The following is a 240,322-nucleotide window of genomic DNA, read 5'->3' as shown; positions in this document are numbered from 1 at the left end:
AATTGTGCAGCCTGCTCCAACATCATTAAATCAGGCAAGATCACACATCCTAGGGCGGTAAAATTGTATCCAATCAGAGGTTTCTATACATGTGACTCCAACTTTGTCATTTATGCAGTTAAATGCCCGTGTGACCTTCTCTAAGTGGGAGAAACCACCCAACACGTGCAAGATCGCATTGCCAGCCACAAGTCAACAATACGCTGCAGCTACACCTGGCTACCCCTGCCCGATCACTTTGCTAAGGCAAGATACACGATGGCTCATCTGCAATTCTAGATCATTGAACAGATGCCCAGACCTAGACGTGGAAGTAACCATATAAAACTTTTGAAAGAAAAGGACATTTTTTGGATATACACACACTTCAAACGTTGACCCCAATGGGACTCAACAGGGAAATAGACTAGGTTAACTAATATGCCACACTTCTTCACGTTGACTTCATTTCAGCCATTTGATGAGTGTATCATTGCTCCATATATCCCATATTAAATCCCATACATCACTGCTGGTCTTCCCACCCTGCTCTCCACATCAAACATATTCGTAACCTTTCCATCTCCAACTAGCCCTTCGTATAAACCAGAGCCCAAACACACAACCTCTCAGACTATCCATCATGTCAACACTCTCTGTACAGAATTGGAGTTAGCTTTAACTATTTAATGCTTAGTCTCCCCCTTCCTTGTGGAAATTTATACCCCCTGGCACATAGACCCCCTTATTCTTCCTATGGATTATTGTCAGAGACAAACCTCCTTCACCCCTACCCCCATTTCATCCCTGATGCATTGCTTTGCTTATTTTTTAATAGGGTACCTGTCAGGACTTTTACTCCTTAACTTATACTTATACCGTAAGCTTATCTTAGTCCCTATGAGTGTTTTGCCAAGAAACCGGACGCCCCGTCCTTCTATTTACTATGAGACAACTTCCCTATACATCTGACAGCAGCAGGACCAAGCAGGTGCAAGGCTGACTGCATCATGGAAGCATCACCACTTCCATGACAAACTCTCCCGTGGACGTATACTCTTGGGACTACCCTGCACAATGTCACTTCCAGTAAAGCACATCTGCTCTGACTCACTTTGGCCGCGGTTAGTCATAGACACACCGCCAAGGCACCTCCACACAGCTACACGTCATTTCCTGAGACGTAACCCCTGTACTGCGTCTCACTCTGCTATTTAAAAATCCCCCATCACCCTCCTCCACTACGCCAGCAGCAGTCAGGCGCGGGAGCGCCGCAGTAACCAGGATACCAAGGTACATCGACAATGCCTCTGACTGCCTCACACCAACCCCCTAACTTACTCACTTCCTAGCCGTGACTTTATCTCCATAACACTCCGAATCCTACACTCAGCATTGATGACTATCCAGGTACTCTGACTTGCTCGGAAGGAACATACATATTTACATGTACATATTTTAATTATTTTTTTCATTTTTTTCTACATGTAACTAGTTCTACATACACTATCTGTTCTGCCCATTAATGTGCAGCAAGTTAAATTCACAATGTAGTACCAGTTGTCACCATTACTCTAGAGGTCATTAGGTACACATTTATCCTGTTCCTGTATTCAGGAGCATTTCACTTTAAGATTGTGTTTTGTCTAGAACCGCACCCGTGGTTTCCCGGCCAAGAATAGCCATTTTCCCCCGGACCTTGAGTCTTACACACGTGTTCCTGGCTCTCTCTTCCTGGAGATCGTTGCTCTCGATAAGTGAATTCGGGTGAGGCACAGATGTACCTTCATGTTTGTGTTAGAACAGTTATGCAGCCACTGTATAGCAGAGTGTGTAGTTAGGCATGTTGTGCTTTGTTCCATATTGCTGTTTTTCTGTATGCAGATAGATGCTTGCTTGTATAAAATAGTACAATGCTGACAGCCTGAACTTGCCCTAAGATAGCCATGATAACTGTGTGTCTGTCTTATGCTGTGTTCTGTGTTAGTTCTGTAATTTCTGTTATTCATGTTATTGCATCCTGTAACATGCTGCAATGTGCCAAGTACTGATGCACTGTTATTTCCTTTGTAGTTTTTACCTGATCATCCATTATATCACATATCTCACCATCTCAATAAATATAGACTTAAGAACCTATACAGTCTAGTTACTGAGCAAATGGATGAAAGTTTATCTGTATGCTAGAATATACACCGCATCATATGTGGAGGAAGGCAGAACACTATCATATCTCTTTTTTTCACTTTTATCAGCATGTACAGTACAAACTAAAAGTTTGGACACACCTTCTCATTTAAAGATTTTTCTGTATTTTGGTGACTATGAAAATTGTACATTCACACTAAAGGCATCAAAACTATGAATTAACACATGTGGAATTATATACTTAACAAAAAAGTGTGAAACAACTGAAATTATGCCTTATATTCTAGGTTCTTCAAAGTAGCCACCTTTTGCTTTGATGACTGCTTTGCACACTCTTGGCATTCTCTTGATGAGTTTCAAGAGGTAGTCAACAGGATTGGTCTTCCAACAATCTTGAAGGAGTTCCCAGAGATGCTTAGAACTTGTTGACCCTTTTGCCTTCACTCTGCGGTCCAGCTCACCCCAAATCATCTCGATTGGGGTCAGGTCTGGTGACTGTGGAGGCCAGGTCATCTGGCGTAGCACCCCATCACTCTCCATCTTGGTCAAATAGCCCTTACACAGCCTGGAGGTGTGTTTGGGGTCATTGTCCTGTTGAAAAATAAATGATGGTCCAACTAAACGCAAACCGGATGGAATAGCACGCCGTTGCAAGATGCTGTGGTAGCCATGCTGGTTCAGTATGCCTTCAATTTTGAATGAATCCCCAAATGTGTCACCAGCAAAGCACTCCCACACCATCACACCTCCTTCTCCATGCTTCACGGTGGGAACCATGCATGTAGAGTCCATCTGTTCACCTTTTCTGCATCGCACAAAGACACGGTGGTTGGAACCAAAGATCTCAAATTTGGACTCATCAGACCAAAGCACAGATTTCAAATGGTCTAATGTCCATTCCTTGTGTTCTTTAGCCCAAACAAGTCTCTTCTGCTTGTTGCCTGTCCTTAGCAGTGGTTTCCTAGCAGCTATTTTACCATGAAGGCCTGCTGCACAAATCCTCCTCTTAACAGTTGTTGTAGAGATGTGTCTGTTGCTAGAACTCTGTGTGGCATTGACCTGGTCTCTAATCTGAGCTGCTGTTAACCTGCGATTTCTGAGACTGGTGACTCGGATAAACTTATGCTCAGAAGCAGAGGTGACTCTTGGTCTTCCTTTCCAAGTGCAGTCCTCATGTGAGCCAGTTTCTTCGCAGCGCGTGATGCTTTTTGCCACTGCACTTGGGGACACTTTCAAGGTTTTCCCAATTTTTTGGACTGACTGACCTTCATTTCTTAAAGTAATGATTGCCACTTGTTTTTCTTTATTTAGCTGCTTTTTTCTTACCATAATACAAATTCTAACAGTCTATTCAGTAGGACTATCAGCTGTGTATCCACCAGACTTCTGCACAATACAACTGATGGTCCCAACACCATTTATAAGGCAAGAAATCCCACTTATTAAACCTGACAGGGCACATCGGTGAAGTGAAAACCATTCCTGGTGACTACTTCTTGAAGATAATCAAGAGAATGCCAAGAGTGTGCAAAGCAGTCATCGAAGCAAAAGGTGGCTACTTTGAAGAACCTAGAATATAAGACATAATTTCAGTTGTTTCACTCTTTTTTGTTAAGTATATAATTCTACATGTATTAATTCATAGTTTTGATGCCTTCAGTTTGAATGTACAATTATCATAGTCATGAAAATACAGAAAAATCTTTAAATGAGAAGGTGTGTCCAAACTTTTGGTCTGTACTGTATATATCACCTGGGACTTGTTTATTTTATTTTTTTCACATTAGCATATTGTGTATTAAGGTTCCATGATTATTATTCTCATGCATTGTTTTTTGTTTTGCAGCATAATTATTAACCCCTTCCCGACCCATGACGCCACGTAGGCGTCATGAAGGTCGGTGCCAATCCGACCCATGACGCCTATGTGGCGTCATGGAAAGATCGCGTCCCTGCAGATCGGGTGCAAGGGTTAACTCCCATTTCACCCGCTCTGCAGGGACAGGAGGAGTTGTACTTTAGCCCAGGGGGGCTTCACCCCCCCGTGGCTACGATCGCTCTGATTGGCTGTTGAAAGTGAAACTGCCAATCAGAGCGATTTGTAATATTTCACCTATTATAACTGGTGAAATATTACAATCCAGCCATGGCCGATGCTGCAATATCATCGGCCATGGCTGGAAACACTAATGTGCCCCCACCCCACCCCACCGATCGCCCCCCCAGCCCTCCGATCTGTCCGGTACACTGCTCCGGCTCCCCTCTGTCCTGTGCTCCGCTCCCCCCGTGCTCTTGTCCGCTCCCCCCGTGCTCCAATCACCCCCCCGTGCTCCAATCACCCCCCCTGCACTCCAATCCACCCCCCCAGTGCTCCGTTCCACCCCCCCGTGCTCCTTTCCACCCCCCGGTGCTCCGTTCCACCCCCCCATGCTCCGATCCCCCCCGCGTGCTCCCCCCATCCCATCATACTTACCGATCCTGCCGGGGTCCGTCCGTCTTCTCCATGGGCGCCGCCATCTTCCAAAATGGCGGGCGCATGCGCAGTGCGCCCACCGAATCTGCCGGCCGGCAGATTCGTTCCAAAGTGCATTTTGATCACTGAGATATAATCTATCACAGTGATCAAAATAAAATAAATAATAAATGACCCCCCCCCTTGTCACCCCCATAGGTAGAGACAATAATAAAATAAAGAATTTTTTTTTCCACTAATGTTAGAATAGGGCTAGGGTTAGGGCTAGGGCTAGGGTTAGGGTTAGGGCCAGGGTTAGGGCTAGGGTTAGGGCTAGGGTTAGGGTTAGGGCTAGGGTTAGGGTTTCGGTATGTGCACACGTATTCTGTTCCTCTGCGGATTTTTCCGCTGCGGATTTGATAAATCCGCAGTGCTAAACCGCTGCGGATTTATGGCGGATTTACCGCGTTTTTTCTGCGCATTTCACTGCGGTTTTACAACTGCGATTTTCTATTTGAGCAGTTGTAAAACCGCTGCGGAATCTGCACAAAGAAGTGACATGCTGCGGAATGTAAACCGCTGCGTTTCCGTGCAGTTTTTCCGCAGCATGTGTACAGAGATTTTTGTTTCCCATAGGTTTACATTGAACTGTAAACTCATGGGAAACTGCTGCGGATCCGCAGCGTTTTCCGCAACGTGTGCACATACCTTTAGAATTAGGCTATGTGCACACGGTGCGGATTTGGCTGCGGATCCGCAGCGGATTGGCCGCTGCGGATTCGCAGCAGTGTTCCATCAGGTTTACAGTACCATGTAAACCTATTTTCAAAAATGATGCTGAAAAATCTCACACGAATCCGCAACGTGGGCACATAGCCTAAGGGTTAGGGTTGGAATTAGGGTTGTGGTTAGGGTTGTGATTAGGGTTATGGCTACAGTTGGGATTAGGGTTAGGGGTGTGTTGTGGTTAGTGTTGGAGGCAGAATTGAGGGGTTACCACTGTTTAGGCACATCAGGGGTCTCCAAACGCAACATGGCGCCACCATTAATTCCAGCCAATCTCGTATTCGAAAAGTCAAATGGTGCTCCCTCAATTCCGAGCCCCGACGTGTGCCCAAACAGTGGTTTACCCCCACATATGGGGTACCAGCATACTCCGGATAAACTGCGCAACAATTACTGGGGTCCAATTTCTCCTGTTACCCTTGTGAAAATAAAAAAATGCTTGCTAAAACATCATTTTTCAGGAAAGAAAAATGATTTTTTATTTTCACGGCTCTGCGTTGTAAACGTCTGTGAAGCAGTTGGGGGTTCAAAGTGCTCACCACATATCTAGATAAGTTCCTTGGGGGTCTAGTTTCTAAAATGGGGTCACTTGTGGGGGGTTTCTACTGTTTAGGCACACCAGGGGCTCTGCAAACGCAACGTGACGCCCGCAGACCATTCCATCAAAGTCTGCATTTCAAAAGTCACTACTTCCTTTCTGAGCCCCGACGTGTGCCCAAACAGTGGTTTACCTCCACACATGGGGTATCAGTGTACTCAGGAGAAACTGGACAACAAATATTGGGGTCAAATTTCTCCTGTTACCCTTGGGAAAATTAAAAAATTCTGGGCTAAATAATTATTTTTGAGGAAAGAAAACGTATTTATTATTTTCACGGCTCTGCATTATAAACTTCTGTGAAGCACTTGGGGGTTCAAAGTGCTCACCACACATGTAGATAAGTTCCTTTCGGGGTCTAGTTTCCAAAATGGGGTCATTTCTGGGGGATCTCCAATGTTTAGGCACACAGGGGCTCTGCAAACGTGACATGGTGTCCGCTAATGATTGGAGCTAATTTTCCATTTAAAAAGCCAAATGGCGTGCCTTCCCTTCCGAGCCCTGCCGTGCGCCCAAACAGTGGTTTACCCCCACATATGGGGTATTAGCGTACTCAGGACAAACTGGACAACAACATTTGGGGTCCAATTTCTCCTATTACCCTTGGCAAAATAGGAAATTCCAGGCTAAAAAATCATTTTTGAGGAAAGAAAAATTATTTTTTATTTTCATGGCTCTGCGTTATAAACTTCTGTGAAGCACCTGGGGGTTTAAAGTGCTCAATATGCATCTAGATCAGTTCCTTGGGGGGTCTAGTTTCCAAAATGGGGTCACTTGTGTGGGAGCTCCAATGTTTAGGCACACGGGGCTCTCCAAATGCGACATGGTGTCCGCTAACAATTGGAGCTAATTTTCCATTCAAAAATTCAAATGGCACGCCTTCCCTTCTGAGCCCTGCCATGTGCCCAAACAGTGGTTTACCCCCACATATGAGGTATCGGCGTACTCAGGAGAAATTGCCCAACAAATTTTATGATCCATTTTATCTTATTGCCCATGTGAAAATGAAAAAATTGAGGCGAAAAATTTTTTTTGTGAAAAAAAAAGTACTTTTTTATTTTTACAGATCAATTTGTGAAGCACCTGCGGGTTTAAAGTGCTCACTAGGCATCTAGATAAGTTCCTTGGGGGGTCTAGTTTCCAAAATGGGGTCACTTGTGGGGGAGCGCCAATGTTTAGGCACACAGGGTGTTAGGGACTGGCGGAACACACCAAGTATAGATGATATGAAACTAGGTGCATTCGCAGTCCGAGGTCCACCGTGCAGGTATAAACTCTGCTGCTAGTAAGACGGACTATATGGCGGTACTATAAGTATACACGCACGGGTTAACTTCACCCTGCGTGAAGGAAGCGATCCTGTTGCATCACAGGACCGCGGTACCGCACATAGAGCGCAAGAAGTCAGCGAACACAACCCCAACTCAGGATTGAAGTCTGATTAGACCACTTGCTGGCACAACACCGCAACTGGGTGTGTAAGGAAACTATTAAATAGTGTATAGAGGCACGAGAGTGCATGCGGTGCCGCACTGACGGATGCCACTAACCACCCAGGCTTGGGTAAGGAAAGCGCAGAGGAAGCGCACGGCGCCGTACTGGCAGACACAGCAACTGGACGCTGTGATGTGTGTTGCGTGCAGATGGCTAGTCGGGCGCTAGATAGCTACCATCATCCGCGAGCAGTCAACAACACTAGGGAGGGATACTTAGGAGCTTTCATCCATCGACATACATCCATCTACACACACACATTATAACAAAACAATACTAGCGCATGGCCGTGCGGTCATGCGCAGTTTATATAGTTGCAGCACAGGAAGCAGCTACAGAAGTTTTGCCCTTTCAGGACCTGCCAAGAGGACCAATGGGATGTGCTGCAGTGCCTGAGCATGTGACCCTCGATCTCCAACGGGAGATCTTGCCCTGGGTATGCTCAGTGTGTGCAAATAAGGACTTAGTCCCAGAGAAGCCCGCTCGCCGCAGATCAGTGCAGGGTACAACAGGAGAGCCAGAAAAGGCAGCAGTAACCCCCTGCATAGAATCAGTCCCAGCAAGACGCTGGGAGCGACGCCTCCGCTGAGCAGAGCCCACTGCGGCCGAAGCAGAATGGGAGACCGCAGCAGACACGGATCGAGATTCCCCCTGTGCAGCAGAGGAAACTCGACTCCTAACATGGCCCCCCCCTCCTTGAGCCTCACTACGCTCAAAAGCTGCAATAAGCAGCGGAGCCCGAATGTGCTCCACAGGCTCCCAGGTTCTATCCTCTGGGCCGTGACCCTTCCAGTCCACCAGATAAAATTTCTTGCCACGTACCACCTTGCACCCCACAATAGCATTCACCTCAAACTCATCCGTGGATGAACCCGATGTCCCAGCAGATGACTCAGAAAACCGGGACAAATGAACGGGCTTTAAGAGGGAAACGTGAAAAGTATCGGTGATACCAAGGCGTGGAGGAATAGCCAAACGGTAGACCACAGGGTTAACCTGTTCCAGAACCTTAAACGGGCCAATGTAGCGAGGAGCAAACTTAGTGGACTCAACTCGCAGCCTGATGTTACGGGCGGAGAACCACACTAAGTCGCCAGGAGCAAAGACCGGAGCGGGGCGCCGGTGTGTATCAGCCGAAACCCTCATTCTCTCCTTGGAGGCTCGGATGGCATCCTGTGTGCGGTCCCATATGTCACGTGCCTCCACCGCCCAGTCTGCCACCCTAGAATCGGTGGATGGCATGGGCACAGGGACACGCGGATGCTGGCCGTAATTAAGGAGAAAGGGAGTTTGACCAGTGGAATCTGCTACGGCGTTGTTCAAAGCAAATTCCGCCCAAGGTAGCAAAGATGCCCAGTCATCCTGCCTAGCAGAGACGAAATGTCGCAAATATGTCACCAGAGTCTGGTTGGTTCTCTCCACCAACCCATTCGTCTCGGGATGGTATGCAGAGGAGAGGTTTAACTCTATGCTGAGTAAACGGCAGAGCTCTCTCCAAAACCGAGACGCGAACTGGGGACCCCGATCGCTGGCAATCTTATCAGGCATACCATGCAATCGGAAAACGTGCTTAATGAACAACACCGCCAAGGCCCGTGCTGAGGGTAACCGAGGAAGCGGCACCAAATGCACCATCTTAGAGAAATGGTCGGTGACAACCCAAATAATGGAGCAGCCACGCGACTTGGGTAAGCCCACCACAAAGTCCATCCCGACCATCTCCCAGGGCCTGTCTGCCACCGGTAGAGGGTAAAGCAACCCAGCAGGCCGTTGCCGAGGAGACCGATTCTGGGCGCAAGAAACGCACGCCTGAATATAGTCCCTGACATCTCGGGCCATATGCGGCCACCAGTATGTTCTCGCCAAAAGCTCAGATGTCCTCTTGGTCCCAAAATGCCCACCCACTCTGGAGGAGTGAGCCCAAGAGAGAACCTCCGGTCGCAAGTTAGCTGGTACGAAAGTCTTGCCTGGGGGCACAGACTCTAGCGAAACCAGAGCTACAGTTCTCAGGCTCTCAGAAGGGACAATAAGCCGAGGCTCCTCCTCCTCCTCCGATGACACTACGGAGCGGGAGAGAGCGTCAGCACGAACGTTCTTCTCCCCGGAGAGGAAATGGAGAGTAAAATGGAACCGGGAGAAGAACAGGGACCATCTAGCCTGGCGAGAATTCAGCCGCTGGGCCGTTTGTAGATATACCAAGTTCTTGTGGTCAGTGAAGACTTGGAAGGGAATGCGATCTCCCTCCAAGAGATGTCTCCACTCTGAAAAAGCCAACTTCATGGCTAGCAACTCCCTGTCCCCGATGGAATAATTCCTCTCCGCTGGTGTGAAGGTCTTGGAGAAGAAGAAGCAAGGATGCTTCCGACCATGAGCATCCTTTTGGAAAAGGACTGCTCCAGCACCAACGGATGAGGCATCCACCTCCAAGATAAATGGTTTATCAACATCGGGGTGATGTAGGATGGGAGCACTAGCGAAGTGTGACTTGATCGAGAGAAAGGCTTTGGAGACCTCCTCTGACCACAACTTGGGATTTGCTCCCTTCTTGGTGAGGGCAACCAAGGGAGCTACCAAAGTTGAGAAGTGTTGGATGAACTGGCGATAGTAATTAATGAACCCCATAAAGCGCTGCACCGCTTTAAGAGAATGGGGTTCCTGCCAGTCCATTACAGCCTGTAGCTTGGCAGGATCCATAGCCAAACCCTGGGCAGAGATGATATAACCAAGGAAAGGCAAGGACTCCTGCTCAAACACACACTTCTCCAACTTGGCGTAGAGGGAGTTTGCCCGTAAGAGGTCGAAGGCTTTGCGAACATCTCTCCGATGGGAGTCAATATCTGGAGAGAAGATGAGAATATCATCCAGATAGACTACGACCGAGGTGGTGAGCATATCCCGGAAGATGTCGTTCACAAAGTCTTGGAAAACGGCTGGGGCATTACAGAGCCCGGAGGGCATCACCAGATATTCATAGTGCCCATCCCTGGTGTTAAAAGCCGTCTTCCATTCATCCCCCTCACGGATGCGAATCAGGTTGTAAGCACCCCGCAGATCTAACTTAGTAAATATCCTCGCTCCCCGTAGCCTATCAAACAGCTCAGATATCAAGGGTAATGGGTACTTGTTCTTAACGGTGATGGCGTTAAGACCCCTGTAGTCTATACATGGACGTAAGTCTCCAGTCTTCTTCTGCACGAAGAAGAACCCAGCCCCTGCCGGTGACACTGACTTCCTAATGAATCCTCTTGCCAGATTCTCTTGGATGTACTGAGACATTGCCTCCGTCTCCGGGAGAGATAACGGATAGACTCGACCCAGGGGAGGCTCAGCACCAGGCAAGAGGTCAATAGGACAGTCATAGGGGCGGTGAGGCGGAAGGGTCTCCGCAGCTCTTTTGGAGAACACGTCTGCATAGGGCCAATAGTGCTTGGGAAGAGAGGAAAGATCTGCGGGTACCTGTGTAGTAGCAACCTGAACGCACTCCCTCTGACATCTACCCTCGCAGGATTTACTCCATCCCAAAATTCTCCCAGAGGACCACTCAATATGAGGAGAATGGTAGCGAAGCCATGGTATCCCCAACAGGACCCCATCAATTCCCTCAGGAATGACTAATAGGGAGATTATCTCCTGATGTGATGGAGACACAGAAAGCGTGAAAGGAATGGTTTGGTGGGTAATCTGTGAGGGTAGTGTTGACCCATTTACCACTCGAACGGTTACAGGCTTGGCGAGCATCACCAAGGGTATTGCGTGACGCTGGGCAAAAGAGGAAGACATAAAATTACCCTCTGCCCCAGAATCCACGCATAGCTCGACCATAAGAGTGAATGGGCCTATGGTAATTGTCCAACTTTGAGGCAAACGTCGCCGTGTCTAGTGTACCTCCTCCAACTGCCGTTCCCCCGACCGCTTTGGACCCTTGGAGGCAAGATGTCCTGACTGCTGGCAAACATGACGGACCCTATGTGCACGGGCGGACTGAGATTTGGATCCAGCTCGTGTCACCTCTAAGGCCTCATGTGACTCAGATGCCTGGATTGGAGATTCCAAAGGTTTGGCGAAGGTGGGAGCCAGCCGAAACCTCTGCCTACACTAGGCTCGCTCTAACCTCTGCTCGTTAAAACGGAGGTCAATACGAGTAGAGACAGTTATTAACTCCTCCAGTGTGGCAGGAATCTCCCTAGTGGCCAGAGCGTCCTTAACGTGATCAGCCAGGCCCCTCCAAAATATGGGGATAAGGGCTTTATCCGACCACTCCAGCTCAGAAGCTAAAGTACGGAAGCGGACGGAAAAATGGCTGACCAAGGACTCACCCTGAGTTAATGCCAGTAGTTGGAGCGCTGTGTCATGGGTGACTTGAGGTCCTAAAAAGACCTTTTTCAGAGTGCTCAGAAACAACGGAGCACTCTGCACCACATGATCACCACGCTCCCACAGCGGCGTAGCCCACTCCAACGCCCTGTCCGACAAGAGAGAGACAATAAATCCCACCTTAGCCCGCTCTGTAGGAAAACGTGCAGCCAGGAGCTCGAGGTGGATAGAGCACTGACTCACGAATCCCCTACAAGTTTTGCAATCTCCAGAAAATTTTTCTGGCAACGGGAGGCGAGATGTCGGAACAGGGGTGGCAGTGGACAAGGTTGCTGCAGCCACGCTAGCAGCCTGTACAGCAACTGCGGTAACATCCACAGCTGAGGTTGAGCTCTCGAGAGCTGTCAACCTACCCTCCAGCTGCTGGATATACCGCAAAGATTGCTGAATGTCCGCCATTTACTAGCCAGACCTTGGTGCTAGAGAGTGCATGCGATGCCGCACTGACGGACGCCACTAACCACCCAGGCTTGGGTAAGGAAAGCGCAGAGGAAGCGCACGGCGCCGTACTGGCAGACACAGCAACTGGACGCTGTGATGTGTGTTACGTGCAGATGGCTAGTCGGGCGCTAGATAGCTACCATCATCCGCGAGCAGTCAACAACACTATGGAGGGATACTTAGGAGCTTTCATCCATCGACATACATCCATCTACACACACACATTATAACAAGACAATACTAGCGCATGGCCGTGCGGTCATGCGCAGTTTATATAGTTGCAGCACAGGAAGCAGCTACAGAAGTTTTGCCCTTTCAGGACCTGCCAAGAGGACCAATGGGATGTGCTGCAGTGCCTGAGCATGTGACCCTCGATCTCCAACGGGAGATCTTGCCCTGGGCATGCTCAGTGTGTGCAAATAAGGACTTAGTCCTAGAGAAGCCCGCTCGCTGCAGATCAATGCAGGGTACAACAGGAGAGCCAGAAAAGGCAGCAGTTACCCCCTGCACAGAATCAGTCCCAGCAAGACGCTGGGAGTGACGCCTCCGCTGAGCAGAGCCCACTGCGGCCGAAGCAGAATGGGAGACCGCAGCAGACACGGATTGAGATTCCCCCTGTGCAGCAGAGGAAACTCGACTCCTAACACAGGGGCTCTCCAAACACGACATGGTGTCCGCTAACGGTGGAGATAATTTTTCATTCAAAAAGTCAAATGGCGCTCCTTCCCTTCCGAGCCTTACCATGTGCCCAAACAGTGGTTTACCCCCACATGTGAGGTATTGGTGTACTCAGGAGAAATTGCCCAACAAATTTTAGGATCCATTTTATCCTGTTGCCCATGTGAAAATGAAAAAATTGAGGCTAAAAAATTTTTTTTGTGGAAAAAAAGTACTTTTTCATTTTTACGGATCAATTTGTGAAGCACCTGGGGGTTCAAAGGGCTCACTATGCATCTAGATAAGTTCCTTGGGGCGTCTAGTTTCCAAAATGGGGTCACTTGTGGGGGAGCTCCAATTTTTAGGCACACGGGGGCTCTCCAAACGTGACATGGTGTCCGCTAAAGAGTGGAGCCAATTTTTCATTCAAAAAGTCAAATGGCGCTCCTTCCCTTCCAAGCCCTGCCGTGCACCCAAACAGTGGTTTACTCCCACATATGAGGTATCAGCGTACTCAGGTCAAATTGGACAACAACGTTCGTGGTTCAGTTTCTCCTTTTACCATTGGGAAAATAAAAAAATTGTTGCTAAAAGATAATTTTTGTGACTAAAAAGTTAAATGTTCATTTTTTCCTTCCATGTTGCTTCTGCTGCTGTGAAGCACCTGAAGGGTTAATAAACTTCTTGAATGTGGTTTTGAGTACCTTGAGGGGTTCAGTTTTTAGGATGGTGTCACTTTTGGGTATTTTCAGCCATATAGACCCCTCAAACTGACTTCAAATGTGAGGTGGTCCCTAAAAAAATGGTTTTGTAAATTTCGTTGTAAAAATGAGAAATCGCTGGTCAAATTTTAACCCTTATAACTTCCTAGCAAAAAAAAATTTTGTTTCCAAAATTGTGCTGATGTAAAGTATACATGTGGGAAATGTTATTTATTAACTATTTTGTGTCACATATCTTTTACGTTTAACAGAATAAAAATTCAAAATGTGAAAATTGCGAAATTTTCAAAATTTTCGCCAAATTTCCGTTTTTATCACAAATAAACGCAGAATTTATTGACCTAAATTTACCAGTAACATGAAGCCCAATATGTCATGAAAAAATAATCTCAGAACCGCTAGGATCCGTTGAAGCGTTCCTGAGTTATTACCTCATAAAGGGACACTGGTCAGAATTGCAAAAAACGGCAAGGTCTTTAAGGTCAAAATAGGCTGGGTCATGAAGGGGTTAATATCCAGGATGGGTTGAAACGTCTACTAATATTACGGAACATAATTGCTTTGCATTATAGTTTTTCCTCCCTTCTAACATGGACTTGATTCCAATAAATTTGTGCATCATCTAAACCCAAAAGAGTACAACATTTTACTCAGATGGCATTGACTCCCTGTGGGGTGTAGTATCTCATCCCCCTAATCATTTTCCAATCATTACTCACCCCTTCCCACAGCAGTTGTCGCCTGAGTTTTGTCATCATCAGAGATGTGCTGTTAGGCTATGTACACACGTTGCGGATTATGCTGCGGATCCACAGCAGACTGGCTGCTGCAGTTTCACAGCTGTTTTCAATGTAGTTTACAGTACCATGTAAACCTATGGAAAACCAAATCCGTTGTGCCCATGCTGCAGAAAGTACTGCGCAGAAACGCTGCGTTGTATTTTCTGCATCATTTCAATTCTTTGTGCCGATTCTGCAGCGGTTTACACCTGCTTCACAATAGGAATCCGCTGGTGTCAAACCGCAGGTGGAATCCAAACAAAACCCACAAGAATTCCGCAGTAAATCTGCGGTAAATCCACAGGTAAAATGCAGTGCGTTTTACCTGGGGATTTTGCAAAACCAGTGTGGAAAAATCCGCACTTGATTCCGCAATGTGTGCACATAGCCTAATAGTCTGCTGACCATGTGCACTAGGACTCCAACGTACTCATCCTCTAACTGAACAAGTGATTAAGCGTGCACTAAATCTCTTCCTTTTGTGGGGCAGGGCCAAGTGGATGGCCCACAGAAGCACAGCCGGCGGAGTCATCAAAATCAGAAGTGACAGCTGCTTGACTGATTTGCAACGCTGTGAGAAGGAAGACAAATGCCTCAGGTGCAAACTCTGCTGTTTCAGCAGGGGGCAAGGTGGAAGACAAAGTGAAGAAATGGGGAGCACTCTCAGCCATCCAATCTAAAACCACCTCCACTTGTTCTGGCCTCACCATTCATCCTGGGGTATTCAGGCCGACAAAATTATGCATAAACTCCTGTCGTCTACATGCATCAGAGGAATGTGTTTCATTTTTGTGTGCAGCAGGCACAGATCGACCACGTCCTCTCCCTGCAGCAACTACACCACCACCACCAGCAGCAACATGGCCATTTCCCCTATTTGATGTTCTCCTCATTCTTTGCACCCCAAAAAAGTGTAGAGTATGGCACCGTCTATATATAGAGAGATTACCCTGCAGGTAATCACACTGTCTGTCTGCAGAGTACCCCCAAAAAAGCTGTTTTGCAGAGTAAACTCTCAGAGACTGTTTTGTTGAGCACCCTCACAGAGGCTGTTTTGCAGAGTACCCCCACGGAGACCCTTTTGCAGAGCACCCCCACAGAGGCTGTTCTGCAGACTACCCCCACAGGAGGCTTTTTTATTGAGTACCCCCTCAGAGGAGGATTTGCTGATTCCCTCCACAGAGGTTGTTTTTCAGAGCACCCACTAAGAGACTGTTTTGCAGAGAAGCACCACAGAGACTGTTTTCAGAGTATCCCCACAGAACCTAACACTCATTCAAGCTGCGTCCTGTCCCTATGCTAGTCAGAGCATAATGGCAGCACTATCTGTGATCTGGCAATTATACAGGCCGGATCATGCCTGCCAATCACAGGCATGCCAATACTAGGCATGGCTGTGATGGCTGAGGAAGTGCCCACAGCACTGCTGCCTTTCAACAAACTTTATTCAGGATCTGAACTCCAAAAACTAAAACAGACTTCTGTGATAAGACTGTGCTCGGATTTCAGTGCCGAACACTAGGTGTCCAATTCAAGCCTCGAACTTTAAAGTTTAGATTCACTCATTTCTAATTCCTATAGCTCTGTTTGTAACTAATGTATATGCATAAAGTTGTTTTTATAACCATAAAAGTCCCTACTACAGATTTTACATTTGATCCAAAATGTTTAAGTGTACTTCTGTCACCCAGGACTAAAAAAAAATGTTTACTTTAAAATGTCATTTTAAATTTTGGATGATTAATAATTAATAGATCTTCCCGCAATGAATCTGCAATCTGGGAATTTAGGGGCAGAACACTATCAAATTGTTCCAAAAGGTTTAAAGGTTAAATCAGTAATTTATAAATAAGCATAACCTTCGGAGCTCAAGAATTTAATTGCTTCAATCTGAACAGAGAAAGGCATTTGCCTATAGGTAATATGATTTGGATCATTATTATTATTATTATTATTATTTTTATTACTATTACCTTTACTGACAAATACCAATTAAAGATATTATATGTTTTAGTTGTAGATGGCAACAATGGACCAAGATGAACTTTGTGAAGCCTTGAATGCTATATCCTTTAAACATAAAGGCATATACTTTGAAACCAATTTGACATCACCTGAAGTCATAGATAATGTCGAGCATATGGAAATTAGAGATGGTGACGTGTTTCTAGTCACTTACCCAAAATCAGGTAGGACATTGTTTGATATTTTTTCCCAATGATGGTGTAAGAAAATTTTCATTTTATTGCAATAATTTAACCCCTTTCTGCCATTAGACGTACTATTCCGTCCATGTGCGGTGGGCTTTACTTCCCAAGGACGGAATAGTACATCATAGGCGATCGGCCGCGCTCACGGGGGTAGCGCGGCCGATCGGGCCGGGTGTCAGCTGCTTATCGCAGCTGACATCCGGCACTATGTGCCAGGAGTGGTCACGGACCGCCCCCGGCACATTAACCCCCGGCACACCGCGATCAAACATGATCGTGATGTGCCGGCGGTGCAGGGAAGCATCGCGCAGGGAGGGGGCTCCCTGCGGGCTTCCCTGAGACCCCCGCAGCAACGCAATGTGATTGCGTTGCTGCGGGGGTCTCTTGCCTCCTCCCTGCAGCAAGTCCCGGATCCAAGATGGCCGCGGATCCGGGTCCTGCAGGGAGGGAGGTGGCTTACCAAGTGCCTGCTCAGAGCAGGCACTTGGTAACGCTGCAGCGCTGTTTGACAGATCGGTGATCTGTCAGAGTGCTGTGCAAACTGGCAGATCACCGATCTGTATTGTCCCCCCCTGGGACAAAGTAAAAAAGTAAAAAAATTTTTTTACAAGTGTGTAAAAAAAAAAAAATCCTAAATAATGAAAAATATATATATATATTATTCCCATAAATACATTTCTTTATCTAAATAAAAAAAACAAAACAATAAAAGTACACATATTTAGTATCGCCGCGTCCGTAACGACCTAACCTATAAAACTGGCCCACTAGTTAACCCCTTCAGTAAACACCGTAAGAAAAAAAAAAAACGAGGCAAAAAACAACGCTTTATTATCATACCGCCGAACAAAAAGTGGAATAACACACGATCAAAAAGACAGATCTAAATAACCATGGTACCGCTGAAAGCATCATCTTGTCCCGCAAAAAACGAGCTGCCATACAGCAACGTCAGAAAAAAAATAAAAAAGTTGTAGTCCTCAGAATAAAGCGATGCAAAAATAATTATTTTTTCTATAAAATAGTTTTTATCATATAAAAGCGCCAAAACATAAAAAAAATGATATAAATGAGGTGTCGCTGTAATCATACTGACCCGAAGAATAAAACTGCTTTATCCATTTTACCAAACGAGGAACGGTATAAACGCCTCCCCCAAAAGAAATTCATGAATAGCTGGTTTTTGCTAATTCTGCCTCACAAAAATCGGAATAAAAAGCGATCAAAAAATGTCACGTGCCCGAAAGTGTTACCAATAAAAACGTCAACTCGTCCCGCAAAAAACAAGACCTCACATGACTCTGTGGACTCAAATATGGAAAAATTATAGCTCTCAAAATGTGGTAACGCAAAAAATATTTTTTGCAATAAAAAGCGTCTTTCAGTGAGTGACGGCTGCCAATCATAAAAATCCGCTAAAAAACCCGCTATAAAAGTAAATCAAACCCCCCTTCATTACCCCCTTAGTTAGGGAAAAGTAAAAAAAATTAAAAAAATGTATTTATTTCCATTTTCCCATTCGGGTTAGGGCTAGGGCTAGGGTTAGGGCTAGGGTTAGGGTTAGGGTTAGGGCTAGGACTAGGGCTAGGGTTAGGGCTAGGGTTATGGTTAGGGCTCAAAATTTTCGCCATATTTCCGTTTTTTTCACAAATAAACGCAGGTAATATCAAAGAAATTTTACCACTATCATGAAGTACAATATGTCTCGAGAAAACAATGTCAGAATCACCGGGATCCGTTGAAGCGTTCCAGAGTTATAACCTCATAAAGGGACAGTGGTCAGAATTGTAAAAATTGGCCCAGTCCATAACGTGCAAACCACCCTTGGGGGTAAATGGGTTAATGATAATCTTTTACAAAATATAAATTCATAGTATAAAGCTGAAGATTAATATTTTAACATGTAAACTATACTAATTTATGAATACATGCTATTCTGCAGAAACACCACAGAAAAACAGGCAAAGGTACTTACCAGTCTAGGCTTTAAATCAAATGCACTGTCATGGTGCAGCGGGCCCAAGTAAAAATGGCGACTACACAGGTGCGGTAATACCAAATGAGACATCCAGCCTACAATTCCTTACATATTTTGATATGTTCTTGTGCACTTATTTTACTTTTACTTTTTGAGGTGCAGTTGGGCTCTGAAGGCTTTGTAAATTATGGCCTCTGTTCACACGGGGCGCATTACAGTTAGCGCTGGTCAGCCCGCCACATGGCGTTACTAACAGGCTATGATCCAGATGCTTTGCATTCTCTGTGTGAACACTGCTGCAGATTATTTGTTTGCACTGGTGTGCCAAGCGGCCAATCCCTGATTGTAGGCTGGCTGTCTCATTGGCATTACCACACCTGTGTAGTTGCCATCTTTACTTGGGCCTGCTGCACCATGACAGTGCATTTGATTCAAGGTCTAAACGGGTAATCACATTTGCCTGTTTTTCTGTGGTGTTTTTTTCTAGAATTGTGGAGTTTTTTCCTCCTTTTTTTCCTCCTGTTTTTGTTAATGCTATTCTGAAGGTAGCAAATTCTAAGCCCAATATTTAATGATGGCCATCCAAACAGAACAGATCAGATTGAAAGGACTCACTGAAAAAGGGATAAATCTGTAAAAAACCATAACAATGCTACTACTTAAAGTGCACTAAATTAATTCAAATTCTGAATATAACTCCAGGAAATCACTGAACTACACACAACACACACAAAGCCACCAATAAATATTCTCTAAGTACTGTGGCCCACAAGAAGTACCATAGTTATAACAATCTATCTCATGTCTCTACGTATTTCATCACCACCACTCTATGCGACTAATCAGGAGTCCCATATATACAGACCCAATATTAATTGGATTAGACACAGCAATTTATTAAAACTAAAGGACAGTTTACCCCTATAAGGAAAAGGGCCCTCAGTATAATGGCAATAGATATAGCAGCTCGTGGATTTATCCCATATAGACCATGGCCAGCATGTCTTTGTATATTACATTTTCATAAGTGACCCTTCTCAGTTTCACGTGGGACCCATTTAGAGAAAAAAAATGCATTTATAAAGATATTAACAATGAGAAGTGATTTGAAGCAAATCACAAGTAGTTCAATGCCTTCAATGGCCCTTAAGAAAATATGTATAACACTACTGAGGTCTCCTAGGACTGTACTGCACCCCTACCAACCTCCCATCAAAGCTTTTATCCTCTTAATATACTACAATCATCATATGATACAGCACTGTGTACTTACAATTGCTCATTTTGCCTTTCTACCCAGATAATTCTTCTGCTTTCCATTAGGTCAATGACATCACGTGATTAAGAACTGACTAGCTGAATCTCTCTAAAGGTACCGTCACACATAACGATATTGTTAACGATATCGTTGCTTTTTGTGACGTAGCAAGGATATCGTTAAGGAAATCGTTATGTGTGACAGCGACCAACGATCAGGCCCCTGCTGGGAGATCTTTGGTCGCTGAACAAAGTCCAGAACTTTATTTCGTCGCTGGATCTCCCGTGGACATCGCTGGATCGGCGTGTGTGACACCGATCCAGCGATGTCTTCACTGGTAACCAGGGTAAACATCGGGTAACTAAGCGCAGGGCCGCGCTTAGTAACCCGATGTTTACCCTGGTTACCAGCGTAAAAGTAAAAAAAAAAAACACTACATACTTACCTACCGCTGTCTGTCCCTGGCGCTGTGCTCTGCACTCCTCCTGCACTGGCTGTGAGCGTCGGTCAGCCGGAAAGCAGAGCGGTGACGTCACCGCTCTGCTTTCCGGCCGCTGTGCTCACAGCCAGTACAGGAGGAGTGCAGAGAAGCAGAGCGCCGGGGACAGACAGCGGTAGGTAAGTATGTAGTGTTTGTTTTTTTTTACTTTTACGCTGGTAACCAGGGTAAACATCGGGTTACTAAGCGCGGCCCTGCGCTTAGTTACCCGATGTTTACCCTGGTTACCCGGGGACTTCGGGATCGTTAGTCGCTGGAGAGCTGTCTGTGTGACAGCTCTCCAGCGACCACACAGCGACGCTGCAGCGATCCGGATCGTTGTCGGTATCGCTGCAGGGGCCTTAAGCTTTATGTAGAAGCAGGAGGTTAATTTTCTATGTACAAATAATTAGTCACTGCAAAGGTCTAAGGCGGGGGAAGAGCGGAGCAACTGGGTCAGGAGTTGAAGAGGGGAATGAGTCAGGTAGGGACACAAGGCTTCCTGTTTCTACATAGGTCAGCGAAAAGAGAAGAATTTACTGGGTAGAAAGGCAAAATTACCAATTTTAAGTACACAGTGCTTTATAAAATGGCTGCAATATATTAAGAGGATAAAAACTTTGATGGGAGGAGTGCTGCTTTAAATTAATACAAGGCTTACTATTGTGCATATCAAAGGTGTTACTTATTTTAAATATCCCACATAACTTTCATTATTAATTTATTACACATATCCTTTAGAGTAAATATTTTAAGATACATACTGAATGTAAATTGAATAGTAGCACCAGATATGGCATATCTCATATTCCTCCCCCTAGCCTTAAATCACAAAGCCTGCATTCATTCATGCTCATAGTGTATTAATTCATTTATTGCACAAATCTAATGGTATCAAAGCATAAATAGCAACTCTGGAGTATATTTAGCTTAATTATTTAAAGAAAAAATTGGCATTCCCAAATATCAAGCAAAAATTAAAGATTAAGGTTTTATTATTGATTCACTGTAGTCAAAAAATCATTGACGTTTCAGCCAATACCTAGGTCTTCATCAGGACTATTTGTCTTCAGTGTAAACAGACCGCAAGATCAAATTTTAGAACAAGTGGTGTCGCATACTGGTGCGCTTAGGAGAATGGCACTAACGTGCAGGAGAAGGTAGCGACAAGTAGTTCTGATGAAGGCCTAGGTATTGGCCGAAACGTCACCGATCTTAATCTTTAATTTTTGCATGATATTTGGGAGTGCCTAATATTTCTTTAAATATTTGGAGTGGTATTCTATTCGTGCACCCCACGTTTTTGGAGTGCCGTGCAATTCTTCTCTATATTTAATTTAATGCACAGGCCGCAAGGCTATGTTCACATGTTGCAGTTTATTTTCCCAAAGTTTTTTTATGCTTTTATGCACATTTTCAGCTGCGTTTTACACTACCAGCAAAGTCTATGAGATTTCAGAAATCTCATGCACACAGCTTATTTTTTTGTCCTAAGTATTTTTGCAATACCTTTTTTTTTTACAAAATGCAGCATGTCACTTGTTTCAGTGTTTTTCACCCTTGAAAGCAATGGGTAGTGCAAAAAAAATGCTGAAAAAATTCAGGTATCAGTGTTTTGGTGTCAAAACTTGATAAAGTAGAATCAGATTTTTTTTATGCACTAAACTTTATCAGCATACACAAGAGACAAATGTACCATGACCAAAACGCATTGAAAAAAAGCACCAAAAATGCAGCAAAAAACACAACAAAAACTCAGCAAAACCTGCTATTTTGAAGCTAGATTCTTACTGCCAAAAGAGCAGGTTTTGCTTACAGAAAAAAAAACACATCAAAATATAATGTGTGAACATAGCCTAAGTGTCAGGGTTTTCTTTATAGATATTCTATAATATAACAGGATAACCCACTAGCGTAAGGCCGGGGTTACACTTGCGTGTGCAATGTGAGAAACAAGCGCATCAATACCCGGCACTGCCACCAGTACTCGGGACCTGTGCATTCAGGTGTATAGAAATACATGCAGCTGCACACTTCGGTCCCGAGTGCCGGCGACAGTGGCTGGTATTGATGCGAGAGACTCAAGTTTCTCATATTGCACACGCAAGTGTGACCCCGGCCTAACTCAGCTACTGGTGGCATGCCTTCACAGCCGGTCTTGCCACATTCCAGCCTGCATTAATTCATCCGCCACATTGTCTCAGATGCTGTAACCTTATGCATGGCTGATCACAGCTCTCATCATTGTATAACACATCCTAGTGCACTTCTAACACACGACCTTGTCTTATAGCGTAGGCCAAGGATGGCCAAGGGACACAGAAGGTGCGTCCCAAGTGTACATTATTGTAGTGTATATTCATAGTTGAAAGCTAAGTAGAAATTTCTATATTTCACGTATTAAAATGTTAATTAATACATGCTATTCTGCAGGCACAATTTGGACACAGCAAATTCTAAGCCTAATATTTAATGAAGGCCATCGAAACAGAACAGAAGAGATTCAAACCATGGATAGAGTTCCATGGCTTGAGTTTAAATTTAACAACGTTGACTACAACAGCCGTCCATCTCCTCGTCTCTTCTCGACTCACCTGCCTTATTATCTAATGCCTAAAGATCTGAGGTTCAGGATGGGAAAGGTAAATCACATAAGTATTCTTTTGCAATATTTATCATATTGAATCTTTAATAGATTACTTTACAATATTTACATTTTGGGGCTAAAAAGACATTTAAAATTATCTCCCAATATTTTATTTTTACTTTAGTGACACTTGCCCACCGGCAAACAGACAGGACATGACAATAAAATGGGTATAAATGGAAAATATACATCAGACAGGAAACAAAATGCTAAGAGTAATTATTTTTCCTAGGGTAGTTTATTCTCTTGTACATAAGGAGAAAATACACAGAAGGGTTTTGGGATTTGGCTTTGCTGATCAGTATTTCTAATTTTGGCTACGGTCACACTAGCAGCATTTGGTCAGCATTTTACCTCAGTACTTGTAAGCCAAAACCAGGAGAGGGTGATAAATGCAGAAGCGGTGATGTTTTCTATTATACTTTTCCTCTGATTGTTCCTCCTGGTTTTGAGTAAAGGTACCTTCACAATAAACAACTTCACAACGATAACGATAGCGATCCGTGACGTTGCAGCGTCCTGGATAGCGATATCGTTGTGTTTGACACGCAGCAGTGATCAGGATCCTGCTGTGATGTCGTTGGTCGGAGCTAGAAGGCCAGAACTTTATTTCGTCGCTGGATCTCCCGCTGACATCGCTGGATCAGCGTGTGTGATGCCGATCCAGCGATGTGTTCACTGGTAACCAGGGTAAACATTGGGTTACTAAGCGCAGGGCCGCGCTTAGTAACCCGATGTTTACCCTGGTTACCATCGTAAAATTTAAAAAAAACAAACACTACATACTTACCTTCAGCTGTCTGTCCCCCGGCGTCCGCTTCTCTGCACTCCTCCTGCATCCTGTGTCAGCGCCAGTCAGCCGGAAAGCAGAGCGGTGACGTTACCGCTCTGCTTTCCGGCTGCTGTGCTCACAGTCAGTGCGGGAAGCAGAGCGCCGGGGACAGACACGGAAGGTAAGTATGTAGTGTTTGTTTTTTTTACTTTTACGATGGTAACCAGGGTAAACATCGGGTTACTAAGCGCGGCCCTGCGCTTAGTAACCCGATGTTTACCCTGGTTACCGGGGACTTCGGCATCGTTGGTCGCTGGAGAGCTGTCTGTGTGACAGCTCTCCAGCGACCAAACAGCGACGCTGCAGCGATCGACATCGTTGTCGGTATCGCTGCAGCGTCGCTTAGTGTGAAGGTACCCTTACAGACACTGATTTAAAATACTGACCAAATACTGATAGCGTGACCATTTGTGCAGAGTCTTAGGAAGAACAGACACGGTAACTATAAGATAACTTTGGTCGTTCTTTCAGCTGGCAGTACAAAGGGTCATTTTTCCATGTGTTGATGTGAGTGTTTGTATGTGTAGATATGCATGTGCATTTTTTGCATAAACTGTAAGGAGTAGTTATGCGTTTGTAAATGTATGTGTCCAGGAGCATATTGTGCATGTTCTGTGTGTATCATGGATGTAGCACCTGTGGTTATATTGCTGTTTATGTATCTTGTGTGAATATATGTGCACTAAGTGCACCCCTTAACATTCAGTATAATTAAGAGATGCTTTTTTCAAGCAGGTTGATACTGTAATGAGTAATGAGAATACCAAGTTTATTTTGTTAGTTTTTTCTGCTTTACTACTTTTGCTAAAAAAAATAAAAAAACACAAAAAAATATATTTTGGTCACCATTTTTTGATACCTATTAGTGATCAGCAAATCCATTTGGCACTATTTGTTACTCTCACGAATAGTTCGCTGTTCGGGCTATTTGTTACTCAACGAGCAATTTGTTATTCGCCTCGGTATATTTGAGTGACCACCCATCTTGTTTGGTACTTTGTTTGCAGCAATTGAACATGCTGGGTTGGCTTGCCAATGGCAGTAATGCCGGCACAATCTTTGATGTGGCATTACTGTGATTGGCTGGCCTTACAGCATCATAGGGGATATTTAATATAGAAAAGACAGCGTGAGCACAACTACGAAATAAAGGTAGGTCCTAGGGTTAGGTTCCCAAACCATATAGATGCAAGATGGTAAACCCAGCACTCAACTTAAGTTAAAAGGTAAGTACGTTGAAAAGTAGTGCAGTTTGGACGAGCCGTGGACTCCGCGTCAGGGAGCACGTTTGCTCAAGGTACTAATACCATTCACTCTCTCCTATAGCGATCTGAATTGCGCTTGAAGCCCCATACTTGCCTTATACAAACGGCACTACTTATCTACGGTCTACTTCTGCTATTGAACATTATGTAACTGATGAAGGTTACCACGGACCGAAACATTTTAATGTTCATACTACAATAAACCTTGCTGCAATAGATAGTTAAAGGGACACTGTCACCTGAATTTGGAGGGAACAATCTTCAGCCATGGAGGCGGGGTTTTTGGGTGTTTCATTCACCCTTTCCTTACCCGCTGGCTGCAATATTGGATTGAAGTTCATTCTCTGTCCTCCGTAGTACACGCCTGCACAGTGCAATCTTGCCTTGCGCAGGCGTGTACTATGGAAGACAGAGAATGAACTTCAATCCAATATTGCAGCCAGCATGCAGCCAGCGGGTAAGGAAAGGGTGAATCAAACACCCAAAAACCCCGCCTCCATGGCTGAAGATTGTTCCCTCCAAATTCAGGTGACAGTGTCCCTTTAAGTTGAGTGCTGGGTTTACTATCTTGCATCTATATAGGGGATATTTAACCCCTTCATGACCCAGCCTATTTTGACCTTAAAGACCTTGCCGTTTTTTGCAATTCTGACCAGTGTCCCTTTATGAGGTAGTAACTCAGGAACGCTTCAACGAATCCTAGCGGTTCTGAGACTGTTTTTTCGTGACATATTGGGCTTCATGTTAGTGGTAAATTTAGGTCAATAAATTCTGCGTTTATTTGTGATAAAAACGGAAATTTGGCGAAAATTTTGAAAATTTCGCAATTTTCACATTTTGAATTTTTATTCTGTTAAACCAGAGAGTTATGTGACACAATATAGTTAATAAATAACATTTCCCACATGTATACTTTACATCAGCACAATTTTGGAAACAAAATTTTTTTTTGCTAGGAAGTTATAAGGGTTAAAATTTGACCAGCGATTTCTCATTTTTACAATGAAATTTACAAAACCATTTTTTTTAGGGACCACCTCACATTTGAAGTCAGTTTGAGGGGTCTATATGGCTGAAAATACCCAAAAGTGACACCATTCTAAAAACTGAACCCCTCAAGGTACTCAAAACCACATTCAAGAAGTTTATTAACCCTTTAGGTGCTTCACAGCAGCAGAAGCAACATGGAAGGAAAAAATGAACATTTAACTTTTTAGTCACAAAAATTATCTTTTAGCAACAATTTTTTTATTTTCCCAATGGTAAAAGGAGAAACTGAACCACGAAAGTTGTTGTCCAATTTATCCTGAGTACGCTGATACCTCATATGTGGGGGTAAACCACTGTTTGGGCGCACGGCAGGGCTTGGAAGGGAAGGAGCGCCATTTGACTTTTTGAATGAATAATTGGCTCCAATCTTTAGCGGACACCATGTCACGTTTGGAGAGCCCCTGTGTGCATAAACATTGGCGCTCCCCCACAAGTGACCCCATTTTGGAAACTAGACCCCCCAAGCATCTTATCTAGATGCCTAGTGAGCACTTTAAACCCTCAGGTGCTTCACAAATTGATCTGTAAAAACGAAAAAGTACTTTTTTTTCACAAAAAAATTCTTTTCGCCTCAATTTTTTCATTTTCACATGGGTAATAGGATAAAATGGATCATAAAATTTGTTAGGCAATTTCTCCCGAGTACGCCGATACCTCATATGTGGGGGTAAACCACTGTTTGGGCACACGGCAGGGCTCGGAAGGGAAGGCGCGCCATTTGACTTTTTGAATATAAAATTAGCTCCAATTGTTAGCGGACACCATGTCGCGTTTGGAGAGCCCCTGTGTGCCTAAACATTGGAGGTCCCCCACAAGTGACCCCATTTTGGAAACTAGACCCCCCATGGAACTTATCTAGATGCGTATTGAGCACTTTAAACCCCCAGGTGCTTCACAGAAGTTTATAACGCAGAGCCATGAAAATAAAAAATAATTTTTCTTTCCTCAAAAATGATTGTTTAGCCTGGAATTTCCTATTTTGCCAAGGGTAATAGGAGAAATTGGACCCCAAATGTTGTTGTCCAGTTTGTCATGAGTACGCTGATACCCCATATGTGGGGGTAAACCACTGTTTGGGCGCACGGCAGGGCTCGGAAGGGAAGGCACGCCATTTGGCTTTTTAAATGGAAAATTAGCTCCAATCATTAGCGGACACCATGTCACGTTTGGAGAGCCCCGTGTGCCTAAACATTGGAGATCCCCCATAAATGACCCCATTTAGGAAACTAGACCCCCAAAGGAATTAATCTAGATGTGGGGTGAGGACTTTGAACCCCCAAGTGCTTCACAGAAGTTTATAACGCAGAGCCATGAAAATAAAATAAAAAAATTATTTTCTCAAAAATGATATTTTAGCCTGCAATTTTTTTTTTCCCAAGGGTAACAGGAGAAATTTGACCCCAAAAGTTGTTGTCCAGTTTCTGCTGAGTACGCTGATACCCCATATGTGGGGGTAAACCACTGTTTGGGCACATGCCGGGGCTCGGAAGTGAAGTAGTGACGTTTTGAAATGCAGACTTTGATGGAATGCTCTGTGGGCGTCACGTTGCGTTTGCAGAGCCCCTGATGTGGCTAAACAGTAGAAACCCCCCACAAGTGACCCCATTTTGGAAACTAGACCCCGAAAGGAACTTATCTAGATGTGTGGTGAGCACTTTGAACCCCCAAGTGCTTCATAGAAGTTTATAATGCAGAGCCGTGAAAATAATAAATACGTTTTCTTTCCTCAAAAATAATTATTTAGCCCAGAATTTTTTATTTTCCCAAGGGTTACAGGAGAAATTGGACCCCAAAAGTTGTTGTCCAGTTTCTCCTGAGTACGCTGATACCCCATGTGTGGGGGTAAACCACTGTTTGGGCACACGTCGGGGCTCAGAAGGGAAGTAGTGACTTTTGAAATGCAGACTTTGATGGAATGGTCTGCGGGCGTCACGTTGCGTTTGCAGAGCCCCTGGTGTGCCTAAACAGTAGAACCCCCCCCCACAAGTGACCCCATTTTAGAAACTAGACCCCCAAGGAACTTATCTAGATATGTGGTGAGCACTTTGAACCCCCAAGTGCTTCACAGACGTTTACAACGCAGAGCCGTGAAAATAAAAAATCATTTTTCTTTCCTCAAAAATGAAGTTTTAGCAAGCATTTCTTATTTTCACAAGGGTAACAGGAGAAATTGGACCCCAGTAATTGTTGCGCAGTTTATCCTGAGTATGCTGGTACCCCATATGTGGGGGTAAACCACTGTTTGGGCACACGTCGGGGCTCGGAATTGAGGGAGCACCATTTGACTTTTTGAATACGAGATTGGCTGGAATCAATGGTGGCGCCATGTTGCGTTTGGAGACCCCTGATGTGCCTAAACAGTGGTAACCCCTCAATTCTACCTCCAACACTAACCCCAACACACCCCTAACTCTAATCCCAACTGTAGCCATAACCCTAATCACAACCCTAACCGCAACACACCCCTAACCACAACCCTAACCCCAACACACCCCTAACCCTAACCACAACCCTAATTCCAACCCTAACCCTAAGGCTATGTGCCCACGTTGCGGATTCGTGTGAGATTTCTCAGCATCATTTTTGAAAAATCCGCGGGTAAAAGGCACAAAGAATTGACATGCTGTGGAAAATACAACGCAGCGTTTTTCGCGCTGTATTTTCCGCACCATGGGCACAGCGGATTTGGTTTTCCATAGGTTTACATGGTACTGTAAACCTGATGGAACACTGCTACGAATCCGCAGCGGCCAATCTGCTGCGGATCCGCAGCCAAATCCGCATCGTGTGCACCTAGCCTAATTCTAAAGGTATGTGCACACGCTGCGGAAAACGCAGCAGTTTCCCATGAGTTTACAGTTCAATGTAAACCTATGGGAAACAAAAATCGCTGTACACATGCTGCGGAAAAACTGCACGAAAACGCAGCGGTTTACATTCCGCAGCATGTCACTTCTTTGTGCGGATTCCGCAGCGGTTTTACAACTGCTCAAATAGAAAATCGCAGTTGTAAAACTGCAGTGAAATGCGCAGAAAAAAACGCGGTAAATCCGCCATAAATCCGCAGCGGTTTAGCACTGCGGATTTATCAAATCCGCAGCAGAAAAATCCGCAGAGGACCAGAATACATGTGCACATACCGAAACCCTAACCCTAACCCTAGCCCTAACCCTAACCCTAGCCCTAACCCTAACCCTAGCCCTAGCCCTAACCCTATTCTAACCTTAGTGGGAAAAAAAATTCTTTATTTTTTTATTGTCCCTACCTATGGGGGTGACAAAGGGGGGGGGGTCATTTATTATTTTTTTTATTTTGATCACTGTGATAGATTATATCTCAGTGATCAAAATGCACTTTGGAACGAATCTGCCGGCCGGCAGATTCGGCGGGCGCACTGCGCATGCGTCCGCCATTTTGGAACATGGCGGCGCCCAGGGAGAAGACGGACGGACCCCGGCAGGATCGGTAAGTATGATGGGGTGGGGGGTAGCACGGGGGGGGGGGATCGGAGCATGGGGGGTGGATCGGAGCGTGGGAGGGGTGGAACGGAGCACGGGGGTGGTGGAACGGAGCACGGGTGGGGGTGGAACGGAGCACGGGGGGTGGAACGGAGAACGGGGGGGTGGATCGGAGTGCAGGGGGGTGATTGGAGCACGGGGAGGGTGATTGGAGCATGGGGGGAGCGGACAAGAGCATGGGGGGAGCGGAGCACAGGACGGAGGGGAGCCGGAGCAGTGTACCGGACAGATCGGAAAGCTGGGGGTGGCGATCGGTGGGGTGGGGTGGGGGCACATTAGTGTTTCCAGCCATGGCCGATGATATTGCAGCATCGGCCATGGCTGGATTGTAATATTTCACCAGTTATAATAGGTGAAATATTACAAATCGCTCTGATTGGCAGTTTCACTTTCAACAGCCAATCAGAGCGATCGTAGCCACGGGGGGTGAAGCCACCCCCCCTGGGCTAAACTACCACTCCCCCTGTACCTGCAGAACTGGTGAAATGGGAGTTAACCTTTTCACCCGATCTGCAGGGACGCGATCTTTCCATGACGCCACATAGGCGTCACAGGTCGGATTGGCACCGACTTTCATGACGCCTACGTGGCGTCAAAGGTCGGGAAGGGGTTAATCGCTACTGGCTCCATCTTGCGCACATTGCAGCCGGAAACAGCTTAGGGAGAGTGATAGGAGCGTAGGGACAGTGATAGGATGCTACATTGAGCATTATATAAAAGCTCTTTTAAGAGCAGATGATTGTGAAGATTAGTTCTTTGTTAGGTGTTGATAGGGTACGGAGAGATTTAATAGGAGGGAGAGTAAAGGTACCTTCACACATAACGATTTCGTTAACAATATCTTTGCAACGTCACGCTTTTTGTGACGTAGCAATGATCCCGCTAACGATCTCGTTATATGTGACAGTGACCAACGATCAGGCCCCTGCTGGGAGATCGTTGGTCGCTGGGGAATGATCAGGACCTTTTTTTGGTCGCTGATCACCCGCTGTCATCGCTGGATCGGCATATGTAACGCCGATCCAGCGATGGGTTCACTTGTAACCAGGGTAAATATTGGGTTACTAAGCGCAGGGCCACGCTTAGTAACCCGATATTTACCCTGGTTACCATTGTAAAAGTTAATAAAAACCACTACATACTTACATTCCGATGTCTGTCACATCCCCCGCCGTCAGCTTCCCGCACTGACTGTCAGCGCGCCGGCTGTAAAGTAGAGCACAGCGGTGACGTCACCGCTGTGCTCTGCTTTACGGCCGGCGCTGACACAGTCAGTGTGGGAAGCTGACGGCGGGGGACGTGACAGTCATCGGAATGTGAGTATGTAGTGTTTTTTTTTTTTTTTAACTTTTACAATGGTAACCAGGGTAAATATCGGGTTACTAAGCGCGGCCCTGCACTTAGTAACCCGATGTTTACCCTGGTTACCTGGGGACTTCGGCATCGTTGCAGACAGTTTCAACGATGCCGAAGTCTTTCCTCTGATCATTGGTCGCTGAAGAGAGCTGTCTGTGTGACAGCTCCCCAGCGACCACACAACGACTTACCAATGATCACGGCCAGGTCGTATCGCTGGTCGTGATCGTTGGTAAGTCGTTTAGTGTAACGGTACCTTAAAAGGCAAGTGGAAAGCCCGGGGTACTCGGTACCCGGTCCGGTCGCTATTAAAGGGGTGGTCATGGTGGCAGCGACCCGGTCCATGGCCCTGGGCACCCAAGTAAAAGGGACGGTCTTAAAAGAGATTTGAATAAAGTTTGTAGAAATAGGAAACGTTTTTGACGCCACCTGTGGTACTCTGTCAGAAGTGACCGACGCTGCTTAAAGGGGTCCTCTGGGGGTGATAGTACTGCAGCAAAGATGGTATCGCTTCCCACAGGTAAAGCTGGGTCCCCAGGGCTCCCGGTGTGTTTGGGCAAGGATGGTGAGGTGCCGGATATAAACGGAGGACACAGGGCTGCAGTCTCTTTCCCTGGTTTACTGTTGGTAGACAGTCCCAGTCCAGGGTACCAGTAACAGGTGACGGTGGAGTCCAGGCAGCCTGGAAACTAATTGAACCCCTTTGTCAGGTCAGATTGGGAGCCTTATACTATGTGCTGAATAGTAGTCTCTTGCTTCCTGTGGCTTCCTGACAAGGTCCTCTTTCTCTCCTGTCCTGGGACAGTACCTGCACGGTAGGCAACTCGAGACGTTTCCTTGGAGTCTCTATCCATGGTGATTCCAGGCTCTAGATGTTGCTGTACCTCAGGTGTAATGTGGACAACTCACTTTCAGTTTCCTGCCCTCTGGTTCTGCCATGGGACATGTAGTTCCACACAGCCTCGGGCTCCTGGTGCCCAGGTTTCTCCACTCTAGCTTAGAGGGAGCTCACTCGCAGCTCTCCTCTAGCTCCTGACTTCTCCTGTGCTCCTTTTCTGTTCCTTGTCTGCACTAGACTACCTAACTCCTCCTCCAAACCAGAATGTATATTATCAAGGGAAGCCCTCCTGAAAACCAGGTTTAGAGCTCCCCATTCTGGTCTGGAGTCAGAAAGTGTTGCATGTAAGATTACCTATCACAGGGATCCCCCTCGTTTCCAGGCATGGCATCACCCTCCCCAAGAGGATGGCAATACCACTGTGGTACCTGAACTCATGGGGTGACACATTCCCCCCCCACACACACACTAAATCCAGTACCCCTGGACTGGGAAAAGAAAATCTAAACAGTAAAGGTTAGATTGAGCAAAACATTTTGAGCAAGGCATTTAAACAGAGTAAACAGGTACAAATTTTTTATTTACCTGAGTCCATGACTGGGAAAAATCTCCAAGTATGGTATGGATTTTCTTTTCCTCTTCTGTGGGTTGAGAAGTACCTGGGTCTTTTTCCTTGTCTCTCAGTTGGTCCGGGCACACAACTTTTTGGCAACAACCATAAACGGTACATTTGTAGAGAGGTTAACAAGGCCTATTATAAAAGGAATACCATTCCTACTGTAAAGCATGGAGGTGGATCGCTGATGTTTTGGGGATGTGTGAGCTACAAAGGCACAGGAAACTTAGTCAAAGTTGATTGAAAGATGAATGCAGCATGTTATCAGCAAATACTGGAGACAAATTTGCAATCATCAGCCCGGAAGCGGCGCATGCAACATACTTGGACGATCCAACATGACAATGATCCAAAACACAAGGCCAAGTCGACCTGTCATTCGCTACAGCAGAACAAAGTGAACATTATGGAGTTTCCATCTCAGTCTCCTTACCTCAATATCATTGAACCACTCTGGGGAGATCTCAAGTGCACAGTTCATGCTAGACAGCCCAGGTATTTACAGAACCTGGAGGCTTTTTGCCAAGAAGAGTGGGCAGCTTTACCATCTGAGAAAATAAAGAACCTCATCCAAAATGACCACAAAAGCGTTCAAGCTGTCATTGATGTTGGAGGGGGCAATGCAAGGTATTAACAAATAGGGTATGTAAACTGATCAACAGGATCATTTGGATGTTTTGGGTTGTCATTATGATTTAAAAAGAAAACACGCAGTAGTTTGACAATAAATGGCTTCACCCAACCACTAACCATGAGTGGAGAAAAAGGCAAATATTTCTCAGTCATATTCTCTGAAAAAAGGCCAAGAAAGCAAAAATGGTGTATGTGTGTATAATATATATATATATATATATATATATATATATATATATATATATATATATATATATATATATATATACATATATATACATATATATACATATATATATATATATATATATATATATATATATGTGTGTGTGTGTTCTGTCTATGCATGTGTCTGTATGTCTGTGCTCTGTTCATACATATATCTATATGTATTTGCTCTGTTTATACATACAGTGGGGAAAATAAGTATTTGCTATACTGTATTTTTTATCATAGGTACACTTCAACTGTGAGAGACGGAATCTAAAAATAAAAACCTGAAAATCACATTGTATGATTTGTACTTAATTAATTTGCATTTTATTGCATGAAATAAGTATTTGATGCAAAGGAAAAACAAAACCTAATATCTGGTACAGAACTCTTTGTTTTCAATTACAGATGACTGATGTTTCCTGTTGATCTCCAGATCTGTCTTCTCCAGATCTTTCAGGTTTTGGAGCTGTCGCTGGGCAAAGGAGTTTCAGCTTCCTCCAAAGATTTTCTATTGGTTTCAGGTCTGGAGACTGGCTAGGCCACTCCAGGACCTTGAAATGCTTCTTATGGAACCACTCCTTAGCTGCCCTAGCTGGGTGTTTCCAGTCATTGTCATGATGGAAGACCCAGCCATAACCCATCATCAATGCACTTTCAGAGGGAAGGAGCTTGTTGATCAAAATCTTGTGATATATGATCCCATCCACAGTCCCTTCAATGTGGTGCAGTTGTCCTGTCCCCTTTGCAGAAAAGCACCCTCAAAGTATGATGTTTCCCTCACCATGCTTTATGGTTGGGACAATGTTCTTGGGATTGTATTCATCATTTTTCTTCCTCCAAACAAAGGAAGTGGAGTTGATACTAAAAAGTTCTACTTAGGTCTTTTCTGACCACAAGACCTTCTCCCATGCCTCCTCTGGATTATCCAGATGGTCATTGGCTAACTTCAAGGGGGCCTGGACATATTCTGGCGTGAGTAGGGGTACCTTATGTGCCCTATAGGATTTTAATCCATGATGGCATTGTACTAACAGTAATGTTTGAGACTGTGGTCCCAGCTCTCTTCAGGTCATTGACCAAGTCCTCCCGTGTAGTTCTGGGCTGATTCCCGACTTTTCTCAGAATCATCTTTACCCAAAGAGGTGATATACTGCATGGAGCCTCAGACCAAGGATAATTGACAATCAGAGTCAAGACAGAAAAAAGTCAAAACCGCACCCTTTTTTTCCTTGTAAATAAAGGTCTCAGCGGACACAGGGGCGCACGTCCAGAACCAGGGAGCCCATCCCGGATAACGTATCAAGACTTCAAAGAACAAAGACAGCGCCACAATGGATGGTGAAAAATTAAAAACTTACATTTATTCTGCCTTCTGTAGCGATGTTTCGTTCAACAGACCTTTATCAAGCCCAAGTGCTTGATAAAGGTCTGTTGACCGAAACGTCGCTACAGAAGGCAAAATAAATGTAAGTTTTTATTTTTACACCATCCATTATGGCGCTGTCTTTTTTCTTTGAAGTCAAGAAAGATTGACAGTCATCTTATGCTTCTTCCACTTTTTTTATAATTGCCCCAACAGTTGTTGCCCACTCACGAAGCACCGTGTCTATTGTCCTGTAGCCCCTTCCAGCTTTGTTCAGGTCTACAATTTTGTCCCTGGTGTCCTTAAAAAGCTCTTTGATCTTGACCACCATGTAGAGTTTGGAGTGTGATTGATTGGGTATGTGGACAATTGTCCTATATAAGTAATGAATTCAAACAGGTGCAATTAATACAACTAGAGTGCAAAGTAGGAAAGCTTCCTACAAAAATTAACAGGTCTTTGAGAGCCAGAATTCTTGCTGGTTGGTAGGTGATCAAACACTTATTTCATGCAATAAAATACAATTAAATTATTTAAAAATCATATAATGTGATTTTCCGATTTTCATTTTTAGATTCTGTCTCTAACAGAGGCAGTGTACCTAAGATAAAAATTACAGACCTCTCCATTTTTGTGTAGGTAGGAAAACTTGCAAAATCGGCAGTGTATCAAATACTTATTTTCACCACTGAATATCTGTATGCATGTGCTGTTTTGTACATATATATCTGTATATATTTGCTCTTTGTATACATGCATGTATGAATTCCATGCATATATATGCATGCGTATGTGCTCTGTGTATACATGTGTGTATGTTTTTTGTGTATGTACATATGTATGTCTATCTGTGTGTAACTAGAGATGATCGAATATTTTTATATTTGGTCGGGATAACGATCTTTGAATTTGCAATGTTTACCAATTTAATCGGGAAGCAAAAACAAACGCATACACAACACAAATGCCAGTGTTTCCCACACTGTGTGACAGCTTGGGAAACACCGGCGCGGCGGTTCTCAACAGTGGAAAAGTTACTCCCAGTAGATTATTACTGCCATCAGAACCCTACCTGGTCACGCTGTCAAATGTCGGTGTGACTCCGTAAAGATACTGTGACCCTCGGTAGAAAGCTTACCGCAGGTCAGTAGGTGCCGGCTGATGAGAGACTACTCCTAGCATTATTCTGTGTCTGCTGTCCCAGATAACAAGGATAGCAGGAGCTGCTGATGGGATAAGTAGTCTCTCATCAGCTGGCACCTGTGCTCAAAGTAAAAAAAGTTACTGCCATCAGAGGGCTGCGGGGTCACACTGTCAGATGTCGGCATGACCCCGCTGAGATACTGTGACCCACAGCGGTGACCCGTGGTAAAAAGCCTACCGCAGGTCAGCAGGCATCGGCTAATGAGAGACTACTCCTCCCATCAGGCTATGTCTGCTGTCATAGATAACAGTGATAGCAGGAGCCGCTGATGGGAGAAGTAGTTTCTTGTCAGCCGAAGCCTGTGCTCAAAGTTAAAAAAGATAAAAAAGGAAAAAAACATGTAAAATAATTAAATATTCAAATAAAAATAACACATTACAGTATACTCACCTAACACCAAATCCCCAATGCCATTATCTCCTTTAAAAAATGTAAAATAAAAAAGCAACATATACTAACCTTAATGCCCAATAACCAATGCCCATGTCTTCTATAAAAAAAAATCAAAAAATAATAAACCACCATATACTTTCCTGTCTGCCATAGGCCATGTAATCCTGAGTGTCCCACTGCAATCTCACGTGTAGAATAGTTACATCTCACGCCAGAATAGGCCGCCAGAGACACACTGACAGGATCATCATCGCTCCCACAGTGTATATCGCTGAGCTGCTGTGAGAGAGGTCAGATAAGTTCATCAGCTGAACTCCTGTGAACTATCTCATGCAGCGATGGTGTCGTAAGTGAGCACTCAGGGGCTCATCAGCTGATGAATTCCAGTGAACTTTCTCACCATAACTCAGTGCTATACACTACAGGAGCGATTGCTCTCAAGAACATCTGGCTACACACTAACACAGGAAGTAGTCATATCATAGTCACATCTCAAAGTCAAGATTGTCATGGAACATTATGGATTATTATCTTCTCGGCGGACAGGTGAGGAATATTGTGGTTTATTATTTTATTTTTGTTAAAGGAGTCATTGGTGTTAGTGGATTAGATGTTCTGTAGGTATGATTTAATTTAGATTCAATAAAGGACTCTGTGCCATTCTTTCAATTAAAGGACTTTATTCTGGGTGTGTGTTTTTATATAATATGACTATGGGGTTAGTAATGGTGGCGTCTTATAGACACCTCTCCATTACTAACCACTCAGCTTGATGTCACCTAACAATGCAAAGGTGACATCAATCCACCTAACTGTTAGCCCACTAGCTACCACTACAGGGCACATCATATAAATTTTATTTTTTGTGGAGGCTGAGAGCTTTTAGTGGGGGGAGGAGGGGGCAATATACATTGCCACTTCCTAGGCTATTATTATCAGCCCACAGCTACCTACCTAGCCTTTTCTGATTATTCATTATAGGGGACCCTATGTTATTTTTTTGGAGGGTCCCCCGTTTTAATAACCAGTAAAGGCTAAGTATACAGCAACACATTTCCTAGTGTAAACTGCAGATATGCTGCTGATAATATGATACTGTATGTGGACAGCTTGATGTACTAGTGATTGCTCTTCCCCCAGCAATCTTCCTCAACCTGTGTAAGAGTATGTTTTCCCGGTCAGGAAACATTCAGTATTTGCTGTGGATTGGACGCTACATACATTCGCAGCGTTCAATCCGCAGCCTCCAGATGTTACAGCATAGAGGACGGGATTTTATGAAATCCCGTCTCCACTATGCGTGTAGGGATGGCCCTGCATAACCGGACATAAGGCACGTCTTTATAGACGGCAGCATGTCTTTTTATCTCGTGGAGACGCTCCATCTCCACATTATACATAACCCAGTCTATGAATACGATGCGGTGATTCCGCATGTGTTGAATGAACACATCCGGAATCGCCATGCATACAACAGGGGGCGGTGTGAGGTATCAAAAGCGCTGCCAATATGCCCTGTGGATACATACCCTAAAGAGTCCAATAAACAAGTGCAAATGACTTGACTATTGTAATATTGTCAATCGCTTTCTTGTCTCTGCTGGAACTCATGTAACCTAAATGGTTTTATGTGGTTGTGCAATATGTTAGCATTTGGGGCCCTACTTAAACTTTTGCCCAGGGCTTTGTCTAAAACTGACCCTAATTACTCTTCAAAGGCTGCCTCCTGAATGAAAGCACAGATCTTTTACAGAGAATGGCACCATTTGTTTTTATGTTCCTGTATCAGAACATTAAACCTTAACACCTAATGCTGGTGTGAACCTAAGTAACTCTTCAATGTATGCACATAAATGTCTTCTACGTATATGTCTAATATATGCTGTTTTAATTAGTTATTGACTGATAATTTAAAATTTGTAGAACTTTTTGAACATTTATTAACTTAATAATAAATAAGCCCGTTAACTCAAAAGTTCAGAATGTCTTTTTTTTTTTCAGATTATATATGTGAGTCGAAACCCAAAAGATGTCCTGGTGTCATACTACCACTTTTTACAAATGAAGTCACAAATAAAATGCACAATAAATTGGGAAACATTTATAGACCTCTTCATATCAGGGAAAGGTAATATAGAAGCAAGCAAGGAATAAGCAATGCAATGATAATATTTTTTTTTCAGTTTTTAAATAAATTAACCATTATATAAAGCGGGGAAAAAAGTATTTAGTCAGCCACCAATTGTGCAAGTTCTCCCACTTAAAAAGATGAGAGGTCTGTAATTGACATCATAGACCACAACTATGAGAGTCAAAATGAGAAAACAAATCAAGAAAATCACCTTGTCTGATTTGACAAGATTTATTTGGCAAATTATGGGGGAAAATAAGTATTTGGTCACCTAAAACATGCAAGATTTCTGGCTCTCACAGACTTGCAACTTCTTCTTTACGAGGGTCCTCTGTCCTCCACTCATTACCTGTAGTAATGGCACCTGTTTGAGCTTATCAGTAAAAAAGACTCCTGTATACAACCTCAGTCACACTCCAAACTCCACTATGGTGAAGAAAAAGAGCTGTCGAAGAACTACAGAAACAAAATGATAGCCCTGCACCAGGCTGGGAAGACTGAATCTGCAAATAGGCAAGCAGCTCGCTGTGATGAAATCAACTGTGAGAGCAATAATAAGAAAATGGAAGACATACAAGACCACTGATAATCTCACTCGATCTGAGGCTCCACACAAGATCTCACACCGTGGGGTCAAAATTATCACAAGAACAGTGAGCAAAAATCCCAGAACCACATGGGAGGGACCTAGTGAATGGCCTGCAAACAGCTGGGACCACCATAATAAAGGCTCCAATCAGTAACACACTACACCGCCAGGAACTCAGATCCTGCAGTGCCAGACATGTCCTCCTGCTTAAGCCAGTACATGTCCGGGCCCGTCTGAAGTTTGCTAGAGAACATTTGGATTATCCAGAAGAGTATGGGCAGAATGTCATATGGTCTGATGAAACCAAAGTAGAACTGTTTGGTAGAAGCAAAACTCGTTTTGGAGGAAACAGAATGCTGAGTTGCATCTAAAGAACACCATACCTACTGTGAAGCATGGGGGTGTCAACATCATGATTTGGGGCTGTTTCTCTGCAAAGGGACCAGGACAACTGATCCGTGTACATGAAAGAATGAATGGGGCCATGTATCGTGAGATTTTAAGTGCAAACCTCCTTCCATCAGCAAGGTCTGTGAAGATGAAACCTGGATGGGTCTTTCAGCATGATAATGATCCCAAGCACACTGCCAGGGTAATGAAGGAGTGGCTTCATAAGAGGCATATGAAGGTCCTGGAGTGACCTAGCCAGTCTCCAGATCTCATCCCCATAGAAAACCTTTGGAGGGAGTTGAAAGTCCATGTTGCCCAGCGACAGGCCCAAAACATCACTGCTCTAGAGGAGATCTGCATGGAGGAATGGGCCAACATACAACCAACAGTGTGTGCAGACCTTGTGAAGACTTACAGAAAACGTTTGAACTCTGTCATTGCCAACAAAGAATATATAACAAAATATTGAGATGAACTTTTGTTAATGACCAAATACTTATTTTCCACCATAATTTGCAAAATAAATCTGGCCAAATCTGACAAGGTGATTTTCTGGATTTGTTTTCTCATTTTGACTCTCATAGTTGTGGTCTATGATGTCAATTACAGGCCTCTCATCTTTATGAGTGGGAGAACTTGCACAATTGGTGGCTGACTAAATAGTTTTTTTCCCCACTGTTTGCAGAATGCAGTAAATTGTAGGTTTAATTTACTTCTGTGATTCAGCTTACACTGTGTAGTGTTACATTCAGCACTGTACCATTAGTCAACTCTTGTAGAAATGAAAAAAGTGAGTGGAGCCTCAAATCCAAATGAAAAATACCATAGGCATATACAACCCCTGGCATTGGAGGATGTTTATTCAGATGTTTAATTTTGTAGAAAAAAAGGAGATTACAGACATGACACAAAACTAAAGTAATTTCAAATGGCATCTTTCTGGCTTTAAAGTTAAGGTGCCACCAATTTTCTTGTAGTTTTTTTGTGTGAAATTAAGCTTAACCCCTTAGCGACCGCCGATACGCCCTTTAACGGCGGCCGCTAAGGGTAAAAGTGAATAGCGCCCCCCAGAGTCGGATTTTCTCCAGGGTCTCGGCTGCCGGGGGTAGCCGAGACCCCAGAGAACATGATTCGGGGGGGTTTTTACCCTCCCCGCATTTGCGATCGCCGGTAATTAACCGTTTACCGGCGATCGCAAAAAAAACCAAAACGCGATCTTTTTAATTTCTCTGTCCTCCGATGTGATCGCACATCGGAGGACAGAGAAAAGGGGTCCCAGGTGGCCCCCCAATACTTACCTAGCTCCCCCGGTGCTCCTCGTGTCTCCCGGTGGGCGCCGCCATCTTCAAAATGGCGGGCGCATGCGCAGTGTGCCCGCCGGCCGGCCCCGCGACAATCTTTGGGGTCTCGGCTGCCGGGGGTAGCCGAGACCCCAAAGAGCATGATCGGGGTCAGTTTTACCGACCCCTGTTTTGCGATCGCCGGTAATTAACTGTTTACCGGCGACCGCAAAAAAAAAAAAAAAAAAGTAAAGTGTAATTCTCTGTCCTCTGATGTGATCGCACATCAGGGGACAGAGAAATAGGGGGATTCGGGGACCCTACAATACTCACCTGTGTCCCTGGATCCTCTTGCTGCTCCTCCTGGCCGCCGGCAGAAGAAAATGGCGGGCGCATGCGCAGTGCGCCCGCCATCTGTCTCCATCTGCCGGCCGGCAGGAGAACAGCAGTTGGGGCTAAAAGTAGGGTTAGGGTTTAGGGGTAGGGTTAGGGGTAGGGTTAGTGTTAGGGGTAGGGTTAGGGGTAGGGTTAGGGGTAGGGCTAGGGTTAGGGTAGGGTTAGGGGTAGGGCTAGGGTTAGGGTAGGGTTAGGGGTAGGGGTAGGGGTAGGGTTAGGGCTAGGGTTAGGGTTAGGGCTAGGGTTAGGGCTAGGGTTAGGGCTAGGGTTAGGGCTAGGGTTAGGGCTAGGGTTAGGGTTAGGGCTAGGGTTGGGGCTAAATTTAGGGTTAGGATTGGGGCTAAATTTAGGGTTAGGGTTGGAGCTAAATTTAGGGTTAGGCTTCTTTCACACTTACGTCGGTACGGGGCCGTCGCAATGCGTCGGCCCGACATACCGACGCACGTTGTGAAAATTGTGCACAACGTGGGCAGCAGCTGTAGTTTTTCAACGCATCCGCTGCCCAATCTATGTCCTGGGGAGGAGGGGGCGGAGTTACGGCCACGCATGCGCGGTCAGAAATGGCGGATGCGACGTACAAAAAAACGTTTCATTGAACGTTTTTTTGTGCCGACGGTCCGCCAAAACACAACTGATCCAGTGCACGACGGACGCGACGTGTGGCCATCCATCACGATCCGTCGGCAATACAAGTCTATGGGCAAAAAACGCATCCTGCGGGCACATTTGCAGGATCCGTTTCTTGTCCAAAATGACGGATTGCGACAGAATGCCAAACGACGCAAGTGTGAAAGTAGCCTTAGGGCTAGGGTTAGGGTTGGGGCTAAAGTTAGGGCTAGGGTTGGGGCTAAAGTTAGGGTTAGAGTTGGGATTAGGGTTAGGGTTTGGATTAGGGTTGGTATTAGGGTTAGGGTTGGCATTAGGGTTACGCTTGGGATTAGGGTTAGGTTTGGGATTAGGGTTGAGATTAGGATTAGGGGTGTGTTGGATTTAGGGTTTTGATTAGGGTTATGGTTAGGGTTGACATTAGGGTTGTTTTGGGGTAAGGGTTGTGATTATGGTTAGGGTTAGTGATTAGGATTATGGATCAGGTTGGGATTAGGGTTAGGGGTGTGTTGGGGTTAGGATTGGAGCTAGAATTGGGGGGTTTCCACTGTTTAGGTACATCAGGGGGTCTCCAAACACGACAGCCAATTTTGCGCTCAAAAAGTCAAATGGTGCTCCCTCCCTTCTGAGCTCTGCCGTGCGCCCAAACAGTGGGTTACCCCCACATATGGGGCATCAGCGTACTCGGGATAAATTGGACAACTTCTGGGGTCCAATTTCTCTTGTTACCCTTGTGAAAATAAAAGCTTGGGGGCTACAAAATCTTTTTTGTGGAAAAATATATATATATATTTTTTTTATGACTCTGCATTATAAACTTCTGTGAAGCACTTGGGCATTCAAAGTTCTCACCACACATCTATATAAGTTCCTTGGGGGCTCTAGTTTCCAAAACGGGGTCACTTGTGGGGGGTTACTACTGTTTAGGTACATCAGGGGCTCTGCAAACGCAACATAACACCCACAGACCATTCTCTAAGTCTGCATTCCAAAAAGGCGCTCCTTCCCTTCCGAGCTCTGCCGTGCGCCCAAACAGTGGTTTACCCCCACATATGGCGCATCAGCGTGCTCGGGATAAATTGGACAACAACTATTGCAGTCCAATTTCTCCTGTTACCCTTGTGAAAATAAAAACTTGGGGGCTACAATATCTTTTTTGTGGAAAAAAAAAATATTTTTTATTTTCACGACTCTGCATTATAAACTTCTGTGAAGCACTTGGGCATTCAAGGTTCTCACCACACATCTAGATAAGTTCCATGGGGGGTCTAGTTTCCAAAATGGGGTCACTTGTGGGGGATTTCTACTGTTTAGGCACATCAGGGGCTCTCCAAACGCGACATGGCGTCCGATCTCAATTCCAGCCAATTCTACATTGAAAAAGTAAAACGGCACTCTTTCTCTTCCAAGCTCTGCGGTGCGGCCAAACAGTTGTTTACCCCCACATATTGGGTATCGACGTACTCAGGAGAAATTGCACAACAACTTTAGTGGTCTAATTTCTCCTGTTACCCTTGTGAAAATAAAAATTTGTGGGCAAAAAGATCATTTTTGTAGAAAAAATGCAATTTTTTTTTTTCACGGCTCTACGTTATAAACTTCTGTGAAGTACATGGGGGTTCAAAGTGCTCGCCACACATCTAGATAAGTTCCTTAAGGGGTCTAGTTTCCAAAATGGTGTCACTTGTGGGGGGTTTCCACTGTTTAGGCACATCAGGGGCTCTCCAAACGCAACATGGCGTCCAATCTCAATTCCAGCCAATTCTACATTGAAAAAGTATAAATAAAACACAAATGTGGATAGAAATGCAGTCACCAACATAGTTAGACAGACCCACTAAGGGTATCTCTGTATCTATAGTAAAGCGGGACAACAATAAGGACCATAGTGGACAACCACACAATTGTAACCAGAAACAACGAGATGAAAAAGAAGCAGCAAATAGTCCAAGGTAATGAAAATACATAGAAAACTTTATTACATGATACCAGATAAAAACATGACGAAGGGATAAAATAGTCCCTGCACTACACAAAGCATGTAAACAATGGACAGGTGATAGGTATCCACATAATTACGGTACATAGACTACCCTAGGAGCACAGCTCATATGTAATGAAAGCCATGCAGGAATGGCCTGTTGTTACTGAGTAAACAGTCAAAACCATATGGTACAAATAATTATGGCCACATCCTTGCATGGAAAAGTATATACATACCAGGTAGAAAATGAAGATCTTATATATAAGCAGACACCGCACTCCTGTCCCTCCCGACGCGCGTTTCGGCTTCTGCCTTTCCCCTTGAGAAAGGCAGAAGCCGAAACGCGCGTCGGGGGGGACAGGAGTGCGGTGTCTGCTTATATATAAGATCTTCATTTTCTACCTGGTATGTATATACTTTTCCATGCATGGATGTGGCCATAATTATTTGTACCATATGGTTTTGACTGTTTACTCAGTAACAACAGGCCATTCCTGCATGGCTTTCATTACATATGAGCTGTGCTCCTAGGGTAGTCTATGTGTACCGTAATTATGTGGATACCTATCACCTGTCCATTGTTTACATGCTTTGTGTAGTGCAGGGACTATTTTATCCCTTCGTCATGTTTTTATCTGGTATCATGTAATAAAGTTTTCTATGTATTTTCTTTACCTTGGACTATTTGCTGCTTCTTATTCTTTCGATGTTTCTGATTGAAAAAGTAAAACGGCACTCCTTCTCTTCCAAGCTCTGCGGTGCACCCTAACAGTGGTTTACCCCCACATATTGGGTATCAGCGTACTCAGGAGAAATTGCACAACAACTTTTGTGGTCTAATTTCTCCTGTTACCCTTGTGAAAATAAAAATTTGTGGGCAAAAAGATCATTTTTGTGTAAACAAAAGCGATTTTTTATTTTCACGGCTCTACGTTATAAACTTCTGTGAAGCACTTGGGGGTTCAGAGTGCTCACCACACATCTAGATAAGTTACTTAAGGGGTCTAGTTTCCAAAATGGTGTCACTTGAGGGGTTTCCACTGTTTAGGCACATCAGGGGCTCTCTAAACTTGACATGGCGTCCGATCTCAATTCCAGCCAATTCTGCATTGAAAAAGTCAAACGGCGCTCCTTCATTTCTAAGTTCTGCGGTGCGCCCAAAAAGTGGTTTACCCCCACATATGGGGTATTGGCGTATTCAGGAGAAATTGCATAACAAAATTTATGGTTACATTTCTGTTTTTACACTTGTGAAAATAAAAAAAATGGTTCTGAATTAAGATGTTTGCAAAAAAAAGTTAAATGTTTATTTTATCCTTCCACATTGTTTCAGTTCCTGTGAAGCACGTAAAGGGTTAATAAACTTCTTGAATGTGGTTTTGAGAACCTTGAGGGGTGTAGTTTTTAGAATGGTGTCACACTTCATTATTTTCTATCATATAGACCCCTCAAAATGACTTCAAATGTGATGTGGTCCCTAAAAAAAATGGTGTTGTAAAAATGAGAAATTGCTGGTCAACTTTTAACCCTTATAACTCCCTAACAAAAAAAAATTTTGTTTCCAAAATTGTGCTGATGTAAAGTAGCCATGTGGGAAATGTTATTTATTAACTATTTTTCGTGACATATCTCTCTGATTTAAGGGCATAAAAATACAAAGTTTGAAAATTGCAAAATTTTAAAAAATTTTCGCCATATTTCCGTTTTTTTCATAAATAATCGCAAGTAATATCGAAGAAATGTTACCACTAACATGAAGTACAATATGTCACGAAAAAACAATCTCAGAATCAGCGGGATCCGTTGAAGCGTTCCAGAGTTATAACCTCATAAAGTGACAGTGGTCAGAGTTGCAAAAATTGGCCTGGTCATTAAGTACCAAATTGGCTCTGTCACTAAGGGGTTAAAATAGTAATTACAATGTGTTAATGCAATGATTGCACTGTTTGTAAACATTTCTGTATGAAAAAATATATATATTTTTACCAATGTATATATTTACCACTGGGGGGAGCATTTTCCGTTTTAAACATCATGCAGCTATAGTGAGACTTACCAGCTTTACTGTTAGCTGGAAAAGTGGGGCAGTAACTGCTGACATCACCATTTCCCTCCCCTTTTGGATGGTCTAATATCCCTGGGGCAGAATGAAGTATAGCATCACAGGGCAGCGCCATTTTGTGTGTGACTGCCCTGTGATCTGCTATCATCATCAGTTACTGCATCGGATGCACAGCTCTTTTACAGAGCATCATACTACATGTCTCTCTCTCTTTCTCTCTCTCCCATCAGTCTCTCTCAGCCATACTAATGTATCTCTCCCCTCCCTCCACAATGCCTGGCCATTCACTGTAGACATGAAGCTCCTTCTTATCTTCTTTAGGGAGGAGTCACAGACAGCTACACTGTTCCTCCTTTATGTCTTTGCAGTCTCTGATACTCTGCCTGCAGTGCCCGGACTTTTCTCCCGCATTTTACTCCTGTCAATCTAGGATCTGTTCTGAAGCAGTAATGCTTCTGTTAGCAGATCCTAATGACAGGAGACAAATCGCAGTGGAGGGCTCCATGAATATGGCAGCAGAACACTCCCACTACTGTGAACTGTGCAGCCTGTTATGAACTGGTGATTCAGAACCACAATGGACCTAGTGGTTAAGAGCACACAAAGTGACCTGATAGTTACTATTAACATAGGACGAGCTCTGAGACGTGGGAACTCTGCTGACCGCAATCCCTAATCCTATCATACCACACTAGAGGTAGCCGTGGAGAGCTCCTGACCAGACCTAGGCGGAGGGAGCCCGACCACAGAATTCACAACAGTACCCCCCCCCCTTGAGGAGGGGTCACCGAACCCTCACCAGAGCCCCCAGGCCAACCAGGATGAGCCAAATGAAAGGCACGAACCAGATCGGCAGCATGAACATCAGAGGCAAAGACCCAGGAATTATCTTCCTGACCATAACCCTTCCACTTAACCAGGTACTGGAGTTTCCGTCTCGAAATACGAGAATCCAAAATCTTCTCCACTATATACTCCAACTCCCCCTCAACCAAAACCGGGGCAGGAGGATCAACGGATGGAACCACAGGTGCCACGTATCTCCGCAACAATGACCTATGGAATACATTATGGATGGAGAAAGAAGCTGGAAGGGTCAAACGAAAAGACACAGGATTAAGAACCTCAGAAATCCTATATGGACCAATGAAACGAGGCTTAAACTTAGGAGAGGAAACTTTCATAGGAATATAACGAGACGACAACCAAACCAAATCCCCAACACGAAGTCGGAGACTCACACAGCGCCTGCGGTTAGCGAAATGTTGAGCCCTCTCCTGGGACAATGTCAAATTGTCCACTACATGAGTCCAAATCTGCTGCAACCTATCCACCACAGTATCCACACCAGGACAGTCCGAAGACTCAACCTGCCCTGAAGAGAAACGAGGATGGAAACCAGAATTGCAGAAAAACGGCGAAACCAAAGTAGCCGAGCTGGCCGGATTATTAAGGGCGAACTCAGCCAAAGGCAAAAAGGACACCCAATCATCCTGATCAGCAGAAACAAAACATCTCAGATATGTTTCCAAGGTCTGATTGGTTCGTTCAGTTTGGCCATTAGTCTGAGGATGGAAAGCCGAGGAAAAAGACAAATCAATGCACAAAAGGCTCGCCAAAACCTCGAAACAAACTGGGAACCTCTGTCAGAAACGATGTTCTCCGGAATGCCATGTAAACGAACCACATGCTGGAAAAACAATGGCACCAAATCAGAGGAGGAGGGCAATTTAGACAAAGGTACCAAATGGACCATCTTAGAGAAGCGATCACAAACCACCCAAATGACCGACATCTTTTGAGAGATGGGGAGATCCGAAATAAAATCCATAGAGATATGTGTCCAGGGCCTCTTCGGGACCGGCAAGGGCAAAAGCAACCCACTGGCACGAGAACAGCAGGGCTTAGCCCGAGCACAAATCCCACAGGACTGCACAAACGAACGCACATCCCGTGACAAAGACAGCCACCAAAAGGATCTAGCCACCAAATCTCTGGTACCAAAGATTCCAGGATGACCAGCCAACACTGAACAATGAACCTCAGAGATAACTCTACTCGTCCATTTATCAGGGACAAACAGTTTCTCCGTTGGGCAACGGTCAGGTCTATTAGCCTGAAATTTTTGCAGCACCCACCGCAAATCAGGGGAGATGGCAGACAAAATCACCCCCTCCTTGAGAATACCCGCCGGCTCAGGCAAACCCGGAGAGTCAGGCACAAAACTCCTAGACAGGGCATCCGCCTTCACATTTTTAGAGCCCGGAAGGTACGAAACCACAAAGTCAAAACGGGAGAAAAACAGCGACCAACGAGCCTGTCTAGGATTCAACCGTTTGGCAGACTCGAGATAAGTCAAGTTATTGTGATCAGTCAAGACCATCACGCGATGCTTAGCTCCTTCAAGCCAATGACGCCACTCCTCGAATGCCCACTTCATGGCCAGCAACTCTCGATTGCCAACATCATAATTACGCTCAGCAGGCGAAAATTTCCTGGAAAAGAAGGCACATGGTTTCATCACCGAGCCATCAGAACTTCTTTGCGACAAAACAGCCCCTGCTCCAATCTCAGAAGCATTAACCTCGACCTGGAACGAGAGCGAAACATCTGGCTGGCACAACACAGGGGCAGAAGAAAAACGATGCTTCAACTCCTGAAAAGCTTCCACAGCAGCAGAAGACCAATTGACCACATCAGCACCCTTCTTGGTTAAATCAGTCAACGGTTTAGCAATACTAGAAAAATTATTGATGAAGCGACGATAAAAATTAGCAAAGCCCAGGAACTTTTGCAGACTCTTCAGAGATGTCGGCTGAGTCCAATCATAATTGGCCCGAACTTTAACAGGGTCCATCTCGATAGTAGAAGGGGAAAAAATGAAACCCAAAAATGAAACCTTCTGAACACCAAAGAGACACTTTGACCCCTTCACAAACAAAGAATTCGCACGTAGGACCTGGAACACCATTCTAACCTGCTTCACGTGAGACTCCCAATCATCCGAGAAGACCAAAATATCATCCAAGTATACAATCAGGAATTTATCCAGGTACTCTCGGAAGATGTCATGCATAAAGGACTGAAATACTGATGGAACATTAGAAAGCCCGAATGGCATAACCAGGTACTCAAAATGGCCCTCGGGCGTATTAAATGCTGTTTTCCATTCATCGCCCCTTTTAATACGCACAAGATTATACGCACCACGAAGATCTATCTTGGTGAACCAACTAGCCTCCTTAATCCGAGCAAACAAATCAGACAGCAGCGGCAAGGGGTACTGAAATTTGACTGTGATTTTATTTAGAAGGCGGTAATCAATACAAGGTCTCAGCGAACCATCCTTCTTGGCCACAAAAAAGAACCCTGCTCCCAATGGCGATGACGACGGGCGAATATGACCCTTCTCCAAGGATTCCTTTACGTAACTCCGCATAGCGGCGTGCTCAGGTACAGACAAATTAAACAGTCGACCATTAGGAAACTTACTACCAGGAATCAAATCGATAGCACAATTGCAATCCCTATGCGGAGGTAGGGCACTGGACTTGGGCTCATCAAATACATCCCGGTAATCTGACAAGAACTCTGGGACCTCAGAAGGGGTGGATGATGAAATAGACAGAAATGGAACATCACCATGTACCCCCTGAAAACCCCAGCTGGACACAGACATAGATTTCCAATTCAATACTGGGTTATGGACTTGTAGCCATGGCAACCCCAACACGACCACATCATGCAGATTCTGCAACACCAAAAAGCGAATATCCTCCTGATGCGCAGGAGCCATGCACATGGTCAGTTGGGTCCAATACTGAGGCTTATTCTTGGCCAAAGGCGTAGCATCAATTCCTCTCAATGGAATAGGATGCTGCAAGGGCTCCAAGAAAAACCCACAGCGCCTAGCAAACTCCAAGTCCATCAAATTCAGGGCAGCGCCTGAATCCACAAATGCCATGACAGAATAGGATGACAACGAGCAGATCAAAGTAACGGACAAAAGAAATTTCGACTGTACCGTACCAATGGTGGCAGACCTAGCGAAACGCTTAGTGCGCTTAGGACAATCGGAGATAGCATGAGTGGAATCACCACAGTAAAAACACAGCCCATTCCGACGTCTGTGTTCTTGCCGTTCAGCTCTGGTCAAAGTCCTATCACATTGCATAGGCTCAGGTTTATGCTCAGATAATACCGCCAAATGGTGCACAGCTCTACGCTCACGTAAGCGTTGATCGATCTGAATGGCCAAAGACATAGACTCATTCAGACCAGCAGGCATAGGAAATCCCACCATGACATCCTTAAGGGCTTCAGAGAGACCCTTTCTGAAAATTGCTGCCAGAGCACATTCATTCCATTGAATGAGCACAGACCACTTCCTAAACTTCTGACAATATATCTCTACCTCATCCTGACCCTGACACAGAGCCAGCAAGATTTTCTCTGCCTGATCCACTGAATTAGGTTCATCATAAAGCAACCCGAGCGCCAGAAAAAACGCATCAATATTACATAATGCAGGATCTCCTGGCGCAAGGGAAAATGCCCAGTCTTGAGCGTCGCCACGTAATAAAGAAATAATGATCTTGTTGAACTGGGTCACCAGAGGAGCGGGGTTTCAAAGCCAGAAATAGTTTACAATTATTTTTAAAATTCAGAAACTTAGCTCTATCTCCAGAAAATAACTCAGAAATAGGAATTTAAGGTTCTAACATAGGATTCTGAACCACTAAATCTTGAATGTTCTGTACACTTATAGCAAGATTATCCATCAAAGAGGACAGACCTTGAATGTCCATGTCTATACCTGTGTTCTGAACCACCCTGATGTAAAGGGGAAAAGAAAGACATAACACAGTGCAAAGAAAAAAAAATGGTCTCAGAACTTCTCTTTTCCCTCTATTGAGAAGCATTAGTACTTTGGGCCTCCAGTACTGTTATGAACTGGTGATTCAGAACCACAATGGACCTAGTGGTTAAGAGCACACAAAGTGACCTGATAGTTACTATTAACATAGGACGAGCTCTGAGACGTGGGAACTCTGCTGACCGCAATCCCTAATCCTATCATACCACACTAGAGGTAGCCGTGGAGAGCTCCTGACCAGACCTAGGCGCCTCGGGCACAGCCTGAGAAACTAGCTAGCCCTGAAGATAGAAAAATAAGCCTACCTTGCCTCAGAGAAATTCCCCAAAGGAAAAGGCAGCCCCCCACATATAATGACTGTGAGTAAAGATGAAAATACAAACACAGAGATGAAATAGATTTTAGCAAAGTGAGGCCCGACTTACTGAATAGACCGAGGATAGGAAAGATAGCTTTGCGGTCAGCACAAAAACCTACAAACAACCACGCAGAGGGCGCAAAAAGACCCTCCGCACCGACTACCGGTACGGAGGTGCTCCCTCTGCGTCTCAGAGCTTCCAGGAAGCAAGAAAACCAATAAAGCAAGCTGGACAGGAAAAATAGCAAACAAAAGTAACACAAGCAAAACTTAGCTTATGCAGGGCAGACAGGCCACAAGAACGATCCAGGAGAGAGCAAGACCAATACTGGAACATTGACTGGAGGCCAGGAACAAAGAACTAGGTGGAGTTAAATAGAGCAGCACCTAACGACTTAACCTCGTCACCTGAGGAAGGAAACTCAGAAGCCGCAGCCCCACTCACATCCACCAAAGGAAGCTCAAGGACAGAACCAGCCGAAATACCACTCATGACCACAGGAGGGAGCCCGACCACAGTATTCACAACAGCAGCCTACAGTGGCGTGCCCAGCTCACTGCTAATGCTGCTGCAATGTTAGAAATAGGGTCAGCATCGGTCTGTTATCTCCTATGACCATGGGGTGCCGTATTATGACACTGATAGTGTCCTGCTACTGCTGTGAAACCAAGATGTCAGCCCCCCGTACCTTCTTTAACCTCCTATAACACACAAGATATATTTCAAATGCAATCAAATCTTTGTTATAACAACATGTTATGTTACATTACATTGATTTATTAATGATCTACAAATGGTACCTTCCCTTTAAGAAACTTTAAAAGAAATCAAGAACACAAAATGTGGTAGTCAGTAATGGTTACTTTTTGTAACCAAGCAAAGGGTAAAAATTATGGAGTCACTCAATTATGAGGGAAAAAATTATGGAATCATGAAAAACAAACAAACGAAAAAACACTCCAAAACATCACTAGTATTTTGTTGCACGACCTCTGGCTTTTATTACAGCTTGCAGTCTCTGAGGCATGGACTTAATGAGTGTCAAACAGTACTCTTCATCTCCATCAATCTGGCTCCAACTTTCTCTGATTGCTGTTGCCAGATCAGCTTTGCAGGTTGGATTCTTGTCATGGATCATTTTCTTCAACTTCCTCCAAAGATTTTCAATTGGATTGAGATCCGGACTTTTTGCCGGCCATGACATTGACCTTATGTGTCTTTTTTCAAGGAATGTTTTCACAGTTTTTTGCTCTATGGCAGGATGCATTATCATCTTGAAAAATGATTTCACCATCCCCAAACATCCTTTCAATTGATGGAATAAGAAAAGTGTCCAAAATATCAACATAAACTTGTGCATTTATTGAAGATGTAATGACAACCATCTCCCCAGTGCCTTTACCTGACATGCAGTCCATATCATCAATGACTGTGGAAATTTGCATGTTCTCTTCAGGCAGTCATCTTCATAAATCTCACTGGAACGGCATCAAACAAAAGTTCCAGCATCATCACCTTGCCCAATGCAGATTCATAATTCATCACTGAATATGACTTTCTTCCAGTCATCCAGAGTCTACGATTGCTTTTCTTTAGCCCATTGTAACCTTGTTTTTTTTCTGTTTAGGTGTTAATGATGGCTTTCGATTAGCTTTTCTGTATGTAAATCCCATTTCCTTTCTTACAGTTCGGTCACAGACGTTGGCTCGTTTCCACCCATTCGTTCTTTATTGGTTTTGTTGTGCATTTTCTGTTTTGGAGACATATTGCTTTAAGTTTCTGGTCTTGACGCTTTGACGTCTTCCTTGGTCTACCAGTATGTTTGCCTTTAACAACCTTCCCATGTTGTTTGTATTTGGTCCAGATTTTAGACACAGCTGACTGTGAACAACCAACATCTTTTGCAACATTGCGTGATGATTTACCCTCTTTTAAGAGTTTGATAATCCTCTCCTTTGTTTCAATTGACATCACTCGTGTTGGAGCCATGATTCATGTCGGTCCACTTAGTGCAACAGCTCTGCAAGGTGTGATCACTCCTTTTTAGATGCAGACTAACGAGCAGATCTAATTTGATGCAGGTGTTAGTTTGGGGAATGAAAATTTACAGGATGATTCCATAATTTTATCACTCATAATTGAGTGACTCCATAATTTTTACCCTATGCTTGTTTACAAAAAGTAACCACTACTGACTACCACATTTTTTTCTTGATTTCTTTTCTATTTCTTAAAGCCAGAAAGTTGCCTTTTGAAATTACTTTAGTTTTGTGCCATGTCTGTGATCTGCTTTTTTTTTCCTACAAAATTAAACAACTGAATGAACATCCTCCAAGGTCAGTGATTACACAATTTTTGCCAGGGGTTGCATATGTTTATATGACAGCTGTCCATATAATTTTTCATGTTCATATTCCATAAGATTTTATGGTCATGTAAACTGAAGGGTTACATAGATGAGTAATTATCCAAAAGTATCTGCCGAATCACTGTTACTCTTACAAAGTATTATTACAAAAAACATAATTTTTTAGATATATAACATTGCAATGCGAATGAGTTGTAAAATATTGTGATAAAAAGTGCCACCTTGTGCTAATACGTCCGGCTGCCATCTTACTATATATAGATGGCCTCTGGAAGCCAGCTATTTAAGCCTTGACCACACCCCGGGGTGAAAATAAGGTGGACATCCTTCCACCTGCTCTATGGATGTCTACATAAAAGTCAACCCATTATACAAATTAGGTCAACCCCTCATCACAGTTAGTGTGCTGGAGGAAAAACTCTGGCTTTTATTTCACTGACATCATTAAGCATAATGAACCATATCTCCCCTCCAGCACTTTACCAGTGAGTTAGTCACAATACTCATATGTATACAGTAAAGGAAATAATTATTTGATCCCTTGCTGATTTTGTAAGTTTTCCCACTAACAAAGATATGAACGGTCTGTAAGTCTAAGGGTAGGTTAATTTTAACACAGAGATAGAATGTCAAATATTAAAATCCAGAAAATCACACTGAATAAATTAGATAAATTTATATGCATTTTGCAGTTAGAAATAAGTATTTGAACCCCTACCAACCATTAAGAGACCAGTTAGACACTCTTAATCAACTCGCTACCTGCATTAAAGACATAGCCACCTTAATAAAAGACTCCTGTCCACAAAATCAATTAATCAGTCAGACTGTAACCTTTACAACATGGGCAAGACCAAAGAGCTTTCTAAGGATATCAGGGACAAGATCATAGACCTGAACAAAGCTGGAATGGGCTACAAAACCATATGTAAGACGCTGGGTGAGAAGGAGACAATCGTTAGTGCAATTGTAAGAAAATGGAAGAAATACAAAATGACTGTCAATCAACATCGATCTGGAGCACAATGCAAAATCTCACCTCGAGGGGTATCCTTGATCATAAGAAAGGTGAGAGTTCAGCCTAAACTACCCGGGGGAAATTATTAATGAGGGAGGCAGCTGGGACCACAGTCACCAAAAAAACCATTGCTAACACATTACGCCGTATAGGTTTAAAATCCTGCAGTACCCGCAAGGTCCCCCAGCTCAAGAAGGCACATATGCAGGCCCGTCTGAAGTTTGCCAATGAACACCTGGATGATTCTGTGAGTGATTGGGAAAAGATGCTGTGGTCAGATGAGACAAAAATCGAGCTCTTTGGCATTAACTCAACTTGCATTTTTTTGAGGAAGAGAAATGCTGTCTATGACCCAAAGAACGCCATACCCACTGTCAAGCATGGAGGTGGAAACATTATGTTTTGGGGGTGCTTCTCTGCCAAGGGCACAGGACTATTTCACTGCATCAATGGTAGAATGGATGGAGCATTATACAGTAACCTCCTTCCCTCCTCCAGAACATTACAAATGGGTCATGGCTGGGTCTTCCAACAAGACATTGACTCAAAACATACAGCTAAGGCATAAGGAGTGGCTCAAAAAGAAGCACATTAAGGTCACGGAGTGGCCTAGCCAGTATTCAGACCTTAATCCCATAGAAAACTTATGGAGGGAGTTGAAGCTTCGAGTTGCTAAGCAACAGCCTAAATTTTTTTATTGATTTAGAGATGATATGCAAAGCGGAGTGGAACAAATTCCTCCTGACATGTGCGCAAACCTCATCCTCTTCTACAAAGAACATCTGACTGCTATGCTTGCCAACAAGGGTTGCCACCAAGTATTAAGTCTTGTTTGCCAGAAAGATTAAATACTTATTTCTCACTGCAAAATGCAACTACAGTTATATCATTTATACAATGTTATTTTCTGGATTTTATTTTTGATATTCTATCTCTCATTGTTAAAATTAACCTACCCTTAAAATTATAGACTGTTCATGTCTTTGTCAGTGGGCAAACTTACAAAATCAGCAAGGGATCAAATAATTATTTCCTTCACTATAATATATGTTAGGTCCAGAAATATTTGGACAATGACAGAATCTTTGTGATTTGGGCTCTGCATGCCACTCTTTTTTATTTAAAATTAAAACAGCTGCATTTGGAGTGTAAATTTATTAGGTTTATTAAAAGGGGTTGCACAAAAATATCCTGTGAAACGTTTATGAACTGCAAACATTTTTCTGCAAAGCCTCTTCATTTCAGGAGTTCTAAAGTAATTTATAGTGCAGCGGGGTTGGTGCAGTGTGGCAGACAGGCAGGGATCACAGAAAGTTCAACGTAAATAATATTTGCAGACTCACATACAGGCGTGACATCCTCCTGATCACAGCCTAGTTTCCATATACACAGTCTGTGTTCACAACTCATTGTTGTAGACAATGACATAGCCATGTCTCTTGGGTGTGTCAGCCACCTTGATGCCCCTGGCTCTGTGTTAGCTCTACACAGACATGGGTTGCACAGATCCTGCTGCTCTGCAGCTTGCAAACTCCAAACTGACACACCCAAAGCAAAACTGACAGATTTACATGGAATCGTGGCCATAGAGCCACTTCTAAAACCCCGAGTGGAGAGAGGGATTTGCCCCACTACCATACCTGCAAATCTCTCTAAAAATAAAAGCTCTTAATGGATTTTCCTAAAAATCTTACTGAGTCACTACTTGGACCGAATCTATGCTTTTTTATTTTGCCTTGTGAATTGTAGGCTTCCTGCTGTGAACACAGTGAACTCCAGGGGGTTTGCTAGAACTCCTGGGGAACACATATCGACCATCGGATATGATCCCCTTCACTGTCTCACAAATTGCACAAATTAACTTAAAGGGAACCTGTCACCCCGAAAATCGCGGGTGAGGTAATCCCACCGGCATCAGGGGCTTATCTGCAGCATTCTGTAATGCTGTAGATAAGCCCCCGATGATACCTGAAAAAGGAGAAAAAGACGTTAGATTATACTCACCCAGGGGCGGTCCCGCTGCTGGTCAGGTCGGATGGGCGTCTCCGGTCCGCTCCGGCGCCTCCTATCTTCTTTCCATGACGTCCTCTTCTGATCTTCAGCCACGGCTCCGGCGCAGGCGTACTTTGCTCTGCCCTGTTGAGGGCAGACAAAGTACTGCAGTGCGCAGGCGCCGGGCCTCTGACCTTTCCGGCGCCTGCGCACTGCAGTACTATCCTCTGCCCTCAAGAGGGCAGAGCAAAGTACGCCTGCGCCGGAGCCGTGGCTGAAGATCAGAAGAGGACGTCATGGAAAGAAGATAGGAGGCGCCGGAGCGGACCGGAGACGCCCATCTGACCTGACCAGCAGCGGGACCGCCCCTGGGTGAGTATAATCTAACGTCTTTTTCTCCTTTTTCAGGTAACATCGGGGGCTTATCTACAGCATTACAGAATGCTGGAGATAAGCCCCTGATGCCGGTGGGCTTACCTCACCCACGATTTTCGGGGTGACAGGTTCCCTTTAAAGCCAGAGGTTTAGGCACATTCTATCACTGAGCAGGAAAGTATGGACAGTGAATCTGCGTTCCAATGCAACCTCCCTGGCCTGTGCGCGACATGAAAATTAAAATCCTGGAGAGCTGAAAACCATCTAGTCACCTGGGCATTCTTCCCCATCCTTTCTATCATCCATTTCAGATGCGCATGGTCTGACACTAGTCTGAACTTATGGCCTAGTAGGTACTATCCCAGGGCGTTAAGTGCCCATTTGATGGCTAGGCATTCTTTTTCTATGATGGCATAGTTTTTTTCACAGGAGGAGAACTTCCTACCTACCTATGTATAGGACTGGATGTTCATCCCCATCTATTTCCTGGGACAACCCGGCTCCCACCCATCGTCGGAAGCATCCATCTTGAGCAAAATTCGTCCGAGGTCAGAACCCATGCTGGAGTCCTCATCAAAGCCGGGACATGTCAGCTGTTTTGTACAGCTGACATGTGCCCGCAATAGCGGCGGGTGAAATCAGGATCCACCCGCCGTTAATTAGTTAAATGCTGCTGTCAAAAGACAGGGCCGGAAATGAGTGCATCGCTGACCTCCATGGAGGCTATTGAAGCATGATCAGGGGTCAGCGATGTGTCAGCATGACAACAAGAGGTCTATTAAAGATCTCTTTGGTTGTTGATGCCGGATTGCTATGAGCACCACCCTGTAGTCGGCGCTCATAGCAATGCAGTAATTCAGCTACATAGGGGCGATCTGAGGATCGCTCCTATGTAGCAGAGCTTTTCGAGTTGTGCCAGCTTCTAGCCTCCCATGGAGGCTATTGAAGCATGGCAAAATTAAAAAAAAATGTTATGAAAAAAAAAAAAAACAATAAAAAACAAAATCAAATATACACATATTTGGTATCACCATGTTCAGAATCACCCGGTATATCAATAAAAAAAGGATTAACCTGATCGCTAAATGGCGTAGCGAGAAAAAAATTCCAAACGCCAGAATTACGTTTTTTTGGTCTCAGCGACATTGCATTAAAATGCAATAACTGGCGATCAAAAGAACATATCTGCACCAAAATGGTATCATTAAAAACATCAGCTTGGCACGCAAAAAATAAGCCCTCACTCAACCCCCGATCACGAAAAGTAGAGACACTACGGGTATCAGAAAATTGCGCACATTTTTTTTAGCAAAGTTTTGAATTTGTTTACCACTTAGATAAAGCATAACCTAGACATGTTTTGTGTCTATGAAGTCATAATGATCTGGAGAATCATAATAACAGGTCAGTTTTAGCATTTGGTGAACCTAGCAAAAAAGCTAAACAAAAAACAAGTGTGGCATTGCACTTTTTTTGCAATTTCACCGCACTTGGAATTTCTTCCCGTTTTCTAGTACATGACATGATAAAATCAATGATGTTGTTTAAAAGTACAACTTTTTCTGCAAAAAATAAGCCATCACATGGGCATATTGATGGAAAATTAGCAAAAAAGTTATGGCTCTGGGAAGGAGTGGAGCGAAAAACTTAAACGCAAAACCTTAGTTATAGATCCTTGCCTGGGCTTCTTGTACTTGTCACAATCAGCATTCACCCTTGCGATGCGGTACTGTATTTGGGCCACATGCTCAATAATGCTCCAGTGGGGTGTAACTTCTGCTTCCTAAGTCTCCTTTGCAACATTTAAAAATCCCCAAGCGTGTTGTCCGTATAACAACTCGACCAAATAGGACCCCGTAGAGGCCTGGGGGACTTCCCTGATAGAAAACAACAGGTAAAACAGTAGGCAATCCCAGTCTCGGTCATCCCTCTCGATGACCTTCTTAAGCATGGACGGCAATGTTTTGGTAAATCTCTCCACCAGGCAGTCAGTCTGTGGATGGTACACCGATGTGCGAAGCTGTGTAACCTGGAGAGCCCTACACAACTCCCTCATCACTTTGGACATAAACGGTGTGTCTTGGTCCATCAGGGTCTCCTTTGGCAGGCCCATCTTAGAGAAAATATGGACTTTCAGGCTATGACCCCGCAGAGGAGTTTTTAAGGGGTACCGCCTCTGGTACCCTGTTGCATAGTCCATCACCACTAGAATGTATTGATGTCCTCTAGCAGACTTAACCAAAGACCCTACAAGGTTCATTGCAATCCTGTCAAATTAGACCTATATAATGGGCAACGGCACTAGTGGACTTCGGAAATGGGACACGGGAACAGTAAGCTGACTCGTAGGGCAGGACCGGCAGTAGTTAACAACCTCTCTGTGACACTCAGGCCAGTAGAACATCATAAGTAGAGATTGCAGAATCTGCAATATTCACCGATTTATTCTTCAAATATTCACCAAACATAGCCAAACGCCATTACAGTCAAAGGGAGGCAAAAACAAACGCATGCACAACACCTTCAAACAACCCCAAAACCTGCCATAACACTTCAAATAAGGATAAGACATCAGGAAAGTGGCCTCAATTCAACTACAGTACAAATTTAGCATGACACGGCAGCAATCAGCCATGCATGAGGTGTCAGGGTCTTGGCCAGCATTTACAGCTTTCAATTGAATGTCAAAGTATGATGAAGTTGGTGATGGATAGGTGTAGGCTTGCTGTGCTGGAGCCCTGATACCACATGCAAGAGCTCAACCTGCTTTCATGCTGAGCCACACTCAGGTAGCACAAATGTCAGTTTTGTAGAATATTATTGTCCGAAAAATCAAAGGATAGTAGTAACACGGGTAGTTGAGTCAAAGGAAGTGGAGGCCTGATGGTCTCAGAAGCCTTCTGCTACAAGACACATGCATGAAGGAGAACCAACCAAAAGTCTACACATTTACCAAAATTATAGGCAGACACCACTGAAGGTGCATCGATTTCAACAGAGTACAAATAGTGTAATGGAGAGCGATATTTCTTTCACTACAGCCAACCCTGTAGATGGACAGACACAATCAAGACTCTCCACATTTCCAAAAAATATTGTCAGACACCAAAGTGGCATCAATTTCACCACAGTATAAATAGCATAATATGGACCGATAGGTCTTGAACTACACCCAACCCAGCAGATGGTCATCCAAGCAGGAGTGTACACATTTTCAAAAATTATTGGCAGACACCACTAAAGTCGCATCAATTTCACAAGAATAGAAACAGTGTAATAGGAATCGACATCTCTTCTACTACAGCCAACCCAATACATGGACACCCAACCAGGAGTGTTCACATTTCCAAAAATTAGGACTTGACACAAGTGGCATCAATTTCACCACAGTGTAAATAGTATAATGGGGACTGACACTTCTTCCACTACATCCAAGCCTGCGCTTGTAGACCAACCATGACTGTTCACATTTCTGCAAATTTTAGTTAACATCTGTAGCAGCAGCAACAGCAGGCACAGAAGCCACATTAAAGATATCACAGAGTGCAGTTATGAGAGATTAACACCTTCATGACCCCAGCTGTTTTTTGTTTTGTGTTTTTGTTTTTTGCTCCCCTTCTTCCCAGAGCCATAACTTTTTTATTTTTCTGTCAATATGGATACGATTAGAGAACACGGCACTCAGTAAATATGAGGATTGGCGGTGCTCAAGTAGGGTGTCCACCCCGTAGATAACAGATGAATAAAACTTGGCACTCAATTTGAGAAGAAAAGCTTCTTAGTTTATTGATGCATCCAGACAAACAAAAGTGCTAAACGTTTTCGGTCCACACCGGACCTTCGTCAGAGCGTTTCTTTGACATTGACGTGCAGGGTATAAACGGTGCCCAGTATAGTGAACGTAGTGCAATCTAGCGATTCACGAGATACGGCCTTCCCAAAACCCTGTCTGATGACAAATGCACACTTAGCAGGATGCAGCAAGCCTCCTCCTAGCCTTTATCAGTGGAGGCTTGTTGCATTCTGCTAAGTGTGCATTTGTCATCAGACAGGGTTTTGGGAAGGCCGTATCTCGTGAATCGCTAGATTGCACTACGTTCACTATACTGGGCACCGTTTATACCCTGCACGTCAATGTCAAAGAAACGCTCTGACGAAGGTCCGGTGTGGACCGAAAACGTTTAGCACTTTTGTTTGTCTGGATGCATCAATAAACTAAGAAGCTTTTCTTCTCAAATTGAGTGCCAAGTTTTATTCATCTGTTTTCTGTCAATATGGCCATGTGAGAGCTTCTTTTTTGAGGGAAGAGTAGTACTTTTGAATGACATCATTGATTTTAGCATGTCATGTACTCGAAAATGGGAAAAAATTCCAAGTACGGTGAAATTACAAAAAAAGTGCAATCTCATACTTGTTTTTTGCTGTTTTTTTTGCTAGGTTCACTAAATGCTAAAACCGACCAGTGATTATGATTTTCCAGGTCATTATGAGTTCATAGACCCCAAACATGTCTAGATTCTTTTATCTAAGTGGTGAAAAAAAAATTCCAAAGTTTGCTAAAAAAAAATAAATTGTGCCATTTTCCAATACCCCTAGCGTCTCCATTTTTCGTGATCTGGGGTTGGGTGAAATCTTATTTTTTGCATGCTGAGCTGACATTTTTAATGATACCATGTTGGTCCAGATAAGTTATTTTGATCGCCTGTTATTGCATTTTAATGTAATGTTGCGGCGACCAAAAAAACAAAATTCTGGGGTTTTTACTTTTTTTTTATCACTACGCCATTTAGCGATCAGGTAATCCTTGTTTTATTGATCGGGCAATTCTGAATGTGGCAATACCAAATATGTGTGGGTTTGATTTATTTATTTATTTTTTATTTATTTTGAATGGGGCGAAAGGGGGGTGATTTAACCTTTTATTTTTCTTACATTTTTTTTCTTCATATTTTTAAAAGCATTTTTTTTAAAAGTTTGGAATGATTCAATAGCCTCAATGGGAGGCTAGAAGCTGCCACAACTTGATCGGCTCTGCTACATAGAGGTGATGCTCAGATTGCCCCTATGTAGCAGAATTACTGCATTGCTATGAGAGCTGACCACAGGGTGGCGCTCACAGCAATCCAGCTTCAACAACCATAGAGGTCTCAAGGAGACCTCTGGTTGTTATGCCGACGACCAATGACCCCCGATCATGTGACGGGGGTCACCGGTGCGCGCATTTCAGGCCCGATGGCCAGAAGCGCTTGTTAAATGCCGCTGTCAGAGTTTGACTGCGGCATGTAACTAGTTAATAGGCACAGGCAGATCACGATTCTGCCCGCGCTTACATGTCCTGGCTTTGATGCGGGCTCACCGCCAAAGCCCACATCAAAGTAGGGGGTCTGCCCTCGGACACACTATTCCATCCGAGGGCAGAAAGGAGTTAATGCAGGACACTAAAAAAAATGCAACATCGCCTAGTCTGTACAGTCTGCGATTGGGGTGCAAAAGCCCTTGGAGATCCATGACTTGTTCATCTTGATGACAGTTAGGTGGTGTTTCGTTAAGGTTCAAAAAATTGTGATAAATAAATGCTCACACGACAACTGAATAAACTAACATGAATTTACCAGCTTTTTGCAACTGGAGGAGGGGGCTTCATGTAGGACACATGGCAGAAATTCAGCAACTGGGGGATGGGCCCCTGAACACATGTGGGGGAATTATATATACAGTATCTGATTGAAACCATATTAATAGCTCTATAATTCGTGTTAATTAATTGGAGTCTTGAAATCATTTAAAATATATAACATACTAAACATTCCACCCCTGATTTCAATCACTATAATTAATTATCTTACCACTAAACTATTCAAATTTTTTCATACATTTTTTATTTGTTGAAAAAATGAAATAAAATAGCGGCGCTTAGTGCAGATAGATGAGAGTAGCTGCAGGTAGTGTTCTGTACCACACACAAAAAAAAATAAAATAATATATATACAATACGTAATACCTGCACTGTCTGCTATATATACAATAATCAAATTAACACAATGTGTATTTACCTGTCAGGTGAAGGACGTTTATCACATTGAGGTGTGTGCATATACTCGAACTCAAACAGGTGGAATTTAGCAACTATAGTTGAAAGAGAAGAAACCTATGAGAGACATACCGCAGGTATATAGAGCCAATCCAGCGCAGGGGGAGCCAACCCTGATGAAGGAATCCGCGTCATTCCGAAACGCGTTGGTTTTTGGCTCCCACTGCGATCCGTAGTGTCTCCAGGGGCACCACGTGACTCAAGATCATATAGCAGACAGCGCAGGTATTACGTATTGTATATATATTATTTTTTATTTGTTTTCTATATATTTTTTTGTTTGCTAACAATAGAAAACTCCGTTGGTACAAAAAACAATGGACATAAAGATCAAAATCAAAACAATGGACCAAAAAGTACTGGAAAATTAAATGTCTTTGCAGAAATGTTCTTTTCTTCTTTAGACCACAAATATAGATTGGTCTATGTTGCAGGGAAAACACGAGGATTATTGTGCCCTCATCGTCTTGCCTAAAGGCCAAGATGACTTCAGTGCTTTCCCTGGTTGGCCAAAGGACAGACTCATAAACATAATCTGTCCCTGCCCTTATGACATTAACCCCTCGTCTCTTCAAAGCAACGGGTAAGGGGGGTGCAGGTGTCCATGGCTGAGTCCCTTCATCTTCTATTGCTGCAGCTGGTCAGGGCCTCACTTTATACGCCATTTAGCAGCTTCTAGGGTTAGTTCTCCCCTCGCTTGTCATCAGCTGGCAGTTCTGAGGTTCACCTTGGTCACGGCTTAGCAGCATCTGGGCTTGGTCTCAACACTCAATTGGACATTGGCACAGATACAGCCTGCACTATTGGAAAGAAATTCAAAGTCACATTTGAAATAGTTCAGTCCAAAGCAACAATCCAAGATGTATTAACTTGGTCCATGATGACTCAGTCCAAAAGTTCTGGTCCTGGTGGCTTATTTCTCCACCCCTTCATCAAATGAATAAAACAAAAATACCTGGTCCAATAAAATATTCCCAAAACAACCTTTGAAATTTTCTACGGTAGCAAGCATATTTCTAATACTAAATCATAACTATATACTCAATAAAACATGTGTATCATATATACATATATCATGACTTATACATTGAAAGATATCATAACTCCAAAATATGAAACATAGTTAATAAATGCATCAAATTAATATCAAACAAATTTGCGTAATAATCATCATTTCTAGTATAATAATGTCAATCAAAATTATAAAATTATGTTAATAATCAAAATCAAAACCAGTCATTAAATGTTTCCACATTTTTCATTAACCCTTTAATCCCATATGACGTACTATCCCGTCGAGGTGACATGGGACTTAAATTCCCAGTGACAGAATACTACGTCATATGCAATCGGCCATGCTCACGGGGGGAGCGCGGCCGGGTGTCACCTGATTATCGCAGCTTTCATCCGGCACTTTGTGCCAGGAGTGGTCACGGACCGCCCCCAGCACATTAACCCCCGGCACATTGTGATCAAACATGATCGCAGCATTCCAGGGGGCATAGGGAAGCATCAGGCAGGGAGGGGGCTCACTGAGGCTTTGCTGAGACCCTCGGTACAAGGCGATGTGCTCACCTTGTACCGAGCGTCTCTTTGCAGGCCCTGGATCCAAAATGGCGGCAAGGCTACTTCCGGGTCCTGCAGGGAGGTGGCTTACAAGCGCCTGCTCAGAGCAAGCGCTGATAAGCCTGCAGCCCTGCATGTCAGATCGCTGATCTGACACAGTGCTGTGCAACGTGTCAGATCAGCGATCTGTCACTATATAGTGATGTTCCCCCCTGGGACAATGTGATAATGTAAAACTTTTTTTTTAGATCTGTAAAAAAATAAATAATTTCTAAATGAAGAAAAAAAATATTGTTCCCAGAAATAAATTTCTTTATCTAAATAAAAAAAACAAAAAAATAAGTACACATCTTTAGTATCGCTGCCTCCGTAACGACCCGACCTAAAAAACTGTCCCACTAGTTAAACCCTTCAGTTAACACCGTAAAAAAAAAAAACTTAGGGTTAGGGCTAAAGTTAGGGTAGGGCTGGGGCTAAACTTAGGGTTTGGGGTGTGTTAGAGTTACGGGTGTGGTTAAGGTTGGGATTAGGGTTAGGGGTGTGTTGGGGTTAAGGGTGTGGTTGAGGTTAGGGGTGTGGTTGGCAATAGGGTTAGGGGTGTGTGTGGGTTAGGGTTTCAGTGACAATTGGGGGTTTACACTGTTTAGGTCCGATCTCAATTCCAGCCAATTCTGCGTTGAAAAAGTAAAACAGTGCTCCTTCCCTTGCGAGCTCTCCCGTGTGCCCAAACAGGGGTTTACCCCAACATATGGGGTATCAGCGTACTCAGGACAAATTGGACAACAACTTTTGGGGTCCAATTTTTCTTTTTACCCTTGGGAAAATAAAAATTTGAGAGGCTAAAAATACATTTTTGTGGGAAAAAAATGATTTTTTATTTTCACGGCTCTGTGTTATAAACTGTAGTTAAACACTTGGGGGTTCAAAGTTCTCACAACACATCTAAATAAGTTCCTTGGGGGGTCTAGTTTCCAATATGGGGTCACTTGTGGAGGGTTTCTACTGTTTAGGTACATCAGGGGCTCTGCAAATGCAACGTGACGCCTGCAGACCAATCCATCTAAGTCTGCATTCCAAATGACGCTCTTTCCCTTCCGAGCTCTGCCATGGGCCCAAACGGTGGTTCTCCCCAACATATGGGGTATCTGTGTACTCAGGACAAATTGTATAACAACTTTTGGAGTCGAACTTCTCCTGTTATCCTTGGGAAAATACAAAACTGGGGGCTAAAAAATAATTTTTGCTGAAAAAAAGAGATAATTTTTATTTTTACGGCTGTGTAGTGAAACACTTGGGGGTTCAAAGCTCTCACAACACATCTAGTTGAGTTCCTTAGGTAGTCTACTTTCCAAAATGGTGTCACTTGTGGAGGGTTTCAATGCTTAGGCACATCAGGGGCTCTTCAAACACAACATGGTGTCCCATCTCAATCCCAGTCAATTTTGCATTGAAAAGTCAAACGGCGCTCCTTCCCTTCCGAGCTCTGAAATGCGCCCAGTGGTTTACCCCCCATATGGGGTATCAGCATACTCAGGACAAATTGTACAACAACTTTTGTGGTCCATTATCTCCTGTTACCCTTGGGAAAATAAAAAATTGGGGGCGAAAAGTTCATTTTTGTGAGAAAATATTATTTTTCATTTTTTGCGGCTCTACATTATAAACTTCTGTGAAGCACTTGGTGGGTAAAAGTGCTCACCACACATCTAGATAAGTTCCTTAGGGGGTCTACTCTCCAAAATGGTGTCATTTGTGGGGGGTTTCAATGTTCAGGCACAGCAGTGGCTCTCCAAACGCAACATGGCGTCCCATCTCAATTCCAGTCAATTTTGCATTGAAAAGTCAAAGGGCGCTCCTTCCCTTCCGAGCTCTGCCATGTGCCCAAACAGTGGTTTACCCCCACATCTGGGGTATATGTGTACTCATGACAAATTGTACAACAACTTTTGTGGTCCATTTTTTCCTGTTACCCTTGGTAAAATAAAACAAATTGGAGCTGAATAAATTTTTTTGTGAAAAAAGTTAAATGTTCATTTTTTTTAAGCATTCCAAAAATTCCTGTGAAACACCTGAAGGGTTAATAAACTTTTTGAATGTGGTTTTGAGCACCTTGATGGGTGCAGTTGTTAGAATGGTGTTACACTTGGTTATTTTCTATCATATAGACCCCTCAAAATGACTTCAAATGAGATGTGGTCCCTAAAAAAGATGGTGTTGTAAAAATGAGAAATTGCTGGTCAACTTTTAACCCTTATACCTCCCTAAAAAAAAAACATTTTTGTTCCAATATTGTGCTGATGTAAAGTAGACATGTGGAAAATGTTAATTATTAAGCATTTTATGTGCCATATCTCTGTGATTTAAGGGCATAACAATTCAAAAATGGAAAATTGCAAAATTTTCTAAATTTTTTGCCAAATTTCTGTTTTTTCACAAATAAACGCAGGTAATAGCAAAAATTTTTTAACACTATCATGAAGCCCAATATGTCATGAGGAATCAATGTCAGAATCACCGGGATCCGTTGAAGCGTTCCAGAGCTATAACCTCATAAAAGGGACAGTGGTCAGAATTGTAAAAATTGGCCCGGTCATTAACATGCAAACCACCCTTGGGGCTTAAGGGGTTAAAAACATAACGCAAACAAATATGCTTTTATAGCTGAATTTTACCAAATTAATTATTTACATCATTAACAAACACTTTACATCCACACAGTGCCCCTGATTTCAGCAAAGGCATTCACTCAGTAAGCAGTAAAGTTTCTCATTTACATATGAACAAAGAAAATCACACTTTGGGAAACCCACACATTTGTATTGCATGCTAATACTGTAGTGAAGTGCAGATGCAAATCAAGAACAAAACTGATATTAATAAACATTCACTTAAAATAATTTCTTTTTAACATACGGTATATACTCGAGCATAAGCCGAGATTTTCAGCCCATTTTTTGGGGCTGAAAGTCCCCCTCTCGGCTTATACTCGAGTCATACCCAGGGGTCGGCAGGGGAGGGGGGGCGGGGGCAGTGTAATTATACTTACCTGCTCCCGGCGCGGTCCCTGGACATCCCTGCTTCTTCCAGCGCTGCAGCTTCTTCCTGTACTGAGCGTCACATGGTACCGCTCATTACAGAAATGAATATGCGGCTCCACCTCCCATAGGGGTGGAGCCGCATATTCATTAATGTATGAGCGGTAATGCTGACCGCTCAATACAGGAAGAAGATGCAGCACCAGGAGCAGGTAAGTATACGGGGAGGGGAGCGCAGCGCTGCGCGATATTTACCGCTCCTCGTTCCAGTGTGGCTCCGTCTTCATTGTCCTCTGGCAGTGACGCTCAGGTCAGAGGGCGCGGTGACGTAGTCAGTGCACGCCCTCTGCTGAACGTCAGTGCCGAAGACGGAGCCGCACGAGGAGCAGGTAAAAGTGCCGGGGTCCTGAGCGACGGAGAGGTGAGTATGTGATTTTTTTTTTTTTATGGCAGCAAAAGCAAATTGGGCAAGTGGCTGTGCGGAGCTTCTGTATGGGGCCATAACACTTGTGCAGCACTATAAGGGGCAAGTGGCTGTGCGGAGCATCTGTATGGGGCACTATAAGGGGCAAGTGACTGTGCGGAGCTTCTGTATGGGACACTATAAGGGGCAAGTGGCTGTGCGGAGCTTCTGTATGGGGCCATAACACTTGTGCAGCACTATAAGGGGCAAGTGGCTGTGCGGAGCATCTGTATGGGGCACTATAAGGGGCAAGTGGCTGTGCGGAGCTTCTGTATGGGGCCATAACACTTGTGCAGCACTATATGGGGCAAGTGACTGTACGGAGCATCTGTATGGAGCCATAATGCTTGTGCAGCACTATAAGGGGCAAGTGGCTGTGCGGAGCATCTTATGGGGCCATAACACTTGTGCAGCACTATATGGGGCAAGTGACTGTACGGAGCATCTGTATGGGGCCATAACGCTTGTGCAGCACTATATAGGGCAAATATCTGTATGGAGCATCTTATGGGGCCCTTATTACCCTTCATGCAGGATTATATGGGGCATATTTTAATATGGAGCATCTAATGGGGCCCATCAAACTTTATGGAGCATTATATGGGGCTCCTGATTCAATATGGATATTCAAAAACACTTAACCTACTGATGTCTCAATTAATTTTACTTTTATTGGTATCTATTTTTACTTTTGAAATTTACCGGTAGCTGCTGCATTTTTCACCCTAGGCTTATACTCGAGTCATTAAGTTTTCCCAGTTTTTTGTGGCAAAATTAGGGGGGTCGGCTTATACTCGGGTCGGCTTATACTCGAGTATATACGGTATACGTTTTTCAAAACCCAATATATAATTCCCAAAAATATAAAAACGTGAAAAACTCAAAAAATAAAAGTCACATCTAAATTTAAATGGATTCCTGTTTCAATTCTGAAGAGACGAAAACTATTTACAGTGAATAAATATAGATGGGGCGTACTGGCATAACAATAACGATAGCAGGTGCAAAAACCTAGTCTGTAAGCAACAAAGTGAACACCAGAAAGAGAGAAGACTCGACTAATATTGTTATGCACGCACACCGGTCAATAATAAGAAAATAAGACAAATTTTATTGTTAAACCTGAATCAACAAACACACAATTTATTGTGTGTTTGTTGCTTGAGGTTTAACAATACAACTTGTCTTATTTTCTTATTATTGACCTGCGTCCATACCATTATTAGTCCAGTCTTCTCTCTTTCTGGTGTTCAAAAACTATTTACAGTGCACACATGGTAATCAGATGGCCAAGGACTCTTCTTTCAATCCAGCAAACAAACAAAAGGTTAATTTACACCCCCCCTCCCCCCAATCCAACATTTGGTGGGCTGAAAGGAGAAAATTGTTCCTAAAAAAAAACAACTAATCACTGTGCAAAAACAAAATTGAAAGAATGAGCTCATAAAAAAATACAAAATAAAAATACAAAAATGCCACCCGGATTTTCTTTGGCTATCAACCAATTTTAAACAAAGACTGTCCATGACAAATACAGGGGTTTGCACAAACAACATACAGTGACAAACATGTAACAAATAAGTCAAGTCATCTATTACTTCAGTCAATCCCCCATAATATTATAAGTCATCTCACTAAATTCATTGTCTGTAATTTACTCAGACCAAACCCAATTCATCATATCATAATATGCTCACAGGATATTTCTCTTCGCATAAACTATTAAAAGAAAAACAAATCATTAGACATCACAAAAAATGTGGCAAAACTGTTCAATCACAATTCTCATGGAATGTTCCACAACTTTTATCTAATTAGTCCATGAGGGAATACAGACATGGTATTGGAGGAGTCAAAGGGGTGGGTGCAGTAGGGACTTTGTTATCAGGTGTCCCACCGATATCCTTCCAACCTTCTATTTCATTTGTCGCCACCCTCCTGGGCTTGGCGATTTTCAATGTGCCTTTTCTGCTCAAATCTTGCCATCTTCTGAACAGGTTGCATGTAGAAATGCCATCTAGGTCCTGAAATGGAACTCCACTAGCTATCAGGTCACAAAACAGCTCCTTTCTGCTTTTTCTAACTTGAGAATTATTGCCTTTCCTTCTCTCTTGATCTACTCTGTCTACTGTGTAATTTCTTGACAATTTTGCTTTCTCTAGAGCAGATAACTGAGAAATTAAACTGCATGCTGTATATACATTAGTGGAATTCCCCATGGGCGCACTGAACAGAGTAAATAATGGGGATTTGTAAGCAGCTGGGGCACCTTCTATGAATTTATTTTTCATCATTACTGTCATCACTGCAGCATCTGGCCCCTTCCAATCTTCAACAACAGCAAAGTGATCACTCATATCTGTCAAAGGATTGTGAGTTATACCACCTATGCACGCAATTTCTCTGTCTCTGCTCTCCATCTGCAAGAGACTCCCATCGTGTTTGTGGTATTAGTTCAATTGGAGAATCATATACTTGTGCCACAGAATCCCTCACCAAATGCAATAGGAAAAAATTCTCTGCAGTATCCCTTGCACGTCTCCTTTTTAAATGCACCATGGGATCAATACAAATACTAGCAACTCCTATGCCCTCAAGACGGTTCATGATTATCGTATCGGCTCCAAAATCCCATAATCTGAGAATCCATGTTAATAAACTCTCCTGCTTGCTGTCTGTACCTGGTGGCTAATTCTGTTAGCTCCCCTGCTGTATAATTTCTAGTTTCCTCTGTCATGGCGGATTCTGCGCCAACAGCTGCAACTCCTGCATCCATCCTATCTCACCTATGCTGAGTGACTTCTCTCTTGGTCTTTGTTACTACAATAGGTCTGGCATGCAATTGTACCTCATATTTTAAATCATCACATTCTAACAAATCTGACCATTTCTCATGTGCAATCATGGTTCTTACATGTGCAGTATGACTATCTAACACTGGCTGCTGTCTCCTCCTGCGCTTATTCTTATTCATATTTTTTATCACATATTCTTCAAAATTCTTTTGCATTTTATCATGCTGTTTCACTTAATCTCTCAAAGCTGATTGCAAGCTGATCCTTTGCTCTATAGCTGTATGCAGCTCTAAACGCAAGTTATCAATCTCCTCCTGCAAACTTTGCAGTGCCTGGACACATACCCATCCAACGGCCGCTGCTGTTTTTTTGCTCCTTTGCATCATACCTTGAGAGATCAAATTTTGCAGCCACATCCTGTGGATTTGGTAAACGCTGTCCCTCCATATATTTATTACATTCCTTTGCCATTGGGGTCCACGGTCCTGACAACACCCATTCTGGCAAGGATCTAACACTCTCAATTGCTACCCTATTCTTAAAAAACTTATTCAATTTTGCAAACATTTTTTATTCAAGACTCAATTCCCACTTGCTGACACCACTTGTTTTGTTAAGGTTCAAAGAATTGTGATGAATAAATTAATTCTCACATGACAATTGAATAAACTAATATGAATTTACTTAATAATAGACAATAAATATAAACAGTCACTCAAAATAGCACATAATCAATAAAATCATAAGTCATACATTACATTAGCATGGTAGAAGTTCATCACTGATCGTCCAGGAAGCAAGGGAGCAGCCCCAAGCACATGTGCTCTGTTATATCTCTCCAGCTACCAGAGGTGTGTCCAGCCCCCACGTGTGGGGAATGATTTCACCAGTCTCTTGTCCACTCGCAAATGTCCAGCCCCTCAATCCCCATTGAAACCTGATTATCAGCTTTTTGCAACTGAGGAGGGGGCTTCATGTAGGACACATGGCAGAAAGTCAGCAACTGGGGGATGGGCCCCTGAATACATGTGGGGGAATTATATATATCTGATTGAAACCATATCAATAGCTCTATAATTCATATTAATTAATTGAAGTCTTGAAATAATTTAAAATATATAACATACTAAACAGGTGGTCTGCACTTTCAGGGGACAGCCGGCTGTGCTTATCCATCAGGGCACCCCCAGCAGCATTGAAGACACGTTCTGAAATAACGCTGGCTGCTGAGCATGATAAAACCTTCAAGGTGTGAAAGTCAAGCTCAGGCCACTCATCCATTTTTGAAGACCAATATGTGAAAGGGTCCAAACCAGTATCATAGATACAGGGGAAACAGAGGGGGCAGTCGCTCTGGGCCTCGTGCTCTGATGGGGTCCACCCGGAGCTAGGCTACTGTAACTGTATCGGCATGCACAGTTACACTCTGTGGCAGAGCAGGCAGAATCGACATTCCTGCTCTGCCACCCAGCCACTGTGCCTCCCCCCACCCGTTATCGCAGGTTCAATTGTATCGGGTGGATGCCCACTGAGCTGACCGCATTGATGATAGAAGGAGTGTTACACTCCCTCTTCCATCATCCCCTGAAGTCCCTGACGCAGATGCTGACAGCGGGTGCGATGACGTCGCTACTCGGGGGCATGCTTAAAACTGCAGGTAGTGGGGATTAAGCAAATTATCCTGGGCAATGCATTCCAAAGAATTGGTGCAGCACGTGAGAAGTCTTGGAGATGAGAATGGAAGGTTCTGAGTATTAAGGATGTTAACCTCAGGTCATTAGGAGAACGGAGGGCACGTGGTAGACTGAGATGAGGTAGGAGATGTAGGGTGGTGTTGAACTGTCGAGTTCCTTGTGGGTGAGAGTGATAAGTTTATATTGAATTCTGGAGTGGATGGGTAACCAGTGCAATGACTGGAACAAGGTTGGTGAGGAATATGATACTGTCTGCAGCATTCAAAACAGATTGGAGAGGGGAGAGCTTGGTAAAAGGGAGACTGATTAATAGAGAAATACAATAGCCCAGACAAGAATGAATATGAGCAACATTAAGAGTTTTTGTAGAGTCAAAAGTAAGAAAAGGTTGAATTCTAGAAATGTTTTAGAGATGCAGATAACAAAAGTGTGACAGTGATCAGATGTGGGGGGAATGTAACATCTGAATCAAGTATGACCCCAAACAGCGGCATGTTGCCGGGGAGTAATGGTAGAACCATACACAGAAATGACACTGTCGGTAGGTTAGTAGAGAGGGGGCACACAAGGTGTTCAGTTTTTGACAGGTTCAGTTTCAGATATAGGGAGGACATGATGTTGGAGACAGCGGTAAGACAATCACTGGTGTTTTGTAATAATGCAGGCGTGATGTCAAGAGTAGAGGTGTGTAATTGGGTCATCAGCATAGAGATGCTACTGGAAGCCAAATCTACTGATTATTTGTCCAATAGGGGCAGTATACAAGGAGAAGAGGGCCTAGGACTGATCCTTGAGGAACCCCAACAGTAAGGGGAAGATGAAAGGAGGATACAGCAAAACAAACAGTGAAGGAGCTGTCAGAGAGGTAGGAGGAAAGCGAGGAGAGGGTTGTCGCTTTCTGTGCAAAGTTGCTCTATGTATAGGAGGTGCGGCTTCATCTCTTCATCTTTGCAGTGTTTCCTTATAATGTTTCAGTGCAGAGTCAGGACATGAGAGGGAGGAGTTTGGGGCCAATGATAACTCCAAAATCTTCATAAGTTTCTGGGTGTTAATGTCCCATATATTTCTAAAAGTGTGGAAAGTGGGGTGTCCTGAGCAGTATGACAGTTCTTGACAGAGAAAGAAAGAAGGTTGTGGTCAGATAGCGGGAAAGAGAAGTTGGTAAAATCACACACTGAGCAAAGCCGGAAGAATACCAGGTGAACGGAGTTTCCTTCTTCATGTGTAGGAGAGTTAGTAAGCTGCGAAATGGTGAAGGAGGAGGTTAGAGATAAACAGTGAGAGGCAGATGGGGAGAGGGGAAAAGCAATGGGGATGTTCAAACCTCCCATGATGAGGGTTGGGATGTTACAGGAGAGAAAATGTGGAAGCCAGGTAGCAAAGTGATCCAGGAACTGATGGGAGGGGCCCAGAGGATGATAGACAACCGCCAATCGCATGGAGATGGGTGTTAGGAGTCGAGTTTCCTCTGCTGCACAGGGGGAATCTCGATCCGTGTCTGCTGCGGTCTACCATTCTGCTTCGGCCACAGTGGGCTCTGCTCAGCGGAGGCGTCGCTCCCAGCGTCTTGCTGGGACTGATTCTGTGCAAAGGGTTACTGCTGCCTTTTCTGGCTCTCCTGTTGTACCCTGCACTGATCTGCGGCGAGCGGGCTTCTCTGGGACTAAGTCCTTATTTGCACACACTGAGCATGCCCAGGGCAAGATCTCCCGTTGGAGATCGAGGGTCACATGCTCAGGTACTGCAGCACATCCCATTGGTCCTCTTGGCAGGTCCTGAAAGGGCAAAACTTCTGTAGCTGCTTCCTGTGCTGCAACTATTTAAACTGCGCATGACCGCACGGCCATGGGCTAGTATTGTCTTGATATAATGTGTGTGTGTAGATGGATGTATGTCGATGGATGAAAGCTCCTAAGTATCCCTCCCTAGTGTTGTTGACTGCTCGCGGATGATGGTAGCTATCTAGCGCCCGACTAGCCATCTGCACGTTACACACCTCACAGCGTCTAGTTGCTGTGTCTGCCAGTACGGCGCCGTGCGCTTCCTCTGCGCTTTCCTTACCCAAGCCTGGGTGGTTAGTGGCGTCCGTCAGTGTGGCACCGCATGCACTCTCGTGCCTCTATACACTATTTAATAGTTTCCTTACACACCCAGTTGCGGTATTGTGCCAGCAAGTGTCTAATCGGACTTCAATCCTAGTTGGGGTTGTGTTCGCTGACTTCTTGCTCGCGCTCTATGTGCGGTACCGCGGTCCTGTGACGCAACAGGATCACTTCCTTCACGCAGGGTGAAGTTAACCCGTGCGTGTATACTTATAGTACCGCCATATAGTCCGTCTTACTAGCAGCAGGGTTTATACCTGCACGGTGGACCTCGGACTGCGAACGCACCTAGTTTCATATCTTCTATACTTGGTGCGTTCCGCCAGTCCCTAACAATGGGGATATAGAGTCTGACAGCATGGACCTCAAAAGAAGGGAAGACAAGTGAAAGTACTTGGGAGATAACCTGAAAGGTACATTTTGGTGATAGGAACAGACCAATGCCTCCACCATATGTAGTCCACCATACGAAAGAGCAGCAGCAGCGGTGGTGTCTGATTGCTGCATCCAGGTTTCAGTGAGAACAGAAGGTTAAGAGAATCAGACAGAAAGAAGTCATGGATGAAGGAGAGGTTATTATACACTGAGCGAGAATTCCAGAGGGCACAATTAAAAGAGACAAAAGGCATGCAGGGAATATTAATGAGATTTGAGGGGTTTCTGAGTGTAGCAGTTGAAGGGGTTCGACTTACTATAACCTGAGTGGCCAGGGATGGGAGAGACCTAATGCGACTAGGATAAGGAGCATAAAAAGTTTGAACAAATAGTTAAGTGATTTATGTGTTGGATGGTGGGACTAAATGGATCTGTGCAGTTTAGCAATGTGAAAAGAGAGTGAGTGCTATAAATCGTGCTAGATGTGCATTTGTCATCAGACAGGGTTTTGGGAAGGCCGTATCTTATGGTATCTATACATAGGAGAGGACAAAGGGGCTGATAAAGATGGAGTGTAAAGAGTTAGAGCAAGAAAGGTAGATGTGATTGAATGCATCAGCCAGGATATCTAATATATAAAGCTGAATGTGTATGTGTGTATGTGTGTATGTATGTATGTGTGAATGTCCGGGATTGGCATCTGCACCGTCGCAGCTAGAGCCACAAAATTTTGCACAGTGCTCCATACTGTATAATGGCCACACATGATGCTCCATACTGTATAATGGCCACACATGATGCTTCATACTGTATAATGGCCACACATGATGCTCCATACTGTATAATGGCCACACAGTGCTCCATACTGTATAATGGCCACACATGATGCTCCATACTGTATAATGGCCCTACATGATGCTCCATACTGTATAATGGCCACACATGATGCTCCATACTGTATAATGGCCACACATGATGCTCCATATTCTATAATGGCCACACATGATGCTCCATGCTGTATAATGGCCACACACTGCTCCATACTGTGTAAGGCCAGTTTCACACGTCCAGATAATTCCAGTACCGTATAAAATCGGTACTGGAGTTATCCGTGTATCCGTGTGCTCACGTGGCACATCAGTGTGGCACACGTGCGGCACACGTGTGCCGCCCGTGTGCCCACTGGGTACCACATGCACCGTGCAGGAGACAGCGCTAAAGTTTAGCGCTGTCCCCTGCATCGTGCTGAAGCCGCAATTCATATCTTCCCTGCAGCAGCGTTTGCTGCATAGAAGATATGAATAATAGTGTTTAAAATAAAGATCTATGTTCCCCCCGCCCTCCCACCCCCTGTGCGCCCCCCCACACCCTGTGCACCCCCCGCTGTTCTGAAAATACTCACCCGCCTCCCTCGTTGGCTGTCGCTGCTTCCTGGTCTGGCCGCATCTTCTCCTGTATGCGGTCACGTGGGGCCGCCGATTACAGTCATGAATATGTGGCTCCACCCCTATGGTGGAGCCACATGTTCCCCCCACCCTCCCACCCCCTGTGCACCCCACCACCCCCTGTGCGCCCCACCACCCCCTGTGCACCCCCCTGCTGTTCTGAAAATACTCACCCGCCTCCCTCGTTGGCTGTCGCTGCTTCCTGGTCTGGCCACATCTTTTCCTGTATGCGGTCACGTGGGGCCGCCGATTACAGTCATGAATATGTGGCTCCACCTCCCATAGGATCTCCCGTTGGAGATCGAGGGTCACATGCTCAGATACTGCAGCACATCCCATTGGTCCTCTTGGCAGGTCCTGAAAGGGCAAAACTTCTGTAGCTGCTTCCTGTGCTGCAACTATTTAAACTGCGCATGACCGCACGGCCATGCGCTAGTATTGTCTTGATATAATGTGTGTGTGTAGATGGATGTATGTCGATGGATGAAAGCTCCTAAGTATCCCTCCCTAGTGTTGTTGACTGCTCGCGGATGATGGTAGCTATCTAGCGCCCGACTAGCCATCTGCACGTTACACACCTCACAGCGTCTAGTTGCTGTGTCTGCCAGTACGGCGCCGTGCGCTTCCTCTGCGCTTTCCTTACCCAAGCCTGGGTGGTTAGTGGCGTCCGTCAGTGTGGCACCGCATGCACTCTCGTGCCTCTATACACTATTTAATAGTTTCCTTACACACCCAGTTGCGGTATTGTGCCAGCAAGTGTCTAATCGGACTTCAATCCTAGTTGGGGTTGTGTTCGCTGACTTCCTGCTCGCGCTCTATGTGCGGTACCGCGGTCCTGTGACGCAACAGGATCACTTCCTTCACGCAGGGTGAAGTTAACCCGTGCGTGTATACTTATAGTACCGCCATATAGTCCGTCTTACTAGCAGCAGGGTTTATACCTGCACGGTGGACCTCGGACTGCGAACGCACCTAGTTTCATATCTTCTATACTTGGTGCGTTCCGCCAGTCCCTAACAATGGGGATATAGAGTCTGACAGCATGGACCTCAAAAGAAGGGAAGACAAGTGAAAGTACTTGGGAGATAACCTGAAAGGTACATTTTGGTGATAGGAACAGACCAATGCCTCCACCATATGTAGTCCACCATACGAAAGAGCAGCAGCAGCGGTGGTGTCTGATTGCTGCATCCAGGTTTCAGTGAGAACAGAAGGTTAAGAGAATCAGACAGAAAGAAGTCATGGATGAAGGAGAGGTTATTATACACTGAGCGAGAATTCCAGAGGGCACAATTAAAAGAGACAAAAGGCATGCAGGGAATATTAATGAGATTTGAGGGGTTTCTGAGTGTAGCAGTTGAAGGGGTTCGACTTACTATAACCTGAGTGGCCAGGGATGGGAGAGACCTCCTGCGACTAGGATAAGGAGCATAAAAAGTTTGAACAAATAGTTAAGTGATTTATGTGTTGGATGGTGGGACTAAATGGATCTGTGCAGTTTAGCAATGTGAAAAGAGAGTGAGTGCTATAAATCGTGCTAGATGTGCATTTGTCATCAGACAGGGTTTTGGGAAGGCCGTATCTTATGGTATCTATACATAGGAGAGGACAAAGGGGCTGATAAAGATGGAGTGTAAAGAGTTAGTGCAAGAAAGGTGGATGTGATTGAATGCAGCAGCCAGGATATCTAATATATAAAGCTGAATGTGTATGTGTGTATGTGTGTATGTATGTATGTGTGAATGTCCGGGATTGGCATCTGCACCGTCGCAGCTAGAGCCACAAAATTTTGCACAGTGCTCCATACTGTATAATGGCCACACATGATGCTCCATACTGTATAATGGCCACACATGATGCTCCATACTGTATAATGGCCACACATGATGCTCCATACTGTATAATGGCCACACAGTGCTCCATACTGTATAATGGCCACACATGATGCTCCATACTGTATAATGACCCTACATGATGCTCCATACTGTATAATGGCCACACATGATGCTCCATACTGTATAATGGCCACACATGATGCTCCATATTGTATAATGGCCACACATGATGCTCCATGCTGTATAATGGCCACACACTGCTCCATACTGTGTAAGGCCAGTTTCACACGTCCAGATAATTCCAGTACCATATAAAATCGGTACTGGAGTTATCCGTGTATCCGTGTGCTCATGTGGCACATCAGTGTGGCACACGTGTGCCGCCCGTGTGCCCACTGGGTACCACATGCACCGTGCAGGAGACAGCGCTAAAGTTTAGCGCTGTCCCCTGCATCGTGCTGAAGCCGCAATTCATATCTTCCCTGCAGCAGCGTTTGCTGCATAGAAGATATGAATAATAGTGTTTAAAATAAAGATCTATGTTCCCCCCGCCCTCCCACCCCCTGTGCGCCCCCCCACACCCTGTGCACCCCCCGCTGTTCTGAAAATACTCACCCGCCTCCCTCGTTGGCTGTCGCTGCTTCCTGGTCTGGCCGCATCTTCTCCTGTATGCGGTCACGTGGGGCCGCCGATTACAGTCATGAATATGTGGCTCCACACCTATGGTGGAGCCACATGTTCCCCCCACCCTCCCACCCCCTGTGCGCCCCACCACCCCCTGTGCGCCCCACCACCCCCTGTGCACCCCCCTGCTGTTCTGAAAATACTCACCCGCCTCCCTCATTGGCTGTCGCTGCTTCCTGGTCTGGCCACATCTTTTCCTGTATGCGGTCACGTGGGGCCGCCGATTACAGTCATGAATATGTGGCTCCACCCCTATGGGAGGTGGAGCCACATATTCATGACTGTAATCGGCGGCCCCACGTGACCGCATACAGGTAAAGATGCGGCCAGACCAGGAAGCAGCGACAGCCAACAAGGGAGGCGGGTGAGTATTTTCAGAACAGCAGGGGGGGCGCACAGGGGGTGGGAGGGCGGGGGGTACATAGATCTTTATTTTAAACACTATTATTCATATCTTCTATGCAGCAAACGCTGCTGCAGGGAAGATATGAATCACAGATTCAGCACCAGTGGGGGGGGGGCAGCGCTTAATGTAGCGCTGTCCCATGCACGGCACACGGACTGCACACGGACAACGTCCGTGTGCGGTACGTGTTTTACACGGACCCATTGACTTTAATGGGTCCGTGTAATACGTGCGCTCCCACGAACACTGACATGTCTCCGTGTTTGGCACACGGAGACACGGTCCGCAAAAAATCACTGACATCTGAACAGATGCAGTGATCTTTATGTGTCTACGTGTGTCAGTGTCCCCGGTACGTGAGGAAACTGTCACCTCACGTACCGGAGACACTGACGTGTGAAACAGGCCTAATGGCCACACATGATGCTCCATACTGCATAATAACCACACATGATACTCCATACTGTATAATGGCCACACATGATGCTCCATACTGTATAATGGCCACACATGATGCTCCATACTGTGTAATGGCCACACATGATGCTCTATACTGTATAATGATCACACAATGCTCCATACTGTATAATGGCCACACGATGCTCCATACTGTATAATGGCCACACGATGCTCCATACTGTATAATGGCCACACAGTGCTCCATACTGTATAATGGCCACACATGATGCTACATACTGTATGACGGCCCTACATGATACTACATACTGTATAATGGCCACACATGATACTGCGCACAGTATAATGTATGTATATATGTATGTGTGAATGTCCGGGATTGGCATCTGCACCGTCGCAGCTAGAGCCACAAAATTTTGCACAGTGCTCCATACTGTATAATGGCCACACATGATGCTCCATACTGTATAATGGCCACACATGATGCTCCATACTGTATAATGACCACACATGATGCTCCATACTGTATAATGGCCACACATGATGCTCCATACTGTGTAATGGCCACACATGATGCTCTATACTGTATAATGATCACACAATGCTCCATACTGTATAATGGCCACACGATGCTCCATACTGTATAATGGCCACACGATGCTCCATACTGTATAATGGCCACACAGTGCTCCATACTGTATAATGGCCACACATGATGCTACATACTGTATGACGGCCCTACATGATACTACATACTGTATAATGGCCACACATGATACTGCGCACAGTATAATGGCCACGCATAGTTACTCCTACACATGCAGCTCCGCTCCATACACCTCATACACTCACGGCTCTGCTCCGTACACCTCATACACACAGAGCTCCTCTCCGTACACCTCATACACACACACACGGCTCAGCTCCGTACACCTCATACACACACTGCTCTGCTCCGTACACCTCATACACACACACGGCTCTGCTCCGTACACCTCATACACACTCACGGCTCCGCTCCGTACACCTCATACACACACACGGCTCCGCTCCGTACACCTCATACACACACGGCTCCGCTCCGTACACCTCATACACACACGGCTCCGCTCCGTACACCTCATACACACACAAGGCTCCGCTCCGTACACCTCATACACACACGGCTCCGCTCCGTACACCTCATACACACACACACGGCTCCGCTCCGTACACCTTATACACACACACGGCTCCGCTCCGTACACCTCACACACACACGGCTCCGCTCCGTACACCTCATACACACACACGGCTCTGCTCCGTACACCTCATACACACACACGGCTCCGCTCCGTACACCTCATACACACACACAGCTCTGTTCCGTACACCTCATACACACACGGCTCCGCTCCGAACACCTAACACACAAACGGCTCTGCTCCGTACACCTCATACACACACACACGGCTCAGCTCCGTACACCTCATACACACACGGCTCTGCTCTATACACCTCATACACACACGGCTCTGCTCTGTACACCTCATACACACACGGCTCTGCTCCGTACACCTCATACACACTCACGGCTCCGCTCCGTACACCTCATACACACACATGGCTCCACTCCGTACACCTCATACACACACGGCTCCGCTCCATACACCTAACACACAAACAGCTCCGCTCTGTACACCTCATACACACACACGGCTCTGCTCTGTACACCTCATACATACACACAGCTCCGCTCCGTACACCTCATGCACACGGCTCCGCTCCGTACACCTCATACACACGCACGGCTCCGCTCCGTACACCTCATACACACAAGGCTCCACTCTGTACACCTCAAACACACGGCTCCGCTCTGTACACCTCGTACATACACACGGCTCGGGTCCGCTCTGTACACCTCGTACATACACACGGGTCCGCTCTGTACACTCCGTACATACACACGGGTCCGCTCTGTACACCTCGTACATACACACGGCTCCGCTCTGTACAACTCATACACACACAAACGGCTCCGCTCTGAACACCTCATACACACACACACACGGCTCTGCTACATCCACACTATAAACAACGCTGACCCCACACATAAGCTTACCGTCTAGCACCATGACAGAACAGCAGAGTCCAGCAATACACACGGAGGCCCCTGATCATGTGACTCCTGACTCCTCCCCTCCTGTGACCTCATCACAGGTCCTGAGCAAGCTTCAGTGACTCACTGTGACTGAGAGGCCCTCCCCCTCTGTCTTCTCTTCCTGGTACAGCGTCTGCCACCCGTCACCTCACCGCAGACCACAGCAGTGACAGCCGGCTGGACAGCATCATAATATATGCTAGCAGTTGAGGAGGGGGGCCCGTTTAACTGTCATATCACATGCGTGCAGCAGAGCGGGCCCCCCTGCTTCTCCTGTTAGCAGTAATACTACCGCCGGCTGTCATTCATATTCATTGCTTTGTATGCCCGTCGGGGGCCCCCTCCCGCTCTGGGCCCCTGTGCGGTTGCACAGGTTGAACAGGCGGTATGTCCGCCCATGCACACGGGTCCGCTCTGTGCACCTCGTACATACACACAGGTCCGCTCTGTACACCTCGTACATACACACAGGTCCGCTCTGTACACCTCGTACATACACACGGGTCCGCTCTGTACACCTCGTACATACACACGGGTCCCCTCTGTACACCTCGTACATACACACAGGTCCGCTCTGTACACCTCGTACATACACACGGCTCCACTCTGTACACCTCATACACACACACGGCTCCACTCTGAACACCTCATACACACACACGGCTCCGCTCCAAACACCTCGTACACACACACACGGCTCTGCTACATCCACACTATAAACAACTCCGACCCCACACATAACCTTACCGTCTAGCACCATGACAGAACAGCAGAGTCCTGCAATACACACGGAGGCCCCTGATCATGTGACTCCTGACTCCTCCCCTCCTGTGACCTCATCACAGGTCCTGAGCAAGCTTCAGTGACTCACTGTGACTGAGAGGCCCTCCCCCTCCGTCCTCTCTTCCTGGTCCAGTGTCTGCCACCCGTCACCTCACCGCAGACCACAGCAGTGACAGCCGGCTGGACAGCAGCATAATTGTTGTGAATTCTGTTGTTAAGCTCCCTCCTGTGGTCATGAATGGTACTTCGGCTGGTTCTGTCCATGGGCTTCCTCTGGTGGTTGTGAGTGGGGCTGCGGCTTCTGAGGTTCCTTCCACAGGTGACAAGGTTAATTCGTTAGCTGGCTGCTCTATTTAACTCCACCTAGATCTTTGCTCCATGCCACCTGTCAATGTTCCAGTATTGGTGTAGTTCGCTCCTGGATCGTTCTTGTGACCTGTCTTCCCAGCAGAAGCTAAGTTCCTGCTTGTTTTTCTCTGTTTGCTATTTTTTCTGTCCAGCTTGCTATTTTGATTTTTGTCTTGCTTGCTGGAAGCTCTGGGACGCAGAGGGAGCGCCTCCGCACCGTGAGTCGGTGCGGAGGGTCTTTTTGCGCCCTCTGCATGGTCTTTTTGTAGTTTTTTGTGCTGACCGCAAAGTTACCTTTCCTATCCTCTGTCTGTTCAGTAAGTCGGGCCTCACTTTGCTAAATCTATTTCATCTCTGTGTTTGTAATTTTCATCTTAACTCACAGTCATTATATGTGGGGGGCTGCCTGTTCCTTTGGGGAATTTCTCTGAGGCAAGGTAGGCTTTATTTTTCTATCTCTAGGGCTAGCTAGTTCCTTAGGCTGTGAGAGTTGCATAGGGAGCGTTAGGAGCAATCCACGGCTATTTCTAGTGTGTGTGATAGGATTAGGGATTGCGGTCAGCAGAGTTCCCACGTCTCAGAGCTTGTCCTGTATTATTAGTAACTATCAGGTCATTCCGTGTGCACTTAACCACCAGGTCCATTATTGTCCTCACCACCAGGTTATAACACATAATATATGCTAGCAGGTGAGGAGGGGGGCCCGTTTATCTGTCATATCACATGCGTGCAGCAGAACGGGCCCCCCTGCTTCTCCTGTTAGCAGTAATACTACCGCTGGCTGTCATTCATATTCATTGCTTTGTATGCCTGTTGGGGGCCCCCTCCCGCTCTGGGCCCCTGTGCGGTTGCACAGGTTGAACAGGCGGTATGTCCACCCATGGACTAATCCACCATTTGTCACATCCAAGGGGTAGGTCAGTAAACGATAACATCGATGCGGAACCAAGTACAGTACTATGTACTGTACTTCCTCTGATGAGGCAATGAGGCGGGTCAAGAAGATGGTAAGGGGCACCCTAATGGCCAAAACAGACATTGAGGGGGCGTTTTGGTTACTATTAGTGTTGAGCGATACCGTCCGATACTTGAAAGTATCGGTATCGGATAGTATCGGCTGATACCCGAAAAATATCGGATATCGCCGATACCGATATCCGATACCAATACAAGTCAATGGGACATCAAGTATCGGAATGTATCCTCATGGATCCCAGGGTCTGAAGGAGAGGAAACTCTCCTTCAGGCCCTGGGATCCATATTAAAGTGTAAAATAAAGAATTAAAATAAAAAATATTGTTATATTCACCTCTCCGGCGGCCCCTGGACATCAGCGGGAGGATCCGGCGTCCGGCACGGCTTCTTTCTTCAAAATGCGCGCCTTCAGGACCTGTGGAATGACGTCCCGGCTTCTGATTGGTCGCGTGCCGCCCATGTGACCGCCACGCGACCAATCAGAAGCCGCGACATCATTCCTCAGGTCCTAGAAGGCGCTCATTCTAGGACTTTAGCTGAGGAATGACGTCGCGGCTTCTGATTGGTCGCGTGGCGGTCACATGGGCGGCACGCGACCAATCAGAAGCCGGGACGTCATTCCACAGGTCCTGAAGGCGCGCATTTTGAAGAAAGAAGCCGTGCCGGACGCCGGATCCTCCCGCTGATGTCCAGGGGCCGCCGGAGAGGTGAATATAACAATATTTTTTATTTTAATTCTTTATTTTACACTTCCGATACCGATACCCGATATCACAAAAATATCGGATCTCGGTATCGGAATTCCGATACCGCAAGTATCGGCCGATACCCGATACTTGCGGTATCGGAATGCTCAACACTAGTTACTATCTGTGCCTCCGAATAGTGTCCTCCCATTGGGCTGCTTCTGTGAAGGAGCATACTACATAGATCGCTGTTTGCCCATGGGGTGCTCCATATCCTGCTCACTACTTGAGGCATTTAGTTGCTTCCTCGAATGTGTCGTCATGGACGTTTGTAAGGTGGCACATATTATCCATTACCTCAACGACTTCTTATGCCTGGGCCCAAAAGATTCTCCACAGTGTGAAAACACGCGATAGTCCACCTGTGAGAAGGAGAGAGCTGGAGGGAGAGTGGACACCCCAGAGCTGAGGGGTTAGATTGAGAAAGAAAAAAGGCGGTGTAGCTTGCTTCATGGGTGGGGTACTCTGCTGAGTAGCAGAAACTGCTACTAGGCCCAAAAGGATTTCCTGGGGCAGATGCCGTTAAAAAATAGTACTTAGGTAAACAGGCGGTGTAGCTTCCTTCATGGGTGGGGTATGCTGCTGAGTTGCACCAAATTCTACTAGGCCCAAAAGGATTTCCTGGGCTAGATGCCGTTACAAAATACTAGTTAGGTAAACAGGCGGTGTAGCTTGCTTCATTGGTGGGGTATGCTGCTGAGTAGCACCAACTTCTACAAGGCCCAAAAGGATTTCCTGGGCTAGATGCCATTACAAAATAGTACTTAGGTAAACAGGCGGTGTAGCTTGCTTCATTGGTGGGGTACACTGCTGAGTAGCACCAAATTCTACAAGGCCCAAAAGGATTTCCTGGGCTAGATGCCGTTACAAAATAGTACTTAGGTAAACAGGCGGTGTAGCTTGCTTCATGGATAGGGTACGCTTCTGAGTTGCACCAAATTCTACTAGGCCCAAAGGGATTTCCTGGGCTAGATGCCGTTACAAAATAGTACTTAGGTAAACAGGCGGTGAAGCTTGCTTCATGGGTGGGGTACGCTGCTGAGTAGCACCAAAGTCAACAAGGCCCAAAAGGATTTCCTGGGTTAGATGCCAATACAAAATAGTAGTTAGGTAAACAGGTGGTGTAGCTTGCTTCATGGGTGGGGCACGCTGCTGAATAGCACTAAATTCTACTAGGCCCAAAAGGATTTCCTGGGACAGATGCCATTAAAAATAGTACTTAGATAAACAGGCAGTGGGTGGCTGGGCTACTCTGCTAACTAGCAGACATTGAAGCTTTGGAGCAGACCTCTGACTCCCAGGCCATAGTATGAGTAAACAACTCTGCCGACGACCCCACCCACCTAGAATTGACGATGGCAACGCCATTTAAAACTCAGCAAGGGGACTAAATAAAGAGTCTCCATTTTTTCCAAAACATCGGCCACAAACACCAATTAAAGGGACACTGTCACCTGAATTTGGAGGGAACAATCTTCAGCCATGGAGGCGGGGTTTTGGGGTTTTTGATTCACCCTTTCCTTACCCGCTGGCTGCATGCTGGCTGCAATATTGGATTGAAGTTCATTCTCTGTCCTCCATAGTGCACGCCTGCGCAAGGCAAGATTGCCTTGTGCAGGCATGTACTACGGAGGACAGAGAATGAACTTCAATCCAATATTGCAGCCAGCATGCAGCCAGCGGGTAAGGAAAGGGTGAATCAAAAACCCAAAACCCCGCCTCCATGGCTGAAGATTGTTCCCTCCAAATTCAGGTGACAGTGTCCCTTTAAGTGGCATCAATTTTGCCAGAGTTTTTTTAAAACAGTTGGTAAGGCGATTTTCAATAATCATCAAGCTTTTAGTTTCCCCAAGATGACACAGGGGTAGAAAAGTCCTTGCGGATCCAGGATTTGTTCATCTTGATGAACGTTAGTCTGTCTACTGTTATGATAAGATAATTCAGTACCACAATGGACATAGAGGTCAGAGCAAATACAGTGACCTGACAATAACCCAAAAACATAGAACGAGCTCTGAGACGTGGGAACTCTGCTGACCGCAATCCCTAATCCTCTCCAACACACTAGAGGCAGCCGTGGATTGCGCCTAACGCTCCCTATGCAACTCAGCACAGCCTGAGAAACTAGCTAGCCTGAAGATAGAAAATAAGCCTACCTTGCCTCAGAGAAATACCCCAAAGGAAAAGGCAGCCCCCACATATAATGACTGTGAGTTAAGATGAAAAGACAAACGTAGAGATGAAATAGATTTAGCAAAGTGAGGCCCGACTTTCTGAACAGAGCGAGGATAGGAAAGGTAACTTTGCGGTCAACACAAAACCCTACAAAAACCACGCAAAGGGGGCAAAAAGACCCTCCGTACCGAACTAACGGCACGGAGGTACACCCTCTGCGTCCCAGAGCTTCCAGCAAGCAGGAAAAAACAAATAGACAAGCTGGACAGAAAAAAACAGCAAACAAAATAGCAAAGCAGAACTTAGCTATGCAGAGCAGCAGGCCACAGGAACGATCCAGGAGGAAACAGGTCCAATACTAGAACATTGACTGGAGGCCAGGATCAAAGCACTAGGTAGAGTTAAATAGGGCAGCACCTAACGACTTCACCACATCACCTGAGGAAGGAAACTCAGAAGCCGCAGTACCACTTTCCTCCACCAACGGAAGCTCACAGAGAGAATCAGCCGAAGTACCACTTGTGACCACAGGAGGGAGCTCTGCCACAGAATTCACAACAGTCTACATTGTCACTGGACAGCCACGTGCGCTTATCTGTCAGCACACCACCAGCAGCGCTGAACACACGTTCAGAGAGATCGCTGGCTGCGGGGCACGACAAGATCTCCAAGGCATGAGTGGTGGGCTCAGGCCATTTTTCAAGATTGGAAGCCCAAAATGAGCAAGGGTCCAGTTCCACAGTCATGGCATCGATGTTAACTTGGAGATACTCTTGTACCATCCTCTCTAGGCGTTGGTTGTGCGTCAGACTTCTTGTCTCCTGTGGCCTTGCAAAGGATGGTCTAAAAAAATCTTGAAATGATTGGAAAAAATTGCTGTTACCACCAGATACGATGTTACTGTTATGGTTTGAGTGATGACTCGATAGTCCCACGGTTGGCAAGTTAGAACTCAGAGATTCACTTCGTGCACCACTGGTGTTTTGTGGAAATGCAGATGTTAGATTTTGTAAGAGTCTCTGCTGATACTCCTGCATGCATGAATCCCTTTCTATGGCAGGAATTATTTCACCAAATTTGCTTTTGTACCGGGGATCTAAGAGTGTGACAACCCAGTAGTCGGCATTACTTCGGATTCTGACAATCCGAGGGTCATGTTGCAGATAGTGCAGCAAGAAGGCACTCATGTGTCTTGCGCATCCAGGAGGACCAAGTCCTTGCTGTCTTGATGGTGGTGAGGTGAGAATCATGCTTCCTTCGTCTGCCCTCTCCCCCCAACCTCACACAACAGAAATTTGACCAAGGTCTCCCTCATCTCAGTCTTCCCTCATCCTTCGTCTGCCCTCTCCCCCCAACCTCACACAACAGAAATTTGATCAAGGTCTCCCTCATCTCAGTCTTCCATGCCCAGAGCCAGTTCGTCGGTGCTGCCACAGTCGCTACAACATATGCAGAGTTGAATTCCACCGCGTGGGCACATCGTATTTCAGCCAGTGAACTGGCAGGCCCAATGACTTCTGTAGAGATGCAAGTCGTCGAGCTGCGGGATGCGAACGGCGGGAGTGAGCATACAGCGACCGTGCCCTCTGCAGAAGCCCATCTAGTCCGGGATAGTGATGTAAAAATTGCTGGACAACCAGGTTCAAAACGTGAGCCATACAAGGCACGTGTGTGACATTGCCCCGGCGAAGGACCGCACCCAGGTTTGCAGCATTGTCGCACACAGCCTTCCCTGGCTGCAGGTTGAGTGGAGACAACCATTGATGGAACTTGGTCTCCAGAGCTGACAACAACTCCTCAGCTATGTGACTCACATTCCCCAGACATTTCAATGTAAACACTGCCTGATGCCATTGAGCCCTGGTGACAGCATAATGAGGAGGTGTGCAAGATTCCTTCTGCCCAGTTACAACGCAGGTGGCATTACCAGAGAGGCTTTGGGTGCAGGTGGAGGACCGAGAGGAGGTTGTGGAGGCAGAAGCAGTGGAGGAACGTCTAGATACAGAGGATCGACGAGCAACTCATGGGGATAGCAAGACTCGGACAGAAGCCCCTTCTCCTGATGTCACCGTAGTTACCCAGTGCCCAGTCAACGACATGTAACACCCCTGTCCATGTTTACTCGTCCAAGTGTCTGTGGTAAAATGCCCCCTGTCACACACTGAGTTTCTCAAGGAAGCAGTGATGTTGTGTGCGACATGCTGGTGTAGCGCAGGCACAGCTTTCTTTGAGAAGTAGTGGTGACTGGGCATCTGGTACTGGGGCACTGCGACGGACATAAGGTCTCGAAAATCCTCTGTGTCCACCAGGCGGAAAGGCAGCATTTCTGTAGCCAACAGCTTGCAGATGGAGAAATTCAACCTCTTAGCTTTGTCATGGCTAGGAGGAAATGGTCTTTTACTTGTCCACATCTGAGGGACTGAGGGTTGGCTGCCGTGCTTAGACGGAGTTGAGTAGGGTGTCCCCGGCAAACTGCTGGTCTGTGAGGAAGGTGCAGGTGGAGATGTTATGTTGCCTTGATCAAAATGTGGTGTCAATGTCGGAGAGCGCTCAACACCAGAAGGTGGTTCCACGTGCAAATGTCCTGACAACCTGCCAATCACACTGGCTGTTGCGGATAAAGAGGTGGAAGGTTTGCATCCAAAACCATGTGTGACTGCTGTCCCCACAGTCACAGAGGATGAAGAGGACGCGGATGCACTTGATGGGGCAGACGGTGGTTGACCTGGCCCACTAGACCGCATTGTAGCACAGTGAGCTTCCACTGCAACTTATGCCTCATATCCATGTGACGGTTCATGCATGTAGTACTCAGGCTAGTGATTTTTTGGCCTCTACTGAGATTTTGTTGACAAATCTTACAGACAACATGAGTTGGGTCCTCCTTTGCGATGTCAAAAAATGCCCAGGCTATGCAAGGCTTAGAAAACGTGCGACCTGAAGAGCCACCACGACTTCTGGTCTGAGGCACAGTTGGGGTTGAGGATGCAGTTGTTGACGTGCTTCCAGTACTCAGTCTCTGTCCAGGAAGGTGCACCGTTACCTTGTTGTCAGACTTGTCACTAGCATCCTCCTCCAACTCCTCTGCTGACCTCATGGACTGGCGGACTGGGAGTTGACAGTAAGTGGGGTCTACAAACTCGTCATCATCATCCTGTGTGTTCTCACGCCCGTCATCCTCAGAGCCAACTTCTTCCTGCCCCGACCGAAAAGTCAAGTTTTCGGTCCAATCAGTTATCTCAGTCTCATCATCATCTTCCTCATTGTCTCCACCAACAGGAGTTACAGTTTGGGAACGAGGGTCTACATTATGCTCAGTACCTTCATCATCTGGGCCTGGATCCGACTCACAAAGATTCTGGGCATCAGTGCAGATCATTTCCTTGTCTGGATTCACAGAAGCTCTAGAGCAGACCTCTTATTCCCAGGCTATAGTATGCGTAAACAGCTCTACAGACTTAACCATGTGTTTTACCCCATGCTCAGATGGGCAGCTGGAGACTTGGGAGCTGTGAGGAAGCAAGTGCGATTGGGGTGACAACTCTGACGACTGGAGTAGTTGTGATGTTGAAGTTGACATGAAGGAGAGCCCACTTGAACGAGCACTTGATATCCGTTCAAGCACCTGCTGTGTTTGTGCCTCATCTGGAATTTTGGGCGATGCTTGTAGCGATGGTCGTTAGAAAGGGATCATATCAGATTGTCCACGAAAAGAAGTAGACATCTTACTTTGGCTGGAAGATGGTCTTTCTTCTGCAGATGTTACTGTTGCTTGACCACCTACCCCACAGACACAACCTTTTTTTCCCTTTCCAACATGCCTATTCCCCTTTACACCAGCAGCAGGCCTTTTGCCACTCATTTTAGTGCTTAACTAATTGGCAACTCTGTATCTGTAGTTGTTAGCACAACAACCAATGGATGAAAACCGAGCAGAACTGAGTGGCCAAACTGTGGTACTAGGCCCAAAACTAATAACTGGATTAGATGCAGTGAAAATTGAGATACACAGGCATTATAGTTAGTTTCACAGGCGGGCTACTCTGCTGACGTGCAGACACTGCTGCTAAGCCCTAAACTATCAACTGGATTAGATGCAGTGAAAAGTGAGATACACAGGCGATAGTTTGTTTCACAGGCGGGCTACTCTGCTGACATGCAGACACTGCTCCTAGGCCCTAAACTATCAACCGGATTAGATGCAGAGAAAATTGAGATACACAGGCGGTTTAGTTTGTTTCACAGGCAGGCTATTCTGCTGACGTGCAGACACTGCTCCTAGGCCCTAAACTATCAACTGGATTAGATGCAGTGAAAATTGAGATACACAGGCGGTATAGTCTGTTTCACAGGCAGGCTACTCTGCTGAAGTGCAGACACTGCTCATAGGCCCTAAACTATCAACTGCATTAGATGCAGTGAAAATTGAGATACACAGGCGGTATAGTTTGTTTCACAGGCAGGCTACTCTGCTGATGTGCAGACACTGCTCCTAGGCCCTAAACTATCAACTGGATTAGATGCAGTGAAGGTTGAGATACACAGGCGATAGTTTGTTTCACAGGTGGGCTACTCTGCTGACATGCAGACACTGCTCCTAGGCCCTAAAGTATCAACCGGATTAGATGCAGTGAAAATTGAGATACACAGGCGATGTAGCTAGCTTCACAGGCGGGCTACTCAGATGAATATCAGACAATGCTACTTGCCCAAAAGGATTGGCTGAGCTAGATTGCACCAAATGCTGTGACAAACACTTGCACAGCACTGGCACAGACCTGCCTGGCAAACAGTGCTATGAACTACTGTAACCTACCCTGAAAAGGGCTGATATTACAACTAGTCCCGACTCCTCCCGACTCCCTAAACCTAGCTCTCTGACAATTCTCTCCAAAAAAACACTATTTGTCTGTATAGTTCCCACAGCAGCAGCGGTGCCATCTAACACTAAGCTGCAGCAGTGAGGAAATGGCTGGTTCTTATAGGGCAAGGACATGTGACATACACAGCCAATGACACATGCCCTTGCTTGTGTGCATCACATGCACACTGCTGATATGCTGAGAGACTGCACCGCCCCACTGTAAATGCGGGAAAGAAAAAAAAAATGGAGATCGGCATTATTTCAGCACAGATCTATTCCCCGCCCCCCCCCTGCCCACTTCACACTGAAACAGTCTATTAACAATGATGAACAGTTTTAATGTGCAAATCAAGCTAGGCTTTTGGTGAACAAACAGTTATCGAACAGAAACTCGAACAGCTGAATTTTAAGCAAATTGTTCAGGTTCGTCGAACGACTCGAACACCGCCCAAAACAGCTTGAATTTGAAATTGACGAACAGTTCGACTCGAACACCGCTCATCTCTAATTCCAAGCAGCTCCACATTCAGAGAACTGGTAAAATTACAGTAGATAAAACAGTGACTTAATCACAAATGCAGCCAGAAGCCAAGTAAATTACACATTGTTGGAACCAGGGTCTTTGCCCCTACATTATGCTGCTCTGAGATAAGGTAGCATAAAGCTGGTGACAGATTGTCTTTCTTTAGCAACAAACTGAAGACAGAAACTGCCGTAGTGCTTCCTAACAAACTGCCATAGTGCTTCCTAACAAAGTGGTAGTTTCTAATTTGTAGATTAGCCCTCAAATTTAATTCAAGAGTGATCATCAAAATTGTAAACTGTTAATCTATTTACAAATTCTATAATGATAAAGTTTATCTTATTTTACAGTCTTCGGAAGCTCGTGGTTTGATCATCTAAGGGGCTGGTACCAGCACAAGGAGGATTTTGACATACTTTTCTTGACATATGAGGAAATGATAAAGGTAATTAAGATCATTTACATTATACAACAATATGTCCATTCCTAGGGCATCCAGTATAATTTGTACCTTATAAAAATGTTATTAGACATAAATGCTAATTAATTGCGATGCCTAGTTTCTTAATCTTTTCCATGGTAAAATGTACGTCTATTTTTAATCTTAAGCTAACATGCACATATATTCTGCATTACAGCATATTTTCATTTTTTTTTTTAACTTAAAGGAGTTTCTCAGGAAGAGAAAACATAAATAACAAAAAAATGTTAATAGAAATACATTTCTATGTGATAGAAGCTTTTCAAATTTTCATACAAAATTATTTTTTCAGAGAAGTGTTTTGTAGCAAATCACAAGTACTTAAATGCCTTCTATTGCCTTGAGAAAAAAAAAAGAAAAAAATATGCATAATACTGCTAAGGTCTCTTAGGACTGTATTGAATCCATATCAAATTCCTTAAAGAAGTACTCCAATTAAACTTTGTATCATTTTAATATATTGCAATCATCATATTATATAGCACTGTGTACTTACAATTACTCATTTTGACTTTCTCCTCAGTAAATTCTTCTCTTTTCTCTTCTGTGTAGAAACAGGAAGTCTGTTTTCCCTGTATTAATCTTTCCGCCTCTTCATCTCCTGACCCAGCTGCTGAATGACCTGCCAGGAACTGTTGCAGTGGCTTATACAAGGAAAATAAACTTCATGTTTCTACATACAGCTTAGAAGGATTCAGTTAGTCAGTTTTTAATCATGTGATGTCATAGAAGTAATGTAAAACAAAAGAGTTAACTGCGTAGAAAGATAAAATGAGCAATTGCAAATATACAGTGATATTAAATATGATAATTGCAATTTGGTAAGAGGATATAAACTTTGATATGAGTGCTTCTATAACATCAACACAACCTTAGTAATGTCAAAGTTAGCTCAACATATATGGCTATGTCAAATAGATAGCATTTGGTGGTAACAAAACTGACGCACCTTTTATACATTTTTAAAAGTAAAAATGATCTCTTTTGCGGGGCCAATATTTATACAACAGTGATGTATGGAGCGCCCCCAAGGGCAAAGGGGGGTACTTGGTACCGGGTCCTTCAGTCCTCAAGGGGGATGTCACGGTGGCTGACCCGGTCTGTGGCCCTTGGGACGTCCGTGTTAAAGGGGTAAAAGTCTTTAAAGGGATATGTTCGTGACGCCACCTGTGGTATTCGGTCAGGGTGACCGACGCTGCTTTAATGGGTGAGCTGGGGTGATGTTATGGCAGCTAGATGGTATACCTTCCCACAGGTGAAGTGTGTCCCCAGGGCTTCCCCGTGTGTAGACGGTGGATGGTGTGAGGCGCAGTGAAGAACGAGGACACAAGGTTGCAGTCTCTTTACCTTTTACTGAAGGCTTCAGCATCCACAGTCCAGAGCACAGATCACAGGGCAGGCAGAGTCCGGCCGATTTGGAGGCAAATCCAGAGTCCCCTTATCCAGGTGGAAATCATGTGAAACCAGAACACATGAGCTGCTTTTTTTTTGCAATGGAGTGTTTTTGGTTTTACTGTGCTTTTTTGTGTTTTCCAGGTGGAAATCAGTAGCCTTCCTCTCGCGCCTTGGTGTTGTAGTACCTTACTGCTAAGCCTCTCATAAGGTCCTCACAGATGTTGTAGATGTTATTGATGTTATCACTTTCTCTCTGTCCCCCAAATCGATAGGACAAACCCATATGACCGGTGGCTTGAGGCTTTTTACAGGGACTCTATCATGCCCCAGCCTCTCGTGGGTGCCACCTTGCCTCCTGGGTATAGGGAAGGACCACAACACAATGGAAGACCATAGAAGAGATCCCAGACAGGAATAATAATAGTAGAAAATATCTTTATTTAATAGACGTGATATTTCTTCATAAAAATTAAAACGTTGTGCACACACTAGACAATAATATATTATGCCAGACTAAAAAAGGAATTAAATAATAAAATACAAAGAAAAAATGTATAAAAAGAAATATATCCAATATTTTCTGTATTTCAGACCACATATGGTTAATCAGACCCAGACAAAATTTATTGTATATGGTATATTGACTCCCTCAAAATTCCAATGGGTGAGATAAAGAACAGGCAACTAAAGTGAAAAAAGTTTGTGCAAATATGCAAATATATCTCAAAGCAATGTGCAAAAATACTCAATTGCATTCATAAAAAAATATAAAGTGCAGTGTGCTACATAACCAGAACTCACAAATGCCCAAGAGGGTAAAATGGACAAAGTGAACAAAGAGGGGCCTTATATAGCCGTGTATCAGAGAGGTGAGTAAGCAATAATAGTACTGGGGTAAATCAAGAGGGTGATCTGTTGTGAATTCTGTTGTCGGGCTCCCTCCTGTGGTCATGAATGGTACTTCGGCTGGTTCTGTCCATGGACTTCCTCTGGTGGGTGTTTCTGAGTTTCCTTCCACAGGTGACGAGGTTAATTCGTTAGCTGGCTGCTCTATTTAACTCCACTTAGATCTTTGCTCCATGCCACCTGTCAATGTTCCAGTATTGGTCTAGTTCACTCCTGGATCGTTCTTGTGACCTGTCTTCCCAGCAGAAGCTAAGTTCCAGCTTGTATTTCCTTGGTTTGCTATTTTTCTGTCCAGCTTGCTATTTTTATTGTTGTCTTGCTTGCTGGAAGCTCTGGGACGCAGAGGGAGCGCCTCCGCACCGTGAGTCGGTGCGGAGGGTCTTTTTTGCACCCTCTGCGTGGTCTTTTTGTAGGTTTTTGTGCTGACTGCAAAGTAACCTTTCCTATCCTCGGTCTGTTCAGTAAGTCGGGCCTCACTTTGCTAAATCTATTTCATCTCTGTGTTTGTATTTTCATCTTTACTCACTGTCATTATATGTGGGGGGCTGCCTTTTCCTTTGGGGAATTTCTCTGAGGCAAGGTAGGCTTTATTTTTCTATCTTTAGGGCTAGCTAGTTCCTTAGGCTGTGCCGAGTTGCATAGGGAGCGTAAGGCGCAATCCACGGCTATTTCTAGTGTGTTTGATAGGATTAGGGATTGCGGTCAGCAGAGTTCCCACATCCCAGAGCTCGTCCTTTATTATCAGTAACTATCAGGTCATTCCGTGTGCTCTTTACCACCAGGTCCATTATTGTCCTGACCACCAGGTCATAACAGTACAGGTAGCCCAAAGTACTAATGCATCTCAATAGAGGGATAAGAGAAGTTCTGAGACCATTTTTTTTCTTTGCAGTGTGTTTTGTCTCTCTTTTCCCCTTTACCTCTGGGTGGTTCAGGACACTGGTGTAAACATGGACATTCAAGGTCTGTCCTCTTGGATGGATAATCTCACTACAAGGTACAAGGTACAAAATATTCAAGATTTTGTGGTTCAGAATCCGATGTCAGAGCCTAGGATTCCAATTCCTGATTTGTTTTTTGGTGATAGATCTAAGTTCTTGAATTTCAAAAATAATTGTAAATTGTTTCTTGCCTTGAAACCTTGCTCCTCAGGTGACCCTGTTCAACAAGTAAAGATCATTATTTCTTTGTTACGTGGTGACCCTCAAGACTGGGCATTTTCCCTTGCGCCAAGAGATCCGGCATTGTGTGATGTTGATGCGTTCTTCCTGGTGCTTGGATTGCTTTATGACGAACCTAATTCAGTGGATCACGCAGAGAGAATCTTGCTGGCTCTGTGTCAGGGTCAGGATGAAGCGGAGATATATTGTCAGAAGTTTAGAAAGTGGTCTGTGCTCACTCAGTGGAATGAATGTGCCCTGGCAGCAATCTTCAGAAAGGGTCTCTCTGAAGCCCTTAAGGATGTCATGGTGGGATTTCCCATGCCTGCTGGTCTGAATGAGTCTATGTCCTTGGCCATTCAGATCGATCGACGCTTGCGTGAGCGTAAAGCTGTGCACCATTTGGCGGTACTATCTGAGCATGGGCCTGAGCCTATGCAATGTGATAGGACTTTGACCAGAGCTGAACGGCAAGAACACAGACGTCGGAATGGGCTATGTTTTTACTGTGGTGATTCCACTCATGCTATCTCCGATTGTCCTAAGCGCACTAAGCGGTTCGCTAGGTCTGCCACCATTGGTACGGTACAGTCTAAATTTCTATTGTCTGTTACTCTGATCTGCTCTTTGTCATCCTATTCTGTTATGGCATTTGTGGATTCAGGCGCTGCCCTGAATTTGATGGACTTGGAGTATGCTAGGCGCTGTGGTTTTTTTCTTGGAGCCCTTGCAGTATCCTATTCCATTGAGAGGAATTGATGCTACGCCTTTGGCCAAGAATAAGCCTCAGTACTGGACCCAATTGACCATGTGCATGGCTCCTGCACATCAGGAGGATATCCGCTTTCTGGTGTTGCATAATCTGCATGATGTGGTCGTTTTGGGGTTGCCATGGCTACAGGTTCATAATCCAGTATTGGACTGGAAATCTATGTCTGTGTCCAGCTGGGGTTGCCAGGGGGTACATGGTGATGTTCCATTTTTGTCTATTTCGTCTTCCACTCCTTCTGAAGTTCCAGAGTTTTTGTCGGATTATCGGGATTTATTTGATGAGCCCAAAGCCAGTGCCCTACCTCCTCATAGGGATTGCGATTGTGCAATTAATTTGATTCCTGGTAGTAAGTTTCCTAAGGGCCGATTATTCAATTTATCTGTGCCAGAACACGCCGCTATGCGGAGTTATATAAAGGAATCCTTGGAGAAAGGCCATATTCGCCCGTCTTCATCACCGTTGGGAGCAGGGTTCTTTTTTGTGGCCAAGAAGGATGGTTCTTTGAGACCTTGTATTGATTACCGCCTTCTTAATAAAATTACAGTCAAATTTCAGTATCCTTTGCCGTTGCTGTCTGATTTGTTTGCTCGTATTAAAGGGGCTAGTTGGTTCACCAAGATAGATCTTCGAGGGGCGTATAATCTTGTGCGTATTAAACAAGGCGATGAATGGAAAACAGCATTTAATACGCCCGAGGGCCATTTTGAGTACCTGGTTATGCCATTCGGGCTTTCCAATGCTCCATCAGTATTTCAGTCCTTTATGCATGACATCTTCTGAGAGTACCTGGATAAATTCCTGATTGTGTATTTGGATGATATTCTGGATATTTTCGGATGATTGGGAGTCTCATGTGAAGCAGGTCAGAATAGTGTTCCAGGTCCTTCGTGCGAATTCCTTGTTTGTGAAGGGGTCAAAGTGTCTCTTTAGAGTTCAGAAGGTTTCATTTTTGGGGTTCATTTTTTCCCCTTCTACTATCGAGATGGACCCTGTTAAAGTCCAGGCCATTTACGATTGGACTCAGCCGACATCTGTGAAGAGCCTGCAAAAGTTCCTGGGCTTTGCTAATTTTTATTGGCGCTTCATCGCTAATTTTTCTACTGTTGCTAAACCGTTGACTGATTTGACCAAGAAGGGTGCTGATGTGGTCAATTGGTCTTCTGCAGCTGTAGAGGCTTTTCAGGAGTTGAAGCGTCGTTTTTCTTCTGCCCCTGTGTTGTGCCAGCCAGATGTTTCGCTCCCGTTTCAGGTTGAGGTTGATGCTTCTGAGATTGGAGCAGGGGCTGTTTTGTCGCAAAGAAGTTCTGATGGATCGGTGATGAAGCCATGTGCTTTCTTTTCTAGAAAGTTTTCGCCTGCTGAGCGTTATTATGATGTTGGTAATCGTGAGTTGTTGGCCATGAAGTGGGCATTCGAGGAGTGGCGTCATTGGCTTGAAGGAGCCAAGCATCGCGTGGTGGTCTTGACGGATCACAAGAATTTGACTTATCTTGAGTCTGCCAAACGGTTGAATCCGAGACAGGCTCGATGGTCGTTATTTCTCTCCCGTTTTGATTTTGTGGTTTCGTACCTTCCGGGCTCTAAGAATGTGAAGGCTGATGCCCTGTCAAGGAGTTTTGTGCCTGACTCTCCGGGTGTTCCTGAGCCGGCGGGTATTCTCAAAGAGGGGGTAATTTTGTCTGCCATCTCCCCTGATTTGCGGGGGTGCTGCAAAAATTTCAGGCTGATAGACCTGACCGTTGTCCAGCGGAGAAACTGTTTGTCCCTGATAGATGGACTAGTAGAGTTATCTCTGAGATTCATTGTTCAGTGTTGGCTGGGCATCCTGGAATCTTTGGTACCAGAGATTTGGTGGCTAGATCCTTTTGGTGGCCGTCTTTGTCACGGGATGTGCGTTCTTTTGTGCAGTCCTGTGGGACTTGTGCTCGGGCTAAGCCCTGCTGTTCTCGTGCCAGTGGGTTGCTTTTGCCCTTGCCGGTCCCGAAGAGGCCCTGGACGCATATTTCTATGGATTTTATTTCGGATCTCCCCGTCTCTCAAAAGATGTCGGTCATTTGGGTGGTTTGTGATCGCTTTTCTAAGATGGTCCATTTGGTACCTTTGTCTAAATTGCCTTCCTCCTCTGATTTGGTGCCATTATTTTTCCAGCATGTGGTTCGTTTACATGGTATCCCGGAGAACATCGTTTCTGACAGAGGTTCCCAGTTTGTTTCGAGGTTTTGGCGATCCTTTTGTGCTAGGATGGGCATTGATTTGTCTTTTTCCTCGGCTTTCCATCCTCAGACAAATGGCCAAACCGAACGAACTAATCAAACTTTGGAAACATATCTGAGATGCTTTGTTTCTGCTGATCAGGATGATTGGGTGTCCTTTTTGCCGTTGGCTGAGTTCGCCCTTAATGATCGGGCCAGCTCGGCTACTTTGGTTTCGCTGTTTTTCTGCAATTCTGGTTTCCATCCTCGTTTCTCTTCAGGGCAGGTTGAGTCTTCGGACTGTCCTGGTGTAGATACTGTGGTGGACAGGTTGCAGCAGATTTGGACTCATGTGGTGGACAATTTGACATTGTCCCAGGAGAAGGCTCAACGTTTTGCTAACCGCCGGCGCTGTGTGGGTCCCCGACTTCGTGTTGGGGATTTGATTTGGTTGTCATCTCGTTATGTTCCTATGAAGGTTTCCTCTCCTAAGTTTAAGCCTCGTTTCATTGGTCCGTATAAGATTTCTGAGGTTATCAATCCTGTGTCATTTCGTTTGGCCCTTCCTGCTTCTTTTGCCATCCATAATGTGTTCCATAGGTCGTTATTGCGGAGATACGTGGCGCCTGTGGTTCCATCCGTTGATCCTCCTGCCCCGGTGTTGATTGAGGGGGAGTTGGAGTATGTGGTGGAGAAGATTTTGGATTCTCGTGTTTCGAGACGGAAACTCCAGTACCTGGTCAAGTGGAAGGGTTATGGTCAGGAAGATAATTCCTGGGTTTTTGCCTCTGATGTTCATGCTGCCGATCTGGTTCGTGCCTTTCATTTGGCTCATCCTGGTCGGCCTGGGGGCTCTGGTGAGGGTTCGGTGACCCCTCCTCAAGGGGGGGGTACTGTTGTGAATTCTGTTGTCGGGCTCCCTCCTGTGGTCATGAATGGTACTTCGGCTGGTTCTGTCCATGGACTTCCTCTGGTGGGTGTTTCTGAGTTTCCTTCCACAGGTGACAAGGTTAATTCGTTAGCTGGCTGCTCTATTTAACTCCACTTAGATCTTTGCTCCATGCCACCTGTCAATGTTCCAGTATTGGTCTAGTTCACTCCTGGATCATTCTTGTGACCTGTCTTCCCAGCAGAAGCTAAGTTCCAGCTTGTATTTCTTTGGTTTGCTATTTTTCTGTCCAGCTTGCTATTTTTATTGTTGTCTTGCTTGCTGGAAGCTCTGGGACGCAGAGGGAGCGCCTCCGCACCGTGAGTCGGTGCGGAGGGTCTTTTTTGCGCCCTCTGCATGGTCTTTTTGTAGGTTTTTGTGCTGACTGCAAAGTAACCTTTCCTATCCTCGGTCTGTTCAGTAAGTCGGGCCTCACTTTGCTAAATCTATTTAATCTCTGTGTTTGTATTTTCATCTTTACTCACTGTCATTATATGTGGGGGGCTGCCTTTTCCTTTGGGGAATTTCTCTGAGGCAAGGTAGGCTTTATTTTTCTATCTTCAGGGCTAGCTAGTTCCTTAGGCTGTGCCGAGTTGCATAGGGAGCGTTAGGCGCAATCCACGGCTATTTCTAGTGTGTTTGATAGGATTAGGGATTGCGGTCAGCAGAGTTCCCACGTCCCAGAGCTCTTCCTTTATTATCAGTAACTATCAGGTCATTCCGTGTGCTCTTTACCACCAGGTCCATTATTGTCCTGACCACCAGGTCATAACAGTGATCCAAAAAGAGAGTGATATACCTTTAAGTCCGACCGGTCATCAAAGTGTGCGCACCCCGACGCGCGTTTCGGAAAGGAGTTTCCTTCGTCAGGGGGTAGGGCGGATCAGTAACTTGCAATTAACTGTCTGGCCGGTCTCTGGAGCAAGGCATAAAAGACTGTTGCTCCTTCGGTATTCCGGCTACCGTGGTCCTGCGCCTCAGAAGGAGGCAGCCTTGTGCAGGGCAGAACTCCTTCTTGTATCCACTCTTTTGCTATGACTTCTTCTCACTCTCTACAATACAGTTCTCTTTTCGTGTCCGTTCTTAGGAACTGCCACATGTGGGGCAGGTGCAGCTCCGCGACCTTCTGTCTGGGCCTCTGACTGGCTCCCACCCCTGTCAGGGACCAAGTACCTGAGCAAAGCTCAGCCAGCAACTGCCTAACTTCCTCTCCAGGCCACCAGTTTTACCTAAGTGTGAAGAGTACCCTAATAAATAAGAGCATAGCTCCCCCTGGTGGACTGGAGTATGAAATGTGTTGTATGTTTGTGGTACCTGGTAAAGAGATCTCCTTTATTGCCTCCAAATGTAACATTACTCCCCCTAGAGGAAAATGACATTACTGCAACGACCAGGACCCTGGGGCGCTGCAATGTACTCATTTGAATTTTGGAATTTGCCCACCACCACCATGTCATTATGCGGCCCTCGCTGACAATTAGCAGAGTGCCAGCAGGTGCCATGAAACCTGAGTTTGGTAAGGGCCCTCAGGTGGCCCTGTATCATACATTTGGGAGAGCTCTCACTCCTACATTTGGGAGGTCCCTCCCTCATGCCAAATAGTTAGCAAAGTAGGGGACACATATTCCCCATCCCTTTACAATGCCAGCTAAAATATGTCCATTTGAATTTTGGGCTTTGCCCACCACCACCACCACGATGTCCACTGCCATGTCTTTATGCGGCCCTCTCTGTCAATTAGTAGGGGGCCAGCAGGTGCTGTGAAACCTGCGTTTTGTAAGCTCCACAGTTCATTTTTGCCACAGGATCCACATGGAACAACTGTCACAGGGGGTGAAGCCACTGTAAGGTGAATATAATACAGGAGTTGGGGGGGCTGTGTGATCAATGTCAGTAAATTGGGTTCTACTAGACACCAAAAGCATTAGAATTAAGTTCTGAATACAGTGTATGCAAGCGAGGACCTATATTGTGGGCAGTCTGTCAGGCCTGAAACCCATGTCATGAACATATACAAGCCTCATTTTACTTGGAAGGGAAAGAGACTGGCGTGCCATTGACCAATCTGCACAGGCCTACGCATTTGCTATTAGTTTAATAAACCGCATATCTTTATCTAGCAGTTGTGCGAATCGTCAGCAATCTGCTTGATGCTAATGATACACTTGTCATCACTCAAGGAATCTAGCATACAGCTTACCTTGCTTACCAGCATGACAAAGGGCCCTTTTCGCTCACTTTCTAAACACTGCTATGACAACTAGTCATCATAGCCACAGTCATTGTCATTACATTGTCATTGTCTGGCTTCCGCTCTTTACACTCTACTGAAACTGCCCTCACTAAAGTCTCTAATGACCTACTAACAGCTAAATCTAATGGTCACTACTCCATGCTAATTCTCTTGGATCTCTCTGCAGCATTCGACAATGTGGATCATCAGCTCCTCCTCACTATGCTCCGCTCCATCGGCCTCAAGGACACCGTTCTCTCCTGGTTCTCCTCCTATCTCTCTGACCGATCCTTCACTGTATGTTTTGCTGGTTCCTCCTCCTCTCACCTTCCCCTTACTGTTGGGGTTCCTCAAGGATCAGTCCTAGGCCCCCTACTCTTCTCGTTGTATACTGCCCCTATTGGACAAACAATCAGTAGATTTGGTTTCCAGTACCATCTCTATGCTGACGACACCCAATTATACACTTCTGCTCCTGATATCACACCGACCTTTTTAGAAAACACCAGTGATTGTCTTACCGCTGTCTCTAACATCATGTCCTCCCTCTATCTGAAACTAAACCTGTCAAAAACTGAACTCCTCGTGTTCTCTCCCTCTACTAACCTACCTTTGCCTGACATTGCCATCTCCGTGTGCGGTTCCACCATTACTCCAAAGCAACATGCCCGCTGCCTTGGGGTCATCCTTGATTCTGACCTTTCATTCACCCCCTACATCCGATCACTGGCTCGCTCTTCTTACCTGCATCTCAAAAACATTTCTAGAATTCGCCCTTTTCTTACTTTCGACTCTGCAAAAACTCTGACTGTTTCACTTATTCATTCTCGTCTGGACTATTGTAACTCTCTATTAATCGGCCTCCCTCTTGCAAAACTCTCCCCGCTCCAATCTGTCCTGAATGCTGCAGCCAGGATCATATTCCTCACCAACCGTTACACCGATGCCTCTACCCTGTGCCAGTCATTACACTGGCTACCCATCCACTCCAGAATCCAGTACAAAACTACTACCCTCATCCACAAAGCACTCCATGGCTCAGCACCACCCTACATCTCCTCCGTGGTATCAGTCTACCACCCTACCCGTACCCTCCGCTCCGCTAATGACTTCAGGTTAGCATCCTCAATAATCAGAACCTCCCACTCCCGTCTCCAAGACTTTACACGTGCTGCGCCGATTCTTTGGAATGCACTACCTAGGTTAATACGATTAATCCCCAATCCCCACAGTTTTAAGCGTGCCCTAAAAACTCATTTGTTCAGACTGGCCTACCGCCTCAATGCATTAACCTAACGATCCCTGTGTGGCCTATTTATAATTAAAAAAAAAAAAAAAAGGTTCCTCGCATCATGTTCTCATACACTTTATGCAGTATTAGCCCTCTGTGTCTGTACTGCTACATACTTAGGCAGTTAACTGGTTCATGCAGCTTTACATGAACACCTGAGCCTTACACTATAGCTGGTCCGAATAACTAAAGCAATTGTTACCATCCACCTCTCGTGTCTCCCCTTTTCCCCATAGTTTGTAAGCTTGCGAGCAGGGCCCTCACTCCTCCTGGTATCTGTTTTGAACTGTATTTCTGTTATGCTGTAATGTCTATTGTCTGTACAAGTCCCCTCTATAATTTGTAAAGCGCTGCGGAATATGTTGGCGCTATATAAATAAAAATTATTATTATTATTATTATTACTATTAGTTTCCCACTCTCAGCCTTGTCCACTACCTATACCTGAGTTACCGCTCCTTTTCCTAATCCTCCCCGTCGTCCACATCTTGCTGTATGTAACATTGTCCTTGAGGATCACCAGCAGCCTTAGGGCAGCAAGGAACATGCAGAAGTTATTCTTCCTTAATTCCTTGTTTATTCCTTTGAGCATTTTTTTTCAATGTACTGTAATTATGAAATGGATGATAATGTTGATGCTTCAGTTGTCCCTAATGACAAATTTAGTAGCCTCTTTGAAGGGTCTCAGTAGGTGATATAAGCCTTCATCAGCTGCCAGTGGTGGATTTCAAAGTATCCTGGAAACAAGCAAACTGCACGATATAATCAGACAAGAATGTATTCTGTATTTCATCACATTGCAATGTTACAAATCAGGTGGTGCTCAGTCACATTGTTCTATTTTTGGAAATCCTGGAAGGTATGCTTTTCCACCGAAGAAGAATTGAAATGCTCAGATGCTCCCCTGGCCATGGTTAGTATTACTGTATTTATTTTTAGAGCACAATTGATTCTATGGTGAAGTACATGTCAAAAAGGCTTACAAACAAACAACAAACAAACAAATTACAATTAACAAACTAATTGAATGGTACAGAAAGGGTAGGGGGTAGGGTTGAGCGAAACGGGTTGGCCATTTTCAGAAGTCGCCGACTTTTGGCAAAGTCGGGTTTCATGAATCCCGACCCGACCCCTGTGTGGGGTCGGCCATGAAGTCGGCGATCTTCTGAATCTGGAATCGGAATTCCGATACCGATTCCCGATATGTTTAAGATATCGGGAATTGGTATCGGAATTCAGATTTAAGTGTAAAATAAAGAATAAAAATAAAAAATATTGCTATACTCACCCTCGGACGCGCCCTGGTTGTAACCGGGAGCCTTCCTTCCTAAGAATCAGCGCTTGAAGGACCTTTCGATGACGTCACGGCTTCTGATTGGTCGCGTGACGCCCATGTGACCGCTCACGCGACCAATCACAAGCCGCGACGTCATCGAAAGGTCCTACAAGCGCTGATTCTTAGGAAGGAAGGCTTCCGGTTACAACCAGGGCGCGTCCGAGGGTGAGTATAGTAATATTTTTTATTTTTATTCTTTATTTTACGCATTAATATGGATCGCAGGGCCTGAAGGAGAGTTTCCTCTCCTTCAGACCCTGGGAACCATTAGAAACCCAATGCACTTCATTGGGTTTCGTATTTCGGCCGACCCCGACTTGTCTATAGGATCGGCCGATTTCACTCGACCCGACTTTTGAAAAAGTCGGGTTTCGTGAAATCCGACCCGATCCTATAAAAACAAAAGTCGCTCAACCCTAGTAGGGGGCTACCCTTGCAGGCTTAGTCTACGGGAGAATAGGTAAAGAAAAAGTTGGTTTGGGGGTTACAACAGCTCTGGTGGTAGTTAGGTGAAAACTGGCATATGTTACCAGATTTCTTGAAAAGAAGGGTTTTAGTGATGAGCGAACGTGCTCGGATAGCGTCTTCTCCGAGCATGCTCGGGTGGTATTCGAGCATCTAGGAATGCTCTTATATTACTTTCGAGTCCCTGTGGCTGCATGGTTTGCCGGTTGTTAGACAGCCTCAACACATTCAGAGATTACCTATTTGTTAGGGAATCCCAACATGTGTTCAGGCTGTCTAACAGTCACAAATCATGCAGCCACAGGGACTCAAACATAATATAAGAGCACTCCCAGATGCTTGGACTAATGGGTTTTCAATTTCTGTCTGAAAGTTCCAAATGTGGTGGATAATCAGACATGTTGGGTCATAGAATTCCACGGGATGCGGGATACACGAGAGAAGTATTGGAGGCGACTGAGTGAAGAGCGAAGGAGGTCCTGAGAGGATCGGAGATTATGTGAGAAGATATCAGGAGAGTAGTTATGATATACTGTATATGTAGGAGACAGCTTATGGGAGGCTTTGCAGATCAATGTTAGTAGCTTGAACTGGATGCACTGGAGAATTGGGAGCCAATGAAGTGATTTGCAGTGGGGAGAAGCAGTGGAGTAGCAGTGATTGATGGATTATTTAATAGTAGTAGGACTATAGTAACAAGGGTGGATTATTTAGGCAGTAGTGTCAAGGATGGGTTGTAAAATTGCAAGACTGTTAGTAGGAATGACACAGGAGGAAATTTCAGTAGACTAAAGGTACCGTCACATTTAGCGACGCTGCAGCGATCCAGACAACGATCCCGATCGCTGCAGCGTCGCTGTTTGGTCGCTGGAGAGCAGTCACACAGACAGCTCTCCAGCGACCAACGATGCCGGTCCCCTGGTAACCAGAGTAAACATCGGGTTACTAAGCGCAGGGCCGCGCTTAGTAACCCGATGTTTACCCTGGTTACCAGCGTAAACGTAAAAAAAAAGAAATACTACATACTTACCTTCCGCTGTCTGTCCTCCGGCGCTGTGCTTCTCTGCACTGACTGTGAGCGCCAGCCGGAAAGCACAGCGGTGACGTCACCGCTGTGCTCTGCTTTCCGGCTGGCCGGCGCTCACAGTGCAGAGAAGCACAGCGCCGGAGGACAGACAGCGGAAGGTAAGTATGTAGTGTGGTTTTTTTTTACGTTTACGCTGGTAACTAGGGTAAACATCGGGTTACTAAGCGTGGCCCTGCACTTAGTAACCCGATGTTTACCCTGGTTACCAGTGAAGACATCGCTGAATCGGCGTCACACACGCCGATTCAGCGATGTCTGCGGGGAGTCCAGCGACGAAATAAAGTTCTGGACTTTCTGCGCCGACCAACGATGGCACAGCAGGATCCTGATCGCTGCTGCCTGTCAAACTGAACGATATTGCTACCCAGGACGCTGCAACGTCACGGATCGCTAGCGATATCGTTCAGTGTGAAGGTAAGGGAATGCACTAGTATATTACTAGATTTAAGGTTGAGATAAAGATAGAGTCTGGAAATATTTTTGAGATGTAGGTGGAAATGAAAACTTGGATGTGTGGTTTGAAACACAAGGCAATGTCAAGGGTTATTCTGAGGCAGCAGACCTCTGGTACAGGGAAAAGCTTGAAGTCATTTATTGTGATAATTAGTGATGGATGAGCAAACATGATTGGATGCTCCTTACTCCTAACAAACTTTCCCTAGTGCTGGAGTGTTGTCTCAAACAACAAGCGTAATGGAAGTCAAAAGGAAACTGGAGCATTTTTCCGCGGAACCATCTCAAGACATCTAGAAGGGAGCAGGATAGTTACTAAAATGGATGGAAACAACACTGATAAGGAATGGGAATGGCAGGGGGAAGATGCCTGTATGCATTTCTGACTCCCAGGTTGCTTCTGGCAACAATATTTTCTGAGTATTACGCCACTTTTACGGACTGACAATAAAACATACAAAACCCCAAAATAAAATAGTTTTACAGGAATACATGTTAAGCAACATGACTTGAATATCAGGCAAAATAAAAAAGAGAAAAACAAATAATCCACCTCCCCCACCCCTTACGCTAAGCACTCACTCCATCTTTAAAGGTAACATGTTACCAGAAATAATGCTATTGACTTGTGCCCCTAGCCCTGACTGACACTGGCTCTACATTATGGCTGGCTGTCAGTCAGGGCTGGGAGTGCTGTTACAGCCATCTCTATATATTCTCAGAGCAGTGTCTGAATCAGCGCCGCGGCTGCCCCCATGACTGAAACTGAATGCTGCCAGGGAGAATAAAGTTTATTTTCTCACTGCTGCATTCGGCTACATACAGGTGCTGGACAGCATAAGAACACTAATAACCTGGAGATTAGCAGTATATCTGCAGGTTAATAGCATTATTTCTGGTGACAGGTTTCTTTTAACAAAGCAAACACCTATACACTAATAGTTATCTATCTAATAGGATGATGACAGCTGTCCAGACCTGCATCCCCCCACAAGAACCACTTCGGAGTAATCGCTGGAGAATGAAATCATCCTCAGTGACACAATGAGGGGCTACATGGCCCTCTGTGGTCTCAGGGTATTGACTCTTCTAAGAATGCCACTCAAACTGTTGGGGTGCAGCTGTAGGACCTTATTTTCAGAGATAATGTCTTTTACCTAGCTCAAAAATCTGGAAGGGCCTTCAGTAGAGATGGGTAGTTGAGCTGGGCTATAAGACTTTCGCCTCTGTAGCTGTGGTGTCATTCTTCCTACGGTAATGAATTATATAGGGTCATCAGATGCAGTGGGATGGCTAGAGGGAGATGGTGAACAACTATTTCCCAGAACAAACACTTGTGGTGGGGACTCACAACTAAAGGTACCGTCACACTAAGCGACGCTGCAGCGATACCGACAGCGATCCGGATCGCTGCAGCGTCGCTGTTTGGTCGCTGGAGAGCTGTCACACAGACAGCTCTCCAGCGACCAACGATGCCGGTAACCAGGGTAAACATCGGGTTACTAAGCGCAGGGCCGCGCTTAGTAACCCGATGTTTACCCTGGTTACCATCGTTAAAGTAAAAAAAACAACCACTACATACTTACCTACCGCTGTCTGTCCCCGGCGCTCTGCTTCTCTGTACTGGCTGTGAGCGCCGGGCAGCCGGAAAGCAGAGCGGTGACGTCACCGCTCTGCTTTCCGGCCGCTGTGCTCACAGCCAGAGCAGAGAAGCAGAGCGGGGGACAGACAGCGGTAGGTAAGTATGTAGTGGTTGTTTTTTTTACTTTAACGATGGTAACCAGGGTAAACATCGGGTTACTAAGCGCGGCCCTGCGCTTAGTAACCCGATGTTTACCCTGGTTACCAGCGAAGACATCGCTGAATCGGCGTCACACACACCAATTCAGCGATGTCACCGGGAGATCCAGCGACAAAACAAAGTTCTGGACTTTCTGCAGCGACCAGCGATATCACAGCAGGGGCCTGATCGCTGCTGCCTGTCACACTGGACGATATCGCTAGCCAGGACGCTGCAACGTCACGGATCGCTAGCGATATTGTCTAGTGTGACGGTACCTTAAGGTTAGGTGTTCCTCGCCCCTCCCCTAATTGAAAAAGGGAATAGATTTGAGGGGGTTTTTTTGGCCTCCTCCTCCGCTACCATAAACACAGAGTCATCATGTGGCCCTCACTCAATTTTTAGGTGTCCAACAGAGGCATGTCCAAAGGGAGAAAGTGGCAAATTGTTGCGCCCATTTCCACAAGTCAGCTACAGCTGCCGCTTGTCTGGCAGTGCTGTATCAGCACTTGTAAGTGCAAGCTTATTGACTAGTTTGCGACCTGCCCACGCTCTGGAACTCAACTTTAAATGTGTACTTGGCAAGGCTTTGTGAACTATAGTGGTCAGTATTTGAATATGACCTCGAACATGCCCGTCGATATCCGGTCTCTGCACATAAGTCATGAATCAAGGTGAATAATGATGTTGCCATTATCAGTCTAAATATCCCGCTTCTGTATCTACTCAAACACTCTCTGCTCACAATTAAAATGGAAGGTTTGCATGTGGTCCAGACAGAGATGGAGAAAGAAAGTACCCTGGTTGCTATGTGCTTACTAGTGATGAGCGAGTATACTCGTTGCTCGGGTTTTCCAGAGCACGCTCCGGTGGTCTCCGAGTGTTTGTTAGTGTTTGGAGATTTAGTTTGATTTACGGCTACTGGCCAGGCTGAGTACATGTGAGGGTTACCTGGTTGCTGGGGAATCCCCACATGTGTTCAAGCTGTCTAGTAGCAGCAAATCATGCTGCTGAGGTGATGAAACCTTAATCTCCAAGCAGTTACAAATACTCAGAGACCACCCGAGCATGCACGGGAAAACCCGAGCAATGAGTACACTCGCTCATCACTAGTGCTTACCAATCCCCTGTCCAGGATGCAGGCGCGGATGTGTCCAGCCCTGCAACTGTCATAGCACATCAGCACCACGTCCATTTCATTCTCCCAGCGCAGAATTCAGGTGTCCCTAACCCAGGCCTTGAAAAGCTAACAAAACTACCCAAAAACACAAGTCCAATCACTAAACGGTCACATTTACAGACTGCTTGCGCCAGGCTTGTGGTCTGCTTGCCATAGGCTTGTGGACACTGGATTAATGCAACCTAATGGAAGCACCCATCCCTTGGTACTTGGTCTCCAGCCAGCACAATTTTTTTCTCTGTGTTCCATCCTGGCCTTACACCACCATGTGTCTCATAACATCAACCATGCCCTGACAAATGTAGTTACTGTGAATGTCCTCCTAAGGACAAACATGTGGATAAGTGCTTGTGACCAGTGACACTGTTTCTTTGACAACTGCATCCTTTTATGTACAAGGATGCACAAAGCAGGGGACCCTAAATAGGCTAAAAGTTGCCTAAACCTAACCTTGATTTGTCCTTGCCCGACTGTGGAGGTTGGCACCCTAAAATTATGCATTGGTGCTAGTTTCGGCTCCAGGTTTTTGAGGGCCCCGGGAGAAAGAGTCTCAGTGGGCCTTCCCCCTTTAACACATACAGTACCACAATTCATGATGCACAGATACAGCAGAGAAATATAGTTATAGTGCAATGCCAGATTTCACTTCTTACATGAGTGATAGCTATTGAAAATTCTAAAATACCAAACAGCAGAGGGGCTTTATATAAGTCAACCCCTTATATGGCAATATAAGAGAGCGATGCGCGAACCTTGCATTTCATCACCCGAAACATCCGTATTTCTATGCAGCTGCACACTCCTGTCCAAAGCACTTCACCCTTCACAAAGGCTGTGCAGGGTGAAGTGATGCGAGGCTCTCACAAGTGGAACTCCGAGTCCGACCTAATATATAGTAATGATTGGTCACTTAGTCACTTACTAGTCCACGTGTGTGTTCTGGAAAATAAGTCCTAATTGTGGCTTTCCGCACTGTGTCACTATTGGAGTAGGTGACATGTAGATCCTGTGCTTTAGCAGATGGCTAACTCTGGTGATCTAAGGTCCACAGGTCTCATGGTAACAGTATCTGTAATATTAGATGCAAATCAACATTATAGAATACTTTTGAGTTTTCATTGGCTGTAAGCCATAATCATTTACATTAACAGAAATAAACACTTGAAATAGATCACTATGTTTATAATGACTATATAATATGGAGTTTCATTTTTTGTATTGAGGAACTGAAATAAATTAACTTTGATATTCTAATTTTGTGAGCAGCACCTGTATGCATACAACTTATTGAATAGGCAGCATTTTGTTTGTTTAGTACAATACACCCCATAGTCCTCCATATATTATAATGTTCAGCACAGTCCTCCATATAGCATAATGCACTCATCAGTCCTTCATATAGTATAATACACACCTAAGTCCTCCATATAGTATAATACACTCCTCAGTCCTCCATATAGTATAATACATTCCTCATAGTTCTCCATATAGTATAATGCACCACCATAGTTACCCATGTAGTACAATTCACTTCCCATAGTATAATGCACCCCATAGTTCTTCATATAGTATAATGTATTCCCCATAGTCCTCGATACAGTATAATGCAGCCCACATATACTATAATGCTGCTACCTCACAGAGTATAATTCAGCCACCCCACAGATTATATTGTAGCCCCCTAAGTATAATGTAACACCCCAGAGAATATAATGCAGCCCCTTCATATAGTATAATGCAGCCCCTGCATATATAATATATGGTAGCCCCCCTCATAGAGTATAATGCAGCCCCCCATAGAATACAATGCAGCCCTCCTCATATAGTATAATGCAGCCCCCTCATATAGTATAATGCAGCCCCTGCATATATAATATATGGTAGCCCCCTCATAGAGTATAATGCAACCCCCATAGAATATAATGTAGCCCCTCCATAGAATACAATGCAGCCCTCCTCATATAGTATAATGCAGCCCCCAAAGAATATAATGTAGCCCCCTCATGATGCAATCACCCATCATAGAATATAATAATGTAATGTAATACAGCCCCCCATAGAATGTAATATAGCCCCCATAGAATGTAATACAGCCCCCCAAAAATGTAATACAGCCCCCATAGAAAATAATACAGCCCCCCATAGAATGTATTACAGCCCCCATAGAATGTAATACAGCCCCATAGAATATAATACAGCACCCTATAGAATATAATACAGCCCCCAAAGAATTTAATACAGCCCCCTACACAATGTAATTTAGCCCCCACAGATTATAATACAGTACAGCACCCCATATAATGTAATACAGCCCCATAGAATATCATACAGCCCCCCATAGAATATAATACAACCCCCATAGAATTTAATACAGCCCCCCACAGAATGTAATACAGCCCCCACAGAATATAATACAGCACAGCACCCCATAGAATGTAATACAGCCCCATAGAAAATAATACAGCCCCCCATAGAATATAATACAACCCCCATAGAATTTAATACAGCCCCCCACCGAATGTAATACAGCCCCCACAGAATATAAGCACAGCACCCCATAGAATGTAATACAGCCCCATAGAATGTAATGTAATACAGCGCCCCCAATAGAATGTAATACAGCCCCCCATATAATGTAATACAGCCCCCATAGAATATAATACAGCCTCCCACAGAATGTAATACAGCTCCCACAGAATATAATACAGCACAGCATCCCATAGAATGTAATACAGCCCCCCATATAATGTAATGTAATACAGCCCCCCATAGAATATTATGCAGTCCCCCATAGAACATAATACAACCCCCCATAGAATATAATGTAGCCCGCTCCCAAGAATGGCCCCGCAATCTAGTTATCACTCATTGATAGATGTAAAAAAAAAAACACAATCCTCACCTCCCTCGTGCCCCACGCTGCTCCCTGTGCTCCAGGCTCAGCTCCGGTCTCAGCGGCAGCAGTCTGCCCGGCATCCAGCAGGCACTCGATGATATGATGTCATCGCGCACCTGCAGTGTCAGAGGCAGAGGGGAATGATGGGAGAGGGAGCATCATCTGACGCTCTCTCCTCCATCATTGCATTGAACTGTACCGGCATCATAGATACCGGTATAGTTGAATGCGGTGGCGCTGGCTGGGGGATGAGTCGGTGCTGGCGGGGGGTGAGTCGGCACTGGCGGGCGGGTGAGTTGCCTGTATACCAGACAGCGTGAGTGGGCCCCTGTCTCGCCAGGGCCCCAGCACTTGCCCGGATGCGCCTGGTGCTGACGCCAGCCCTGATTGGTGCCCTCACTGAACGTCGACTGGCCTATAAATTTGTGAGGGTCATCAAGCGGCTCTCAACTAGAATTTTGGGAGGGCCATAAGGAAGCCTTCACTTGTACATTCAGGAGTGCCCTCAGATGGGAGTCTAACATTAATTTGGGAGAGCTGGCAGGCCTCTAACATACATTTGGGAGAGCCCTCAGGCAGCCCTCACTCAATTTTGGGAGGGCCTTTTCTTTTTTTTTTATTTCAAAAAGCTGTAATTTCAGCAGGAATAACTTCCAGGCAGATCATCGGTTGACAGTGTTGCAATTATTCTAAATTATCTGCCTCATTGGCTTTTTGCTAAATTTTTCACAATTTTTGGTCAGTAACAATATTGAAATGTTGGGACAGAGAAGTCTTGTCTGTTGAGAGTCTGGAAGACATGACTGATTTTATTTACCACTGCGTTTCTCATGACTCACGCACTATATGCAGTTTGGACAACACAGATTAATAGTTGTTCACCCTTCTCGACTCATGCCCAGAGGAGAACACTTAAATTTACTCAAAGCTGCAATGGGAGATACTGCAAGCATGACACCGGGAGATGAGCCGACCCTGAGGGATGTTTTTACATTGGTCTCCTCCTGCAAACAGTCTCTAAATGCCCTGACCCTCCAGATGCAGGAGGTTAAAAGGGAAACTGCACAGATAAACGCTGCCCTACAGAAGATGGATAGACACATGGGTGTGGTGGAGGAGAGGGTGAGCATTGCAGAAGATCATATAGTAAAGCTGCAAAAAGCGGAGAAAAAGTTTGCTCAAGCGATATCAGAGTTGGCTGCAAAAATGAGGACCTGGAAAAACGGTCAAGAAGGAATAATCTCCGTATAGTTGGTTTGCCTGAAACAACTGAGGGGAGAAATCCTACTGAGTTTATTGAAAGCTGGCTGATAGAGAAGATGGGTGTCAACATGCTGACAAAAGTTTTCACAGTTGAGAGAGCTCATAGGGTCCCGCCGCAGCCCCATGCCCCAGGAGCGAATCCCCGTACCATGCTAGCCAAAATACTGAACTATAGAGAACGTGACATTATTCTTAGGAAGGCCAGAGAAATGGAGGATCTGACGGCTGGAGGTCAAAGTATTGCTATTTATCCGGACTATTCTGCTGCGTTTCAGAAACAGAGGATGAAGTTCACTGGTGTCAAGAGACGATTGAGAGAATTGGGGGTGCAATACGCTATTCTGTTCCCCGCGAAGTTAAGAGTGGTGGCTTTTGACAAAACCCAGTTTTTTTCTGACACCAGGGGATGCTACCCAGTGGATAGACATTAATGCTAAGAAACTTAAAGATAAAGGCGACTGAAAATTCGGGGAGACCCGGAAAGGAGTTATTTCTTTGTCTCCGGAGGAGGGATTTGTGTTTATAACATAACTGCTAAGGGACTGGGCAATTGTTCAAATATTTTTTCCTTTTGAGGAGCTGAGCTTGGCCATTTTGAGTGAATGGTCAGAGGGTGTTGTAATGGTTAATATGAAAGGGGGAGGAGGGTTAAACGGTGTACTGCAATTTTGTTATGGTAGCGGGTGGTGAGGGTAATTCAAGGTAGAGTGTTTGCAATGGGCAGAGGAGCCCCACTCTTGATGAGAGGAAGAATTTGTTGCACTGGGAGGGTTAGGGGGGGGAGTTGGGTTTTGACAGAATGGGAGGGAGGGGTTAGACAGCTTACTTTTGGGAGTGAGGATAATTTGAAGCATGATGAGTGGCATGATGAGGGGCCACATTACAATACTGAGTTGGAATATAAGAGGCCTAGCAGATAAGAACAGGCAAGCCTACAGTATGTTCGAGATCAAAGAGTCTCAATGATATGTCTGCTGGAGACACATTTGGTGCGGGAGAGGGTGGATGTACTATGTAGGCGCTGGATACAGAAGGCTTATCATTCTACCTTTTCTACATATTCAAGGGGAGTGTCCGTATTAATTCCCGCAGGTGTGCACTATGAAGAGGAGGGGGTACATGTGGATGCGGATGGTCAATATGTGGTGGTGAAATGTAAAGTGTACGGAGTGCTGTTATGTATAGCGGCGATGTATATTCCACCTCCCTATTCAAGTTAGAAAATTAGAGAAGTGCTGGAGCAGGTGGGACGTTGGGGCCCGATACCATTTCTAATTATTGGTGACTTTAATAATGTATGCGATGATTATTGGGACAAAAATAAAAACACTCAGAACAGGACTGATGGACATACTACTACGTTTGGTACCTATATCCGAGAAATTGGTATGATTGATCTATGGAGAGTAAGACATGTTGGGGAGAGGGGGTATTCATGTTATTCACCAGCTCATGATACTCTGTCTAGAATTAATATTGCTCTTGGTAATCGGCTGTTAGACACAGTGGTGGGGGATGTGAGGTACTTGCCAAGAGCTCTCTCAGATCATAGTCCAATTGAGGTGGAGTTTCGATTGATGGGGATACAGGCCGCGAGCAGGAGAGAGTGGAAGATTCATCCTAACTGGTTGCACAGTGCAGATTTTGATAATATAAAACGGGAGGTGATGGAATTCTTTGTGCTTAATGATGGGAGTGCAGACGCTCTTACTGTATGGGAAGCTATGAAGGCGTATTTCAGAGGGCTGTTGTTTAGAGATATTATTAGATGTAAGCGGAAGACGAGGATGGCAGACAAGGCAGCAATTGATGGGCTGCGGGCAGCGGAAGACGAGATGGTGCTACTGGGTACTCCTGAGGCTGGGAAAAGATTAAAGGCAGCTCAAAATCTTATGGATAAAATTATTCTGGAAAAGGCAGAAAGGAAGCGGGAATTTCAAAGGGTGACTTAATAACAGGAGGGGGAGCTATGCTGTTGCTGGTGGCTTCTGCCCAGAAGAGTACTTTGTTTGTTCATTCGCTGGTTTCTGGGAGTGGCACGAGAGTTTCTGAGACCTCGGAGATTTTGAAAGTCTTCGAAGAATTTTACGCAGGCCTATATTCCTCTCGGGTGGATGCATCGGCGAGGGACACAGTGGCTTTCTTGGAGGGATTGGGGTTACCGAGGTTGAATGATGATGACAGGAAAAGTTTAGAGGCTCCTATCACAGAGGAGGAACTGGGTCGAGCATTACAATCTATGGCAAATGGAAAGGCGCCTGGAGTAGATGGGCTACCCGCTGAGATCTATAAAAATGTGGGGGAAGTGTTAATTCCCAGATTAAAGGTGGTTCTAGAGGCTAAGAGTAGAGGGATTCTGCCAGCTTCCATGACAGAAGCCATAATTGTGGTAATTCCGAAGGAGGATAAAGATTTGGGGCAGCCTGAGTCATATAGGCCAATTTTTTTGCTATGGATGTCAAGCTACTGGCCAGGGAGTTGGCGACCCGATTGACGAGTGTTATCTCTAAGCTGGTGCACTCAGATCAGTCTGGTTTTATGCCAGCCTGACAGATCTATGGCAGTCAATCTGAGGAAGCTGTTTATGAATGTGCAGCTGTGTTCTGACAACTGTGGCCAGAGAGTTATCACATCTTTAGATGCCCATAAGGCATTCGACAGCGTGGAATGGGGATATCTGTGGCAGGTTTTGCAGTGTATGGGCTTTGGCTCACAGTTTGTGTCTTGGATTCGGTTGATGTATGCGCAGCCGGAGGTCAGAGTTAGGGTGAACGGGGAGTTGTCTCACACTATAAAACTACATAGGGGGACGAGACAGGGGTGTCCGCTCTCCCCTCTTTTGTTTGCTTTGGCTGTGGAACCATTAGCCGCCAAAATTCGACAGTCTGATGAGGTGTCTGGGTTTAAATACAGGATGATAGAAGAGAAGATAGCGCTATACGCGGACGATCTACTACTGTTCCTGGCTGATCAGGTAGCTTCCTTGAGGGGTGCCATTGGGCTAATTGAAAGTTTTGGCTCTTTGTCGGGGCTGACGATAAATTGGAGTAAGTCAGTTTTGTTTAAGGTGGATGACATGGGGGAGGACGGGAGTGAGCTTCTGGAGAAAGGGTGACTTAAGGTGATAAATCAATTTAAATATTTGGAAATATGGATCTCTATGCCAGTCACAGATTACCTGCATAGGAATTTGACTCCGGTTTTAGGAGTTCTTAAGGCAAAGGTGGGTGCCTGGATTAAATTGCATTTGTCGGTGGTGGGCCGGATCAATCTCATCAAAATGATTTTGATGCCTAAAATATTATACATTTTGCACAACGCACCAATTTGGATATCACGCGGGAAATTTTGGCACATTAATTCCCTGTTCAGGAGTTTAGCATGGGGAGACAGCACTCGCGTATTAGATTGGAGACGCTTCAGCCACCCAAGGAAGATGGTGGTTTGGCTTTGCCCAACCCTGAAGTATATTTTTTTTGCAGCCCAGAGTCAGCATTTAAAGGGCTGGGCGCATGAGGTATCGTCCAATGCTGTACAACAGTTGATGAAAGAGGTGACGAAAAGAAGCCCAGTTGTACAGTGCCTGGAAGATGGATCCCTGGGTGCGCTTGGGAAAATCTATCCAACTATATTTCTGATATGTAAGCTGTGGGGCAGACGGAAACAAATTTGTGGGGTTACGGGTCTGACTAAGTTCTCCCCGCTATAGTATAATGATAATTTGTCGGAGTTTGTAACAGTGGGGACTCTACCAGAGTGGCAAGTCAAGGGAATCCACTACATGTATCAGATAATTGAGCAATTTCCCAATTGCAGTTGGAGTTTGGTCTCAGGTCCTCGGGGGAATATCAGTATGCGCAGATGAGACACGCGTTTAGAGCTCAGAACAGGGGTGAAAGCCTTAGAATCCAAAGAGATATGGTGCTGGAATATGTGTGCGGTGAAGGGACTACGAGGGGGTTCTTTCCACTTTATATAAAGACTTGCTACATACGTACATCTTGGGATTCCCGATAAATGCGAGAATCAGGTGGGAAAGGGAGCTGGGCCCCCTGGAAGATGAAACGTGGGAATCGGTGTTGGAATGGGTTCCAAAACTGTCACTGAGTGAATCGTATAGGCTGTCGCAGCTTTATGTAATACACAGAGTGTACAAATCTCCAGAAGTATTGTATAAGGAAGGGTTGCGAGCTAATTCTGAATTCCCGAGGTGTAAGAATGAAAATGCCGGAATATTTCACATGATGTGGACGTGTCCGAGATTGGCTGCTTTTAGGCTGGTGGTTCTGAGTCGTGTTGAAGGAGCGTATAGATGCTCGATACCAAGAGAACTGGTGGTGTGTTTGTTGGGTTATGTAGATGAGATTGGAGTGGACAACACCCTGAAGATAGCAATTGCCAGATTATTGTATATGGCCTGAAAGGTAATAGCGAGAAACTAGATAAAGGAGGAAACGCCCACAAGAGGCGAATACCTTCAATATGTGAAGCATGGTCTGGCATTGGAAAAAGGGGTCTATAAAAAAAAGAGGGAAAATGGAAATGTTTGACGGGCTGTGGTCTTCATGGCTTGAAATGGGTTAGACACTGTGTAAAGGGGGCAAGGAGGTTGAGGGCCCGTGGATGGAAGGAATATTATACATGTGGTCTTAATTGTGATAAGATCTATTATGCCTCGCTTGAGGAAGCGGTAATAAAAGATGTAAGCTGTCTACTGGAAGGGGGGGATAAGTTGGGGATAATGGGGTTTGACACTGTTAAAAATTTGAAATGAAAACAAGGATGTTACATGTAAATGCAATCTTATTCTTAATAAAAAATCTATTTGATTTAAAAAAAATATATACTCAAAGTTTGGAGGGCCAAAAGACTGTTCTCACTTATAAAATATGGATAGCCAGCAACTTGCCCCACTTAGAAATTTTGGAGGGACCGCGGCCGGTCCTCACTCACAAATAAATACTTTTGGATCACAACACATATGCTCATCGACAAGGCCTAGATTACTGTTCCACTTTGCCGGGGGTCACAGAACAAGACTCTTTGAGGCAGAATCGTGTGGACAGGTAGTCAGTTGTATGGCAGCTTCCAGTATGTTCACCAGCACCACCCTGTTTTCCACAAGGTGCAGTCTCAGTAGCCAAGAGCCTGGACCACCAAATCATCAAATTGATCCTCTTCCTCCCACCATGGCAAGTCCCAGGAGACAAGTGATCCCTCACTCATCACTTTGAGGAGCAGGTGTTGACATTTGTATTTATTTTTGGATTCCGGCCTATCGTCTTGGACATTTCAAGAGGAACATAAGGGGTGCAGTGATGTGTAGGTGTAGTGATCATGTGTAGCGATGGCCAAATATTTGTGCAGTCACGGTTAGAAGAAGATGACGATGTGCTACGTCAATTAAAGTCTCATGCGGTTGATGATGATGAGACAGTTGACAAGTTGATCAAAAAGTCAGACGATAAAGTCACTGATCCAACCTGGCAAGACGCCATGAAGATAGAGCATAGCAGTGCAGAGGTGGTGGGATCAGCAGCACTTCAAAAGGCAAAAAAAATGCAGCTAAAATCAGAATTAATAGGAAATAGAATACAAGTAACCCTGATATAAACTGTTGAATTTAGGTTGCAGTACAAAGCTACAGGTAATAATATTTAGAAATAAGTGAATATTTCAATGTTTGGTTCAGATTACAATCGCCGAATGTGCAATATTCGCAGATTAATTTGTCGAATATTCGCCGAACATAGCTGAACACCATTCAAGTTAATGGCACAAAAAAACAAACACATACACAACACCTTCAAACAGGCACAAAAGCTGCCAAAACACATCAAATTAGGGGCAAACACCAGGAAAGTGGATTCAATTCACCCACAATACAAATTGTAGCATGGCACAGCAGCAATCAGCCATGCATGAGGTATCAAGGTCTGGGCCAGCATTTTAAGCTTTGAATTGAACGTCAAATTAAGACGAGGTGGGTGAGGGATTAGTGTTGTCCTGTTCTGCTGGGAGCCCTGATACCACATGCAACAGCTCAGCCTGCTTTCATGCTGAACCCCACTCAGGTGGCACAAATATCAGTTTCATAGAAAACTGTACTATTGTCATAAAAATGTAAGGAGAGTACTGTAACACGGGTAGTTGATTCAAAGAGCATGGAGGCCTGACAGTCTCGGAGGCCTACTGCTGCAGGGAACACGCATGAAGGAGACCCAACAAGGACTTTACACATTTACAAAAATTAGTGGCAGACACCAACAAAGTGGCATCAATTTCACTACAGTAGAACTAGTATAATAGGGACCGACATCTCTTACGCTACAGCCAACCCAGCAGATGGATACCCAAGTAGGAGTCTTCAAATGTTAAAAAATGAGGGCCTGACACCAACGAAGTGGCATCAATTTCACAAGAGTAGAAATAGTTTAAAAGAAGCCGACACATCTTTCACTCAAGCAAACCCAGCAGATGGAGAGAACCAATCAGGAGCATTCACATTTCAAACAATTAGTAGCAGACACACCAAAGTGGCATCAATTTCGCCAAAGTAGAAATATTATAATAGAGAATAGGGAATGACACATCTTTCACTACAGCCAACTCAGAAGATGGACACCCAACCAGGAGTGTACACATTTCCTAAAATTAGTGGAAGACACCACCAAACTAGCACCAATTTCATCACAGTAGAAATATTATAATAGGGAATGACACATCTTCCACTTCAGCCAACCCAGCAGATGGACACCCAAGCAGGAGTACTCAAATTTCAGAAAGTGAGGGTCAGATACCAACAAAGTGTTATCAATTTCAGGAGACTAGAAACAGTTTAAAAGGGACCGACACATATTCCACTCCAGACAACCCAGCAGATGGAGAGACCCAATCAGAAATGTTCACATTTCAAACAATTACTGGCAGACACCAGCAAAGTTGCATCAATTTTACCACAGTATAAATAGGGATCAACACATCTTCCACTACAGCCAAACCAGCAGATAGACACTCAATCAGGAGTGTTCACATTTTCAAAAACTAATGGCAGACACCACCAAATGACAAATTAACCACAGTAGAAATAGTATGATAAGGGCTGACACATCTTCCACTACAGCCAACCCAGCAGATGGAGAGACCCAATCAGGAGTGTTCACATTTCCCATCCAGGAGTCTTCAGATTTAAAAAAAAATCAGGGCCTAACACCAAAGAGCCATCAATTTCATGAGAGGAGAAAATAGTTTAATAAGGACCGACACATCTTCCACTACAGCCAACCCAGCAGATGGACACACAACCAGGAGTGTAAGCATTTTCAAAAATTAGCGGCAGACATCAACAATGTAGCATCAATTTAACCACAGTAGAAATATTTAATAGGGAGCGACATCTCTTCCACTACAGTGAACCCAGAAGATGGAGAAACCCAATCGGGAGTGTTCACATTTCCCAAAATTAGTGGCAGACACCAACAAAGTGGCATCAATTTCACCACAGTAGAAATAGTATAATAGGGACCAACACATCTTTACCTAAAGCCAAACCGACAGATGGACACCCAACCAGGAGTGTTCACGTTTCCAAAAATTATTGGCAAACACCAAAGTAGCATCAATTTCATCTCCATAGAAATTGTATAATAGGGACTGACACCTCTTCCACTACTGCAAACTCAGCAGATGGAGAGGACCATCAGGAGTGTTCACATTTCAAACAATTAGAAGTAGACACCACCAAAGTGGCATCAGTTTCATCACAGAAGAAAAAGTATATTGTAATAGGACCAACACATCTTACACTACAGCCAACCCAACAGATGGACACCCAGGCAGTCATCCTCAAGTTTCAAAAAATGAGGGCCTGACACCACTGAAGTGGCATCAATTTCAAGAAAGTAGAAATAGTTTAATAGGGACCGACACCTCTTACCTTCCAGCCAACCCAGCAGATGGACACACAACCAGGAGTGTAAGCATCTTCAAAAATTAGTGGCAGACACCAACAAAGTGGCATCAATTTCACTACAGTAGAAATAGTATAATGGGGAGCAACATATTTTCCCATGACAGCCAACCCAGGATATGGAGAGACCCAATCAGGAGTGCTCACATTTCAAACAATTATTGGCAGGCACCATCAAATTGGCATCAATTTCACCACACTAGAAATAGTATAATAGGGATGTCATGATCCAGTTCTGAGTTTGTGTTCAGCTGTCCTATCTCTGGACTGGTCATGTGGGAATTAATCCCCTCTGCCTCACTTTGAAGCTGGCTGAGCTATTTAAGTCCTCTGCAGCCTGTGGACCAGTGTCAGCTATAGCTCATGCTGCTCGGTTTGAGCACCTGATCTGGATCCATGTACTAGTGTTCCTCGTTGCCTCTGACTGCCTGCACCCATTTATGACTTGTTCTGACCTTTGGTCTGTACCCCGACTCCATCTTACGTCTCACGTTTTGGTTTCCACGTTCCCGGTAGGCTCTGACATCTTGCTTGTCCCCGACTATTCTCTGCTCGCCCCTTCTGTACTGCGCTGCTATCTCTGTGTATGACCTTGGCTTGTTTCACGTCTCTTTCTTTACCTGTGACACCTGTGTTGTTGTTCAGTGTTGCTGCGCTGAGTGTACAACCTCCTTTCCTTAACCAGCACCCCCTGGTGGAGGTTGCTCTATACTGCACTGCAGCAGCATATTACACATACTCTACTTTTATGTACCTGAATGTATCTGTCTCTGTTTGTGGTGCCACCTGAGTCTGGCTTACCTTGTCACATCCCTTGTTGTTTCTTTGTTTACTACTTTTTTATATGCTTATTTAATAAACTTTTGTAATTTTTAGTTACTCTGATTTTGTGGTGCCTTTCTATATATATGATTTTCAATGTGTCAGCCCTTGAGATAACTGTAGACAGTTTTGCTTTTGCTTTTGTTCATTTTTCATTTTATGTCGCTTAGGCACAGACCACCATGTCCACATCTTCCGCCCAAGATGCATCTGTAGAAAATGGAACATAATAGGCTCATTACTTTTTCAGCATACTCTCTACATTCTAAAAACCTCTACACAAACCACATAGTTCTATGCATGGCTTCCTAAAGAGAAATACTGCAATCTCTGTGCCCTGCCCAGTAATAGTACCCTCCTTTTGTACCCCAAACAGTAAAAACATCCCCTCTGTGCATTCATGTTGTTATACTGACCTCACTGGGCCGACACAAAGTAACAGTGCCCTCTTCTATGTTTCCATATAGTAATAGTGCCCTTCTCTATGCCTTAATATAGTAAGATTCCCCCTATGCCTCATCATCGCAATACAAGTCCCCTTTGTGCTTCCGCATAGTAATACAACGTCCTTACTGGCAGACACAAGACATAAAAGGGCCACTGTGCAAGAACATTATATAGGATGTTTGCAGCCCAATAGTTCATCACAATGCACATTTCCACCTGCCTTGGAGGTACAAATGGATCCCTTTACCTATTGGGCCCCTGTGCGGGAGCACAGGTTGCACCAATGATCTGTCCACCCCTGAGCCCCCTGTAACTATAAGGCTGTGTGCACATGTTGCAGATTTGTCGCTTTTTGTTGTGTTTTTTCGCTATAAAAACTCGAAAAGATGCATACATTATGCATCCCATCATTTAGAATGCATTCCGCAATTTTTGTTCACATGATGCGTGTTTTTCCGCGTTTTTGTGGATTTCCCACTATACTATTGCATTGAGAACCTCTGGAAAATCCACAAAAAAATGCACCAAAAAAGCACCAAAAACCCATAAAAACGCGAGAAAAACACATTCGGATTTCTTGCAGAAAATGTCCTGTTTTGCTCAGGAAATTTCTGCAAGCAATCCTGAACGTGTGCACATAGCCTCAAGCCCACATGCCTTCTCTTAGTAATTATGCTCCTATTGCCTCCTTATGATACTAAAGCACTCCTTTAGTAGTAAGGCCTCCAATGTCTTCTAGTATTAATTCCACTGGCTTTGTCCACAATTGATAGCCCTGTGTAGTAATAATGCCCCCTAACGCCTCCTCATAATAATGTAGTATCATATATTAATAATGCCCCTTGTGCATCCTCATATTAATATAGCTACCCTGTACTAATAATGCCCCGCTGCATACTGTACTCTCATACTAATATAGCCCCTTTAGTAATAATGTCCTCCTGTGCATCCACATAGTGCCTGGTAATGAACTATATAAAGCAAAATTCACCTAGCTGTGCTTCCACGATGAGCGATGATGTTCTCTTTCTCTCCTTCCTCCTTCACCATTGCAGTGTCTTGTGCCACACAGGTGATACTGTGAAGTGATGTCATAGATCTACCTGACGTTTTCTGCATTATGCTGGCCTCAGGCAGACTGAAGATATGTTAGTGTGAGTGAAGGAGTAGGAATCTGATGATCTGATGGCTTTCTTCTTTGCCATAGCTGTTAACACTATCTGAGTCCATTACAAGTTCTGTGGGCTGATGCGGTCCTATTCCAGACCGGTCCATCTCGCATTTTACAGTCTACAAAAAATGTAATTTATTCAACTACATACAGTATATACATTTAGAGTTATTAGAAAATAGGAGAATAAGGAGTATCTGATTAATGTAGTAAAATCATGTATAAATTTTACTAAAGTATTAATAAAACATAGCACTAGGATAAAGTGATGAGATGCATAGACAATCACATACAAAAGGTTCATGCATCATAGATCATGAATCATCATCCATGGTAAATAGAGCAATAAATGCGCAATAGTATCGATTAGTACACCCTGGTCAGACCTATCCCAATACGTAAAACGCATATAATCAGGTAACAAATATAGGAGCGGGGCAGAGCTTACCAGAGATGGATGGGTGACTCCGAGCCAGGTGGCAAGGCCCCAATACGCGTTTTGCATGTTCCAGACATCGCTTTCTCAAGCGGATTCGGTGAGGGTGTACAGCAAGGACCTTCTTGTAGCCCTGAGGATCGGTCACATGATGGGTCACATGGTCTGTGTGAACCAATAGAAGTAGCGCATATGGCACATGCGCACTGCGTCCAGCCAATCACGGCAGCTACGGCACAAGACCTTAAGCGTCATTGTGCACGCGTAGAGAGCAATTAATATTGCAAAGTAAAGCAGAAAATTGCAGCAAAAAAATTTAAATGATGAAGTAGGGTCTTTGTATTTTTCAACACAGGGAGACAAACTGCACAACACAGAATTGCATGGAAGTGAGCACCAGAGATTCATGTCTACTGGTTGTCAGTTATATATCATTCACTTGTAAACAAAAGATGCAAAATAGGGAAATTGGAAGTTCTGTGTTCATTTTAATGATTATATCTAAACACAAAAAATTAACTTTCTTCCGCATAAACAATGTGTGGCACCCCTAGGGGTATTTGCCACAAAAATAGTTACTGACAGTAAATACAATTACTAAAATAGCAAGACTGCACTACCACCTCCGGCCAGAAGGGGGAGCTCCAGAGACTCCCCTTGATCCATTCTGGTCTGAGAGAAGAAATGGCAGTTGGGCTAAGGAGCTGAAAGTGAGAGGTCATACAGTTGAATCTCTAACAGCCCTGTGACTGTTACCAGGCCTAAATCACCGGCCTGAGGAGAAGAGGGATAGAGAAAAAGGACATTGTGAGAACCAGGTAGCATTAATCACTACCCAGAACAGGCGCAAAGACGGATACCGGATCTGTGGCTGTATTCATTACATATAATACAGCAACCGGAAAAACGTGAGGTGATATCAGCTTCACTAGGGCCGGATGCAGCAACAGACACAGAGTTCAGCGGTACTCCCGGAGGGGGTAAGCCGATAAAAGGACTCGAGTTGCCCGTCGAACCAGGACCCGGAGGGGACAGATTGGGCCGGCAGCCAGTTCACATACAGCAGCAGGGCCACACAGAAATTGCGCACAATAAGAGGCGAAGACCCCGGCAGGGTCAAAGTAACTCAGAGTTCCCATACAGACTCCGGTGACAGGACTGGTTGTAAATCCTTTTATGTTAAAGTAAACTGGTTAAACGTTTCAGTGCCTCAGTCTTTCATTTGGACAATAGCCATCTATCCAGGATCGGGATCGTCACCGCTGGGAGAACCTGCTGCTGATCAAGTAAGTGCCTGTCCCCTCACGATACCCCTTACCCCTTACACTGTGCATTGCCTGAGGCCACAGCACCGGGTCAAGCCACCCGTGACATCCCCCTCAAGAGACAGACTCCATTGGTCCGGTGCTGGGTACCCCGGTCTCCTGGGCGTCACAATTGGCGTCACGAACAGGATACAGCCAGCCTGTATACCGGGTATTGTGTGCCATGATTGGAGTCCAAAATTGTGAAAACTTGGATGAAAAATCTTGAAAATTGACTTTATTAAAGAAAATTCCATTTCCCATTGAAAACTATTGAAAGTGACTTTTCCCCATTGGTTATAATGGAGTAAAGATGGCCGCCATCCCCTGAGGTGATCACCTCGTGACCGTTGGGCACGAGACTGTTGATTGAGCTGCGCCATTACCTGAGCCCCAGTCTAACTGAAAAACTTCAGAATCCGCCATTACAGAGCGCGCGGCGGGCGGGAGCAGCAGGGGGCGTGTCATTGTGGGCGGCACCAAGCTGAGCGCTCTGACGTCAGAGCAAGGGGAAAATCGATCCTGCTGCACAGCGGAACGAATCTACACTATCCCGACGGAAGCAGAGGACCGGAAGGGTCCGGATTAACTAAGGGGGCACAGTATGTCGCAGCACGGAGACGCCGCAGCACCCGGCGACGCTAATGCAGCTGAAAGACAGAGTGTCGAAAGAGAGTCCGGTAGCGCAGCGGTGCAAGGAGTGGCGCCCATCATGCCGGTGCTGATGCCATATACCCCGGGTGGTCCATGGCTTCCAATGTATGAAGGTGAGCCTAATACCCTTGACGATTTCAGAGAAAAGATGCTGGCCCATTTTGACATGTTCCCCGTGGGTGAAGTTCAGCGTGTTAGTCTCCTGATGATGCAGTTAAGTGGCCATGCTAAGCGAGAAGTCACAGCATGGGCAGCTGATCTAAAAGGCACTGTTGAACGCATATTTGCTGGATTAAAAGCTACATTTGAAACCACTGCCAGCAGCAAAGCTAAAGTACGATTCTTTAATTGCAAACAAAAAGCTAATGAGGGCGTGAGAGACTTTGCCTTAAACCTGCAGGAAGCCCTTAAATCACTTACACTGGCTGAACCCATTTTTAACACCGGAGCGGATAAACTGCTAAGAGATCAATTTATTGAGGGACTCTACACCCCTTCTCACCGGGGGCATGTGAGCATGCTTGTTTTTAAGAACCCTGAATTGACATTTGCCCAATTAAAGGAGAGCGTTATACGTCTCCAGCTGGCAGAAGCACCTCGGGATCAGGAGCCTGCGCAACTCATGGCAGAGGCTCCTCAACAACATGGAGTACCAGTGACATCAGCTATGTCCGGGGCCATTGCTAAGCCCCTGGGGCCCAGTACTAATGAGGCTCTTCAACAAAAGCTTGACTCTTTAACTGATGTTGTTGCTTCAATGGCTAAAACCATGCAGGAGATGAGAGGACCCAAGATGGAGTTGGCAAAAAGTAGAGAAGATGTTCCATGGATGAGACCCCGGAGATACCCGACATGGAGAGGACGACCCCGCGACCGCTACCAACCGGATGGACAGCCCATTTGCCGCCGTTGCCAGCAGCCAGGCCACTTTGCACGAGATTGTGATTTAAATGGGAATCCCCTGGGAATGCGGGCCGCTTCACAGGAATGAACTTTCAAGGCCCAACACCCTGGCACGACAGGTACATCGGAGGACGACCCATTATCCCTATCGTGCTGGACGGAATTCCTCTCAACGCTTTGCTGGACACAGGTTCCCAGATTTCATCTATACCGTATATCCTTTATAAGAGGTACTGGGCTGATGCAGATATTGATAAAGGGCCCTCTGATGTTGAACTAGATATATGGGCCAGTAATGGTAAGTTGGTACCGAAACTAGGATTCAGGGAGATGACCATAAAGATTGGTAAAGTAGAATTGAAGAAACAGGGTATAATTGTTGTTGATGTTGACCGGCGGAACTGTGAACCAACTGTATTGATAGGAATGAATGTGTTAGAGAACTGCTTTTCCGAAGTTATTTCTGTCTTACAGCAAATTGCTGAAACTGCCCAATCCTGCCAGCAGAGAGTTCTCCGGAGGGAAATAAAAGTATTGATGTTAAGGCAACAGGTAGAAGTTGCAGGTGGAGAAATCGGCAGTGTGAGGGTAAGTGATCCAACGTCTATTGTAATCCCACCAAAAACAGAAATGCTGGTATGGTGTAGAGCAGCCATTGGTACTAAGGGACGAGATTATCAAGCCTTAATAGAACCAGTGTACACCGACAGCAGGCCCACTATACTCACAGCACGAGGGATAGTCGAGGTACACCGGGGACGAGTGCCCGTTCGACTTTTGAACTGTGGAGAGGAAGAGGTCACTTTGCCAAGGTATGCTACAATGGCAAAGCTATATACTGTTGACAACAATGCCATCACAACCATTGAGCCCTTAGAACCAACCTGTCAGGTGGAAGGCAATGGCTCAGATGGAGAAATGGAGGATTGGTGCCAACAGCTACACGTGGGCATAAATTCAACACCTACCCATCAAAAACAAGGGGTGTATAGGCTAGTGATGGAATATGAACAAGTCTTCAGTAAACACCCATTGGACTTCGGACGGATAGAAGGGGTAGAACACACAATCCCCACCGGTGACCATCCCCCAATAAAAGAAAGATATAGACCCATACCGCCCGCTCACTATCAGTGTGCAAAAGATATGCTGAGGGAGATGAAACAGGCCGGGGTAATAAGAGACAGCTGTAGCCCCTGGGCGGCCCCTCTAGTGATTGTCAAAAAAAAGGACGGAACCATGAGAATGTGCGTAGACTACCGGAAGATTAATAACATCACCCATAAAGACGCCTACCCCTTGCCTAGGATAGAAGAGTCCTTAACTGCTTTGAAATCTGCTAATTATTTTTCCACCTTAGACTTAACAAGCGGGTATTGGCAAGTCCCTGTGGCTGAGAGAGATAAGGAAAAGACAGCATTCACCACACCAATGGGTCTATGTGAATTTAATCGCATGCCGTTCGGACTCTGCAACGCATCCGGTACCTTCCAGCGGCTGATGGAATGCTGCCTCGGACACAAGAACTTCGAGACCGTCCTCCTGTACCTAGATGATGTGATCGTCTACTCAAAGACTTACGAACAACACTTAATAGACCTGGCAGAAGTGTTCGAAGCCTTATCCAGGTATGGCATGAAAGTCAAGCCATCCAAATGTCACCTTCTCAAGCCAAAGGTACAGTACCTGGGACACATCGTGAGTTCGGAGGGAGTAGCACCAGATCCCGAGAAAATAAGCGCCATAAGGGATTGGCCAAGACCTACCAGCGCAAAAGAAGTGAGACAATTCCTGGGATTGGTGGGTTACTAGCGCAGATTTATAAAAGGATTTACCAAGTTGGCAGCACCCTTGCAAGACACCTTGGTAGGGCAGACGAAGAAACCTTCAAACCGAAACCCTCCTTTTCAGTGGAACGACGAAAGGGAAGACTCCTTTGAACAACTAAAGAAGGCACTAACCGGAGAAGAGGTTCTGGCATACCCAGATTACCATCAACCTTTCATCCTCTACACCGATGCCAGTAATGTGGGACTAGGAGCGGTGCTGTCACAAAAGCAAGAAGGTCGGGAGAAAGTCATCGCCTTTGCAAGTAGAAAGCTCCGGCCTACTGAAAGAAATTCAGAAAATTACAGCTCCTTCAAATTGGAACTACTGGCAGTAGTTTGGGCTGTGACTGAACGTTTCAAACACTATCTGGCCGCTACAGAATTTATTGTCTATACTGACAACAATCCATTGACCCACCTGGACACAGCCAAATTAGGTGCGTTAGAACAGCGATGGATAGCCCGGTTATCTAATTACAACTTCATAATCAAGTATCGAGCAGGTCGCAAGAATGGAAATGCCGATGCCCTATCCCGGATGCCACACTTGAGAGATGTAGAAGAAGAAACGGGGGAGCTTGAAGAAATTGAACTACCAGCCTTCCATCATCCCAAGGCGAAACATCATCAGTCAAGTACCTATCAGAAACAACAAGAGGTGAATTTTAATCCGTTAGCACACCATAGATGGGCTGACACTCAAGACAGCAATCCGGCTGTGAAGTTGGTGAAGGAACTGTTAACTGAGCAAAGTGCATATCCCGATGAGGATGCCCCAGAAGAGACGCATCAACTCTGGAAAGAGAGAGGCAAAATGTTCCTGTATCAAGGGAAGCTCTGTAGAAGGTACACCAATCCGAAAACACATGAATTGGTTTGGCAGATTATCGTGCCTAAACAAGATGTGAAGATGGTCCTCGAAGCTTACCATAATGGTGCTGGTCACTTCGGTTGGAAAAAGTTAGAAGTACTTCTAAGAGAAAGATTTTATTGGGTCGGGATGAGAAAATCAATCGAACAGTGGTGCAGAAATTGTGGCCCGTGCAACCTCAGAAGAAACGATCAAAAGAACCAAAGAGCACCACTGCAGCCCATAATCACCAAACAACCACTTGAACTTGTAGCCATAGACCACGTGAAGTTAATACCAAGCCGGTCCGGCTATGTCTATGCCTTGACCATCGTGGACCATTATTCACGCTTCTTGGTAGTAGTACCCGTAAAAGATCTGACAGCAAAAACAGCAGCCAAAGCGTTCCAAACGTACTTTTGTAGACCCCATGGATATCCGGAACAGGTTCTCACCGACCAAGGTACAGCCTTTGAATCAGAGATCTTCAGAGAATTCTGTAATATGTATGGTTGCAAAAAGATCCGGACGACGGCCTATCATCCACAAACAAACGGCTTATGCGAGAAGATGAACCATATTGTAATAGACCTACTAAAGACTTTACCTGAGACAGAAAGGAATCAATGGCCAGAGAAATTGCCTGACTTGGTGGATCTGTATAATCATGTCCCGGTGAGCTCCACCAACTGCACCCCAGCTTACCTTATGCGTGCAAGACCCGGCCAATTACCAATCGATCTAGAAATGGGAATTCTGAAACCAGACGCAGAAGTTCAAGACTCCAATTGGGATATCATACGGCAAAAGCAGTATCGCCAAGTGCAAGAGAGTGTGGAAAGAAGCCATCAGCAAACTAGAGAAAGACAAGAGCGAACTTTCAACCAGAATGCTCTAGCGACCCCATTAAGACCGGGTGATCAAGTGCTCAAGAGAAACCGTCGAACCAATAAACTAGACAATCAGTGGGAAGCCGTACCCTACACAGTTTTACCAACAAGAATGGATAATCCTAAAATGTGTCTCATTAGCAAAAACGGAGGCTTAACATCTGTATTAGTGTCAAGAGACAATCTTAAATTGTGTCCGGAAGCATTGAAAGAGCCAGAAGTTGTCCAGCCAGAACCAGAAGTTATTCAACCCATGCAGGTTCAACCAGTAAAGGAAAAAGAAGAGGAAATGTATCACACCTGTATAGGAGACTTTCCCAAAACCCTACTAACATACCATGATGCAGTAGTGGTTCCCATGGTGGCCTTTTACCCAACACCGAACCCAATACCAGAAGTCCCAAGACAGGAAGAGGCTGACCCCGTACTACAGGAGGTTCCAGGCCAGGAAGAACAGATTCCTGGTCAGAGTAATCCCATTCACGGTGGACTTGCCAACTCCATAGTCGTGGAATTATCTTTAGCAGAGCGGGCAGATACTACATCCGCAGTAGACAGTAGTACACCACATGAAGAGACACCGCTATTACGTAGATCACAGCGTAGTACCCAGGGTCAATTACCGGCCAGGTATGCAGATTACCAACTATAAAGCTCATAATGTGAATTGTATATATGTTATGCCGTATATAGTTAAGCAGAAAATGTAGTATAGTCATTGTTATCAGTCTGCAACGTTTAAGCCCAGTGCCTACAGAGACTTGTCTGTATGAACTTCTTGCATATTCTTGAACTTTTTATCAGCCCGGAGGCACTAAATCAAAGCTCCGGAAAGACTGCTTTTTGAACTTTGCTTTTTGCTCTTTTTGAACTTTCTTTAGACTTTATATTGATAACTCCGTTGGAAAAATGGAACTAAATTCCTGGACACAAAGTGCAGTGCCTTTCCTAGTACCTTCAAGGATAGGACTGTATTAATGGACGCTATTTGAAGTGACTTTTTACAGAACTCTATTTTTGTTTCCTTGAGTGGTTTTTGTAACTTTTCATTTTTAAGACTCTGTACATATTAATTGTTGTTTCAAAATGTTATTGTCCCACAGTCCCGGAGTACTGTTCTTAACTAAGGGGGAATGTGGCACCCCTAGGGGTATTTGCCACAAAAATAGTTACTGACAGTAAATACAATTACTAAAATAGCAAGACTGCACTACCACCTCCGGCCAGAAGGGGGAGCTCCAGAGACTCCCCTTGATCCATTCTGGTCTGAGAGAAGAAATGGCAGTTGGGCTAAGGAGCTGAAAGTGAGAGGTCATACAGTTGAATCTCTAACAGCCCTGTGACTGTTACCAGGCCTAAATCACCGGCCTGAGGAGAAGAGGGATAGAGAAAAAGGACATTGTGAGAACCAGGTAGCATTAATCACTACCCAGAACAGGCGCAAAGACGGATACCGGATCCGTGGCTGTATTCATTACATATAATACAGCAACCGGAAAAACGTGAGGTGATATCAGCTTCACTAGGGCCGGATGCAGCAACAGACACAGAGTTCAGCGGTACTTCCGGAGGGGGTAAGCCGATAAAAGGACTCGAGTTGCCCGTCGAACCAGGACCCGGAGGGGACAGATTGGGCCGGCAGCCAGTTCACATACAGCAGCAGGGCCACACAGAAATTGCGCACAATAAGAGGCGAAGACCCCGGCAGGGTCAAAGTAACTCAGAGTTCCCATACAGACTCCGGTGACAGGACTGGTTGTAAATCCTTTTATGTTAAAGTAAACTGGTTAAACGTTTCAGTGCCTCAGTCTTTCATTTGGACAATAGCCATCTATCCAGGATCGGGATCGTCACCGCTGGGAGAACCTGCTGCTGATCAAGTAAGTGCCTGTCCCCTCACGATACCCCTTACCCCTTACACTGTGCATTGCCTGAGGCCACAGCACCGGGTCAAGCCACCCGTGACATCCCCCTCAAGAGACAGACTCCATTGGTCCGGTGCTGGGTACCCCGGTCTCCTGGGCGTCACAAATGCAAATCAGAATCACTAAAATTGGATCATAGCCAATTAAAGCCATTATGCTTGCACCTAATTGCTGTAAAACTGACAAAATGTTATTGAAATGTTATAGATGACATACATATAGAACCAGATTACTTGATGGCTTAATACTTATGTAACGATATTGGGGGGTTGTGTCTGTTTTAGGACCTTCGATCTGCTGTGCTGAAAATCTGCAAATTTGTGGACATAAAGCTTGATGATAAAGCAATAGACATCGTGGTGGAAAAAGCAACTTTTAAGAACATGAAACATGATCCTCTTGCTAATTATACATTTGTTTCAAATGAACATTTAGACAAGAATAAAGGAAGTTTTCTCCGTAAAGGTAAAGTAAAAGTAAAATGGGTTGTTGAAATTGATAAAAGAAGCAACAAGTGTAAATGAAATTTTTAAAAGTTAGTATCTAGCATGTAAGCTCTGGTCATATCAGTGTTGTACATAAGCCACAAGCAGTTTTGTGTCATGTAGGCACAAGAAAGTGCCATACTTACTAGTATCACTGCTGGCTGAGCATATATATTTTACATATTTATGGGGAGCAGTGGATAATATGTTGCCAGACAACTCTTGCCACTGGAAACCATTCCATAAAATGTTAGCAAGGAGAAGGCATACTTTAATCTAATGAATTATACAGTCCATTGTCCATAAAGATAGTGGCTCAGAGTTTTCTCTTCTTTTTACCAGGGATTGTTGGTGACTGGAAAACTACAATGACGGTGGCACAGAGTGAGATGTTTGATAAAGTGTACAAAGAGAAGATGGGAGATCTGCCAATAAAGATTACATGGGATTTTAATGAAGAAACTGCATCTTAGCGTTCTGTTATTTTCACAAAAACATTAAAATGAATGTACAACTTTAAACAGTGTCTTGTGATTTAGTCTAAATTGGTCAAAATATTTCTGATAAATAATTTATAAAGAGAACTTTTCATGATTTTTTTTTAGTTTTAACCTGGATACATCCTGAGATAAGGACTGAAACGCTGAGTGACAGTTTTGTTTTCTGTTTTGTATAGTCCACTTGTTACCGAGATATGAGCCATAGAAGTTTATATATAAATTTTCCCTTCAATCACATGGGTGGTAACAGATTCTTCTTAGGAGAAGTGTACTTTATCCATCTCTGTGCTGTTGGCCAATCATAGCTTTAGAAGTTAGTAGTTCATATAAAACATTCAAAAGCTGCCAAGTTTAACCCCTTAACGACCGCCGACACGGCTTTCAACGGCTGCAGTTAAGGGTACTTAAGGCTCAGCGCCGCTTTTTGACGGCACTGAGAAATAAGTGGAAAGCACCCCCCAGCGTCAGAAAATCTCTGGGGTCTTAGCTACGGAGGGTAGCTGAGACCCCAGAGAACATGATTCGGGTCGGTTTTTACCGACCCCAGTGTTGCAATCACCATTATTCATGGAACAACGGCAATATAATCTAGCACATCAGAGGAGAGATAAATGGGGTCCCCAGAGCCGTCCCTTTACATGGGATGTCCCCCAGTTCCCCCGGCTATGTACCCTGGCCCTCAGTGTCTTATGGGAAGAAATTTGGGGGGGGGGGCATGTGCAGTGATTAGGGGTGTGTTAGGGTTAAGGTTGTGATTAGGGCTGTGTTAAGGTTGGAGTTAGAATTGGGGGATTTCCACTATTTAGGTACATCAAGGGGTACACGACTTGGAGCCCGCCATTGATTCCAGTCAATTTTGCGTTCAAAAAGTCAAACAGTGCTCCCTCCATTTTGATTCCTGCCATGCGCTCAAACAGTGGCTTTCCTCCACATAATGGGTATCCACGTACTCAGGAGAAATTGCACAGCACATTTTGTGGTCCATTTTCTCCTCCTGATACCTTTGTGAAAATAGAAAAAAATTTGGCTCAAAAGTAAATTTTTGTGAAAAAAGTAAAATGTTCATTTTTTCCTTCCACATTGCTTTAGCTCTAGCTCTTTAGCTTTAGCTCGTGGAGCATATGAAGGGTTGAATGCGGTTTTTCACTCTTTGAGGGGTGCAGTTTTTTAAATGGTGTCACTTTTGAGTATTTTCTGTTATATTGAACCCCTAAACTCATTTCAAATGTGAGGTGGTCCCTAAAAAAAATGGTTTTGTAAATTTTGTTGGAAAAATGAGAAATCGCTTATAGCGTCCTACCAAAAAAATTGTTTCCAAAATTGTGCTGATGTAAAGTAGACATGTAAGAAATGTTATTTAGTAACTATCTTGTGTGATATGACTCTCTGATTTAAGGCCACAAAAATTAAGTTGTAAATTGCAAAAATGTCATAATTTTTGCCAAATTTCCGTTGTTTTTTTTTCATAAATAAACTATCTCAGAATCAGTGAGATCCATTGATATGTTCCAGAGCTATAACCACATAAAGTGACAGTGGTCAGAATTGTAAAAATTGGCTTGGTAACAAATTGCCTCTTTCACTAAGGTTAAGATAATCAAACAATTAAAGCAAAAATAATGATAACTCTGCTCTTCTGAGCTTACAATCTACAATGAGGTGGGGGTGACACAATTAACAGGTGCTTATTTACAACGATGGTACAACCATCTTGAAGAAGTTGCGGGTAGATAAAGGCTGCATGAGCCTTTTGGGTACAGATAAGTTTGATGGCAAATTATGTTCAGAGAAGTAGACAATAAGCTACAGTACATACATAAAGGATTTTGATAAGTTAACATGGTTGGCCACCCTAAACAGGTGTGTTTGTAGGGAGCACCTAAAAATGTCTAAGTTGTTGTTATACTCCTAATTCCATGGGGGACAAAGGGTAAGAGGTGGGTTATCTAGGTAGGAGATTGAATGGAGCCGGACAAAGTCCAGATCAGGGGTGTTACCGTCTTTGTGTGTCTCAGAATTTCAAAGTTGTGAAAGGCCACGAGAATTGGCTAGATATAGAAGCTAGGATGCAGTTGGGGAGGTGTGGCTGTGTATCCCAGGATAAGGGTTATCAATTCTGATTACATGAAGTGTGGCAGCAATGCATAAAAGTGGTCATGGAAATGGGTGGGTGAGTCTGGAGGCCGATATGACTGCTAATCTGGGTGAGAAGGGATGGAGCACCCTGATAGTGTGAACCTTAAAAGAATCCAATGGGCCTGTATTTATTTGGTCAAAATTGTTGATTGCTGTTGGCATTTAGGAGTTATTGTGGAGTTAGCAGTGATCGTACAGCGGGATATACACAAATACCATGTGTTCTAATCTGGACATGAATAAGGCGTATGCTCACTAATACTTTTATGAGAACTAATTATTGTGAACAGCCTGCGGCCTCCTCGGATGATCCGTCACCGAATTGTGTCATTGTCTGGACGATAGGGGCCAGTTGAGAACTATTCGCTACAAAGATCACAGCGCTTGTTTCTGTATGACTCATGGCCTGTGATGTCTATGATTATTGCATGGCCACTACAATCTGTTGGCCATGGAAATGCAGCCTTTCTGCCTTGTGGATACAAACGGTTTCCAAAAGCTGATGGACGTCGCAGTCCCCCAGTACCAGTTGCCCAGTCACCATTCCTTTTCTAAGAAAGATGTGCCTGCACTACAGCAACAAGTTGCAGACAACATCACCTGTTCCCTGAAAAATTATGTCTGCCAGCGTGCATTGCAACAATGACAACTGGACGAGCAAGCATGGACAGGTGAGTTATGTCATGATGACTGGGTCAGGGAAGGGGCTTCTCCACAAGTCTTGCAGTCCCCAAGGCTTGCAGGGTGCTTGAGGATAGAGAAATAAACCACCACTCACCATAAGATGGATAACTAAACTTCAAGAAAACAGGGGCTGGATAGCTAAAACTAAACAGCTTGAGATGGGGAACAAAACTAGCACACACCAGGGGATGGAGAACTAAAGCAGTAGATATCAAGGTGTCACTAAACACCAAGTATTGAAATCCCTAGGGCTTGTAGAACAAACTACTGTATGTAGCAGTTCCTCCAGTGCTTCTGCCTCCTCCACATCCTCTAGGTCCTCCACCTGCACCCTCAACTTCTGCCTTAATTAAATACATGTTCCAACACTGCAGAGAGAATGTGACGTGCTTAACAATAATGATTATTGTTATAATTAACTCATTATTGTTAAGCACGTCACTTTAATATATACATTTGTCTAATTGAATTACTATTTATTATTGATAGAATGATTATTGTTCACTATATTTAACTCACTTATATAATTGGTATTACACTTAAGGTAATATTTAAATATACCCGACACATATCATTAGGACCCAGTTCACTTTTTCTCCACATTTACACATATGTCCCACACACATTTAGGGCACCTATTTGTATTTCACATTCCCCCTCACTTTTTATTTGGTGCTCTACATATACCCCCTATTCAAAACAACTTGGGCTGTATCTTTTGTCCAAGTGGAGCGCGCACCTATCTGTACACAGGCTTTGACTGGGCTAACTTCCAGTTCCCATGGCCCACTGGAAAGCATTACCATCATCACTATGATGGCACTGCTGGTTTGCATTCCAACTACCGGAAGTCGTGGGTCACATGACATTCATGTGCCCAGTGGGCGGCGCGCCGACATTCATTTGGCCAAACAACAAGCTTTCATGGCTTTTCACGCAGCTCCCATGTGATTAACACACTCGCATTCCTATTGGCTGACAGCAACATAAAAGGACTATTATTTCCCCTTCCTTTTACACTACCCCTGAAGAAGAATCCATGAAACATGTGTTGGAGTAGAGGGAAGCATTACTAGATCCCACACCAATATGCTGGACCCCACTCTTGGTCTCTCACTGTCATAGGGAAATCTACCTTTCCTACGTGTTTACATTCTTGCATTGTGCTACACCATAGGTCACTTTAGTTTATACTATTGACACCATATAGTAGATAAGCATGTTGCCTTTTAAATAGGATATAGTCCATCCAAAATCATGTGGGCATTTATGCCAATATAATATATGCGGTGAGTAGTGTTGAGCGATACCTTCCGATATCGGAAAGTATCGGTATCGGATAGGATCGGCCGATATTCAAAAAATATCGGATATCGCCGATACCGATACCCGATCCCAATGCAAGTCAATGGGACCAAAATATCGGAATTAAAATAAACCCTTTCTTGCCTTGTAGGTTCATTCTACATGAAGGAAAACAACTAAGAATAATGCCGGATGTATTTGGGGAGGTGGCGGAGACATTAAAGTCATAGAGGTTTATCCCAATCAAATAGAATAGCATGGTTTTTTTTTTTTTTTTTAAGACGTTCGGAGTGACAAAGATATTGACTATGTACATTTTTTTTTTTATTTTGTCAGATATTGATGTTTCACTATTCCACGCCCTTCCCCTTCTTTTTTTTCTTTTTTTTTTTCTTTTCCCACACTTTCATCTTCATCATCATCAGCATCTTTGACATCAACTTCTTCTTCACCTTATTCATCTTCTTCTTCATCCTTTACCTTTTTTTTTTTTTTTTTTATTACATTCTTCATATTCATTTTATTCAACTATTATTATTCTTCCTATTCTACATATTCTTTTTATTCCACTGTTATTATTCTTCCTATTCTACTTCTTCATCATATTCTCATTTGTGACAGGCATTCCCGTAGTTGTTATCTATAAAAGTTGGAAGATTACACCTTCCGTTCTGCCAGTCACAAAAGTTACATTTGTCCGCGTTCAGTTTGGCCTGCAGCATCAGGCTTTATCCAGGGGCACCACGAGGAGGCACGGAATCACCCCCATACACTGCTTAGTCTTCTTCTGCATATAATTTAGATAATATCTTTTGCTCTGATATTAAGTCTTATGCTTAATGTTCTTCTGCTCTTTGTTATGCAGCCTCTTGTTCTTCTGCTTCTCGGTCTTCCATGTCGTCGTCTCCAGGGTCGTCGTCTCCAGTGTCGTCATCTCCGCCGTCGTCGTCTCAGCCGTCGTCGTCTCCGCCGTCGTCGTCTCCGCTGTCGTCGTCTCCGCCGTCGTCGTCGTCGTCATCGGGGTGGTCTTCCGGGTCGTCGTCGTCGTCATCGGGGTGGTCTTCCGGGTCGTCGACTTTAGGGTCTTCAACTTGGAAATGTAGCAGAAGGTACAAGAAGGCTGAGAAAATGCCAAGAACCAGCTGATGGAACTGGAACTCGGATGGCTACCCGAAGGTTCAAGAGCCTATGGAACTACCGAGGACCAGCTGACGTTACTGGAACCCGGTTACTAAGCAGGAGGTACCCGTGCTAAAAAGCACTACCAAGGACCGCCTGACGTTGGCGGAACTCGGATACCCAGAAGGAGGCACCTAAGCCAAAGGCTCTGCCCGGAACCAGCTGACGGTACTGGAACCAGGATGGGGAGCAGAAGGTACAAGAGCAAAAGACACTGCCGAGAACCAGCTGACGATACTGGAACCCGGATGGGTAGCCGAAGGTCCAAGAGCCAATGGAACTACCAAGGACCAGCTGACGTTACTGGAACCCGGTTACTAAGCAGGAGGTACCCGTGCCCGAAAGCACTACCAAGGACCACCTGATGTTGGTGGAACTTGGATACCCAGAAGGAGGCATCTAAGCCAAAGGCTCTGCCCGGAACCAGCTGACGTTACTGGAACCAGGATGGGGAGCAGAAGGTACAAGAGCAAAAGACACTGCCGAGAACCAGCTGACGGTGCTGGAACCAGGTGGTGGACCTGAAGGCCCACAGGAGAGGAGAGAACAGCTAGGCCGCGAGGCAGCCGCAGTTACCGAACCCAAACAGTCCTACAGGGGGAGCTGGGCCTACTGGCACTACAGAACCAGCCTTGACTACCAGTTCACGCAGCCCACATAGGAAGCTCCTAAACTGGAGGAACCCTGGAGTTGGCTAACCCGACAGCACCACGACGGGGCAAGCATAGGCGTCTCAGTGAGCTTGACACAACCCGGAAACAGCTGACGGTGCTGAAACCAGGCTTGGCACGAGGGAGTACCTGTGTTAAAAACACTGCCGAGAACCAGCTGGCGTTGCTGGAACCCAGATGCGTTGCCCCAGTGTGCAAGAGCCAATGGCACGACCGAGGACCTGCTGGCGGTGCTGGAACCCGGTTACTAAGCTGTAGGTGCCTGCGCTTAAAAGCACTACCAAGGACCGCCTGACGTTGGCGGAACTCGGATACCCAGGAGGAGGCACCTAAGCCAAAGGCTCGGCCTGGAACCAGCTGACGGTGCTGGAACCAGGTGGTGGACCCGAAGGTCCACAGGAGAGGAGAGAACAGCTAGGCCGCGAGGCAGCCGCAGTTACCGAACCCCAACAGTCCTACAGGGGGAGCTGGGCCTACTGGCACTACAGAACCAGCCTTGACTACCAGTTCACGCAGCCCACATAGGAAGCTCCTAAACTGGAGGCACCCTGGAGTTGGCTAACCTGACCGCACCATGACGGGGCAAGCATAGGCGTCTCAGTGAGCTTGACACAACCCGGAAACAGCTGACGGTGCTGAAACCAGGCTTGGCACGAGGGAGTACCTGTGACAACAACACTGCCGAGAACCAGCTGGCGGTGCTGGAACCCAGATGCGTTGCCCCAGTGTGCAAGAGCCAATGGCACCAAGGACCAGCTGGCGGTGCTGGAACCCGGTTACTAAGCTGTAGGTGCCCACGCTTAAAAGCACTACCAAGGACCGCCTGGCGTTGGCGGAACTCGGATACCCAGGAGGAGGCACCTAAGCCAAAGGCTCGGCCTGGAACCAGCTGACGGTGCTGGAACCAGGTGGTGGACCCGAAGGTCCACAGGAGAGGAGAGAACAGCTAGGCCGCGAGGCAGCCGCAGTTACCGAACCCCAACAGTCCTACAGGGGGAGCTGGGCCTACTGGCACTACAGAACCAGCCTTGACTACCAGTTCACGCAGCCCACATAGGAAGCTCCTAAACTGGAGGCACCCTGGAGTTGGCTAACCCGACCGCACCACGACGGGGCAAGCATAGGCGTCTCAGTGAGCTTGACACAACCCGGAAACAGCTGACGGTGCTGAAACCAGGCTTGGCACGAGGGAGTACCTGTGACAACAACACTGCCGAGAACCAGCTGGCGGTGCTGGAACCCAGATGCGTTGCCCCAGTGTGCAAGAGCCAATGGCACCAAGGACCAGCTGGCGGTGCTGGAACCCGGTTACTAAGCTGTAGGTGCCCGCGCTTAAAAGCACTACCAAGGACCGCCTGGCATTGGCGGAACTCGGATACCCAGGAGGAGGCACCTAAGCCAAAGGCTCGGCCTGGAACCAGCTGACGGTGCTGGAACCAGGTGGTGGACCCGAAGGTCCACAGGAGAGGAGAGAACAGCTAGGCCGCGAGGCAGCCGCAGTTACCGAACCCCAACAGTCCTACAGGGGGAGCTGGGCCTACTGGCACTACAGAACCAGCCTTGACTACCAGTTCACGCAGCCCACATAGGAAGCTCCTAAACTGGAGGCACCCTGGAGTTGGCTAACCCGACAGCACCACGACGGGGCAAGCATAGGCGTCTCAGTGAGCTTGACACAACCCGGAAACAGCTGACGGTGCTGAAACCAGGCTTGGCATGAGGGAGTACCTGTGTCAAAAACACTGCCGAGAACCAGCTGGCGTTGCTGGAACCCAGATGCGTTGCCACAGTGTGCAAGAGCCAATGGCACGACCGAGGACCAGCTGGCGGTGCTGGAACCCGGTTACTAAGCTGTAGGTGCCCGCGCTTAAAAGCACTACCAAGGACCGCCTGGCGTTGGCGGAACTCGGATACCCAGGAGGAGGCACCTAAGCCAAAGGCTCGGCCTGGAACCAGCTGACGGTGCTGGAACCAGGTGGTGGACCCGAAGGTCCACAGGAGAGGAGAGAACAGCTAGGCCGCGAGGCAGCCGCAGTTACCGAACCCCAACAGTCCTACAGGGGGAGCTGGGCCTACTGGCACTACAGAACCAGCCTTGACTACCAGTTCACGCAGCCCACATAGGAAGCTCCTAAACTGGAGGCACCCTGGAGTTGGCTAACCCGACAGCACCACGACGGGGCAAGCATAGGCGTCTCAGTGAGCTTGACACAACCCGGAAACAGCTGACGGTGCTGAAACCAGGCTTGGCACGAGGGAGTACCTGTGTCAAAAACACTGCCGAGAACCAGCTGGCGTTGCTGGAACCCAGATGCGTTGCCTCAGTGTGCAAGAGCCAATGGCACGACCGAGGACCAGCTGGCGGTGCTGGAACCCGGTTACTAAGCTGTAGGTGCCCGCGCTTAAAAGCACTACCAAGGACCGCCTGACGTTGGCGGAACTCGGATACCCAGGAGGAGGCACCTAAGCCAAAGGCTCGGCCTGGAACCAGCTGACGGTGCTGGAACCAGGTGGTGGACCCAAAGGTCCACAGGAGAGGAGAGAACAGCTAGGCCGCGAGGCAGCCGCAGTTACCGAACCCCAACAGTCCTACAGGGGGAGCTGGGCCTACTGGCACTAGAGAACCAGCCTTGACTACCAGTTCACGCAGCCCACATAGGAAGCTCCTAAACTGGAGGCACCCTGGAGTTGGCTAACCCGACCGCACCACGACGGGGCAAGCATAGGCGTCTCAGTGAGCTTGACACAACCCGGAAACAGCTGACGGTGCTGAAACCAGGCTTGGCACGAGGGAGTACCTGTGTCAAAAACACTGCCGAGACCCAGCTGGCGTTGCTGGAACCCAGATGCGTTGCCCCAGTGTGCAAGAGCCAATGGCACGACCGAGGACCAGCTGGCGGTGCTGGAACCCGGTTACTAAGCTGTAGGTGCCCGTGCTTAAAAGCACTACCAAGGACCGCCTGACGTTGGCGGAACTCGGATACCCAGGAGGAGGCACCTAAGCCAAAGGCTCGGCCTGGAACCAGCTGACGATGCTGGAACCAGGTGGTGGACCCGAAGGTCCACAGGAGAGGAGAGAACAGCTAGGCCGCGAGGCAGCCGCAGTTACCGAACCCCAACAGTACTACAGGGGGAGCTGGGCCTACTGGCACTACAGAACCAGCCTTGACTACCAGTTCACGCAGCCCACATAGGAAGCTCCAAAACTGGAGGCACCCTGGAGTTGGCTAACCCGACCGCAACACGACGGGGCAAGCATAGGCGTCTCAGTGAGCTTGACACAACCCGGAAACAGCTGACGGTGCTGAAATCAGGCTTGGCACGAGGGAGTACCTGTGACAAGAACACTGCCGAGAACCAGCTGGCGGTGCTGGAACCCAGATGCGTTGCCCCAGTGTGCAAGAGCCAATGGCACGACCGAGGAACAGCTGGCGGTGCTGGAACCCGGTTACTAAGCTGTAGGTGCCCGCGCTTAAAAGCACTACCAAGGACCGCCTGACGTTGGCGGAACTCGGATACCCAGGAGGAGGCACCTAAGCCAAAGGCTCGGCCCGGAACCAGCTGACGGTGCTGGAACCAGGTGGTGGACCCCAAGGTCCACAGGAGAGGAGAGAACAGCTAGGCCGCGAGGCAGCCGCAGTTACCGAACCCCAACAGTCCTACAGGGGGAGCTGGGCCTACTGGCACTACAGAACCAGCCTTGACTACCAGTTCACGCAGCCCACATAGGAAGCTCCAAAACTGGAGGCACCCTGGAGTTGGCTAACCCGACCGCAACACGACGGGGCAAGCATAGGCGTCTCAGTGAGCTTGACACAACCCGGAAACAGCTGATGGTGCTGAAACCAGGCTTGGCACGAGGGAGTACCTGTGACAAGAACACTGCCGAGAACCAGCTGGCGGTGCTGGAACCCAGATGCGTTGCCCCAGTGTGCAAGAGCCAATGGCACCGAGGACCAGCTGGCGGTGCTGGAACCCGGTTACTAAGCTGTAGGTGCCCGCGCTTAAAAGCACTACCAAGGACCGCCTGGCGTTGGCGGAACTCGGATACCCAGGAGGAGGCACCTAAGCCAAAGGCTCGGCCTGGAACCAGCTGACGGTGCTGGAACCAGGTGGTGGACCCGAAGGTCCACAGGAGAGGAGAGAACAGCTAGGCCGCGAGGCAGCCGCAGTTACCGAACCCCAACAGTCCTACAGGGGGAGCTGGGCTTACTGGCACTACAGAACCAGCCTTGACTACCAGTTCACGCAGCCCACATAGGAAGCTCCTAAACTGGAGGCACCCTGGAGTTGGCTAACCCGACCGCACCACGACGGGGCAAGCATAGGCGTCTCAGTGAGCTTGACACAACCCGGAAACAGCTGACGGTGCTGAAACCAGGCTTGGCACGAGGGAGTACCTGTGACAAGAACACTGCCGAGAACCAGCTGGCGGTGCTGGAACCCAGATGCGTTGCCCCAGTGTGCAAGAGCCAATGGCACCGAGGACCAGCTGGCGGTGCTGGAACCCGGTTACTAAGCTGTAGGTGCCCGCGCTTAAAAGCACTACCAAGGACCGCCTGGCGTTGGCGGAACTCGGATACCCAGGAGGAGGCACCTAAGCCAAAGGCTCGGCCTGGAACCAGCTGACGGTGCTGGAACCAGGTGGTGGACCCGAAGGTCCACAGGAGAGGAGAGAACAGCTAGGCCGCGAGGCAGCCGCAGTTACCGAACCCCAACAGTCCTACAGGGGGAGCTGGGCTTACTGGCACTACAGAACCAGCCTTGACTACCAGTTCACGCAGCCCACATAGGAAGCTCCAAAACTGGAGGCACCCTGGAGTTGGCTAACCCGACCGCACCACGACGGGGCAAGCATAGGCGTCTCAGTGAGCTTGACACAACCCGGAAACAGCTGACGGTGCTGAAACCAGGCTTGGCACGAGGGAGTACCTGTGACAACAACACAGCCGAGAACCAGCTGGCGGTGCTGGAACCCAGATGCGTTGCCCCAGTGTGCAAGAGCCAATGGCACCAAGGACCAGCTGGCGGTGCTGGAGCCCGGTTACTAAGCTGTAGGTGCCCGCGCTTAAAAGCACTACCAAGGACCGCCTGGCATTGGCGGAACTCGGATACCCAGGAGTAGGCACCTAAGCCAAAGGCTCGGCCTGGAACCAGCTGACGGTGCTGGAACCAGGTGGTGGACCCGAAGGTCCACAGGAGAGGAGAGAACAGCTAGGCCGCGAGGCAGCCGCAGTTACCGAACCCCAACAGTCCTACAGGGGGAGCTGGGCCTACTGGCACTACAGAACCAGCCTTGACTACCAGTTCACGCAGCCCACATAGGAAGCTCCTAAACTGGAGGCACCCTGGAGTTGGCTAACCCGACAGCACCACGACGGGGCAAGCATAGGCGTCTCAGTGAGCTTGACACAACCCGAAAACAGCTGACGGTGCTGAAACCAGGCTTGGCACGAGGGAGTACCTGTGTCAAAAACACTGCCGAGAACCAGCTGGCGTTGCTGGAACCCAGATGCGTTGCCCCAGTGTGCAAGAGCCAATGGCACGACCGAGGACCAGCTGGCGGTCCTGGAACCCGGTTACTAAGCTGTAGGTGCCCGCGCTTAAAAGCACTACCAAGGACCGCCTGACGTTGGCGGAACTCGGATACCCAGGAGGAGGCACCTAAGCCAAAGGCTCGGCCCGGAACCAGCTGACGGTGCTGGAACCAGGTGGTGGACCCCAAGGCCCACAGGAGAGGAGAGAACAGCTAGGCCGCGAGGCAGCCGCAGTTACCGAACCCCAACAGTCCTACAGGGGGAGCTGGGCCTACTGGCACTAGAGAACCAGCCTTGACTACCAGTTCACGCAGCCCACATAGGAAGCTCCTAAACTGGAGGCACCCTGGAGTTGGCTAACCCGACCGCACCACGACGGGGCAAGCATAGGCGTCTCAGTGAGCTTGACACAACCCGGAAACAGCTGACGGTGCTGAAACCAGGCTTGGCACGAGGGAGTACCTGTGTCAAAAACACTGCCGAGAACCAGCTGGCGTTGCTGGAACCCAGATGCGTTGCCCCAGTGTGCAAGAGCCAATGGCACGACCGAGGACCAGCTGGCGGTGCTGGAACCCGGTTACTAAGCTGTAGGTGCCCGCGCTTAAAAGCACTACCAAGGACCGCCTGACGTTGGCGGAACTCGGATACCCAGGAGGAGGCACCTAAGCCAAAGGCTCGGCCTGGAACCAGCTGACGGTGCTGGAACCAGGTGGTGGACCCAAAGGTCCACAGGAGAGGAGAGAACAGCTAGGCCGCGAGGCAGCCGCAGTTACCGAACCCCAACAGTCCTACAGGGGGAGCTGGGCCTACTGGCACTAGAGAACCAGCCTTGACTACCAGTTCACGCAGCCCACATAGGAAGCTCCAAAACTGGAGGCACCCTGGAGTTGGCTAACCCGACCGCAACACGACGGGGCAAGCATAGGCATCTCAGTGAGCTTGACACAACCCGGAAACAGCTGACGGTGCTGAAACCAGGCTTGGCACGAGGGAGTACCTGTGACAAGAACACTGCCGAGAACCAGCTGGCGGTGCTGGAACCCAGATGCGTTGCCCCAGTGTGCAAGAGCCAATGGCACGACCGAGGAACAGCTGGCGGTGCTGGAACCCGGTTACTAAGCTGTAGGTGCCCGCGCTTAAAAGCACTACCAAGGACCGCCTGACGTTGGCGGAACTCGGATACCCAGGAGGAGGCACCTAAGCCAAAGGCTCGGCCCGGAACCAGCTGACGGTGCTGGAACCAGGTGGTGGACCCCAAGGCCCACAGGAGAGGAGAGAACAGCTAGGCCGCGAGGCAGCCGCAGTTACCGAACCCCAACAGTCCTACAGGGGGAGCTGGGCCTACTGGCACTAGAGAACCAGCCTTGACTACCAGTTCACGCAGCCCACATAGGAAGCTCCTAAACTGGAGGCACCCTGGAGTTGGCTAACCCGACCGCACCACGACGGGGCAAGCATAGGCGTCTCAGTGAGCTTGACACAACCCGGAAACAGCTGACGGTGCTGAAACCAGGCTTGGCACGAGGGAGTACCTGTGTCAAAAACACTGCCGAGAACCAGCTGGCGTTGCTGGAACCCAGATGCGTTGCCCCAGTGTGCAAGAGCCAATGGCACCAAGGACCAGCTGGCGGTGCTGGAACCCGGTTACTAAGCTGTAGGTGCCCGCGCTTAAAAGCACTACCAAGGACCGCCTGACGTTGGCGGAACTCGGATACCCAGGAGGAGGCACCTAAGCCAAAGGCTCGGCCCGGAACCAGCTGACGGTGCTGGAACCAGGTGGTGGACCCCAAGGCCCACAGGAGAGGAGAGAACAGCTAGGCCGCGAGGCAGCCGCAGTTACCGAATGCCAACAGTCCTACAGGGGGAGCTGGGCCTACTGGCACTACAGAACCAGCCTTGACTACCAGTTCACGCAGCCCACATAGGAAGCTCCTAAACTGGAGGCACCCTGGAGTTGGCTAACCCGACCGCACCACGACGGGGCAAGCATAGGCGTCTCAGCGAGTTTGACACAACCCGGAAACAGCTGACGGTGCTGAAACCAGGTTTGGCACGAGGGAGTACCTGTGACAAAAACACTGCCGAGAACCAGCTGGCGGTGCTGGAACCCAGATGCGTTGCCCCAGTGTGCAAGAGCCAATGGCACGACCGAGGACCAGCTGACGGTGCTGGAACCCGGTTACTAAGCTGTAGGTGCCCGCGCTTAAAAGCACTACCAAGGACCGCCTGACATTGGCGGAACTCGGATACCCAGGAGGAGGCACCTAAGCCAAAGGCTCGGCCTGGAACCAGCTGACGGTGCTGGAACCAGGTGGTGGACCCGAAGGTCCACAGGAGAGGAGAGAACAGCTAGGCCGCGAGGCAGCCGCAGTTACCGAACCCCAACAGTCCTACAGGGGGAGCTGGGCCTACTGGCACTAGAGAACCAGCCTTGACTACCAGTTCACACAGCCCACATAGGAAGCTCCTAAACTGGAGGCACCCTGGAGTTGGCTAACCCGACCGCACCACGACGGGGCAAGCATAGGCGTCTCATTGAGCTTGACACTACACGGAAACAGCTGACGGTGCTGGAACCAGGTTTGGCACGAGGGAGCACCAGTGACAAAAACACTGCCGAGAACCAGCTGGCGGTGCTGGAACCCAGATGCGTTGCCTATTAAAGATTGTCTACCTAGAGCCCCAACTAGCGGTGCTGGAGCAAAGGGTAAGCAGGGGGAGCAGAGTGTAGGCCGAAGCCTGCACTGGAGGCAGCTTTGTGTCAGCGTTGCGTTTGCAGGACACTTTGCCGGCTACACAGTGTGGGAACAGCTGGCGTTGCTGAACCCCACTAACACAATGGCGTGTGTTTTTCTCTGTGCAGCTAGCACTTGCGGGCAAAAACTTGCGATGTTAGAGCCCGTGGTGAAGCAGGAGGAGGAGGAGAGGAGCAGAGTGTAGGCCGAAGCCTAGTTGAACCAATTTCAAAGGAAACCTTTAACCCCCCCTCAGGTGTTACAAACTACAAGAGACACACCTTGTGCAGTATTAATGCTGCACAAGTGAAAGGTTGCTCTATTAATTTGTCTACTTGCACACGCTGAATGAAAGACGTACACAATTTAGCCCATTCTACAGTCAAACTGTAGTGGATGCGTGACTTGGCTTTTTAAGGAGACGCAGCACAGGTGTCCCAAATAACGCCTTGGTGCTTGGCGCAGCTTCCTGAGCGTTGTTATTTGCTGTACAGGAGTCTGCGCTCTTGTGTTATCCCTTGGCAATGCCCTGTTAGAGCTGCCCGTCTTATGACCTCATTTCATGTTGGCCGATGCGGTTAACGATGGCCATAAATCCCAGACCCACAGTGCCTTTTCATAAAGTCACACTGCGGTGCTGGGATTCGTGGCCTTGAGCAGTAAATATTTTGGCCGCTCACACACGTCCTTACACCTGCTTCAGACTGGGCGGCCTCTGCTGATCCCTTCTCGCATGCCGCGGCCATGAGGCTGCACAGTCTGAAGAAGGCGGAAGGAGATGAGTTAAGACAGGCGAATATATGCACTGCTCGTGCCCATCAATCACACCCTCGCAGTCAAAATATATGAGACAACGAGGGGCGTTGTGTCGGGCAGGGCGGACGCACAGGCACAGCCAGCCAACCAATGATGTCAGAAGACGGGCAGCGCTAACAATGGGGGTGCTGCGTGTCATTAGAAAGGAAAGTCACACCTCAGGGACAGTGGAATGGTCTCTAATGAGACACATTTTGTACGTGTTGAGTTCCACGTGGGCAAGGAGAAAAAGTCAGCCACCTTGTACAAATGCAGCAGTACTGCTGTACAAGGTGGCTGTTATACATAGAAACACCTGGGGGGGTGGGGCCAGGTTCCCTTTAATTTCAGTTCATGTGCCTGCGTGGCGTTTGCAGGTCACGTTGCCGGCTACACAGCAGGGGAACAGCTGGCGGTGCTGAACCCCACTGACACATTGGCTGGTGTTTTTCTCTGTGCAGCTAGCACTTCCGGGCAGAAACTGGAGGTGTTTGAGCCCAGGGTCAGCAGGAGGAGGAGAGGAGCAGAGTGTAGGCCGAAGCCTGCACTGGTGGCAGCTTTTGGTCAGTTGTGCCAGCGTGGCTTGTGCTGGACACGATGCCGGCTACACAGCGGGGGAACAGCTGGCGGTGCTGAACCCCACTGACACAATGGTGGGTGTTTTTCTCTGTGCAGCTAGCATGTCCGGGCAGAAACTGGCGGTGTTTGAGCCCAGGGTCAGCAGGAGGAGGAGAGGAGCAGAGTGTAGGCCGAAGCCTGCACTGGTGGTAGCTTTTGTTCTGTTGTGCCAGCGTGGCTTGTGCTGGACACGATGTCGGCTACACAGCAGGGGAACAGCTGGCGGTGCTGAACCCCACTAACACATTGGCTGGTGTTTTTCTCTGTGCAGCTAGCACTTCCAGGCTACAACTGGCGGTGTTATAGCCCAGGGTCAGCAGGAGGAGGAGAGGAGCAGAGTGTAGGCCGAAGCCTAGTTGAACCAATTTCAAAGGTAACCTTTAACCCCCCCTCAGGTGTTGCAAGGTACAAGAGCCACACCTTGAACTGCATTAATGATGCACAAGTCAAAGGTTGCTCTCTTAATTTTGCTCCTTGCACACGCTGAATAAAACACGTACACTATTTAGCCCATTATACTGTCAAACAGTAGTGGAGGCGTGACTTGTCTTTTTAAGGAGACGCAGCACAGGTGTACAAATTTACACCTAGGTGCTGGGCGCAGATTCCTTACCGTTGTTATTTGCAGTACAGGAAACTGCGCTCTTGTGTTATCTCTTGGCAATACCCTGTTAGTGCAGGCCGTCTCATGACCTCATTTCATGTTGGCCGGTGCGGTTAACGATGGCCATAAATCCCAGACCCACAGTGCCTTTTCCTAAAGTCACACTGCGGTGCTGGGATTCGTGGCCTTGTGCAGTAAATATGTCCGCCGCTCACACATGTCCTTACACCTGCTTCAGACTGGGCGGCCTCAGCTGATCCCTTATCGCATGCCGCGGCCATGAGGCCGCACAGTCAGAAGAAGGCGGAAGGAGGGGAGTGAAGACAGGGGAACATATGCACTGCTCGTGCCCATCAATCACACCCTCGCAGTCAAAATATATGAGACAACGAGGGGCGTTGTGTCGGGCAGGGCGGACGCACAGGCACAGCCAGCCAACCAATGATGTCAGAAGACGGGCAGCGCTAACAATGGGGGTGCTGCCTGTCATTAGAAAGGAAAGTCACACCTCAGGGACAGTGGAATGGTCTCTAATGAGACACATTTTGTACGTGTTGAGTTCCACGTGGGCAAGGAGAAAAAGTCAGCCACCTTGTACAAATGCAGCAGTACTGCTGTACAAGGTGGCTGTTATACATAGAAACACCTGGGGGGGTGGGGCCAGGTTCCCTTTAATTTCAGTTCATGTGCCTGCGTGGCGTTTGCAGGTCACGTTGCCGGCTACACAGCAGGGGAACAGCTGGCGGTGCTGAACCCCACTGACACATTGGCTGGTGTTTTTCTCTGTGCAGCTAGCACTTCCGGGCAGAAACTGGAGGTGTTTGAGCCCAGGGTCAGCAGGAGGAGGAGAGGAGCAGAGTGTAGGCCGAAGCCTGCACTGGTGGCAGCTTTTGGTCAGTTGTGCCAGCGTGGCTTGTGCTGGACACGATGCCGGCTACACAGCGGGGGAACAGCTGGCGGTGCTGAACCCCACTGACACAATGGTGGGTGTTTTTCTCTGTGCAGCTAGCATGTCCGGGCAGAAACTGGCGGTGTTTGAGCCCAGGGTCAGCAGGAGGAGGAGAGGAGCAGAGTGTAGGCCGAAGCCTGCACTGGTGGCAGCTTTTGGTCGGTTGTGCCAGCGTGGCTTGTGCTGGACACGATGTCGGCTACACAGCAGGGGAACAGCTGGCGGTGCTGAACCCCACTAACACATTGGCTGGTGTTTTTCTCTGTGCAGCTAGCAGTTCCGGGCAAAAACTAGCGGTGTTTGAGCCCAGGGTCAGCAGGAGAGGAGCAGAGTGTAGGCCGAAGCCTAGTTGAACCAATTTGAAAGGTTACCTTTAACCCCCCCTCAGGTGTTGCAAGGTACAAGAGCCACACCTTGTGCAGCATTAATGCTGCACAAGTAAAAGGTTGCTCTATTTAATTTGCTCCTTGCACACGCTGAATAAAACACGTACACTATTTAGCCCACTATACTGTCAAACAGTAGTGGAGGCGTGACTTGTCTTTTTAAGGAGATGCAGCACAGGTGTCAAAATTTACACCTAGCTGCTGGGCGCAGATTCCTGAGCGTTGTTATTTGCTGTACAGGAGTCTGCGCTATTGTGATCCCTTGGTCATGCGCTGTGAGCGCTGCCTGTCTTCTGACCTCATTTCATGTCGGCCGTTGCGGTTAGCGATGGACATGAATCCCAGACCCACAGTGTGTTTTCAAAAAATCACACTGCGTGGCTGGGATTCGTGGCCTTGTGCAGTAAATATGTTTGCCGCTCACACATGTCCTTACACCTGCTTCAGACTGGGCGGCCTCATCTGATCCCTTATCGCATGCCGCGGCCATGAGGCCACCCAGTCTGAAGAAGGCGGAAGGAGATGAGTGAACACAGGCAAACATATGCACTGCACATGCCCATCAATCACACCCTCGCTGTCCAAAAAAATAAGACACCGAGGGGCGTTGTTTCGAGCAGGGCAGACGCACAGGCGCAGCCAGCTAACCAATGATGTCAAAAGACGGGCAGCGCTAACAAGGGTGGTGCTGCGTATCATTAGAAAGGAAAGTCACACCTCAGGGACAGTGGAATGGTCTCAATGAGACACATTTTGTACGTGTTGAGTTCCACGTGGGCAAGGAGAAAAAGTCAGCCACCTTGTACAAATGCAGCAGTACTGCTGTACAAGGTGGCTGTTATACATAGAAACACCTGGGGGTGGGGGGCAGGCTCCCTTCAATTTCCGTTCATGTGCCTGCGTGGCGTTTGCAGTTCACGTTGCAAGCTACACAGCAGGGGAACAGCTGGCGTTGCTGAACCCCACTGACACATTGACTGGTGTTTTTCTCTGTGCAGCTCGCATGTCCGGGCAAAAACTGGCGGTGTTAGAGCCCAGGGTCAGCAGGAGGAGGAGAGGAGCAATGTGTAGGCCGAAGCCTGCACTGGTGGCAGCTTTTGGTCGGTTGTGCCAGCGTGGCTTGTGCTGGACACGATGCAAGCTACACAGCAGGGGAACAGCTGGCGTTGCTGAACCCCACTGACACATTGACTGGTGTTTTTCTCTGTGCAGCTCGCATGTCCGGGCAAAAACTGGCGGTGTTAGAGCCCAGGGTCAGCAGGAGGAGGAGAGGAGCAATGTGTAGGCCGAAGCCTGCACTGTTGGCAGCTTTTGGTCGGTTGTGCCAGCGTGGCTTGTGCTGGACACGATGCAAGCTACACAGCAGGGGAACAGCTGGCGTTGCTGAACCCCACTGACACATTGACTGGTGTTTTTCTCTGTGCAGCTCGCATGTCCGGGCAAAAACTGGCGGTGTTAGAGCCCAGGGTCAGCAGGAGGAGGAGAGGAGCAGAGTGTAGGCTGAAGCCTAGTTGAACCAATTTCAAAGGTTACCTTTAACCCCCCCTCAGGTGTTGCAAGGTACAAGAGCCACACCTTGTGCAGCATTAATGCTGCACAAGTAAAAGGTTGCTCTATTTAGTTTGCTCCTTGCACACGCTGAATAAAACACGTACACTATTTAGCCCATTATACTGTCAAACAGTTGTGGAGGCGTGACTTGTCTTTTTAAGGAGACGCAGCACAGGTGTCAAAATTTGCACCTAGGTACTGGGCGCAGATTCCTGAGCGTTGTTATTTGCTGTACAGGAGTCTGCGCTATTGTGATCCCTTGGCCATGCGCTGTGAGCGCTTCCTGTCTTCTGACCTCATTTCATGTCGGCCATTGCGGTTAGCGATGGACATGAATCCCAGATCCACAGTGTGTTTTCAAAAAATCACACTGCGTGGCTGGGATTCCTGGCCTTGTGTAGTAAATATGTTTGACACTCACACATGTCCTTACACCAGCTTCAGACTGGGCGACCTCATCTGATCCCTTATCGCCTGCCGCGGCCATGAGGACACCCAGTCTGAAGAAGGCGGAAGGAGATGAGTGAACACAGGCAAACATATGCACTGCACATGCCCATCAATCACACCCTCGCTGTCCAAAAAAATAAGACACCGAGGGGCGTTGTTTCGAGCAGGGCAGACGCACAGGCGCAGCCAGCTAACCAATGATGTCAAAAGACGGGCAGCGCTAACAAGGGTGGTGCTGCGTATCATTAGAAAGGAAAGTCACACCTCAGGGACAGTGGAATGGTCTCAATGAGACACATTTTGTACGTGTTGAGTTCCACGTGGGCAAGGAGAAAAAGTCAGCCACCTTGTACAAATGCAGCAGTACTGCTGTACAAGGTGGCTGTTATACATAGAAACACCTGGGGGTGGGGGGCAGGCTCCCTTCAATTTCAGTTCATGTGCCTGCGTGGCGTTTGCAAGTCACGTTGCAAGCTACACAGCAGGGGAATAGCTGGCGTTGCTGAACCCCACTGACACATTGACTGGTGTTTTTCTCTGTGCAGCTCGCATGTCCGGGCAAAAACTGGCGGTGTTAGAGCCCAGGGTCAGCAGGAGGAGGAGAGGAGCAATGTGTAGGCCGAAGCCTGCACTGGTGGCAGCTTTTGGTCGGTTGTGCCAGCGTGGCTTGTGCTGGACACGATGCAAGCTACACAGCAGGGGAACAGCTGGAGTTGCTGAACCCCACTGACACATTGACTGGTGTTTTTCTCTGTGCAGCTCGCATGTCCGGGCAAAAACTGGCGGTGTTAGAGCCCAGGGTCAGCAGGAGGAGGAGAGGAGCAATGTGTAGGCCGAAGCCTGCACTGTTGGCAGCTTTTGGTCGGTTGTGCCAGCGTGGCTTGTGCTGGACACGATGCAAGCTACACAGCAGGGGAACAGCTGGCGTTGCTGAACCCCACTGACACATTGACTGGTGTTTTTCACTGTGCAGATCGCATGTCCGGGCAAAAACTGGCGGTGTTAGAGCCCAGGGTCAGCAGGAGGAGGAGAGGAGCAGAGTGTAGGCCGAAGCCTAGTTGAACCAATTTCAAAGGTTACCTTTAACCCCCCCTCAGGTGTTGCAAGGTACAAGAGCCACACCTTGTGCAGCATTAATGCTGCACAAGTAAAAGGTTGCTCTATTTAATTTGCTCCTTGCACACGCTGAATAAAACACGTACACTATTTAGCCCACTATACTGTCAAACAGTAGTGGAGGCGTGACTTGTCTTTTTAAGGAGATGCAGCACAGGTGTCAAAATTTACACCTAGCTGCTGGGCGCAGATTCCTGAGCGTTGTTATTTGCTGTACAGGAGTCTGCGCTATTGTGATCCCTTGGTCATGCGCTGTGAGCGCTGCCTGTCTTCTGACCTCATTTCATGTCGGCCGTTGCGGTTAGCGATGGACATGAATCCCAGACCCACAGTGTGTTTTCAAAAAATCACACTGCGTGGCTGGGATTCGTGGCCTTGTGCAGTAAATATGTTTGCCGCTCACACATGTCCTTACACCTGCTTCAGACTGGGCGGCCCCATCTGATCCCTTATCGCATGCCGCGGCCATGAGGCCACCCAGTCTGAAGAAGGCGGAAGGAGATGAGTGAACACAGGCAAACATATGCACTGCACATGCCCATCAATCACACCCTCGCTGTCCAAAAAAATAAGACACCGAGGGGCGTTGTTTCGAGCAGGGCAGACGCACAGGCGCAGCCAGCTAACCAATGATGTCAAAAGACGGGCAGCGCTAACAAGGGTGGTGCTACGTATCATTAGAAAGGAAAGTCACACCTCAGGGACAGTGGAATGGTCTCAATGAGACACATTTTGTACGTGTTGAGTTCCACGTGGGCAAGGAGAAAAAGTCAGCCACCTTGTACAAATGCAGCAGTACTGCTGTACAAGGTGGCTGTTATACATAGAAACACCTGGGGGTGGGGGGCAGGCTCCCTTCAATTTCCGTTCATGTGCCTGCGTGGCGTTTGCAGTTCACGTTGCAAGCTACACAGCAGGGGAACAGCTGGCGTTGCTGAACCCCACTGACACATTGACTGGTGTTTTTCTCTGTGCAGCTCGCATGTCCGGGCAAAAACTGGCGGTGTTAGAGCCCAGGGTCAGCAGGAGGAGGAGAGGAGCAATGTGTAGGCCGAAGCCTGCACTGGTGGCAGCTTTTGGTCGGTTGTGCCAGCGTGGCTTGTGCTGGACACGATGCAAGCTACACAGCAGGGGAACAGCTGGCGTTGCTGAACCCCACTGACACATTGACTGGTGTTTTTCTCTGTGCAGCTCGCATGTCCGGGCAAAAACTGGCGGTGTTAGAGCCCAGGGTCAGCAGGAGGAGGAGAGGAGCAATGTGTAGGCCGAAGCCTGCACTGTTGGCAGCTTTTGGTCGGTTGTGCCAGCGTGGCTTGTGCTGGACACGATGCAAGCTACACAGCAGGGGAACAGCTGGCGTTGCTGAACCCCACTGACACATTGACTGGTGTTTTTCTCTGTGCAGCTCGCATGTCCGGGCAAAAACTGGCGGTGTTAGAGCCCAGGGTCAGCAGGAGGAGGAGAGGAGCAGAGTGTAGGCCGAAGCCTAGTTGAACCAATTTCAAAGGTTACCTTTAACCCCCCCTCAGGTGTTGCAAGGTACAAGAGCCACACCTTGTGCAGCATTAATGCTGCACAAGTAAAAGGTTGCTCTATTTAGTTTGCTCCTTGCACACGCTGAATAAAACACGTACACTATTTAGCCCATTATACTGTCAAACAGTTGTGGAGGCGTGACTTGTCTTTTTAAGGAGACGCAGCACAGGTGTCAAAATTTGCACCTAGGTACTGGGCGCAGATTCCTGAGCGTTGTTATTTGCTGTACAGGAGTCTGCGCTATTGTGATCCCTTGGCCATGCGCTGTGAGCGCTTCCTGTCTTCTGACCTCATTTCATGTCGGCCATTGCGGTTAGCGATGGACATGAATCCCAGATCCACAGTGTGTTTTCAAAAAATCACACTGCGTGGCTGGGATTCCTGGCCTTGTGTAGTAAATATGTTTGACACTCACACATGTCCTTACACCAGCTTCAGACTGGGCGACCTCATCTGATCCCTTATCGCCTGCCGCGGCCATGAGGACACCCAGTCTGAAGAAGGCGGAAGGAGATGAGTGAACACAGGCAAACATATGCACTGCACATGCCCATCAATCACACCCTCGCTGTCCAAAAAAATAAGACACCGAGGGGCATTGTTTCGAGCAGGGCAGACGCACAGGCGCAGCCAGCTAACCAATGATGTCAAAAGACGGGCAGCGCTAACAAGGGTGGTGCTGCGTATCATTAGAAAGGAAAGTCACACCTCAGGGACAGTGGAATGGTCTCAATGAGACACATTTTGTACGTGTTGAGTTCCACGTGGGCAAGGAGAAAAAGTCAGCCACCTTGTACAAATGCAGCAGTACTGCTGTACAAGGTGGCTGTTATAAATAGAAACACCTGGGGGTGGGGGGCAGGCTCCCTTCAATTTCAGTTCATGTGCCTGCGTGGCGTTTGCACGTCACGTTGCAAGCTACACAGCAGGGGAATAGCTGGCGTTGCTGAACCCCACTGACACATTGACTGGTGTTTTTCTCTGTGCAGCTCGCATGTCCGGGCAAAAACTGGCGGTGTTAGAGCCCAGGGTCAGCAGGAGGAGGAGAGGAGCAATGTGTAGGCCGAAGCCTGCACTGGTGGCAGCTTTTGGTCGGTTGTGCCAGCGTGGCTTGTGCTGGACACGATGCAAGCTACACAGCAGGGGAACAGCTGGAGTTGCTGAACCCCACTGACACATTGACTGGTGTTTTTCTCTGTGCAGCTCGCATGTCCGGGCAAAAACTGGCGGTGTTAGAGCCCAGGGTCAGCAGGAGGAGGAGAGGAGCAATGTGTAGGCCGAAGCCTGCACTGTTGGCAGCTTTTGGTCGGTTGTGCCAGCGTGGCTTGTGCTGGACACGATGCAAGCTACACAGCAGGGGAACAGCTGGCGTTGCTGAACCCCACTGACACATTGACTGGTGTTTTTCTCTGTGCAGATCGCATGTCCGGGCAAAAACTGGCGGTGTTAGAGCCCAGGGTCAGCAGGAGGAGGAGAGGAGCAGAGTGTAGGCCGAAGCCTAGTTGAACCAATTTCAAAGGTTACCTTTAACCCCCCCTCAGGTGTTGCAAGGTACAAGAGCCACACCTTGTGCAGCATTAATGCTGCACAAGTAAAAGGTTGCTCTATTTAGTTTGCTCCTTGCACACGCTGAATAAAACACGTACACTATTTAGCCCATTATACTGTCAAACAGTTGTGGAGGCGTGACTTGTCTTTTTAAGGAGACGCAGCACAGGTGTCAAAATTTGCACCTAGGTACTGGGCGCAGATTCCTGAGCATTGTTATTTGCTGTACAGGAGTCTGCGCTATTGTGATCCCTTGGCCATGCGCTGTGAGCGCTTCCTGTCTTCTGACCTCATTTCATGTCGGCCGTTGCGGTTAGCGATGGACATGAATCCCAGACCCACAGTGTGTTTTCAAAAAATCACACTGCGTGGCTGGGATTCGTGGCCTTGTGCAGTAAATATGTTTGACACTCACACATGTCCTTACACCAGCTTCAGACTGGGCGACCTCATCTGATCCCTTATCGCCTGCCGCGGCCATGAGGACACCCAGTCTGAAGAAGGCGGAAGGAGATGAGTGAACACAGGCAAACATATGCACTGCACATGCCCATCAATCACACCCTCGCTGTCCAAAAAAATAAGACACCGAGGGGCGTTGTTTCGAGCAGGGCAGACGCACAGGCGCAGCCAGCTAAACAATGATGTCAAAAGACGGGCAGCGCTAACAAGGGTGGTGCTGCGTATCATTAGAAAGGAAAGTCACACCTCAGGGACAGTGGAATGGTCTCAATGAGACACATTTTGTACGTGTTGAGTTCCACGTGGGCAAGGAGAAAAAGTCAGCCACCTTGTACAAATGCAGCAGTACTGCTGTACAAGGTGGCTGTTATACATAGAAACACCTGGGGGTGGGGGGCAGGCTCCCTTCAATTTCAGTTCATGTGCCTGCGTGGCGTTTGCAGGTCACGTTGCAAGCTACACAGCAGGGGAACAGCTGGCTTTGCTGAACCCCACTGACACATTGACTGGTGTTTTTCTCTGTGCAGCTCGCATGTCCGGGCAAAAACTGGCGGTGTTAGAGCCCAGGGTCAGCAGGAGGAGGAGAGGAGCAATGTGTAGGCCGAAGCCTGCACTGGTGGCAGCTTTTGGTCGGTTGTGCCAGCGTGGCTTGTGCTGGACACGATGCAAGCTACACAGCAGGGGAACAGCTGGCGTTGCTGAACCCCACTGACACATTGACTGGTGTTTTTCTCTGTGCAGCTCGCATGTCCGGGCAAAAACTGGCGGTGTTAGAGCCCAGGGTCAGCATGAGGAGGAGAGGAGCAATGTGTAGGCCGAAGCCTGCACTGTTGGCAGCTTTTGGTCGGTTGTGCCAGCGTGGCTTGTGCTGGACACGATGCAAGCTACACAGCAGGGGAACAGCTGGCGTTGCTGAACCCCACTGACACATTGACTGGTGTTTTTCTCTGTGCAGCTCGCATGTCCGGGCAAAAACTGGCGGTGTTAGAGCCCAGGGTCAGCAGGAGGAGGAGAGGAGCAGAGTGTAGGCCGAAGTCTAGTTGAACCAATTTCAAAGGTTACCTTTAACCCCCCCTCAGGTGTTGCAAGGTACAAGAGCCACACCTTGTGCAGCATTAATGCTGCACAAGTAAAACGTTGCTCTATTTAGTTTGCTCCTTGCACACGCTGAATAAAACACGTACACTATTTAGCCCATTATACTGTCAAACAGTTGTGGAGGCGTGACTTGTCTTTTTAAGGAGACGCAGCACAGGTGTCAAAATTTGCACCTAGGTACTGGGCGCAGATTCCTGAGCGTTGTTATTTGCTGTACAGGAGTCTGCGCTATTGTGATCCCTTGGCCATGCGCTGTGAGCGCTTCCTGTCTTCTGACCTCATTTCATGTCGGCCGTTGCGGTTAGCGATGGACATGAATCCCAGACCCACAGTGTGTTTTCAAAAAATCACACTGCGTGGCTGGGATTCGTGGCCTTGTGCAGTAAATAGGTTTGCCGCTCACACATGTCCTTACACCTGCTTCAGACTGGGCGGCCTCAGCTGATCCCTTATCGCCTACCACGGCCAGGAGGCCGCACAGTCTGAAGAAGGCGGAAGGAGATGAGTTAAGACAGGCGAACATATGCACTGCTCATGCCCATAAACCACACCCTCGCTGACAAAATAAATATGACAACGAGGGGCGTTGTTTCTAGCAGGGCGGATGCACAGGCGCAGCCAGCTAACCATGATGACAAAAGACGGGAAACGCTACCAAGGGAGGTGCTGCGTATCATTAGAAAGGAAAGTCACACCTCAGGGACAGTGGAATGGTCTCAATGAGACACATTTTGTACGTGTTGAGTTCCACGTGGGCAAGGAGAAAAAGTCAGCCACCTTGTACAAATGCAGCAGTACTGCTGTACTAGGTGGTTGTTATACATAGAAACACCTGGGGGGGTGGGGCCATGTTCCCTTTAATTTCAGTTCATGTGCCTGCCTGGCGTTTGCAGGTCACGTTGCCGGCTACACAGGAGGGGAACAGCTGGCGGTGCTGAACCCCACTAACACATTGGCTGGTGTTTTTCTCTGTGCAGCTAGCACTTCCGGGCAAAAACTAGCGGTGTTTGAGCCCAGGGTCAGCAGGAGGAGGAGAGGAGCAGAGTGTAGGCCGAAGCCTGCACTGGTGGCAGCTTTTGTTCTGTTGTGCCAGCGTGGCTTGTGCTGGACACGTTGCCGACTACACAGCAGGGGAACAGCTGGCGGTGCTGAACCCCACTGACACATCACCTAGTGTTTTTTCTGTGTAGACAACACATCCAGGTGGCAACTGACAGTGTTGTAACCCAGGGAATCAAAGAGGAGCAGAGTGTAGGCCGAAGCCTGCAGTGGAGCAAGTTGAAAGGGAACCTTTAACCCCCCCCCCCAGGCATTTGTTGCTGAAAGAGCCATCTTGTACAGCAGTAATACTGCACATGGAAAATGGTGGCTCCGAAAATTATGCTCCTTGCAAACGCTGAAGTACACACTCATATAATGTGTCCCCTCACACCGTCAAACCATCCCGGAAGTGGGACTTTCCTTTGTAATGTGACACAGCACAGCCGTCATTCCAACCCCCTTGGTGCCGGGCGCCACCTCCTCAACGTTGTTTGGTTCTGTCACGGAGCCCGCGCTGTAATGTTATCCCTTGGCCATGCACAGTTAGCGGTGCCCGTCTTCTGACATCATGTAGGTGTCAGGCTGGCAGTGCCTGTGCGTCCAAGCTGCCCTAGATCCAACCTTGCAGTGTCATCTAATGTAGTCCCACTGCGGGCCAGGGATCCATGGGCATGCGCAGTGCATATCATCGCCTCTCACTCACCTCCTTCCTGCTTCTTCAGACTGTGCGGCGTCACGGCCGTGGCATGCTATTAGGGATCAGCTGACGCCGCCTAGTCTGAAGAAGCGTGAAGAAGGGGAGTGAGAGGCTAGTATATGCACTGCGCATGGCCATGGATACCAGGCCCACTGTGGGATCACATTAGACGACACTGCGAGGTGTGATTTCGGGCAGCGTGGACGCACAGGCGCAGCCAGGACGACAACAAATGATGTCAGAGGACGGGCAGCGCAAACTGTGCATGGCCAAGGGATAACATAACAGCGCAGGGTCCATGACGGAATCAAACAACGCTAAGGAGGCAGCGCACGGTGCCAAGGGGGTAGCAATGACGGCTGTGCTGCGTCACATTACAAAGGAAAGTCCCACCTCCGGGACGGTTGGACGGTGTGAGGGGACACATTACATGAGTGTGTAGTTCAGCGTTTGCAAGGAGCATAATTTCAAGAGCGACCTTTCCCTTGTGCAGTATTAGTGCTGCACATGGTGGCTCTTTCAGTAACAAACGCCTAGGGGGGGGGGGACAGGTCCCCTTACATTTTAGTTGTGCCAGCGTGGCGGTCGCATGACACGTTGCCGGATACACAGCTGGGGATCAGCTGACGTTACTGAACCCCAATAACAGAGGAGCGACTGTTGACTGTGCACACAGCACTTCCAGGCACCAACTGGCGGTGTTAGAGCCCAGGGACAGCAGGAGGAGCAGGTTGGAGGTATTGCCGCACACACAGCTGGGGATCAGCTGACGTTACTGAACCCCAATAACAGAGGAGCGACTGTTGACTGTGCACACAGCACTTCCAGGCACCAACTGGCGGTGTTAGAGCCCAGGGACAGCAGGAGGAGCAGATTGGAGGTATTGCCGCACACACAGCTGGGGATCAGCTGACGTTACTGAACCCCAATAACAGAGGAGCGACTGTTGACTGTGCACACAGCACTTCCAGGCACCAACTGGCGGTGTTAGAGCCCAGGGACAGCAGGAGGAGCAGAGGAACAGAGTGTAGGCCGAAGCCTGATTGGAGCAAGTTGAAAGGGAACCTTTAACCCCCCCCCCAAGACGTTTGTAGCTGAAAGAGCCATCTTGTGCAGCACTAACGATGCAAAAGGAATAGGTGGTTCTTTTAATTATGCTCCTTGCAAACACCGAAGTAAACACTAAAAATGTGTCCCCTTATACCGTTAAACCGTCCCGGAGGTGCGAATTTCCTTCGTAATGGGACACAGCACAGCTGACATTCCTATCCCCTTGGTGCCGTGCGCTGCCTCCTCAGCGTTGTTTTAAGCTGTCACGGAGCCTGCGCTGTTCTGTTAGCCCTTGGCCATGCCCAATTAGCGCTGCCTGTCTTCTGACATAATTTGGTGTCAGGCTGTTACTGCCTGTGCGTCCACGCTGCTCCAGATCCCACCTCGCAGTCTCGTCCACCGTAATCCCACTGCGGGCCTTGGAACCATGGACATGCACAGTGCATATCCTCGACTCTCACTCCCCTCCTTCCCTCTTCTTCAGACTGTGCGGTGTCACGGCCGTGGCATGCTATTAGGGATCAGCTGACGGCGCACAGTCTAAAGAAGGCGGAGGGAAATGAGCGAGAGCCCGAGGGGAAGATATGCACTGCGCATGGCCATGGATCCCAGGCCCGCAGTGTGACTCAATCAGAAGACACAGCGAGGCGGGATCTCGGGCAGCGCGGCCGCACAGGCGCAGCCAGCCTGACACCAAATTATGTCAGAAGACAGGCAGCGCAAATAGGGCATGCCCAAGGGATAACAGAACAGCGCAGGCTCCGTGACAGCTTAAAACAACGCTGAGGAGGCAGCGCATGGCACCAAGGGGGTAGGAATGACGGCTGTGCTGCGTCACATTGCGAAGGAAAGTCCCAGCTCCGGGACAGTATAACGGTATCAGTGAACACATTTTATAAGTGTTAAGTTCTGCATGTGCAAGGAGCTAAAAAAAAAGAGCTACCTTTTCCTTGTGCAGCATTACTGCTGCACAAGATGGCTCTTTCAGTAACAAACGACGGGGGGGGGGGGGGACAGGTTCCCTTACATTTAGGTTGTTGTGCCAGCATGGCGGTCGCAGGACACATTGCCGGCTACACAGCTGGGGATCAGCTGACGTTACTGAAACCCAATAGCACTGGGTCGTATGTTTTTACTGTGCAGCCTGCACTTCTGAGCCGCAACTGGCGGTGTTGGAGCCCAGGAATAGCAGTTCAGGTGGTAGAAAGATGAACACAGCAGGAGACCTGGATGACACCCAATTACTTAATCAGGCAGAGGAGTGGCAAATTCCTGCGAGATCCAGGCCTGGTTCATTTTCAGGAAAGTAAGCCGGTCAACGTTATCGGAGGATAGTCGCATGCGACGGTCTGTTAGTACACCACCTGCGGCACTAAAGACACGTTCCGATAAGACACTAGCCGCAGGGCAAGCCAGCACCTCCAATGCATACTGGCTTAGCTCTGGCCATGTATCCAGCTTAGAGACCCACAACTTGAACAGGGAAGAGCCGTCTGGGAGTACAGTAAGAGGGCAAGCCATGTAGTCTGTCACCATCTGACGGAACCGTTGCCTCCTGCTGACTGGAGCCGCCGGTGATGGTGTAGACATTTGGGGCGGGCACACAAAAGTGTGCCAGAGTTGTGCCATACTGGGCTTGCCTTGGGCAGAGGCACTGCTTCTGCTCCCTCTTTGGGCAGAGCCTCCCCCACTGCCTCGACGCACTGAGCTGCTTTGTAAAGCACTAGCAGCACTCCTCTCAGTTGGACAGGAGAAGATGATGGAATTCACCAGTGTGTCGTGGTACTCCCGCAATTTACGCTCCCGGGTCAACGCAGGGATGAGGTTTTGGACGTTGTCCCGGTAGCGAGGATCGAGGAGGGTGAACACCCAATAATCAGGCATGTTGAGAATGTGGTCGATGCAGCGGTCGTTTCTCAGGCACTGCAGCATGAAATCCACCATGTGCTGCAGAGTGCCAACTGGCCCAGAAACGCTGTCCCCTGCTTGAGACATGATCTCTGCCCGCTCGTCATCACCCCACCCTCGCTGTACACACTGACCACTGGACAATTGTGTCGCTCCCTCCTCTGGACGGAGCTCTTCCTCCTCCATTGACTCCTCCTCATCCTCCTCACAAATTGGCCCCTGCGTACCCCTTTGTGAGGAACCACGTGGCGCTGACTCTCCAGAAGCTGATGGAAAAGGTGACTCCTCATCCTCCACCTCTTCCACAACATCATCCCTTAACCCTTGCAAAGTTTGCTGAAGCAGGCAGATAAGGGGGACAGTCATGCTGACTAGTGCATCATCTGCACTTGCCATCCGCGTGGAATAATCAAAAGGATGCAAAACCTGGCAGACGTCCTTCATAGTGGCCCACTCTGTGGTTGTGAAGTCTGATCGGCGCTGACTGCGACTTCTTTGCGCCTGATGCAGCTGGTACTCCTATAACTGCTTGCTGCTGCTCACACAACCGCTCCAACATATGTAACGTGGAATTCCTCCGGGTAGGTAGGTCACATATGATACGGTGTTCCGGAAGGCGGAATCGGCGCTGCAGAGCAGCAATGCGGGATCTGGCCAAGCTGGAACGCCGCAAGTGAGCACACTCTAGGCGGACCTTGTGCAGCAGGGCATCAAGATCCGGATAGTCCCTCAGAAAACTCTGCACAACCAAATTGAGCACATGTGCCAGACATGGGATGTGAGTGAGGTTGCCAAGGGCCAAAGCTGCCACCAGATTTCGGCCATTGTCACACACTACCATGCCTGGCTGGAGATTCGCTGGCAGTAACCACACATCGCTCTCCTGCTTGATGGCATTCCAGAGCTCCTGCGCTGTGTGGCTTCGATGCCCCAATGAAACTAGTTTCAAGACGGCCTGCTGACGTTTGGCCACGGCTGTGCTCATGTCGGTCATAGGTAAACGTTCACGGGTCCATGTGGAGGTGGACTGTGACGGATCCTGCAGAGAGGAATCTGAGGAACTGGTGTAAGAGGAGGAGTCGATGCGTACAGACTGGATTCCTGCAATCCTTGGAGTGGGCAGGACACGTCCTGCGCCACTCGCACGATCTGTACCTGGCTCAACAACATTAACCCAATGGGCAGTGAGGGAAACATATCGCCCCTGTCCATGCTGACTGGTCCACGCATCGGTGGTGAGGTGGACCTTGCTACTGACGGCGTTCAGTAGCGCATGTTTTATGTTTGCCTCAACATGCCTGTGCAGGGCAGGGACAGCCTGCCTGCTGAAGTAAAAGCGGCTGGGCACCTTGTACTGTGGAACTGCCAATGCCATCAAGTCACGGAAGCTGTCAGTCTCCACCAGCCTGAACGAGAGCATTTCCAGGGACAACAGTTTGGCAATGCCTGCATTCAGAGCCTGTGCTCGAGGGTGGTTGGCCGAGAATGCCCGCCTTTTCTCCCATGCCTGTACTACCGATGGCTGTAGAGTAGACTGGGAGTGTGAGGATGACTGGGAAGGTGGTGCTGTGGGTGGAATTACACTAGGTCTCTGGACAACAGTGGAGGAAGAGGCAACACGAGATGAAGAGGTGGTAGCTGCCGCTGTTGGTTGGCCTACTTCTTCACTGTGTTTCTGTAACTCCACCGCGTGCCTGGTCCGCACATGTTTCCACATATTTGTGGTATTGAGGTTGCTGACACTTTTACCTCTTTTTACTTTCTGATGACACAGCTTGCATTTGACAAAACAAATGTCATCTGCAACTGTGTCAAAAAAGGACCAGGCACTGCAAGTCTTGGGAGTGCCCTTTTTGGCTTTGGAAAGAGACAGGCTCCTAACGGGTGCCAAAGTGGAGGCTACAGGCTCCGCAGTCTTTCCCCTCCCTCTCCCTCTTTGGCCCGTAAGGGGAAGCTCTTCCTCAGAGCTGCTCCCACCACCTTCCTGTTCCTCACGCCACGAAGGGTCAAGGACCTCATCATCTCCACTACCCTCTGCCACCAACTGCTCCTCCTGGGTAGTCTCGGCAGCACAGTACGCATCAGAAAGCGGCACCTGAGTTTCATCATCAGATGCGTACTGCGCTGTGGTCACCGGAGGCACTGGCCCACCTGCCTCTTCAGAGTCAGAGAGAAAAAGCTGTTGGGCATCACTGCACACTGCCTCTTCTTCCATTTCTCCAATGCTGCTTGGCTGGCCCCCTGTTTCCAAGCCAAGAGATTCAGAGAACAGAAGTAGAGACGACTCCTGTCCTGGGCTCTCTGACTGCCTGGCCAATTTGGCAGGTGGTGAAGAGACAGATGGCTGCTCTCCAGTGCTCTGTGCCTGAGAGGATGTGGCACTAACTGAAGTCGATGCCGAGGCGTTAGCTGCCATCCACCCGACAACGGCTTCAATTTGGTCTTCACGCAGCAGCGGTGCACGGCGCTCTCCGACAAAGCTGCGCATGAAGGACTGTTCCCTGCTGAAACTGAGTGACGACGAGTCACCGGCGCCCGCAGCAGGAACAGAATCACCACGTCCTCTCCCTGCTCCTCTCCCTGCTCCGCGCCCATGCCCACGTGCCTTACTCCCTGCCCTCTTCATCTTGGTTGACAGATAAAGATAAGCAGAAAAGTACTAAGGCCTTAGCGTGCTTATTCCTGAAATGCTCCTTCTAACAGGTGTAAGAAACACTAATGTTGTAAAGTGTGGACTAAACTTTATTATTTTTCAAATGTGGCCTACACAAGTGTTAAGTTGTGTTTGGTGAACTTTACTTTTTTTTTTGTGCAAATCGGGCTACAGAGCTAGTTTAAATCACACGGAGACCGTGCAGACAGCCGTAAACGGCGCTGCAAGGCCAAAAAACCCTCCTCTAGGTTATCCTATGTAGTGTTTTTCCACTATTTAGCTGGAGACGGGTGGAAAGACACTAATAGGAATTTTTTTTTTAAAATTTTAAACAGGCTGCACTATTTGAAAAAAAGGAAATTGTTTTTCAAGGTATGAGGCAGTAACGCACCCTGAGCTGAATCCAACCGGCTATGGCTGCACACAGACTACAGGGCGAGCTGCGCTCACACAGAGACCGTGCAGACAGCCGTAAACGGCGCTGCAAGGCCAAAAAACCCTCCTCTAGGTTATCCTATGTAGTGTTTTTCCACTATTTAGCTGGAGACGGGTGGAAAGACACTAATAGGAATTTTTTTTTTTAAATTTTAAACAGGCTGCACTATTTGAAAAAAAGGAAATTGTTTTTCAAGGTATGAGGCAGTAACGCACCCTGAGCTGAATCCAACCGGCTATAGCTGCACACAGACTACAGGGCGAGCTGCGCTCACACAGAGACCGTGCAGACAGCCGTAAACGGCGCTGCAAGGCCCAAAAACCCCCCTCTAGGTTATCCTATGTAGTGTTTTTCCACTATTTAGCTGGTCACGGGTGGAAAAACACTAATAGGGAATTTTTTTTAAAATTTTTAAACAGGCTGCACTATTTGAAAGAAAGGAAAATTTTTCTCAAGGTATGAGCCAGTAACGAACCCTGAGCTGAATCCAACCGGCTATGGCTGCACACAGACTACAGGGCGAGCTGGGCTCACACGGAGACCGTGCAGACAGCCGTAAACGGCGCTGCAAGGCCCAAAAACCCCCCTCTAAGTTATCCTATGTAGTGTTTTTCCACAATTTAGCTGGAGACGGGTGGAAAAACACTAATAGGAAATTTGAGAAAAAATGTGCAGCAGGCTGCACTATGAGCAAAAAAGGACAACTGTGTGAGGCAGTGTGAACCCCCCCTGAGCTGAATACAACCGGGTATATGGCTGCACACAGACTACAGAGTGAGCTGCACACACACACACACACACAGAGACCTTGCAGAACGCTGTTAAAACAGCGCTGCAAGGCAAGAGCAAGGTGAACAGTGAAGAACACACAGCGTTTTGCTAAATTAGCCTTTGGAAAGGAAAATAAAGCAATTAGCTAGCTCAACTGGCCCTCAGTTAGAACACAGCGTCCTGTCCCTAACTGAAATCACAGCAGAGTGAGCGCAAAATGGCGGCAGCGTTTTTTATAGTGCAGAGTGACATCATTTCAGCAGCCAATCACAGCCTTGCCAGTACTTACATGCCCACCATGCTAAACAGGATGTGCCCACACTTCCAATCATTCCTCATTGGCTGCTGCGTTCTGTTTGAATTCTGGGAACTTCCGATTCCGGTATCCGATACGCGGGAAGTATCGGAATTCGGTATCGGAATTCCGATACCGCAAATATCGGCCGATACCCGATACTTGCGGTATCGGAATGCTCAACACTAGCGGTGAGTAGTATGACTCCCCTCACACGAAAGGCACCTTGTTGGTATTTGTAATATAAGTTTATATGTGTTTTTTAACAAATGTCTAATAAAATATTGTAACTTTTAAAACTAACATATTGGTATCAGTGGTTACTGCTTTATGACCCTGGTCATGTGATTGTGCTGGGTCATACTGTTGGATTCTATACATTTGTAAGTAACCACAACCCTAGTTGGTCTATATTGGTTGATAATTGCAGTTGAAATGATGCAGTTTTGGGGCCGGGTCCTTCACATAGGGATCCTTAAGAAGCTATAACTTCGCCAATATTGGAGTGTTGATGTTTTATACAACACTCCCGCGTTCCGAATCATTATGGCCTGGGCACGTTTTGAGGTCATTCACAAATTTCTGCTTTACACCAATAATGCACTGTGTCCTCCCTAGGATAACCATCTGTCGCTCAAAGTTTGGCTGGTCATCGAATACTTCAACAAAAAGTTTGCTGAAGTGTATGTGCCCCAAAGGGACATCTGCATGAATCCATTTCAAGGGGAGGCTCAAATTCCCAGTAAACGGGCCAGGTAGGGAATTAAACTCTATAAGCTGTGTGAGAGTACTTCAGAGTACATCCACAGGTTTAGAGTTTATGAAGGTAAGGACACCTGGATTGAATCCCCTAAATTCCCCCTCTCCTGGGAGTGAGTGGGAAAATTGTATGGGATTTGGTGCACCCACTGCTCGATAAAGGTTATCACCTCTACGTGGATAACTTTTATACCAGTATCCCACTCTTCAAATTCCTCTCTGCGCGAGGTACCGCAGCTTGCGGAACTGTCCGCAAAAAATAAGAGAGGCCTACCAAACACACAACTTGAGCCTGCAGAAGAACTATATAGCCCTGTATCGGCACCATCGGGCGCATGCGTGAGATGAGTCAGACATCATGAAGGATGTTGTGTCCTTTGTTTCTAAGGCACCTGTGTGGGATGCATTACTGTGGGGCCTTCTACTCAGGCGCAAAATGAGACGCAAACATGTCTCAATGCGCCTGCGTCATGTGGAACACATTCCTTGCTCCCGGCATCCAAACCGCTGATATTGAGAGCCACCATGCACATGCACTGCATAAGGTAGTAGGCGGTTCTCAGGAGCTTACACACAAAAAATGTATTTCTCCGTGTAGGCGCCATTAGGCACATACGGAGTAAGAGACGCGTCTTGAACTGTGAGAACCCTGCGTTTGATTCGTCATGGTTGGTCCTCATATACGGACGCAAGGTGAGACACAAATATGCCTTAGTGCGCCTGCGTCATGTGGAATGCAGCTGCAATGCTATGACGTGGCTATACACTTCCGGCAGGGAACATGGACGCTGACCGATGTGCAACTATAGAGGGCGCAGCATTTTGCTAACATGGAAGATCCCGTACGAGTGTGCGCACACAGGGGGACTCAGGTGCATTACATTTGCCAGATAATTGAGTCTTTATATGGTGAGGTCTAGACACTTGACTTCAGGCACCTAATCTGGAGGGTACATGCCTGGAGAGTCTGTCCTGTATCGTTATGGACAACATAAAGCTAAGTAGCGGTCTCTTATACTACTGTTAAATATACTCCTGATGAACCTCCTTTGGGAGGAGAAACGCGTCGAGCTATGAGACTGTTGATTTTTGTATGCCTATCTATCTTAATGTGAGTTTTAAGTACAAGTTGAATTGAGGGCTTCATGACCCCACTGTTGAAAAAGTGTGTGAACCAGGACATCACCTTGGGGAGTAGCTTTTTTTTTTAATTTAAGCGTTTATGTGGGACGTGTGTCTTATCTTATTATGAATATGGGCAACATGCAATATATGGCTGAGTATAAGGCTCACAGGCGATATTTTTGTGTTTGATTCATGGCAGCCTAAGATTAGTTGTGTCATCTAGCATATAGGATTCATAAGGTAATACATATATGTTTAAATGATGGCAGCCTAAGATTGTGTTATCTAGCACACTAGTGAGTTAATCTCTTTGGATTATTATATCCTTAAATAATCCCCTGGTGAGGTGTTTTTTTTATTGTTTTTTTTTCTTCTCCACTCCAACCAATTTTGGAGGAGTGGTATATTTAATAATTATTGTGGCTGAACATCTTGAATAAGGTCACGCCCCCTGAGGAAGGTTTATATAACCGAAACGCGCATCGGGGTCAGCGGTGTACGGCGTGGTGACGGGCACATATACCTGGGTATGTTTTTTACGTCTGTTTACATGCTATATTGCAATATGCCCTATATCCTTGTGTCATTTGAATAAGCCGACTATGGCTATATATCTGGCTACGCTGTGACATGTTTATTTCACCTATGCATTGTCCATTTATACTATTGAGATATGCCGTCCACGGCTCTTAGTGGGCACGTTCTGTGCTGCACTGTTGCATGTTCCCCCATGTTCCCCCTTTACCTGTTTTTATCTTATTATCTTTAATAAAGTACTACTTACTATTTTGGACATAAAAGCTGTTGTTGGTGCTTTTTGGTTTGGTCTCAGTGTAATGTTGCAGCTTGTCCTGCCTACGTCCATATTAGTGGTGGGGACTATTATTTCGTTCCATTGTTGGACCATATATATAGTTATCCTTTCCCCACATGTTTAGGATGTCATTTGTTGTGTATTCATTAAGGTTTACAGACAATATCTACACATTTTGAATTCAGGACAGCCAAATATTGGATGTTGTTATAGGACATAAAGAATCAAATCATCTGGGTTATTACATCCTTGTGAATATATATATTTTAATTTATTTATTTTTTTTCTCCTGGTTCACTACACTCTCACATTTTTCAGTACCCTATAATAACAAGGGTCCGGAATTCTTTTCTGCCAGGGCTAGTAATATTGGGACAGCCATCGAGGAGTGGGGGTGCCATTGCGCAGGTCTAGGGTGCCAACCCCCGCTGATAGGTAGGGTGAGTGTGTGGGACAGCATCTACCCGCATACTAACTCCCTCCTCACAAAACTACACATATACATTTTTCTTTTCCCTTCCTAATAGGGTCTGATAGATCAGGAGGGTGCCAACCTCCGCTGGTAGGTAGGGTACTGAAAAGTGTTAGGCTACTAGGGATAGGCACACCCCTAGGTTCTTTTTCTATTTTCAAGTGTTTAGTTGGTGATGGATTTGTATGCACTTTGTTTTTTAACTATTGTTAATAAAGATATTTTTAGTATTTTTTTGGGGTACTTTCTGTGAAACTGTTCTATTTATAATTCCCTCTATATTGTTTCTTCTGTGAGTTACAGAGTCCAATGTAGCGACCACCTGCTGGTTGTCAAGTTTAAGGACAAGAGGGATCTCTTTTTCTTGACCACCAGACATGGTGATGACGGCACCCTCAGCAATGTGCGAGGTATCTCTGCACAGGTCTGCATTCCAGACTGTGTACTGGGGTAAAACAAAAACATGGGGGGCACTGACCTCTCTGATCTAGTCCTCCAGCCGTACAGTGCTTTGAGAAAGGCTAAAGTGTGGTACAAGAAGCTGGCTGTGCACATCATACAGATTTCCCCTGACGAAGGAAGAGATTCCGAAACGCGCGTCGGGGTGCGCGGTAGCGGGACCGGGTGACTCTCTCATAAGGTATACTGCAGATATTCCATTTTATGGTCGCGTTTTTTGCACACCGCACTTTACATAGTAACATAGTAACATAGTAAGGCCGAAAAAAGACATTTGTCCATCCAGTTCAGCCTATATTCCATCATAATAAATCCCCAGATCTACGTCCTTCTTCCTTCTACAGAACCTAATAATTCTATGATACAATATTGTTCTGCTCCAGGAAGACATCCAGGCCTCTCTTGAACCCCTCGACTGAGTTCGCCATCACCACCTCTTCAGGCAAGCAATTCCAGATTCTCACTGCCCTAACAGTAAAGAATCCTCTTCTATGTTGGTGGAAAAACCTTCTCTCCTCCAGACGCAAAGAATGCCCCCTTGTGCCCGTCACCTTCCTTGGCATAAACAGATCCTCAGCGAGATATTTGTATGTAAAGTGTAAACACTTTATGAGTGTTTTTTCACTGACCCGCTGGTGTTACTTAGTGTGCCCTGTGGGTTACTACAGTTATTTACTTGCTTTTCTTGCACTTTGCACCTTATTTGTATGATTCATCGTCCCGCAGGTTTTATTTAATGTGTCCTGTGGCATTGCACACATCCTGATTGGTTCTTGCACTATTTTTTTCAAGTAATAATTAATCATTTTTCAAACCAGTGTATTTTTGGTTGTGCACTTTGTTATATATATATATATATATATATTTTAAAAAAAATTTAATTTTATTTTTGGTATTTTCTATTTTTATTATCTTTTATTATTAATTTATACCGACCATTAATTTTGGCATATAAACTGCAAGATTTATTTTTTGAGGTCACCTATTTATATCTGATCGAATTTTTTTTAATAATTTTTATTGTCCTGTCATAATTCGCATACTGATTAATTGTTTTATTGTGCCACTTGTCACCTTAAATAAAGGCTATTTGATAATTATTTTCTGTGTGGGTACACTCTCTCTGCTGTTCGTGTTCTAGATGTTGTGGTTGGTTCTCCATCTCTAGTGTTTAGTCACTATCTTCTCACAATACACCATTAGTACTTCATTAATAAATATTTGTATATCTATCAATATAATTTATTCTGGAATTTTGGTGTATTTGTGTTCTTAAAAGTGCTTTGAGAAAGGCTAAAGTGTGGTACAAGAAGCTGGCTGTGCACATCATACAGATGGCAATCCTTAAAGGGAATCTGTCACCCCGTTTTTTCAGATTGAGATATTAATACTGTTAAATAGGGCCTGCGCTGTGCGTTACAATAGTATATGCAGTGTACCCTGATTCCCCACCTATGCTGAGAAATACATTACCAAAGTCGCCGTTTTCGCCTGTCAATCAGGCTGGTCTGGTCAGGTGGGCGTGGTGACATCGCTCTTTTCTTCCCCAGCTTTCCGTTGGTGGCGTAGTGGTGTGCGCATGTCGCAGTGACGAATCCACTGCGCGCACGTGAAGAAGCAGCGCGCGATCTGCGCTGTTACCCCCTGTCATCGGTGGAGGCGGCCATCTTCCTGGGGCCGCGCGTGCGCAGATGGAGTGCTCTGCTGCACGGGGCTTCAGGAAAATGGCCGCGGGATGCCGCGCGTGCGCAGAAGAGATCGCGGCGGCCATTTTCCCAAAGCCGAGTTTGCATCTCGGCTTCAGGAAAATGGCCGCCACGTTCTCCATCTGCGCACGCGCGGCATCCCGCGGCCATTTTCCTGAAGCCCCGTGCAGCAGAGCACTCCATCTGCGCACGCGCGGCCCCAGGAAGATGGCCGCCTCCACCGATGACAGGGGGTAATAGCGCAGATCGCGCGCTGCTTCTTCACGTGCGCGCAGTGGATTCGTCACTGTGACATGCGCACACCACTACGCCACCAACGGAAAGCTGGGGAAGAAAAGAGCGATGTCACCACGCCCACCTGACCAGACCATCCTGATTGACAGGCGAAAACGGCGACGGTAATGTATTTCTCAGCATAGGTGGGGAATCAGGGTACACTACATACGCTATTGTAACGCACAGCGCAGGCCCTATTTAACAGTATTTATATCTCAATCTGAAAAAACAGGGTGACAGGTTCCCTTTAATGCTTTCCTGCTGTCACAATGTACAGGCCAGACCGATACGTCATACCTTCAGTTCCAGGAGGTAGTGATCAAGGCCTTTATCTTTGGAGATAAGGAAGGAGCGGGCCCCAGTACTTCTGTAACTAAAGGCGCTCGTATCTTAGCGGGTCAACATTTCCTGCGGGAGGTCCCTCAAAGTGGAAAAAAAGGTAAGTTGCAAAAGCGGTGCCGAGTGTGTGACAAAAGGGAAGTACGCAATGACACCATTTATCAATGCGACACCTGCCCCAATAAACCTGGCTTGTGTATGAAAGAATACTTCAGACTGTACCACACCTCCATGCACTACTAAATTCATTTCTGACTTACTGTACACAACTGACGTATGACAACCTGACAAAAACTACACAACTCACGTATGTCATTACATTATAAAATTCACATACCAGGAAACAGTAGATTAGTTCTAAAAAGGGGGCACTTGTTGGGCATTGCCACTGTTTAGGCACATCTTGATAAGTTCATTGGGAGGTCTGTTTCCAAAATGAGGTCACTTGTAGGGGGCTCCTACTGTTTATGTTAGAATCTGTTTTGTGTTTTCACCATCTGCCATCTTGTTGTGGTTTTCTGGCTGCTGGTCTTTTTTCCCTGGTGCTGGGTTGTCTTAGGTCAGGTGATTGTATCACCCTTTATTACTCAGCATCTGAATCCCATTCCTTGCTGGACAACAGTGTTAATCCACTTGAGTTCTGGCTAGGTGCTTTGATAGCTTTCTGTGTTTAATACTGTGTAGTTCTGGGATCTCTGGTTCTGCTATCTTTAGTTTCTTTTTTTAGTTAGTTTCTGCAGCCATCTCTGTGTTTCTATTAGGAGGTGACCTGTTTTTATACCCAGTCCTTAGATCTTTCAGGGACCTCCTTCCCCCTATCTATAGGTCTTTGTTGAGATTAACCTAGGATCGTCGGTGGGTCTATTCGCAAGGAATGGGTGGCCCACTCCATCATAGGGTATCAGCCTAGTCTCAGTGCAGAGTCAGTTTGCCCCCTTCTATCCTAGTTCTGTGTTGCAGTTCAGTAACAGTTTGTCCAGCCATACAAAAAAAAATTATCTCCCGGATTTCTTCAATATGTGTAGCATCCAAGAACTTGCTCAAGGTTTGCAAGGGTTAGCTTTGGAAGTAGCCAACCTGCAACAGCACGTGAGTAATTACTCTGGAGCACGCTCTGAAGAACCTAAGGTAGGATTGCCTGAGTTTTTTTCTGGTAAACGTCAGAAATTTTTTACCCTTAAAAATGCATGTTTACTATATTTTTGGCATAGACCCAGATCCTCATGGAGTGAATTACAGCGTGTGGGGATTATTATTTATTTATTGCGAAATGAACCCCAAATCTTGGCATTTTCATTATATCCTGATGATTCTTTTTTTACATCAGTAGAAGCATTTTTTTCTGCTATGGGTTTTTATGTGATGATCCTTATCGTGTCACATCAGCTGAGGCAGAGCTCATATGGCTTAAACAGGGTTCTGTTGATGCTGAGAGGTATTGCACCCAGTTCAGACGATGGTCCGCAGAGGTCAGATGGAATGACCCAGCGCTCCTGAGTCAGTTTTTAGCAGGTTTGAGTGAAAGAGTTAAAGATTTTCTCATTGCATATCTTGCACCTGATACTTTGGAAACTGCTATGCAGTTAGCTATCCATGTGGATAGAAGATTAAGAGACAGGCAGAATGAAGAGAAGACTCTTATAATGCTGGCCCCCGCCTTTCAGGATAGCCCCGTCGACAGCGAGGAACCGATGCAACTTGGGGCAATGTCCTCTCGTTCCCAGGAGAGGGAGAAGAGGTTTTCTGAAGGGCTATGCTTGTATTGTGGTAAGGCTGACCATTTTATTAAGCAACGTGAGGTTTGCATAAGGAAAGAAGAAAAAAGGTCAGTAGGAGTAATACTCCTACAGTTCGTATTGCGTTTTTACGATCTGCAGGAGTTTTTTTTTCTGGTAATACCACATATCATTGTCATTCCATTGATTTTCAGGTAATGGTGGATTGTGGTTCTGCACTTAATTTGATTGATCAACAATTCCTAGACAAATATAAGTTTGATTTTGAACCATTGTCCTCTCCTGTTCCTGTTGTGACTATTGATAACACTCCTCTGGAACATGGGTGTATTTCTCGAAAGGTTACCGGGTTCCCACTTACTGTGAATTTGGAACATCAGGAGTATATAGACTTGTTTGTCCTTGCTAAATTACCTTGCCCTGTCATCCTGGGTTTACCCTGGTTAAAAATGCACAATCCTTTGCTGGACTGGTCATCTAGTACTATAAGGTCCTGGGGTCAGAGGTGTTATGGTAATTGATGTAATGTTCACATTGCTGCTGTTGTGAAGAAGGAGCTACCTGAAGCTATTCAGGATTTCTGGAGGTTATTTTTGGAGGTTGAGTCGCAAGCTTTACCGCCCCATAGAGATTACGACTGCGCTACTGAGTTCGTCCCAGGTGCCACACTTCCTAAGAGTCGTTTCTTTAATCTGAGAGGAAGGTCTTAAAGGAATACCTACAAACTAGTTTAGCTGCAGGTCATATAAGACCCTCTAAGTCCCCTGTGGCTGTAGGATTCTTTTTTGTCAATAAGAAGGATGGGGGCCTTAGGCCCTCTCTGGATTTTTGGGAGATTAATAAGATCACTGTGCACAATCCTCTGTTGCTGCTGGTTCTGGATTTGTTTAACCAACTTACCGGAGTGAAGTGGTTCTCTAAGATTGACCTCTGTGGGGCATATAATTTGCTGCGGGTGAAGGAGGGCAATGAATGGAAGACAGCCTTTAATACCCCAGAAGGTCATTTTGAGTGTCTCGTGATGCCATTTGCCCTTACTAATGCACCGGCGTTTTTTCAAAATTTCATTAATGACATTCTGAGGTCGTTGATCGGTAGGAGTGTTATTGTTTATTTGGATGATATTTTGATCTACTCATCTGATCTGGAGTCGCATTGGCAGAGAGTCCGCGAAGTTCAACAGATTTTGAGTGAAAACTCACTCTTTGCTAAATTGGAGAAGTGCGAGTTTGTGGTACAGAAAATGAGTTTTTTGGGGTACTTTGTTTCCAGTGATGTGTTTGAGATGGACCCGGTGAAGGTTCAGGCAGTGCTGGAGTGGCCTAGGCCTGAATGTTTGAAGTCGGTTCAGAGATTTTTAGGTTTTGCTAATTATAACAGAAAATTCATCAAGAATTTTTCTGTGATCGCTAAACCTATTACTTACAGTATCTCACCAAGAAGGGTTACAATGCTGTCCAATGGTCCTCTAAAGCTGTTAAGGCTTTTGAGCATCACAAGGCGAGGTTTAGCTCTGCTCCTGTTTTGATCCAGACAGATGAGACCAAGCCATTTCTGATAGAGGTTGATGCCTCTTCAGTAGGGGTAGGGGCAGTTCTGTCCCAGGAGGGAGAGGATGGGTTGCATCCCTGTGCTTTCTATTCTAAAAATTTTTCGGAGACTGAGCTCAACTATGATGTTGGGAACAGAGAGTTGCTGGATATTAAACTTGCGTTTGAGCATTGGCGAGATTTTTTGGAGGGGGCTAGACATACAATACAGGTTTTTACTGATCATAATAATCTGATATATCTGGATGCTGCTAAAAGTTTGAATGCCCGTCAAGCAAGGTGGGCACTGTTTTTTGCCCAGTTTCATTTCTCCGTAACATATATCCCTGGGATGAAGAATGTTAAAGCGGATGCTTTGTCTCGTAGTTTCTCTCCAGCAGTTAATACTGAGAAGGAGGAATGTATTTTGCAGAGAGGGATGGTGGTGGCAGCATTGGGTTTTGAGTTGGAGAGTAGCAACATAGAGGCCCAGAATGCTGCACCAACTAACATTCCATATGGTAAATTATTTGTGCCTCGAGCCTCGCGGAGAGCTTAGTTTGCTGAATGTCATGAGTCTCGGTTGGCGGGTCATCCAGAGATTTCGGAAACTAGAAAGTCGATCGGTCGAAGTTTCTTGTGGCGAGGGTGGCAAAGATAAATCATCAAGTGGGTGCATCAGAGTACTGTGTGCGCTAGGTCAAAGGCCTCACATGCCCCGGCTGCAGGATTGCTGTGCCCTTTGGAGGTTCCTAGTTCACCATGGTCACATCTTGCTATGGATTTTATCACTGTTTTTCTGTCATCTGGGTTGTTGTGGACCGGTTTAGTAAGATGTGTCAGCTGGTCCTGTTCAATAAATTACCCTGCGCCAAGACTCTAGCTAAGGCATTTGTGAAAGAGATTATCAGGCTCCATGGGGCTCCCACGGACATTGCCTCAGATAGACGACCACAGTTTGTGGCTCGCTTTTGGTGACAGATTAAAGGTTCATTTGTCATTTTTGTCAGGTTATCATTTGGAGTCCAATGGACAGACCGAAAGGAAGAACCAGGACGTCGAGCAGTTTTTGAGATGTTTTGTAGCAGACAATCAGGAGATGTGGTCGGAATATCTACCACTAGCTGAGTTTGCTGTTAATAATCATATGTCTTCCTCGGCTGGGTGTTCTCCTTTTTTTTGCTGTACAGGGAGGCATACATCTTTTGGTCCATTTTCAAAGATTGGGGCAGCGGTGCCTGAGGAGGAGAGTTTCTCTGGAAAGTTGGACAGGGTTTGGACCAATGTACACCATAATCTGAAAGAGGCAAATAGGAGGTCAAAGATATATTTTGACAAGAAAAGAAGGGAGGCATTGTTTACAGTTGGGGACATGGTCTGGTTGTGCTCTAGGAATCTGCATTTGAAGATCCCTTCTAAAAAACTGGGGCCTAAGTTTGTAGGACCCTTCAAAGTGGTTCAGGTTGTCAACTCGGCAGCGGTGAGATTAGACATCCCCTCGTCCTGGAGAATTAATTCAGTTTTTCTTGTATCTTTACTAAAGAAAGTTGACACACCAGATAAGGATGCAATGCTGACTGTTCCTCCAGTTGATGAGGAAGGCGAGTTTGAGATTTCATGCATTTTATATTCCAGGTGGCACAGAGGAAGGTTGCAGTATCTCGTGTCCTAGAAGGATTTCGGTCCCGAGGATAATTCCTTGGTGAAAGCTGAGGATGTCTCCGCCTCAAGGCTGAGTAAGGCTTTTCACAGGAGATTTCTGAATGAGGCTCAGCCAAGAGGATCTGGAGGATCCTTATAACAGGGGAGGTACTGTTAGAATCTTTTTTGTTTTTTGACCATCCGCCATTTTGTTGTGGTTTTCTGGTTGCTGGTCTTTTTCCTCTGGTGCTGGGTTGTCATAGGTCAGGTGATTGTATCACCCTTTATTACCCAGCACCTGCTTCCCATTCCTTGCTGGACAACAGTGTTAATCCACTTGAGTTCTGGCTAGGTGCTTTGATAGCTTTCTGTGTTTGATATTGTGCAGTTCTGGGATCTCTGGTTCTGGTATCTTTAGTTTCTGTTTTCAGTTGTTTTCTGCAGCCATCTCTGTGTTAATATTAGGAGGTGACCTGTTTTTCAACCCAGTCCTTAGATCTTTCAGGGACCCCCTTCCCCCTATCTATAGGTCTTCGTTGCGATTAACCTAGGATCGTCGGTGGGTCTATTCACAATGAATGGGTCGCCCACTCCATCGTAGGGTATCAGCCTTGTCTCAGTGCAGGGTCCATTTTCCCCCTTCTATCCTAGTTCTGTGTTGCAGTTCTGTAACAGTTTAGGCACATCAGGGGCTCTGTAAAGGTGACATGACGCTCGCAGACTATTCCATCAAAGTCTTAATTCCAAAACGACACTACTCCCCTTCCGAGCCCCGAAGTGTGTCGTTTTCTCCAACATGTGGGGTATCAGCGTACTCAGGATAAATTTTACAACAACTTTTGGGGTCCAATTTCTCCTGTTATCCTTGTGAAAGTAAAAAATTGAGGGCTAAAAGATCATTTTTTGTGGAAAAAAATATGATTTTTTATTTTCACGGCTCACCACACATCTAGATAAGTTTCTTGAGGGGGTCTAGCTTCCAAAATGTGGTCAATTGTGGGGAGTTTTCACTGTTTAAGCACATTAGGGGCACTCCAAACGTGACATGGTGTCCGATCTCAATTCCCGCCAATTTTGTGTTGAAGAAGTCAAACGGCGCTCATTCTCTTCCGAGTTCTGCTGTGTGCCTAAACAGTATTTTTTCCTCATATATTGGGTATCAGCATGTTCAGGATAAATTGCATTACAAATTTTGGGGTTCATTTTTCCTTGTGAAAATAAAAAAAAATAGTCTGAAGTTTCATTTTAGTGAAAAAATGTAAAATGTTCATTTTTTCTTTTCACATTCCATTTATTCCTATGAAGTACCTTGAAGGGTTCAACATACCGTAAGTCTTTTCTGTTCCCAGGGCACTTCACAACAATATAACAACTAATCCCACATAATTGTATGTGAGAAGAATAAGAAAACCCAAATCACAATTAAAACCAATATTTATTAGTGAATATTAAAAATAACATCATAAAAAAGCAAAAAATACCAGAGGGGACACCACCATACCAGGATACTTGTATATATACACTCAATATGAATACTAAGAAGTAACTCTACTGTATAAAGATATGCCCACTAAAAATCAACAGACCAATATGGACCCAATACCAAACAATAATGTCCACAAACAGGGCGGTTATTGCATCACATGGCCAATTAATATGGCCAGCATATAATGCCCAAACAATACCATATTTCATAACAGTGCAGTGGCCTTTATATACAAAGGCAAAGGATGCTGATCAAGACATATGTGACCCAAAGAAAAACCACCTAAAGTGGACCAATGTGAAAGCAAAGTATCATATAATGCAGTAGGAGAGTATATTAGCTTGTGCTTATGGCGTCCCCTCACCCCTAGGTGAGGGGAGGGGGGTGAGGGGACACCATGAGCACAAGGTAATATACTCTCTTACTGCATTATATGATATATTGCTTTCACATTGGTCCACTTTAGGTGGTTTTTCTTTGGGTCACATATGTCTTGATTCTTTCTTTCATTCTTTGCCTTTGTATATAAAGGCCACTGTGCCACTGTTTTATGCTGCATCTGAGACTGGACAAATTTATTCTGAGCATATTAGTTAGGGGGAGTCCTGGCATTGGCCTGCCCAGTCCTTGCAGAGCTCTTCCTATAGAGGTGCTTCTGGGGTTCTTGGAAACTCAACCACTGGAGGTTGTAAGTCGACTACTGGTTCATTTTTTGTCCCATTTGAGATCGGCAATAGCATCTACGGTGAATCCATTTGCTCTGTATGCCATTCTTCTTCTTCCTCTAAGACTCCTCTTTGCGGGACTACTGCTTCAGAAAAGTAGGGTCCCAGCATATTCTGGTGTAACACCTGAGGTTTCACGTGTAATCTTCCTCAAGCCTAACCTAATAGACCGAATTATCCGGGAGGATCTTCCTCGCTACTCGGTAAGGTACCACCTCTTAATGGTGATCCAGCTTGTTCCCAGTTCACTTGGCTCAAGCTAACATACAGTCCCCTGGCTGAAGTGGTCCACCTTGATACAATCCTCTAGCTGAAGATGTCCACCTGACATCGGAGATCGACTTCAATGTTCCACAATGTTTAACTTCTCTTCAACTAACTTCTCAACCGTCTGAAGTCAGTGCCGGTATTCTTGGATCCAGGTTCTTGGATTACTGCCCAGATAGGGGTCCTCCAAAGCTGGTTCCTGTTCAGTGATTTCTCACTTTAACAGTAGCACTGAAGAACTGTAGCCAGCAGTCATATGGACTCTGTTGTTGAAAACCTACACCAACTTAGACACACATACATGTGACCTTATCTTCTTATCCTCCTCCAGGGTACACATTTGTAACGGTCCGGTTGAAGCGCTCACAGGCTCCGTTCTCTTGTGGATGATACAGAGAATTCGAAACTTAGGCCGGGTTCACATTAGCGAATCTGTGCGCTGCGTATGATCCGTATAGATCCGCATGCGTTATACGTACATATCTTTAACCCCTTCATGACCCAGTCTATTTTGACCTTAATGACCTGGCCATTTTTTTGCAATTCTGACCAGTGTCCCTTTGTGAGGTAATAACTCGGGAACGCTTCAATGTATCTTAGCGATTCTGAGAATGTTTTTTGTGACATATTGGGTTTCATGTTAGTGTTAAATTTAGGTCGATAATTTTTGCATTTATTTGTGAAAAAATTTAAAATTTGGTGAAAATTTTGAAAATTTTGCAATTTTCAAATTTTGAATTTTTATTTTGTTAAACCAGAGATTTATGTGACACAAAATGTTAATAGATAACATTTCCCACATGTCTACTTTACATCAGCACAGTTTTGGAAACAAATCTTTTTTGTTAAGAAGCTATAAGGGTTAAAAGTTGACCAGCGATTTCTCATTTTTACAACAACAAAACCTTTTTTTGGGACCACCTCACATTTGAAGTCAGTTTGACTACTTTCATTCTGAGCAGGTGCACCAACAGTATGGGACGTTTGGTAGTTAAGGTACCTTCACATATAACGATATTGTTAACGATATCGTTGCTATTTGTGACGTAGCAACGATATCGTTAATTAAATCGTTCTGTGTGACAGCGACCAACGATCAGGCCCCTGCTGGGAGATCGTTGGTCGCTGAACAAAGTCCAGAACTTTATTTCGTCGCTGGACTCCCTGGAGACATCGCTGGATCGGCGTGTGTGACACCGATCCAGCGATGTCTTCACTGGTAACCAGGGTAAACATCGGGTAACTAAGCGCAGAGCCGCGCTTAGTAACCTGATGTTTACCCTGGTTACCATCCTAAAAGTAAAAAAAAACAAACACTAGATACTTACCTACAGCCGTCTGTCCTCCAGCGCTGTGCTCTGCTCTCCTCCTGTACTGTCTGTGAGCCGGAAAGCAGAGCGGTGACGTCACCGCTCTGCTTTCCGGCTCACAGACAGTACAGGAGGAGAGCAGAGAAGCAGAGCGCAGCGCTGGAGGACAGACGGCTGTAGGTAAGTATGTAGTGTTTGTTTTTTTTTACTTTTAGCATGGTAACCAGGGTAAACATCGGGTTACTAAGCGCGGCCCTGCGCTTAGTTACCCGATGTTTACCCTGGTTACCGGCATCGTTGGTCGCTGGAGAGCGGTCTGTGTGACAGCTCTCCAGCAACCAAACAGCGACGCTGCAGCGATCCGAATCGTTGTCGGTATCGCTGCAGCGTCGCTTAATGTGAAGGGGCCTTTAGTCCAGGCTTGCAAGTGCATGCTGGTTAAATGTCTAAGCATGCACATTGTATTTAAGTTTTGACGATTCTTCCCTCTGCTAAAGGTCTTTGAGCATTTCTTACAAATAACTTTTGACTGATCATCTTGGTTAAAAAATTGCCAAACTGTACTCTTCCTACTATGGAATACCTTTTCAGGCATTGCACGCTGTGCTACTTTCACCGGATGGCCACGCTGTCCTAAAACTGTTTTTGTTTTTGACAAACGTTTTTGGCCTGATACGGGCCTGCCAGATGACAGCTGTTGCAATGTAGATGGCTGCTGCAGATCATCCTCCTTCGCTTCAGAGCTACTGGCAGCGGCACCCTCTTCCCCAATGGCTGCTAATGTGGGTCAACAACTGGGTCATCTATCATCTCCTCTTCAATGTCATGTGCACCTTCCTCTGTGTCACCGTGTAATGTGCTATAGCGCTCGGGACGGGGCACCGTAGTCTCATAAGGGTCAGATTCTGGCTCAGTACACTGCGAGGGCAATGTAGTGATCTGAGTCAATGGAACAGCATTATAATCTAGCTGTGGCTGTGCATCAGTGCACTCCATGTCCGATTCATCTTGTAATGGGCAGTTAACAATTTCCCACTCTAACCCAGGCACGGTATGTGTAAAGAGCTCCATGGAGTAACCTGTAGTGTCGCCTGACGCATCCTTCACTTTTGGTTTGGGTGAAGGACACAAGGAAACGTCTTGTTCCTGACCGGGAGCATCCACTGACGACTCGCTGCTTTTATATTTGAAACTTTCTGAAGAGGAGGCGAAAGAGCTAGAGGCTGAGTCAGCAATGAAAGCCAAAACTTTTTCCTGCTGCTCCGGCTTTGAAAGCCGTTTTCCTACTCCCAGATAAGGGAGCCTTTGAGGCCTTGTGTAGCCAGACGATGACGCTGGCTCAACACCTCTAGCCTTAGGTGCTATTGTGCTTTTGCCACTACCACCAGATGCACCACCACCACCACCACTTTCAGTACCAGCTGGCAACCACCGCCCACGGCCTCTTCCACGAGACTTCCTCATTTTTTGGAAAATGTAACCAAAATAACAACCGTTATATGGTACTGTAAAACAAGGTAGAAGGTGTATATAAACTTGTTGAGAATTTGAATCTCCCTTTTTTTGGGGGAGACTGACCCAAAACTCAGGCCCAGTGAAGAAAACAACGCAATGTAAGTGCCAGAAAGTGGCTGGCTGACATAAACCAAACTAACAGGACTGCAGTAGATCCACTTTGTGAGAATTTGAAACTCCCTTTTTTGGGGGGAGACTGACCCAAAAATCAGGCCCAGTGTATAAAACAATGCAATGTAAGTGGCAGAAAGTGGCTGGTTGACATACATTAAACTAACAGGACTGCAGTAGATCCACTTTGTGAGAATTTGAAACTCCCTTTTTTTGGGGGAGACTGACCAAAACTCAGGCCCAGTGTATAAAGCAACGCAATCTAAGAGGCAGAAAGTGGCTGGCTGACATACACCAAACTCACAGGACTGCAGTAGATCCACTTTGTGAGAATTTGAAACTCCCTTTTTTGGGGGGAGACAGACCAAAACTCAGGCCCAGTGTATAAAGCAACGCAATCTAAGAGGCAGAAAGTGGCTGGCTGACATATACCAAACTAACAGGACTGCAGTAGATCCACTTTGTGAAAATTTGAAACTCCTTTTTTCGGGGGGAGACTGACCCAAAACTTAGGCCCAGTGTATAAAACAACGCAATCTAAGTGACAGAAAGTGGCTGGCTGACATGCAGCAAACTAACAGGACTGCAGTAGATCCACTTTGTGAGAATTTGAAACTCCCTTTTTTGGGGGTAGACTGACCCAAAACTCAGGCCCAGTGTATAAAACAACGCAATCTAAGTGGCAAAAAGTGGCTGACTGACATACACCAAACTAACAGGACTGCAGTAGATCCACTTTGTGAGAATTTGAATCTCCCCTTTTTTGGGGGGAGACTGACCCAAACTCAGGCCCAGTGTATAAAACAACGCAATCTAAGTGGCAGAAAGTGGCTGGAAGATATTTAAAAAAATACAAGGACTGTAGTACAATTTCAATCTCCCTACAATGATCTCAGGAAAAGTATGGCAGCAATAAAAAGGACTGCTGCACACAAAAGTTTGGACAAATAAACAAGATAACTGTGCAGAAAGAAGCAACAGGATTTTTGCTTTTAAAAAAGCAGTGGGTTTGCACAGCGGTGTGCAAACAGCAATGCAGCTATCAGGGAGCCTTATAAGGCAGCCTAATAAGCTACAGAGCTGATGCACAATAATATAGCCTCCACTGTCCCTGCAAACAAATGGTGGTGTTGGATAGTGGAAATTGCTACAGCGCAAGCAGTTTCGGGGTTAATCTTCCCTTCCTAACTATATCCCTTCTTCTGATGAAGCTGCGGCAACCTCTTCCTATGCTACGATCGGCAGAAGTAAGATGACGGTCGATGTGCACACCCCTTTATAACCCTTGTGATGCCGCAGAAAGCAAGCATCACTGTCATGCCTGTCATGATCCCAATGGCAGGGGATCACAAAAGGACAAGCACAAAAACAAAACAAGCTCTAGGGTGATGGAACCTGAGCTGACCGCGATCCTGAACCTAAACACACAACTAGCAGTAGCCGGGGAATGTGCCTACGATGATTCCTAGACGTCTCGCGCCAGCCAAAGGATTAACTTCCCTTATAAGAAGAAACACAGACCTCACTTGCCTCCAGAGAAACACCCCACAGAAATAGCAGCCCCCCACATGTAATAACGGTGAAATGAGAGGAAAGCACATACGTAGTTATGAAAATAGAATCAGCAAAAATGAGGCCCGCTAAAGCTAGATAGCAGAGGATACAAAAGTGAACTGCGCGGTCAGCGAAAAACCCTTCAAAAAACCATCCTGAAATTACTTGAACTCATGTGCCAACTCATGGAACATGAGGAGTAATTTCAGCCCACTAGAGCAACCAGCAGCAAGGAATCACATCTCTGCAAGCTGGACTAAGACAAAAATTAAGCAAAACGTGGAACAGGAAAATCAAAACTTAGCTTGTCCTGAAGATAACAGACGCAGGGAGCAGAGGTAAAAAGACACGCTGATTACATTGATAGCCGGCGAGGAAATGACAAAAAAGCCAGGTTAAATAGGAAACTCCCATAACCTGATGGAACAGGTGGACACCAGAGACCGCAGAGAACACAAGTCACCCAGTACCATCAGTAACCATCAGAGGGAGCCCAAAAACAGAACTCACAACAGTACCCCCCCCTTGAGGAGGGGTCACCGAACCCTCACGAGAACCACCAGGGCGACCAGGATGAGCCCTATGAAAAGCACGGACCAAATCGGCAGCATGAACATCAGAGGCAATCACCCAAGAATTATCCTCCTGACCATAACCCTTCCACTTGACCAAATACTGGAGTTTCCGTCTGGAAACACGAGAATCCAAGATCTTCTCCACAACATACTCCAATTCACCCTCCACCAGCACCGGAGCAGGAGGCTCAAGCGAAGGAACGACAGGTACCTCATACTTCCGCAACAACGACCGATGGAACACATTATGAATAGCAAACGATGCCGGGAGATCCAAACGAAACGACACAGGGTTAAGAATTTCCAAGATCTTATAGGGACCGATGAACCGAGGCTTGAACTTAGGAGAAGAGACCTTCATAGGAACAAAACGAGAAGACAACCACACCAAGTCCCCAACAAGAAGTCGAGGACCCACGCGGCGACGGCGATTAGCAAACTGCTGAGCCCTCTCCTGGGACAACTTCAAATTGTCCACCACATGACTCCAAATCCGATGCAACCTATCCACCACCATGTCCACTCCAGGACAATCAGAAGGCTCCACCTGACCAGAGGAAAAACGAGGATGAAACCCCGAATTACAAAAGAAAGGAGACACCAAGGTAGCAGAACTAGCCCGATTATTAAGGGCAAACTCGGCAAGCAGCAAAAAGGAAACCCAGTCATCTTGATCAGCAGAAACAAAACACCTTAAATAAGTTTCTAAAGTCTGATTAGTTCGTTCCGTCTGGCCATTCGTCTGAGGATGGAATGCAGACAAAAAGGACAAATCAATGCCCATCTTAGCACAGAACGTCCGCCAAAATCTAGACACAAACTGGGATCCCCTGTCAGAAACGATGTTTTCCGGAATGCCATGCAGACGGACCATGTTTTGAAAAAACAGAGGGACCAACTCAGAGGAGGAAGGTAACTTAGGCAAGGGTACAAGATGAACCATCTTAGAAAAGCGGTCACACACAACCCATATGACGGACATTTTTTGAGAGACAGGGAGATCCGAAATAAAGTCCATGGAAATGTGCGTCCAAGGCCTCTTCGGGATAGGCAAAGGTAACAACAATCCACTGGCCCGAGAACAGCAAGGCTTAGCCCGAGCGCAAACTCCACAAGACTGCACGAAAGAACGCACATCCCTCGACAAGGAAGGCCACCAAAAAGACCTGGCCACCAAGTCTCTAGTACCAAATATTCCAGGATGACCTGCCAACACAGAAGAATGGACCTCGGAGATGACTCTACTGGTCCAATTATCCGGAACAAACAGTCTTTCCGGCGGACAACGATCAGGTTTATCCGCCTGAAACTCCTGCAAAGCACGTCGCAAGTCTGGGGAGACAGCAGACAAAATCACCCCATCCCTAAGGATACCAGTGGGCTCAGAATTTCCAGGGGAGTCAGGCACAAAACTCCTAGAAAGAGCATCCGCCTTCACATTCTTTGAACCTGGCAGGTATGAAACCACAAAATTGAAACGGGAGAAAAACAGTGACCAACGAGCCTGTCTAGGATTCAGACGCTTGGCAGACTCAAGGTACATCAGATTTTTGTGATCAGTCAAGACCACCACACGATGTCTAGCACCCTCAAGCCAATGACGCCACTCCTCAAATGCCCACTTCATGGCCAAAAGCTCCCGATTACCAACATCATAATTCCGTTCAGCGGGCGAAAATTTTCTAGAAAAGAACGCACATGGCTTCATCACTGAGCCATCGGAGCTTCTCTGTGACAAAACCGCCCCCGCTCCGATCTCGGAAGCATCGACCTCAACCTGAAAAGGAAGCGACGTATCTGGCTGACGCAACACAGGAGCAGAAGAAAACCGGCGCTTAAGTTTCTGAAAGGCCTCCACAGCCGCAGGAGACCAATCAGTAACATCAGCACCCTTTTTAGTCAAATCCGTCAAAGGCTTAACAACACTAGAAAAATTAGTTATGAAGCGACGATAAAAATTAGCAAAGCCCAAGAACTTCTGTAGACTCTTAAGAGATGTAGGCTGCGTCCAGTCACAAATAGCCTGAACCTTGACGGGATCCATCTCAATAGTAGAAGGGGAAAAAATATACCCCAAAAAAGAAATCTTCTGGACTCCAAAGAGACATTTAGAACCCTTTACAAACAAAGAATTGGCCCGCAGAAGCTGAAACACCTTCCTGACCTGCTGAACATGAGACTCCCAGTCATCAGAAAAAACCAAAACATCATCCAAATACACGATAATAAATTTATCCAGATATTCACGGAAAATATCGTGCATAAAAGACTGGAAGACAGAAGGAGCATTAGAAAGTCCAAAAGGCATCACCAAATACTCGAAATGGCCCTCAGGCGTATTAAATGCGGTTTTCCACTCATCACCCTGCCTTATCCGCACAAGATTATATGCACCCCGAAGATCAATCTTAGTGAACCATTTAGCCCCCTTAATGCGAGCGAACAAATCAGTCAACAATGGCAAAGGATACTGATATTTGACTGTAATCTTATTCAAAAGACGATAATCTATGCAAGGCCTCAAGGAACCATCTTTTTTGGCCACAAAAAAAAAACCTGCTCCCAAAGGGGACGAAGATGGACGGATATGTCCCTTTTCCAAGGACTCCTTAACATAATTCCGCATAGCAGTATGCTCTGGCACTGACAGATTGAACAAACGACCTTTAGGGAATTTACTGCTGGGAATCAAATCTATAGCACAATCGCAATCCCTGTGAGGAGGAAGCGAACTGAGCTTAGGCTCCTCAAAAACCTCCCGATAATCAGACAAAAATACCGGAACCTCAGAAGGAGTAGATGAAGCGATAGAAATCGGAGATGCATCATCATGAACCCCCTGACATCCCCAGCTTAACACAGACATTGTTTTCCAGTCCAGGACTGGGTTATGAGTTTGTAACCATGGCAGACCAAGCACTAAGACATCATGTAAATTATACAGTACCAGGAAGCGAATCACCTCCTGATGAACGGGAGTCATACGCATGGTCACTTGTGTCCAGTACTGAGGTTTATTCATAGCCAAAGGTGTAGAGTCAATTCCTTTCAAAGGAATAGGAACTTCCAGAGGCTCCAGACTAAACCCACAGCGATTGGCAAATGACCAATCCATAAGACTCAGGGCAGCGCCTGAATCCACATAGGCATCGACGGAAATGGATGATAATGAACAAATCAGCGTCACAGACAGAATGAACTTAGACTGTAAAGTACCAATGGCAACAGACTTATCAACCTTTTTTGTGCGTTTAGAGCATGCTGATATAACATGAGCTGAATCACCACAATAAAAACACAATCCATTTTTCCGCCTATAATTTTGCCGTTCACTTCTGGACTGAATTCTATCACATTGCATTATCTCAGGTGCCTGTTCAGAAGACACCGCCAAATGGTGCACAGGTTTGCGCTCCCGTAAACGCCGATCAATCTGAATAGCCATAGTCATGGACTCATTCAGACCTGTAGGCGCCGGGAACCCCACCATAACATCTTTAATGGCCTCAGAAAGGCCATCTCTGAATTTTGCAGCCAGAGCGCACTCATTCCACTGAGTGAGCACCGACCACTTCCGAAATTTCTAACAATATATTTCTGCTTCATCTTGCCCCTGAGAGAGAGCCAATAAAGCTTTTTCAGCCTGAATCTCTAGGTTAGGTTCCTCATAGAGCAAACCCAATGCCAGAAAAAACGCATCCACATTGAGCAACGCAGGATCCCCTGGTGCCAATGCAAATGCCCAATTCTGAGGGTCACCCCGCAGGAAAGATATAACAATCTTGACCTGCTGAGCAGGGTCTCCAGAGGAGCGAGATTTCAAGGAAAGAAACAACTTGCAATTGTTCCTAAAATTCAGAAAACTAGATCTATCTCCAGAAAAAAACTCTGGGACAGGAATTCTAGGTTCAGACATAGGCGTATGTACAACAAAATCTTGTATATTTTGAACCTTAGCAGCAAGATTATTCAGGCTGGAAGCCAAACTCTGGACGTCCATGATAAACAGCTGAGGTCAGAGCCATTCAAGGATTAAGAGGAGGAAAGAAGTAGTCAAGCTGCAATTAAGGGTAGGCAGCAAACACTGAGGAGGAGAAAAAAAAAAAAAAACTTCCTCAGACTACTTTTCCTCCTACTTCAGCCAAAACGATGACCAATTTTTTCGGGCCGGCTATACTGTCATGATCCCAATGGCAGGGGATCACAAAAGGACAAGCACAAAAACAAAACAAGCTCTAGGGTGATGGAACCTGAGCTGACCGCGATCCTGAACCTAAACACACAACTAGCAGTAGCCGGGGAACGTGCCTACGATGATTCCTAGACGTCTCGCGCCAGCCGAAGGATTAACTTCCCCTATAAGAAGAAACACAGACCTCACTTGCCTCCAGAGAAACACCCCACAGAAATAGCAGCCCCCCACATGTAATAACGGTGAAATGAGAGGAAAGCACATACGTAGTTATGAAAATAGAATCAGCAAAAATGAGGCCCGCTAAAGCTAGATAGCAGAGGATACAAAAGTGAACTGCGCGGTCAGCGAAAAACCCTTCAAAAAACCCATCCTGAAATTACTTGAACTCATGTGCCAACTCATGGAACATGAGGAGTAATTTCAGCCCACTAGAGCAACCAGCAGCAAGGAATCACATCTCTGCAAGCTGGACTAAGACAAAAATTAAGCAAAACGTGGAACAGGAAAATCAAAACTTAGCTTGTCCTGAAGATAACAGACGCAGGGAGCAGAGGTAAAAAGACACGCTGATTACATTGATAGCTGGCGAGGAAATGACAAAAAAGCCAGGTTAAATAGGAAACTCCCATAACCTGATGGAACAGGTGGACACCAGAGACCGCAGAGAACACAAGTCACCCAGTACCATCAGTAACCACCAGAGGGAGCCCAAAAACAGAACTCACAACACATGCCCTTCTCTAAGATGGTGGGGACCGAGACGTATCACGCTGCCCACACTGTGCGTCCTCCTTCATTGGCTGAAAAATGGCACTGAAAGCGTCGTAAGAAATGAGACTTTGGCGCGAAGATCACCGACCTCATGGCCGATCCCACACTAGGATCGGGTCGGGTTTCATAAAACCCGACTTTGCCGAAAGTCGGCGATTTTTGAATTTGTCCTATCCGTTTCGCTCAACCCTAGTGAGTTTAGATTTTTACTCCAGCCTTTCTTGATTTTAGAAGGGCATGACATGCCTATATCTGTGTCTCCTCCTCCTTTTACTCCTCCACCTCTTTTCTTTTCGCATGACTATATGTAGTTTTGACTTTTCCATGTGTTTGTTGTGTCTTCTGAGCAGTTTGTCAGCTTTTGGACACCTTTTAAGGTGTTTTCTATGTGTTTTCCATGTGTTGGTATGTGTTTGTGTTTGCCTGCCATTGGTTTCAATGGGGTTCGACGGTGTTCGTCGAGCGATTGACGAACAGTTCAGCGAACACGTCCCTGTTCGACGAACCGAACCCGAACACTAGGGAGGTGGCTCAACACTAGTGCCAACCTCCGCTGGTAGGTAGGATAATCTCAGTGTATTGTAGGGACAGGCACCTCCCTACGTATCCTCTAAAAGTGTTTGTATGATACTTTGGTGGTGATATATGTTTATTTCACTTTAATAAAGAAATTGAAAGTTACATTTTAATATATCTTTTAAGTTGACGCTTTGTTGGTGAATCACTGCTGTGCCATTAGCACAATTGTACTGTGCATCAATTAATGCCAGTTTTCACAGTGTATGCCTCTAAATTTAGCTGTTTGGGAAGCTGTTTGTCACCCCTTAAAGTTTTCTGTATATAAATATTGATTTAATGGGGCTCAAGTATGTTCGTCAAACTGTTCAGCGAACATGTTAGGCAAATGTCTGGATGTTCGGTGAATCGAACTGAACTGAATCTTGAATTGTTCGCTGATCTCTACTGATGACACATTGGTCTAAAATATTGATGACGCTGGTACCATTTTTTCACGGATGTGTTTAAACATGGACATGTAAATGAGGCCTTACACAAATAAATAATTAAGAACTTAAAGAGTCTGAAACTCAGTTTCTCAAAGACAGGTAATATTGCCTGCTTTTATGAGAATTACTGTTCAGTTTCACAAATTATCAAATTGTTTAGTCAGTGTAACGTTTGATTTGCTTAGAGTTTAACGTGTTTTAGAGTTCATTAAATATTTCCCGATTTTTGGTCTGGAGAAGTATTAACGTTTTCTGCTTTTTACTGCTTAATAATGTGTCATGGTGATATTGGAAAACTTTTCTATTTGAATAGCATGCTCCAAAAAATAGATTTCAGGTGATTATTTAGTTAATGATTTTGAAATAATAAACATCAACCAAGGACAGTCCAGGAAACACAAAGTCAAGGTTAACAGCAGTTTCTGCCAAATCTTTTCAGATGTCATCAACATGGAGATGGTTGATAAGAACAAAGCTATTTCATTTGTTTTCTTGCTTAAAAGGCATCAATTTAGGATTAGGAACAATGATATCATCATAAACTTTAGTGTACAACGTGAGATATGTAAAGATCAAATGTTAGTGTTCAGTGAGAGAGAAAGAGTGGATGTATCACGTTATATGTCACTTTAAACATAATTGAGAATACAATATAGGAGAACGTGGTCAAATTCTGCGCTACTGAATCATTGTAGTCCAAAGGTATTATTAAAAGTGATTTTAATTCAACATGTTTCTGAGTTTCAAAGAACTATTTCATCAGGAAATACCACATAACAAACCAGATGTAGCTTAAGACAAGCATTGGAGAGATTCGCTGCCGCAGATCCACGGATCCACGAAGGATCGGCCGTTGAGAATACAATATAGGAGAACGTGGTCAAATTCTGAGCTGCTGAATCATTGTAGTACAAAGGTATTATTAAAAGTGTTTTTTATTCAACGCGTTTCTGAGTTTCAAAGAACTCCTTCATAAGGAAATACCACATAAGGTTAAACATAATTGTGGATAGCCGTTAATTGTTATATCATTAGCATGGTAAACAAAATAAAGGAAACCCTGGAAATACATACATACTGTACATACATGCATAAGAAGAAAATAAGAAACTTGCAAAGGTTTGGCATTCTGTGGAGCTGCTACAGTACCACAAAAAGTAAAAAGGTACCTACTAGTGATGATCAAACACTAAAATGTTCAAGTGCTTGTTACTGGAACAGAGCAGGTCGAATACCTGTACGGGCTCAACTCGAGTACCAAGTATAATGGAAGTCAATGGGAAACTCAAGCATTTTTTCTTGGAAGGGCTGAGGGGCAGAAAAATTGCTGAAATGTATGGAAACAGCTCTCAAATGGAATGGGAACAGTATGTGGAAGATATATACATAAATTACCTAATGAGGCATGAAGTGACGCATAGAGAAGTAAATAAAATAATTATTTTATTGAAACAATTTTTTAAAAAAACAGCAATTAAAAAGACAGGAAGGTGGAAATACTGGGACCTCCAATAAACTCAGGATGTGACACAGAAAAAAAGAGTTGGAATTTTTTAAGGATTTTGTTAGAAAAACCTCTTAGGAGCTACATCTGCACTTAAGAGAATATATATATATATATATATATATATATATATATATATATATACAGTTAGGGCCAGAAATATTTGGACAGTGACACAAGTTTTGTTATTTTAGCTGTTTACAAAAACATGTTCAGAAATACAATTATATATATAATATGGGCTGAAAGTGCACACTCCCAGCTGCAATATGATAGTTTCCACATCCAAATCGGAGAAAGGGTTTAGGAATCATAGCTCTGTAATGCATAGCGTCCTCTTTTTCAAGGGACCAAAAGTAATTGGACAATGGACTCTAAGGGCTGCAATTAACTTTGAAGGTGTCTCCCTCGTTAACCTGTAATCAATGAAGTAGTTAAAAGGTCAGGGTTGGATGGTTTTGGTTTTGCATTTGGAAGCTGTTGCTGTGAGCAGACAACATGCGGTCAAAGGAACTCTCAATTGAGGTGAAGCAGAACATCCTGAGGCTGAAAAAAAAGAAAAAATCCATCAGAGAGATAGCAGACATGCTTGGAGTAGCAAAATCAACAGTTGGGTACATTCTGAGAAAAAAGGAATTGACTGGTGAGCTTGGGAACTCAAAAAGGCCTGGGCGTCCACGGATGACAACAGTGGTGGATGATCGCCGCATACTTAATTTGGTGAAGAAGAACCCGTTCACAACATCAACTGAAGTCCAGAACACTCTCAGTGAAGTAGGTGTATCTGTCTCTAAGTCAACAGTAAAGAGAAGACTCCATGACAGTAAATACAAAGGGTTCACATCTAGATGCAAACCATTCATCAATACCAAAAATAGACAGGCCAGAAAAACACCTCAAGAAGCCAGCTCAGTTCTGGAAAAGTATTCTATGGACAGATGAGACAAAGATCAACCTGTACCAGAATGATGGGAAGAAAAAAGTTTGGAGAAGAAAGGGAACGGCACATGATCCAAGGCACACCACATCCTCTGTAAAACATGGTGGAGGCAACGTGATGGCATGGGCATGCATGGCTTTCAATGGCACTGGGTCACTTGTGTTTATTGATGACATAAGAGCAGACAAGAGTAGCCGGATGAATTCTGAAGTGTACCGGGATATACTTTCAGCCCAGATTCAGCGAAATGCTGCAAAGTTGATTGGACGGCGCTTCATAGTACAGATGGACAATGACCCCAAGCATACAGCCAAAGCTACCCAGGAGTTCATGAGTGCCAAAAAGTGGAACATTCTGCAATGGCCAAGTCAATCTCCAGATCTAAACCCAATTGAGCATGCATTTCACTTGCTCAAATCCAGACTTAAGACGGAAAGACCCACAAACAAGCAAGACCTGAAGGCTGCGGCTGTAAAGGCCTGGCAAAGCATTAAGAAGGAGGAAACCCAGCGTTTGGTGATGTCCATGGGTTCCAGACTTAAGGCAGTGATTGCCTCCAAAGGATTTGCAACAAAATATTGAAAATAAAAATATTTTGTTTGGGTTATGTTTATTTGTCCAATTACTTTTGACCTCCTAAAATGTGGAGTGTTTGTAAAGAAATGTGTACAATTCCTACATTTTCTATCAGATATTTTTGTTCAACCCTTCAAATTAAACGTTACAATCTGCACTTGAATTCTGTTGTAGAGGTTTCATTTCAAATCCAATGTGGTGGCATGCAGAGCCCAACTCGCGAAAATTGTGTCACTGTCCAAATATTTCTGGCCCTAACTGTATATATATATATATATATATATATATATATATATATATCACCATAAGGACATATACCGGCTTGCTTGTATGAGTGGGCATGAACATGTCTCTTTTAGTACCCTTTGCAGTCCAGTATCCTGAAGGGATAATTTTAATCACAGAGTAAGAAGAATTTACCTCACACCAGGAAAGTGTATATTATAAAGGCAACTTAAAGATAGTACTTAGTGATGTGAAAAATGGAAGGAAATCAGATGCTGTTCAAAGAATAGTCACTAAGTGACAGTAGAGTATAAGAAATAGTCAACTATGAAGAAATCCGACCAAATAAGGTATAATACGGTCAATTATTAAGTTGTAGATCATTGGACTTTTATTACCTGAATTAGATAGAGGTCAGAGAAAGTGCAGCGTGTAGGGGGTGTCACCTCCTGCGCCCGACAAGCGCCGTTTCTCTGTGCAGCTTCTTCAACAAAAGGGGGCATGCTGGAGACTAGGTGTAGGTTTAAGTTTATATGTCCTGGAGGTGGGACACAGGGTTGGGGGGCGGAGTCCGGAAAGGAAGAATGACACAACTGGGAGCGTATGAAGCTTTGTTTTGTGGCGCATGACGGTGTTTGGTGCTCTTTGAAAAGAGACTTCCGGTCCTGCGCTACATGAAACGGGGTGGAACGCACCACGCCTCATGACAAAAGTGCCGATCAGAAGTCAGACGGAGCAACCCAAATGACGCATGCGCACCAAAGCTGAGGGGAAGAAAGGAAAGCGCCAGTGATCGTGCGGGAGGTGGGGCCAGAGGACACACCCTCTTCACATCCCCAGCTAAAACGCCATCCTGTGTCGGCCCGGCGGCCAAAAAACAAAGGAAGAAAGGGGAGGAAAGGGGCAACAAATGTGAGAAATAGATGAGAAAATAAACGTCCCTTTCTATATCCCGGGTTATCACCTGCCACTAGGGATAAGTAAAAGGCAGTGAAAGGACCAAGGGACAAGAGGAAAGTGCCTCTAAGTATGATATGTTTGGGAAATAGTTAATCATCTTTAAAGATTCCAGTGGTCACCAAAACTGGTAGGGGTAATGCAAAAAAGGTGCATATTATAAACCCTCAAAAAGATTATATAAAAACGGGTGTTTAAGCACATAAATAAAGAAGTGTATGGGTGAAATGGGGGAAAAGGGAGTGAAAAAAGGGAGGAGGAATGATGAATAAAAGTGAAAATAGTTTCAAAGAGAAACGGAGGGAAATATAAAATTGAGGCAAAAGCATCACGTGTATAGAGAACATCATATATAAAGGATATGCCATATAAAAAGATATAATGGTGAATAAAGTGCCAATAGTGCAATAATAATAATAATAATAATTTTTATTTATATAGCGCCAACATATTCCGCAGCGCTTTACAAATTATAGAGGGGACTTGTACAGACAATAGACATTACAGCATAACAGAAATACAGTTCAAAGCAGATACCAGGAGGAATGAGGGCCCTGCTCGCAAGCTTACAAACTATGAGGAAAAGGGGAGACACGAGAGGTGGATGGTAACAATTGCTTTAGTTATTCGGACCGGCCATAGTGTAAGGCTCGGGTGTTCATGTAAAGCTGCATGAACCAGTTAACTGCCTAAGTATGTAGCAGTACAGAGCAATCTTAATAAAAAGATATATGTTTATATGCAAACATTAAAATATTAACAACCGTAAAAAGGTAAAGTGCTAAGTGCCATGTAAAAGAAGCTTTAAAGATGAAGAGGTCTGAAGATATTATTGTTAAAAAGGCAAAGTGGCAAATAAGGTGCCAATTTAGCCATGGAATATATGAATCAAGAATACCAACATATCCATATATAAACGGGGATCCGGACGGTATGTAAGATGCTTAGAAGTAGTCCGTGTAAGTTTTCTATGTCCCAAATCTTGGTATTTTATTTCAGGAGAATTCTTCAGATGGAAGAATATCCGGAACCGATCATATGGAACACGCCAGACACAGAAGTTCAGACTGAGCTACCACCTCCATGAAGATGGAAGGATCAAAAGGACATTTATAAACCACCTAAGGTAAGTAAAAAGATGGTATTAAAAATGATATAATGGTATAAAATACAATGCAATTACTATATATTGCCAAGGTAAGGGAAGAAGGAAAATAAAAGAAGAAAAAATGAATTAAAACCTAGACACCAGATTAAAAACTCGGAACATATGAACATTTGTTAGTTTAAACAGGCATTAAATGGAAACAATAAGAGAGATTACAGGAAAGAAACAAAGCCATAGTTTTCATGGTTTTCATTGAGGCCAAAAGGTGTGATGGTTTTCAAACGATAGATCTATCTGCTTTCTTGTTGTGCGAGAGCCTTATTTAGGTCACCTCATCGTATACCTAAATCAATTTGGTCGATGGCTTTAAAGATTAAAGGTACCGTCACACTAAGCGACGCTGCAGCGATACCGACAACGATCCGGATCGCTGCAGCGTCGCTGTTTGGTCGCTGGAGAGCTGTCACACAGACAGCTCTCCAGCGACCAACGATGCCGGTAACCAGGGTAAACATCGGGTTACTAAGCGCAGGGCCACGCTTAGTAACCCGATGTTTACCCTGGTTACCATCGTTAAAGTAAAAAAACAAACACTGCATACTTACCTACCGCTGTCTGTCCTCGGCGCTCTGCTTCTCTGGTCTGGCTGTGAGCACAGCGGCTGGAAAGCAGAGCGGTGACGTCACCGCTCTGCTTTCCGGCTGCCCGGCCCTGCGCTTAGTTACCCGATGTTTACCCTGGTTACCAGCGAAGACATCGCTGAATCGGTGCCACACACGCTGATTCAGCGATGTCTGCGGGGAGTCCAGCGACGAAACAAAGTTCTGGACTTTCTTCCCCGACCAGCGACAGCACAGCAGGGGCCTGATCGCTGCTGCCTGTCACACAGGACGATATCGCTAGCCAGGATGCTGCAACGTCACGGATCGCTAGCGATATCGTCTAGTGTGACGGTACCTTAAGCCTCTAGGCTGGGAATTGTGATATGCTTTGAAGTGACAAGGTAGAGTTTTGAGCATTGAGATATCTTCTATGGTCTTAGATTTCTCTATATCCCTAATGTGTTCCCTAACTCTAATTTTGAAGTTCCTCGTAGTCAGGCCCACATATATCAGGTTGCACGGGCAGGTGGCGTAGTATATTACTCCGGGGGAGGAGCAAGTCAGATGTTTCCTGATGGTATATGTTCTAGACCCATCGGAATTTAAATATGTTTTTGCCTTTTTCAAATTGCCACATGCTTTACATAACCCACATGGAAAAAAGCCCTGTATTGAAGTTGGCTCCAATGAGCTGGAAGAAGGGTCATAAAGGTTATGGACTAGTAGGTCTTTAAGGTTGCGGCTTCTTTTAGCCACCATTGAAGGATATGCAGGGAGGCACTGTTTTAGGACAGGATCTGTTATTAAAATGTGCCAATGTTTTTTAAGAATATCTTTCAGATCATTACATTGGTTATGATATGTAGAAATGAATCTTACTTGACCATCTTGTAGACTTGTATCTTTATACCCCGGATATAAGAGTCTTTCCCTTGGAGCTTTTTTGGCCTTTTTATAGCCATTCTTGATACAACGGTTACTATAACCTCTGTTCCTAAATCTATTAGGCTACTTTCACACTAGCGTTTTCTGCAATCCGTCACAATGCGTCGTTTTGCAGAAAAAACGCATCCTGCAAAAGTGCTTGCAGGATGTGTTTTTTCCCCATAGACTTGTATTGACGACGCATTTGTGACGGATTGCCACACGTCGCATCCGTCGAGTGACGGATGCGTCGTGCTTTTGCGGACCGTCGGGAGAAAAAAACGCTACATGTAACGTTTTTTTCTCCTGACGGACTGCTTTTTCCGACCGCGCATGCGCGGCCGGAACTCCGCCCCCACCACCCCGCACCTTACAATGGGGCAGCGGATGCGCCGGAAAAATGCATCCGCTGCACCCATTGTGCAATGCAGCAAACGCTAGCGTCGGAATCTCTCCCCAACGCATTGCGACGGGGAGATTCCGACGCTAGTGTGAAAGGAGCCTTAGTTAGATCTAGTGCTTGCTTTTAGAAATCAAGATTTTCTGAGCATATCCGCTTGGCTCTCAAAAACTGGTCAGTAGGAATGCCTTTAATAGTTGCTGGTGGATGAGATGAGGTGGCGTGCAGGAAAGAATTAGTGGAGGTTGGTTTCCTATAGAGATCTGTAGCAACAGTGCTGTTAGGCATTACTGAAATCTTCATATCTAGTTCCAGTTCCCTCCCAAATTTGTACGTTAGTCTTATGTTCTGGTTGTTGTCATTTAGCTTGTTCATTAAGATATGCCTATTATCTACTGTACCTTCCCAGACGAACCAGACATCGTCTATGTACCGCATCCATCCCTGGATGCTTTCAATCCCATCAATATCATCTCCTTGAAAAATGGCCCTCTCCCACGCCCCCAAAAAGAGGTTGGCATACGAGGGGGCACAAGAGGCCCCCATCGCAGTTCCTGGGTTTGTAAATACGTATTTTTATTAAAAGTAAAAACATTATGATTCAGGACAAAGTCCAATACTTTAAGAATCAGATTTACCAGCAAAGGTTACAAATTACTCATAAGGAGATACCCTGATACGGCTTTTAGGCCATCATTATGTCTAATTGAGGTGTACAGGGATTCTACATTGGCTGTTACCATCAACACATGGTCTTCAAGACATATGTGATTTAGTCTCTGTAGTGCTGCTGTGGTGTCCTGTATGTACGAAGGAAGTGTTGTTACCAGAGGTTTTAGATAATGGTCAATGAAGTTACAGATTGTCTCACATAGGCTCCCGTTGCCAGATATTATAGGCCTCCCTGGTTGATCTAATGGGTTCTTATGGATTTTGGGGATTAGATATAGGGTCGGCAATTTAGGATGGAAATTCTTAATGTGCTCTAGCATTTTCTTAGGGATAATTCCCTGATCAAAAGCCTGGCTGACAATTTCAATTAGTTCATTGTGAAAATTCGGAAGAGGATTCATAGGTAATTTATTGTAGCATCCTGGTTCATTTAGTAGTTTTAAAGCTTGTTTTTCATATAGAGGGGTTGGCCATATGACTAGGTTCCCCCCTTTATCTGCCGATTTAAAAACTACATCCGGCAAGGCTTGTAATTTTAGATGCACCCCAAAACCCCTTTGAAGAGACGTACAGCAGGGTCTCCTGAAAACAATATTCCCATTATTAGGAAGTGGGTCTTCCATACTGTTTACCTATGCAGTGAATGCAAAGCCTGCCCAAAATGTAGATGCACCCCATTATCCCTTTGAAGAGACGTACAAGAGGGCCTCCTGAAAACAATGTTCCCATTATTAGGGAGTGGTTCTCCCATACTGTTTACCTATGCAGTGAATGCAAAGCCTGCCCAAAATTTAGATGCACCCCAATATCCCTTTGAAGAGACATAAAAGAGTGCCTCCTGAATTTTTTTTTCCCATTACTGGGAAGTGGGTCTCCCATACTGTTTGCCTAAGCAGTGAATGCAAGGCCTTCCCAAAATTTAGACGCACCCCAATACCCCTTTGAAGAGACATTTAGGAGGGCCTCCTAAAAACAATGTTCCCATTATTAGGATGTGGTTCTCCTATGCTGTTTGCCTGTGCAGTGAATGCAAGGCCTGCCCAAAATTTAGACTCACCCCAATACCCCTTTGAAGAGACATACAAGAGGGCCTCCTGAAAACAAATTTCCCATTATTAGGAAGTGATTCTCCAATACTGTTTGCCTATGCAGTGAATGCAAGAGCTGCCAAAAATTTGGAAGCACCATAATACCCCTTTGAAGAGACGTACAGCAGGGCCTCGTGAAAACAATTTTTCCATTATTAGGATGTGGTTCTCCAATACAGTTTGCCTGTGCAGTAAATGCAAGGCACCCCCTGAAAACAATGTTCCCATTATTAGGAAGTGGGTCTCCCATGCTGTTTGCCTATTCAGTGAATGCAAGACCTGGCCAAAATTTAGACGCACCCCAACCCAATACCCCTTTGATGAAACGAACAAGAGCGCCTCCTTAAAACAATATTCCCTTTATTAGGAAGTGGTTCTCCCATAGCGAAAGCAAGGCCTGTCAAAAATTTGGAAGCACACCAATACCCCTTTGATGAGACGTACAGGAAGGCCTCATAAAAAATGTTCCCATTTTAGGAAGTAGGTCTCCAATAGTGTTTTGCCTATGCGGCAAATGCAACGGCTGCCAAAAATTTGGATGCACCCCAATACCCCGTTGACGAGACGTACAGGAAGGCCTCATGAAAAAATGTTCCCATTATTAGGAAGTAAGTCTCCCATGGTGTTTGCGTATGCAGTGAATGCAAGGGCTGCCAAAAATTTGGATGCACTCCAATACCCCTTTGCAGAGACGTACAGGAGGGCCTCATAAAAAAAATTCCCATTGTTAGGAAGTGGGTCTCCCATAGTGTTTGCCTAGGCAGTGAATGCAAAGCCTGGCCAAAAATTTGGACACACCCCAATACCCCTTTGACAAGATGTACAGGAGGGCCTCATAAAAAAATGTTCCATTATTAGAAAGGAGCGGGTCTCCTATACTTCTAATGTCCATGCAGTAGGTGTATGGGCTGACAAACATTTACCCATGGGGGATATACATGAACATACTGTCTAACAAATTGTTTTACGGGCATCATAAACACCCTGTTAGGGTTGGCGGAACACACCGAATATATTTATTAGATGGGATTGGTGCGTTCGCCGTGCAGGAAGGAACCTGCTTCTAAGTAATTGGCAGCACTATATGGCGGTAGGAACCAGCTCTGTTAGCTTCACAGAGCAGCTGAGAAAGCAAAGCTCTGTGCCCTGCTAGACTTTCACAGAGGCACAGGCTAACTACCCAAATGAGAGCAGTCAGTGGTCATGCATGCACATAAACTCCTCGCCGGAGGAGTCAGCATTCTAGGGGCTTATTTCAGCCGGGTCCCTGAATACACACAAACACAATCTCCTCGCTGGAGGTGCCAGCATTCTAGGGGCTTACTTCAGCCGGGTCCCTGAACACATACAAACGCATGACCACACTGGCGCAAAGCACATAACTTAGGAAGATACTAGCGCATGGCCGTGCGGCCATGCGAGCCTTAAATAGTTGCAGCATGTACAAGACCTTCAAAGAAGGACCAATGGAGTTGCTGCCGCACCTGAGCATGTGACCCTAGATCTCCACTGAGAGATCTTGCCCTGGGCATGCTCAGAGTGCAAAGCAGGACTTAGTCCCAGAAAAGCCTGCTCACCGCAGATCAGTACAGGGTACAATAGCAGAGCCTGGAGAGGCAGCGGTAACCCTTTGCACAGTATCAGTCTCAGTGAGACGCTGGGAGTGACATCTCCGCTGAGCAGGCTCCAGTGCGGCCGATGCAGAATGGGGGACCGCAGCAGACACGGATCGAGATTCCCCCTGTGCAGCAGAGGAAACTCGACTCCTAACACACCCCTTAAAAAAATTATGTGGGTGTTGCATCATGGACCACAGTCACCCTGGTGATATGGTGGTGGAGGATGAGAATGAGGAGAAGGAGGACAACAGCAAATAGCCAAAATCAGGAAGCATATACCCATGTGTGGGTGTGAAGAGGTGCATGGGAATAGGCCTCCCAAAAAAAGACACTGGATTTGTGTTTGTTATGCTGCAGTCTTACTGTGGTGTTGAGAAGTCTGGCCCAATCCAGCCCTTGTTCATTTTTATAAGAGTTACCCTGTCAGCATTTTCAGTTAACAGGTAGATGTGCTTATCAGTTATAATTACACTAGCGGCACTAAAAACCCGCTCTGACAAAACGCTAGTGGCAGGGCAGGCTAGGATCTCCAAGGCGTAGAGAGCCAGTTCATGCCATGTGTCTAGTTTGGATACCCAATAATTATAAGGCACAGAGGAATCACGGAGGATGTTGGTACAGTCAGCAAGGTACTCCCTCAGCATTTTACAAAACTTTTCACTCCTTGTGAAAGTACCCCGCGCCTCAGGGCCTGTGCAATGGGAGGGTCTGAGAAAACACTCCCAGAACTTTACTAGTGTTGCCCTGCCTCTGCTGGATTGGAGTTGTGTCTCTCTCGCCTGTACTCCTTGGTTGTCCAACGAACTGTGACCTCTGCTGCCAGTGTTTTAGATGGGAATTTTTAAAATAATTCCACAACAATGGTACGCAACAGTCAGTGAGCCAAAATCTGCAAACTCTGCTGAAGCACAGCAATGGTGGTAGAAGCTGTAGCTGACTTTCTAAAATAGGCGCACAGGTGGTGTACTTTGACAAGTAGATCCCACAGTTGCGGGTAGGTTTTGAGAAACCACTGAACCACGAGGTTAAGCACATGGGCAAGGCATTGTACGTGTGTGAGCTCGTCTCAGGGCAGCCACCAGGTTATGGCCATTGTTACACACAACCATGCCTGGCTGTAGGTTCAGCGGTGTCAGTCACAGATCTGCCTGCTCTTTTACAGCTATCCACAAATCTTCAGCATTGTGCGGTTTGTCACCTAAGCTTATTAGCTTCAGCATAGCCTGTTGCCGCTTGGCTGAGGCAGTGCTGCAGTGCTTCCAGCTTGTGACTGATGTGGTAATTTTGGAGATGGAAGCTGAAGAGGAGGAAGAGGAGGAGGAGGAGCAAGAGCTGTAGACTGTGAGGGCAACCCTGATTGACCTAGGGTTCGCAATCCTTAGCATCAGGAGGATGAGTTCCATCCCAAGATCTGACTGGGTACAGGCTTCCACTATGTTAACCCAGTGTGCTGTCAGCGAGATGTACCGTCCCTGTCCGCAAGCCCCTTGTCCGTGGTTATGTGAACTTTCCTAGTAACTGCATTTTATAGGGCATGGCTAATGTTGTGGGACACTTGCTTGTGTAATGCAAGGATGGCACACCAGTAGAAATAGTGGCGACTGGGGACTGAGCACCAAGGGACGGCTGTCGCCATCAGTTTGTGGAAAGCTTCCATCTCCATGAGCCTAAAAGACAACATTCTGATAACAAGCAGTCGCAAAATGTGGGAATTTAATAGTGTGGCCTGTGGGGCGTTGGCTGCGTATTTGCGCTTGCATTCCAAGGACTGAGGTATGTGCTGGGACAAGGACGTGGACGTGCTTGCTGATGGTGCTAGTTGAGTGTGTGCAACAACAAGTGCAGCGCAGGAGGCATCATCACATGCACCATGGAGAGGGGATTGCCTTGCACGCACAACAGCAGAAGAAGCAGTGGTGTGACCCGTAGACACTGTTCCTGGACCCTGGGGTTCAGGCCACAAAGTTGGGTGCTTTGCTGCCAAGAGCCTGATCATGCTTGTGGTGGTCAGGCTGGTAATGTTGCTACCCCTGCTAATGCTGGCCTGGCAGGTGGTGCAAATGGCCTTTTTGGGGTTATCAGACTCAGGAAGACCTAACAGATGTACTGGCAACTTCCATCGTGTTGGTGTTACGGGGAACGGTTGCCCGCCTTCTGTCTGCAGCCACCATACTGCTTCTTTCTGCCTGTTGGGGTGCTATGCCTCCCTCCCCCTCTTTGCTGCTGTGCTTGCTCTGCATATCCTCCTGCCAGGTTGGGTCAGTTACTTCCGCACCCTGGTCCTCATCCTGACGTTCTGGCAATTGCGTCTCATCATTGTCTACCTCTTGTGGCACTTTCCCACCATCGACTTCTTGTGACCGGGGCTGCTCAAATATTTGGGCATGGCTAAATGTGATCTCCTCTTGCCCCACTTCAAGTGGACCGGGCGAGAGGCCTGAATCTATAAATGGAAAAGTGCGCAGCTCTTCGGAGTGTTCAAGTGTGGGATCAGTTGTCTCGGGGCACTCGGCATGGTGGGAGGAAGGAAGATCAGGGTGAGGAATGTGCGATCCAGACTCATGGCTACTGAGACTTGACCATGTGGAACACAGCGTGGGGGTGGTGGTAGCAAAGTGACTGGAAGTAGTATCTGCTATCCAACCAACAACCTTTTGACATTGCTCTGGGTTCAATAGTGGTGTGCTGTGGTCCCTTGGAAATTGGGACAGGAAGGTCGGGCGAGAAGATATAGGTGTTTGGTTGTGGCACAATTTCAGATTGCCCATAGCCTCGGCCTCTGCGTGCACCATCACATCATGTCCAGTTCCCCATCCCTTGCCATGCACCTTGGCCATTTTAAATAGAGGACAATGTTTAAAATGGTCACTAAAAATGGCTGAATTTGGAGTGAACTTATATGTGATCGATGTGGCGGACAAACCACAGGCATTGTATGTAATTTCATTGGCCAGGAATTTTTTTTTGCATCTTAATCCTGTTTATTTAATTCCAAAGCAATCCAGAGCCCATGTTTTTTTCTCCATTTGCTTGTTGGGACTGCAAAATACAACCAGATCCTTTTCATAGTACAGCTATTTTAAACGGGTTTGCCCGTCCCAACGGTCACATCTGAGTGCGCATAAAATTCTGTCATGTTTTTGGACTGTAAAATTTTTCGGGAGTGTCTTATACAGTTTCTTGACACCATTTCGCTGCCCAAAAAATATTTAGCTGCCCAAAAAATATTTAGCTACTGGGCAGATATTTTACAATGGGTTTTGTCCGCCATACAAATCTCATATCATTGCGGTCAAAATTGTGCCATTTCAGGCCTCCATAAAACTTTTATTGAGGTGTTTTAGCCTACTTATTGACACAATTTTGCTGGTCAAACAAAAAATAAAAATGCAGGCCAGATATTTGAAAGTGGGCTATCTCTGTCAGATGCCTCATCTGTCTGTGGGCTACAAATTGTGGTATTTGAGTCCTATATTTAACTGTTTTTGCTGTGTGCTACCCTAGTTAGTGACACTATTTTGCTGTAAAAAAAAAATACAGGCCACACATTTTACAGTGTGGGATCTCTGTCACACGCCTCATCTATCTGTTTTCCTTTAAGAAAATATTAAAAGGCCACAAATTTTACAGTCTAGTTTCTCCATCTCACGCCTCATCTATCTGTGGGCTAAAAATTGTGGCATTTCAGGCCTCCATTAAACTATTTTGCTGTGTTTACCCTAGTTCTTAGCACTATTTTCCTGTAAAAAAAATAAAAATACAGGCCACATATTGTACAGTTTGGTATCTCAGTCACAGGCCTCATCTATCTGTGGACTAAAAATTGTGGCATTTCAGGCCTATATTGAACTGTTTTTGCTGTGTGCTACCCTAGTTCTTGACACTATTTCCCTGTAAGAAAATAAAAATATAGGCCACATATTTTACAGTCTGGTATCTCGGTCACACGACTCACCTATCTGTGGTTTAAAAATGGTGGCATTTCAGGCCTCCATTAAACTGTTTTTGCTGTGTGTTATCCTAGTTCTTGACACTATTTTCCTGTAAAAAAAATACATTCCACTTATTGTACAGTCTGGTATCTCCGTCGCAAGCCTCACCTTTCTGTGAGCTAAAAATTGGGTCATTTGAGGGCTCCATCAAGATGGTGAGCAGCGATGACACCATAATTAGAGTCACCAGCCCATTTCTCTGTGTTCTGAAATTATCTCTGCTCACAATCAAAGATAATGCATCTCAGGCGGGGAGTGATGAGATGGAACAGTGAATCATACAAGGTAATTACACACAGCCCAGCCTCATCTCATCCCAATGTGGACTGAGTGACAATGAGGAAAAGGAGGAGGAAGAATAGGAGCTACTTTCATGAGCTCTAGATGGTACTACAAACACAACTGTCATACCGTCTGTTCAGCATAGATGGCCTGAGGACAGGGAGGAGGAGGATGTGGAGAGCATGGTCAGTCATCTTCTTGGTGAGGACACAGAAGTCTTGCCTGTTAGCAGTCTGGCACACATGGCTGAGTTTAGGTTATGCTGCCTTTCACGTGACCCTCGTATTCTCCAAATTTTGGGTGACAGTCATTACTGGTTGGTGACAATTCTAGACCCACGCTACAAGGAGAACTTTCAATCTCTTCTTTCAGAGGCAGATAGGTGTACTAAAATGGTCCGACACCACCTCTAGATCACCAGGGCGAATGTTTTCCGTGACGCAACAGCCGCCCGCGCTATTATTTTCCACAGTTTTTATGATGCCGCAAACAAAATGTTTACACAGTAGGTTGATGCGTACCCCCAGGGTGAAATGTTTGTCGGCCCAGACACTTAGTATATGGGCATTACAAGTATAGGAGACCCACTCTCATAAGATACCGCCAGTAGATCATCAGGGTGAGCATGTTACTTGATGCAACAGCCATGTTATTGCTTTCAAAGGTGAGTTTTTAGTGTCAGCAGAGTTCACCTATTGTGTTTTGTGCCCCTCCCCCCCACCCCCCAATGAGGAGCCCAAATAAATATCAATTTAAAAAAAAGTTATAGGGTTGTACAGGAACAGCAAATAGGTAGTTGTGGTATGGCCCTGCACCCTGCCTTCACTAGAGGTTTTTTTATTACCAGCATTAACCCCTTTACCCCGAGGGTGGTTTGCACGTTAATGACCAGGCTAATTTTTATAAATTTGACCACTGTACATTTATGAGGTAATAACTCTGGAACGCTTCAATGGATCCTAGTGATTCTGTCACTGTTTTTTCATGACATATCTTACTTCATGTTAGTTTTAAAATTTCTTTGATATGACTTGTGATTATTTGTGAAAAAAATAGAAATTTGGCAGAAATTTTGAAAATTTGGCAATTTTCCTATTTTGAATTTTCATGCCCAGAAATCACAGAGATATGTCACACAAAATAATTAATAAGTGACATTTCCCACATGTCTACTTTAAAACAGCATAATTTTGGAAGCAAACTTTTTTTTTGTTAGGAAGCTATAAGGGATAAAAGTTAAACAGCGATTTCTCAGTTTTACAACACCATTTTTTAAGGACCACCTCACGTTTGAAGTCACTTTGAGGGTTCTATATGATAGAAAATACCTAAAAGTGACATCATTCTGAAAATTGAACCCCTCAAGGTGCTTAAAAAGAAGGTACCACGTTTGTAGATCATTAATTAATCAATGTATTGTAGCATAAAATGCTGTTATAACCAAGTTTTGTTTGCATTTGAAACATATTTTGTGTGTTATAGGAGTTTAAATAAGGCACTGGAGGATGACATTTTGCTTTCACAGTAGCAGCACAACACTATTAGTGTCATCATATCGCACCCCATGGTCATAGGAGATAACAGATGGACCCTATCTATTGTAACAGAACTGTCACTGCTGTGAACAGAGCACTCATCTGTGGGCGGCACAATTCATAGTAGTGGGAGTGTTCTGCTACCATATTCATGGAGCAATCGGCTGTCAACTGTGCTCGATTCTCTTCTCCTGTCATTAGGATCTGCTAACATAAGCAGTACTGCTTCCAGCAGAACAGATCATAGATTGACAAGATTAAAATGTGGGAGAAAAGCTTGGGCAGAGTATCAGAGACTGCAAAAACATTAAGGAGGTGCAGTGTACATTCAGCATTATCCCAGTAGGAATTGTCAGCAAGAGCTGTGACTCATCCCTCAGTAACGATAAGGAGCTGCAGTCTGCAGTGAATTTGTGGAGGGGGGTGATATACATGTAGTCTGGGTGAGAGAGACATTTGTAGACTGATGGGAGAGAGAGAGTAACTACTGGTAATAGCAGATCACGGGGCAGTCACCCACAAAATGGCGCTGAACTGTGATGCTACTCTTCATTCTGCCCCAGCGATACTAGAACACCCAAAAGTGGAGGGAAATGGTAATGTCAGAGGTTACTGCCCCAATTTTCCAACTAACAGTAAAGCTGGTAAGTCTTACTATATTTCCAGAAGAGGGGGCCATACATCATACTGTATGCTCATCCATAAAAATATCAATCTAGAACCAAAAAAGCAAAAAATGGATCTTAGTGCATTATTTAAAATAGAAATTTTATTGATGATTTTAACAAGACAACATTATCATTATAAAAATAAATAAATAGAAAAACAAAAAGCAAAAAGGGTATAATGACACCTTAGTGCCACGTCCAAAAAACAGTTGGTATAATTAAGAAAGTTTAATTAGCCCATAAACATGTAAACATGCACATATGATCCCTATAAGGCCTCTTTCACACGTCCAGATAATTCCGGTACCGGAGAAATCGGTACCGGAATTATCCGTGTCCGTGTGTCCGTGTGCTCACGTAGCACATCAGTGTGGCACACGTGCGGCAGCCGTGTGCCGACTGAGGACCACACGGACCGTGCAGGAGACAGCGCTACAGTTAAGCGCTGTCCCCTGCGTACGGTGCTGAAGCCGGTATTCATCCCTTCTCCCCAGCAGTTCGCTGGAGAGAAGGAACGAGAAATCCATGTTTTTTATTTATTTTCCCTTAAAAATAAAGTTTGTGCATCCTCTCCCGCCTCCCATCCCCTTGGGCGCCCCCCCGCTTGCCTGCCGGGAAATACTCACCCAGCTCCCAGCTCCTGCGATGTCTCCTCTCAGCGGCCGCTGGCAGCAGATCATGTGTGAGCGGTCACATGGTCTCGCTCATTACAGTGAGGAATATGCGCATATTCCTCACTGTAATGAGCGGGACCATGTGACCGCTCACACAGCACAGGCTGCTGGCGCAGAGAGGAGACATCGCGGGAGCTGGGAGCTGGGTGAGTATTTCCCAGCAGGCAAGCGGGGGGGGGGGGGGGGCACAGGGGATGGGAGGCGGGAGGGGATGCACAAACTTTATTTTTAAGGGAAAATAAATAAAAAAAACATGTATTTCTCATTTCTTCTCTCCAGCGAACTGCTGGAGAGGAGGGATGGATACCGGCTTCAGCACCACGCGCTTACTGTAGCGCTGTCTCTCCTGTGGGCGGTACGTGCACACGGAGGAGAGTGCACAATGTTCTCCGTGTGCATGTGTGCTGTCCGTATTGTGGTCCGTGCTGCCGGTAAAAAACGGACACGGTCTACGTGTTTTGCACACGGACACATGGTCCGTGTGAAAACACGCACATGTGCAGTAACACATAGATCCTAATGGGTCTACGTGTGTCAGTGTCTCCGGTACGTGAGAAAACTGACACTACACGTACCAGAGACACTGACGTGTGAAAGAGGCCTAAGAGACAGCTGAATAAAAAGACAATATGTATAGAGTAATAAATATAGTAAAAGTACAATGGTAGCAGCTACTGAGAAATTATCTCAGATGATTCATGAGGGTCCCAGGATATAAAATGATAAATGCATAGTGCAAACAAACATCCAGATAGGGGTAATCATAGAGAAGCCCAACCAATAATATAGTCATAAATAAACACAGCTAAATAAACTCATGTTATAATGGAACATAGATCCATAGGTAATGTGCAGTAAATCATATTGGGAATGATAAAAGAAGAGTCCCCATAATAAACTAACCTTAGTAGAGGACGTGAAAAGCAGACCCCAATGCGTGTTTCGCAATGTTGCTTCCTCGGGGGGCAACATTGCGAAACGCAAGTTGGGGTTTACTCTCCACGTCCTCTACTAAGGTTGGCTTATTATGGGCACTCTTCTTCTATCATTCCCAATATGATTTACTGCACATTACCTATGGATCTATGTTCCATTATAACTTGAGTTGATTTAGCCGTGTTTATTTATGACTATATTATTGGTTGGGCTTCTCTATGATTACCTTCCCTGAGGAAGGAAGGAGAACTTCCGAAACGCGCGTCGGGAAGGGCAGGAGACTGCATGCGCCCCTGCTGTGTACCACTAGGTATGTGCTTTTTGTGCTGATACTATGTATTTGGGCAGTTATATGTCTATACTTATCTATTACTCTAGTGGTACCATGCTGTCTATTACCACCTATGTGTATGTGGCATTGCCTGTCACTTTTTAGCCATGTCCTTTGTCAGTTGACTTTTTGTATTAATAAATATATTTGTTGCAATCTATCTTAATAACTCTTTGGACCTTTGTTCACTGAATTTCTTTGTGGTGGTTCTTATTTTGACTTCAGTGGGTCTTCAATAGTTCAGTAGATTTGCTATGGGATATGTACTTATAGTCAATATTTACATTGAGTATGTTGTATTCCCATAGCTATTTGTGTTTCTCCATTTGTTATCTGATACCTCATATGTGGGGGTAAACCACTCTTTGGGCGCATGGCAGAGCTCAGAAGGGAAGGAGCGCCATTTTACTTTTTCAACGCAAAATTGGCTGAAATTAAGATTGGACACTGTTAGGGGTCGAGTCTGCGCCTCTGCACAGGGGGAATCTCGGGCCATCTCCGCTGCGGTCTTCCATTCTTCTCCTGCCGCAGTGGAGTCTGCTCAGCGGAGACGTCGGTCCCAGCGTCTCGCTCAGTCTGACTCTGTACAAAGAGTTACTGCTGCTTTTCCTGCTTCTGCCATTGGAGTCAGTGCTGGGCAGCGGCGAGCAGACTCTTCTGGGACTAAGTCCTGCTTTTCTCATTCTGAGCATGCCCAGAGTAAGATCTCTCAGTGGAGATCGAGGGTCACATGATCAGTTTCTGCACCTAAGGCCATTGGTCCTTTCAGGAAGGTCCTGTAGGTGATCATGCTCTGTGGCAGCCTCTCATTGGTCCTTCTAGGAAGGTCCTGTACGTGCTGCAACTATTTAAGGCTTGCATCGCCGCACGGCCATGCGCTAGTATTGTGCTATGTTATGTGCTTTGCGCCAGTGTGGTCACGTAAGAGTGTGTTCAGGGACCCGGCTGAAATAAGCCCCTAAAATGCTGGCACCTCCGGCGAGGAGAATGTGTGTGTATGTATTCAGGGACCTGGCTGAAATAAGCCCCTAGAATGCTGGCACCTCCGGTGAGGAGTTTTGTGTGCATGCGTGACCACTGACTGCTCTCTGTTTGGGCAGTTAGCCTGTGCCTCTGTGAAGTCTAACAGGGCACAATGCTTTGCTTTCACGGCTACTTGGTGAATTAACTGAGTTAGTCCATACCGTCATATAGTGCCGCCGTTCGCTAGCAGCAGGTTCTCCTGCACGGTGGACCCCGGGCTGCGAACGTACCAATAGCAATAAAAACATCTATATTTACTCGGTGCTTTCCACTAGCCCTAACAAACACCATGTCACATTTGGAGAGCCCCTGATGTGCCTAAACAGTCTAAACCCCACCACAAGTGACACCAATTTGGAAACTAGACACCACAAGGAACTTATCTAGATGCATGGTGAGCACTTTGAACTCCCAAGTGCTTCACAGAAGTTTATATCGTAGAGCCGTAAAAATAAAAATTCATTTTTTTTGCCCCCAATTTTTTCATTTTCCCAAGGGTAACAGGAGAAATTGGACCACAAATGTAATTGTGCAATTTGTCCTGAGTATGCTGATGCACCATTTGTGGGGTAAATCTACTGCTTGGGCGCATGGCAGAGCTTGGAAAGGAAGGAGCGCCGTTTTACTTTTTCAACGCAAAATTGGCTGGAATTAAGATCTAATGCCATGTCGCATTTAGAGATCCCCTTGTTTACCTAAACAGTGGAAACCCCCCACAAATGACACCAAGTTGGAAACTAGACCCCCTAGGGAATTTATCCAGATGGGTGGTGACCACTTTGAACCCCCAAGTGCTTCACAGAAGTTTATAGCGTAGAGCCGAAAAAATAAAAAATCATATTTTTTTTCCCAAAAATGAAAATTCACCCCCAATTTTTAATTTTGTCAAGGATATCAGAAGAAATTGGACACCAAAAGTTATTGTGCAATTTGTCCTGAGTATGCTGATACCCCATATGTGGGGATAAACCACTGTTTGGGCGCATGGCAGAGGTCAGAAGAGAAGGAGCGCCAGATTTTACTGTTATGGTTTGCAGGTGCCATTACCCACTGGAAGAGCCCATGAGGTGCCAAAACAGCAGAACCCCCCATAACTGACCCCATTTTATGAACGACGCCTCTCAATGAATTCATCTAGTTGTTCAGTGATCATATTGATACCATAGGTGTGTAACAAAATTTTATACCTTTGGGCAGTGTGGACAAAATATCTACATTTTTCCACCAAAATTTAGTTTGATTTAGCCAAAGATTTTACATTTTCACACAAGAAGTGGGTAAAAATGGCAATAAAATTTGTTCCACAATTTCTACTGAACGTGGCAATACCCAATATGATGCTGTGCAGTGCTACTTAACCATGCGAAGAGACTCGGGAGGAGCTCTCATCATTCTCCCCTGTTCTGCCGGCGATTGGCACGAGCAGGTGAGAATGATGAGAGTTACATTTAAGTAATAAAAGATACAGCAGGCGTCAGCTGATGGGACTATTACTTCCATCAGCCTACCCCTGCTGCTGCTAATAACAGTGACAGAAGGGTTGGCGGATGAGAGTATTCATCTGCCGCTCCTGCGCTGTAAATAAATATGGTAATAAAAAAAATGGCCGAAACCAAGCAAAGACCTCGATGTCCTGTAATAAAAGTAAAGTAAAAAACAACAATATACCCATACCTGTCCATTGTTCTGCCCCACGCAGTAATCCATATCTGGGGGATATACAGTTTTCAACCTGGACAGTGCTAAGATGTGACCGTCCCGGCTGAAAACCACTGGTTAATGAGCTGCTTGGGAGAGGAGTTTCAGTGACCGGGGGTGACGTTGTAGAGGTTACCTCCAGTCACTGAGGTCCATTCCTAGCTGGGCTGATCTGTGGTGACTTCTGTGAGATCCCCACTAGCACCGTGAGTCGTGAGCGCTCACTGTGCTAGCGGGAATCTGATCGCAGTTCAGCCCGGCTGGGAACTGAGCTCAGAATGCATCGCCATATTTTGAGAGCTATAATTTTTTCATATTTCGGCCGACTGAGTCACGTGAGGTCTCGTTTTCTGCGGGACGAGTTGAAGTTTTCATTGGTATCATTTTCGGGGACATGACATTTTTTGATCGCTTTCTATTCCGATTTTTGTGAGGCAGAATGAACAAAAACCAGCAATTCATGAATTTCTTTTGGGGGAGATGTTTATCCCGTTCCATGTGTGGTAAAATTGATAAGGCAGTTTTATTCTTCAGGTTAGTATGATTACAGCGATACCTTATTTATTTTTTTTTATGTATTGCCGCTTTTATACAATAAAAACTATTTTATATAAAAAATAATTATTTTTGCATCTCTTTATTCTCAGAGCTATAACTTTTTTATTTTTTCTCTAATGGAGCTGTATGGAGGCTTGTTTTTTGCGGAATAAGATGACATTTTCAGCGGTACCTTGTTTATTTATATCCGTCTTTTTGATCGCATGTTACTCCACTTTTTGTTTGGTGATGATGCTAAAGCATTATTTTTTGCCTTATTTTTTTATGATGTTCACTAATGGGGTTACATAGTGAGACAGTTTTATAGGTCTGGTTATCCAGCGATACCAAATATGTGTACTTTTATTTTTTAGATTTTTTTTTTCATTCAAATATTTATTTAGTGATAGAATAATATTTATTTTTTATTATTATTTTTTAAAATATTTTTACAATTATTACACTTTGTCACACTATGGGACAATCATTTTTTGCAGGATGATCACTTCTATAGCATGCAGATGAAGCAGCATCTGCATGCTATAGAAGCTGTCAGCACGGTAATCAGTGCACTGACACTGGGAGACTTCCTGATCATTCACTGAGCATGACTAGGAAGTTTCTTAGCTCTGGTAAGGCTTCTTTCACACTTCAGTTGTTTGTCGTCAGATAGGTCCGACATCGTGGTGGTTCGACGGATCCGTCAAATTTGTTGAGAAAATGGTTCTAACGGATCAGTTTTTTTGACGGATCAGTTACCCTGATCCGTTAAAAAAACGGATCTGTTAGAACCGTTGCGACCGTTTTCCCATCCGTTGTAACCGTTTTTTGACGGATCCGTTTTTTTAAAAGGGAGGATATCAATGTGATTGGCTACTGGAAACTACTGGAAAACTATATATACTGTGTATTTACACCACATCTTTGAAAGGTTGTAGAGAAAGTGGCAAAGATGGAAGGGGTGCTGGCTAATATTGTGAAGATATGTGCGGATTTCACTTTTGAGGCTAATCGATTGGCAGTCATTGTTCGAGAGAAGGAGGAAGAAAGACTGCGCATCCTGCGGCAGCGGCAGAAGAGAAGGCTGTGGATCCATCCTATCACAGCCCAACGCATGACCCGTGGTATTTATTCCACACTTTACATTTAATTGAGGAAAAATCCTCAAAAATTCTTCAACTATGTGAGAATGAAAGCAGAAAATTTTGAAATTTTGTTGGGCCATGTGGAAGAATCTATACGGAGACGAGACACCCAGATGCGCTTTTCCATATCACCAGCGGAGCGTCTCATGGTGACTATTCGGTAAGTTATTATTTTTTTTTTTTTAAATGATTCTCATTCATCAGACTGATAACTGTAATGTTGTTTTTTTAAGTTTTTATTAATTATTGTCTTTTCCTTTTGTTAACAGATTCCTTGCAACTGGAGAGTCGTTAACATCCCTACATTTCCAGTTTAGGCTTGGGATATCCACAATCTCAGGGATCATCAGAGAGACCTGCCGGGCATTGTGGGATTGTTTACATGCAGAATACATTCCAGAGCCATCACAGGAGAGGTGGCTGGAGATTGCCCACAATTTTGAACAAATATGCCAGTTCCCAAATTGTGTAGGAGCAGTCGATGGGAAGCATATAAGGATTATCAAACCTCATGGATCAGGATCAGAATTTTACAACTATAAAAAGTACTTCTTAATTGTATTGATGGCCATAGCTGACGCACACTGCAAGTTTATCGCTGTGGATATCGGTGCGTATGGACGCGCAAATGACTCCCAGATTTTTAAAACTTCACCAATGGGGCGTCGTTTATATGGAGATACATTTGACTTTCCACCGCCTAGACCTCTCCCTGGAACCACCGGTCCACCATTACCATTTGTGTGCGTTGGAGATGATGCCTTCCAGCTTTCCCCACACTTGCTTAAACCCTATGGAAGCAGTGGACTGACCCAGAGAAAGAAAATTTTTAATTATCGCTTAACCAGAGCACGAAGAGTTGTGGAATGTGCCTTTGGCATATTAACTGCTAAACGGAGAATCCTACTAACTGCAATTAAACTGCAGTCTGAAACTGTTGATGATGTGGTGAAGGCTTGCGTGGTACTTCACAATTTTGTATTGTCCAAAGAACATGTTTCCCTGGAGGATAATGTGTCCGAAACCACCTTGCGGGATTACCACAACACAAGTTTTCGCAGTCCAGTAGCAGTCTCCAGAATGCAGGACAATTTTGCAGACTACTTCATGTCTCCTCAAGGATCAGTTGACTGGCAGTATGAAATGGTGTAAAAAATTTATTTTTCACACTTGTAAATATACCATGTATTTTGTTTTGTGACCAAACCTTTGGACTTTTACCTCACAGTATCGTTTGTTTTGAACCGCTACCCCTTTACACATTTTGTACTGTTACTATTACCATAACCTTGGTGGCTTTAATACAGTTTTAAAACAAAAAAGGAAGGACAATAAAATTGTTTTTAAGCCAAAAAAAAGTTTATTTATTTACAAGTTCTCATAATTTGGGGTGGAGATAATAGCGGAGGGGCTGACAGGGCGGACCACGTCGAGAGTGAGGAACAAGACATCACGGGGAGGAACAGAAGTGGAATGGGTGGTGAATACATGAGGTTGGGCAGGGAGTTGAGGTACAGATGTGGTTTGTGGGAGGTATGGTGAAGGTGTTGGTGGGATCGGGAACGGTGAAGTTAAAGGGGAAGAATGGAAAGGGGAAGGTAGGTACTGGGAAATACTGAGGGGGGAAGGAAGGAATGGCAAAGGAGTAGAAGTAGGATGGACGGGAGGAGGATGGACGGGAGGAGGATTGATGGGAGGACGGACGGACGGGAGGATAGACGGTGGCTTGAGAGGGGAAAGGTGTTGAAACATGAAGGGTAGGCAGAGGGGTTTGGGACATCACCTGCACTAGAGCAGTGTGGCAGCCTGGCATCACATGCATCTGCAGGTTAGGAGTTAGATTTTCCATGTGCCTGAGGACCGACTGAAAAAAACAGTGTCTTGGTGACTGGTTTGCATCTGATTGCATCCTATCCAGACGACTGCTGAGTTCAAGTATGCTTTTATTAAGCATATTGTACCCAGCAGACGTTTGCTCACTCAAAAGCTTGATGGCACTCTGGAAGGATGCATTCAGATGCAAAAAATCAGGCGCATAGCTCCTTTCCTGACCTCTCTGGCACTGCCGTCCTGACCCCGAAGGTGGTCTAGATGTTGCAGCAGTGGCAGAGGGGTGGGGTAAAGGGAACTCTAACTCATCACCTGCAGCTTCAAGTGACGAAGTCCCCCTGCTGCTCCAGCGCTGGTGGATGGGGCTGAGGGATCAAACAAAAGGGAAGGTACAGATACAGAGGGGTCGATGTGGTCCCCGGTGGCGGACTCCTTTGAGATTGCTCCAGAGGGGTGCAACTCTGATGCAGGCTCCCGAGTGCTGCAGAAAGTGCTGTTAAAGAAGAAGAAAAAAAAAATTAGTATCTTGATAATACTATTGTCCTTGCTGCAAAAAAAATTGAAGGTTACACATTTTTACAGTTTGACTGAAAACATGTGGTGTTGAATATTTACCTTCTGCTCAGTAGCGTCGACCGGAGGAATGACAGCGCTCTGGCATGTTTGTACCTGCTCCTGTGTCCTCTAGATCCACTCGGGGCCTGCATCTCCTTATTAAACTCCCTCTTGAAGCGATTCCTGAGTGACCACCACCACACGATAATCCTGTTACGTGGAAAGAGAAAGCAAAAATTGGTTACTATACAACACATTAAATCATGCTAACATAAGGCAATGAAGTGTGAATACTTACGCGCTAGATCCTGGGCCCCAGCATCGATTTCCTCCCAGTTATCGAGAACAGCACTGCACACTTCCTCCCATAGCCGTCGGGTGATTAACTGGTCAGCATGGCGGCGGTCCGACATGTTCCACAGCGGCTCCTGACTTTAGACCGCTTGGATGAGGGTGTCCACATCAATGCCTTCCTCTTCGTCAGCCTGTTCGGGAGCACGCTGTGAAGCCTAACAAAAAAATAAGAAAAAAAAGGGAAAGATTATACCACATGAATTTTACAGTTTACTAAACACCAAACCTAAAAGGAACTTACTCTTCGGTGACCGCCGCGATTATCATTCCGACGACTATGGGAGGTGCTTTGAGGAACTCTACGTCGAGCCCTGGATTGTGAAGACTAATAAAAATTAATAAATAAATAAATTATGTGCTTGGATGGAGGCATATGTATTGTGTGTGCTGTGCTGAATGTTTGTGTTGGGTGTAGTGTGTTGTATGTGAGGATCTGTCTCTGCAAAACTTACACTATGCGCTCCCGCTCCTTGCATTTCTCCACCTTGCCCATCTCCTTCTGTAAGCCCCTCTGCTTCATCTTCCTGTGAAAACAGAATAAAGACATAAAGGGTTAAAATACAATTACCATAGTTGTACCTAAAAAAAAATTATGAAGAACAAAAATAAACACCTCAGTTTGCTGATGATGTGATGGGGGGATCTCAGAAGAAGACATTATGGTCTTGCGGGGTCTTGGGGGTCCCTCTTGGTCCCTATAATCTGCAAGTATAAAGAGAGTTCTAAGCTACTATACAAAAGGATAGATGCAGCTTTCGGGACTTTACACTTACATCTGTTTTCAAAACTTGGGGGGCCTGCCTGCCTATGTCTTGGGTCGGTCCCTTGCTTGGTTTCTCTAAAATCTTCCAATTTAAAGACAGTTTTAATTAGAATGATTATGAATTGGTATGACAACTTACATTTTGATTTCCCCCACCCATCCCCCCAAAAATTAACACCCCCCCCAAAAAAAAAAAGTGTTAACCTTCAAACTTGATATGCTAGATATGCTTGATGCACAAGCTGCCAAACCCTCCACCTCCTGTTTCCCCACAAAAAAAAACCCAAAAATCCCTTGAAAGCAACACCAAAACTATTTCAAACTTGATATGCGCCATGAGCATGCTGGTAAACCCACCTAAACAAAGTATTAACCTTATAAAAAATGTTCCTCATTCAAAATTAAAATACAAATTCCCAAAAATGTGAATTATGATTACCCTACAGTTTGTATTTTCTAAAACCAGATAACATTTTCTATACCAAAGGTTTGCATTCCGCATTTGTATATAGAACCTTTATTGCATGTATACCCAGTTTTAAATTTATCTTGAAATGAGACTACAGACAGTTTTGTGAAATTTTTATTACTATATTTTTTTAAATTAATATTTTTTGGGTTTGGAAAGTAGGAGCTACACTGCTCTTTATTTTAAATACCAGTACAGTATGATATGAAAAATAAGAAAAATGCAGAACACATCACACATTTATACACACACAAAACACATGTTACAGCACAGCTATTCAAAATACCAGCACAGTATGAAAATAAAAATATAAACAGGGCAGGCGGGCGCACGCACGCACACACACACACACACACACACGCACACGCACGCACACGCACGCACACGCACGCACACGCACACGCAAAACTCATACTGGATGGCAGTACTCACATGGCTGTCTCAGGCAGGGCCTCTCTGGCTGGCAGGGTCTCTCTGGCTGGCAGTGTCTCTCTTGCTGGCTGGCACATTTTGGAATGAAGCCCACCTGTCCTCTTTATTTAGTTTTGGGGTTGTCTGGGCAAAGTATCCACTTTTTGGAGCATGCTCAATCAAAAAAGCGGATTGGGGTGATGGATCGGCCAAATGACGGATCGCGACGGATCCGTCGCCCATAGACACCCATTCTAGAAAGTGGCGGAAGCGACGGATCCACCGCGGTCCGCCATTTTGGCGCTGACAAAAAACGTTACAAAGTCCGTCAATGTCTAGACAACGTCCGCCACATCTCGACGGATCTGTCGCATGGTGGATGGAACGGGCGACCATCCGCCACAATCCGTCGCTAATGCAAATCTATGGGAATATAGCGGATCCGCCAAATAAAAAAGGCAGATCCGCTATTTGACGAAAATGGCGGTTTGAAACTGAAGACAAAAGACTGAGGTGTGAAAGAGGCCCAACCCGGATGTCATCATGACGACATCGGGTTACCATGGCAGCGATCGGGACCCCATGTCACGCCATGAGGTCTCCGATGCAAATGTAGAGGGGCTGTCATCCCCTGCTCCCGCTTCCGAAATGCTGTAATCATGTTCGCAGTATTTTGGGTGTTAAAGTACCGGGAGCGGTCTCCCTCCATTTTCTGGAATATGCAGGTCTTCATATCCATTTGGAGGACTCCAGATATTAAAACTACAAAACAACAAAGATTATCTTTTAAGCAGAAACAGATTATTGAAGACATTTAAACAGTTTATTCAACATTTAGCCTCCCTTGACATAATACTAGAACCATAATAGTGCTGGATCAGAATACTAGAGCAAGGGGAAACGGAAATTCTTGATGCACTAACACAACTGCCCCACAATGAAGGTGAACTGTACACCAATGCTGGGAACAGGATTGATTGTCCAATATCTGACTCCTTCAAACATCAACTACCTGCTGGTGATCAGTGCTAAACAAAACCCAAGAAGCAAAATGAAGGTTTTTTTTTAAGGAGTCTCTGGGCCCAAAAGTGACTTGGGAATCTCTCTTATTACATTCTCCAATTTGTGTTGGTCTCATCAGAGCTTAATCTTAAATGCAGTTGGTTGGATGACTGCTGACAGTATCAGGATCAACTTCAGCTGGAGGAGGCGGAGGTTGTGTCTCTTCTAGATTCACCTTCCTTATTTGATGGGGTGTCACTTAATCTTTGAAGGATGGGTTGGTCCATTCAAATGAAGATTGCATTTCATTGGTTGTCCATCTAGGTATGTGTTGTTGTATTTTTTGTAATTGCCAACTGCATCTTCCTTTCTTATAAACACAACCTCTGCAACTCCATAACTCAACAAGAGGGAGCTTCAAGGCACCGTATACACATAAAAGCTACACAATATATTCCTCTAAAATTTATATGTTTTTGAACATGTGTTTTGGGATTTCTTTACTCCGATTTTTTGTGGTATACAATATCTTCCTCTGCAACTCTTGGATGCAAATTATTAACTAAGCAAAAAAAGGAGTGTATCCAGCGAGTGGAGAAGGAACAGTGATAGACATTTATGCGAAGAATTTCTCAATATTTAATGAATCAAAAAATGTTACATATATAGACAAAAATTTGTCTCTTCCCTGAAAACACATGCAGTTATAATTCAAAAATATAAACTGTTTCTTGCTATCAGTGAAGAAACAAAAAGCAACACGTAATGAGGTCACAAGGATTTCCATAAAAAATATAGATTAGCCTAATGATTTGCACATGTGTGGAGTGGAGTGTTTCCCCTTTCAAACTGAATGGACATACTATTTATTCTGAGATTGCAAGATGCCAGATATCAACTTGAAAAAGGCATCTGCTGAAATGTGTAGTTTTAAGGGGGGTGAGGGGTTAAATTTTTGCAAGGTACTGAACAAGTGGTGTGGAGAGCATTTGAAGATGTGACCTTCAACTTCTTTGGCAACAGGAGTGCACCGAACTTTGAACAACTCGTGGACAACATCCTCCTGACAGCATGCAATATGTCACTAAAAATACATTTTCTACATTCTCACTTGGACTTTTTTTCTAGCCAATCTTGGTGCCGTTAGAGATGAACACGGTGAAAGATTTCACCAAGACATTGCGCTGATGGAGAAAAGGTACCAGAGAAAGTGGAGTACGTCAATGCTGGCTGACTATTGCTGGAATCTTATTCGAGAAGCATCTGACACGGATTATTAACGAAAGTTGCCTGCAAAACACTTTTGAACAATTGCTTTTGCTACTGACGTCGATGCAGACGTATGTAGTGTCTCAGGCTGGTTTCACATTTGCGTTTTTTTTTTTTTGCGTTTTTATCGGTAAAAAACGCAAAAAAAGCATGCATTTTTTCCCCTATATTTAACATTAAAAACGCATGCTTTTTTTAAAAAAAAAACAGAAAACACACTGATATGCCACCCCCCACCATAAAGGTGATAAAGGGATCCTAACCCTAACCCTAAAGATATCCTAACCCTAACCCTAAAGGCATCCTAACCCTATACCTAACCCTATCCCTAACCCTACCCCTAACCCTAACCCTACCCCTACCCCTAACCCTAAAGGGATCCTAACCCTAACCCTACCTCTAACCCTAAAGGGACCCTAACCCTAACCCTACCCCTAAACCTAACCTTAATCCCTTTAGGGTTAGGGTTAGGGTTAGGATCCCTTTAGGCTTAGGGTTAGGGGTAGGGTTAGGGTTAGGATCCCATTAGTGTTAGGGTTAGGGTTATGATCCCTACCCCTAACCCTAACTATTTCTGTTTATAGTGGGTTTTTTACTTTATTTTGATGATTGGCAGCTGTCACACATTTCTCAGCATGCGTTTAAAAAACGCAAATGCATGAAAAAACGCATGTAAACACGTCAAAATGCCGCGTTTTTTTCACCACATGCAAAAACGCATGCGTCAAAAAACACAGCGTTTGCACGCGTTTACATGCGTTTTTTCACCATGCATTTTTTTTGTAAAACGCATGCGTTTTGAAACGCAAGTGTGAAACCAGCCTCAGACGTCATAATGCAGACTATAAACTGTTGTTTCTTAACCCCTTACCACCAGCTGATGGAATAATAAGTCAGCTGGCAGTATCCCCCACTTTGAGGTGGGCTCTGGCGGTGAGCCCACCTCAAAGCCATGACTTGTCAGCTGTTTTAAACAGCTGACATGCGCCCGCAATAGGCGCGTGCGTAATCGCAATCTGCCTGCGCCTATTATGCCCCTAAATGTCCTGGCTACCCACAGTGGAGTACATAAGAGATAATCAGAGTAAGTGTCTTCTGGCTTCTGCCTACCTGTCCTGTGTTTACACTTTTTACAGTAGCACTTTATTGTTTCTTGCAAGCTATTACAACTAGATCCATTACATCACATGTATGTTATTGCACTGAGGCACATTGCACTTTTTCACTTTCTATTCAATTGGTTTTTTAATATATATATTTTTTAATATTAGTAACAGGTGGTAGGAATGAGTAGTGACCTTATGGTGATTCAGACTATAAATAGCCAGTTGCATTGGGGCACATATTAATTATTTGGTTGCATATATATTGATATTTATTTTTTTTTCATTTTTTTCTCTTGTAATAAATTGTTTTTATATGTGGAATTTAATAAAATTATATTTTATGATTATATCCTTGTCTTGATTAGTTTTTTGGATTTTTTACCATGGGAAGAGCTTGATTTTTCTGCGCCTATTAAATAGTTAAATGCCACTGTCAAACTCTGACAGCCAGCATTTAAATGCACTTCCGGACGCCGGTCCGGAAATATGTGCAGCGACGACCCCTGTCACGTGATCGGGGGTCATCGCTGCATAGCAAACACAACCAGAGGTCTCTTCGAGACCTCTATGATTGGTGATGGCAGATTGCTATGAGTTCCACCCTGTGGTCGGTGCTCATAGCAAGCCTGTAATTCTGCTGCATAGAGATGATCTGAGCATCACCTCTATGTAGTAGAGGCGATCGCGCTATGGCAGCTTCTAGCCTCCTATGGAGGCTATTGAAGCATGCCAAAAGTAAAAAAATAAGTGTTTAGAAATATAAAAAAATAAAAAAACATAAAAGTTCAAATCACCCTACACATAGTTGGTATCGCCTAAGTCAGAATCACCCAATCTATCAATAAAAAAAAGAATTAAACTGATCGCTAAACAGCGTAGCGATAAAAAAATATCAAAACTCCAGAATTACGTTTTTTTAGTCATCGTGACATTGCATTAAAATGCATTAACGTGCTATCAAAAGAATGTATCTGCACAAAAGTGGTATCATTAAAAACGTCAGCTCATCCCGCAAAAAATAAACCCTCACACAGCCATATTGACAGAAAAATAAAAACGTTATGGCTCTGGAAAAAGGGGAGCGAAAAGCGAAAGCAAAAAATTTAAAAAAGCTCCGATCATGAAGGGGTTAAAAACCTTACGTGAAACAGACTTTTGGAGCACATACAGGTCCTTCTAAAAAAATTAGCATATAGTGTTAAATTTCATTATTTACCATAATGTAATGATTACAATTAAACTTTCATATATTATAGATTCATTATCCACCAACTGAAATTTGTCAGGTCTTTTATTGTTTTAATACTGATGATTTTGGCATACAACTCCTGATAACCCAAAAAACCTGTCTCAATAAATTAGCATATCAAGAAAAGGTTCTCTAAACGACCTATTACCCTAATCTTCTGAATCAACTAATTAACTCTAAACACATGCAAAAGATACCTGAGGCTTTTATAAACTCCCTGCCTGGTTCATTACTCAAAACCCCCATCATGGGTAAGACTAGCGACCTGACAGATGTCAAGAAGGCCATCATTGACACCCTCAAGCAAGAGGGTAAGACCCAGAAAGAAATTTCTCAACAAATAGGCTGTTCCCAGAGTGCTGTATCAAGGCACCTCAATGGTAAGTCTGTTGGAAGGAAACAATGTGGCAGAAAACGCTGTACAACGAGAAGAGGAGACCGGACCCTGAGGAAGATTGTGGAGAAGGACCGATTCCAGACCTTGGGGAACCTGAGAAAGCAGTGGACTGAGTCTGGTGTGGAAACATCCAGAGCCACCGTGCACAGGCGTGTGCAGGAAATGGGCTACAGGTGCCGCATTCCCCAGGTAAAGCCACTTTTGAACCATAAACAGCGGCAGAGGCGCCTGACCTGGGCTACAGAGAAGCAGCACTGGACTGTTGCTAAGTGGTCCCAAGTACTTTTTTCTGATGAAAGCAAATTTTGCATGTCATTCGGAAATCAAGGTGCCAGAGTCTGGAGGAAGACTGGGGAGAAGGAAATGCCAAAATGCCTGAAGTCCAGTGTCAAGTACCCACACTCAGTGATGGTGTGGGGTGCCATGTCAGCTGCTGGTGTTGGTCCACTGTGTTTCATCAAGGGCAGGGTCAATGCAGCTAGCTATCAGGAGATTTTGGAGCACTTCATGCTTCCATCGGCTGAAATGCTTTATGGAGATGAAGATTTCATTTTTCAGCACGACCTGGCACCTGCTCACAGTGCCAAAACCACTGGTAAATGGTTTACTGACCATGGTATTACTGTGCTCAATTGGCCTGCCAACTCTCCTGACCTGAACCCCATAGAGAATCTGTGGGATATTGTGAAGAGAAAGTTGAGAGACGCAAGACCCAACACTCTGGATGAGCTTAAGGCCGCTATTGAAGCATCCTGGGCCTCCATAACATCTCAGCAGTGTCACAGGCTGATTGCCTCCATGCCACGCCGCATTGAAGCAGTCATTTCTGCCAAAGGATTCCCGACCAAGTATTGAGTGCATAACTGAACATTATTATTTGATGATTTTTTTGTTTGTTATTAAAAAACACTTTTATTTGATTGGATGGGTGAAATATGCTAATTTATTGAGACAGGTTTTTTGGGTTATCAGGAGTTGTATGCCAAAATCATCAGTATTAAAACAATAAAAGACCTGACAAATTTCAGTTGGTGGATAATGAATCTATAATATATGAAAGTTTAATTGTAATCATTACATTATGGTAAATAATGAAATTTAACACTATATGCAAATTTTTTGAGAAGGACCTGTATTCATGTTCAGCATATCGAAATCTATAAGATACAATAGGATTTTCTCAGGGGACAAGAACTTCCCTGAAATTTCTTGCGCAGTGCTATTTATATTTTTTCCGCAAATTATTAACGGTAATTTTTTTGCCTTCTAAATTACTAAAGACAGAATCTTTTGGAGTGGGCCCTACTGAAGAACTGGCCTCCTTTGTGATAATTGTCCGTGAAACGTTGGTTACAGGCTTTGTGTGCAAAGTCGCGTGCTAAGTAATAAGAGCTGTGTATGCATCATTCGGTACCACTTTAACCCCTTTACCCCCAAGGGTGGTTTGCACGTTAATGACCAGGCCAATTTTTACAATTCTGACCACTGTCCCATTATGAGGTTATAACTCTGGAACGCTTCAACGGATCCCAGTGATTCTGACAATGTTTTCTCGTGACAAATTGTACTTCATGATAGTGGTAAAAATTTCTTTGATACTACCTGCGTTTATTTGTGCAGAAAACAGAAATTTGGCGAAAATTTAGAAAATTTCGCAATTTTTCAACTTAGAATTTTTATGCAATTAAATCACAGAGATATGTCACACAAAATACTTAATAAGTAACATTTCCCAAATGTCTACTTTACATCAGCACAATTTTGAAACCAACATTTTTTTTTGTTAGGGAGTTATAAGGGTTAAAACTTGACCAGCAATTTCTCATTTTTACAACACCATTTTTTTTAGGGACCACATCTCATTTGAAGTCATTTTGAGGGGTCTATATGATAGAAAATACCCAAGTGTGACACCATTCTAAAAACTGCACCCCTCAAGGTGCTCAAAACCACATTCAAAAAGTTTATTAACCCTTCAGGTGTTTCACAGGAATTTTTGGAATGAATAAAAATGAACATTTAACTTTTTTTTCACAAAAAATTTACTTCAGCTCCAATTTGTTTTATTTTACCAAGGGTAACAGGAGAAAATGGACCCCAAAAGTTGTTGTACAATTTGTCCTGAGTACGCCGATACCCCATATGTGGGGGTAAACCACTGTTTGGGCACATGACAGAGTTCGGAAGCGAAGGAGCGCCATTTGACTTTTCAATGCAAAATTGACTGGAATTGAGATGGAACGCCATATTACGTTTGGAGAGCCACTGATGTGCCTAAACATTGAAACCCCCCACAAGTGACACCATTTTGGAAAATAGACACCCTAAGGAACTTATCTAGAGGTGTGGTGACCGCTTTGACCCACCAAGTGCTGCACTGTAGTTTATAAGGCAGAACCATAAAAATAAAAAATCATATTTTTTCACAAAAATTATCTTTTCGCCCCCAATTTTTTATTTTCCCAACGGTAAGAGAAGAAATTGGATCCCAAAAGTTGTTGTACAATTTGTCCTGAGTACGTTGATACCCCATATGTGGGGGTAAACCACTGTTTGGGTGCATGGGAGAGCTCGGAAGGGAAGGAGCGCCGTTTGACTTTTCAATGCAAAATTGACAGGAATTGAGATGGGACGCCATGTTGCGTTTGGAGAGCCACTGATGTGCCTAAACATTGAAACCCCCACAAGTGACACCATTTTGGAAATTAGACCCCCCTAAGGAACTTATCTAGATGTGTGGTGAGCACTTTGACCCACCAAGGGCTTCACAGAAGTTTATAATGCAGAGCCATACAAATAAAACAAAATTTTTTTCCCACAAAAATTATATTTTAGCCCCAGTTTTGTATTTTCCCGAGGGTAACAGGAGAAATTGGACCCCAAAAGTTGTTGTCCAATTTGTCCTGAGTAGGGTTGAGTGACTTTTAGTTTTTTAGGGTCGAGTCGGGTTTCGCGAAACCCGACTATCTCAAAAGTCGAGTCGAGTGGAATCGGCCGATTATCGCGAAAAGTCGGGGATCGACCGAAACACGAAACCCAATGCAAGTCAATGGGGGAGCATAGTCGGCAGTGAGTGGAGGCCAGGAAAACACCTACAGTGCCCATTTTAATTGCAAAAACATCCATTCTTGTTACTGAAGCTTGTCAATCTTAATTTACCTTATAATAATAGTAAGGCATTGGAAATTGGGGATCATTTGGCTAAAGTTGTGGGGGGTAGGGCTGGTTCAAGTACTTAGTGTGCCCAGGAAATCTGGAACACGTCACGGCAGTGGAGCAGGGAGAGGTAAGTATTTAAACTTTGCAAGTGCTGTGATCCTGAGCAAGCAGGGGGGGCCCACTCTTTGGCATTGGCACTGGCACAGGGCCCCTCAAAGTACGGCGGTGTGTTTGCACGGCGGGGGCGCCTCCCACCGGCAGCGACACTTTTGCATACTATGAGGGGCCCTATGCCAGTGACATTGCCAACGAGTATTCCCCCCCCCCAACTGATGAAGGAACCTGCACTTTCATCTGCACCTTCCTGTTGTGAATTCTGCTTTTGGGCTCCCTCCGGTGGTTGTAGGTGGTAATGCAGTTGTCCCTGGCCTGCAGTCCTAGACAGGTGTATCTGCTAATTGCAATTCTGACTGGGGTATTTAGGTTTGCAGGACTCATTAGTCCTTGCCAGTTGTCAATGTTTCTTGGGAATTGTTGGATCTCTGTCTGGCTTCTCCTGCTTTACCAATTCAGCAAAGATAAGTGTATGTTTCTTTTTCTATGGCACACAAGCTGTGTGCTTGTTTTTTTGATTATATTCCTGCTCTGAGTGTAGGAGTCTCTGGAGTTGCAGATATACGTTCCACGTCTTTAGTTAGATGGAGGAATTTTTTGTATAATCTGCTGTGGATATTTTTGGAAGGGTTTTAATACTGACCGCACAGGACTCTGTTCTATCATTTCCTATTTTAGCTAGAGTGGCCTCTTGTGCTAAATCCTGTTTTCTGCCTGTGTTTGTCTTTCCTCTCCTACTCACAGCCAATATTTGTGGGGGGCTGCCTATCCTTTGGGGTTCTGCTCTGAGGCAAGGTAGTATTCCTATTTCCATCTGTAGGGGTGTCTAGTCCTCCGGCTGTGACGAGGTGTCTAGGGTTTGTTAGGTACACCTCACGGCTACTTCTAGTTGCGGTGTTAAGATCAGGATTTGCGGTCAGTATAGTTACACCTACTCCAGTGAAAGTTTTCATGCTGCTCCAAGGTCACCGGATCATAACAGTACAACTGGCCAATAATGAGTTAAATGCATCTCAGAAGAAGGGAAGAAAGGTGTTGAGCCATTTTTTTTTCTTCAGTCTGCTTTATCTTCTCTTCCCTCTTTATCTCTGGGTGGCTGAGGAGCCTAGTGCTAGCATGAATGTTCAGGAATTAGCTTCTCGTGTAGACCAGCTTGCTGCTAGGGTACAGGGTATTTCTGATTATATTGTTCAGACTCCTGTTTTAGAACCGAAGATTCCTACTCCTGATTTGTTTTTTGGTGACAGGTCCAAATTTTTGAGCTTTAAAAACAACTGTAAACTGTTTTTTGCTTTGAGACCTCGATCCTCCGGTGATTCCATTCAGCGAGTAAAAATTGTCATTTCCCTGCTGCGTGGCGACCCGCAGGATTGGGCATTTTCCCTGGAATCTGGGAATCCGGCTTTGCTTGATGTAGACTCCTTTTTTCAGGCCTTGGGATTGTTATATGATGAACCTAATTCTGTGGATCAAGCTGAAAAGACCTTGTTGGCCCTGTCTCAGGGTCAAGAGGCGGCAGAATTGTATTGTCAGAAATTCAGAAAATGGTCGGTGTTGACCAAATGGAATAATGATGCTTTGGCGGCAATTTTCAGAAAGGGTCTTTCTGAATCCATTAAAGATGTCATGGTGGGGTTTCCCACGCCTTCGGTCTGAGTGATTCTATGTCTCTGGCCATTCAGATTGACCGGCGCTTGCGGGAGCGCAGAACTGTGCACGCTGTGGCGTTATCCTCAGAGCAAATTCCTGAGCCAATGCAGTGTGATAGGATTCTGTCTAGAATGGAACGACAAGGTTTCAGACGTCAGAATAGGTTGTGTTATTTTTGTGGCGACGCTTCTCATGTCATTTCTGTCTGTCCTAAGCGGACAAAGAGGATCGCCAGTTCAATTACCATCAGTACTGTACAACCTAAATTTTTATTATCTGTGTCCTTGATCTGCTCATTGTCATCATTTTCTGTCATGGCGTTTGTGGATTCAGGCGCCGCCTTGAACTTAATGGACTTCGAGTTTGCCAAGCGTTGTGGTTTTCCCTTGCAGCCTTTGCTGAACCCTATTCCTTTAAGGGGCATTGATGCTACACCCTTGGCTAAAAATAAACCCCAGTTTTGGACACAGGTTACCATGCACATGGCGCCAGTCCATCAGGAAGATTGTCGATTTCTGGTTTTGCATAATTTGCATGATGCTATCGTGCTGGGTTTTCCGTGGTTGCAGGTACATAATCCTGTGTTGGATTGGAAGTCCATGTCTGTGACTAGTTGGGGTTGTCAGGGGGTTCATAATAATGTTCCTTTGATGTCAATCTCCCCTTCTTCCTCTTCTGAAATTCCAGAGTTTTTGTCTGATTTTCAGGATGTATTCGATGAGCCCAAGTTCAGTTTCCTTCCACCGCACAGGGACTGCAATTGTGCTATTGACTTGATTCCAGGCTATAAGTTTCCTAAGGGTCGACTTTTCAACCTGTCTGTGCCTGAACATACCGCCATGCGGAGCTATATTAAGGAGTCTTCTGAAAGAAGGGGTGGTCCTTTCTGCCATTTCCCCTGATTTACGACGGGTTCTTCAGGAATTTCAGGCTGACAAACCTGACCGCTGTCCTGTGGGGAACTGTTTGTTCCTGACAGATGGACTAGTAGAGTGATTTCTGAGGTTCGCTGTTCCGTGTTGGCTGGTCATCCTGGCATTTTTGGTACCAGAGACTTGGTTGGTAGGTCCTTTTGGTGGCCTTCTTTGTCGCGTGATGTGTGTTTTTTTGTGCAGTCCTCTGGGACTTGTGCGCGGGCCAAGCCTTGTTGTTCCCGTGCTAGTGGGTTGCTTTTGCCATTGCCAGTCCCTGAGAGGCCCTGGACGCATATTTTGATGGATTTTATTTCTGATCTTCCGGTCTCCCAGAAAATGTCTGTTATATGGTTTGTTTGTGACCGGTTCTCTAAGATGGTTCATTTGGTGCCTTTGCCTAAATTGCCTTTCTCTTCAGGTTTGGTTCCGTTGTTTTTTCAGCATGTGGTTCGTTTGCATGGGATTCCGGAGAATATTGTGTCCGACAGAGGTTCCCAGTTTGTTTCTAGGTTTTGGCGGGCCTTTTGTGCTAGGCTGGGCATTGATTTGTCTTTTTCTTCTGCATTTCATCCTCAGACAAATGGCCAGACCGAGCGAACTAATCAGACTTTGGAAACTTATTTGAGATGCTTTGTGTCTGCTGATCAGGATGATTGGGTGGCCTTCTTGCCATTGGCTGAGTTTGCCCTTAATAATCGGGCTAGTTCGGCTACTTTGGTTTCGGCTTTCTTTTGTAATTTTGGTTTTCATCCTCGTTTTTCTTCTGGGCAGGTTGAGCCTTCTGACTGTCCTGGTGTGGATTCTGGGGTTGACAGGTTGCAGCAGATTTGGGCTCATGTGGTGGACAATTTGGTGTTGTCTCAGGAGGAGGCTCAACGTTTTGCTAACCGTCGTCGGTGTGTTGGTTCCCGGCTTCGGGTTGGGGATCTGGTCTGGTTGTCTTCTCGTCATGTTCCTATGAAGGTTTCTTCCCCTAAGTTTCAGCCTCGGTTTATTGGTCCTTATAAGATTTCTGAGATTATTAATCCAGTGTCTTTTCGTTTGGCGCTTCCCGCCTCTTTTGTTATCCATAATGTCTTCCATAGATCTTTATTGCGGAAATATGTGGTGCCTGTTGTTCCCTCTGTTGATCCTCCGGCCCCTGTGTTGGTTGATGGTGAGTTGGAGTATGTGGTTGAGAAGATTTTTGGTTCTCGTTTTTCGAGGCGGAGGCTTCAGTACCTTGTCAAATGGAAGGGTTATGGCCAGGAGGATAATTCTTGGGTTTTTGCCTCTGATGTCCATGCTGCTGATTTGGTCCGTGCCTTTCATCTGGCTCATCCTGATCGTCCTGGAGGCCCTGGTGAGGGTTCGGTGACCCCTCCTCAAGGGGGGGTACTGTTGTGAATTCTGCTCTTGGGTTCCCTCAAGTGGTTGTAGGTGGGAATGCAGTTGTCTCTGAGTCACAGCCCTGGCCAGGTGTATCTGCTGATTGCTGTTCTGACTGGGATATTTAAGTGTGCAGGATTCATTAGCCCTTATCAGTTGTCAATGTTTCTTCTGAAGTGTTGGATCACTTTCTGGCTTCTCCTGCTCAGCTGTCAATTCAGCAAAGATAAGTGTCTGGTTTTTGTTTCAGTGGCACACATGCAGTATGCTGATATTCTGTGTTATTCATTTGTTTTTCTCTTGTCCAGCTTAGACTGTGTCAGTGTTTTCTCGGTCTTGTTGGATTCTCTGGAGATGCAGATATACGCTCCACATCTTTAATTAGATGGTGGAGTTTTTGTATTTTCTGCTGTGGATATTTTTGGAAGGATTTTTTAATACTGACCGCTTAGTATCCTGTCCTATCCTTTCCTATTTAGCTAGTGTGTGCCTCGTTTGCTAAATCCTGTTTTCTGCCTACGTGTCTTTTCCTCTACTACTCACAGTCAATATTTGTGGGGGGCTGCCTATCCTTTGGGGTTCTGCTCTGAGGCAAGGTAGAAATTCCTATTTCCATCTATAGGGGTATTTAGTCCTTCGGCTGTGTCGAGGTGTCTAGGTTTTGTTAGGCACACCCCACGGCTACTTCTAGTTGCGGTGATAAGATCAGGGTTTGCGGTCAGTATAGTTACCACCTACTCCAGTGAAAGTTTTCATGCTGCTCCAAAGTCACCTGATCATAACAAATATCGTTTTATACCTTGTAAACACTGCCTACCTTTTTTATGGAGTAAAATATATAATCTACTAGCTTGTCTCTTCATGCTCTATAAAAGAACTGTCACATCTTGTGAGGTGAATTACGCTACTGATTTGGGTTGGCTCTGGACCCTTTAATCAGAGCTGATGGCAGCATACCTTGCCCTGTGCATTTGAGAAACATTGTAGCAACGGCGGTGTTGATAATTATTGTTCCCACCTGAGTGGGAGTAGTTACATTGCCCTCGCTTCAGTGTGTCTAATAGCCAGTGCATAGCAGTCGGCTTTTCTGGCGACTAATTACCCTAGGTGCAGAACCCTGACTGACCTGAGGGTAAGGGGGCACCAGAGAGCTGCAAGTTATAAGCCGGAAGTGAGATATAGATAAATCCCCTTCAGAAGGAATCAGGGGCAACCAAGCAACCCCGGTTCGTGACAAATTGGTGTGAGTGGTGGGGACTATAAAGCTATCCTCCTCGGGATCCCTGACATATTGCTGGGAACCATGACATATTGTTGGCAGCACGGTGTGAACCGTGACAGTATCCACTAATTAGCATCCCAGGTGTCTACAATCTTGGAATCAGTGAGTAGGTCTGTATATAGGGCTACAGATACTCACTGTGCTGTTTGCTGGAGATTTGAAAGCAAATTATATAGAAACATGTTAAAGGTAAAAGCTATAAGACCATCTCCAAGCAGCTTAATGTTTCTGTGACCACAGTTGCACATATTATTCAGAAATGTAAGATCCATGGAACTGTCGCCAACCTCCCTGGATGTGGCCGCAGCAGGAAAATTGATGAGAAATCAAAGAGACGGATAATACGAATGGTAACAAATGAGCCCAGAAAAACTTCTATACAGATTAAATGTGAGTTTCAAGCTCAAGGAACATCAGTGTCAGATCGCACCATCTGTTGTTGTCTGAGCCAAAGTGGACTTTATGGGAGACGAACAAGGAGGACACCATTGTTGAAAAAAAATCATAAAAAAGCCAGACTGGAATTTGCCATACTACATGTTGACAAGCCACAAAGCTTCTGGTAGAATGCCCTATGGACAGATGAGACAAAAATTGAACTTTTTGTCAAGGCACCTCAGCTCTATGTTCACAGACAGAAAAATAAAGTATATCAAGAAAAGAACACTGTCCCTACTGTGAAACATGGAGGAGGCTCTTTTGTGTTCTGGGGCTTCTTTGCTGCATCTGGCACAGGGTGTCTAGAATCTGTGCAGGGTACAATGAAATCTAAAGACTATCAAGGGATTCTAGAAAGAAATGTGCATTGGATTATTCTGAAGTGGCCTTCTATGAGCCCTGAGCTAAATCCTATTGAGCATCTTTGAAAACATGCCGCCTGAAAAAGGCAACCATCAAACACGAGACAACTGGAGCAGTTTGCTCTTGAGGATTGGGCCAAAAATACCTGTCGAGAGGTGCAGAAGTCTCATTGACAGTTACAGGAATCGTTTGATTGCAATGATTGCCTCAAAAGGTTGTGCAACAAAACATTAAGTTAAGGGTACTATGGATTTCTGTCCAGCCCTTTTTCATGAGTTTAAATTTTTTTAACCCCTTCATGACCCAGCCTATTTTGACCTTAAAGACCTTACCGTTTTTTGCAATTCTGACCAGTGTCCCTTTATGAGGTAATAACTCAGGAACGCTTCAACGGATCCTAGCGGTTCTGAGATTGTTTTTTCGTGACATATTGGGCTTCATGTTAGTGGTAAATTTAGGTCAATAAAATCTGCGTTTATTTGTGATAAAAACGGAAATTTGGCGAAAATTTTGATAATTTCGCAATTTTCACATTTTGAATTTTTATTCTGTTAAACTAGAGAGTTATGTGACACAAAATAGTTAATAAATAACATTTCCCACATGTATACTTTACATCAGCACAATTTTGGAAACAAAATTTTTTATTGCTAGGAAGTTATAAGGGTTAAAATTTGACCAGCGATTTCTCATTTTTACAACGAAATTTACAAAACCATTTTTTTAGGGACCACCTCACATTTGAAGTCAGTTTGAGGGGTCTACATGGCTGAAAATACCCAAAAGTGACACCATTCTAAAAACTGCACCCCTCAAGGTACTCAAAACCACATTCAAGAAGTTTATTAACCCTTCAGGTGCTTCACAGCAGCAGAAGCAACATGGAAGGAAAAAATGAACATTTAACTTTTTAGTCACAAAAATTATATTTTAGCAACAATTTTTTTATTTTCCCAATGGTAAAAGGAGAAACTGAACCACGACAGTTGTTGTGCAATTTGTCCTGAGTACGCTGATACCTCATATGTGGGGGTAAACCACTGTTTGGGCGCACGGCAGGGCTTGGAAGGGAAGGAGCGCCATTTGACTTTTTGAATAAAAAATTGGCTCCACTCTTTAGCGGACACCATGTCACGTTTGGAGAGCCCCCGTGTGCCTAAAAATTGGAGCTCCCCCACAAGTGACCCCATTTTGGAAACTAGATGCCCCAAGGAACTTATATAGATGCATAGTGAGCACTTTGAACCCACAGGTGCTTCACAAATTGATCCATAAAAATGAAAAAGTACTTTTTTTTCACAAAAAAATTATTTAGCCTCAATTTTTTCATTTTCACATGGGTAACAGGATAAAATGGATCCTAAAATTTGTTGGGCAATTTCTCCTGAGTACACCAATACCTCACATGTGGGGGTAAACCACTGTTTGGGCACATGGTAAGGCTCGGAAGGGAAGGAGCGCCATTTGACTTTTTGAATGAAAAATTATCTCCATCGATAGCGGACACCATGTCGCGTTTGGAGAGACCCTGTGTGCCTAAACATTGGCGCTCCCCCACAAGTGACCCCATTTTGGAAACTAGACCCCCCAAGGAACTTATCTAGATGCCTAGTGGGCACTTTAAACCCTCAGGTGCTTCACAAATTGATCTGTAAAAATGAAAAAGTACTTTTTTTTCACACAAAAAATTCTTTTCGCCTCAATTTTTTCATTTTCACATGGGCAATAGGATAAAATGGATCATAAAATTTGTTGGGCAATTTCTCCCGAGTACGCCGATACCTCATATGTGGGGGTAAACCACTGTTTGGGCACACGGCAGGGCTCGGAAGGGAAGGCGTGCCATTTGACTTTTTGAATGGAAAATTAGCTCCAATTGTTAGCAGACACCATGTCGCGTTTGGAGAGCCCCTGTGTGCCTAAACATTGGAGATCCCCCACAAGTGACCCCATTTTGGAAACTAGACCCCCAAAGGAACTTATCTAGATGCATATTGAGAACTTTAAACCCCCAGGTGCTTCACAGAAGTTTATAACGCAGAGCCATGAAAATAAAAAATAATTTTTCTTTCCTCAAAAATGATGTTTTAGCAAGCATTTTTTTATTTTCACAAGGGTAACAGGATAAATTGGACCCCAGTAATTGTTGTGCATTTTATCCTGAGTATGCTGGTACCCCATATGTGGGGGTAAACCACTGTTTAGGCGCAAGGCAGGGCTCGGAAGGGAAGGCACGCCATTTGGCTTTTTAAATGGAAAATTAGCTCCAATCATTAGCGGACACCATGTCACGTTTGGAGAGCCCCTGTGTGCCTAAACATTGGAGATCCCCCAGAAATGACCCCATTTTGGAAACTAGACCCCCAAAGGAACTAATCTAGATGTGTGGTGAGGACTTTGAACCCCCAAATGCTTCACAGAAGTTTATAACGCAGAGCCATGAAAAAAAAAATATATATTTTCTCAAAAATGATCTTTTAGCCTGCAATTTTTTATTTTCCCAAGGGTAACAGGAGAAATTTGACCCCAAAAGTTGTTGTCCAGTTTCTCCTGAGTACGCTGATACCCCATATGTGGGGGTAAACCACTGTTTGGGCACATGCCGGGGCTCGGAAGTGAAGTAGTGACGTTTTGAAATGCAGACTTTGATGGAATGCTCTGTGGGCGTCACGTTGCGTTTGCAGAGCCCCTGATGTAGCTTAACAGTAGAAACCCCCCACAAGTGACCCCATTTTGGAAACTAGACCCTGAAAGGAACTTATCTAGATGTGTGGTGAGCACTTTGAACCCCCAAGTGCTTCATAGAAGTTTATAATGCAGAACCGTGAAAATAATAAATACGTTTTCTTTCCTCAAAAATAATTATTTAGCCCAGAATTTTTTATTTTCCCAAGGGTTACAGGAGAAATTGGACCCCAAAAGTTGTTGTCCAGTTTCTCCTGAGTACGCCGATACCCCATGTGTGGGGGTAAACCACTGTTTGGGCACACGTCGGGGCTCAGAAGGGAAGTAGTGACTTTTGAAATGCAGAATTTGATGGAATGGTCTGCGGGCGTCATGTTGCGTTTGCAGAGCCCCTGGTGTTCCTAAACAGTAGAAACCCCCCACAAGTGACCCCATTTTAGAAACTAGACCCCCCAAGGAACTTATCTAGATATGTGGTGAGCACTTTGAACCCCCAAGTGCTTCACAGACGTTTACAACGGAGAGCCGTGAAAATAAAAAATCATTTTTCTTTCCTCAAAAATGATGTTTTAGCAAGCATTTTTTTATTTTCACAAGGGTAACAGGATAAATTGGACCCCAGTAATTGTTGCGCAGTTTATCTTGAGTATGCTGGTACCCCATATGTGGGGGTAAACCACTGTTTGGGCGCACGTCGGGGCTCGGAATTGAGGGAGCACCATTTGACTTTTTGAATACGAGATTGGCTGGAATCAATGGTGGCACCATGTTGCGTTTGGAGACCCCTGATGTGCCTAAACAGTGGAAACCCCTCAATTCTACCTCCAACACTAACCCCCCCACACCCCTAACCCTAATCCCAACTGTAGCCATAACCCTAATCACAACCCTAATTCCAACCCTAACCCTAAGGCTAAGTGCCCACGTTGCGGATTCGTGTGAGATTTTTCAGCATCATTTTTGAAAAATCCGCGGGTAAAAGGCACCGTTTTACCTGCGGATTTTCCGCGGATTTCCAGTGTTTTTTGTGCGGATTTCACCTGCGGATTCCTATTGAGGAACAGGTGTAAAATGCTGCGGAATCCGCACAAAGAATTGACATGCTGCGGAAAATACAACGCAGCGTTTCAGCGCGGTATTTTCCGCACCATGGGCACAGCGGATTTGGTTTTCCATAGGTATACATGGTACTGTAAACCTGATGGAACACTGCTGCGAATCCGCAGCGGCCAATCCGCAGTGTGGGCACATAGCCTAATTCTAAAGGTATGTGCACACGCTGCGGAAAACACTGCGGATCCGCAGCAGTTTCCCATGAGTTTACAGTTCAATGCAAACCCATGGGAAACAAAAATCGCTGTACACATGCTGCGGAAAAACTGCATGGAAACGCAGCGGTTTACATTCCGCAGCATGTCACTTCTTTGTGCGGATTCCGCAGCGGTTTTACAACTGCTCCAATAGAAAATCACAGTTGTAAAACCGCATTGAAATGCGCAGAAAAAACGCGGTAAATCCGCAATAAATCCGCAGCGGTTTAGCACTGCGGATTTATCAAATCCGCAGCAGAAAAATCCGCAGTGGACCAGAATACGTGTGCACATAACGAAACCCTAACCCTAGCCCTAACCCTACCCCTAACCCTAGCCTTACCCCTAACCCTACCCCTAACCCTAGCCCTAACCCTACCCCTAACCCTACCCCTAACCCTAGCCCTAACCCTACCCCTAACCCTAGCCCTAACCCTACCCCTAACCCCCTACCCCTAACCCTAGCCCTAACCCTACCCCTAACCCTACCCCTACCCCTAACCCTACCCCTAACCCTATTCTAACATTAGTGGAAAACAAAAATCTTTATTTTTTTATTGTCCCTACCTATGGGGGTGACAAAGGGGGGGGGGTCATTTATTATTTTTTTATTTTGATCACTGAGATAGATTATATCTCAGTGATCAAAATGCACTTTGGAACGAATCTGCCGGCCGGCAGATTCGGCGGGCGCACTGCGCATGCGCCCACCATTTTGGAAGATGGCGGCGCCCGGGGAGAAGTCGGACGGACCCCGGCAGGATCGTAAGTATGATGGTGTGGGGGGGAGCACGGGGGGGGATCGGAGCATGGGGGTGTGAATCGGAGCGCGGGAGGGGTGGAACGGAGCACGGGGAGGGTGGAACGGAGCACGGGGGGGTGGAATGGAGCACGGGGGGGTGGAACGGAGCACGGGGGGTGGATCGGAGTGCAGGGGGGGTGATTGGAGCATGGGGGGGTGATTGGAGCACGGGGGTGAGCGGACAAGAGCACGGGGGGGAGCGGAGCACAGGACGGAGGGGAGCGGGGCAGTGTACCGGGCAGATCGGAGGGCTGGGGGGGGGGGCGATCGGTGGGGTGGGGTGGGGGCACATTAGTATTTCCAGCCATGGCCGATGATATTTCAGCATCGGCCATGGCTGGATTGTAATATTTCACCCGTTATAATAGGTGAAATATTACAAATCGCTCTGATTGGCAGTTTCACTTTCAACAGCCAATCAGAGTGATAGTAGCCACGGGGGGGTGAAGCCACCCCCCCTGGGCTAAACTACCACTCCCCCTGTCCCTGCAGATCGGGTGAAATGGGAGTTAACCCTTTCACCCGATCTGCAGGGACGCGATCTTTCCATGACGCCACATAGGCGTCATGGGTCGGATTGGCACCGACTTTCATGACGCCTACGTGGCGTCATGGGTCGGGAAGGGGTTAAAGTCTG

At 45.7% G+C, this 240,322-nt stretch overlaps 1 protein-coding gene across 2 annotated transcripts; it reads left to right on the top strand.

The window, feature by feature from the left end:
* Positions 1 to 1,637: 1,637 nt before the first annotated feature.
* Positions 1,638 to 134,197, top strand: LOC138637470 (amine sulfotransferase-like). Of its 2 annotated transcripts, XM_069726184.1 has the most exons (8): positions 1,638 to 1,746; positions 16,445 to 16,619; positions 22,788 to 22,996; positions 38,287 to 38,413; positions 92,524 to 92,618; positions 128,172 to 128,285; positions 133,476 to 133,656; positions 134,019 to 134,197. In XM_069726184.1, the coding sequence occupies exons 2-8, from the start codon at positions 16,451 to 16,453 to the stop codon at positions 134,147 to 134,149; spliced, it is 1,026 nt and encodes a 341-aa protein (XP_069582285.1). In that variant the 5' UTR covers positions 1,638 to 1,746; positions 16,445 to 16,450; the 3' UTR covers positions 134,150 to 134,197. The 2 variants fall into 2 exon arrangements, with proteins under 2 accessions (XP_069582285.1, XP_069582286.1); XM_069726185.1 differs by lacking the exon at positions 128,172 to 128,285 and having other exon boundaries at positions 1,639 to 1,746.
* The last annotated feature ends 106,125 nt before the right edge of the window (positions 134,198 to 240,322 follow it).

Source organism: Ranitomeya imitator, chromosome 5, assembly GCF_032444005.1.
Source record: "Ranitomeya imitator isolate aRanImi1 chromosome 5, aRanImi1.pri, whole genome shotgun sequence".
In the NCBI taxonomy this organism is placed as follows: Eukaryota; Metazoa; Chordata; class Amphibia; order Anura; family Dendrobatidae; genus Ranitomeya; species Ranitomeya imitator.
This window is presented reverse-complemented; position numbering and strand designations above follow the sequence as displayed.

Coding starts and splice junctions, on each gene's coding strand:
- LOC138637470 (XM_069726184.1), top strand. CDS start 16,451: ATGGCAACAATGGACCAAGATGAACTTTGTGAAGCCTTGAATGCTATA. Junction 16,620..22,787: donor AGTCACTTACCCAAAATCAG/GTAGGACATTGT, acceptor GCTATTCTGCAG/GCACAATTTGGACACAGCAA. Junction 38,414..92,523: donor CCTCTTCATATCAGGGAAAG/GTAATATAGAAG, acceptor CTTATTTTACAG/TCTTCGGAAGCTCGTGGTTT.